At 39.7% G+C, this 288,358-nt stretch overlaps 9 protein-coding genes, 1 long non-coding RNA gene, 10 other non-coding genes and 3 pseudogenes across 27 annotated transcripts in view; 11 read left to right on the forward strand and 12 right to left on the reverse strand.

Annotated features, from left to right (window-relative positions):
• Positions 1 to 7,267: 7,267 nt before the first annotated feature.
• On the reverse strand, positions 7,268 to 7,373 carry TRNAL-CAA (transfer RNA leucine (anticodon CAA)). Its single transcript has 2 exons — positions 7,336 to 7,373; positions 7,268 to 7,312 (listed from the first exon to the last, which is right to left on the reverse strand). It is a non-coding gene; the product is annotated as a tRNA-Leu (tRNA).
• A 6,680-nt stretch (positions 7,374 to 14,053) lies between these two features.
• TRIM27 (tripartite motif containing 27) lies at positions 14,054 to 35,885 on the reverse strand. The gene is made up of 8 exons (XM_003829707.5): positions 34,256 to 35,885; positions 32,935 to 33,030; positions 31,052 to 31,282; positions 22,751 to 22,773; positions 20,022 to 20,137; positions 19,860 to 19,892; positions 18,292 to 18,318; positions 14,054 to 15,719 (listed from the first exon to the last, which is right to left on the reverse strand). The coding sequence occupies exons 1-8, from the start codon at positions 34,673 to 34,675 to the stop codon at positions 15,124 to 15,126; spliced, it is 1,542 nt and encodes a 513-aa protein (XP_003829755.1). The 5' UTR covers positions 34,676 to 35,885; the 3' UTR covers positions 14,054 to 15,123.
• On the forward strand, positions 26,705 to 26,804 carry LOC112440206 (U6 spliceosomal RNA; annotated as a pseudogene).
• Positions 35,886 to 52,092: 16,207 nt separating the features above from the next.
• On the forward strand, positions 52,093 to 52,197 carry TRNAL-CAA (transfer RNA leucine (anticodon CAA)). Its single transcript has 2 exons — positions 52,093 to 52,130; positions 52,153 to 52,197. It is a non-coding gene; the product is annotated as a tRNA-Leu (tRNA).
• A 442-nt stretch (positions 52,198 to 52,639) lies between these two features.
• TRNAQ-CUG (transfer RNA glutamine (anticodon CUG)) lies at positions 52,640 to 52,711 on the reverse strand. Its single transcript has one exon. It is a non-coding gene; the product is annotated as a tRNA-Gln (tRNA).
• A 1,958-nt stretch (positions 52,712 to 54,669) lies between these two features.
• On the reverse strand, positions 54,670 to 54,751 carry TRNAL-AAG (transfer RNA leucine (anticodon AAG)). Its single transcript has one exon. It is a non-coding gene; the product is annotated as a tRNA-Leu (tRNA).
• Positions 54,752 to 55,622: 871 nt separating this feature from the next.
• On the forward strand, positions 55,623 to 55,695 carry TRNAM-CAU (transfer RNA methionine (anticodon CAU)). Its single transcript has one exon. It is a non-coding gene; the product is annotated as a tRNA-Met (tRNA).
• A 6,381-nt stretch (positions 55,696 to 62,076) lies between these two features.
• TRNAK-UUU (transfer RNA lysine (anticodon UUU)) lies at positions 62,077 to 62,149 on the forward strand. Its single transcript has one exon. It is a non-coding gene; the product is annotated as a tRNA-Lys (tRNA).
• A 2,173-nt stretch (positions 62,150 to 64,322) lies between these two features.
• On the reverse strand, positions 64,323 to 64,395 carry TRNAM-CAU (transfer RNA methionine (anticodon CAU)). The gene has a single exon. It is a non-coding gene; the product is annotated as a tRNA-Met (tRNA).
• A 15,124-nt stretch (positions 64,396 to 79,519) lies between these two features.
• Positions 79,520 to 85,559, reverse strand: LOC112440088 (keratin, type I cytoskeletal 18-like; annotated as a pseudogene).
• Positions 85,560 to 86,267: 708 nt separating this feature from the next.
• On the forward strand, positions 86,268 to 92,655 carry LOC106634862 (uncharacterized). Its single transcript, XR_001338210.5, has 3 exons — positions 86,268 to 89,004; positions 91,370 to 91,616; positions 92,095 to 92,655. It is a non-coding gene; the product is annotated as an uncharacterized LOC106634862 (long non-coding RNA).
• A 192-nt stretch (positions 92,656 to 92,847) lies between these two features.
• TRNAF-GAA (transfer RNA phenylalanine (anticodon GAA)) lies at positions 92,848 to 92,920 on the reverse strand. The gene has a single exon. It is a non-coding gene; the product is annotated as a tRNA-Phe (tRNA).
• A 458-nt stretch (positions 92,921 to 93,378) lies between these two features.
• TRNAE-CUC (transfer RNA glutamic acid (anticodon CUC)) lies at positions 93,379 to 93,450 on the forward strand. Its single transcript has one exon. It is a non-coding gene; the product is annotated as a tRNA-Glu (tRNA).
• A 6,723-nt stretch (positions 93,451 to 100,173) lies between these two features.
• On the forward strand, positions 100,174 to 100,255 carry TRNAL-AAG (transfer RNA leucine (anticodon AAG)). Its single transcript has one exon. It is a non-coding gene; the product is annotated as a tRNA-Leu (tRNA).
• A 5,692-nt stretch (positions 100,256 to 105,947) lies between these two features.
• Positions 105,948 to 149,535, reverse strand: ZNF311 (zinc finger protein 311). 7 transcript variants are annotated; one of them, XM_057302457.2, is made up of 11 exons: positions 146,796 to 149,535; positions 139,564 to 139,728; positions 119,641 to 119,863; positions 116,650 to 116,900; positions 116,089 to 116,339; positions 115,128 to 115,247; positions 114,695 to 114,776; positions 111,135 to 111,226; positions 110,666 to 110,792; positions 109,911 to 110,015; positions 105,948 to 107,760 (listed from the first exon to the last, which is right to left on the reverse strand). In XM_057302457.2, exons 6-11 carry the CDS (start codon positions 115,134 to 115,136, stop codon positions 106,175 to 106,177), a joined length of 2,001 nt encoding a protein of 666 aa, XP_057158440.2. In that variant the 5' UTR covers positions 115,137 to 115,247; positions 116,089 to 116,339; positions 116,650 to 116,900; positions 119,641 to 119,863; positions 139,564 to 139,728; positions 146,796 to 149,535; the 3' UTR covers positions 105,948 to 106,174. The 7 variants fall into 7 exon arrangements, with proteins under 7 accessions (XP_057158440.2, XP_054969275.2, XP_054969274.2 ...); XM_055113300.2 differs by lacking the exons at positions 116,650 to 116,900; positions 119,641 to 119,863 and adding an exon at positions 134,321 to 134,469; XM_055113299.2 differs by lacking the exons at positions 116,650 to 116,900; positions 119,641 to 119,863; positions 139,564 to 139,728; positions 146,796 to 149,535 and adding an exon at positions 134,321 to 135,443 and having other exon boundaries at positions 115,128 to 115,396.
• LOC100968916 (uncharacterized) lies at positions 146,989 to 188,855 on the forward strand. 2 transcript variants are annotated; one of them, XM_055113304.1, is made up of 4 exons: positions 146,989 to 147,021; positions 174,579 to 174,778; positions 175,770 to 175,821; positions 186,676 to 188,855. In XM_055113304.1, the coding sequence occupies exons 2-4, from the start codon at positions 174,646 to 174,648 to the stop codon at positions 186,902 to 186,904; spliced, it is 414 nt and encodes a 137-aa protein (XP_054969279.1). In that variant the 5' UTR covers positions 146,989 to 147,021; positions 174,579 to 174,645; the 3' UTR covers positions 186,905 to 188,855. The 2 variants fall into 2 exon arrangements, with proteins under 2 accessions (XP_054969279.1, XP_008953318.2); XM_008955070.5 differs by lacking the exon at positions 146,989 to 147,021 and having other exon boundaries at positions 171,988 to 174,778.
• On the reverse strand, positions 155,175 to 156,137 carry LOC100969266 (olfactory receptor 2W1). The gene has a single exon (XM_003829711.4). The coding sequence runs from the start codon at positions 156,135 to 156,137 to the stop codon at positions 155,175 to 155,177; it is 963 nt and encodes a 320-aa protein (XP_003829759.4).
• Positions 186,953 to 187,548, reverse strand: LOC103783488 (GTP-binding protein SAR1a-like; annotated as a pseudogene).
• A 7,583-nt stretch (positions 188,856 to 196,438) lies between the features above and the next one.
• On the reverse strand, positions 196,439 to 197,544 carry LOC100969613 (putative olfactory receptor 2B3). The gene has a single exon (XM_003829712.6). It carries the CDS (start codon positions 197,477 to 197,479, stop codon positions 196,538 to 196,540), a length of 942 nt encoding a protein of 313 aa, XP_003829760.3. The 5' UTR covers positions 197,480 to 197,544; the 3' UTR covers positions 196,439 to 196,537.
• A 12,169-nt stretch (positions 197,545 to 209,713) lies between these two features.
• LOC100989679 (olfactory receptor 2J1) lies at positions 209,714 to 212,932 on the forward strand. The gene is made up of 2 exons (XM_008955071.5): positions 209,714 to 210,082; positions 210,991 to 212,932. Exon 2 carries the CDS (start codon positions 211,174 to 211,176, stop codon positions 212,110 to 212,112), a length of 939 nt encoding a protein of 312 aa, XP_008953319.3. The 5' UTR covers positions 209,714 to 210,082; positions 210,991 to 211,173; the 3' UTR covers positions 212,113 to 212,932.
• A 5,347-nt stretch (positions 212,933 to 218,279) lies between these two features.
• Positions 218,280 to 225,022, forward strand: LOC100969955 (olfactory receptor 2J3). Its single transcript, XM_057302458.2, has 4 exons — positions 218,280 to 218,537; positions 218,779 to 218,896; positions 219,066 to 219,117; positions 222,136 to 225,022. Exon 4 carries the CDS (start codon positions 222,146 to 222,148, stop codon positions 223,079 to 223,081), a length of 936 nt encoding a protein of 311 aa, XP_057158441.1. The 5' UTR covers positions 218,280 to 218,537; positions 218,779 to 218,896; positions 219,066 to 219,117; positions 222,136 to 222,145; the 3' UTR covers positions 223,082 to 225,022.
• Positions 225,023 to 254,115: 29,093 nt separating this feature from the next.
• Positions 254,116 to 255,054, reverse strand: LOC100989332 (olfactory receptor 2B11-like). The gene has a single exon (XM_024928983.4). It carries the CDS (start codon positions 255,052 to 255,054, stop codon positions 254,116 to 254,118), a length of 939 nt encoding a protein of 312 aa, XP_024784751.4.
• Positions 255,055 to 287,134: 32,080 nt separating this feature from the next.
• Positions 287,135 to 288,358, forward strand: part of LOC134730542 (olfactory receptor 2J2) — a 4,904-nt gene continuing 3,680 nt past the window's right edge. The window contains exon 1 of the mRNA XM_063605068.1: positions 287,135 to 287,333. The gene's annotated coding sequence lies outside the window, so the exon portion shown is untranslated. The remainder of the gene's footprint in view (positions 287,334 to 288,358) is intronic.

A 288,358-nucleotide genomic window follows, 5' to 3' on the forward strand; every position in this document is an offset into this window, starting at 1 on the left:
AAGCTTCTGGGGATTCTTAAACTGGAGCATAATTAGATAAGCATGCATTGCCGAAGGGTAGGGTCTAGAGAGGGAAAGAATGGAGAGGTGAGAGGGGAGAAAGGAAGAAAAAGAAAGTGAGTGATTTTTAAAACTGAGGTGTCTGGTTATAAGAGGAGAGAGAATGAGGAGAATGAGGAAGCAAAGGGAAAAACAAAAAGGTTTCACAGAAAACATTACAACCGTCATTAATTTTGAGGCTAACACTTCAAACCTCCCTATTCATTTACCCTCTTTTCTCTCCTTTTCTTTCTTGTCATCATTACCTTGAAGTTAATGAAAATAAGAATAAGGGAGGAGACCACCCCTCATATTGTCTTATGCCCAACTTCTGCCTCCAAAGAAAGAAGTAAAAACTAAAAGGCAGAAATGGAATCCACAGGCAGACAGCCCAGCACCGTGCCCTGGGCCTGGTAGTTAAAAATCAACCCCTTACCTAACTGCTGGTGTTATCTATAGATTTCAGACATTGTATGGAAAAGCATCGTGAAAATCCCTGTCCTGTTCTGTTTCGTTCTGATTACCAGTGCATGCAGCCCCCAGTCACGTACCCACTGCTTGCTCCATCGATCACGACCCTCTCACGCGGACCCCCTTAGAGTTGTAAGCCCTTAAAAGGGACAGGAATTGCTCACCTGGGGAGCTCGGTTTTTGGAGACATGAGTCCGCTGATGCTCCCTGCTGAATAAAGCCCTTTCCTTCTACAACTCAGCGTCTGAGGGGTTCTTGTCTGCGGCTCGTCCTGCTACAAGAACACTTGAAAAACTTACATAAAAGCACTTGTATATAACAATGTAAATGTCATAGAATTTCTCAATAAATGACCATTACTATTTCAAACAAAAAAAGAACACTGATTGGCCAAAAAATTAGTTCATGTTGGAGGGTGCTTGCTGAGATGTAGTGAGATTGATGTCTACAGTCTCTACTTTTTAACAGATTTGTCAGAAGATATAATGACAACAAATTCAGTTAAAAATCTAACTGGCTTTTATTTGAGATTCATGAATGAGGCATGAATCCATTATACAAAAGAGAATCAAGGTTCCTACTGGGCAGTAGCAGAATAGTAGGTTTTGTAAGGTGGGAAAGGAAGCAGAACAATAGTGGGGGATAGCTGATTCGTGAACGTCAGGTTGCTTTTCTTGTTATGTTAAAGAAAAAATTATTCAATGATACTTGATGCTAAAGTACAGTAGGGAAGACTGTGTTCAGGGCCATTGCAATAGGTATAGAGACCGCTGTAATGGGGTCTTGCAGTGTGGAGAGAGATTAGGCTTGTTAAACGAAAATTATAAGAGGCCATTGTTTTGGACTGAACTCCTGTGCTAGGCCCCAGTACACCAGACCAAACCAAAATAGAATCACTCGTGCTAAATGCCACATAATCAAACTTTAAGGAAGCAGATAGATGAATGTTTCCTGACAACAGGAGATGCCAGTCAACCTGAATTAGGTTAACAAGAAAGTCCCCTCTCCTTTAACCCTTACAAAAAAAGGAACTTGAAGTAACCTGATGTTAACCAACCAGCATTTTCCCCCTGTATTGTTCTGTTTCCTTGTTCCCACCTTACAAAATCCATTGTTCTGCTATTGTCCAGTGGGAGTTTTCATTCTATTTTGTAGAATGGAGGCTGACCTAATGCATGAATCATAAATAAAAGACAGTTAGATCTGTAACTCAATTTGCTTTAATTTTTTCTGTTGACAGGCTCTACTCCAAACATAGCATGGGCAAGTGGAAATGTATAGCCAGGGATCAGGGTGGGAGTCAGTGGATGGAAAATTACTAAGAGGAAACATCAGGGATAAGCGGAATTCTGGCTAAACCAACCTAACAGGTTTCTTGCTGAAGACCCGCCAGGGTGATCAGACATCACCTGGGCAATGGTGGAGGATGAGTAACCTCATCAGATATGAGGATGATCAGATATCAAGGATGATGGGTTCTTGCTAAACTGATTTAGCAGGGTTCTTTGCTAAATGGATTTTACAAGGCAGTGCACGGATGGGTCTAGGAGAAGGTTCAGGAGCCTGACTAAAGTTTGGCCAAGCAAAGAATTTTTATCAGTTAAAACAGAGGGGACTTCTTTGTTAATCTGACTCAGGTTGACTGGAATCTCCTCTTTTCGGGAAAACCTGGTCTGTTTGGGGGATCTGTTTCCCTAAAGCGACAGTTTCATTTTATGGCATTTAGCATGAGTGACTCTATTTTGGTTTGGTCTGTTGTAATGGGGCATAGTGCAGGAGGTCAATCCAAAACAAGAGCTTCTCATAATTTTTGTTTAAAAAATTCAACTCTAAAACCCAATTCTGGCCGGGCCCGGTGGCTCACGCCTGTAATCCCAGAACTTTGGGAGGCTGAGGCGGGCGGATCACCTGAGGTCAGGAGTTTGAGACCAGCCTGACCAACATGGAGAAACCCCCATCTCTACTAAAAATACAAAATTAGCCGGGTGTGGTGGCACATGCCTATAATCCCAGCTACTCAGGAGGCTGAGGCAGGAGAATTGCTTGAACCAGGGAGGCAGAGGTTGCGGTGAGCCGAGATCATGCCATTGCACTCCAGCCTGGGCAACAAGAGCAAAACTCCGTCTCGAAACAACAACAACAGCAAAAAACAATTCTATGAAATTGTATTAGCTGAATAGTGGAAGGATGTGTTCAGTTTTGAAGGTAATAATCGCATCAATGTCTTATGTGAATTCTGTCAGAAAAAAGTATAAATAATTTTCAAATAGGGAAAAAAGATTCCTGAGTACCTTGGCAGGGGCAGTTTTCATTGATTTTGTGTTATCTTACAACTCTTCAAATTATAGAAAATTGAGAATAGTCCAAATGATTTTCATCCATAGAAATACAAATGAACTATGTTCAGTGGAATACCATTGATCATTGCTCTGAATATTGACACGTTTTTAAAAATTTATTGGGTTGGGCACGGTGGCTCGCATAATTCCAGCACTTTGGGAGGTTAAGGCCGGCGGATCACTTGAGGCCAGGAGACCCCATCTCTATAACAAAATGTAAACATTAGCCAGAAGTGGTGGTGCATGTCCCAGCTAATGGGAAAGCTGAGGTGGGAGAATCGCTTGAGCCCCGGAGGTGGAGGCTGCAGTGAGCCATGATCACATTACTGCATTCCAGTCTAGATGACAGAGGGAGAAACTGTTTCAAAAAAAAAAAAAATTAATTTTTGTTAAAAAATAGTTACAGAGTTTTACAAAACTACTCTTTAAGAGGAACTTTATCTTTCCCATTTTACTCACAGATGCCTCTTGGAATTATCGAGAAGATACTTCAGCACTTTTTCCCAACTATCCTTTGCTTTTTCCCTGTAGGAAGAGGAATGATTAATCTGAGTAAGTGTTAATAAGAGTTTTTACCTTCTTTGGCTCACATTTCTCTTTTGGGTGGCATTAATGTTGTCGATGGAAAGAGTCAAACTCTGTAAAATATTTGAAGAGATTTATTCTGAGCCAAATGTGAATGAACAATGGCCTGTGACACAGCCCTCAGGAAATCCTGAGAACATGTGCCCAAGATGTTTTGGCTACAACTTGGCTTTATACATTTTAAGGAGACATGAGACATCAATCAATACATATAAGATATACGTTGGGTTGGTCTAGAAATGCAGAACTGAAAGTAGGGGTGCTTCCAAGTCATAGGCAGATTAAAAGATTTTCTAACTGGCAATTGGTTATTATCAACAGAAAGTAATGGGATAAAGGGTTGTGAAGACCAAGCTTTTATCATGCAGATGAAACCTCCAGGTAGCAGGCTTCAGAGAAAATATAAAATTTTTCTCATTAGACTTAAAGAGTTTGTTGTTTTTGTTTTTTGTTTTTGTTTTTTTTTTTGAGACAGAGTCATGCTCTATCGCCCAAGTTGGAATGCAGGATGATCCCAGCTCACTGCGACCTCCGCCTCCCGGGTTCAAGCGATTCTCATGACTCAGCCTCCCGAATAGCTGGGATTACAGGCATGTGCAACCATGCCCAAATAATTTTTATTTATTTATTTTTGTATTTTTAGTAGAGACAGCGTTTCACCACGTTGCCCAGGCTGATCTCAAACACCTGGATGCCAACAATCCTCCCACATGGGCCTACCGAATTGGTGGGATTACAGGCATAAGCCACTACACCCAGCCTAAAATTAACCTTTTAAAATCTAATATAACAGTCTCAGAAAAGTCATTTATGGCAGCATCCTTGCTTTTTTTTCCTCTAGAAATTAACAGGAGAAACAGCTGCTATCTCCTCCTCCTCATACAATCTTCCTTTTTCCAACTCACGTGGTTCTCCAAAAGGAACTGTCATTTTTTTTAGAGTCATCAAAGGTACACTTACCTGCTCATCTGAAAAAATCCTCATTAGGGCAGCAGCTGTACATGAACATGTTATATTATGCCATATATTATTTATTTATTTATTTTGAGACAGAGTCTCTCTCTTGTCACCCAGGCTAGAGTGCAATGGCACAATCTCGGCTCACTGCAACCTCTGCCTCCCGGACTCAAGTGATTCTCCTGCCTCAGCCTCCCAAGTAGCTGGGATTACAGGCGCCCACCAACATGCCCAGCTAATTTTTGTATTTTTAGTAGAGACAGGGTTTCACCATGTTGGCCAGGCTGGTCTCCAACTCCTGACCTCAGGTGATCCACTCACCTTCGCTTCCCAAAGTACTGGGATTACAGACATGAGCCACCGCGCCTAGCCAACTTTTATATATTTAATAATAACAATAGAAATCTTATGACAATTAGTTTCATTTCCCTAAGCTTTTAAATTCCATTTCATAGCTCACCTTCCCACAGTTAATTTAAGTATGGCAGGAATCTGGGACAGTTTGGAAGTACTGTACATAAAACTATTTGGTTCAGGGGCAGGCGCAGTGGCTCACGTCTGTAATCCCAGCAATTTGGGAGGCCGAGGCAGGCGGATCACCTAAGGTGAAATGGTGAAACCCTCTCTCTACTAAAAATACACAAAAATTAGCCGAGCACAGTGGCGCATGCTTGTAGTCCCAGCTACTCGGGAGGCTGAGGCGGGAGAATCGCTTGAACCCAGGAGGTGGAGGTTGCAGTGAGCTGAGATCATGCCATTGCACTCCAGCCTGGGTGACAAGAGCGAAACTCAACTCAAAAACAAAAAACTATTTGGTTCAAGCCATCTGAATTCAGAATGTTGCTTCCCAAATGGAACAACTGGATTTTGTCCACGATGAATGTCTCCTGAGAATTCTATTGTCGGATAAAGCAGCTTTCTTTCCTTCTGTCCAGTCTCATATTTTATGAGGATAAAATCAATAATCAATGTGTTAATCTGTCTAGGAGCTGAAAAAAATAAAAATAATTTTAAAATTGAAATTAAAATCTCTTCATCAAATAAACAGTTATGAGTGATCATAATGACAGAGAAATATATGGTTATGCAGATACAAGTCTTCAATAGCTGGTATTAGACATTTAGATCTAGAATTTACATTCTTCTCCTGAAAGATAAGGAAATCTTGTAATGCGGAAATAAGTTGAAAAGAAAACGAAAGAAAAAAATTTTTTTTAAGGAAATCTTGGAATTTGGTGTTCCTGAGGCAGAGCCAAAGTCATTTAACTAGAATATAAAACTCCGCAAGGGCAGAAAACAAATTTTTTTATCTTTAATTTTATATTTTTACTGCTATATCCTCTGGGCTGCATCTCCTGGCATATAGTAATCACTCATTAAATTACGATAATTGAAAGCATTCTAAATGTTGAGTTTAAAAAAAAGAAGTGGTTATATCCATGCTATACAATGATTTGCAATATTTCTTTTTCTTTTTCTTTTCTAAGTTGGAGTGCAGCGGCGTGATGTCGGCTCACTGCAACCTTCGCCTCCCGGGTTCAAGCGATTCCCCTGCGTCAGCCTCCCGAGTAGCTGGGATTATAGGCGTGCACCACCACACCCGACTAATTTTTAGTAGAGGATAGGGTTTCACCATGTTGGCCAGGCTGGTCTCGAACTCCTGAGCTCAGGTGATCCACCAGCCTCGGCCTCCCAAAGTGCTGGGATTACAGGCCTGAGCCACTGCACCCGGCCAGCAATATTTCTTCTGTAAAAGAAAAGAATAAGTGTTCCACATGGAAAGAACCCAAGATATATTAAGTGAAAAATGTCATAGCATGACTATATTTCTGTTAAAAAAAAAAAAAAAATGTTATATATATATGCGAATGCAGAGAAAAAAGAAATGTAAAAAATACAATAAATTTTTCACGGTGATTACATTTGCGAGAGGAACGTACAGCTTTCATATTTCATTCAATGGTTAAAATGGTACTCAATTTTGACTGACAAAACGGTAATGATCAGATGCCAAAACGAGTGTGAATGTGCATAATTTACGAAAGACATTTTTGAGAACTGGTTACATGAGTTTTGAAAATAGGAGAGCAGAGGACCTGTGTAAGACTTTTAAAGAGACTGCACTGTCACGAGCCACAGGGTTGTGAGATTGGTAGGAAAGTGCTACAGGAAATATCTAGGGGAGGGCTTGGATCTGAGACACAGAGTGTGAGCCTGGTCGAGAAGCGGGAAAAGAACCCGCCCAGAGCCCCTTCTCTCCATTCCCTCAGCGAGGCAGGAAGCTATCTGGGTTCCGAATCCCGCGACATCAGGATTATCTCGCATTGCAGCACAGAGACCAATCGCTAGTAATCTCTGCCTTTAATTAGGCGTTTTTTGGCCCAAATCTCGCGGCTTCGTAAAAATATCGCGATGCTTCCGCTTTTAATGTTTTTAGTTTGGACAAGACCTTTGAGATAAATTTAAAAGCCAAATTTTTTTTTTTTTTTTTTTTTTTTGAGACGGAGTGTCGCTCTGTCCCCAGGCTGGAGTGCAGTGGCGCGATCTTGGCTCACTGCACCCTCCGCCTCCCGGGTTCACGCCATTCTCCTGCCTCATTCCCGAGTAGCTGGGACTACAGGCGCCCGCCACCACGCCCAGCTATTTTTTTTGTATTTTTAGTAGAGACGAGGTTTCACCGTGTTAGCCAGAATGGTCTCGATCTCCTGACCTTGTGATCCACCCGTCTCGGCCTCCCAAAGTGCTAGGATTACAGGCGTGAGCCACCGCGCCCGGTACCTAAAAGCCGATTCTTAAAAATATACGTTGGTAATTGTTTATGCCTACTGCTGAGATCAGGATATCTCTAAAGTAAGGAGAGGAAAAAGAAAAGTATGTGTCAGAAGTGGGATTCGAACCCACGCCTCCATTGGAGACCAGAATCCCCACCGCGGAGGAAGCTTAGCTTGAGTCTGGCGCCTTAGACCACTCGGCCATCCTGACACGCTGCATAACAGCTCTGATTTTTGCACTAAAATAGAGATCAACGAGCAATGATTCTGTGTCGTGCACGCACGCAGAAACGCGATGGCGTCAGGGTTGCTTGGTAACAGAAGGGCAGAAAGCCACTTGTGGATTGAAAAAGCAAAAGGGTTCGCAGGACTAGAAAATGTTTCTGCATAAAACTGGATCAAGTCTCTTACGGGCCTTATAACTGTTATCGCCATCTCGAAAAACGTCTGCGGTTTTTGTTTTTTTTTTTTTTTTGCTCCCAGCCTGCCCACATTTCAGTAAGGAAAGAAGATCTTTTGCTTCTTCGGTCGCTGGGTCGGCTCTCCAGTGTCTGATGTTTACTGAAATCTTGATCGTGGTTAGCCTCCCCCAGGACTTCATTGTTTGGAAGATGGTGAGGAACAAAACAAAACCCTAACAAAAGACCCCGGTTCTATAGGAAGGTCCCCTTTTAGCCCCTCTATTTTGGTTCCATTTGTCACTGCCTTGCCACTCGTCGAAGTTTGTCTTGGGCTCTAAAAGTGGTAGCCGGGAACGGCTGGGAAGGTCTCCACAGGGACCACCACATGGGCAAGGCTGGTGTCCGCGCCGAGGGATCGGCGATCCCAGGTCCGGGGAAACTCCGGGAGCGACGCGCTCGCCCGCGGCCTTCCTTGTCGCTCTCGGATGTTCCCGATTAATGGGCTCCAAGTGACCACTGCCAGGTCGGGGAACACAGCGGCAGTTTTTAAGGGGAGTGCACCACATCGCCTGACCCACTTTTCTGTTTCTCAGCCTTCGCCAAGCAATCTGAGCTCCAGGCCGGGAAGCCCCAAGGTCACAAATTTTAATGGAGCCCTGAAACTAAACAGAAATCATCCCTCCCACTAGAACAAGAGCCCCTAGAGGCCAGCGACACCGCTAAAATAACATATGTGGACCAATGCCGTCCAGGTAACAGTGCCTGGCAAACACGGTAGAGGTTCAATAAATATATTTTAACTCAACCGTCTTAACTCTTGTATTTGGGGCTGTGAGGTTCAGATAGAGGAAATATAAAGTTGGATATTTTAATTAGATTTTGTCCTAATAGCTTACTTTTTGTATTTGTTAATATAAAAAAAATTTATTTTCCTTTTTGTAAGGCAAAGTTAGGTCTCTTTTCTGCATGGAGAAATAACTGAGTTTCAGTAGGCTCTATCTTAATTTCCACAGACTTCCTTGGTTTCATATCCTATTTTTGATAGAGAGAAAATTAGTAGTGAGAAGTACAGTGAACACTGGTTCCCCAGTCTCCCTCCAATACATGAGATTTGTATATTTTCTTTCGATTGGAAGGAAATTGTCCAGGAAGTGATTCCCAACATGGCAACTGTAATCTTACCCTAACTATAATTATTTTTTTCTAATTGCAAAGTACACACAAATTGTAGAACATACAAACATGTCAAAAATTAAAATCATCCATAATCTCACTAGTCAGAGGTAACTATTAACATTTTTATATATTTAGTCTTTCATATGGCATACATTTTTTCCAAAAATGGTCATGTGTAGTAAATAATTTGCTAACTTGCTTTCTAAATGAATATATTATGAATATATACTTGCTAAGTACTATATTTTGTATAAATCTTAATTCCTGCACATATTCCATATCAAAGTGGTATTCTTGAAAACTGGATTATTTCTAATTTTTTATTTTCATCAGCAATGCTGTAAAAACTATCCTTACATAAATATTTTCAAACATCCATGATTATTTCCATAAATTTCTAAAAGTGAAACCATTACATCAATTTTTTTTTTTTTTTTTTTTTTTTTTGAGACGGAGTCTCGCTCTGTCACTCAGGGTGGAGTGCAGTAGCACGACTTGGCTCACTGCAACTTCCACCTCCCGGGTTCACACCATTCTCTTGCCTCAGCCTCCCGAGTAGCTGGGACTGTAGGCGCCCGTCACGACGCCCGGCTAATTTTTGTATTTTTAGTAGAGACGGGGTTTCATTATGTTGGTCAGGCTGGTCTCGAACTCCTGACCTCTTGATCCGCCCGCCTCAGCCTCCCAAAGTGCTGGGATTACAGGCGTGAGCCACCGCGCCCGGCCTACATCAATGTTTATCCAGTTTTTGTTTGTTTGTTTGTTTTGGAGTTTTGCTCTGTTGCCCAGGCTGGAGTGCAGTGGCGTGATCTTAGCTCACAGCAACCTATCTCCCAGGTTCAACTGATTCTCGTCTCAGCCTCCCGAGTAGCTGGAACTACACGCATGAGCCATCACACTCAGCTAATTTTTTTTGTATTTTTAGTAGAAACAGGGTTTCACCATGTTGGTCAGGCTGGTCTCAAACTCCTGACCTCAAATGATGTGCCCGCCTCGGCCTCCCAAAGTGCTGGGATTACAGGCGTGACCCACCGCTCCTGGCACATTTTAATAGGTAACAAATGATATAGCCCCCCCCTTTTTTTTTTTGATTTGATTATTAGTGAGGTCCAATATTCATGTTTAAAGGATTTTTATGCTCCTTCCTCAGTAAATTGCTTACCAAATTTTTATGAGGTGTCCATCTTTCCTTATTGATTTGTAAGACTTATTTTATGAAAAGTAAACTCTTGGGATACAGTTTCTATTTACCAAGAACCCAAGCAGAAATTCCTCTCTCTTATTAACAAGAATCCCATTATGTCCCTTAAACATTTAGTTACTTCCATCTTACAGAAACTAGAAGCTATACAATTAACAATGTTCCCATGTCAATTTTTAAAACCCAACTGTGGCCCACATTTAGTGTCCTCGTAGTTTTCATACTATAGATTCACTTCTAATCCTGGTCATTTTTTGTGCCATCTTTTTTTTTAATGAGACCCGGGTTGGTGTGCAGTGGCGCGATCTCGGCTTGCTTCAACCTCTGCCTCCCAGGTTCAAGCAATTTTCCTGCCTCAGCCTCCCAAGTAGCTGGGACTACAGGCTCGTGCCACCATGCCCAGCTAATTTTTGTATTTTTAGTAGAAATGGGGTTTTTCACTATGTTGGCCAGGCTGGTCTTGAACTCCTGACCTCGTAATCTGCGTGCCTGGGCCTCCCAAGGTGCTGGGATTACAGGCGTGAGCCACCGCGCCCGGCTGTGCCATATTTTTTTCTTTCTTCCTTTACGGCATGTTAAACTCCTGATGTCTTGATTTTATGGGTTTGTTTTGGTTTTTTTTGAGATGGAGTCTTGCTCTGCTGCCCAGGCTGGAGTGCAGTGGTGCAATCTTGGCTCACTGCAACCTCCGCCTCCTGGGTTCCAGCAATTCTCCCGTCTCAGCCTCCCGAGTAGCTAGGATTACAGAAATGCACCACCACACCTGGCTAATTTTTGTATTTTTAGTAGAGATGGGGTTTCACCGTGTTGGCCAGGCTGATCTTGAACTCCTGACCTCAGGTGATCCGCCCGCCTCAGCCTTCCAAAGTGCTGGTGTGAGCCACCGAGCCCAGACATGATTTTATGTTTTAAATGGCTTTAAGTCCTTTTTGGAATAAGGTAAAATATAATTAAATATGTCAATATTTTAACTATTTACTAATAATATTTATTGCACAATAAGACTCCCCACAGGCCATTCTACATTTTTATGAAAACATCTGTAAGAAGAATTTTAAAAGGCCTGACAAATTATTTAAAGAGGGAAGCAGGGGGACTAAAAAGGAAAGAAGCTAACAATGGTGGTCTATGAAAATGAAACAAACAAAACAAAAAAACAGGATTTAATTTCCAACCTTGAAATGAGTCCCTTGACTGTTTTGTGTGAGGTTCATATAACTTGGTTTTCTGGTATGTCCAGGATTACGTAAGAGTAACAGAGATTGGGGTGGAAATTGAGATGATGCTGTATTCAAATGAGACTGACCATAAATTGGTAGTTGAAGTTGGGAGATGATATAGGAGGGTTCGCTGTGTATTTTCTTCATTTTTGTATATGGTTACAGGTTTCCATAGTGAAGAGTTCATTCAATACAGAAAAAAAAAAAATCACCAAGTCTCATCAAAAGCATCTATGCTAATATTTTGGCATATTTCTTCCCAGTTTTTAAAGAAATATGTAGGTTCAAATCTTTCTAAATTAGTATTTCTCACTTTTTTCTATTACATTCTTTTTGTGCATCAGAACCCTAAAATGGGTTTGGCGATCACATCCCATACAAATCCAAGTTCTTCACATCCTCTAAACAAAGAATCTGGTAGAGATGTGTGTATCTCTAAAGGTTACCTTCAAATGTCCTGCTTACATTTCAAACTTCAAATGCAAAATTAATTCAACAGATAAGCCAGATCTAAGAAATGTACCTTTTCTCCAACAGGGAAAAAGGAAATGTAATGGGGCAATATTGTCAAATGGAAGTACTGTTTGGCCTGGCATGGTGGCCCATGCCTGTAATCCCAACACTTTGGGAGGTTGAGGAGGAAGAATCCCTTGAGCCCAGGAGTTCGAGCCTGCAGTGAGTAATAATCTTGCCACTGCATTCCAGCCTTGGTGACAAAGTGAGACCCTTTCTCTAACGCTGGTTTGGTTGGGATTTATTATTACTCTCACAGACTTCATATAGGAGGAATTTCTGGGTTCAACAAAGTGCAGGATTTAGTAATGTGCTTATATCATTAAGTCAAAATTTAGTGCAGGACGGAGCTAGTGGGCAAGTCTCTTAGTCTCAAGAAAAAGGGCACTAAGAAACATAGCCCAGGCATTTAGGCTTCCTCTTACATTACTGTGGTCTGCAATGAGGTCTCCTGGAGCACAAGTTTCACTTCTCCCCAGATCGTCTTTAGTTGTACTCTACATTTTTTCACGTTATTTTCCCCCTCTCCTAATTAACTTTTCAAAGGATAGAAGCCATGCTCTCTTGTATTCTCTTCAGGAGCAAGTTCAGCTGGGGCACCCAACACTGGTTGAATTGTCTATTTGAATAAAAGAATGTCTTTCATTTGTGAAGAAGCAACTCAACCACCATTGGTATGCTAAGAACCTTTTGAGTTTTGTTTTTTATTTTGCTGGGAGGAGATATGTGATTTCCACATATACTCTTTGGTCTGCATCTCAGGTAACTAAAGGCATTAACAAATGGCTCTCATTTACCATCTGACAGTTATTTGCTCTTAATTTCATAGTGCCTTTAAGTGTTAGGCTGTTACATGCATTCTCTCATCTTCTCACTTAATTGTACATGGTGGAGGGTAGGGGCCATGTTCAGTTTCCCTTTCTTCTTTGAACCTATCTCTTCTAGGCCTTGTCTGCTCTTGGGGAAGATGGTCTTCTTTGCATGTTGGCCTTTATCAGAAAAAACAAGAGCACCTGAAGACACACAGGCATGTGCACATACGTGCATGCACAAACACACACTTCCTGGAACAGCAAAAGAATTAAGGAAGAAGTTATTGAAACCGTAATGTATAATTAACAATTGCAGATGTTCTGAGGAAAGAGAGGGGAGTCAAAGGAATCGGAGTGGGCCCCATATCTGTCTTTAGTGACTCAATTCCTGACTCGGTGAACTCAAAAGTTGCTTACCTTTCTGCAGATGAGTAAACTTAGAATCACAAGTTCATTTAATCCCATTCAAAATGGCAGGCTTTTAAAACTAAAAATATAAATAAATACCTATAAACACACCACCCACAAGAACTAGAAGATAACCAATAACACATGTTGTGGGGCAGGACCTGATGTGGTCATGTGTTCCATCTCAGTTTGAATCCTGGCTCTGCTGCTTCCTAGCTGTGTACCTTGGATAAGTCATTTACCCTCTCTGCTGCAGTTTATCTGTAAAGTAAGACAACAGTACACACTTGATAAAATTATCATGAGCATTAAAGAAGCTACTGTGCATAAAACTCTTCATATGATGTGAGAGCACTGCTCTATGTTTGTTAGTAGTATTTATGTACCTGTATATATATTACCGTATACATTTAGATCTCAGAATATTCAGCAAAAGCTAATCTAGCCTCATGGAAGCTACTTTCTATAGCCCTGGTTCTATTATTTCCCTTAAAACCTGATGAATAAATGAAGAATTAGGACATGATATCACCAACTCATGAACCTCAGCCATGGAACCCCAATGCCTGGCACAATACTACAAAAAGGACTTGAGAAAATACTTTCCTAGTAAAATTACAGGATTAACCAATATAAGAACTGTAGGCAGGCCGGGCGCGGTTGCTCACGCCTGTAATCCCAGCACTTTAGGAGGCCGAGGCAGGTGGATCACAAGGGTCAGGAGTTCAAGACCACCCTGGCCAAGATGGTGAAACCCCGTCTCTACTAAAAATAAAAAATTAGCCGGGTGCGGTGGTAGGCGCCTGTAGTCCCAGCTACTCAGGAGGCTGAGGCAGGAAAATCGCTTGAACCTGGGAGGCAGAGGTTGCAGTGAGCCGAGATCGTGCCACTGCACTCTAGACTGGGCGACAGAGCAAGACCCTACCTCAAAAAAAAAAGAACTGTAGGCTATGAATGTCCAACACTACTTTCTTAGCACCACTAGAAAGTAGTGACATGGCACTGAGAAAGTGGTTTTATTTTCCAGTTTGAAGTAAACTATTGGCCAGAGTGGGATTTTTGCACCCATATGGGAAAGCAACACCATTAACCATTTCCTCCCCACACGCATTCCAACATCTGAACCCAATCCTACCAACACCCAGAAAGCAACAACAATGTAAACATCCATATTCAGTTTATTTTTAAACAGAGGGGCATGTACCCACAGAGAAGCAGGACTGAGAACCATCATGGAGGCTTGCTTGAAGTGATCTGCCCTAGCCTTCTGACTTCAGAGTGTCTCATGATCCAATGGCCATGGGGATGGAGCTGCCCCTTGATAGTATGCACTTAAGAATGGTCAATTCCCCCTTCCCCCAAAGGAAATGGAGAAAAGGAGCCAAGAAGTCAATGAATCCCTGGAATATTGTCCCAGAATCCTTCCAGGGATGGTATACGACTGGCCACCAGTCCACAAATGTGACTGGTAAGGGATCTAGTAACAGAGGATGGAGTTGGGCAGAATATTATCCTGGATGATATGCACCCAGCACTAGAATACACCTTTCGTTAGAATGAAGAGAACAGACAAAGCCCTCGGAAAAGATACAAAGGCAGAGACATTGATTAGAACGTTATCTCATAACAGAGGTGGGGCCATTACCCACCATTATTGTAAAATAACTGTAACTAACCAAAACACATACAGGCTTCTTTAATGGAGTTAATAAAACTATGACACATTGGGAATCAGGGGCAGAGGTACTGTTCCCAGACGGAAAACTGGGATAAAGGGAGCCATGCTGACAGGGCCTTATTCCAGTCTAGGTTGTTAGAAAGGAGCCCTAGCCCAGAAATGACAGCAAATAGCCATAATCATTATGTGGGGCTGAACCAGAGGAAGCCAGGCTGAGCCAAGAAGCTGGAAGTATCTTGAATGGCTCTCCAAATCCAAAGATTATCCATACTCTCTTTATCCCTCCAGCGATGTGTAAAACCAGAAAGTATGAAACACTGGAGGTGGACATCTGGTTTTTATTTCTAGGATATCTTGATACATCTCATTACATTTCACAATCTGCACGGGAAGGAAAAGGATGGTAGAGAACATGGACATCCTGTCTCCCACTGCAAGGGCGTGGAACATGGTAAGGATACCCAGCTGTGACAGGACGTGGCAAGGCAACAAGATGCCTTGTGCCTGGCGTAGGATTACAGCCAACAGCCCTTTTGGCCTGAATTCACCTCCTCAAGGGGAGGTCTCCATGGAATGACCATGATTCCCAACATGGCCAGAAAACCCATCTATCCCACTCATGGGACAGATGATCAGAGGAGCTGCACTTTTCCCTCCCGAGTAACTCAGACTGAAGTAGGGCCGGACAGGCCCACAAAAGGTAGCATGAGAGAAAGTGAAGGTGTGACACCTCTCTGTCACGTTGTAGAAGGAGACCTCACCAGCATCATAGTCCAAGAAAATCCCCACCCGCTGGAGCGGGGTCCGCAGGGGTAGGGCAGTCATTGGGGAGGTAAGAGCCCAATATTCTTTCCCATACCACAAAGACACTGCCCAGAATCCATTCTGGGGGGCTGAGGTTACTCCACCTTTTCTGCACACTGAGTCTTCACAGACACCTATGGTCCACTTGGCTTTATCTCCCACCTCTACCTCCCAATAATGTCTCCCGGCGATGAAGCACGGAGAGCCCAAGACACAGGGAAACAGATTGAACCTCTCGGGGTTGTCAGGCAGGTCCTGTTGGAGGTAACTGTACCGCACTTGCCGCAGATTATCAGAGAGGATCAGGCTGGGGTAGGCCGTGTCTGGGTCCAGAGTCACGTCCACTGCAGAGACACAAAGAAGACAGTCAGCCATGGGCCAGGAGAGCCTATTTGAGAACACCCAGCGCCTTTCTACTACCTCCCCAAGAATAAGAGGTTCCCACTGGAGGTTGCACATATTTTATTTAGAATATATTCTAAACTTCACATTTCAAAAATTACTGCTTGGATTAGCTGGTTACCAGAATACACTGAAAATACAGAATTTTAGCTCCGTATCTTTTCTTTCACATCTGAAGCCACAATATCCATCATGAACTGATTTTAAGAGCTAGGGTCTTGCTCTGTTGCCTAGGCTGGAGCGCAGTAGTGTGGTCATAGTTCATTGTAACCCCAAACTCCTGGGCTCAGGTGATTCTCCTGCCTAAGACACCCAAGTAGCTGGGACCATAGGTGTGCACTACCACCCTAATTTAAAAAAATTTTTTGTAGAGATGAGGTCTTACTATGTTGCCCAGGATGGTCTCGAACTCTTGGCCTCAAGCAATCCTCCCACCTCAACTTCCCAAAGCAATGGGATTTCAGGCATGAGCCACTGTGCCTGGCAGATACGCTGAATTGAGGTTTTCTTACACGCTCATCATCCCTTATTCTGAAAACTCCAGGGGCCCCAAGTTTCACAGAATTCAGAATATCACAGGTTTTAGACAGGCAGCATTCTATAATGAAGTATTAATAGATCTGCTGTGAGATCCATGAATGTTTACATAATGAAGGATAAAGACTCTAAACAGTACCACATAAATTCAGGTTTTGATGCTATAATTAATTTCCCACAAAATAATGAAAAAGGTTTTGGCTTTCAGAGATTTGGGATTTTAGAACTGTGGGTAAGGGACTGGGAACCTGTATCAGTATGCTTACTTTTTAAATCACTCTTTTAAAATTATTTTTTACTTTTTTTTATTTTTTGAGATGAGGTCTCACTCTGTCACCCAGACTGTAGTACAGTGGCATAATCATGGCTCACTGCAGACTTCCCATTTCAGCCTTCCAAAGTGTTAGGACTACAGGTGTGAGCCACTACACCCAGCCCAAATCACTCTTTTATCCATTCTATAAGATCTTTACTCTGCACATCGAAGCTCTATTCATCTTCTTCTAATGTCCAGTCCAAAACACACATCCTCCAAGTTTTTCTTAATCTGCCCAGGCCATTACACTCTTACTGTTCTGAAATCTAAAACTGTGTATGACCCATGTCATCTCCTCTGGCATTTAGTATTATAGCATCTTGCTATCATCAAGTGTTTTCCTGCTTCAAAAACACTGATAATGGGCTGGATATGTGGCTCATGCCTGTAATCTCAGCACTTTGGGAAGCTGAGGCAAGAGGATTGCTTGCATACAGGAGTTTGAGACCCTGTCTCTACAAAAAATAAAAGTAAAAAAATTAGGCAAGCATGGTGATGCATGCCTGTAATTCCGGCTACTCAGGAGGCTGAGGCAGGAGGATCACTTGAGCCCAGGAGTATGAGGCTGCAGCAAGCTATCACCATGCCACTGCACACCAGCCTGGGCAACAGAGAACCTGCCTCTAAAATGAATAATAAAAAATTTTAAAAATTAAAATAATAAATAAATAAATAAAAATGCTGACATGTATTCTCTCATTTGCTCCTCACATCTTGTTCAGGAGGAAGAGTCCCAAACATTACCTCTCAGAAATTTAAGCCCACAAATTTTTACTCCCACAAAAGACAGGCAACTGATAGAGGTAACCAAGAACCCCAGAACCCTTGGCTCCTGGTTCAACAATCTGTCTACAACAGCTGCCTACCTTCTTCTTGTGTCATGGGTATACCTCCAACCAGACAATGTAAACCCCAAGAGTAGGATGACTTATGCTCTTCTGTTCCTCTAAAATACCCTGCACAATGTTAGGCAGTGTAGGATACAAGCAAAGTACTCATTTAATACTTGTTGAAATTAAATATGGATCAGAGCCACTGCACACCAAGGACTGCAGATCCACTGTATGTAGAGTCCTTCTCTTCATTTAGAGGATAATTCATAACAGAAGGTGACTGTGACTGTGGGACGAATACACCTTAGATTTGAGTACTTCTGCAATGTTAAATTTACCCAGGCTCTATAGTAGGGTGAAAGCAGTTGTGAGGGGTAAGGGAAGTTTCAAACTTTGCTCTGAGGCACAGTGATGGGATGACACAAGACTCCTAGACTTCCTCTAGCACTCAAGAGCACTATTGTGGAGCTCAATCAGTCCTGCTTGTCACAAACCATGGTTTGACCCTGAAGCTGGGCGGGCAGAGCAGTGTACTAGTGTACCAGCTCTGTTCTACTTTTGGGGAACTGCGGTTTCCACCCTATAATCCTTCTTTAACACCTGAGATTGATTTTACCCTATGGCTTCAGCTCTGAGACATTTCAGGAGGCAAAGATACTGTTAACACATAGAAACAACTGAGGATTTTTGTGGTTGTTGTGTATCATCTTTATACATGTAACCAAAAGAATCCAAATCTAAGCAATTTCCAAATCATTCATAATAGTAGTTAGGTTCACAAGGATTTTTACTCCTTACCCTAATATGGTTTTCTCTCTCATCACCTACCTGAGTATAACTGAGCTTCTCTTAATTCTGAAAGAATAAAAGAGAAAAGTTATGGAAGTCATGAGGGTTTCCAGGAAATACATAACTAAGGGGGCTTTGGTTAGTTATCATAAAGCAGTGGTCTCCACCAGAAACCCCAGAACCTCTGTTGTTAGTCATGCACTAATTTTTTCATATGATGTATGGCTCTATCATCCAACCAAAAGCTTTAAGGGGAGAGGGATTGGGAATCTTAAGTACAGGGATAACCACATGCCTGAGACTGGTAGAATATGGGATAAAACTGAGCCAAGATCAAGAATTCTACCTTCCAGTGAGTCAGCTGATTCTGCAGAGGGAAACGCGGTTCCAACCCCACGTCATACATAACTTTTGAGTTGCATAAGTCATCTGTGTACAAGAGCTGAATGGCTCAAGTGACACTCACTGACACTCTGGGGTAAACATGACCATTCATTTATAAGGCACTTTATAGTTGAAACAGAATTTTTCACACATTATCCCACTAAGACTTTTAAGTGGCAAGAAAAGAAGAGCCAGATCAAGGAAAGTCATGCCTGAACTAACCACTTCTGGTATTATCCACTGTATTGAGTGGAGTTTCTCCCCATTTGTCTTGCTTGTAGAGGACATGTATCTGCTAGCTCTATGTTGCTAGATGCCCCAAAAAGTATATATCTGAATAGATGCAATGCATATAAGAACCCAGCATATACAAACTAGAAAATTATCAAAGATTGTGGGGGTTTGTAATTTCTAATAATTAAGAGAAGGGTTTAGCTACATATAAGGATTTCAGAATCCACCAGACTGCCCAGGAATTTTAGTATTCCTGGGTGGAATAATATATGGCCAACTCTTTACTGAATGTGGCTCGTGAGCAGAAAAATTTTAATTTGGAAAAGCTTCTCCAAATGCCTAGAACGATTTAATAAACATAAATATAGGACTTATTATGTGTCAGGTTCTATTCTAAAAGTGTTAGAAATGGTAACTAACCTTAATTCTTATACCTCAGGAGGTAAGAACTATTACTGTTCTGTTACAGATGAGGAAATTACTTGTTGAATCCTTACTAAGTGGTAGAGGCAGGCCCAGAACCCAGGCAGCCTGACTCCTGACTGCCCGCTCCTAACCATGTCCCTGGCGGTGCTGCCTGTCAGCGCTGCTGGATTCCTCCAGCCCGAGCTGGCACCTGTGCCCACAAGCAGTAGGAACTCAGTAAATTACAATGATAAACACTGGCTCAAGTGAAACGTAACCAAGGTAGTTTTTGTTCATTCTTTCCGAAGTAAACAATCAAATTAATTCTGGATTAATTTTTGGATTGCTTATTTTTCTCCTCCATCAATGCAGATTGCGAATTGACTAAATACAGTTAACAGACTTCAAATTAGAACAAGAGGCTGTTAATTGAGAAAATTAATTAAGACCAAAGGGAAGATGTAAAATATCAGGGAAGGCTGGCCAATGGGTATCACCCTTATCCCACGTTTCCCACTTTCAGTGCAGATGTTCTTTTTTCCAAGCAACTTTACATCAACAGCCCAGTAGGTAGATAAATTTACCTTGGATTTTCTCCATATCTGACTGCATTTTTTCTAAGAAAAGAAAACAAGAAAATATTCAGTTTGCATCCCACTATCTGGCTGGAAAATTATCCTCTTCATCAGGCAATATGCAGATACTCAGTATAAATCCATTTCGCCTCATGACACTTCTCACATTACCTGTGAACTGCTTTAGACTCTCCGTCAAGAATAGACATTTTTGGGCAAAAATGTGGATTTTCTCTTGCAAATCTGGAGGTGTGATCCAAGGTTCAGGAATCCTGATTCTTTCAGCCCTAAATTTAAAAAACATGAGTAAATTTTTTTTTTTTTTTTTGAGATGGAGTTTCGCTCGTTGCCCAGGCTGGAGTGCAATGGCGCCATCTCGGCCCACCGCAACCTCTGCCTCCCAGGTTCAAGCGATTCTCCTGCCTCAGCCTCCTGAGTAGCTGGGATTACAGGCATGCGCCACCATACCCAGCTAATTTTGTGTTTTTAGTAGAGATGGGGTTTCTCCATACTGGTCAGGCTGGTCTCGAACTCCTGACCTCAGGTGATCCTCCCGCCTCGGCCTCCCAAAGTGCTGGGATTACGGGCGTGAGCCACCGCGTCCGGCCCAAGTAAATTCTTTTTCCCAATTCCATGACCTTCCAGGAACTAGGACAGGGGCTAAGTTAAACTGTCTAGCGTACACGGACAGTCTTTAAAATCAGCCACTACAGCTTTTCCCACCTTCTCTTCCTGAGCTATGATCCTCTAGACCAAAATAGGATACTGTACTCATTCTCATACCCCCCAAAGCACCTAGCTCACAGCTTTTCAAATATTAAGTACTCAAAAAGGTTTACTGAATTACATATGAGGCTGACTTTGCCAGAAAGCACTAGATTCCATGACAGTCCTTGATATTTATGGTGGGCAATTAACCCGAATTCTCAGGTTCCCAAATATGGAAAGAATGACATGTTCAGATAGAAAGGCACTGTGGGGTACAATACCCAATTCCCTAGCCCTGCAAGGATGTCTATAGCAAAGACTGCCAGTTGCCTATCCAATACCCCTTCTGCCATCTTCTGCCTTTTATGGCTCACAGCTGCCCAGTCCCTCATAGCTAGATGTGACCTTGTGACTAAGTTCTGGCCTATGAGAGGTAAGACGTATCTCATGGTGTTTTGAGAAGTCTACTTGAAAAAGTAACATGACCGGAACAGTGGCTCATGCCTGCAATCCCAACACTTTTGGAGGCCAAGGTGGGATAATTGCTTTGAGGCTAGGAGTTCAAGACCAGCCTGGGCAACATGGTAAGACCCTGCCTCTACAAAAAAGAAAAATGAAAAAAAAAAAAAAAAAAAAACCAAGAAAAAAAGGTAATGTGATGTGACTTATCTCCTTCTTCTTGGTTGGCATTCTACCAGCTATTGTGGACTATATGAGGACCATACCTTAGGGATGGTAGAACAGTGAATGGGAAGAAACCTGAGTCTCTGAGGATCACTGGAGTTAACACACTAGCCACAGACTACCTACCTGCACATTTCTTACTTTTTTTTTTTCTTTTGAGATGGAGTCAGGCTCTGTCGCCCAGGCTAGAGTGCAGTGGCATGATCTCAGCTCACTGCAACCTCCGCCACAAGAGTTTGAGCAATTCTCCTGCCTCAACCTCCCAAGTAGCTGGGATTACAGGCATGCACCACCACGCCCAGCTAATTTTTGTATTTTTAGTAGAAACGGGTTTCACCATGTTGGTCAGGCTGGTCTCGAACTCCTGACCTCAGGTGATCCACCTGCCTTGGCCTCCCAAAACGCTGGGATTACAGGTGTGAGCCACCGCACCCAACCTGCACATTTCTTTTATTATGTTTAAGCCTTAAGCCAATAAAATTTTGGGTTTCCTATCTTATGTAGCCAAATTCAATCCTTAATGTCACAAACTGCTAGGGTCTGAGGCAGCTAACTCTGTATGTTAGGTCAGAGCTAGACTGGCATCATAAAGTATCAGGTAACAGTATTATTTGCTTAGGTCATCTGGCTGGGACTGGTATGAACTCCACCTTATCTCCATCCTAGGGTCCCTCAGGAACCTCAATTCCATCAACATGATTCTATCAACACAGGCCTCCCAGCCAAACTGCCCCATCTATAAGGACCTCCCCAATCTCCTTAAATGCTCCCACATAGTCAAGCTGCATTTTGCTTTAGAAGGTTTTCACCATTCAGGGTCTTAATCACCTTCACAGTACAGCTTCCTCAAAGTCAGTTTCCACCCCTGAAGGCATTCTTGCACCAAACATGAGCTTCCCAAGGCCCATCCCACTTGCCTCGTCATCCATCCTGCAAAACAACTTTGCCCTGGCTTACTGCCCCCTCCAAGCTCTCCCTCTTTGATCGTGTTCCAGCTGCCAGGGAGTTCTTCCTCACTTTTTTTTTTTTTTTTTTGATGGAACATAGAGAAATAGCAAGAGTAAGAATAAGAGCCAGAATCCAGGTGGCTCATCAGTAATTATGTAAATGCAGGCCAGTCACACCTTTCTTAGGCTTTATTTCCCCCATTATAGAAAAAAAAATGAGATAATGAAGGGGGAAAGGACTCTGAAATGTATAGGAAGCAATAGACATAAACTACCCTTATATTCAGCCCAGGTCCCTGTAAGGCCACACCCTCTCCATGGAAGTGTCCTCATACCCCTAATCCACCGGCCGCCTCCCACATGAACCCGCTACTTCCTGAATTTTACTGAGTAGAGCTGTGGTTCATCTAATTCTTTGTATACTAGTGACTCTCTTCAGGGATATGTGTCAATTTGATAAGATGTCCATCCTCAGGCTCAGGGCTCCTTTCAGGATTTACAAATGTGAAGGAGACAGTCTTCTCATATTTGATTTAACACTAGGGAAACAGAAAACTATACCTGCTCAATGTGTCCCCAATGTCCTGCAAGAGAAAGGAAAAAAAATAACCATGAGAAGTCATTTATAACTTCGGTTTTCTTTCACAGATGTTTGTTGAAAAACCAACTACAGACTGGCTCTCATGGGAGAAATTAGGGAGAAAAGGATCACTGGAACATAACTCAGTGTTGAGGAGCTAAAAGGCAGGCAGAGGAAAATGGGATGCATACTATTTGCTATACCAGCATTTCCCATACCCTCCTTCAGTACCCACCATCCACTGGTCAAGGACCTCAGGATTTCAAATTTACTAACTTAAGCATCCTATGATTGGACCTCAAGCTTGCCTACCTGTCCAGCTTGCTTTCTTTTTATTATGAAATAATTTCAAATACACGGAAAAGCTGTTAGTACAAAGAACTCCAGTATACTCTTTTTTTTTTTTTTTTTTTTCTTTTGAGACGGAGTCTCGCTCTGTGTAGCCCAGGCTGGAGTGCAATGGCGCGATCTTGGCTCACTGCAACCTCTGCCACCCGGGTTCGAGCAATTCTCCTGCCTCAGCCTCCTGAGTAGCTGGGACTACAGGTGTCTGCCATCACGCCCAGCTAATTTTTGTGTTTTTAGCACAGACAGCGTTTTGCCATGTTGGCCAGGATGGTCTTGAACTCCTGACCTCAGGTGATCCACCCACCTCGGCCTCTCAAAGTGCTGGGATTACAAGTGTGAGCCAGCGGTGGCCTCTCCCTTCTTTCATACACAAAAAGTAGCATACTCTTGTCAGGCGCGGTGGCTCACGCCTGGGCAACAAGAGTGAAACTCTGCCTCAGGAAAAAAAAAAAAGTAGCATACTCTCTATTTCACATTTTTATTTTCCACAAAGCAATATATACTGAAAACCACTCCATATCAGTTCATAGGTATCATTCTTTTCCTTTTTTTTAACTTGGATAGTATTCCATAGTGTATATGTGCATAATTAACTAAAACAATCTTGTAGGTTTCTAAGTCAGACTATTTCCAGTATTTTGCAATTATAAAAATGTTGCAGCAGGTTATCTTGTGCATATGTATTTTCAAATATATTTTAATAGTTATATCTTCAAAGTAAATTCTTAGATTTTTAAAATTTTTTATTGATACGTAACAGACATATATATTTTGGGGGTACATGTGATAATTTAACACATTCATAATTTGTAAAGAAATCAGTGTATTGGGATATCCATCACATCGTTAAATATTTGCCTTTTCTTTATGGAAGAAGCATTGCAATTATTCTCCTCTAGTCACTTTGGACTATAAAACAGGCCAGGCGCAGTGGCTCACACCTGTAATCCCAGCACTTTGGGAGGTCCAGGCGGGCGGATCACCTGAGGTCGGGAGTTTCGGACCAGACTGGCCAACATGGAGAAACCCCGTCTCTACTAAAAATACAAAATTAGCCGGGCATGGTGGCGTATGCCTGTAATCCCAGCTACTCGGGAGGCTGAGGCAGGAGAATCGCTTGAACCCAAGACGCAGAGGTTGCGGTAAGCTGAGATCTTGCCATTGTACTCCAGCCTGGGCAACAAGAGTGAAACTCCGTCTCAAAAAAAAAAAAACATCTATATATATATAATATATGTATGTATATGTGTGTGTATATACATAGATATATATAATAGATTTGTAAACTACAGTCACCCTACTGACCTATCAAACACTAGGTTTTATTTCTTCTATCAAACTGTATATTTGTACCCATTAATCAGTCTCTCATCTCTCCTCCCTCTACCCTTCCTAGAAAATTTGTTAATTCTAACTGTGTGTATACATACACACACACACATACAGTTTTGTTAAATATTGAGAAATTCTCCTCCAAAAGGGTCATGATTTTGCATTCCTACCAGCCCACTGGCATGTGAGTGTCTCTCCGACACTTCGTCAAAAGTGTATTAAGTTGAAAATTTTTGCTATTGTAACGAGTAAGAAATGGTATTTTAGTGTGGTTTTAGTTTGCATTTCTCTTATTATAAGTACAGCTGAGCATTTTTTCACATGTTCACAAAGCAATTTATGTCTTTTGCAGCTTGTCTATTTGTGCCTTCAACCCATTTTTCTCTAGAATTTTGGTCTTTTCTCTCGCAATACTTAAAAGGTCTTTTTATATTAGAACTATCACTTGTATTTGTGATATTTGTGGCAAATATTCAATTTTAATACTATCTTTTGACTGGTTACAATGTGTGTGTGCTTTTTTCTTGTACTAATACCAACTGCTTTAATTATATGGGCTTTAAAATATGGTGTAGTATCTAGTAGGGCCAGTTCTCCCTCAGAGCTCTTCTTTCACAGTGTAGCCTACCTATTTTTTTTTTTTTTTTTTTTTTAAGACAGAGTCTTGCTCTGTTACCCAGGCTGGAGTGCAGTGGTGCAATCATAGCTCACTGCAGGCTCAACCTCTTGGGCTCTAGTGATCTATCCCAGCTTTTTTTTTTTTTGAGACGGAGTCTTGATCTGCCTCCCAGGCTGGAGTGAAATGGTGCGATCTCAGCTCACTGCAACTTCCACCTCCGGGTTCAAGAGATTCTCCTGCCTCAGCCTCCCAGGTAGCTGAGATTACAGGCATGTGCCACCACACCTGGCTAATTTTTGTATTTTTAATAGCGACGGGGTTTTGCCATGTTGGCCAGGCTGGTCTCAAACTCCTGACCTAATGTGATCCACCTGCCTCGGCCTCCCAAAGTACTGGGATTACAGGTGTGAGTCACTGCACCCGGCCTATCCCATAAAAATAAGCACATAATAATATGTGCTTATTTTATATGTGCATATTATTATGTGCTTATTTTTCTATCTGAAGTTGACTGTCAATTTGTCTAGATCCAGAAAAAGAGCTTGTTGGTATTTTTATTGAAATTGCAAGGGTGGGGGGGAAGATGAGGGATAACAGATTACTTAATGGGTACAACGTACACTGGGTACCTGGGTGATGGTTACACTGAAATCCGAGACTTCACTACATAATATATCCGAGTAACAGAAAAAAAAAAGAAACTGCATTTATGAATGTGAAGGACAACTTGCTTTCCCTGTCTTATCAAAGAATAAGTGATATCTCTTTATTTGTTCAAGTTTATTTTGTGTCTTTCAGGAATCTTTGAATGTTTTATAATTTTCTCCACATAGGTTTTTGTATATTTCTTATAAATTTATTCCCAGATATTTTATCACTTGTTTTTTTTTTTTTGCAAATGGAAACAGCATGTTCTCTTCTAATATGTCTTCTAGTGGCTGCTATCTGGCATATGAAGGCTGCTGATTTCTGTATGTTAACTTCTTTCCCAATTTGTATACCTATAATTATTTTATTTAACTGAACTGGTTACAACCTTTAATGCAGTGTTAAATAGAGATAAATGATACTGGGCATCCGGCCTGTTTCTGACCTCAATGGGAATGCCTCCAGTATTGCCCCATTAAGTAATATTTATCCTGCTTTTCCAGTGACTTCCAACATAAACACTTTTTGATATTCATGGAGCCCCTCCTCCCTTACTGAGTCCATGACTTCTTTCTTTCTCTCCTTTCCTCATCATCCACCTTCAGTTTCATGCTCCATCTGTTTAAAAAAATATTCTTAAAAAAAAAAAAAAAAAAAAAAAGAAGCTTTAGACCAGGCGCAGCAGCTCACGTCTATTATACCAGCACTTTGGGAGGCCAAGGTAGGCGGATCACCTGAGGTCAGGAGTTGAAGACCAGCCTGGCCAACATGGTGAAACCCCATCTCTACCAAAAATACAAAAATTAGCTAGGTGTGGTGGTGTGTGCCTGTAATCCCAGCTACTCGGGAGGCTGAGGCAGGAGACTCACTCAGGAGGTGGAAGCTGCAGTGAGCTGAGATTGTGCCACTGCACTCCAGCCTGGGCAACAGAGTGAGACTTTGTCTAAAAAAAATTTTAAAAAAGGTTTTAAAGCCTTAATTATGGTGCTTGCTTCAGCAGCAGATATCCTCAAATAGGAACCATGCACAGATTAGCATGGCTCCTGCACAAGGATAACACACAAATTTGTGAACCATTTTCTACTTTTTGTGTTCAATGTTCACAGCAGCACTATTGACAATAGCCAAAAGGTGCAAACAACCAAAATGCCCATCGACTGATGAATAAACAAAACATATTATATATCCATACAATGGAATGTTATTCAGCCATAAAGAGAAATACCGAAACATATATATGTACTGAAATATATATTTTTTCATATATATATTTTTTGAGATGGAGTCTCATTCTATTGCGTAGGCTGGAGTGCAATGGCACGATCTCGGCTCACCACAACCTCTGCCTCCCAGGTTCAAGTGATTGTCCTGCCTCAGCCTCCTGAGTAGCTGGGATTACAGGCATGCGCCACCACGCCTGGCTAATTTTTGTATTTTTAGTAGGGACGGGGTTTCACCATGTTGGCCAGGCTGGTCTCGAACTCCTGACCTCGTGATCTGCCCACCTCGGCCTCCTGAAGTGCTGGGATTACAGGCGTGAGCCGCCGCGCCTGGCCAGTACTGAAACATATTACAATATGAATGAATCTTTAAAAAAGTATGCTAAGTGATAGGCCGGGCGTGGTGGCTCACACCTGTAATCCCATTACTTTGGGAGGCTGAGGTGGGTGGATCACCTGAAGTCAGGAGTTTGAGACTAGCCTGACCAACATGGAGAAACCCCGTCTCTACTAAAAATACAAAATTAGCCAGGGGTGGTGGCGCATGCCTGTAATACCAACTACTCGGAAGGCTGAGGCAGGAGAATCGCTTGAACCTGGCAGGCGGAGGTTGCGGTGAGCAGAGATCGTGCCGTTACACTCCAGCCTGGGCAACAAGAGTGAAACTCTGCCTCAAAAAAAAAAAAAAGTATGCTAAGTGAAGAAAAAGGCTACGTACTGTATGATTTCAATTATATCTAATATCTAGAATAGACTAATCCATAGAGCCAGGAGTTAGGGGTAGAAGGAAACGAGGAGTGATTGCTTAATAGTGTGAGGTTTCCTTTTGGGTGGTAAAAGTGTTTTAGATCCAGACAGTGGTTGGTAATTTACAACACTGTGGATTTACTAAATGCTACTTTGTGCCAGAGTTTTACACTTTAAAATGGTGAAATTTAGGTTACGTATATTTTACAATTAAAAAAATGAAGAAGGCTGGAAGGCTGGATGTGGTGGCTCACACCTGTAATCCTGGCACTTTGGGAGGCTGAGGCGGATGGATTGCTTGAGCCCAGGAGTTCAAGACCAGCCGAGGCAACATGGCAAAACTCCATCTCTACAAAAATTAGCCAAGCATGGTGGTTTGCGCCTGTAGTCCCAGCTACTTGGGAGGCTGAGGTGGGAGGATCATCTGAGCCTGGGAGGTCAAGGCTGCGGTGAGCCATGATCATGTCACTGCACTCTGGCCTGGGTTTCAGAGTGAGACCCTGTCTCAAACAACAACAATAAAAACTAAGGAAAAAAAAACACTCAAGTCCATCTTGCAAAACCCCAATCCTGGATGAGACTGACCATCTGCTTACTCAGTGCCCACGCCAGAGCAGTCAAGATTTGAGAAAGCAAAGCTGATAAGAAAGTTACACGACAGGGGCTGGGCACGGTGGCTCACACCTGTAATCCCAGCACTTTGGGAGGCCGAGGCAGAAGGATCACCTGAGGTCAGGAGTTCAGGACCAGCCTGGCCAACATGGTGAAACTCCGTCTCTATAAAAAATACAAAAATTAGCTGGGCATGGTGGCACACGCCTGTAATCCCAGCTACTTGGGAGGCTGAGGCAGGAGAATTGCTTGAACTTGAGAGGGGGATGTTGCAGTGAGCCAAAATCGCACCACTGCACTCCAGCCTGGGCAACAGAGCAAGAGTATGTCTTAAAAAAAAAAAAAAAAAAGTTACACACCAGGGCAGAATGGTTACACTATAAATAGATGTTCACTGACCAAATACTCCTACTAGTTCTTGCAAACCAACTGTCTTTCCCATACTCTGAAACAATCATTTCTTCCCATACAACAGAAGACTCTCTGACACTAATTCCTGGCATATGTACTTTAGTTCTCATTTCCACCTGCCTTCTCAGGAACCGCACATTGCTGATCAGTACATGGTTTCTTTCTTCCTTTTTTTTTTTTTTGGAGACAGGGTTTCGCTCATTGCCCAGGCTGGAATGCAATGGCGCAATCTCGGCTCACTGCAACCATCGTCTCCCTGGTTCAAGCGATTCTCCTGCCTCAGCCTCCTGACTAGCTGGGATTACAAGCATGCGCCACCACACCCGGCTAATTTTGTATTTTTAGTAGAGATGGAGTTTCTCCATGTTGGTCAGGCTGGTCTCAATCTCCCGACCTCAGGTGATCTGCCCACCTCGGCCTCCCAAAGTGCTGGGATTACAGGCATGAGCCACCGTGCCCGGCCAGTATATGGTTTCTTGTGGCTTCAGTGTTCTCCCTCACCTAGAAACCTTACAACATATACTCCTTTCCATATGTATTTTGAAAATATGTCTAACTTCTAGTTTCTTTAACCAACCCTTCCAGATAAAACTCCATAATCCTGTCTCGTCTCTAAGTATTTTATTACAACCCCTTAACAGTTGTACTTGAAATAGTCATCTACTTGTGTAGTCTCCATTCACCTGACCTAGTCACTACTCAACTCCCCCTAATGTGGCTCCTGCCCCAATTATTCCATTGTGATAGTTCTACCTAAGATCACCAATGATGGTCATGTTATTGAATCAAATGGGTATCAGCTTTGATATTATTTGACCTCAACTGCATTACTATGTTGTCCACTCCCTCCTTGCTTCGTCTCAAAAATAAAAAAATTAAAAAAGAAAGAAATACATTTTTCTGATTTTTACTATTTAAAAATGTAAACTGGCCAGACGCTGTGGCTCACACTTGTAATCCCAACACTTTGGGAGGCCGAGGAGGGCGGATCACGAGGGCAGGAGTTTGAGACCAGCCTGACCAATATGGTGAAACCCCGTCTCTACTAAAAATACAAAAATTAGCCAGCCATGGTGGCGTGCGCCTGTAATCTCAGCTACTCAGGAGGTTGAGGCAGGAGAATCGCTTGAACCCAGGAGGTGGAGGTTGCAGTGAGCCAAGATCGCACCACTGCACTCCAGCCTGGGCAACAGAGCAAGACTCAATCTCAAAATAAATAAATAATATTAAATTAAAATTAAAATGTAAAAACCATACTTATTGCCCAGGACATACAAAAACAGGGGATGGACCATAATTTGCTGACCCTTGCCCTATGCCATCATCCATTTTTATTTTTATTTTTTATTATTTATTTATTTTTTTGAGACAGAGTCTCACTCTGTTGCCCAGGCTGGAGTGCAGTGGCGTGATCTTGGCTCACTGCAACCACTTCCTCCTGGTTTTGGGCAATTCCTTGCCTCAGCCTCCCGCGTAGCTGGGACTACAGGCACATCGCCATGCCTGGCTAATTTTTGTATTTTTAGTAGAGACGGGGTTTCCCCATCTTGGCCAGGCTAGTCTTGAAGTCCTAGACCTTGTGATCCACCCGCCTCGGCCCCCCAAAGTGCTGGGATTACAGGTGTGAGCCACTGCACCTGGCCCGCCATCATCCATTTTTAATGGCTTTTATCAAATACCTATAAGAACTGTCTGATCGCCACACTAAAATATAATTCAGGAAAGCTTATTTGGCACTTAATCCCAGTGCCTAGAATAGTGCCTGACACAAAGCAAATAATTAATACGCACTGAATGAGCAAACGACAGACAGGCATTAGCTCATTTCCTGTAGTCTTGCCGGGGTAGGTCTGCTGCAGCTTTATCACCTGCTCTACCAAGGTTAAATCACAGGACTGCTCAGGTAACCTAACCACTCCTGCTCAAGTGCTCATTGTTTTGTGGCTATAGTAATACATTAAAACTACAGGATACTGGAGCGAGGAGAGTCTTTGAATGACATGTGGTCTAACCCCCTCATTACTGAACAAATGAGGTCACTGAGGCCCAAAAAGGTTGAGAGCCTTGCCTGTAATCAGACCACTTGTCAGTGCTGGGTAGGCACAAGCACCAGGTCTTCTTTTTGCCATTTCTATGAGACAACGCAATTGACTAATTCAAGTTGTGTGAACCAGAACTTCTAGTTTACACAGTTTCCTTCCAAGGTGCACAATATAGAGTTTGGCAAGCTCTTGCTATTCCTGCAGAGTTAAAAAGAAGACAGGGGGTCCTGGATACTACTTGGCAAAGGAGAAGGGACAATATTTTCAGTGGGTGCTGCTCTAGCAGGGCTCTGCAAGCCTTACCTGCAGGAGCTCCCTGGTGGGCTGCTGCTGCTTCTCTTCTAGCTGAGCGATCAGGCTGCTGAGGTGGGAGATGTTGCAAGAGAACTGGGTGATGGCACCATTGATGCTATTGTAGATGGCCAAGTCTAGCTCCTCAAGGCGGGCCAGGAGGCGATACTCATGCTCCTTTAAGGAGTGATACAGCTGCTCAAACTCCCAAACAATCTTCTCCCTCTCCATCTGGGTTAGGCTCTATGCAGATGACAGGGAAAGGCAGTAAAGAGAAAAACGGCTCATTTCTAGGGCCTTCATAGTTCTCCTGTGACCATGTACCCCAAGACCTCATTATGGATTAAAACAAGCACAGTGCTAACTCATTATTTCCAGTCTTTACTGACTGGATATATAATGCCCAGGAACTGAATTACCCCAGTGATTATTAAGACATAGTCCCTGTTCTCAAGTAACTCAGAGAAGTGAGTCAGGTTCATGTGATATACGTAGTTATGGATGGGTAATTAAAGATAGGGTGACAGCCTGCAATGAAAGAAACTGGTACCATCTTCACAGAAGCAATTTCACACAATGTTCATGTGATGAACAAGAGTTCACCACATAGGCAATGAGCGGGAAGCCTTTCCAGGCAGAAGAAATGGCACAGGCAAAAGAGTGGGGAGAGAAAGCAAATGGTGCTATCTGGCTGGAGCACATGAGTGTTGAGGGAAGGGACCAGAAAAGGTAAGGCCTTGTCATGCCTGGCCTGGGAGGCTGGGGGTAAGGACTCTATCCCAACTGGGAAGCATGGAAGATTGTCACACAGGAAAGTGACAGGGTCAGATATGTGCCCTATGGAGGATGGAACAACCAATAACAGTTTCCTTGCCCAATTTCCCTGGGCCCTTCATATGTAATCCATACCCGCTGTCTGTCCTTCATGGGTGTTCACCAACTGCTGTCTCTAGCTTTGGGTAGGAGGGGGAGAGGTGCTCTCCCCACGATTCCCTCTTGGCGCTCATTTGTTTACCATAATTTACTGTCCTTCGTTCTTCACCCAACCCCCACCACCAACAGGACTCTATTATAAACTTTTGTTCTAAACAAGGAGCCAGGCTGGGCGCGGTGGCTGACGTCTGTAATCCCAGCACTTTGGGAGGCTGAGGTGGGCAGATCACCTGAGGTCGGGAGTTCGAGACCAGCCTAACCAACATGGAGAAACACCATCTCTACTAAAAATACAAAAATTAGCTGAGTCTGTTGGCGTACGCCTGTAGCCTCAGCTACCTGGGAGGCTGAGGTGGGAGAATCGCTTGAACTGGGAGGCAGAGGTTGCAGCGAGCCGAAACCTCACCATTGCACTCCAGCCTGGATGACAGTGAGACCCTGTCTTAAAAAAAAAAAAAAAAAAAAATTCCCATATACCCCTAATATAAATTAACACATCAGCCACTTGTTAAGGCCTTGAGACTGGAGGAAGAGGGCAGAGTAAAAAATTCAGAATTAAGGCATTGTTAAGAAGGAGAATAAGCCAAAGAGAAGCAACAGTGGGGATTACACAAATCCACTATTAGCAATTGTCTGCAGAATGGTACCAACGCAAGCTAACTGTATCCAATAATTTTACCTATCTCAGCTTTGCCAAGGATCAACCTTGGTCTACGCAGTTAGCAGGTTAAAGTAAACTGACAGGTCTGATTTCCAAGGGTTCCAAACTTGGCTTCTCCATGCTTTCCCCAAAAGTAAGGGAATCTTAGTTCTCCGGGTGAGTTCCCACTGCCATGTGCGGTTGATCCACCTCTACCTACAAGTTCTGGGTGACATGCTGGACAAGTTTAAGGGAAGTAACATCAGCTCTACAGAAGAGGAGAGCACCAGCAGAACCAACTGTGAATTCCAACAAGCCTTACCAAGAGTTCAGCTCGTGCCTGTTCCCCCTGGGCCCGACGTCTCTTCTTTAAATCTTTCACTCTTTTTAAATGGTCGAGCTGGTTCTGGATTTGCTCCTGAGAAAAGCAAAACAGATGGGCAGTTCAAAATTAGGTAAACCTTAGCATCAGCATGGTACTTCTTATCACACATGGAGTCCACACACCTGATGTCAAGTCTCTAGTTGGCGCTTGTCCTTAGGCCACACTGCCACCCACAAGAGACTCAGGGCGCAGGGGCAAACAAGCCACTCCTTTGGCAATCTGTGTCTATCTTAGCAGCCTGTGGCTTCAACCACTCAGCTACCTCGTCAGGACTATTTGTGTCTATCTTAAACAATGAGTCATCTACCTGTCCCTGGTAGGATATTGCATGACTTAGCGGAACTGTGACTGGAGTAGGAGGCTTACAACTATGTTGTATTGTAGCTCTTCCATATAGGTACACTGTGAAAGTGACTTATTTCCCTCATGTGTGAAATGGGCAAACACCATCTTCCCAACCTACTCAAGAGTTCTCACCAGAGTGAGTGAAATAATATAGCTGAAAGGTCCATAAATGTTAAGTGATTGCACATGAATGTACTCGTATTTAAACACGGACATAATTGTGTACGCATTCCTGAAGCCCTCAACGTACAGAAAATACACAGTATCATGGACTCCTTGAAGGTCACCTTACAACTGTTTTATATGTAATACTTTGTTTCCACGTTTCTGTTTAGCTGTGCCAGTTCACAAAGGGCTCTGTGAGTCACATGATTCCACAATATTCCTCATAACTGTGTTATCTCCTGAGTCTCAGAGTGGTTAAGTGACTTACTCCAGCAGCGAAAAGCTGTTCTTTTCTGTGAGTTTCTAGACCAGGACGGATTGCAGGAAAGTGCTGGGGAAATGCTTATAGACTAAGGAATGGGCATAAGTCAGTTAACGTCCAACTGCGTTTTGTCTGAGAGCCGATGGGAGTAAGAGTGTCTGCAGCTTGTCGATGTGTACGCGGTTTTATGCACTTCTTTTAAACTGTCAAAAGGATGTCGCCGTGTACAATGTGTCCGTGAGACAGGTAACATGGGGGTAAACAGAGAAAAGAGAGTGGGGGTGGGGACACTCCTGGCTTCCTCGCCAGCTACAGGTTTTCCTCCAAATCTGAGTGCTGAGGCTCTGGAGCGGACAGAGAGGAAATGACGGCTGTGAACCACACGTCCGGCTCAGCCATTTTCTAGGCGGAAAAAAGGAAGCCCCTTTGGCTCTCTCCTCCCTTTGTCCGACTCGCGCTCCCGCCCTCCCAGATCCGCGCCCTCACCTTGAAGCCCTCCACCGCCTCCTCGAGCGGCAGCACGCTGTGGCCGCGGTGCTCGCGGGAGCGGTCGCACACCACGCAGATGGGCATCTGGTCCTCCTCGCAGTACAGCTTCAGGGGCTCGCGGTGCTTCTCGCACACGCCCATCTCGCCGCCGGGCCCCGACGGCCGCTCGGTGCGCAGCTGCTTTACCAGTTGGGTCACGTTGGCCAGGTGCCGGTTGGGCCGCATGTGCCTCTGCGGGAAGGTCTCCCGGCACTGCGGGCACGACACGTTAGTCTCTGCCGTGCCCCAGCAGCGGGCGAGGCACGCGCAACAGATGTTATGGCCGCAGTCGAGCATCATGGGCTCTGCGAAGTACTGCAGGCACACGGGGCAGGTGGTCTCCTGCTGCAGGCACTCGGCCACGCTCCCGGAGGCCATGGCGCCGGCCTGCGGGGGCGCACGGGCATGGGCCCCGGCGCCGAGCTCTGCACGGAGCCCAACTCTCCGGCGCTCTCTCCGGTTCGCTGTTCCTGAGAGGCACCGGGCGGACGGAGGGCGGCGCCTCCCGGGCCCGTATCCCAGACGCGCCCGCGCACCGAAGGCTTGGAGTGGCCGGGCCGCTCCCTGCGCCTGTGCCCCCTAAGCGAGAGCGGGAATACGGCCGGCTCACCGAGGCTCGCGGCCACGCTAGTGGGGCAGCAAAGGGTAGCCGAGGGTCAGAGTCCCAGGGCCAGGCGGGCAAACCGCGCAAGACAACGTGGCCGCGTCCGAGCGGATCCCGGCGGCCGCGTAAACCCCACCCCAGCGCGAGCGGAAGAGGCGGCTCGCGGGGGCGGGGCTTGGCTCGCGCTTCCAGCGAGTGACAAGATTTCGTGGCCTCGGGACCTGAGCTGTTTCCTCTTGGAAAGGCCGAGGAGGCTCCGCCACTCTCCTTTGGGCTGGTCGCGCCGAAGCTCTATCCTAGGGCACTGGTCGCAAGAGCAGATGGTGCCACACGCTCCGGGCCTACAAACTTCAGCGGCTGCCGGGCCCGGGCCCCTAGTCTTTTGTTGGGTTTCCTCTTGGTGCCAGGTCTCAGCCCCTGCAAAAGAAAGCCGGCTTTGGCCGCGCGCAGTGGCTCGCGCCTGTAATCCCAGCATTTGGGAGGCCAAGGCAGGTGGATCACGAGGTCAGGAGATCAAGACTATCCTGGCCAACATGGTAAAACCCCATCTCTACTAAAAATAGAAAAATTAGCCGGGCGTGGTGGCAGGCGCCTGTAGTCTCAGCTACTCAGGAGGCTGAGGCAGCAGAATCCCTTGAACCCAGGAGGCGGAGGTTGCAGTGACCCGAGATCGCCACTGCACTCCAGCCTGCGGGACAGAGGTAGACTCTGTCTCAAAAAAAAAAAAAAAAAAAAAAAGAAACGAAAAAAAGAAAGCTGGCTTTGTATAGGTGCTGGGGAGCGCAAACACCTGGCCTCCCCAAGAGGCTGGAGGATGAGGAGGGTCACCGACTGAGCCCACCTGATAAGTGAGGCCTTTTATTAAACAGCCCCATTTGTAGGCACTTGCAGTTTTGTTTAGAAAAAGAAAGGTTTAATTATCAGATGGTAACATTTCTGTGTGTCAATAACAAGCCCAGTTCTGCTACCTCTCACTTGTGCCCAAGCAAGTTGGTTTACCATTCATTTACCTCAGTTTCTCCTCGTGTGAAATGGGGATGATAATTGTACCGCAGTAAGAAGTAGATTTCGTTACATCTTTTACTTTTTGAACCATAAGATTGTTTATCCATTAAAATGGTATTAAAATGCCCACTACGTAGGGTTGTTGTATTGAGTAGCAACTAAAAATTGCTTGCTCCTTTCTGAAGTATAGAGAAACTAAGAATCCTGCGGTGACCCAGGGTCTTGGAGTCCCACAATACTCATTGTCTTATCATCCAGTAGACCTCCAGCATTTTTATGTTGCTTTCTTATCCCTTACTTGGTGTTTCCTAGTTTTCTTTGAGATTTTCTCAATATTGTCTTGCTATCTGAGCAAGGCGGGCTTCTGCTTCCAGACCATCACTTTATTTTTATTATATTATCAAGTAAGATTATTAAGAAAATAAAGGAATAAAGAATGGCTACTCCGTAGGCAAAGCAGCCCACATCATCACTTTAGAGAGTTCCACTCTGGTCCTCTTCCCCATGGGACAAGAAGTCTGAGGGATTAAGTGGACTTGCCAGCCCCAAACCCACATCCACCTTCTCAACCATACTCTGAGTACCCAGTCATTCAAATTCCAGTCCCAAATAGCTTTAGCCCATTTCCAGAAAAATGTAGAGTACTTGGGCCAGGCCACACCACAGTCTGGTCTTGGTTTGAGTTTGGGTCAACAACGACATTTGTAAGAATTAAAGGATATGTCTATTCTCATTTACTCCAAAAAGGACTAATAAGCATTGCAATACAGTGCAGAAATATGAGAGCTATGGATAGGTAGATAAAGCTGCCCTTCATCTTCTCCTTTACTTGGGGGATGCAAGCCTTGAGTTTGGCTTTGTTTTTCAGAATTGATTGTGTTTATCTTACCAACCCTTTATTACCTCTGGAGGCAGGTGACCTGGGGATAAAGAAAGGTAGAACAGGCAGGGTGTGGTGGCTCATGCCTGTAATCCCATCACTTTGGGAGGCTGAGGTGGGTGGATCGCTTAAGCCCAGGAGTTCAAGACCAACCTGACCAACATGGTGAAACCCCGTCTCTACCAAAAATACAAAAACTCGATGGGCACGGTGGTGCACACCTGTAATCCCAACTACTCTGGAGACTGAGGCTGGAGAATCACTTGAGCCTGGGAGACAGGTTGCAGGGAGCCGAGATCAGGCCACTGCACTCCAGCCTGGGCAACAGAGCAAGACTCCGTTTCAAAAAAGAAAACAAAAGGAAAAAATTTTAAAAAGGTAGAACAAAATAGATGAGTTGGGTAGAACAAGGTGGGAGTGGGGGAAAGGGAATATTTACATTAGCAATCTCTAACAGTCCCCTTCCTTTTTTTTAATTTAAAAAAGTTACACCTGTCTTTTTCTCAATAAATTTTGTAAGAAAAAAGAAATTTTAAGAGATGGGGTCTTACTATGTTGCCTAGGCTAGTCAAGAACTCCTGGGCTCACGTGATCGTGACCCTCCCATCTCAGCCACCCAAAGTGAGGGGATTACAGGCAGAAGCCACCATGCCCAGCCCCTCTTCCTTGAGTGTTTACTGTCTTCCCTTCATCATCCAGATTTCATGGAATTTTGATTTGCTTAATTTACGTGTTCATGTTAATTTCTATTACTAATCCTAACCTATATTATTGCACCAGTGTGTTAGTTTACAAGTATTTTTCAAAGAATCGGTAACCGTGCAGCCTTCCCATTAATTTCTCTATTTGTACTTTTTCACTGATTCAAATACCACCTCAAGGAATAGAATCATCCTTAAAAATTCTTAAAGAAGAAAATGCTTTTCATTCTGTCGCTTCTTACTCAGACATCTTCAAAGTTTTGTGGGTTTTTTTTTGTTGTTGTTTATTTGTTTGTGTTTGCCTCTGGGACATTGTCCAAATTCTTTAGTATAAAGGCCTAATAAAATTCTTATTAATAGGCCCGGTAGCTCACGCCTGTAATCCCAGCACTTCTGGAGGCTGAGGTGGGCGGATCCCGAGGTCAGGACATCATGACCAGCCTGGCCAACACAGTGAAACCCCGTCTCTACTAAAAATACAAAAATTAGCCGGGCATGGTGGCGCACACCTGTAGTCCCAGCTACTCAGGAGGCTGAGGCAGGAGAATCGCTTGAACCTGGGAGGCGGAAGTTGCGGTGAGCCGAGATCGCGCCACTGCACTCCAGCCTGGGCGACAGAGCGAGACTCTGTCTCAAAAAAAAAAGTATATTTTATTAATACTCTTTTTTTGAGACGGAGTCTCGCTCTGTCGCCCAGGCTGGAGTGCAGTGGTGCGATCTCGGCTCACCGCAAGCTCCGCCTCCCAGGTTCACGCCATTCTCCTGCCTCAGCCTCCTGAGTAGCTGGGACTACAGGCACCCGCCACCATGCCCGGCTAATTTTTTGTATTTTTTTTTAGTAGAGACAGGGTTTCACCGTGTTAGCCAGGATGGTCTCAATTCCCTGACCTCGTGATCCGCCCTCCTCGGGCTCCCAAAGTGCTGGGATTACAGGCGTGAGCCACCGCGCCCGGCCTAAAATATACTGTTTTAGGGACAGGCACAGTGGCTCACGCCTATAAACCCACTCTGGGAGGCTGAGGCGGGCGGATTACCTGAGGTCAGGAGTTTGAGACTAGCCTGTCCAACATGGGAAGCCCCGTCCCTACTAAAAATACAAAAATTATCCACGCATGGTGTCGCATGCCTATAACCTCAGCTACTCGGGAGGCTGAGGCAGGAGAATCGCTTGAACCTGGGAGGCAGAGGTTGCAGTGAGCCAAGATTGCGCTATTGCACTCCAGCCTGGGCGACAGGAGCGAGACTCTGTCTCAAAAAATAAATAAAATAAAATATACCGTTTTAAAATGAATTTCCTCCTGCCTCCTCTAAACCTCCCTGCCCTAAGGGAACGAGTGACTTTTACTAGTATTGGCCAAATCCAAGGGACACTTTTCAGTCTTCATCTTAACATCTCGAAGGCATTTTATGTGGAGTCCTAATCAGGGAAAAGGAGTCAGGCTGGTGGGACCAGGGGAAAGCAGAGATAAAGCCAACAAGTGATAGGTCTGCTTTTTTTATGGCCCAGGGCACATGGCCCTCCTGTACATAACTCACAAACTTCCTGCTTACCATCAAACGCCTCGATTTATCAAGCACCTTGGCTGACAGAAGAATGCGGGTTAAGCTTCCTGCTACCTTAGCGTTATCAATCAGTCCAAGTTCCATTGTATAAAATCCCTAGCAAGTCTTTGTTTCTTTGTAGTCAGCTTCTCTTCTGTTGATACTGCCTGTTGTCTCCCTGGCAACATATTTTTCTACTTTCTCTAATAAATCTGCCTTTGTTTACCTACAACTGTCTTGGTAAATCTTTTCCCCCTACACCACAGGCCCAGTTAGTCGTCACTTACCTGTGACATTTTACACTGTTGATCCCTCCCTCCTTGGATCATTCTTCTTCCAAGCAGCAAACTGAGTGGGACCTGATGAGGCCTAAAGTATTTCTGCTTCTTCTATCTCCTTCTCTCTTATCTGTCTTTTACCAACTGATACTAACCTTAGTCTGGAAAAATAAAAAATTATCATAATAAATACAAGAATACAGTACTTAAGAAGCCAACGTATAGATGAGACAGAATGGGAAATGGAGAAAAAGACAAAATATCAATAAGAATTTAACATTAATATAAGGTCCGGGCGCGGTGGCTTATGCAGGGTAATCCCAGCACTTTGGGAGGCCACGGCTTGAGTTTAGGAGTTTGAGACCAGCCTGGGCAACATGGTGAAACCCAGTCTTTACCAAAAATACAAAAAATTAGCTGGGTGTTGCGGCGTGCACCTGTGGTCCCAGCTACTGGGGAGGCTAAGGTGGGAGGATCCCTTGATCCCAGGAGGCAGAGGTTGCAGTGAGCCGAGATTGCACCACTGCACTCCAGCCTGGGTGACAGAGCCAGACCCCATTTCCAAAAAAAAAAAAAAAAAAAAGATTTTAGTACAAGATACAGGAGAAATTGCAGGTTGGTGCTATACATTCAATAAATGATTGTGGAATAACTGGCTAGCTACTTGGGAGAAAAAAGATCTCATCTCACTTCTTATACTGAACTATATTATTGATCAATGAAATTTTTTTAAGAAAATTAATCCATAAAAATTCCAGGAAAAAGAAAACTGATTGATTTTTTTTAAGGCACTTGTCATCTGGAAGATCTTTCTAAACATGACCCCACAGAAGTCACAAATGGATAAATTTGGTTATACAGAATTCAAAATTAGATGTCTTCTTATAAAAAAATTTTCTAAACAGCTGAATGATAAAGGAAAATTGGGAAAAGATGTTTTTAGCAAATTAAACAAAGGATGAATTTCCTTGAGACAAAATATTTGCACAAATAAAAGCAAAAAAAGAGAGAAGAAAAATGAGCAAAGGTCATGAACAGATGGTACAGAGAAAAAGAACAAATGGTCAATAAACATGTGAAAAGAGGTGATGTTAATTTTAATTTATGAGATTAGCAAAGATTTAAAACTTTGACAATATTCAGTATTAATGAGAATATGAGGAATTCCAGTACACTGTGAGAATGTAAATTGGGAGAACACCATTGAAAGCAATTTGACAATTGGGCTGGGCGCGGTGGCTCACGCCTGTAATCCCAACACTTTTGGGAGCTGAGGCGGGTGGCTCACCTGAGGTCAGGAGTTCGAGGCCAGCCTGACAAACATGGAGAAACTCTGTCTCTACTAAAAATACAAAATTAGCTGGGCGTGTTGGCGCATGCCTGTAATCCCAGCTACTCAGGAGGCTGAGGCAGGAGAATAGCTTGAACCCGGGAGGCAGATGTTGCGGTGAGCCGAGGTCACGCCATTGCACTCCATCCTGGGTGACAAGAGCAAAACTCCATCTCGATTAAAAAAAAAAAAAAAAAGTAAAAGAAAACAATTTGACAATCACTAAAAAAATTTAAATGCACTCACTCTTAGAACCTTCTACTCTGCCTCTCTCCCATCTGGACAGAGATGTTTGATTATACAAGGATTGCCATTACAGCATTGTTTGGATTTGTAAAATACTGGGACCAACATCAATATGCTCCAACAGGGGATAAGTTAATGAAAATATTATGCAGGTGTACAATGAAATGCTATGCAGTTTCCAAAAACAAAAACAAAGAAGAAGGAGGAGGAGGAAGAAGAAGAGGAAGAGGAGGAGGAGGAAGAAGAAGATGATGAAGAAGAAGAGGAGGAAGAAGAAGAAGAAGAAGAAGAGGAAGAAGAAGGAGAAGAAGAAAAAGAAGAAATAATCTACTAATAGGGAAAGCTGTCTGAGATTTATTTACTCATTAATTTATTCAACAAATGTTCGTTGAGTGTCAACTATGTGCCAGTCTTCTAGATTACAGGACACTGTGTGGAACAAAACAGACAAGGTTGCTGGGGTCATGGAATTACTTTCTAGAGGGAAAGATGGATGATAAGCAAACCAAGCAATAAACACATGGTATGAAACATGCCATAAAGTGGAATGAATCAGAATATGGAAGATGAAGAGTGATGGTTATTACTTTATATTGGGTCATCAGGGTGGAATCTCTCTGATAAGGTAGCCAAACAGCTGCTGCAGTTTAGAGTCTCAAATTTGCATGTCACTGGGCATTTATCTCAGAGAAATAAAAATGTTTGTTCACCCAAGAATCTGCACAAAATATTGTTCGTAATAGCCAAGCCTAGAAATAATTCAAATGTCCTCGAATGGTGAAGAGTTAAACAGTGGCACATCCATATTATGAAATACTACCCAGAGATAAAAATGAATGAACTACTGAGATAGGCAGCAACTTGGATAGATCTCAAGGAAATTATGCTGAGTGAGAAAAGTCAATCTCAGGTTGTGATTTGTATGATTCCATTAATAACATTTATTTATTTATTTATTTATTTATTTATTTATTTATTTATTTATTTATTTTTGGGAAAGAGTCCCACTGTGTTACTCAGGCTGGAGTGCAGTGGGACAATCTCGGCTCACTGCAGCCTCTGCCTTCCGGGTTCAAGTGATTCTCCTGTGTCAGCCTCCGGAGTAGCTAGGATTAAGGCATGTACCACCATGCCCAGCTATTTTTTTTTTTTTTTGTATTTTTAGTAAACACGGGTTTTCACCATATTGGCCAGGCTAGTCTCCAACTCTTGACCTCAAATGATCCACCTGCCTCGACTTCCCAAAGTGCTGGAATTACAGGAGTGAGCCGCTGTGGCCAGCCCACAACATTCTCGAAATGATAAAATTATAGAGATAGAGAGCAGATGAGTAGTTGCTAGGCATTAGGGAGAGAGAAGGGAAGGAGGTGTCTGTGGCTAAAAAAAGGTACCCTGAGGGATCCTTGTGATGGAACAGTTTTGTATCTTGACTGTAATGTTGTTCCTATGTGATATTTACACATGCAATAAAATTGTATAGAACTAAACACACACCAACAGATGAGTGTATGTAAAAATGGTGAAATCTGAGTAAGATTGGTGGATTTTATCAAAAATAATTTCCTGGTGTGATATTGTACTGTATTTATGCAAGATGTTACCATTGGGAGAAACTGAGTGAAGGGTATGCTGGATCTTTATTTTTATTTTATTTTATTCTTTTGGAGACAGAGTCTTGCTCTGTCGCCCAGGCTGGAGTGCAGTGGCATGATCTTGGCTCACTGTAACCTCCGCCTCCTGGGTTCAAGCAATTCTCATGCCTCAGCCTCCCAAGTAGCTGGGATTACAGGCATGTGCCACCATGGCCAGGTAATTTTTGTATTTTTAGTAGAGATGGGGTTTTGCCATGTTGGTCAGGCTGATCTTGAACTCCTGGCTTCAAGCAATCTTCCCTCCTCTGCCTCCCAAAGTGCAAGGCTTATAGGAGCGAGCCACTGCACCCAGCCACTGAATCTTAATTACATCCTATCACTGTATGTGAATCTACAATTATGTCAAAATAAATTTTAAAAAGTTTCTGCAGTCACAGCATCAATGACTTGTCTTTCCCAGCCAGCAAAGCCCTGTGTTTTGCTCTTATTGATTGGACTAATCCCTGTGGACAGAGAAATTCATGTGCCAGTTGGCTTAGGTTTGGTTTTACTACCTATTCCTGAACCAATTACTATGGCAAGGGGACTGAGATAATGCTCACTGGTCTATGCATCAAGACCCACTGAAAAATGTAATTGTCGTTAGTCATCTAAATATAATTTATTTTTGAATTGGTTATGTGCTTCCCAACATTTAGCTATATTCTATTTCCTGGGGATAAAATCTTTGAAGACAGTGGGAGGAAAAGCTAATCTGACCCCTTCTTTCAAACAGCAAGGGGTTGAGGATTTCCTTGATTTTAACACAGGCATTTTGAATATGAGCAGACCATGCCTGGTAAACACACTAGACAAGATTCCTGCCCTTATGGAGCTGACAGGCCACTGGGGGCTGGATGGAGGCCGAGATGGTAGCTGTCTCCAAGATAGTCACTATCTTAGGGACCTCTCATATGCACATGACATTGGATCACTAAGATATGTAAGCTGGGCATCATGGCACATGCCTGTAGTTCCAGCTACTTGGGAGGCTAAGGTGGGAGGATTGCCTGAGCCCAGGAGTTTGAGGCTGCAGTGAGCTATGATCATGCCACTGCACTCCAACCTGGGCGACAGAGTGAGATCCTCGTCTTAAAAAAAAAAAAGGCCGGGTGTGGTGGCTCGCACCTGTAATCCCAGCACTTTGGGAAGCCAAAGCAGGCAGATCACCTGAGGTCAGGAGTTCAAAACTAGCCTAACCAACATGGAGAAACACTGTCTCTACTAAAAATACAAAATTAGCTGGGCATGGTGGCACATGCCTGTAATCCCAGTTACTTGGGAGGCTGAGGCGGGAGAATCACTTGAACCTGGGAGGTAGAGGTTGCAGTGAGCCAAGATCACACCATTGCACTCCAGCCTGGGCAACAAGAGTGAAACTCTGTCTCAAAAAACAAACAAACAAACAACAACAACAACAGAAAACAGGGTGCAGCCCACTCCTCCAGCCCCTTGAATCTGGTGGGCTGGCCTATGAGTACTGTGACTAACACTGTATGGCAGAAGTGATTCTATACCAGTGCCAGGCCGGGGCTGTAAGAGGGCTGACAGCCCCTGTCTTGTGTCTCTGAGTCCTGAGACACCATAGATATGTCTTTATTAGTCTCCTCAGGCTGGCATACAAAATACTAGATGGCTTAAAAAACAGGAATTTATTTGCTCACATTTTATTTTCTGGATACTGGAAGTCCAAGATCAAAGTCTGCAGGGTTGGTTTCTCCTGAGGTCTCTCTCCTTGGCTCGCAGGCAGCTGCCTTCTGACTATGTCCTCACATGACCTTTTCTCTGTGCGCATGCACCTCTGATGTCTCTTCTTCTTCTTATAAGGACACCAGTATTATCAGCTTAGGGCCTCACTCTTATGACATCATTTATCCTTAATTGTCATCCCTATAAAGATCCTATCTCCAGGCAGTTGCGGTGGCTCACGCCTGTAATTCCAGCAATTTGGGAGGCCGAGGCAGGTGTATCACTTGGGGCTGGGAGTTCAAGACCAGCCTGGCCAATATGGCAAAAGCCTGTCTCTACTAAAAATACAAAAATCAGCTGGGCATGGTGGTGCACACCTGTAATCCCAGCTACTCAGGAGGCTGAGACAGGAGAATCACTTGAACTCAGGAGGCAGAGGTTGCAGTGAGCCAAGATTGAGGCACTGCACTCCAGCCTGGGCAGCAGAGCAAAACTCTATCAAAAAAAAAAATTATCTTCAAATATAGTCACATTGGGGGTTAAAATTCCAAAACATGAGTTGGGAGCTGTGTGTATGTGGTGGGCGGAGTGGACACAACTCAGTCCATAGTGATGTCCACCTACTCTACTACGGGACTCCATAAAGGGGGAGTGAGCTCATTGAGGCCATCCTTCCAGCCATTCCCTGAGAAAAGCATGAGGATTTTCAGTGAAGAGCAGCCCAACTGCCAAATGGATACATTCTGAGTTGCCAGTTAATGCCAGGTGTTACAGAAAAATCATCCCAGTGAGCCCTACCTGTTGGGGCAGTTTGTTATGCAGTATGAAATAATCAGAATAAGGAGTTGCATTCAGTTATTAATCAAATCAATATGTGGTTACTAATTGTGAAAAGTTCTATGATGGAAGAGACAGGATGCTATGAGAAAAAATAACACAGTGGGTGGGAATGGCATCACGAACTGCAAGGGAGAAATAATTGAAGGACCTAGAGATGTTGGGCCTGAAGAAGATTTCAATGCTTTTGTGAGCTCTGGAACCATTTCTCTTCCCTTTCTGGGCAAAACTCCTTGAATAAGCGGATTCCTCTGCTTTCCTTTCAGGTGACCACTCCCTCCAGATCAGCCTCTCATAAAACTTTTCCCGTCTTCCCAGGTCACAACAATTTTTCCCTTTTTAACATTGTATTAGGCTGTGCCTGCACTGCTGTAAAGAAATACCTGAGGGCCGGGTGCAGTGGCTCACACCTGTAATCCCAGCACTTTGGGAGGCTGAGGCTTGCGGATCACTTGAGGTCAGGAGTTTGAGACCAGCCTGGCCAACATAGTGAAACGCTGTCTCTACTAAAAATATAAAAAAATTAGCCGTGTGTGGTGGCGTGTGCCTGTAATCCTAGCTACTTGGGAAGCTGAGGCAGGAGAATCGCTTGAACCTGGGAGGTGGAAGTTGCCGTGAGCCAAGATTGTGTCACTGTACTCCAGCCTTGGCAACACGGAGAGAGACTCCATCTCAAAACAAAACAAAACAAAAAAAGAGAAATACCTGAGACTGGGTAATTTATAAGAAAAGAGTTTTAATTGGCTCATGATTCTGCAGGCTGTACAGGAAGCACAGTGGCAGCTGCTTCTGCAGAGGCCTTGGGAAACTTCCGGGTTTTTTGTTTTGTTTTTTTTTTTTTCAGACGGAGTTTCTCTCTTGTTGCCCAGGCTGGAGTGCAATAGTGCTGTCTTGGCTCACTGCAAGCTCCGCCTCCCGGGTTCAAGCAGTTCTCCTGTCTCAGCCTCCAAGTAGCTGGGATTACAGGCGTGCACCACCGCGCTTGTCCAATTTTGTATATTTTTAGTAGAGACTGGTTTCACCATGTTGATCAGGCTGGTCTTGAACTCCTGACCTCAAGTGATCCACCTGCCTCGGCCTCCCAAAGTGCTGGGATTACAGGTGTGAGCCACTGCACCTGGCCTAGGAAACTTCGAATCATGGCAGAAAACAAAGGGGGAGCAGGCACATCGCCTAGCGAGAATGGAGCAAGGAGGCCCCACCAGACCCCACCTCCAATATTGAGGATTACATCTCAATGTGAGACAAATATCCAATTTGAGTGGGGACAAATATCCAAACTATATCAAACATTTTTAGAGTTTATGCTATAGAGCATTTAATTGACATTAAATGATAAACTGTTTCATATTGTTAATTTATTGAGGTAAAATATACATAAAGGGCACAAGCCTTCAGTGTATAAGCTAATGAATTGTTACATGTGTGTAGCCACCATCCAGATCAAGAGGAAGAATATTTTCAGCATCCAGGAAGGCTGTCTCATGTCTCTTTCCATCAGTATCCACTCCCAGAGGTTACTTAGAAAAAAATCACTATTCCAAATTTCTAGAAACATTGATTAATTCTGCCTGTTCTTGAACTTCATATGAAGAGACTCCTATCATGAGCACTTATTGGGTTGTTTTAAATTGTTGTCTGTTATGAATAAAGCTGCCCTAAACGTTCTGGTGGTATATGTCTGTTCATGGACAAATGCCCTCATTTCTAGGAGTGGAATTGCTAGTAGGCATATGTTTAGTTTTTTAGATAATGCCAAAAAATGTTCCATAGTGAATGTGCTAATTAACACTTCTAGCAGCAATGCATGAGAATTCTAGTTGCTGCACATATTACACCAACCCTTGGTACAGCATATGTGTTTTAAAATATTTTAGCTGTTCAGGTGGATTTGTAGTGGTATCTCATTGTGGTTTTAATTTATATTTCCCTGCTAATTAATGATACTGAGCACATTTTCAAATTTTCTTTTGCTGGAGTGCAGTTACGCAATCATGACCCACTGCAGCCTCAACTTCCCAGGCTCACAGGAGCCTCCTACCTCAGCCTCCTGAATAGCTCAGACTACAGGCACACGTCACCATGCCTGGCTAATTTTTTTTTTTTGTAGAGATGGTGGGGCAGGGGGAGTCTTACTATGTTGCCCAGGCTGGTCTCGAACTCCTGGGCTCAAGTAATCCTCCCACCTCCTGAAGTGCTGGTGGCATTACAGCGTGAGCCACTGTCCCTGGCCTCATATGTGTACTATTTGAATGTAGTCTTTAGGGAAGTTCCTGATCAAGTCTTTTGTCATTAAAAAAAAATTATTTGTCTTTTTCTTGTTGCTTTACAAGAGTGCTTTATATATTTAGGATGAGTCCTTTCTCAGGTATGTATTTTGCAAATGTTTCCTGCAATTTGTGGCTTCCATTTTTCATTTTCTTTTTCCCTTTCTTTTTTTTTTTTTGGGAGACAGAGTCTCACTCTGCTGCCAGGCTGGAGGGCAGTGGCACAATCTCGACTCACTGCAACCTCCGCCTCCCGGGTTCAAGTGATCCTCCTGCCTCAGGCTCCTGAGTAGCTGGGACTACAGGTGTGCGCCACCACGCTCAGCTAATTTTTGTATTTTTAGTAGAGACGGGGTTTCACTGTGTTGGCCAGGATGGTCTTGATCTCTTGACCTTGTGATCTGCCTCAGCCTCCCAAAGTGCTGGGATTACAGGCGTGAGCCACCACGCCCGGCCTCCATTTTTCATTTTCTTAATGATGTTTTTTGATGAATACAAGTTTCCAGTTTTGATGAATTTTATTTCATCGACTTTATTGATTTATTTTTAAAATTTTTACACTTATTTATTTATTTAATAGACATGGGTTCTCGCTGTGTTGCCCAGGCTAGAGTGCAGTGACTGTTCACAGGGGCTATCATTGTGCACTACGACCTCAATTTCCTGGGCTCAAGCGATCCTCCCACCTCAAGCCTCCTGAGTAGCTGGAACTACAGGTGGGTGCCTGTTTAACTTTTTTTTTTTTCATTTTGGTTACTCTTTCCTGTTTTTGAAATCTTTGCGTACCTTACATTCATTAACATATTCTCTTTCTAGAAGCTTTACTTTCCCTGTCATACTTAGGTGTATGGTCCATTATGAATTCATTTTTGTGTTTGGTGTGAGGCAAAGGTCTAGATTTAGTTTTTTTCCTAATTGGTCCAGCACCTTTTATTGAAAAGTTATATCATAAATTTGTACATGCATTTCTGTCTATTCACCTCATTTTAACCACTATGTCCAAAAAGCAGAAAATAGGTGCACTAATGGAAAACCAGTTCACCAGATTTACTTATTCTGTTTTTTTTTTAGACGGAGTCTCCCTCTGCCATCCAGGCTGGAGTGCAATGGCATGATCTCGGCTTACTGCAACCTCCTGCCTCAGCCTCCTGAGTAGCTGGGACTACAGGTGTGCACCACCATGTCTGGCTTTTTTTTTTTTTTTAAGACAGTGTCTGGCTCTGTCGCCCAGGCTGGAGTGCAATGGCGTGATCTCGGCTCATTGCAACCTCCACCTCCCCGGTCCAAGCAATACTCTTTCCTCAGCCTCCTGAGTAGCTGGGACTACGGGCAGCCGCCACCACGCCACCACGACCAGCTGATTTTTATATTTTTAATAGAGACGGGGTTTCACCATGTTGGCCAGGATGGTCTCGCTCTCTTGCCCTCGTGATCCCCGCACCTTGGCCTCCCAAAGTGCTGGGATTACAGGCATGAGCCACCGCACGCGGCCTATTTTTTGTATTTTTAGTAGAGATGGAGTTTCACCATGTTGGCCGGGGTGGTCTTAAACTCCTGACCTCAAGTGATCCGCCCGCCTCAGCCTCCCAAAGTGCTGGGATTACAAGTGTGAGCCACCACACGAGGCCTACTTGTTCTTTTTAACTAATTATAACATTTACAGCAACTCATATGTTGAAGTGGTTTTAACAGCTTTAAAAGGTTTCTGTGGGATTATCATTGACCTGTTTTTACTTTGTCTTAGTGATAGCTTTGTAGGAAAGATTAATTTTTCCTTAGCCCAGCAGAGAGAGGTGAGACTGATGGACATAAAAAGAAAATACTCAAGAAAATATATTAATCAATAGTGTATTTTATTATTAGAATACATCCATAAGAATCCTTTATATTTATGCCTACACTCTTCATGAATCTCTTCTTGTGGACATATTTATTTACTTATACATTTCTTAATTCAACATATATTTATTGAATACATTTTTGAATATGGTAATATACATTCATATTTGTTATTATTATTATTATTACGAGATGGAGTTTCACTCTGTTGCCCAGGCTGGAGTGCAGTGGCGCCATGTCAGCTCACTGCAACCTCTGCCTCACAGGTTCAAGGGATTCTCGCGCCTCAGCTTGGGAATACAGGGGTCCGCCACCACGCCCATCTATTTTTTTGTATTTTTAATAGAGACAGGGTTTCACCATGTTGGCCAGGGTGGTCTCGAACTCCTGACCTCAGGCAATCCACCCGCCTCGGCGTCCCAAAATGCTGGGATTATAGGCATGAGCCACCGTGCCCAGCCTCATATGTATAATTTTTAGTTAAATTAATATTTATGGTTTTCATCATTATGACTTTGTAATATTTTTCACAGCTGAGCTCCATGGTATACCATATTACCTTCTTTGACAACCTTTTGTTCTTCCTGGGATTAATAATTGCCTCCTGTTCTTAGCTTACTTTTCTAAATATTTATTCCTAATTCAATACCAGCTTTCTGACACTATTTTCTGGTCAAATGCATGAGGCAGTATGTCAGTTCCATTTTCCCCCATTGGAAACAACCCTCGTTTAGCCCTCTTTCTTCTATTCCACCGTAGACTGATTGCCTTCTAGCCTGGTAGCTCAGCAGTTGCCCCCGAGTTTTTTCCTTTACCTTTCTCCTGTGTTAGGTCCCCAGTCACCGGATTTCATATTTCCTTTTTCTTAGTTTAATTCCCTAGTTAGTGGACAATTCTCCAGAAGCTTTCTGAGAAAAGGTACTTGGGAGATAATGTTCTGCAAATGTCCATTCACATTTGATTGATAGTTTGGCTGGGTTCAGAAATCTAGTTGTGGAAACTATTTTCCTTTATTGAAATGATTTAGAAGGCATTGCCTCATTGTCTTTCAGCTTTTGGTGTTGGTGCTGCTGTGGAGAAAAAAAGATGCCATTCTAATTCATAATCCTTTCTGTGCAATCTTTTAGTTTTGCTTTCCTTCTGGAAACATTTAGGATCTTCACTTTATTCCTCTGATATTTCACAATGACAAGCTTTATTGTGGGGCTTTGCCACACACTATGCAGGGTAGTTGGTGGGCCTTTTAAATCTGGAGACTTAAGGTCTTTGGTTCTGAAAAATAATCTTATATTACATCTTTATCTCCTTTATTCCACTTTCTCCTCTTTTCCTAGAATCCCTGTTAGTTTGTTGGCATATCTTCTATTATACACCATTTTATTTTCTTATCAATTCTCTGCTATTTTCCATCATTCACCCCAAACTTTCCAGATTTCTACAACCTTATTTTGAAATTTTAGGCCAGGTGCAGTGGCTCACAACTGTAATCCCAGCACTTTGGGAGGCTGAGGCGGGCGGATCACCTGAGGTTGGGAGTTCGAGACCAGTCAGACCAACATGGAGAAACCCTGTCTTAACTAAAAACATAAAATTAGCCGGGCGTGGTGGCGCATGCCTGTAATCCCAGCTACTCTGGAGGCAGAAGAATCTCTTGAACCTGGAAGGCAGAGGTTGTGGTGAGCCGAGATTGCATCATTGCACTCCAGCCTGGGCAACAAGCGCCAAACCCTGTCTCAAGAAAAAAAAAAAAAGAAATTTTAAAAAATCCAGCCATCATAATATTATTAATAATTTTAAGAACTCCCCTCCTTTTTGTTTCATGAGTGCAGTATCTTCTCTTACTTTCCCGAGGATTAATTATAATTTTTAAAAAATCCAACTTCCTGCATTGTATTTGTTTCCTCTTAGGTTCTTCCTGCCCCCTTCTGTTTGTATTCGTCCTTGTCTTATTGTAGAAATATTTTCACAACCACCTGATTATCCTTGGTTGTCGTACATATTTTAAGTAAGGCACTAAACACCTGATTCTGGAAGCTCTGTGGACCTGCTCCAAGCCTGTAGACTGCAGAGTCTTTGGGGATTCTATGGAGACCCAGCCATTTCTTTGGGAGACCCTCAAATACCAGTGTTTGTCGTTGTTTTAATTTTTATTTTTTCCTTGTAAATTGACTTGGATATCTCATCTGTCTTTCTTTATCTCTGGAAAACTTTATCCCAGTTTCCCTTGACATACTCCTTCAACCTCCTGGGAGAGGTAGGGGGAGGGGAGATGAGCCTGTTTGACTAGTTCTGGGAATGTGGTGAGGGAAGAGATCTGGGGATTTCGGCTCTGTGCTGACGCTTCCTTCATGCTACTCTGGTTTTGCACCCCTGCACTTCACCCTCTTTCAACTCCTGACCAAGTCAACTCCTGTTACTCACATCGACAGTCATTTTTCATGTTCAAGACCCCTGAACCGCTCTCATCCCCCACTCTCCGCTAACTCTCCTGCTTCGCTTCAGGTCTACATTGCCTCGCTCATTTCTTCCCTGCTGAGCTCTTTGATTAGTTTGCTAAGCAGCATCTCGGGAACAGCCCCCGTGCTATGTGTTCTTTCTTGTCATGGATATGTGTTTTTTCTTGTCATGCTATGTGTTCTTTCTTGTTCAAGGCAGAGTCGCGGCTGGGTTGTTAGGATGCTCGCGCCCCTGTACCCGGGGCGTGCAGGGAAGTGTAAGAAGGGGGCGAGGGGCGAGAAACGCTGAATTCTAGCCTGAATTGGTAGGAGAGCCTCGCAAGTTGAGTCACGGTTCCTGATTCCATTTAAATAGAACGTTTTGTTCACTTGTAGGAATTTCCTTTTCCATTTCTTTCATTAAATCGCGAACGTAGTAATGACTTAACGCTGGTTACGCATTCATTACAATCGAAGATTATATTAATTTGCGAGGGAAAGGGTCCTAGGTGTCAGGATGGCCGAGTGGTCTAAGGCGCCAGACTCAAGCTTGGCTTCCTTGTGTTGAGGATTCTGGTCTCCAATGGAGGCGTGGGTTCGAATCCCACTTCTGACACAACCATCTTATTCTCCTTTTACTCTACTTTCTCAGCCATTTCTGTGTTTTCATTCTTTCTACCTCAACTTTTTTTATTCTAACTAAAATGATACACTCTCAATGAGGTCTGCCCCCTTGCTTTTCAGTCTTGTTCGCTGTTTAGTAGTGAATCACGTTTTGTCCCGCTTTGGTCAGTTCGTTAAAAGGCGCATTCATTTACCACATGAGCACTCACCCAGAGGCGTACTGGGAGGAAACTAGACTAGGTAGGAATAGAAAGACATGTATACAGACTCCATCATTACATACTGGCCCTGAGCTCATAGGTTATTGGGACCGCAGATTACATGTTTTTCCTCAAGGCCAGAAACCATCAAAAATAAAAGTGATGAAACTGAAATTGAAAGCAGCAAGGTTCACGCTCAAGTTATCGGAAACAAGGCAAAAGGAGAGACATGAAAGGTTCCACCGAGATTTGAACTCGGATCGCTGGATTCAGAGTCCAGAGTGCTAACCATTACACCATGGAACCGTCCTCGGCAAAAAACGGATACTCGATCCACCTGGGGTCTCTCTTCTCTTCTACTTACTAATTGATTTAAAGTAATTTTGCAGGGGCAGTTTTTTTGTTTTGGATTGCCAAACGCAGGGATGGGAGGGGTAGGGCTCACACACTGTTTCCACCGCGCCTTTCTCCCAGATTTCTTTCCATCCTTCGGGGCAGGGCAGTATACTGATCTGGGAATATGGTTATTCCTGGAGATTTTTATTTTCTTTCGTTTCCATCCCACGAAAAGGTGAATTGAATTTTAGTCTCACGGTTTGAAAGGGAGAAAAGAGAGAAAAGAAAAAATATACTATCTACTTTCTACAGTCTTATTTATTCATTGTACGATACCTACAGATGCCTCTAGAACAACCTCTGAGTATCTTGGCACTGCCCCTCAGTTGTAACCATGGGCTTAAATTTTTAAAATCTGTCTCCCGCATTCCTCCAAAATGCCTTAAGTGCAGGGCTGAGTCTCAGTAGTCTTTGATAGCCCACGGTCTGCTACTTTGTAGAAGCTCAACCAATGCTTGTTGCATGAATGCATAAATGAAAGGATGAGTGAATGAATGAATGAATGAATGAATGAATACTCAGTGGGACAGCCCAGCTTAGACTTTTGGGAGACTTTAGACTTCTTTTTTGCCTTCACTTGCTAGGCTAAATTTTACAAGTTCAAAAGGGAATAATTATTTCTCCTCCTCCTCCTATCTTCTTTTGCCTTTCCAGGTCCCAGCTCCCAGGTGGACATCTTAGCGTCCAGATGACCCCACATATAGGTGTCCTTTAGTATGGATGACCAAACTAGGATGTTATAGTGCTGGATGTGGTCATTCATTTTTTCAAATCTTAACTTTATTAAGATAACATGGTTATTTATCTAGTAATTGTGAGAACAACATATAACAAATAGACCACATATATACGTAGCGTGTCTGGAAGAAATACTCAGATATAAATTACTACTTTAGTCAATCTTAATATTAATTATTTGTCAACTATGCTTAATGTGCCTCTCTAGTCTCTCAAGACTAAATTGCTAAGGAACCCTGGAATCATTTGCTGGCATTCATCCTTTCAAGCAAGGTGCCTGTTACAAAATATCTGCTCAATTAGTATGTATTGGATACATCTTTTGGAAGGTGAGGAAGGAAGCAGTGAAATTAGAAGACTTCTGCCTAGGCGACTGTAAAGTGCTCCTAAGCATCTACCCACCTCCCTGCACACGCAAACTCTCCATTCTATCTCCTCGAGTCTCCTAGCCTTAAAAGATGGTCTAAACTACCCCAGATCCAGGAAAATAACGGATCAAGTCCTTCTTCCCTAAAACAGGTGTTATTCTTTCTATTCTATGAGCCTCCACCTTATTTCTTAAAAAAAAAAAAAAGAAAGAAAAAAATGTTTACTGTTTAAGAAGATAGCAGAATCTCAAAAGCTAACTCTTCAACTGTGTTCAACTAAGGACCTTAAACTGCTCTCTGAGGATAGGTGAAGCGGGAAAGGCTCTAGGTGTCTGGTGACTGTTTCTTTTGTTGGTTAGTTTGTTTTTTCAGCCTTAGCACATTTATCCCTTGGAGAAGACAATGGAAAATAGGGCAGATGAGCGTGCGTGGCTTATTTATTCTTGAGTCTGGAGTTAAGAAGGTTGTACTTTTTCCTTAGGATTGCCCTTGGTTGGTTCACAAATCTCGCAAAGTGAATGAAAACACATGAAGGCCACTGAAGGGAATAACTAGGGGACGAGATGTCTGAGCCCCTAAATCGAGAAACATTTGGGCACTGTTTGTGGGACTGTACATATAGGTGTTATCTGTGGCCCCTAGGAAAACACAAGAGGAACCTGTCTCACTTAGGAAGCTGTGAGAACTGCCCACACAAGGCTTGAAAATGGAACTTTACTGGGTCAGAATGACGAGGGGGAAAAAAAAGAAAATACCTCACACTGGCAGCGGTGGGATTCGAACCCACGCCCCCGAAGAGACTGGAGCCTTAATCCAGCGCCTTAGACCGCTCGGCCACGCTACCACCCGTAGGGTGCGTTGCCGCTTTCAGTTTCACCCAAGTGACTGTCGCCCCTTTCCAGTCTTTTCATTCCCATTCCCACATCACCATAAGCCCTTCCCTCAGGCCCCTTCTTCAGCATTCCTTGCTTCTCAGCATAGCCCGAGAACCCCCGATCCCCGACACTTTGCTTCTTCTCAGCTCCCAGATGGATCCTGGACAGGATGCTGCAGGTGGTGCAGGAGGGGAATCCTGCCCCATTTATCATCAACACAGTAAAAAGGGGTCGAAGAGACCGAGAGCGCCAGAGGACGCCATGGGCTCCACATCCACTTGGATTCCAGGAAGTAAGCCTCTCGACTTCAGGAGTAAGCAAGTCCAACCGTTTGGTTTGAGCCTGTTGCTTCTAAGAAAAGCGAGGAAAAATCCTGAGACCTCCTCCCCTCGCCCTTCATCCACTTCAGGGGACCAAGTGTCTCCACGGAACTTCACAAGGGAGGCAAAGAGTGAACTCATTATTATTTGTCTTGTCTTCGTTTCAGAGGCGGTACATCTACGAAAGCCCTAATCATAGAGGGAAATACTCCTCGTTCCTGGCCCAGAAATGAGATGAGAAATCCAGGGCCCCGTACAGGAAGGCCTTTCGCAAAGTCCAGACTCAATTGCCTTCGCAGCCCTTACAGTTTCCTTAGGAAGGTCTGTGGGAGAACGAGGTTGGTTTAGGAATTGGCCCCTGCCTTGTACTACGTAGTTTTGTCATCCAAAGTGTTTTAGAAGTGAATTGAATCATAGTTACGCCTTATTTTGAAACACTGTAATTCAGAAAACGTAAAACCCTATTAATATGCCTCATAATCATCTTGGTAGAGCCGTTGGTTAAGCGGAAGGGACAGTTGCCTCCTTAGCGCAGTAGGCAGCGCGTCAGTCTCATAATCTGAAGGTCCTGAGTTCGAACCTCAGAGGGGGCAAGGCGTCTCTTTTGCCATTTTACTTCTTGACCCAAAATGAGTAAGACAACGAAGGAAGTCGACAAAACGTTGTTCTTTCTCTGTTTTCTCTATAGAAAAGTGTACAATATGTCTGGTAAGGGAAAAAAAAATCTAAGGACATTGCTTTGATGGAACAGAACGGGTAATTGCTGTTTAATAGAACCATGTTCAGTTACAAAACAGTGATTTTCACTAAGAATTAAATTCTCCAAAATTCTCATCTCCCCTCCCGCCCTGCATACCAATTGGAGATAGAGCTGGTAGCATTTTCAAATGTTTTTCAGATATGCTTGGCAATTGTCTTTGTTTTAAAAACACCAGAGTCAAGAAACTTACCAGTTTTAGAGTGCTGAGATAAGAAAAAGTGGGTGGAGGGTTGTACTAGGGGTGTGGAAGGTATAGAATCTAATTATCAATTACTGACTTGGTTATCTTTTACCATTCTTCTGGAATGGCTTACCACCAGGTTGCCACCAATAACATTCCATATGAAAAAAGAAAGGAAACAAAAAACTGACAAAAAACTCCCCCCTCAGTCTCATTGCATTGGACCTTTTATCTTGCTTCCAGTCCTGTTGACTGGATCTAAATCATCCAAACTACCAGATGCAGGAAGGGGTAAAAAAGAGAAACAAGAAGTGAAGAAGATAGGCTGATATTTACAGTCAAGATGAGCCCCTGACTCAAATAATAATGAGCAAGACTGATCATTAATGTCCTGCTCTTGAGTCCTACTTTGTTCCAAGCTGTGTTCCTATTAATCCATTCCCTCTCAGCTTTAAAATCACCCCTATATACTTTGTTTTGTGACATTGGGGCTGGGTGCCTGCAAATGATATTTCCCAAACTCCTTTGCCCATTGGCTTCCTCTTGTGTTCTGTCAATAAGAGGAACCAGAAAGAGACTAGAAAGCAAGAGGAGAGAAGCAGGGGCTGCTTTCTAAATTTTGTTCTTCCTGTCAGGTCACTCCAACAATGGCATTGAGTCCCATCTCTATTTGTTCTCTTCATGCATTCCAGAATGTCTCACTGTCCATTACATAAGTAAGTAGTAGTCCAGCTGCAGCGCGTCCTCTTTAGCACTCCGGGATGCCTTTCCTCAGTGGTCTCAACCTCTTCCTTTTTGTTCTTCCAGCCCTACAAGGTGGTAGCTACTTCCCAGTAGTTATCACCTCTGAGTTACCATGGTGTGCCCAGTTGAAATACCTAGTCTTATTCCTTTTTTTTTTGAGACAGAGTCTTGCTCTGTCACCCAGGCTGGAGTGCAGTGGCACAATCTCGGCTCGCTGCAACCTCTGCCTCCCAGGTTCAAGCGATTCTCCTGCCTCAGCGTCCCAGGTAGCTGGAATTACAGGCGCCCGCCACGACGTCCAGCTAATTTTTGTATTTTTACCAGAGACGGGGTTTCACCATGTTGGCCAGGCTGGTCTTGAACTCCTGACCTCAAGTGATCTGCCCCCTTCGGCCTCCCAAAGTGCTGGGATTACAGATGTGAGCCACCGTGCCCAGCCTTATTTCTTAACTAGACCCTGAACCACACATAGGGGGTGCAGGGATAGCACTCCACACAACAGAAAAAGCTTCTGCTCTCATGGAGTTTACATTTTAGTGGGGAATGATAAAGAATAAATTCAACCAGATATATAAAATGTGAGGTAGTGATACATGCCATGAAGGAAAAGAGCAAGAGAATGGAGAACAAAGGGGAGGGGATTGCTTTATAATAAAGGGTGACCAAGGAGGCCTTTCTGATAAGGAGGCATCTGAACAGAGACTTGAAGGAAGTGAGTGAGTGAGCTGTGAGGCTATCAGGGAGAAGAGAATTTCAGGCCAAGGGAACAGTAATTACAAAAGGCTTGGCAGGAATGCCATTGGCATGTTCAAGAAACGAAGGAGGAGACTAGTGCAGCTGTAGGTCAGTAAACAAGGGAGAACTTGATAGGAGATGAGGGGGTTAGATACACATAGACCCTACAGGATGCACATTGATCATGTAGGGTCTCAGAGGTCATGATCATGTTCAGAGAGGGAATTCGCTGCATAGGGGAGAGAAAAGACAACAGTGAGTTAAGTTGTGGAGGTCAGCCAGACCTTGAGAATATTCTGATTCATGAGTCTGAGATAGAACTGAGATAGAATCTGTGAATCTTTTTTTTTTTTTTTTTTGAGATGGAGTTTCACTCTTGTTGCCCAGGCTAGAGTGCAATGGCACGATCTCGGCTCACTGCAACCTCTACCTCCTGGTTCAAGCGATTCTCCTGCCTCAGCCTCTGGAGTAGCTGGGATTACAGGCATGCGCCACCACGCCCGGCTAATTTTGTGTTTTTAGTAGAGATGGGGTTTCTCCATGTTGGTCAGGCTGGTCTCGATCTCCTGGCCTCAGATGATCCATGCACCTGGGTCTCCCAAAGTGCTGGGATTACAGGTGTGAGCCACCGCAACTGGCCTGAATCTGAGTTTTTAACAGTGACTCCAGGAGATTTGAATGCCATCAGTGTGGCAACATTTTGGAAGCCCCAGTCAAGGACTTACTCGGCCTCTATTCATTTATCCCATGTTGACCGTCTCTGGAGAGATCACTTCCTCCCAAAATTCTCCTCATTTTTGTTTAGTCATCCAGGGCTTGCTTACTGGTTAAAACTAGGAGCACTTGCCTCATCAAGAGCAGAATAAATGCTCTACGCTTCCCAGAGAACTCTCAAAAGCTACAAGGTGCCATTTCCTATTCTGCTTTATTTCTAATTTTTCTTTTTCCTTTCTTTCTTTTTTTTTTTTTTTGAGATGGAGTCTTGCTCTGTCACCCAGGCTGGAGTGTAGTGGTGTGATCTCGGCTCACTGCAACCTCTGCCTCCCAGGTTCAAGTGATTATTTTGCCTCACACTCTTGAGGTAGCTGGGACTACAGTCATGCACCACCACACCTGGCTCATTTTTGTGTTTTTAGTAGAGATGGGGTTTCATCATGTTGGCCAGGCTGGTCTGGAACTCCTGACCACAACTGATTTGCCCACCTCTGCCTCCCAAAATGTTGGGATTACAGGTGGGAGCCACTGGCCTCGCCCTGTTTTGCTTTATTTCTGCCTTTCCCTGTAAAGAGCTTTTCTTGGTAAATAAGCAGCTGAGACATCTTGACACCTCCTGCCCTCCAGGTTCCCAGGGGCAGTCTGGGCCCAAGTTTTCTTTCTTCTAGCTGTTCCCCAGTTTCTCTGCATCATTCCGCCCCACTGCCATGTCTCGATGGCCTTCTTCTGCACAATGGCCTAATTTATGTTTTTGCATCACCTCTTCCTCCACTCTGACTCATTCTTTACATAAAGCCAGTGTACTCTTAAAAGTAATCTCATCATGTCATTTCTTCCTGCTTAGAATTCCCAGTGGCTTCACATTGCTGCTAGGGTGCAGTCAGCTCTCTGCACTACTAGCCATAACCTCTGAGCCTGTGAGTCACTGGTCTGTCCCTGCCTTCCTGTCCACCTCAGACCCCACCTTCATCAACACTCTCTTGAGCTCTCTGTACACAAGCTGCTCAGGCCTTCTCTCAGGTGTCTGGAAGTGTTCTGCTCTTTAATCTCTCTGGAATGCTGGAATCACATTTTTGTCCAACTAGGCCTTTAGTTTTCAGTTTAAACGTCACTTCCTGGGAGAAGTCTTCTCTAATCCCCTGGAAGAGGTCATCTCCCTTTATAATCCATGCTCTTGAAGATAGAGGGCAGGGTGTGATTTACAGTGTGCATTATTTTGTCTCGCCTTACTTTTCTTCCTTTATGTTCCCTTTATCTTGATTTAAATTAACATTTTTCACTTTATCTTACAGTATAGTTGTGTAAATAACCTCGAATCTGTTTTTCAATAGTAGCATAAATAAATGCACGATCAGAAATGTACCACATGACAACCATTGTGCTAGCCCTAGCCTTTGAGGGATTTCTGTTGTGAGATTAAAGTGGTCAAGAGATTAACAAACTTGTCTAAAGTGGCACAAGCAAAATGGTTAGTGTTCTAAATGATCCATTTTACAATAAGAAGTAATAATTGTGATAACACCTAATTTTCATGGAAATGTCACCAAGCGTTTGCTTACATTATCTCATTTGATTTGCAGTTAGGTCATGAGATTTTGCTTGTTTTTCCTCAACATTTTGTAACCTGAACGTTTTCTCGAGAGCATTTGTTACAGTGGCTGTTTAAACAGTGTAATTTGTCGTCTAACGGCTGCTTTTCACTTGTAAAATATGAATGCCCCAAGGGCTGAGGTAGTGTGTCCGGTATTGGTGGGTTCTTGGTCTCACTGACTTCAAGAATGAAGCCACGGACCCTCGCGATGAGCGTCACAGCTCTTAACGTGACGTGTCTGGAGTTTGTTCCTTCTGATCTTCCCATGTGTTAGGAGTTTCTTCTTTCTGGAGGGTTCGTGGTCTCGCTGACTCAGGAGTGAAACTGGAGACCTTCGCAGTGATTACTACAGCTCTTAAGACAGCACGTCTGGAATTGTTCGCTCTTCCTGCTGGGCTTACGGTTTCGCTGGCTTCAGGAAAAAAAGCTGCAGACCTTCATGGTGAGTCTTACAACTCATAAAAGCAATAGTGGACCCAAACAGTAACCACTAGCAAAATTTATTGCAAAAAGCAAAAAAAAAAACACCCCACAATATGGAAGAAAAGCCGTGCGGGTTGTGGATGCTGGCTCCGGCAGCCTGCTTTTATTCTCTTAGCTGGCCCCACCCACATCCTGCTGATTGGTAGAGCCGAGTGGCCTGTTTTGACAGGGCGCTGATTGGTGCGTTTACAATCCCTGAGCTAGATACAAAGGTTCTCCACGTCCCCACCAGATTAGTTAGATACAGAGTTTCGACACACAGGTTCTCCACGGCCCCACCAGAGCAGCTAGATACAGTGTCGATTGGTGCACTCACAAACCCTGAGCTAGACACAGGGTGCTGATTGGTGTGTTTACAAACCTTGGGCTAGATACAGAGTGCTGATATGTGTATTTACAATCCCTGAGCTAGACATAAAGATTCTCCACGTCCCCACCAGACTCAGGATCCCAGCTGGCTTCACCCAGTGGATCCCGCACCCGGGTTGCAGGTGGAGCTGCCTGCCAACCCCACGCCATGCGCTCGCACTCCTCATCCCTTGGGTGGTCGATGGGACTGGGTGCCGTGGAGCAGGGGGCGGCGCTCGTCGGGGAGGCTCGGGCTGCACAGGAACCCACGGAGGCAGGGGAAGGCTCAGGCATGGCAGGCTGCAGTCCCGAAGCCTGCCCCGCGGGAAGGCAACTAAGGCCCGGCGAGAAATCGAGCGCAGCGCCGGTGGGCTGGCACCGCTGGGGGATCCAGTACACCCTCCGCAGCCGTTGGCCCAGGTGCTAAGTCCCTTATTGCCCGGGGCCGGCAGGGCCTGCCGGCTGCTCCGAGTGCGAGGCCCGCCAAGCCCACGCCCACCCGGAACTCCAGCTGGCCCACAAGCGCCGCATGCAGCCCCGGTTCCCACTCGCGCCTCTCTCTCCACACCTCCCTGCAAGCTGAGGGAGTGGGCTCCGGCCTTGGCCAGCCCAGAAAGGGGCTCCCACAGTGCAGTGGTGGGCTGAAGGGCTCCTCAAGTGCCGCCAAAGTAGGAGCCCAGGCAGAGGAGGCGCCCAGAGCAAGCGAGGGCTGTGAGGACTGCCAGCACGCTGTCACCTCTCAGTAGTACTTCTCCACTGCAGTAAACCCAGGGCAAAGCTGAGAGCCTTGCTCAAAATAAGTTCTCAAAACCTATTTTTTTTTTTTTCTGGAGTCTCACTCTGTCACCAGGTTGAAGTGCAGAGGCAAGATCTCGGCTCCCTGCAACCTTCGCCTCCCGGGTTGAAGCGATTCCCTTGCCTCAGCCTCCCGAGTAGCTGGGACTACAGGCGTGCGCCACCACGCCCGGCTAATTTTTTTGTATTTTAGTAGAGACGAGGTTTCACCATGTTGGCCAGGATGGTCTCGATTTCCTGACCTTGTGATCGCCCGCCTCGGCCTCCCAAAGTGCTGGGATTACAGGCGTGAGCCACCGCGCCCGTGTGCCAGGTGTTCTTAAGGTCGCAGGGAAGACTGGATCATAACCTTTGAAGACTAAAGACAAGACAAACCTGGCGATTACGTCTGTAGTTATACATTGCTTTTACAAGTAATTGTTTGGAGTACATTACACAAAGATGGGAGTTAATTTTTTCCATGAGTTGGGGACAAAAATAACTGTGAGCCATATTCAAAGTGGGCAAAAGCATAGACGGGAATAAAGAAAAGGAACATGGATAGGATTTAAGTTGGACGATATCAAGTTTCTGCACCTTTTTACTCACTAGAATGTGCAGGAAGAAGGTTTTTTTTACAGGGAGCCCGGATAGCTCAGTCGGTAGAGCATCAGACTTTTAATCTGAGGGTCCAGGGTTCAAGTCCCTGTTCGGGCGAGAGCGGTGGCTTTTAGTATCTGATTCTGGCATCATGTTTGAAAAAGCCAAAAAGGACAGTATCGTTTTATAGAGACAGATTTCATATACTCTAAAAATTCACCAAACCCTGTAGAACCCCGAATTTTAAACCACGAATAGGCGAGTAACTCTGATGCAAAATAAAAGTAGTAAGGTGAACACATGGGCCCTCTACAGTGAGATAGCCCCAGATTTTCTGAAGAAAACTAACATTTAAGGACAACCTTAGAATACGAAGTATTTAATATTTTATGATTCCTGTTACTCTGCTTACAGGTGCCAAAGTAATCTGTTGTTACTTGCTTTCCAGTGCAGAGTTTATTTTACGTAGGAGGGAATATACTGATCAATTATCAAGAAAGTTATAATATGTTCATATTCTGGCTTGGCATATTTCTGGCATTTAGTTACCGTGAGTCAGCCCTGCAAGTCTTAAAAACTCTAGGTGAATTTAAAAATAGTTTCCGGCCGAGCGCTGTGGCTCACGCCTGTAATCCCAGCACTTTGGGAGGCCGAGGCGGGCGGATCTCGAGGTCAGGAGATCGAGACCATCCTGGCCAACACGGTGAAAACCCGTCTCTACTAAAAATACAAAAATAATTAGCTTGGCGTGGTGGCGGGCGCATGTAGTCCCAGCTACTCGGGAGGCTGAGGCTGGAGAAGGGCGTGAACCCGGGAGGTAGAGCTTGCAGTGAGCCGAGATTGCGCCACTGCACTCCAGCCTGGGCGACAGAGCGAGACTCCGTCACAAAAAATAAAAATAAAAATACATAAAAATAATTTCTGACGGGGCGCGGTGGCTCACGCCTGTAATCCCAGCACTCTGGGAGTCCGAGGCGGGCAGATCACCTGCGGTCAGGAGTTCGAGACCAGCCGGGCCAACATGCTGAAACAGTCTCTACTAAAAATACAAAAATTAGCCGAGAGTGGTGGTGCGCGCCTATAATCCCAGCTACTTGGGAGGCTGAGGCAGGAGAATAGCTTGAACCAGGGAGGCAGAGGTTGCAGCGAGCCGAGATCGCACGGCTCCACTCCATCCTGGTAGACAGAGGGAGACTCAAAATAAATAATACAAATAAGTAAATAAAATAAAAATAGTGTCTGATTCTGCAAAGGAGAGGAACAGACTCTGAATTGTGATGGCTCCAATAAGGATAAAGCAGTCTCTGAAGAGCTGCCTGAACAGCCAGACAACCCAGCTCTTAGGCTTCTCCCAAATCTTTAACAGCATTTCCTTAACTGTGGTAGATGCAGGCTCCTGGAACCAGAGGCCTAGGGTCCAGACGAAATTGTTAAGATGTTCCCTATAAAACGCTTCCTTAAGTCGGCAACAGAATGAACTGTTAAGAGAGCTGTCCTGAAATACAGACCCCTGAGGTCCAGACATATTGGAGGAGAGCCCTCTCTTTTTCCAGCACGGACTGGGCCAGAGAGGTATAGCTTGCAAGATGAATTTCAGTATGTGTAACTGCTGGGGCGATGATTGCAAGTAATCTGAGTTTGAGATGTTGATTGTGTGGAGTAAGATAGTGACAAGAAGCATGGAAAGAAAACCATAACATTTAATATGCAAATTAAATGATTGATTTGAGAAATACTTGTTTATCAGATACCGTGCTAGGCACTGAAAATATAGAACTGGATAAAACAAATTCAGTCTCTAACGGAATTTACAGTCTAGGAGGATGGGTGGGCAACAGACAATAAAAACGTTAAAAAATAAAAGAACAAGGAAACTTTATATAGTAAAAAATTCTATGAAGAAAATAAAACAGCTTGAGGTTGATGTGATGGGAGGCTGGTGAGTGAGAGAAGGGATGGTGTGTTGGTTTCCTAGGGCTGCCACAACAAATTGAATATCAGGTTTTCATCTGTCTATTCATTTTTTCAATAAATTAAGTTGCACCAGTAGAAGGATACTGTCCCACGAGGGAATTGAGGTCAGAAGAACTCGGAGAAAACAGCAAGCCCACTGGAAAGAGATGATACTCATAAGAAGAACTAAAAGAGATTTACTAGAACTTGATAAGCCGTCGGGACAAAGAGAGCTGAGACTTCGTCTGTCTGACAACATATGCCGGGCCCGGCAATTATAGAGATAATTGTATACTGAACAAATAGGGTTATTTGTGGAAATTGGCAAAACAGCAGCTGCCCCCTCTGAGGTTCGAACTCAGGACCTTCAGATTATGAGACTGACGCGCTGCCTACTGCGCTAAGGAGGCAGACAACTAGTACTCCTCAGCAGGTGTTTTCAACACTGATTTTTACCTTATTTAAATATTTTTGTCTATATTACCTTTATTTTAAATTTCTAAAATAAAATATTCTTATGAAACTTCTCAAAGCTCACCAGCTTCCAAAACCTGAATCAGATGAAGAAAGTCGCTGCTGATCCCGCTGCTTTTGCCCCTCTTATTCTGAACTGATGACCCCCTACTTCTCACCTTAGGTGGAAAATTTCCAAAACGTCCTGTCCAGAAACCTGACAATTAACCTGCACGGGCGTCCATCCATTTTGTCTGGAGAGATCAGGAAAACGGCCTGTTTTCTCTCTCCCTCCATACCGGTTCTTTCCCGCAGGAAAAGTGATCCGGTGTTTCCCATCCGGAAGCATTGAAGCGTTTACTATCTTAAAAAACAAAACAATGTCCTTTGACAGGCGTCTCCACCTGTCGCTATCTCATGTGCTCAAACGTCTTGTAAGGCCGTCTTAATGTACAGCAAACTTCTTGTAAGGCCGTCTTAATGTACAGCAAACTCCTTGTAAGGCCGTCTGTTTTAAAAAAATACCTCCCTAAGTCCCACTGGCTTTTCAACCCACTGCAGTCTTCCCTGATCACGTCTCCATCTCGGTCTTGAGGAAGTCCAAAGGGATTTGGACAAATGCGACTTCATGGGGTAAAGAATATGGCGCTCTTGGTGCAAACTCTTGGGCATCTGCTAGGATGTGAGAGCGGTAGTAATAGCAGGAAGGGGTGAAAAGCTTGTCTTCTCCACTGTCTTTGTTTGCCAGGGGATTGTCTGGGGTTTAGCACTCAAAGACCCACTTCCCAGGAAAACCCTACCTGGGATGTGAAAAGTCCGGGCTTTCGGTTTTTGGCGATAGGTTGGAGAGAATATATACACACAAAAAGTGACAACCCCATCCTTGTTCCCACCCCTGCCCCAGGGCCGAAAGCAACACTGATTTTATTGCCAATGGATAATAGGGTTTAGGTTATCCCCCTTTTGTAGTTGTCGCCGTTTTTCCCCTGTCCGCTGATGGTGACAACCTTGCACCGTGCATCGCTCTGAGTGAGGCGACTTAAATGCGCGATGTTAGCGTTTTCAGCCGTGACCGTAGCACTCGGTCTTTGACTGTAGACTGTTGTGTCTACATAGTGCTAGTTTGTACTGCTAGTTTAATTTTTTTTTTTTTTTTTTTTTTTGAGACGGAGTTTCGTTCTTGTCGCCCAGGCTGGAGGACAATGGCGTGATCTTGGGTCACTGCAACAGCTGCCTCCAGGGTTCAAGCGATTCTCCTGCCTCAGCCTCCCGAGTAGCTGGGATTAAAGCCTGCACCACCACGCCCGGCTAATTTTTTGTATCTTTAGTAGAGACGGGGTTTCACCATGTTGGCCAGGCTATTCTGGAACTGCTGACCTCAAGTGATCCGCCCGCCTCGACCTCGCAAAGTGCTGGGATTACAGGCCTGAGCCACCGCGCCTGGCCTTAGTTTAATTTTTAACATTGTGAATATTATGGCCAGATTTTTAGAGTTTAGATAACGAAAACGAGAACGATTATCATGCGAACGCCAGCATAACCCAGATAGCACTGAAAAAGTCTAAATAGACTGTTACTTCAATGACAGATAGAAGGACACATACAACCGGATTTGGAGAATAAATAATCAAAACGGAGCATACTATGCAATATTCAAAACAGATTTGGATGTGAAAGTACACAGGGAGACGGCATCTCTCAAGTCTGGGATGAGACAGGCAAGAACTTGTGAACCAATCAAAAGTGTTTTTGTCTCCCAAAAGTGACACCAGCGCTCTGTAGAGAATAGCATTGGGCTTGCTTACAAGGAGACCTTAAAAAAAGTTAAAATTAAATAAAAGAAAATGGTATTGGGCAGAATATTAGAAAAGAACACGCATTATTTTATGGCTTCCTTAATTACTCTATTTCCTGATTCAGAGGTTGCATCTCGTGGGTGAACAAGAGGAAATTCTGATACCACATATTGGTGTCTTGCAGTGTACAGCTGATTCTATCAGACGACCTTGCTCTCTACAACATAATGATGTGTCAAATCCACCTCAACCATTAAAAAAAAAGTTTCCCTTAGCTCTTACATACTTTGATTTGAAACATGATGTTGAAAATCATCTTTCCTGGTATGCATGAAGACTTAATGAAACCACTTGAAGCATAAACAATCATTGATATGTTGGTCAACTACAAGTTAGATCTTGCTCATCTATCTGCATATTTGGCAGACAGTGCAAATGTAAAATTTGGCAAATTCCATTCAGACTATTAACTTTCTACCAAAGAAAATGAAAAGATCTTACATGTGACGTGTTCTGCACATGTTGTTCACAACACTGCTAAGAGGCCGGGCGTGATGGCTCACGCCTGTAATCCCAGCACTTTAGGAGGCCAAAGCGGGTGGATCACCTGAGGTCAGGAGTTTGAGACCAGCCTGGCTAACATGGTGAAACCCCTTTTCTACTAAAAATACAAAAAATCAACAGGGTGTGGTGGCACATGCCTGTAATCCCAGCTACTCGGGAGGCTGAGGCAGGAGAATCGCTTGAACCCCAGAGGCAGAGGTTGCAGTGAGCCGAGATCGTACCATTGCACTCCAGCTTGGGCAACAAGAGCGAAACTCCGTCTCAAACAAAACAAAACAAAACAAACAACACTGCTAAGAAGGATTGTGATTTGTTTACTGGTGATATTGAGGCTTTCATGGCTTAATGAGATTTATGGTCACTTTTTAGTTTCCTCAAAATGTGCAGAAACACTTAATAAGAATTTTCACTTTATAGAAACGAAAGGAGGTAGCCTCCTTAGAAATGTCTAAAGTTGACTATAATTATTGCTGGCCATAGGATAGATGTTAAAATGTTTACTTGGTGTAAAATCATATTTTCAAAATGTGGGACAAGAGGAATGCTATTCTCTAATTTGACAATATTTTAAGAGTGAGAATGGAGAAAAGAACTACCGTAAAACAGAAATTTATACTTTCATTTGTTTGACGTTGTCGAAGAACAAAATTTCAACACACTTAGGTTAAAGATCAGATCAACTTTTATTGGCAATTCATGAATCAGGCAGCATCTCATCTACAAAATAGGAAGGTGCTCTGACGAGGAGATGAGGTTATAGGTAGAAAAGGTTGAAGAAACTACAAACAAGGAACAATAGGTGGATTGGTAATTACAAAGTGACTGTCCTTGTAAGGTTAAAGCAGAGGATACTTCCTTAAAATGCTGGCTGAGGTAGTCTGGACCCTTTTCTACTGGTTATTGTGAATCTCCTGTTTTTTGGAAAACTGGCCTGTTTTAAATTTCAGTTTGATTACTTGGCACCCTGCACAAAGGGCTCCCTTCTGGTTTGGTCTGGTCTGTTGGAGCCTAATGCAGGAGCTCATTCCAAAACAATAGCCTTCCATTAATTTTAACAATGTTATGTTATGTAGATTGTGACATAAAGATTCATACACTAAGAAAAGATTCTTTTTTTAAAAAAAAAAGACTGCTTCAGAATGCAAGTTAAATAGGACTTTATCAATCTCTTGCTAAAAATACAATTTATTTGGAATCCAAGCTTTGTTTCCCAAGTTTATCATTTATTTATTTCATTTTATTTATTAATTTTTTTGAGATGGAGTCTCCCTCTGTTGCCCAGGCTGGAGTGCTGTGGTGCGATCTCAGCTCGCTGCAACAGTCTGCTATTGCTAGTAAGTAAAATACTGAGTATTCAATGCTCAAATGCTTTTGTTGAGAGGATATTTAGTGTGATTTTATCACACTAGAATGATACCAGGAATCTAAGTAATATGGGCTTGATAAGAGCAGAGCTGCAATTCAAAGTGAATTTTACCTTTGACTGTATTCAGTATTACCACTATATAAAAGAAAATAAAGATGTCTTAAATGTTGCAGACAGGTCACAGAAAGAATATTGGAAAAAGAAACAGAAAGGGTAAAGATACTCAATTGTTTCATGCGACAGAAAGAAATGTCATTATTTTTTATTAAATATAGGTAATATCTGCTTAAGTAGTTTTATTGTAGTTATGTTCTCCTTTTACATTCTTGTTGTATTTTACGTTTTTGTATTTATGTTTTTCATTTATTAATGTGCCTTAAAGTTGAAATAATATAGCCTATGAGACTTAAATATCCAATAGTTTTAAAAAGTTAAAATAAATCACTACATAAGAGAACAGATAGAAATACTAAAAACATATTGTTATATTTTTCCCAAACATATTATTTATGTAATTAGTCCTATTATAAATTACTTCTAATTGCCATTATTAACTACTCCTATTGAGAGGTGACAGCATGCTGGCAGCCCTCAGAGCCCTCGCTTGCTCTTGGCACCTCCCCTGCCTGGGCTCCCACTTTGGTGGCATTTGAGGATCCCTTCAGCCCCCCCACTGCACTGTGGGAGCCCCTTTCTGGGCTGGCCAAGGCCGGAGCCCACTCCCTCAGCTTGCAGGGAGGTGTGGACGGAGAGGCACGAGCGGGAACCGGGGCTGTGTGCGGCGCTTGCGGGCCAGCTGGAGTTCCGGGTGGGCGTGGGCTTGGTGGGCCCCGCACTCGGAGCAGCCAGCCAGCCCTGCTGGCCCCGGGCAATAGGGAACTTAGCACCCGGGCCAGTGGCTGCGGAGGGTGTACTGGGTCCCCAGCAGTGCCAGCCCACCAGTGCTGTGCTCGATTTCTCGCTGGGCCTTAGCTGCCTTCCCTCAGGGCAGGGCTCGGGACCTGCAGCCCACCATGCCTGAGCATCCCGGACGAGCACCACCATGGGCTCCTGTGCGGCCCTAGCCTCCCGGACGAGCACCACCCCCTACTCCATGGTGCCCAGTCCCATCGACCACCCAAGGGCTGAGAAATGCGAGCGCAGGGCGCAGGACTGGTAGCCAGCTCCACCTACAGCCCCGGTGCGGGATCCTCTAAGTGAACCCAGCTGGGCTCCTGAGTCTGGTGGGGATGTGGAGAGTCTTTATATGTAGCTCAGGATTGTAAATACATCAATCAGCACCCTGTGTTTAGCTCAAGGTTTGTGAGTGCACCAATCGACACTCTGTATCTAGCTGCTCTGGTGAGGACGTGGAGAACCTTTATGTCTAGCTCAGGGATTGTAAATACACCAATCAGCACTCTGTATCTAGCTCAAGGTTTGAAAACACACCAATCAGCACCCTGTGTTTAGCTCAACGTTTATGAGTGCATCAATCGACACTCTGTATGTAGCTGCTCTGGTGAGGACGTGGAGAACCTTTATGTCTAGCTCAGGGATTGTAAATACACCAATCGGCACTCTGTATCTAGCTCAAGATTTGTAAACACACCAATCAGCACCCTGTGTTTAGCTCAAGGTTTGTGAGTGCACCAATCGACACTCTGGCTGCTCTGGTGGGGCCCTGGAGAACCTGTGTGTCAAAACTCTGTATCTAACTAATCTGTTGGGGACGTGGAGAACCTTTGTATCTAGCTCAGGGATTGTAAACGCACCAATCAGTGCCCTGACAAAACAGGCCACTGGGCTCTACCAATCAGCAGGATGTGGATGGGGCCAGATAGGAGAATAAAAGCAGGCTGCCAGAGCCAGCATTGGCAACCTTCTCGGGTTCCCTTCCACATTGTGGAAGCTTTGTTCTTTCACTTTTTGCAATAAATCTTGCAACTGGTCACTCTTTGGGTCCACGCTGCTTTTATGAGCTGTAAGACTCACCACGAAGATCTGCAGCTTCATTCCTGAGCCCAGCAAGACCACGAGCCTACTGGGAGAAACAAACAACTCCAGCCGCGCTACCTTAAGAGATGTAACACTCACCGTGAAGGTCTGCAGCTTCACTCCTGAGCCAGCGAGACCACGAACCCACCAGAAGAAACTCCGAACACATCTGAACATCAGAAGGGGCAGACTCCAGACGCACCACCTTAAGAGCTATAATGCTCACCGTGAGGGTCCGTGGCTTCATTCTTGAAGTCAGTGAGACCAAGAACCTACCAATTCCGGACACACCATTATTGTTTTGTTTAAGTAATAACAGCTTTGCAATGGAGAAACAAATATTACAGAATAATATATAATTTCAAACATCTATTTTTAAAATTTGATGTCAAAGTAATACATGTATATATTATATAATTGTTGGATTTTTTTTTTTTTTTTTTGTGGGGGTGGAAAGGTCTGGTATGGCTATGTCTCAGTTGGCTCCCTAAAAAGTTGAACAGCAAAAGCAACTGGTTCACCAGTTTGGGGAAACACTATTTATGAAAAGAATAAAGAATTAAGAGGTCTCAGTGAGCTTCAAGGACAACGTCTGGCTTAACAGATAAAAATGGATGGTTTCTGATAGACAATAATGGTTTATAGGTGATTGGAGGTAACAGGATGATTGCCAATGGCTTTTCCTTCTTTTCAGATACTTATTCTTTGGGTCATGAAACTGCTTCTGCCTGAATAATAAAACAATTTTAGCAACACTGAAGGAAGTTATTATTTCCTTTCTGCTGTGAAAAAAGATTAAAAGAGGTCATCTCCTAAACTCGAGGCTGGTATACTTGAGGTCTTTCATTAACATTCAAGGATTTAATATTTGTAAAAGAAGACCCTCAGGGGTCTAATGAGGAACATGTGTTTTTTTTTTAATTTATTTTTATTATTTATTTATTTATTTATTTTGAGATGGAGTCTTGCTCTGTTGCCCAGGCTGGAGTGCAGTGGAGCCATCTTGGCTCACTGCAAGCTCCGCCTCCCGGGTTCACGCCATTCTCCTGCCTCAGCCTCCCAAGGGACTACAGGCGCCCGCCACCACACCCGGCTAATTTTTTTGTATTTTTAATAGAGACGGGGTTTCACCGTGTTAGCCAGGATGGACTCGATCTCCCGACCTCGTGATCCACCCACTTCGGCCTCCCAAAGAGCTGGGATTACAGGCGTGAGCCACTGCGCCTGGTCGGAATGTGTTTTCATGAAGGGGGAATATCAACTGGGCCAAATGACATTGAGAGGCTGAGCAAATTGAAGCCTGAAAATTGAACATTGGGAGAGCATTGGGAACATTATGGCAGGCGGGAGACAGGAGTAGATTGCACCTCTTACTTCAATGCACGGAGCAGCGTGTGGAGGCCCTCATCATGAATTTTAACTCCAGAATGACTTCAGGAATAAATCAGGAAACCCGAGAGGACCCACGGACCCTCTGAAGGAAGAAGATTGCTCCTGTAGGACCTGGGAGACACCTCAAATACTGTGAGTGCCCAAACCGTGGAAGTGAGAAAGGGAGATCCTCCGCCCCCGAGCACACACCCCCACTGGGGAAACTGAAGGTCTAGTTTACGGGAGAAGATTCTGACTTTATCTGGAGCTGAGTCAATTTAGAGAGCCAAGGGAAATACAGGGGTAGAGGAATCAATTGGACAGGCCCTGTGAGCTTGCTGGGTCCCCAAGTAGGCCACTCCTGCTGGCATCACAGGGATCCCTTGGGAGGGCAGCCAGAGGCACAGGGAAAATGGCACAGGAAGAAGGAAACCTCCAGCTGAGCTTTGTAACAATTTGAACTAGTCAAGAAACCTCATGGCCAGAACTTGGGGGAGGGCATGAATCCTGCATGCAGACTCCACAGGTAGGGGAAGAACTAAAACCCTACTTTCTTTCACAGCTGGGAGGCGGGTAGCCTGGGGCAAATTCTCAACTCTTCTTGCCCACTGCCTGGAAACAGATTTGGTGCTGTTAGGGGAGGCACAGTGGGAGTGAGACTGGCCCTTCAGATTGCATGGGAGCTGGGTGAAGCCTGTGACTGCAGGCTCTCCCCCACTTCCCTGACAACCTGCATGACTCAGCAGAGGCAGCCAAAATCCTTCTAGGTACATAACTCCATTGACCTGGGAACCTCCCCTCCTCCACAGCAACCGCAGCAAGACCCACCCAAGGAGAGTCTGAACTCAGACACGCCTAGCCCTGCCCTCACCTGATGGTCCTTCTTTACCCACCCTGATAACTGAACACAAAGGGCATATACCCTTGGGAGTTCTAGGGTCCTGCCTACCACTGGTTCATCTCCATACTACCACAGTTGATGTTCTCTGGAAAGTGCCACCTACCAACAGGAGGCCAACCAGCACAAAAATAGAGCATTAAACCACCAAAGCTAAGAACCGTCACGGAGTCCTTTTCATACCCTGCCACCTCCACTGGAACAGATGCTGGTATCCAAGGCTGAGAGACCCATAGATGGTTCACATCACAGGAATCCGTGAAGACAACCCCCAGTACCAGCCCACAGCCTGGTAGACTTGCTGGGTGGCTAGATCCAGAAGAGAGATAACAATCATTACAGCTTGACTCTCAGGAAGCCACATCCATAGGAAAATGGGGAGAGTACTACATCAAGGCAACACCCTGTGGGACAAAAGAATCTGAACAACAGTTTTAGACTTAGACCCTCCCTCTGACAGAGCCTACCCAAATGAGAAGGAACCAGAAAACCAACTCTGGTAATATGACAAAACAAGGGTCTTTAACAACCCCCAAAAATCACACTAGCTCACTAGTAATGGATCCAAACCAAGAAGAAATCCCTGATTTACCTGAAAAAGGATTCAGGAGGTTAGTTACTAAGCTAATCAGAGAGGCACCAGAGAAAGGTGAAGCCCAACACAAAGAAATCCAAAACCTGAAAAAGGATTCAGGAGGTTAGTTACTAAGCTAATCAGAGAGGCACCAGAGAAAGGTGAAGCCCAACACAAAGAAATCCAAAAAATGATACAACAAGTGAAGGGAGAGACCAGGTGCAGTGGTTCATACCTGTAATCCCTGGGAGGCCGAGGTGGGCAGATCATTTGAGGTCAGGAGTTTGAGGTCAGCCTGGCCAACATGGTGAAACTCCATCTTTACTAAAAATACAAAAATTACCTGGGTGTGGTGGCGTGCACCTGTAATGCCAGCTACTTGGGAGGTTGAGGCAGGAGAATCACTTGAACCTGGGAGGCGGAGGTTGCAGTTAGCTGAGATCATGTCACTGCACTCCAGCCTGGGCAACACAGTGAGACTTCGTCTCGAAAAAAAAAAAAGTGAAGGGAGAAATATTCAATGAAGCAGATAGCATAAACAAAAAACAATCAAAACTTCAGGAAACATTGGACACATATATAGAAATGCAAAATGCTCTGGAAAGTCTCACCAATAGAATTGAACAAGTAGAAGAAGGAAATTCAGAGCTTGAAGGCAAGGTCTTTGAATTAAACCAATCCAACAAACCCAAAGAAAAAAGAAAAAGAAAATATGAACAAAGCCTCCAAGAAGTCTGGGATTATGTAATGACCAAACCTAAGAATAATTGGCGTTCCGGAGTAAAAAGAGAAATCTAAAAGTTTTGAGAACGTATTTGGGGGAATAATCGAGGAAAACTTCCCTGGTCTTGCTAGAGGCCTAGACAGCCAAACACAAGAAGCACAAAAAACACCTGGAAAATTCATCACAAAAAAGATCATTGCCTAGGCACATTGTCATCAAGTTATCTAAAGTTAAGGCAAAGGAAAGAATCTTCAGAGTTGTGAGACAAAACCACCAGGTAACCTATAAAGGAAAACCTTCAGATTAACAACAGATTTCTCAGCAGAAACCTTACAAGCTAGAAGGGATTGGGGCCCAACATTCAGCCTCCTCAAACAAAACAACTATCAGCCAAGAATTTTGTATCCTGCAAAACTAAGCATCTTATATAAAAGAAAGATAGTCTTTTTCAGACAAACCAATGCTGAGAGAATTTGCCACTACCAAGCCACCACTACAAGAACTGATAAAAGGTTCTCTAAATCTTGGCCAGGCGCGGTGGCTCACGCCTGTAATCCCAGCATTTTGGGAGGCCGAGGTGGGTGGATCACCAGGTCAGGAGATCGAGACCATCCTGGCTAACACGGTGAGACCCCCGTCTCTACTAAAAATACAAAAAATTAGCCGGGTGTGGTGGCGGGCACCTGTAGTCCCAGCTACTCGGGAGGCTGAGGCAGGAGAATGGCGTGAACCCAGGAGGCGGGGCTTACAGTGAGCCGAGATGGCGCCACTGCACTCCAGCCTGGGCGACAGTGCAATACTCCGTCTCAAAAAGAAAAAAAAAAAGCGGAGGAAAACGGCATTTCATTCAAACGGACAATAAAATTGAGCAGGCGTAGCTATTCTTATATCAGACAAAACAAACTTTAAAGCAACAGCAGTTAAAAAAGACAAAGAGAGACATTATATAATGGTAAAAGGCCTTGTCTAACAAGAAAATATCACAATCCTAAACATGTGTGCACCTATGATTGAAGCTCCCAAATTTATAAAACAATTACTTAATAGCCCTAACAAATGAGATAGATGGCAACACAATAATAGTGGGGGACTTCAATACTCCACTGACAGTACTAGACAGGTCATCAAGACAGAAAGCAAAGAAACAATGGATTTAAACTATACCTTGGAACAAATGGACTTAACAGATATATACAAAACATTCCATTCAACAACTGCAGAATACACATTCTATTCAACAGCGCATGAAACTTTCTCCAAGATAGACCATATGATAGGCCACAAAATGAGGCTCAATAAATTTAAGAAAATTCAAATTATATGAAGCACTCTCTCAGAGTACAGTAGAATAAAACTGGAAATCAACTCCAAAAGGAACCTTCAAAACCATGCAAATACATAGAAATTAAATAAGCTGCTCCTGAATGAACATTAGGTCAAAAATGAAATCAAGATGGAAATTAAAAAATTCCTTGAACTGAACGACAATAGTGACAACCTATTAAAACCTCTGGGAAACAGCAAAGGCAGTGCTAAGAGGAAAGTTCATAGCCCTAAACACCTACATCAAGAAGACTGAAAGAACACAAACTGACAACCTAAGGTCACATCTCAAGGAACTGGAGAAACAAGAACAAACCAAACCCAAACACAGCAGAAGAAAGGAAATGACCAAGATCACAGCAGAACTAAATGAAATTGAAACAAACAAACAAAAAAATACAAAAGATAAATAAAACAAAAATCTGGTTCTTTGAAAAGATAAAATTGATAGACCTTTAGCAAGATTAACCAAGAAAAGAAGAGAGAAAATCCAAATAACTTCAATAAAAAATGAAATGGGAGATATTACAGCTGACACCACAGAAATACAAAAGATCATTCAAGGCTGCTATGAATACCTCTATACACATAAACTAGAAAACCTGGAAGAGATGGATAAATTCTTAGAAAGATGCAACCCTCCTAGCTTAAATCAGGAAGAATCAGATACACTGAACAGACAAATAACAAGCAGCGAGATTAAAATGGTAACTAAAAAATTACCAGGCCAAGCTGGGCATGGTGGCTCATGCCTGTAATCCCAGAATTTTGAGAGGCTGAGGTGAGTGGATCACCTGACATCAGGAGTTAGAGACCAGCCTGGCTAACATGGGGAAACCCCATCTCTACTAAAAACACAAAAAATTAGCTGGGTGTGGTGGTGGGTACCTGTAATCCCAGCTACTTGGGAGGCTGAGGCAACATAATCGCTTGAACCCAGGAGGCAGAGGTGTAGTAAGCCGAGGTCACACCATTGCACTCCAGCTTGGGCAACAAGAGTGAGACTCCGTCTCAAAAAAAAAAAAAAAACAAAAAAAAAATTACCAGGTCAGGCACGGTGACCCATGCCTGTAATCTCTTTGGGAGGCCAAGGCGGGTGGATCACCTGAGGTCAGGAGTTGGAGACCAGCCTGGCCAATATGGTGAAACTCTGTCGTTACTAAAAATACAAAATTAGCCGGTCGTGGTGGCGGGCCCCTGTAATCCCAATTACCTGGGAGTCTGAGGCAGGAGAATCCCAATTATCCAGGAGGCGAGGCTGCAGTGAGCCGAGATCATGCCACTGCACTCCAGCCTGGGTGACCGAGCGAGACTCCGTCTAAAAAAGACAAACAAACAAACAAAAAACATTATCAACAAAAAAAGTTCAGTACCAGATGGATTCACAGCAGAATTCTACCAGACATTCAAAGAAGAATTGGTACCAATCCTATTGACGCTATTCCACAAGATAGAGGACGAGGGAACCCGCCCTAATTCATTCTATGAAGCCGGTATCACCCTAATACCAAAACCAGGAAAGGACATAACCAAAAAAGAAAACTACAGACCAATATCCCTGATGAACATAGATGCTCAAATCCTTAACAAAATACTAGCTAACCGAATCCAACAACATATCAAAAAGATAATCCACATTGATCAAGTGGGTTTCATACCAGGATGCAGGGATGGTTTAACATACACAAGTATGTGTGCAATAACTGTGATACACCACATAAACAGGGTTAAAAACAAAAATTACACAATCATCTCAATAGATGCAGAAAAAGCATTCAACAATATCAAGCATCCTTTTATGATTAAAATTCTTAGCAAAATCGGGATACAAGGGACATACCTCAACGTAATAAAAGCCATCTATGACAAACCTACATGCAACATAATCTGAATGGGGAAAAGTTGAAAGCATTCCCTCTGAGAACTGAAACAAGACAAGGATACCCACTGTCACCACTCCTCTTCAACATAGTACTGAAAGTCCTAGCCAGAGCAATCAGATAAGAGAAAGGAAGGGCATCCAAATCAGTAAAGAGGAACTCAAACTGTCACTATTTGTTGATGATATGATTGTTTACCTTGAACACCCTAAAGACTCCTCCAGAAAGCTCCTAGAATGGATAAAAGAATTCAGTAGTTTCTGGATATAAAATTAATGTACGCAAATCAGTAGCTCTTCTATACAGCAACAGCAACCAAGTGGAGAATCAAATCAAGAACTCAACTCCGTTTACAATAGCTGCAAAAACAATTAAAATACTTAGAAATATACCTAACCAAGGAGGTGAAAGACCTCTACAAGTAAAACTACAAAACACTGCTGAAAGAAATCATAGACAACACAAACAAATGGAAACACAACCCTTGCTTATGGGTAGAATCAATATTGTGAAAATGATCAAACTGCCAAAAGCAATCTATAAATTCAATACAATTCCCATCAAAATATCACCATCATTCTTCACAGAATTAGAAAAAAAAATCCTAAAATTCATATGGAATAGAAAAAGAGCCCACATAGCCAAAGCAAGACTAAGCAAAAAGAACAAATCTGGAGGCATCACATTATCTGATTTCAAACTATACTATAAGGCCATAGTCACCAAAACAGCATGGTACGGGTATAAAAATAGGCACATAGACCAATGGAACAGTAGAGATCCCAGAAATAAACCCAAATACTTACAGCCAACTGATCTTCCACAAAGCAAACAAAAACATAATATGGGGAAAGGACACTCTTTTCAACAAATGTGCTGGGATAATTGGCTAGTCACATGTAGGAGAATGAAACTGGATCCTCATCTCTCACCTTATACAAAAATCAACTCAAGATGGATTAAGGACTTAAATCTAAGACCTGAAACTATAAAAATTCTGGAAGATAACATTAGAAAAACCCTTCTAGACATTGGCTTAGGCAAGGATTTCATGCCTAAGAACCCAAAAACAAATGCAATAAAAACAAAGATAAATAGTTGGGACTTAATTAAACTAAAGAGCTTTTTCACAGCCAAAGGACAGTCAGCAGAGTAAACAGACAACTCATAGAGTGGGAGAAAATCTTCACAATCTATACATCTGACAAAAGACTAATATCCATAATCTACAATGAACTCAAACAAATCAGTAGGGAAAAAAATCAAACAATCCCATCAAAAAGTGGGCTAAGGACAGGAATAGACAGTTCTCAAAAGAAGATATCCAAATGGCCAGCAAACATATAAAAAATGCTCAACACCACTAATGATCAGGGAAATGCACATCAAAACTACAATGTGATACCACCTTACTCCTGCAATAATGACCATAATCAAAAAAATCAAAAAACAGTAGATGTTGGTGTGGATGCGGTGATCAGGGAACACTTCTACACTGCTGGTGGGAATGTAAACTAGTACAACCACTATGAAAAACAGTGGGGGAGATTTCTTAAAGAACTAAAGTAGAGCTACCCTTTGATCCAGTAATCCCACTACTGGGTATCTACCTAGAGGAAGAAAAGTCATTAAACAAAAAAGATACTTGAACATGCATGTTTATAGCAGCACAATTCACAATTGCAAAACTGTGGAGCCAACTCAAATGCCTGTCAATCAATGAGTGGATAAAGAAACTGTGGTATATATATACAATGGAATACTACTTAGCAATAAAAAGGAATGAATTAATGGCATTCGCAACGACCTGAATGGGATTGGAGACTATTCTTCTTTTTTTTTTTTTTTTTTTTGAGACGGAGTCTGTCTCTGTCTCCAGGCTCAAGTGCAGTGGCATGATCTCGGCTCGCTGCAACCTCTGCCTCCTGGGTTCAAGTGATTCTCCTGCCTCAGCCTCCCAAGTAGCTGGAATTACAGGCGCCTAACACTATGAATGGCTAATTTTTGTATTTTAGTAGATACAGGGTTTCACCTTGTTGGCCAAGCTGGGTTTGAACTGCTGACCTCAGGTGATCTGCCTGCCTCGGTCTCCCAAAGTGCTGGGATTACAGGTGTGAGCCACCATGCCTGACCTTGGAGACTATTATTTTAAGTGAAGTAATTTAGGAATGGAAAACGAAACATGATATGTTCTCACCAATAAGCTATGAGGATGCAAAGGCATAAGAATGATACAATGGACTTTGGGGGAAGGGTGGGAGGAGAGTGAGGAATAAAATACTACAAATAGGGTGCAGTGTATACTTCTCGGGTGATGGGTGCACCAAAATCTCACAAATCACCACTAAAGAACTTACTCGTGTAACCAAACGCCACCTGTTCCCCAATAACTTATGGAAAAATTCATAAATAAATAAATTAGTTAATTATGAAAAAGAAAACTAACCATTGGATCTAGCAAGATGGAGGTTGCTGGGATTTGACAAGGAAGTTTCAGTGGAATGGAGGGGAGGAAACCTTGGTTTAGAGTGTGACAAAGAAAGGAGCACAGTTAGGAGTATTCTCTATTCATTCACCTATTCATATTCAGATACGCCTTTGCAAAGATTATCACAGTGAGAGAAATCTAACATGGCTCACTCCATCTTGCTTCTACCTTCACAGGCTGACCATCCTCACTCATTCCTAGGTGTAGGCCAAGCTAACCATTGGAGGAATTTAGTTTATAGTTTAAGTTGGAAGCAAAGATGATAATATCCCTCCTTGTTTGTGGTGCTAAAACTGCCTTTGTAAGACAAATGAAAGACCATAAAATTAGGATTCTGAAAGGGGCCTGAATTCTGCTAAAATGTAGGTATAGTTTCTATAATCCCTTACGGCTCAGGAGTCATGTGGTCAGAGGTCACATGATCTGTGACTTCTCTAGTTGTTCCTATAGATAACATCACTATATAGATCCTAAGATTGGTCTTAAAGATGCTTTTCAGACTTTCGTATTCTACCAACCGACTGACCCCACCTGGATTCGGGACTCACAACTCAACTGATCCTATACCTCCCTCCAACCCCCCACGAGAGGTGAACTCAGCACATGAGGACCGTTTTCCACACACCTGTGATTGCATCCCCAACCAATCAGCAGCACTCATTCCTTTGTTCCCTGCCCACCAAACTATCCTTGAAAAACCCTAACTTCTAAACCTTCAGGAAGACTGATTTAAGCAATAACTCCATCTTTCACGTGTCTGGCCTTGTGTTAATTAAACTGGTTTTTTTGTTTGTTTGTTTTGTTTTGTTTTGTTTTTACCTCCGAACTTCCTGTTGGTCTCCTGCGCTCCAGAGGGTACCCTGTTTTGCCAACTTGATGTCTCAGAACTTTGGTGTCCTTGGTCTCAGACACCACTTTGCCATCCACTCACTATCAGGCGGGTGGTGGTCTTTCGGATGGTTTGCATGGAGTTGCTGCTGTCCAGGGCATCACGAAGGCTGAAGTCCTCGCCATCTTCCAGCAGGCGGCGGTAGGTGGCGATCTCAGCCTCCAGCTTTACCTTGATGTTCAGCAGGGCCTCGCACTCCTGGGCCTGGCGCTATCCGTCTGCCCCGGTCTGTGTCAGCTCTGACTCCAGGTGCAGCAGGATTCCGCTGAGCTGCTCCATCTGCAGGACATAGCGGGCCTCCACCTCCCTCAAGCTGTTCTCCAAGCTGGCCTTCAGATTTCTCATGGAGTCCAGGTCGATCTCCAAGGACTGGACTGTATATCTCTGCTCCGTGAGCGTCATCTCAGCAGCTCCAACACCAATGGACTGCATGGTGACCACTGTGGTGCACTCTCAATCTGCTGAGACCAGTGCTTGTCTAGCTCTTCTCGGTTCTTCCAAGGCAGCTCGTCTTATTGGGCCCAGATGTCTGCCATGATCTTGGCGAGGTCCTGAGATTTGGGGACATCTACCTCCACGGTCAACCCAGAGATGGCAATCTGGGCTTTTACTTCTTCTTCGTGGTTCTTCTTCAGGAAGAGCAGCTCCTCCTTGAGAGCCTCGATCTCTGTCTCCAGCTGCAGCCGAGTGACATTGGTATCATCAATGACCTTGCGGAACCCATGGATGTCGCTCTCCACAGACTAGCGCATGGCCAGCTCTGTCTCACACTCGACTCTGAAGTCATCAGCAGCAAGTCGGGCATTGTCAATCTGCAGAACGATGCGGGCATTGTCCACAGTATTTGATCTGAGCCCCCAGGTCCTCCATGGTCTTGAAGTAATTTGTCCAGTCTCCGACCTGGCGTCCCTTCTTCTCCAGGTGCTCCCGGATTTTGCTCTCCAGCTTCCGGTTCTAGGTCTCCATGCTTCTCACTCTGTCCAGGTAGGAGGCCAGGCGGTCCTTCAGGCTTTGCATGGTCTCCTTCTCGTTCTGGATGCCTCCCATTCCTGCCAGAACCCCAGCCATCCCTGCCGCCAGGCCTCCAGACCCCATGTCGCCCCAGAAGCTGGTGGAGGGGGACGCGGAGATCCGGGAACCAGAGCCCCCGGCGCCTGCATAGACGCTGGCCGCGCTGCAGACTGGCTGGGAGCCGTAGCTGGGCGCCTGGACAGAGCCCAGGGACCGGTAGTTGGTGGAGAAGGTGGAGCGAGTGGTGAAGCTCTTGCTGTCCGGGGAGGAGAGCGAGAGGACAGGACTCAGGCTTTGCTGACGACCAATTAAACTCTTAAACGCAATACCACAGTCTCAGTGAAATGATTTTGTCTGTGCAGGGTGGGGGCAGGAAGAACCTGTCTGGTGATTACATGACCAATGATTGTGAGTGAGACAAAGGTTTTGTAAGCTACTAATGCTGATAATTAATCATGAAATTTAAGTTGTGTAAAGAGGGAAGTAAAGATGTAAGGAGAAAGGAGATGCATTAAATAATTTTCCACTGGGCAAAAAAAATAAGCTGAAAAAACAGAAGGTGATAATCAGTATAAGAGATGATTGAAATTTACATCTTGGGCTTGGTGCCTGCAGTTTAGGTTAATGTCAAGGTCAAGGGTAGTGTGTTTTTCAAAATGTATATTGTGACACCCTTGTGGCACATGAAGTTAATTGAGTGGATCATGAGTAGAATTTTGATTTTAGTGAAAGAGAATGGAATGCAAAATGTCCCAGTGCATTGCAAATAAATAAGAGTTGTGTTGTAACCTATACTTATATTTTTTATTATGGGTTCCACTAAAAAAGTTTGAAAAACAGAATGGGATATTTAGAAATGAAAAAGTCAAGGACCTGGGGGAGACTAAGGCTGAGGGAATGCATGTCTCCCTGCACACCTGAAACCCATTTACTAGACAAGGTTTGGGAAGCTCTTTGGTGTATCCACTATACAGAAAGGGAAGGAAGACACCATGAGTAAGATTTGTTTCTCACGAGTTTCATATATACCTGGAAAAGGTGAGAAGTCGTAGAAGCTGGCTTTTGACAGAATAATGCAGGCACATTTACTGAAACCATGATTTTTAAAGCAGGAAGAAATCATAGTTCTCAAATTAAGGAAAGTGAGCATATTTCTTTCTACAAAAAGACTATCTTAGATTTTATCTCAAAATATACTCGTGGTTGGGCATGATGGCTCATGCCTGTAATCCCAGCACTTTGGGAGGCTGAGATGGGTGGATCACTCGGCGTCAGGAGTTCCAGACCAGAGTGGCCAAAGCGGTGAAAATCCATCTCTATTAAAAACACAAAAAATTAGGCTGGGCACAGTGGCTGACACCTGTAATCCCAGCGCTTTGGGAGGCTGAGGCAGGCAGATCACTTGAGATCAGGCGTTCAAGACCAGCCTGGCCAACATGGTGAGACCCTCCCCCAACCCCCGACTCCGTCTCTACTGAAAATACAAAAATTAGGTGGTGGAAGTTGAAGTGAGCCAAGATCGCCCCACTGCACTCCAGCCTGGGCACAGAGCAAGACTCTGTCTAAAAAAAAAAAAAAAAAAAAAATATATATATATACACACACACACACATATATATGTGTACATATATATATATTTGTGCTATTATTTTCTTATCCTTTTTTAAATCTTCCCTTTTCTCCTCATTCTCCTTCCTCTTTCCTCCTCAATTTGTGAGATTTCTAAATACAGAGTCAATTCTTTTTGAGCATGTTAAGGAGAGGATTCCTATCAAGCACCCCCATCAGCTTTGTAGGCTTCTTTTCACTGGGCTCCAAATTCAGTCTTGCTGACTCTGGTAACTTCAAAACATTTTAGCATGCAATAGCATTTCTTTTTTTTGTTTTGTTTTGTTTTGTTTTTTGAGACGGAGTCTTGCTCTGTCGCCCAGGCTGGAGTGCGGTGGCGCGATCTCCGCTCACTGCAAGCTCCGCCTCCCGGGTTCACGCCGTTCTCCTGCCTCAGCCTCCCAAGTAGATGGGACTACAGGCGCCCACCACCACGCCTGGCTAATTTTTTGTACTTTTAGTAGAGACCAGGTTTCACCGTGTTAGCCAGGATGGTCTTGATTTCCTGACCTCTTGATCCGCCCGCCTCGGTCTCCCAAAGTGCTGGGATTACAGGCGTGAGCCACCGCACCCGGCTAGCATGCAATAGCATTTCTTCATCTGAATGAAATACTGTGTTAAGGCATCAGACTCAAAATTCGTTATTCTTTTGTTTTCTTATTTTTTCAAATCTCACGTCTTCAGAAGAAAAGTATCATCTTGGAGAAGACTTGCTGCTTCTGATGGCAGGCGACTGGCATCATCACATCTGCATCCTTTTCAATCTTTTCCTCTCTTTTACTTCCCACATCTTATGACCTTTTTTTTTTTTTTTTTTTTTTTCTTTTCTTTTTTTGAGACGGAGTCTCTCGCTCTGTTGCCCAGGCTGGAGTGCAGTGGCGCGATCTCGGCTCACTGCAAGCTCCGCTTCCCGGGTTCACGCCATTCTCCTGCCTCAGCCTCCCGAGTAGCTGGGACTACAGGCGCCCGCCACCATGCCCGGCTAATTTTTTGTATTTTTAGTAGAGATGGGGTTTCACCATATTAGTCAGGATGGTCTCGATCTCCTGACCTCGTGATCTGCCTGCCTCGGCCTCCCAAAGTGCTGGGATTACAGGCGTGAGCCACCACACCCGCCCTAACGGAGTGTAATTTTGTCTAGTTCTGAGTTTTTTTTTGTTTGTTTGTTTTGTTTTGTTTTTTTGAGGCGGTGTCTCTCGCTCTGTCGCCCAGGCTGGAGTGCAGTGGCCTGATCTCGGCTCACTGCAAGCTCCGCTTCCCGGGTTCATGCCATTCTCCTGCCTTAGCCTCCCTAGTAGCTGGGACTACAGGCGCCCGCCACCACGCCCGGCTAATTTTTTGTATTTTTAGTAGAGACGGCGTTTCACCATATTAGCCAGGATGGTCTCCATCTCCTGACCTCATGATCCGCCCACCTCGGCCTCCCAAAGTGCTGGGATTACAGGCGTGAGCCACCGCACTCAGCCTGAGGGAGTGTAATTTTGTCTAGCTCTGAGTTGTTTTTGTTTGTTTGTTTTGTTTTGTTTTGTTTTTTTGAGATGGAGTCTCTTGCTCTGTCGCCCAGGCTGGAGTGCAGTGGCCCGATCTCGGCTCACTGCAAGCTCCGCCTCCCGGGTTCAAGCTATTCTCCTATCTCAGTCTCCCAAGTAGCCGGGACTACAGGTGCCGGCTACCATGCTCAGCTAATTTTTGTATTTTTAGCAGGGACGGGGTTTCAGCATGTTGGCCAGGATGGTCTCAATCTCCCGACCTTGTGATCTGCCCACCTCGGCCTCCCAAAGTGCTGGGATTACATACAGGCGTGAGGCACAGCGCCCGGCCCCGTACTTCCCACATCTTATGAATTCTGTGTCTTCAGTTCTTCTGAGTCTGTTTCCTTTATTCTAATACAAGATTACCACCACCGTTTTACATGAGACTTTTTCCCTCCTCTTCCTTCTCCTCTTTCTGTATCTTTCCTGGATTACTGCAACAGCCTCCAGTTTGGTTGATTTGCTTCTAGCCCTGCTTGTCTCCCATTGTTTCTCTATACAGGGAGTCCCACTGGTGCCCTACAAAAAAAGATTTCCAGAGAAGGTGAATGGGGGCTGAAATATGACCTGAGCACTGAGAGCTAAGAGTCCTGGAGAGAGGACTTTTGACATTTTCCCTTTTCTATGCTTCATCAGCCCTGAGGGTTGTCTTTCTGTAATTCATCCACCAAAATGGCTTACTGTGGCATTTTTTTTTTAATTTTATTATTATTTTTTTGAGACAGAGTCTCACTGTGTTGCCCAGGCTGGAGTGCAGTGGTGGGATCTTGGCTCACTGTTGTCTCTGCTTCCTGGGTTCAAGCCATTCTCCTGCCTCAGCCTCCCGAGTAGCTGGGATTACAGGCATGTGCCACCATGTATTTTTAGTAGAGACGGGGTTTCACCATGTTGGCCAGGCTGGTCTCGAACTTCCGACCTCGGGTGATCCGCCCACCTCGGCCTCCCAAACTGCTGGGATTAGAGGCCTGAGCCACTGCGCCCAGCCTTACTGTTGCATTATTTGCCCAAAGGCACTCTGTGTGCTAGCTGTGGCTCTGCTTCCACAGAACTGGCAAGAAGAGCTTGCAAAAATACCCGTCATACTGACCTCTCCGTTCAGAACACTTTTCTGTCTCTCCATAGCCTTTTAGGGAAAGCTCAAAGTATTTAGTATTGCCAAGATACGGCTCACAGTTTGTTCTTACTTCCTACCAATATACAAGAGACAATTCCATATGGAGTGATAGACAGAATAATGCTATTTCCACCCAAAAATATGCCCCTTCTAATCCTTGGAAACTGTAAATATGTTAACTTACATGGCAAAGGGACTTTGAGATGTGATTAAGGTTAAGGAACTTGTGATGGAGAGATGATCCTAATCACTAGAGTCTTAAAAGTGGAAAGAGGAAGCAGAAGAGTAGTTCAGGGAGGTGTGATCTGAAGACGCCATCCACCATTGCTGGTTTTAAAGAGCCCAGCAACACAGCAGCCTTTAGAAGCTGGGAGTGGCCATTAGCTTACAGGCAGCAATAAAACAGAGACTTTGATCCAACAACTGCAAACAACTGAATTTTGCTAATAATCTGAATGAGCAGAAAACAGATTCTCCCTTGGGGCCAACAGAAAGGAATGCAGCCTGCCAATACCTTGATTTTAGCACAGTGAGACCATACCAGACTTCTGTCTTAAAAAACTCTAAATAATAAATTTATGTTTTTTATAACCACTACATTTGTGGTAATGTGTTATGACAGCAATAGAAAACTAACACATGTCTTGAAATGCCAGCCATTTTACTATTTCTTACAATTCTGTGAATAGACTGGGCTTACCTGGGTGATTCTGCTCCACATGATGTCAGTAAGGACTCCATTCCTCTGAAGGCTTGATTGAGCTAGGGATGTTCAAGATGGCTCACTCACATAACTGGCAGTGGCAGTTGATGTTGCTAGGACCTCAGTCAGTCGAGACTGTGACCCACAGTGCCTAGCCATGGCCTTTTCATGTGGCTTGGGTTTCTCATGGCATGGTGACTGGATTCTGAGAGGGAGCATCCCAAGATTTAGCATTCCAGAAAACCAAGTCAGAAGGTGCAAGATTTCACATGGCTTAGCCCTGGAACTGGCACAGTATCACCTCAATGAAATAATTTTGTTAGGTCAGCCAAGATTCACTGTGGGAATGGACTACAAAAGGGTGTAACGACTGAAAAATATGCTGCATTGAGGTCAGTTTTTGGAGACTGTATACTACACAAAGTAACGATTTTTTCCTTTGTAGCCTCATCTTTATCCTTTTTTTTTTGTTTTTTTTCAGATGGAGTCTCACTCTGTCACCCAAGCTGGAGTGCAGTGGCACAATCTCAGCTCACTGCAACCTCTGCCTCCAGGGTTCAAGCGATTCTCATGCCTCAGCCTCTCAAGTAGCTGGGATTATAGGTGTGTGCCACCACACCTGGCTAATTTTTGTATTTTTAGTCTGTGTCGGTTGGGGGCGGGGGGGGTCTCACCAAGTTGCCAAGGCTGGTCTTGAACTCCTGACCTCAGGTAATCCTCCTGCCTTGGCCTCCCAAAGTGCTGGGACTACAGGCCTCAGCCACTGCTTCATCTTTTTACTTTGGTCCATGAACCTTTGATTTTCTGCTCAGGTCTACTTGAACTAGGAACTAGTAATTTTCCCAGGCATTCAAACCTTTTTAGCTTTGCTTCTGCCAGGACTTGATGGTAAAAATTTTTCCATGCCCTTCTTTATGTGCCTAATTATGGCTTATCTTTAAGACATATTTCAGGTAGCACCTCATCCAGTAAGCCATTCTTGTTCAGATTAGGTGCCTGTATTGGTGATCCTGTACACAGTACCCTGCCCTTACACCTATGGAAGAACTTGGGAGTAAATCTTCACTCTCACTGATTTACTTGTCTCTATTCTTTTTTAAAATTTATTTATTTATTTATTTATTTACTTTTTTGAGACGGAGCCTCACTCCGTCGCCCAGGCTGGAGTGCAGTGGCGCGACCTCGGCTTACTGGAAGCTCTGCTTCCCGGGTTCCCACCATTCTCCTGCTTCAGCCTCCCGAGTAGCTGGGACTACAGGTGCCCACCACCACGCCCGGCTAATTTTTTGTATTTTTAGTAGACACAGGTTTTCACCATGTTAGCCAGGATGGTCTCCATCTCCTGACCTTGTGATCTGCCTGCCTCGGCCTCCCAAAGCGCTGGGATTACAGGCGTGAGCCACCAGGCCCGGCCGTCTTCTATTCTTTAACAGGACATAAGCTCCTTAGAGGAGTGCATTTTGTACTCTCAGATTCCCCAGGTAGACCTACTGTATATGGCACAGAAAAGGGTCTCAGTTAATGTTGGCTGACAGAAGGAGTGATTGAACAATTATCTGTACATATTTACCACTTACACAAGGTGGAAATGCACCCAACATGAAATCGTACAAATGTCATGGCTTCCACCATGGAAAAAATTATGTATGCGTGAGGACAAGAGCTAAAAAACAAGAAAGAAAATGTCTATAGTCACTTGAGAGGCTGGAACTGTGGTTTTCTTTCTTTCCTTTCTTTCTTTCTTTCTCTTTCTTTCCTTTCTTTCTTCCTTTCTCTTTCTCTCTCTTCTTTCTCTCTTTCTCTTTCTTTCTTTCTCTCTCTTTCTCTTTCTTTCTCTCTCTTTCTCTCTTTCTTTCTCTCTTTCTGTCTTTCTTTTCTTTTCATGTTCTAATATTATAATGATGTGACAAGAACTTGTAGAACCATCAGGTCCAAAAGCATCAACAACCTTGTCACTTGCAGCGTGGGCTGCTGATCAGCAACACTGACCTAACCTGGGAGTTTCTCACAAATGCAGAATATCTACACCCCATCCTACACCTACAGCGTTAGAACTCTTCATTTTAGCCAGCTCCCCAGGTGATTTCATATTCATATTGAAGTCTGTGAAACCCACTCAACACAGTCCTTCACTCTTTCCCTTATTAAATTTACAACTGTTTGTTTAATTGACCTTTTTGTAAAGGTTCCGAGGACAACATAGTAAGGGATGCTCATTCATCTCTCTGCCAGTGCTTTCTGCGGTCTCTTCAGCTAGTTCTATCAGGCACTTCTGGCAATCTGGAGCGGCAGCCGGCTGGGCGGCGAGGAAACCGCTGCACGGATCCCGCCTCCCAGCACACGCAGTCGGCAGTTGCAGCCTCCAAGACCGCGGTGCTACCAAACCAAGCGCCGGACGCGGTGGCGCGCGCCTGTAATCCCAGCTCCCCGGGAGGCTGAGGTCGGCGGATCGTGGGTGCTCGGGGGTTCGGAGCTACGGCGCTGTGTGGAGCGGGCGTCCGCACCGGGCCTGGCACCAACATGGGACTCCCGGGGGAGCCCGGGAGTACCAGGTTGTCTAAGGAGGGGGGGACCAGGCCCAGGCCGGACACGGAGCAGGTCAAACTCCCCGTGTTGGGCGACGGTGGGACCGCGCCTGCGAGCAACGCCTGCAGTTCCGCCCGGGACATCCGACGAGACCCGGTCTCTTTTAACTTCCCTTTTCGGGATTTCTTTTAAAAAATCAACAGCATTATTTCTGCATACCACGTGAGTTCACTGGTGGGACTGGTATATGCTACCCTTTGCTCGATCTTCCTTTTTTTTTTTTTTACCCCTCAGGGAATGATGATTCATTCAGTCAGTGGGAGCCGGAAGAAACTCGTTAGTGACTTATTATCTTGGAAATTTCTCCATGTTGCACTCTTCCTTTCCCCAAACAACAAGACAGTAGTCTGTTTTGCACTTTGCAAATGCAGTTGCATAAGAATTTAACAAAGATTATTCGCTTGGCCAAACTTTAGTCAGGCTTCTGAATCTTCTGCTAGGCCCATCTGTGCACTTCCTTGTAACGTCCAGTTTTAGCAAAGAACCCTGCCAAGTCAGTTTAGCAAGAACCCCCATATCATCTATGTTTAACCTCCATTTCTGATCAGGCTCCTCATTCTCCACCATCCCCCAGATGATTGATGTCTGATTACCTTGGCCTGTCTTCAGCAAGAATCCTGTTAGGTTTGTTTGGCCAGAATTCCCCTTACCTCTGAGGTTTTCTCTTGGTAATTTCCTGTCCACTGACCAGGACACACTGCTCCTTGGCTATAAATTCCCACTTGTCCATGCTATATTCAGAACTGAGGCCAATCTCTTTCCCTCACTGCAAAACCTCCTTGCAATGGTCCCTGTGCCTATCCCGATAGTCCTGAATAGTCTTCCTTACATTGCTTTCAGAAGTATCACTAAATAATTTTTTTTTAAAAAACAAATTGCATGGCGTGACAACTTCATAATCTAAGACAGAGATTTGGAAAAGGTTTGAACTTCCAGCTTTTTCAGGAACTTCCCACATAAAAACCTGTACACAACTATTCTTATCGGATTGGATAAAACACCTAAAGAGACATTTCACCGAAGAAGATATACAGATGGCAAACGAGCACATAAAAATGTTTTCAACATCCTTAGCACTAGGGAAATACAAATTATGACCAAGATGAGATATCACTATACATCTATCAGAATGACTAAAATAAAAATAGTGGCAACAACCAAATGCTGATGAGGCTGTATACATGTAGGTGGGAATGTGAAATGTAGCTGTTCTGGAAAACGGTTGGCAGTTTCTTAAAAAGTTAAATGTGCAAGTTCCATACCACCCGGCAGCTGCACTCCTGGACATTTATCTTGGCTAAACGAAAATTTATATTAACACTAAAACCAGCATGCAAATGTTTATGGTAGCTTTATTTGTAAAAGTCAAAAGCTGAAAATGACTCAAATGTCTTTCAGCAGGTGAATGTTCAAACTGGTAAATTCATACCACAGAATACTAGTGAGCGAGAAATAAGAATGAACTACTGATGCCGAACAACCTAGATGAATCTCTAGAGAATTACACTGAGTGCAAAAAGCCAATCCTAATAGGTTACATAATGTATGATTCCATTTTCATAACATTCTCGAAATGACAAAATCATAAAAGTGAAAAATGGATTACTAGTTGCCAGAGGTTGAGGCAGGAACAGTAGGCAAGTGGGTGTGGCTGTAAAAGGGCCAAAAGGAATCCTTGTGGTGATGGAAATGTTTTGCATCTTGACTTTATCAATATCAATATTAATATCCGGATTGTGATTTTGTGCTATAGTTTTGCAAGATGTTACCATTGGGGGCAAGCAGGTAAAGGGGACATGGGACCTCTCCATATTATTTCTTATAACTGCATGTGAATCTACGATTACCTAAAAATTAAACATTTAATTTAAAAAAAGACCAAAGTCATTAAAATTGGAGGGATAGGGAGCTGAAAGGGAACAGCAAGAGAGTATGGAGAAAAATAATGGAGAGTCAAGTTGATACAGGAGATACAAAGAAATTGCTTAGGTAGTTAGGGCAAAAGAGTCCTCGGCAGAAACTTCTCTTCTAATAAAAAGCAGCCCTAGAAATTATTCCTTTTCTAACAAAGAGCAGCCTGCAAGATGGAGCTGCAGACATAGATAAGGAAGCTGGAAACTTGCATGGGGGAAGGCTGGCAGCTGCACCGATAGAAAAGGTCTACCTGGGGGTGAGGCATGTCCACCATGAGGCTCCACCTTCCCTTTTTTGTTAGCATGTGTACAGTAAGAAAGAAATGGGCAACATGGAGAAGTTCAGGCAGAGAACCCACCTGCATAATAACAGATTGGGGTGAGGGTTGCCAGAGATTCACACCCTATGCAGTTGGCACACCTGGTCCTATCTGGGTTTTTCATGCCTTATGTAGATCAGACACCATCTCCCCACTAGCTCATCTGTAAAACCCCCTGCATTTCACCGAATTTCGGCAACCCATTTTTCCAGGACCCCTCTCTGTAGCAGAGAGATATTTTCTTTCTTTCGCCTATTAAATTTCCACTCTTAACCTCACTCTTTGTGTGTCCAGGTCCTTGATCTCTGTGGCTGTGAGACGATGAATCTAGGGTGTCACCCCAGACAACGAGGCTGCTTCAAAATCCCAAAGTCCAAAGGAGGACTGCTTCATAAGGGAAGGATTGTTTATAGGTTGGTATACTGTGCAAAATTAAGTATAGGACCAAAAACAGCCAAGACATTTGAAAGTTGGAAAGTTGATGGTAATGGTTTCCTGGGATTGGAAGGCAGACCTCCTCCGCTGATGAGCAAATAATGAGGTAAACATTGTTCTTTCAACAGGTTTGGTGCTGAGTGGAAGGAAAGAGTCTGAGGATAATGCATAAGGTCATGTGTTCCATTTTTGTTGTCCAAAGATAGAGGTTTAGACATTCTGTAATTTGAAGAGAGGCACGTAAGGAGGAGAGAGATGAAAGACACAAGCATAGAGCAAAATGGAATGGGTAGAGGGTTCAAAAGTTCAGATGGAATATTAAGTAGACTTGGAAATGAGAGACCATTCCTCCGAGTAGGAAGACAGGGGTTGAATATGCCAAGCGCTAGCAAATTAGGAGGTTAGGAAAAAGGTGGCTGAGGGAATATGCTGGCTGTCTCCCTCTCACAGCTCAGCAGCCACCCCTCCCCTCCCCCACCTCTAGCAAGTAGCCACTTTTTCAACAGCTTAGGCGGCTCCTTTTTCCAGGAAACTTCCCTTCAGTTCACCGGCCGTGCCTCTCTCTATCCTTTTCCTCGGAGCAGGCTGTGCTATGATCAAGGCATTGTGACCCCTGTGACCCACACGTACACATCCAGAAGGTCTCCGGAGCCAGAAAGTCTGGGACAACAGGAAAACCACAAAAGAAGAAAAACAGCTCCTGTCTTAGCTGATTAGCCAACCTTGCGACCTTCTACCATTGTAACATGCTCTACCCTAACTGATCAATCAACTTCGTGACACTGTGCTCTGTGACCCCTCCCACCTTGTGATAATGTACCTTGTGACATTCTTCCCTTGCCCGCAATAAACGGGCCCTTATTGTATCTTTCCACTGCTTACTCCTAACCTATAAAACTAGCTGCAATCCCACCACCCTCCGGTGGTGGGACTCCCTTTTCGGACTCAGCCCGCTCGGACCAGAGTGAATAAACAGCTTGTTGCTCACACTTAGCCTGTTCAGGTTGTCTCTTCGGTTAGACGCGCGCATAACACTAACAATTCACTTAATAAATATTTATTGAGGGAACATAGGTCGCAAATAAAATGTAATTAGTATTGCTCAAGATTAAACTTCTTTCAGCACGTTTGCCTTTTCCTCTTTTATCTAGTGAGATGTTGAAACCCATACCTAGAGTTCTGCTACAGAAATAAACGTATCCCACAGTGTTCTTGGATTTCCTTTATGAATTTGAGAAAAATGTGCCCCCATTTTAGGTTCTAAGGAGTGTTTCTGTATTGTAGAAGGAAAATTCAATATTTGTATTGCCGTGGGCACGAAAAACCAAGCGCTCTCATGCCGAAACCCGGGATCGAACCAGGGACCTTTAGATCTTCAGTTTAACGCTCTCCCAACTGAGCTATTTCGGCTCCGCCCACGCCACTTAAAAATAAGGCTTAATGAATTTATTACTTATGTTTTTTATTTACTATTAGGTATTTACTAACAAAAAAACAAACCCACAATGACAGGTACTCCGAAGGAACCAAAGACAAATTAAAAAATTATTTCGTTCTTCAAATGGCTCACCACTTTATGCAAAGAAAAGCAAGAAGACAATTACAAATTGATGCTACAATTTATTCCCGGTTGAATGCACACATCGAAACAGAGCACGTTCCATCATCCAGTTACGAACTTCCCAAATTACTCTTATGGCATTGCCACGCCCTCTGCCGTCCAGATTTTATTGGTTGGTGCAAAACAGGAGGTCAGTGAATACGAGAGCATGACCTTGCACTAACTCGTCGGAAAAGTAGAAGTCAACTGTGTGCGTATGTGTTGAGTTCTCGCTTCACAAATATGTTTTAATAAACTTATTTCAGCTTCCCTGGTGGTCTAGTGGTTAGGATTCGGCGCTCTCACCGCCGCGGCCCGGGTTCGATTCCCGGTCAGGGAATGAGGTTTTTCTGTTTTAACCTCCAAATTCTTTCATCCAGGAACGAAATCTCTGAGTAAACAGCAAATTGTGGATAAGTTAACTTTCAATTTTCATATGAGGCATTTTCTGCATAGAAACCCTGTTCCTGTTTTAGTATTCCAGGTACAAAGTGACAAGCAATGTATTTTTCAATTATTTTAAAACATTTATTAATGAATACTTAATCTAGCGTAGACCGAGTGTCCGGCATTGTTCTAAGTAAGTGCTTTAACATTTTTAACTCAGTTGGGTGATTCAGTAAGCGGGAAATTCCGGAGACAATCCATTAGGAGTTAGTTGAGATTAGCATAACCTTTTGAAAAGACAGTTATGAAGATGACAGAGAAGAAATGGCGAAGTCATTTCTGGGAGATTTGATCGTTGTGTTCAAGCTTCTGAAGCTGCTAGAGCCTCGGTGGTTTAGACACCTACTCTATCTTCCTCGGATTTTTCTCTAAGTTTCACGCTGCTCCAACTGGGCGCTAGGGGATAGCCCTAGAAATACCTACACAGTAATATAATATTCTGGGCCAAAGCAGTTTCGGGACTGCTTCATCTCTCCAGCGCTTCAACCTTTTTTCCCCTATGAAGGTACAAATTATGTTTTTTTCCTAAGAGAGGATAGGAGAAGGTCATAAACATGAAATTAAAACCTGCTGTCACAAAACTGAGAAACAGGCAAACAATGAATTCAGCACCATCTCTGAATGCACATTTGGTAAATTTACCGAGAGCTACTGGAGAAAAAGCAGACTTTTTGTTTCTCTCCTGACAAGGTTTGGTGACTCTGTGCTAACTGGTTCCTGTCTGACAATATCGGGGCATGAATCTTTGTTTCTTGGTCTGTCTAAAGAGCAGCTATTGCTTATTATTTCTTTCTTATATCTGATAAGAGTTTGGGGCACGTATGACTTCTCTACAAGTTTCCAAACAAAGATCATGGTGCTCCTGATCTTATTTCACCAACAAATGGAATATGTGATTTTTTGTTTGTTTTTTGAAATGGAGTCTCTCTCTGTCGCCCAGGCTGGAGTGCAGTGGCCCGATCTCAGCTCACTGCAACCTCCGTTTCCCGGGTTCAAACAATTCTCCTGTCTCGGCCTCCCGAGTAGCTGGGATTAAAGGCACGTGCCACCACTCCAGGTTAATTTTTGTATTTTTAGTAGAGACGCAGTTTCACTATGTTGGCCAGGCTGGTCTCGAACTCCTGACCTCAAGTGACCCACCCGCCTCAGCCTCCCGAAGTGCTGGGATTACAGGCGTGAGCCACCGCTTCCAGCCAGGATGTGATGTTGTTATGATCCAGTTAAATGAAGCAGGACTTTTCCTAATTAATTGCACTTTCTCTTCTCTTCCCTGGCTCCATATATTCACAGTTTCCAAAACTTCCTTGAGATGGGACACTCTTTTGTCATCTTGTCAGTTCTGTCCTTGAATTAATAAACTTTGACACATACATAAGATCAATTTGACCAATAAATCTTATTTTGACATAGACATAAAAGTAATATGGTTTGTAAAATTCCTGTATATACGGAAGCCTTTAAATCTAATGTTTCATAGGAATTCAACCCTCTAGGCCTGCTGGTGATCAGTTCTTGAAAAGCACCCTCTTTTCGTGATATCACACGTTGTCTCCTCTATGTGCAGCAAGAATCTCTTGCTTCATTAGTTTTTATGCCTCTGCTTTCAGAAAACAGTCTGGTTGGGACCCCTGTGAAAGGAACTGTCTGGGTTAACTTATCTTGATTAATGCCTCTTTTTTTCTTTTCTTTTCTTTTCTTTTCTTTCATTTTCCACATAAAGCTAATTGGATTAGAGAAAAGGAACTCTTCTTCGAATGCTACCAGTTTCTTTCCTTCTCATCTGAGCTATTATTCATTGTCCATAGGAAAAAAAATTCCCTAATTTTGGCACGGTAGGTTCTGTTTATTCACCAGACTTGCTACCGTTTACTCGTCAGCTCAGAGAGAACGTCGAAAAAATATAACAAAACCAAAATATGCATCAAGACAAGAGGAGGAAAGAGAATGTGAATGACTACTAAAAAAAAAACAAAACAAAACAAAAAAGTCAACAGCTAGGGTCAAGGAATCAATCTGCAAATATTCAGAGCCAGTAGGCTTGTACTACACTAGTCACTATGGAAAATGAAAAACGACCAAGACAGAAATCTCACCTCTTAACACCCCCCAAATCCCAATTTTCTCAACTGTAAAATGGGAATAAAAGTATTACAGTATTTACTATATAAAGTTGCGATGAGTCAACAACATAATACACAAAAGCAGTCAGCCAATTATCCAAATCCGTGTTATTAATATTATCATCATCATCATTCTTCTCACCGTACTTGGGGAATGAAGGAGACAGATACTGTAAGTAAGTTTTCCTTTTTTTTTTTTTTTTTTTTTTTTTAGACAGAGTCTCGCTCTGTCGCCCAGGCTGGAGTGGAGTGGCGCCATCTCGGCTCACTGCAAGCTCTGCATCCTGGGTTCACGCCATTCTCCTGTTTCAGCCTCCAGGTAGCTGGGCCTACCGGCGCCCGCCACCACGCCCGGCTAATTTTTTGTATTTTTAGTAGAGACGGGGTTTCACCGTGTTAGCCCGGATGGTCTCGATCTCCTGACCTGGTGATCCGCCCGCCTCGGCCTCCCAAAGTGCTGGGATTACAGGCGTGAGCTACCGCGCCCCGCCAAGTGAGTAAATTTTCTACTGGGCACAGAGTCACCTGCTAAAATGAAGTGTGGAAAAATACAATGGGGTGTGTGTATGTGAGAGAGAGAGGGAGATTTGGAGGTGGGGTGGGGAAGACCCTATTTGAAGTGGGCTTTGAAGAATGAACAAGATTTTTATTAGGGAAAAAAATGGAAACCAGCATTCCAGGACAAGCGATCAGGAGAAGCAAAAGCGCAGAGTTGTGAAAGCTCTTAGATTTTCAGAACTTTGAATTCTGAACTATATATAAACCTGGAAAATCTGGGTTAACTATGGGATGGCATCAGGATTTCAATTTCAAGCTTTCTGGTCATGCACAGTAAAGCTGGAATTAGAGTCTCTTACGTATGGCAGTTGTTGACAAGTCCGTACAGGTACCTAAGTGCTTCCCAGAAAATTCCTCAAGTTGGTAGGTCCTGGGGGAATCAGTTTAGTTCTAAAGAGAGGACTCATCAGAGATCTGTTCAACTTCCAGGAATCTGTGAGGATAGCTCCAAATCTCACTCTCATGCCCAGCCTATCAAACAAAGCAAACCGGTTGGACTGAAGCTGTGGGATCGGGACTGAAATAGAACCAGCGAGAAAGGCAGTCCTCCTCGATTCCTAGAGAGAACACATTCAGCCAGCAGTTGGATAAAGGATACTAGCAAGTCCCTCGCCAGGGCGGGGGAGCAGGGACACATTCCTGTCCCGTTTACATTCTTCCTCTGGCGGAGGCGGGAGGGTCGCTTGAAGCCTCGGATTTCGAGATCAGCCAGGACAAAAAAGCGAGACCCCCGTTTCTACCAAAAAGGGGGGGGGTGGGCGGGGGGAAGAGAGAGAGAGAGAGAAAGGAAAAGAAAGAGAAAGAAAAGAAAGAAAAACTAGGCGCGGTCACGTGTACGTGTAGTTCCAGCTGCTCGGAGGTTGAGGCGGGAGGATCTCTTGAGCCCAGAAGTTCGAGGCCGCAATGAGCTCTGATCGTGGCAGAGCGAGGCCCTGGCTCAAATACATACATACTTTGTTCTGACTTTGTGTGCCCTTACTCTTTCCTCAGGTGCACGCTTGGGCTCGTTACTGCTCAGAATTTTAGAATCACAGATCCAGCAGTGATCAGGCAGCTGCAGCTGTCAGGGACCACCACCACCTACGCGATTGATCCGTGGGAGAAGCCCTCCTACTCTTTTCTTTCTCCTTTGTCCTTCTCATTCCTGACCCCTTCAGGATTCTCAGTCTTCCCTCCGGGAGGTAGGGATTCTATGGAGAGAGAAGGGTTGTGGGGGTGGTTCTGTTGCGGGTTCAATCCCGCCCGCGGCCCCCCTACAACCCAAATTGTCTTTTTCTTTTCAGACTTTTGGCCAGTCTTGTCTCGCTCCAACCTCCTACCCCCACCCCATTCCTCAGTGCATTCGTGAATTTCTCCAAGCAGGCCTTTCCAGATCGACACTAAGTTCCAATCCCGAGCTGTGTGACCCAGCACCAATTCAGTCACGATGATGACTTGCAATTGCTTAATCAGTTTGCCTTTCCTCCTAGCTGTGAAGGTGAGGACCGCCGGTGTCAGCGTTCGTCCTGAATACTCAGTGCCCAGGCACAGAGTAGGCATTCAGTCAATACTTGTTGAACGGGTTAATGGATTCCTGATGTTCACTGGTTGATATCGTCACTTTCAAATAATTTCTGCCATTTTTCTATTTTGTTTTCAACCTCCTAGTTTACCGTGCAGGATTGCAAACACCAGAGAGAAAATCAGTCTCTGGAATGATGCCTTTGATGGACCAAGATGCAGCTGATGAAGCATTGAACCAATTAGCACCTAGCAGGAGGGCACCCTTGCTCTGTGTCCTTGAAGGTTAAAGCTGTCAAAAAGTGGTCTCCCTCAAGTTCGGCCATCTTGCTCTCAGAGATCTAGAACTGCTAGGAGAATATAGCCTTGATAGTGGAGAGGAAACTATTGCTGTTATGAGGGACTGAGAGAACCAGGCAGAGAGCCCAGATTGACACAGCAGGTGACAAAAGAGGCGCGCCTACCTTGGGGAATACGGAGGAACAGAGGAAAGTGAGACCAGGAGAAAGAGCAGGGGGGCGGGTGTGCAGGCCGGGTGCCGTGGCTCACGCCTGTAATCCCAGCACTTTGGGAGGCCAAGGCAGGCGGATCACAAGGTCAGGAGTTCGAGACCAGCCTGGCCAATATGGTGAAACCCTGCCTCTACTAAAAATACAAAAATTAGCTGGGCGTGGTGGCGGATGCCTGTAGTCCCAGCTACTCGGAAGGCTGAGGCAGGAGAATCGCTTGAACCCGGAACCCGGGAGGCAGAGGTTGCAGTGAGCCGAGATGGCGCCATTGCACTCTAGCCTGGGCGACGGACTGAGACTTCGTCTCAAAAAAGGGAGTGACTGTGTTGCTTTTGCTTTCTTGGAAATCTTTTTTCTTAGTAATTTTCCTAAAGTAATTTCCTTAGGAAATAATGTATTGCTAAGAGTATTGCAACTTTTAGTATTGACGAGGTACTTTTACTGAATCAGTATAAGTCAACAAGCAACCACCAGAAGCTGGAAAAGGCCAGGATAGGATTTTACTCTAAAGTTTCTAGAGGGAGTTGGACGCATCCCACACCTTGATTTTGGCCCATATACTGATGGTGGATTTCTGGCCTTCAGAAATACATATCTGTTGTAAGAGAATACATATCTGTTGTTTTTAGACAGACAGTTTCTGATAATTTGTTACAGTAACCACAGGAAATTAACACCAGGCACTATGCAGTAAATTCCGTATGAACAACTCAAGTATAAGAATTTGTAAGACAGCCGGGCGCGGTGGCTCACGCCTGTAATCCCAGCACTTTGGGAGGCGCGGTGGCTCACGCCTGTAATCCCAGCACTTTGGGAGGCCGAGGCGGGCGGATCACCTGAGGTCGGGAGTTCCAGACCAGCCTGACCAACATGGAGAAACCCCCATCTCTACTAAAAATACAAAATTAGCCGGGCTTGGTAGCGCATGCCTGTGATCCCAGCTACTCGGGAGGCTGAGGCGGGAGAATTGCTTGAACCTGGGAGGCGGAGGTTGCGGTGAGCCGAGATCGCGATATTGGACTCCAGCCAAGAGCGAAACTCCATCTCCAAAAAAAAAAAAAAGAGAATTCTAAGACAGCATAGTTTCCACTGGCATATTGGATAAAAACTTCCGTCAGCAGTGATTTTAATGAAGATGAATGACAAAACAATAAGAAACTCCGGCGCTAGTTAACTTTCTTTATTATGATCTTATTTGTCATAATTTTTTGCACAATGCGTTTTTATTTTAGGACTCAGTCAAAATTTTGGGCCAAGGAGACCGACGCGCTGTCGCCTGCACTAAGAGAAAGGCAACGAACAACTTTGTCAATGCATTGCATTATACTATAGCAGCAACTATACTTTTAAATGATTCGAATCTTGAGGTTTCAAACTGAACCGTCTTGTGCCTTTTGCCCGGCGGGCATTTCTGCGGGGACCGCGGGTCACCTTCTGAATTTTTACCTTCATAAACAGCAAGGACTGCGCTCTTTCGCACGGCGCCCCGTTTTTTCGTAGAGTTCCGTCGGCCAAAACCACTTGAAACTCGCTCAGCGGCGTCGGGGCTCCAGCCAGGCGTCACCTTCCACGGCGAACCTGCGAACCACAGCGTCCCCTGGGGGTCTCTGTCCGCGTGGCCGCTTCCTCTTACATCGGTGACGCAAGGGAAGGGCGTCTAGGATCCGCCGGTTTCCTTCCTCACTGCTCCCATCAGTGCGAAAGCAACGTGTTGGGGGTTCGGGGTGTGTGGCGGCTGAACAGCTGCCTGAAGTTCTCTGATGGCGCTGGAGGGAGCTCCAGAGAAGAGGTCATGGGGAAAAGGCACACCTTAAACGCCCCGGCGGTGGGGGGTGACATTCCCTAATGGGAAAAAAGACACACCTTAAACGCAGTAGGGGGCGACATTCTCTACTAGGGAAAATGCGGAAGAACACAGTTGTAATCAACGGTAGCGTGGCCGAGCGGTCTAAGGCGCTGGATTAAGGTTCCAGTCTCTTCGGGGGCGTGGGTTCGAATCCCACCGCTGCCAAGTACTTTTCATTCTCACTAGGGACTGTTTTTAGGAGAATCCCTTTCCAAATGTTCAGTATGAATGGTTCTTACGTATCAGTCCCATTCTCCTCTTCGACTTCTGTTTACCACGGAGCCAGAGATAACCGTCCCCAGAACAATGTTCCCCCATTATTTAGAGGACAGTGTACTCCAGGCGCCTCAGATACAGCAATGAGTGACACAAGCAAAAAAACCCTTAATGGCACATACTTAGTGAGGTGGCACGATCTCGGCTCACTGTAACCTCCGCCTCCCCGGTTCAAGCGATTCTCCTGCCTCAGTCTCCCGAGTGGCTGGGATTACAGGTGCGCGCCACCACGCCCTGGCTAATTTTTGTATTTTTAGTAGAGACGGGGTTTCGCCATGTTGATCAGGCTGGTCTCGAACTCCTGGCCTCAAGTGATCCTCCCTCCTCGGCCTCCCACAGTGCTGGGATTACAGGCGTGGGCCACCGCACACAGCCTGAAGGATTAATTTATGTTTGGAATCAGCTGCTGTTCTTCCTCCAGCCTCTCTGTAGTGTGCTCACTTCACACTTGGAACCATAGTTATATGGTATAGAGAAGCGACAACTCTAGGGAAAGTGCCAGTGCCTTGCCTTACCTTACAACTGCCAGACACACCCAGTCAGGTACCTTCTCTGTGGGCTTCTCAGTACCCCATATCTCTGTGGTTGCCAGGGGAGCCCTATCTCTCCTCGGAGCAGTTCTCTCTGCATACTTCTGGTCTGTCTCTCATTCTCTAGACCTCAGCTTGGAAGTTGTTTCTCCTTGGAAGCCTTCCCTCATCTCCTTCTCTTCCTCTTTCCAGCTTCATAAAGTTTGGGAGGGTATGGAGAGGATACGGAAGGGAACAGCACAGAACGTCCTTGCCCCACGGAACTCAGAGTTTAGTGGGGTTCTCATGGGGGTTCACAAGGATTAGATAAGTTATTGCCCTAATATGGGGCAAACTCTACTAAAAAGGATATAGCTTTCTATGTGTAGATTTTGAATGATGTTCCAGATTTAAGAGAATAAAAAGAAAATAATATGAATTGTATGTTAGAAAGAAGGACTGTCACAGAATTGTTCCCAACTGGGATTACAGGTGCAGGCCACTAGGTCCGGCTAATTTTTGTATTTTTAGTAGAGAGGGGCGTTTTGCCATGTTGGCCAGGCTGGTCTCAAACTCCTGACCTCAAGTGATCCTCCCACCTGGGACTCCCCAAGTGCTGGGATTACAGGTGTGAGCCACCACGCCTGACCACCTTTATTGATTTTTGAATGCTAATCCAACTTCTCCATGCTAGAATAATCTTAACTTGTTCAAGACATGTAATCTTTTAAAAAATGTATATTCCTGGATTCTGTTTGTTACTATCTCAAGATTTTTCTCACTACATTCATGAATGATAATAGCCTGTAATTTTCTTTTTTAAAAAATTTCCTTGTGTTGTTTGTTTTTCCTCATCGTTCCCTAACGGTTTGGTATTAAGGTTATACAGGCCTCATAAAATGAGTTTAACATTGGGATTATTTTCCCTTGCATGTTTAGTAGAATTAACTGGTGAAAACATCTGACCCTTGAGTTTTCTTTCTGGGAATATATATTATAGGTTCTATTTAAATAATTGGTATCAGACTATTCAGATCTTATATTTTTTTTCCTGTACTAGTTTTAGAAAGAAGAGTCTTCCTAAGGAAATATACCAGATGAACCTGGAAAATCTTTTCACCAGAAAGCAAGGAGGCTACTGAAGACTACTTTAGTCATGTTAAACAAAAAAGGCTTGTGCTGACACCTATGAAGTAGTCTTACCCAAATCAAATCTAAATATAGAATTTGATAAAGCCCTTAGATCTAACTATTAATTTTTAGGACATACAGGGGCAGAGGAATGTGTTAAATACTACCAAAGGTGTATAATAATTAAAATCCAAACTGTGAAACTCTACAGCACCAGCAACCTAGTTAATCATTAAATAAATTTCCAGAAAAAAGAGATATAGGGAGAACTTATATATTAAAATACTTAAGATACATACCAACTAATCACAATGTATTGACCTTATTTGAATACTTTTTTTTTTTTTTTCCTGAGACAGTGTCTCACTCTGTCGCCCAGGCTGGAGTGTGGTGGCACAATCACAGCTCACTGCAGCTTTGACCTCCCAAGCTCGTCTCCCGAGTAGCTGGGACCACAGTCATGCACCACCATGCCTGGCTAATTTTTGAATTTTTTGTAGAGACAGGGTCTTGCTATGTTGCCCAGGCTGGTCTTGAACTCCTGAGCCCAAGTGATCTTCTTGCCTTGGCCTCCCAAAGTACTGGGATTACAGGTGTGAGCCATGGTGCCTGGCTTGTTTTTTTTTTTTAATGTTAAGAAAAAATGGCATTAGAGAAAAATTTGAACAGTGAATGAATCTTTGATGATGTTGCCAAATAGATAATTTTGTTTAGGTGTGATAACTGTACTAGTGTTAGTTTACTTATATTTTTGGTTTGTTTTTTAGAGATGGGGTCTTGCAATATTGCCCAGGCTAACCTCAAACTTTAGGGCTCAAGGAGTCCTCCCACTTCAGCCTCTTAAGTAGCTGGGACTACAGCATAGGCCGTCATGCCCCTGGCTCTATTATTAGTTTGTTAGTTTATTTATTTATTTATTTTGAGACTGAGTCTTGCTCTGTCACCCAGGCTGGAGTGCAGTGGCGCGATCTCGGCTCACTGCAACCTCTACCTCCCGGGTTCAAGCAATTCTCCTGCCTCAGCCTCCCGAGTAGCTGGGATTACAGGCGCCTGCCACCACGCCTGGCTAATTTTTGTATTTTTAGTACAGGCGGGGTTTCACCATGTTGGCCAGGCTGGTCTTGAACTCCTGACCTCAGGCAATCCGTCCACCTCAGCCTCCCAAAAGTGCTGGGATTACAGGTGTGAGCCACCGTGCCCGGCCCATATTATTAGTTTTTTTAAACAGTCATTATCTCCTATAGACAATTAAATACTTATGGATGAAACACAATTTCTGTCATTTGCTTGAAAATATTCTTAAGCAGAGGGAATGGGTGGGGATACAGATGAAACAAGATTAACCCTGACGTAATAATTGTTGAAGCTGAATGATGTGTACATGGAGTTCATTTTTCTATTGCCTTTACTCTTGCATGGGTTTGAAATGTTCTATAATAAACTTTATTTTTTATTTATTTATTTTTTTGAGATGGAGTTTCGCTCTTATTGCCCAGGCTGGAGTGCAATGGCACAATCTCGGCTCACCACAACCTCTGCCTCCCGGGTTCAAGCAATTCTCCTGCCTCAGACTCTGAGTAGCTGGGATTACAGGCAAGCGCCACCATGCCTGGCTAATTTTTGCATTTTTAGTAGAGACAGGGTTTCTCCATATTGGCCAGGCTGGTCTTGAACTCCCGACCTCAGATGATCTGCCCACCTCAGCCTCCCAAAGTGCTGGGATTACAGGCAGGAGCCACTGCGCCCGGCCAATACATTTTATTTTTTTTTAATAGAGGAGGACTATAAAACCTATGGGAAGCTCTGATGGCACGACTATGACTTGCTGATGTTCACTACAGGTTATCTGGCTAGGCCACTTGCTGAGAAACTCCTGATGTATCTTCAAGTCTATTCTGGTTGGATTTCTCACTGAAAACTGCGTCTTTTGTCTGGGAGGTGAAAGCCAGACCCTCATCTTTCTGGGAGATAAGGAAAGTAGGCTGGAGGCGTTGACATTCAGTATGCTCCTTTTTCAAATGGAATTCCTGTCCTCCATGTGTCTAGCCCACATATCCTTTGTTTAACCTTCTTCAGAAAATAAACCTCCAGTCTTCTTTGGGCTTGAGGACCTAGGACTCTGCTTGCTTCCTAAATAGCCTCTGACAGACTCTCCTCGTTTTAGTCTATTCATTCTCATTTCCAGGGGTACATGGTGCCACCAATTCTTGAGTTGCTTAAAGATTCTATGATGTAAAATAAATGTCTTTGTTTTTTTTTTGTTTGTTTTTTTTTTAGAAGGAGTCTCACTCTGTTGCCCAGACTGGAGTGCAGTGGTGCAATCTCGGCTAACTGCCACTTCCCCCTCCCACTCCCCAGTAGCTGGGACTACAGGCATGCACCACCAAGCCCAGCCAATTTTTGTATTTTTAATAGAGAGACAGGGTTTCACCATGTTGGCCAGGCTGGTCTCAAATTGCTGATCCCAAGTGATCTGCCCATCTCAGCCACCCAAAGTGCTGGGATTACACATGTCAACCACCGTGCCCGGTCAGATTTGTCCTTTACTTGCCCCCTTCAGGCTAAAATTTGGCTTTCTCAAATTCAATGTCATTATTACTTATCCATTTTTCAGTTTCCAAAATTTTGTAGTTGTCTCTTCTGCCATTCTTCCTGATTATGAATGGTTTTACTGTAGCATTAGTGTAGTTCTGAGGGGGAGCAATACCAAATACACGTAGTCAAGCTACAATCCTTACCAAGAAGTATCTTATCATCTTTCTTAAACTTAAATGAAATTGGCATTCTCCATTTCTTTTGTGAAGGTAAAGTAAAAATAATCTCATATCAGTGTTCTGGTAAAAATTTTGTGTTTGCACGTGGAATGTAATTCGATTTAAAAAGTGAGTTTTACCTGGTGATTTTTGTATGTAAATTATAACTTAGACTAACTCTTGTTTGGTAACTCTTCAGAATTAGAACTACAGATATCTTAGGGTTTCAAGCAACATGTTTTATCATTCAACTATGCACCTGACCTTCGAATTCCTTCAGTATTATTCTTACCAAACTTATTACCTTACGGCAGAATCTGTTCCAGTTGAGTATCTCCTAAATGTACAGATGTCCTGTAGCTTCTACTTGTGGATTGTAATTCTATTCTGGGATAGTTGCAGAACAAGATTAACCCACTGTTCATAAAGTAGTCCTTCAAAATTTTTAAGACATATCTTTTTCACCAGGTAAAAATCTAAAATTTATTCAAATATGCTCTCAAAATATTCATTTTATGTGTTTAGGAAACATCAAAAGACTTCTGGAGGTCAGACTAGTAATTTCTCTTTTTTTTTTTTTTTTTTTGAGATGGAGTCTTGCTCTGTTGCCCAGGCTGGAGTGCAGTGACACGATCTTGGCTCACTGCAACCTCTGCCTCCCGGGTAGCTGGGACTACAGGCATGCACCACCATGCCTGGCTAATTTTTGTATTTTTAGTAGATACAGGGTTTCACCATATTGGCCATGCTGGTCTCGAACTCCTGACCTCGTGATCCTCCCTCCTCAGCCTCCCAAAGTGCTGGGATTACAGGCATGAACCCCCGTGCCTGACTCTTATCTGTGATTTCTAAACCTGTTCTCTCCCTGCCTCCCTTTTCACTTTGAATCTTAGCAATCCTGATATAATATGGAGAAGTACCATTCTAGCTTTATGTTCAAAAAATTGCTAAAAATGATTGGTGTTTATAAATTACAAACTGTTTTCTGCTGAACTGAGGTATAACTTCATGTCGGAAAGATGTGGTGCACGCATATGGGAATTGCCTAGGAAAGCCTGAGCACAGAATTTACTAGTTACGTGATCCTGGGCAAGTTTGTTAATCTTTCTGTGCCTCAAATTCCTGATCTCATAGGGATGTTGTATGGATTTAAAAAGTTTAAATGTGTAAATCCCTTAGAACAGTGCCTAGAACACAGCAAGCACTAGTAAGTGTTTATTAGTATTAGGAAGTGATTGATAAACTCTTGGAAGTAAATGTGCTCACTGAAAAAATACTGAATAAGAAGGTAAAGGACAATGTCTTTGGGGAATCTCACAATTAAGGGTCAGGAAATCAGGAATAACTAATATAAGAGACAGAAGGACCAGCCTAAGAGGTAGGAAAAACAGAAAGTAACACCAGAATCGTTATACTCAGGCACTGGTCAAAATACTGACTACTGAGTTCTGAGAAACAGTCACTGGAGAGAGGGATTTCCTACTCCCATCAAGTTCATGGGTTTTCCATACTTGATGTTTTCTTTTCTTATGTCCAGTAAGATTTGAGCTCACTCTAAAAGCTTTTCCACATTCCTCACATTCATAAGGTTTCTCCCCAGTATGAACTCGCTTATGTCCAATCAGAGCTGAGCCCTGACGGAAGGACGTGCCACACTCACTGCAGGTGTATGGCTTCTCACCAGTGTGGATTCTTTTGTGCTGCCTCAGGACTGAACTATGATGGAAGGCCATTCCACATACCTCACATTTGTGAGGCTTCTCTCCAGTGTGAATTCTTCGATGATTGGTCAAGTTCGACTTCCCACTGAAAGCTTTCCCACACTCTAAACATTTGTAAGGTTTCTCTCCAGTGTGGATTCTCTGATGGATGGTAAGGCAGTGCTGATCTTGGAAGGTTTTCCCACAATCCCTGCATTGATAGGGCTTCTCCCCTGTGTGCTCTCGTTCATGAGCCCTGCGCTTACAGTTATGACGAAAGGCTTTCCCACACTCCTCACACCTGTAACGTTTCTCTTCAGTGTGGATCCTTCTGTGTTTGGTGAGTTCTGCCTTGATGCTGAAGTCTTTTCCACACTGGGGACACCCATAGTGTTTCTCCCGAGTATGGATTCGTTTGTGTTTGCTTAGGTCTGAGCTCCGACTGAAGGCCCTTCCACACTTGCTGCACTCATAAGGTCGTTCCCCAGTGTGGATTCTTATGTGTTTGGTGAGGTCTGAACTCCCACTGAAGGCCTTCCCGCACTCCTCACATTCATATGGCTTCTCCCCAGTGTGAATTCTGCCATGGATGGTAAGGGAATGCTTAAACTGGAAGGCCTTCCCACAGCAGTTACATTCGTAAGGCTTCTCCCCGGTGTGGATCAGCTGATGCATACAGAGACGGTTCCTGGTCTTGAAGGCCTTCCCACAGTCCCTGCACTCGTGAGGCTTCTCCCCACTGTGGGTTTTTTTATGTCGGCAAAGAGCTGATCTACTGTTGAAAGCCTTCCCACACTGGGTGCAGTTAAAAGGTTTCTCCCCTGTGTGGATTATCTGGTGCATAGAAAGCTGATTTCTGGTCTTGAATGCTTTCCCACACTCATTACACACATGGGGTTTCTCACCAGAATGAATTTGCTCATGGAGAATTAGATCTGAGTGCCAACTGAAGTTTTTGCCACACCTGGCACATTCATGGAGTTTCTGTGCTATAAGAACTTTATTACATTGACTATGTTTTGAGTTTGGATTCAAGTTTTTACTAAGCACTTTCTGGTTCTTTCCTTTTTTGCAGGTCCCTTCCTCAGAGCCTTCTTTCTCTTCTCTCAGTTTCTCCCTTATAGATGTTTCCCATTGATTCTCTAATTTGACATCCTGAACACAAACTTCTCTAACCTTAGGATCCCGGGAATCAACTTTTAGGAGACTGTTAAATTTCATCCAGTAGGCTTCTCCATTTTCAAAAATCTCTTGTTGTGAACTTGCCTTTTCATTCTCAGGCCACATCTTGTCAGCTGACACTTAAACAAGAAAATACAAATGTCAGAGGGAAGGAAATAAGTGAGATGGGAGGGGTGAAGCAATGTTAAGCTGTTTGAAGAGTAAATAACTTTTCCATGCTGGAAAAATTACTAACGTTGTGGCCAAAAGTCAGAACAGGCTGAAATAATGAAAAGTATTGAGATATTTTACACTCAGCACACTTTATAAAAAATCCTTAAAAACCTACTCCTCCTCTATAGTCTCCTAGTTTAGTGAGCGTAAACTCTATACACCTAGTCATCTAAGCCACAAAACAAAATAATCTTCAACTCTGTCTCCCTTGTATTTACCCAGCTAACATTTTACAAATTCTACCTGTGAAGAGAGTTACAGAGGAGGTGCTGAAATGCTGATGCAGTCCCTTTTCAAGGAACTGTCTGCTTTGCTCCCAAGGGTGGGCCCTGGAGAGCCATATTTCTGTTATGTGACTCAGCCCATCTGGTTGGGGCAGATTAGATCTGCGCAATACCTGACCCAAACCAGGTCAGATTCTCTAATCCTGGACTTTAGAATTGTGATCTGACGGCAGGTAAGGCCAGCTTTAAGAGTAGCTCAGTCTTTAGCACTTAAATTTGAGAACTAGTGGTGGTGGGATGATATTTGGTACAGAGGAGGGAATGTTCTGCCATCTGGTCCGAGAAGAAGAGAAGGTCAATTTGCCTAGAAAGAAGATTGAAGCTGACTCACAAAGAAGCAGGGAATACAGTTGGAAACCTGATGGTTTTGAGTCTCTTCTAGGGCCTGACACATAGCTGCCCTTAGGTCCCATGACACATCCTGAATAATAAATAAATTCATGTTTTTCTGCTTAAGCTAGCTTGGGTTAATTTCTATTGCTGTCAACCAAAGACTCCAAATACATCTTATTAATATTATCTCTGAACTCTATCTCTTCCTCTTTATTTCCACTGCCAGTGCATTCTCACTCACTAATTGCTATATCCCTCAAACATCCTTTACCCTGAATCCCTTCTAATCCATCCTCTGCACTGCTTCCAGATTATTCTCTCTGAAAATCAAGTCTAATCATGTCACTTTTTAGCTTAAAATACTTCAATGGCACTCCATAGTTAACCAGACAGGAAGAAAGTAAAGCATACGGTCAAGAGTCCTGGCTCTAGAGTGAGACTGCCTGGGTTCAAATCCTAGTATGACACTTAATAACTCTTAATACCTGTGTGAACTTGGGAGGATGACTTCACTTCTCCTTTGCCTCAGTTGCTTTATCTAAATGAGTTAATGTATGTAAAGCACATGCCACACTGAAGTACTTTAATCAATATTAGCTGTTATTGTAAGTTCAAGTTTTGTAGTTTAAATTCCTTAAGAAAACTCCCAAAAAACAGACGTCATATCATGATCTTGCCCCTTTCTACTACTTAGGAACCTCCCCAAAGCTATTCTAAGTCCCCTGCTCTACTCACACTGAACAATTCATAGTTCATATTATTTTATTCCTCAATGCTTTCTCACATGTTATTCCTTCTGCCTAGAATGACTCTCACCTGTCTCAATTTATGAGCACTGCAGTAACTGATACACAGAAGGGTAATAAATATTCTGAGATTTTTTTTTTTTTTTGAGATGGAGTCTCACTGAGTCCCCCGGGTTGGAGTGCAGTGGTGTGATCTCAGCTCACTGCAACCTCTGTCTCCTGGGTTCAAATGATTCTCCGGCCTCAGACCTCCCAAGCAGCTGGGATTACACTCAGCATGCACCACCACACCCAGCATGCACCACCACACCCAGCTAATTTTTGTATTTTTAGTAGAGATGGGGTTTCACCATACTGGCCAGGCTGGTCTCAAACTCCTGACCTCAGGTGATCTGCCCATCTTGGCCTCCCAAATTGCTGGGATTACAGGCATGAGCTACTGTGCCCAGCCTCTGAGCTTTTTTTGAGGGCCAAATTGCAAAAATCTATTAGATAGGTTGCAAAGAACCAATTAGATAATAACAGAATAATTGCCCAAATAGTTTGTCACTGTTTCAATTTTCTTTTCCTTAAGTTTCCTAAATGGGTTTCCTTTCTGGGCCCTTCGACTGGATGATCCACCACTGAGAATGTTCCATAACCATTATGCCACATGGAAGATCAGAGGGAACTGAAAGTTTCTCTATTACTCACCTGGGTAGGAGCAGCTTAGGGACTCCCTGTCCTGTGGATCCTGCACACAGGGGTCTACTTCTCGCTCCAGATGAGAGATTAAAGGAGGTTTAGGAAATGGAAATCCTGGTTGCAGAGAAGAAATAAGTGTGTAGAGTAACTTATAACTTAATAACTTATAACTTAGCTAAGCAGCCCTGATCCTTCTGTTTGTATATGAAAACAGGAAAGAAATGTTAATTTAGATAGAGAAAAGGGTTTTTCAGGGGTCTAGTAACATGTAAAAGAACATGTTTGGGGACTTTCTCAGAAAAGTCACACTCAGAAGGAAAGAGAAGTTCTGGGAAACAGTCATTTGGGTGTGCTCTCCTGTTTTTTTTTTTTTTTAACTTTATTTTGTTTTACTTTAGGAGAATGGGAGTCTGGTATAGGAAGACTATCAGTTTCAGGCACATAGAAGGCAGTTCTTGACTAGGAGCGGAATATAGAACACCCCATAAAAAAATGAGAGGCTTGAGGAAGCAAGAACCCAGGGAAAACAGAAGCTAAGTGTCTCCTTTTAACTCATTCCAAATCAGAAAACAGCAACTAGGTTAGCCAAAAAATTATCTTGCTATGTAATAGAGGCAACTCAAAACTCTTAATTTTTGGGCAAGATCCTGATGATAAAGAATAAGGACTCTTTCAATATGAGACCTTATATACATCAATAAATAAATCAATTAAATAATAAAAAAAAGAAGGTAGAAAGCATTAAGTGTAGGGAAGGTCCTTACCAAGTGATACCATGTTCCCATAATTTTCCAACATCACATCCTTATAGAGATGCCTTTGAGCGTAGGTCAGACACTGCCACTCCCTGTTAGTGAAGTTCACAGCTACATCCTCAAATGTCACTGACTCCTGAAATAATATGCTCCTGCTATCCTGGAGAAAACGCCATAGTTTCCTCAGGAAACAGAGGCAGAAGAAAGGAATTTGCAAGGAGGAGGTTTATAGAAGTGAAAGGCTCTTCCCTTTTGGTGGGTATTTACAAATGAGATGAAAGGGAGCATGGGGTTTTGATAGCAAAAAATAATGAAAGAGAAAACAACCCACAAGTGGTTTATCATGCAACAAAATGTTCCTTATGAGAGGGAGAACATTGATTTAGGAGTTGCACAGCCAGAGAACGCAGTGAAAACAAGGCCATATTTTGGAGGTAGTGATGTATTTTCAAGGAGGAGGAAAGGGGCCTCAGCTCACTTGGGCCTGGTTCATTAGTGTGATCTCTGCTTGCGGCAGGTTTCCTTGGCTTCCATCTTTAGTGAAGGCAGGATATGGAGCAGGTAATAGAGCTGAGGGAAGATAAGTAAGCCAAGAGTCAATATAGCACAGTATTAATGAAATCTCCTGCATTCCTCTTCTCTTCCTCAAATGTAGAAGCTTCTGCAGCTCTAACCTAGGGCTTTAGGCTACTGCCTTACAGTATCCTTCCTCTTCATTATTTTTCTAGTCTCAACTTCCAGTGTTGGGCATCAGGCCCTGGCACAGCAGCCAAGGCAGCTCTTGGAAATGCACTCTTCTCCTGTCTCACCTACTGTTTTCCTGTGGTCTTTGTCCTGGAATAAACTTTCCCCCTCCCCAAACAGATCTGGTAAAAAGGCCCAAATCACTTACTCCTTGGTTTTGAATAGACCTTCTTCCTGTATTTGAATACTGAAGTCATTTCTTCCAAAATACTTGGGGTAGAAGGAGGGTGAAAAGGAGTGTGTGCATGCACGCGCGTGTGTGTGTGTGTGCATATGTGTTGAACGGAAGCATCCAGAGATAGGACCAAAGCTTATTTTTTCAGGTAACTTAATGGCTGGTCTACCTGCAGTTAGTTACAAATTTTTTTCCTTATTCCTCTTAGAGAAGAATCATTCTTCCCGATTTTGCACATTTTTCCTACTAATTCCCTAGTACTGAGTTATCCTCCCTATGTCAATATAGTATAGCACACAGAGCATTTTAAAATGCAAAAGAAACTTTATAAAGAGTGTCCAAGTGTTCAGGTATAATCCATATGATTGGGTGAGAAGTAGTTTCTTTTTTTTTTTTGAGACTTAAGAGTCTCGCTCTGTCTCCCAGGCTGGAGTGCAGTGGCGTGATCTTGCCTCACTGCAAGCTCTACCTCCTGGGTTCACACCATTCTCCTGCCTCAGCCTCCCAAGTAGCTGGGACTACAGGTGCCCACCACCACGCCTGGCTAATTTTTTGTATTTTTAGTAGAGATGGGGTTTCACCATGTTAGCCAGGATGGTCTCCATCTCCTGACATCATGATCCACCCGCCTCGGCCTCCCAAAGTGCTGGGATTACAGGCGTGAGCCACCACGCCCAGCTGAGAAGTAGTTCATATTACTAATTAATAGGGCCTGACTTTATTCATTGCAGGCCAGCTCAATCTTTCTGTAGCTTCAATGTTTAAGGTGCCTTATTTTTCTTGATAGTTTATCAACACATCGCCAAGTCCAAATCTGAATAATTGCTGTCTGCTTAAGACACCAGCAGGGTCAAAGTAATCTATTGGTAAGATTTTAGAATCACCCTTTGGATTTAGACCTCCAAGACTATCATTCCATTTTTACGAAAAACTGATTTAGAACCAAGCTGATTTCTTTTCACTGAAATTGCCCAAGAAGACTCTTCTTTAGTTTCAGCTACTTATAGCTTTTGACCAAGACCAAGGCTGCATCTCAGTCATGGTGGTTCCATACAGTTTTTCCACTGTCTCACTCTAAAAGCTCCGAGTTCCTTTATAACTGTCTCAAAAAGTCTAAACTCATCTGGATGGCACACAACTCACAGCAGACACGTTTGTGCCTTGTTAATGTTACATAACAGTTCTTTTCCTTATAACATTAACACGCTTAAAGCTCAATTGGATGTTTTCAACCATTATTTTATTATGAATATTTTCAAGTATATAGAAAAGTTGAAAAAACTATATAGTAAATATCCATATACCAATCACTTACATTCCACAATTTACGTTCTGCAATATTTGCTTTATCACATACTTATCCATTTATCTATTCCTCTCTCTGTTCATTAGTGTATTTTATTTTTTGAATCATTTCAAAGTAAGTTGAAAGCATCAGTACACCTCACCCCTGAACAGTTTAACATGTATATCATTAACTGGAAGTTCAACATTTGTTTACCTTCTTTTTCGAGGTAAAATTTACATATAATGAAATGCACATGTCTTAAATGTACGCTTAGAGAAACTTTGACAAAAGCATACCCCTATGTAACTCATTCCCTACTGGTTTTTACCATATCTTCTTCACAACTGGGAAAGTCTGTCACTCATAGTGATTCATAAGCTTTATATTTTAGCTTTAGCTTTAGAAATTGAAAGGTTATTCCTCTTAAGTTAAAAATGAATTTAGGAAACAGGCTACATGAAAAAACAACATAAAACTTTTTGTTAAAGCAGTATACAGATATCTTGTGGGATAAGATTAATACATTTGTATTGTATTATATGATAGGTAGCTATAGAATTTCTGACCCTGAAAATCCACCACAGCAGATTTCAAGACCATTTGAGAAAAAGAAGACTGGGAGACTCGTGCATCCGAGTTTAGCAATAGCTATTATTTTTTATTTCTAAATCTATAAAAAATTTATGTTCTATATTATTAATTCTCACTTATGATCCCTTGTACAGCAGACATCTCAGGATTCCTCCTCTAGATGTTTCAACACTATATCTAGAAACACATTTTATTTTTATTTTTTGCAGGTAGCATATACTAAAAAGCTTACTTTTGAATGTGCCTACTCCTCTGTCCAAAAGTCTATGCCTTTCTGGGTTTGATTTTATGACTCCTGAATTGCTATATACCATCTCCTAGGTTGCACCTCCAACAGCAATTTTTTTTTTTTTTTTTTTTTTTTTTTAGACAGAGTCTCACTCTGTTGCCCAGGCTGGAGTGCAGTGGCATGATCTCCGCTCACTGCAACCTCCACCTCCTGGGTTCAAGCGATTCTTCTGCCTCAGCCTCCTGAGTAACTGGGGTTACAGGTGCATTACACCACACCTGGCTAATTTTTGTATTTTTAGTAGAGATGGGGTTTCACCATATTGGCCAGGCTGGTCATGAACTCCTGACCTCAACTGATCCACCCACCTAGGCCTCCCAAAGTGCTAGGATTACAGGCATGAGTCACCGCGCCCGGCCTACCATCAGCTTTTATACAAATCTTAACCACTTTTCCTCCTCACATACGCCACCAAAGAGCACAAGGCTTCAATGGGAAAACTTTTGCTTCTTCTTTTGTCAATGCTTTATTTTATATTTTGGAGATATCTATACATCATTTAAAAGTATCAGGGCTCCAGAAAGGTCTGCAGAAGTAAAATTGTATATATTCAAATTTTACATGTTGGCAAAATTATGTTTGGGTAGGAATTACTGAATTATACCACAAGTTTTATAAGTGTAAAATATGTGCAAATATGTATGCTATTTACCATATATCTCAAGTTATACAAACAGTAAATGTCTGACTGCATTGATTCTTTCTGATAAATTGCTTTGTAGAATCTTTTACACACTGATTTTTTTCAAAATTTAAGATACTGACAGAAACTGAATATTTAGTTCCTCTAGATATTGATCCAAGCCTAGTATAGAAACAAAATAAGACTTTCTATAAATGCTCATTAATGAACAGATTTTTGGGCCCCAGTGTGGCATTTTCCACCCACTCTGTGTCCTTACTACATTCTCAGCTGCCGTGACTCCTGCCACAATCTCCTGTGTATCTCACCGCTTTCCTGAGGGAGCTGGGTATCCTGGCGGGTCCAAAGCAGCTGGCTTGGTGGTCCTGAACTCTCATCCAACAGCACAACCTATTGCAAGACACAGAATGAATTCAGGAAAGTTATGAAGGTGAGAAAAATACATAGGAAGATGCAAGCAACCATACAGGTCTATCCACAGAAACTGTCTCCCAGAAATACCAAAAGAGGGGAGAAAATAATGGACTCAGTTCCTAATACCTTATGAAAACTAGAAATGGCATCTACAACTACAAAGCTTTAATGATCACCAGGTCAAGCAGGAAAAACAGTATCTAGGAGGAGACACCTCCAACAGTATCTAGAGTCAGACACACCACCACTCACACTGCTTTCCTTCTTTCTTGGACTCACTTCTCCTTCTTCCTCCTTGTGATGTATCACAGACCCTCCTCTTCTTACCTCCTGCATCTTTTTACTCAGGTTTCTTTAACAGTCTTCCACTGCTGTCCTGGTTTCTTCCTACTGGTCAGATCCAGTTCTCAAACAAGCTGTGAAGTGGCTCCAGTTGATGCCAGCCTCCTTTGGAGAACACATGTTTTGGTGGTGCCAGCCAAAGGGCCCTTCTTGACCCACAGTGCTGCTACTGTTTGGCTTAATGTGTCAAACACTGCCCTGGATTTGGGGTTCATTAGCAACACTAAACCGCTGTGATCTCACATCTTGTCTCCCTGCATATTTGGTGAAGGGAAAAGAGGAATGTGACCACAGGAAAAAATACGGAGTCACTGAGAACCTGAGGCAGGAAGTCAAACTGAAAATGTGAACATACCCAGAATACCATCTCAACGGCTACCACCCTTTTCTGAGCCACCATCACCTGCTATCTCCCCTCCTTTCCATTACTGCGGTAGTCTTCTAACTGGTCTCCTTTCTTCAATCCTTGCCTTCCTCCTTTCTTAATAGGGCAGTCTGAGTAGTCCGTTTACAACTTGAGTTGGATCATTTCATCGCTCTGCTGAAAACTCTCCAGTGGCTCAACCTTACTTAAAATAAAACCTGAAGTCCTTACCGAGGTATACAAGGCCCTACTGAATGTGCCCGTGACTTCTAACTTCCTCTCCTGCTCACCCAAAATAAGAGCTGAAGTCTTAAGAGTGGCTTACAAGTCTACAGGATGTGTCATTCTCAACACCTTCTACTCTTCTCCCACTCCCTCAATCTTCAGCCATACCGACCTTCCTTCTCTTCCATCTTAGGGCCTTTCCATTGGCTGCTCCCTTCACCTTAAGCGATCTCCATGGCTAATAATCTTGCCTCCTTCAAGTGTTTTCTTATATGTCATCTTCCCAAGGAGGTCTACTCTGAGTGCCTTATTTAAAATTGCAGCCTATCCCCTCCTTCCAATCCTGATGGGCCTTACCTTGCTTTACATGAATTCTTCTTTTCCTCTATAGCACTTTATAATTTTCCAGTATGGTGCATAAGTTACTTATTAATATATACATTGTTTACGGTGGTTCTACCTTCGCTAAAATCTAGGCTCTTAGGCTCCATGAGGGCAGGAATTTTTGTCGTCTTGTTCACAGTTGTATTCTCAACGCCTAAAACAGCGCTTGCAATAGTATGTGCTGGATTAAAAATTAGCTGACTGAATGAATATATGAATGGATGCTGTAGAGAAGAATAAAAAGAATGGGTCAGGAGGCGACAAGAGCAAGACTCCGGTCTCAAAAAAAAAAAAAAAAAAAAGGGTCACGAGCCCCTGGGAGGAGGTAGGGCAAATGGGCGGGAAAAGCTCATTTTGGGGAATGGCTTCGAGGGAGGAAACCGCAGCAGACTCCCTCCTCAAATCTGGCCCCAAAGACCCGCCCCTGCCTGCAACCCCAGGGGCCCGGGTATTTAGGTGAGGGGGGCGACGGCGGCACCGGACTCCTCTCCTCTCAGCTGCAAATTCCGACCCACGACGGCCCAAGGCACAGACCTTCCCGCCGGTACTCTCCCCAAGAAATGAGAAACAGAAATATACAGAAGCTCCACTTCCTAGTCCGCCAATTATCATTTCCGGTGATTTTCTAGGAAAGGCGTCAACTCTCTGGTCTAGGCGTTCCCTCAAACTCTCCGCCCTCCTCCTCGCGGCTCAGCCTTCTAGGAGTTTGCTTGCGTTTATGGCTGGTGCAAAGGGGTTGCAGAAATATTACCCTTTTGCTCCTTTTTTTCCCAGTAGAGGAACCTCTAGATAGGAATGGACAGAAGTTTTGTGACAAATATATGAAAAAGTTACTTTTAAATATTAACAAAGAACACAAATAATTGAATGACTTTTTCAAAACTAAAGACTATTTTAAGCCTATGCAGAAGTCGAAAGAAGAGTATAATTAACCCACATATACCCATCATTTACATTTAAAAATACATAAAATTCTGCCACACTTGTTTCATCCATCTCCATTTTTTCTTGCTGAAACGTTTTAAAGCAAACCCCAAATATCTTACTTTCAACTTCATTATGCATTTATTTTAAAAAGGATATTTTCCTACAGAATCACAATACCATTATCCCATTTAACAAAATAATTCCTCGTTGTCATCTAATACCAAGTCCATATTATATTTCCCTAAATATATACATATGCTTCTTACATTTGTTTTCTATTTCATTCAAGATCTAAAGTTCCAGTATTTAATTTGGGCATGTGTCTTAATTCTTTTAAAATTCACATCTGAACTAGTTCCTCCTTCCATCCTCCTCTTCGTCTGCCCCTCATACAGTCAACTAATTGAACAAATTGGGACATTTGTCCTGAATGTTCTACATGCTGGCTTTGTCTATTTGTGTCCCCATTTTATTAGTTTCTCTAGCCTCATATTTCCTGTAAAACTTGATGTTACCTCTAAAGGTTTGATTAGAGTTAGGTTTAACTTTGTTGGTAAGAATCCTTAGGTGGTGCTATGTACTTTTTGCCACACATCAGAAGGCATATAATGTTTTTGATGCTAAGATTGACCAGTGGGTTTAATACTTGATAGCTGAATCCTTCCATGTAAACTTTCCCACTGGCTTTTAATCTGATAGATTCAGCCACCCCATTTCATTAAGTTTGTAACATTGTAATTTTTCTAATTCAATAATTTTTTCACATTTATTAGTTAGAACTCCTCTATAAAGAAAAACTTTCCTTCATCAATTTAGCAATTTAGGGCTATTTGGTTATCCTGAAATGTAGTTTGTACAGGAAAGACAGACTGTTTAATTTTCAACATAATTGCCAATTTTCAGAAAAAGCAGTTGTGCCTTAGGTGCCATCAATGGTAACCACCTTACAAAATGTGATAGCCATCCTATAAAATGGCTGGCTGGGCCCTACTGTCCAGCATTCACATCCTTGTGTAGCCCCCTTCCACATTGTACCAGGGTTGGTTTGTGTGACTGAATGATCTGGTAAAAGTGATGCTATGTTTTTTTTTTTTGTTTGTTTGTTTTGTTTTTTGAGACACAGTCTTGCTCTGTTGCCCAGGCTGGAGTGCAGTGGCGCGATCTTGGCTCACTGAAATTGCCACCTCCCAGGTTCAAGTGAGTCTCCTGCCTCGGTTTCCCAAGTAGCTGGGACTATAGGCATGCATCAGCATGCCCCGCTAATTTTTATATTTTAGTAGAGATAGAGTTTCACCATGTTGGCTGACTGGTCTTAAACTCCTGGCCTCAAGTGATCTGCCCACCTTGGCCTCCCAAAGTGCTGGGATTACAGCCATGAGCCACCGCACCTGGCCGATGCTACATTATCTCTAATATTAGGTTATAAAATAATCTACGGCTTCTGTTTTGGTCTGTTTTTCTTTCTTAGATCACACACCCTAGGGAAAGCCAAATGCCATGTTGTAAGGAGAGGCCCAGGTGGTGAGGAACTGAAGCCTCCTGCCAGCAGACACATGAGTGAGTTTGGAAGTGGATCTTTCTACCTTAGTCAAGCTTTCAGATGACTGCAGCCCTGGTTGATGTCTTGGGTGCAACCTTATGACATACGCAGGACCACCAGCCAAGCTGCTCCCAGATTTCTGGTCTTCAGAAGCTGGGGAATGGCTTTGAGGGAGGAAACTGCAACAGATGTTTGGTTCTAAGTTTTATAACTAATGCAAAATTTTGTTTTCTCTTTTTGTGCATCTAATGTGCACTAATGTAAAATCTTTTTGTGCAACTAATGCAAAATTTTGTTTTCTCTTTTTGTGCACAACATCAAGTGTTCTGCATCAGTTGATAACTAATGCAAAATTTTCTCTTTTTGCATATCAATATGAACACATGGATTTAAAAAATACATTCAATGAGTCTCAATCAATTGCAGTAGTTATTCTTTTTAATGTTCAAATTACTTCATCTTTGGTCAGTGGGAGTCCCTTTATTTTATCTCCTGTGTCCTTTGCATCCAACTCTAAGCGTCTTTGCTTTTTTCCTTTATGGCAAGATAAATGTTTCAGACACATGTCATACATTTCCTGCCTCAGACCTGGAATCAGCCATTTTTCCAAGGTGTTCTGGTGCTTTCAGTGGGGGCAAGGATTGCATACCTTTGTGAATAGTCATGGTTAGCTGTTTTAAAAATGTATCAAAATGAAATAAAATTTGCTTAATTATGAGATTAAATCCTGGCTACCCCACTCACAATGTGTGTGTATCATACCTTAGACCCACCCTAGTTTGTCTATCTGCAAAATGGGTCCAGTGTAAATACCTAAATTTCAGAGCCGTTATAAGGATAAATTAGTTAATACGTGGAAATCACTTAACACATTGCCTGGCATCAAATTTCATGATGAGAATAACTGCAAACCTGGAAGATACTATAATAGTAATGAGGTATACTTTCTTCATTTTATACTTGAGAAAATTGAGGCCCAAGAGATTAAAAACTTGTTTGTACAAAAGAGGATAAAATTAGAAGAGAATCTAATGATTTCAGACTCTTGGATCTCATACCTAGACTACTTTGGATATAAATGCAGCCTTTCCAGCCCAGTCGGGTCTTCTATTTATTCAAAGACAAAGGAGGTAAGAAAATACTTGGCACAGTAGCAATAAAGTGGTATTATGGGAAGTGCAGAAACTTTATATTGAGAAGATCTTGTTCCTGATTCTGCAACTTGTTAGCTATGATACTGTGAGCAAGTTACTTAATTTCTCTGGGTCTTAATTGCTGCATCTGTAAAATAGTGAAAACAAATCCCTTATGCACAAATTCATTGTGAGAGGGTTAATATACATATATTGTATATGAAAATGCCTGGCCATATTACTTGCTGAATAAAAATCATTATACAAAAATAATTTCTTCAATCCCCCAATTTTATAAACCTTTATTCTCATCTAATGGAAATTGGCATTTTAAGTAGAATGATCCCTAAGGATACTAAGTCTATAATTTTGTAAAGGACTTTAGTGAATACTGTGCAAAGGCACTGTGCAAGGAGCTACAGGAGAGATGCTATGCGTGGTCATCTACCTTCCAGGCTGACTGGGTACAGTCTTTCTTCCCAATATTAATCTACTTAACAGTAATAATGTCCAGTTCACATATTTTTGTGCGATACATTCATGAAAGACTGCTATACCCTTTGCTGTTATAAAGATACTTCCACAGTAGACTGTTAGCATATACTTTAATAATCTAGTTGGATTAAGAGACATTTATTTACATTATTTTCTCTAGGCTAACCACAATCGCTCATAAAACAGCTCCTAAAATAATTAATACTGGAATTTTACCAGGGATCCATGTCAAATTTTTCACCCTGTTAATTCCACAGTTCACCTTCTTACTTTTTGAAAATTTGGATATTTGTCAGACTTGGGCATTTGTTGCACTACTCAAAAATGGGCTTCAGGGGTCCTGTGGCCAATCCTCCTGAACTTTAGTATGCTTTAAGCTGGGCATGAAAACTTGTAGTTACTGTTTTACTACCTTCCTTATGTAAATGTTTGTCCTATCATTCTCAACTTGAAGGTCATGACACTTGATGGAGATATGAAAGCCTGATAATGTTAAGTAATTTTATGGCTCTTCCGCCATCTGTCAAAATTACGAAATTCATTTCCTGGGGCTTTTGAAAAAAATAGCAAATATTTCAGGCATACTAAAGAGTATATATAAAGAACACTCAACATCTAGCTTAAGACATAAAAGATTATGTACACAATTAAATCACCATGTCTACTCCTCACCAATTCCTTCCCCCTTCCTTCCCAGGTTAACTACTATCTTGATTTTGATGTTATTATTCCCATGGATGTTCACATATTTTTAGTACATATGTGGGTAGACACAAATATTATATAGTGTAATTTACATGTTTTACAAATTTTATACAAATAGTTTCAGTTTGTACATATCCTTTGAGCTCTAAATACTTGATTTCATTTTGGTTCAATATTTGTGGCAAGAATACATTATAGGGGTTACTATGTAATTTGTACTCAACTTTACATGTAGTTTTGAGATTTATCCTTCATGAAAAATGTGGCTCTAGCTCATCCATTTTAACTGCCATAGACAGGTCTTTCCATTTTCCTTCCAATAATCTTTTTAATTAACCGAATTGTTTTTCAGTTCAACTCAGAACTTGCTAGCAAGTATTTTTTTGTCTTTGATATTTCATTAAAAAAATATTGGCAATCTTTTTGAAATAATTGTTTCTTGGAATTTTCCCTTCTAAAAGGGTAATTTCCCGTAATTTTTGGTAGAAAGTTTATATTCTAATATGGGAAAGAACAATCTAAAAAGTATTTACTATGGTACATAGAGGAAACTTAAATGCATATTATTAAGTGAAAGAAGCCAATTTGAAAAGGCTACATTCTGTATGATTTCAACTATATGACATTCTGGAAAAGGCAAAACTATGGAGACAGTAAAAAGATCATATATGTAGCATCTTAAACAAAGAAAAAAAAGTTCAGTGGTTGTCAGGGGTTGGAAGTGGAGAAGGATGACCAGGCCGAACACAAAGGAGATTTTTAGGGCAGTGAAAATACTACGTATGATTATGTAATGGTGGATACATGCCACTATACATTTGTCCGGACTCCAGGTGATTGTCAATGTAGGTTCACCCCTCTGGTTGGGGATGCTGAGAGTGAGAGAGCTACACATGTGTGGAGGCAAGGAGTATGGGACATCTCTGTACTTTCAGCTCAATTTTGCTGTAAACCTAAAACTGCTCTAAAAGATAAAATCTAGTAAAAAAAGTATGTATTACTTCCCCAAACTTTTAAATATATCTTTTGTGTTTAACCTTATTACTTACATAGATGGAACAATTTTCTGTTCAAGGTTCTGCTCATAATCATTATACTGAAACATAACATGTAAAAATATATTATAGAAAAATACCATATATTGGAAATATATTTTTGAAAATACAGAATACATTACTTATAACGTCTGCTTGTTGGCCCTCATGATCCTAAAAGTTATAGCACATTTAAATGTATGTGACTTATGGTTCTTTTTAAAATAAAGCTACTGAGAACAGTCAAATGGTGATAGATCAGTCAAAGCTGCTTTGCGTCCATTTTGTTCAAACTCATTTCAATTCATTCTTCAACAAATATTTCTAAAAGCAACTGTACTAAGAGCTTGGAATAACATGAATGTACAAAACGGTTAAAGATCTCTGCCTCGTGGAGCTTACATTCAAGTAATTCTAATTGACTCGTGCTTTCATTTTGTTTTTCTCTTTGTATACTGAAGAGGATAAATTTCATATTCAAGCTAATCTGTTCCTCCCAAATGGTAACAGTCCAACACTGGCCAAGCTGATTCAGACAGCACAGCTTCCCGGGGTCTGCAGGGCTGGACCAAAGAGAAAAGTCTTCCGCGGGTGCTAGAAGAGCGAAGCACGCGTTACCATGGAGACTGCGGAATGGAAAAGCGTTCGATTTCTTGTTTCCTAGCCGCGAATGGGGTCGTGGTTCCTTCGACCTCGCCTGGGGAGAAAGGGGCCGGAGGGCTTCGGGCTATACTTCGGCCACACAGCTGGGAAGCTGAGGCCGCGGGGCAGGTCTGCGTGGCGGCGTCGGAGTCCGAGCGGGGAAGCCCCTTTGCGGGAACTCTGGGGCGGGGCGGGGCGGGGAGGTGGGTAGAGAGGGTCCCGCCAGCAGAGGCATCTTATTTTTGACCACTTCTCGGCTGTTTTTCTCTCGTCCATTTGCTCTCCTCCTTTAAGCCATCCTTTAATATTAAACATTTAAAAATATATTTGGCAAACATTTGAATAGAGGGCGCTTATTCTGGGTCAGGTGTCGTTTTAAATGCTTTTGTGTGCTAACTCATTTAATTCTCAAACAATCCAATGGGGTAAGTATTATCATTATCCCAATTTTTAGATAGGCCTGGAGAAGATAATAAACTTGCCAACAGTGTCACAGCTGGTAAGTTGAGGGTGGGAAACCCCGGCCTAACACATATATTTTCTTTTTATGTTCTGTAAGGATTGGGATCCTTTTCATTTTATTAGACAGAAAAGGACAGTTAGCACTGACATTGAACCCTCAACATGGTATGATCTCTTGAGAAGATTAAGCAGCCATTTGGTGGCAGATTGATCACTTTGAACCCTTTCTATTAATACCTTGCAGTGGGCAGAGACTCATCCTTATAGGGATTTGTATGCATTCCAGGTATAATTTTGCCTTCCCTGTCTCCAATGCCCCTGCTAATACTACCCAAGGACTCACAATGTCTGATGTACTGACGTGGAACCTTGTCTTACATCTCAGACCAAGGGACTCACTTTACTGTGAAGAATGTGTTACAAAGGGCACATGATCATGGGATCTACTGGTCCTACCTTATTCTATATTACACAGAAATGGCAGCCTGTTTTTCCCCAGCTTTGCCAACATAATAATTAGCAAAACTTTTTAATTATATGATAATATATTTCAGGAAGAAAACACTGACAACTGTGAAATTCAAACTAGCTAGTAGAGAAACTGGAATTGGGGAGACCAGTTAGAAAGCGGTTTGGAAACAAAGATACACATGAGTTTTAAAACTGTGGGCTAATGTAGATGTTGATGTGATTATAAGTCTCTGTTAAAAGAGTTTAGGGTGAGGTGTGAGGTGGTTTTAGATTATTATTTTTGCTAAAGAACCCAGAAATGACTAAATTTATCCCTGTCAATCACTTCTGACACTCTGCTCATATCATGTTCCTAAGGAAGTTGAACAAAAGGAGTGATAGCCAAATGGGACTAACTATAATAGCTAATATTTATTGAGCACTTATTAATACTGTACTAAACATATTGTGTCCTACATTTTACTTAATATTCTATGGGGCAATAAGCAGAACTATTCAGAAATGATCCTGGGATCTCACTCTAGATTGCCCAGGAAATGTGCTAGCTACAACCGGAGTTTCCTGTTCCTCTTGGAAAGAGGGGCTGCACCTACGTATAGCTTTGCATGAGACCAGCTGCTTACACTCTCTAACAGGAAGGGGCTGCAACTGTCCACAGGATACATGGTCTCCAGGTGTTGGGCATCTGGTCTTCCTCAGATGCTTCCTCAGCTCTGCTAGCATCTAAACCCAGACTGCCCGGCAATCAAGTAGTCTGCTTGTTGTCTTACTGAAAAGTGGTGTGCAAGTTTATCCTTGACAAGATAGAATAATTGGGTCAGGACCAGAGCCCCAACCTATTGCATGCCAAATGGCTTGTTCTTGCCCCTGGTTCACCTCTCCATGGGATTATGAGAGGATTGAGAACTCTATGCCTCTTGTGCCTGACTCTTGCTTTCTAAGTTTCCCCAGTAAATCTTATTCCCATTCCTTAGTTCATACAATGTGATGTTGTAGAATTTATTGCAAGGCCCATTGTACCACATCCTTGCAGCAAATTTATGACTTAGAAATTACTATTTCTATCTTAGAGATGAGGAATATGAGACACAGAAAAAGTCACATAGCAGGTAGGTGGTAGGATTTGAAACCAAGTCATCTAGTTCCTGAGCCCATGATCTCAAAAACTTTGTTAAACTAAATGGAACTACTAATTTATAAAGAGCTAAGTGAGTGCTCAGATAATCAAAGAATCACCCATGGAGAAGTTCAAATCTCTTGCAGAACTTCAGATCTCTGTTGGAGCATGTAGCCTAGATTTAACCTCCAGTGGTGCCTTTAACTTTGTCCTAAGTCTTAAGCTTGTGTCAACTGCTGGCCAGCTACATGGAGGAAATAAGTTGAGAAAAATCAGGAAGCAACATGGCTGGGTCTACAGAGAAGATCCAAGCTCAGCTGTCTCATGCTCTTTGGGCCCAGAGGAGGGGAAAAGCAAGACAAAGTCTTAAACTTTCCACCAGATATCAAGACCTTGTTGATGTCCTAGAACATGACCAATCAGATTAATGATGGCTCTACCTGGGAAGAGTAGCTGAGAAAGGATTAAGTTGAGGCAGGCCTGGTGTGGGCAGATGTTGTTGAATGTTTCCCACTACCCCTTCCAGCCCACTGGAAGAATGGGTTTTTTAAAAAAACATACACTCAAGATGAGCTCTATTAGTCATTTCCTCATCTCACTTATTATTCCAGTTAAACCAAGGCTGAAGGACAGAAAGGTCACAAACTTATTAATCTCTGGACAAACCTAGCTCAGGGCCAGAATCAGGAGGGTGAATCTCAGGAGGCTGTAACCCAACTGATTGCAAATAGGATTTTGGAATAACAGTTTCTGAGGTGTCACAAAGAACTGTCAGCCCTTGTCTGTTCTCTAATAGAATTTTTACTTTCTTCTATGATCCCAAATTTCATAAACTCATACTATAACTAGGAAGTAGGCAGAAATGTCCTTTTGATGAACCAAATAATCAGAAACTTTTCTAATAATCCTCTTTGTGTATTTTTCCAGCCACAGAACTGAGTCATTCATTACCCAAAGCTAAACCCTGCCTACATGGTAACGCTTTTGTAAATGGGATTCTTTCTCTCTGACATATCTTTTTCCTGCAGTCCCTTATACCCTCTCAATACCAGTGTGGCTCAAGGGGCCTTCAGTTCTGTCCTAATTCAGTCTCACATTCAGGCTGCACCTCCTTAGGCACCAGAATGCGCGAGAAAGTTGTTCCTTCAGGGAACATTTTCTTTTGGCAGGGCCATGTCACTGAGTCAGGCTTACTAATTATGTCCCAGACTGGGCTCAGCCTCTGGCCCTTCGAGGAGCTTAGAGAGCTCTGGAGAGCTAAAGGACGCAATTCCACTCAGTTCCCCTGGGGACTTGCTTTGTTACGACCCTGTAGCGGTTGCCGCCAGCCTCCCGTCCCCGGACAGCGCGCCTCTTTCCTCTGCGCGGAATCTCGCCTTGCCGAGAGGTGACAGCGTGGTGGCAGCCCTTGCTCGCTCTCCGCGCCTCCTCGGCCTCGGCGCCCACTCTGGCCGCGCTCGAGGAGCCCTTCAGCCCGCCGCTGCACTGTGGGAACCCCTCTCTGGGCTGGCGAGGCCGGCTCCCTGTTAGCAGGGAGGTGTGGAGGAAGAGGCGGGAACCCTCTTGCGGGCCAGCGCGAGTTCCGGGTGGGCGCGGGTTCCGGGGGCCCCACACTCGGAGCGGCCGGCCGGCGCCACCGCTCTGGGCAGTGAGGGGTTTAGCACCCGGGCCAGCAGCTACAGAGGGGGCGCTGGGTCCCCCACCGCTGCCGGCCCACCCGCGCCGCGCTCGCGGGCTTCAGCCGCCTCCTCGCGGGGCAGGGCTTGGGACCTGCAACTTGCCATGCCCGAGAACCCGCCGTGGGCTCCTGCGCCGCCGGAGCCTCCCCGACGATTGCCGCCCCCTGCTTCACGGCTCCCCGTCCCATCCACCGCCCAAGGGCTAACGAGTGCGTGCGCACGGCGCGCGGGACGGGCGGGCAGCTCCGCCTGCGGCCCCGGTGCAGGATCCACCAGGTGAAGCCAGCTGGACTCCTGAGTCTAGTGGCGACTTGGAGAACCTTTATGTCTAGCTAAGGGATTGTAAATATACCAATTAGCACTCTGTAGCTAGCTAATCTGGTGGGGATTTGGAGAACCTTTATGTCTAGCTAAGGGATTGTAAATACAGCAATCAGCACTCTGTGTCTAGCTCAAGGTTTGTAAACAAACCAATCAGCACTCTGTATCTAGCTAATCTGGTGGGGACTTGGAGAACCTTTATGTCTATGTAAGGGATTGTAAATACACCAGTCAGCACTCTGTGTCTAGCTCAAGGTTTGTAAATACACCAATCAGCACTCTTTGCCTAGCTCAAGGTTTGTAAATGCACCAATCAGTGCCTGTGTCTAGCTAATCTAGTGGGGACTTCGAGAACTTTTGTGTCTAGCTTAGGGATTGTAAATGCACCAATCAGCACCCTGTCAAAACGGACCAATCGGCTCTCTGTAAAATGGACCAATCAGCAGGATGTGGGTGGGGCCAGATAAGGGAATAAAAGCAGGCTGCCGGAGTAGACCGTTGTAATTTGTTTTGACCTGTTTCACGTTGTGGTGGGTTTGTTTTTTGCCGTTCGCTGCTTGGGTCTTTATTTTGTTTTATTAGGTGTAACACTGTGAGGGTCTGTAGTTTCACTCTTGAGGCCAGCCAGGCCACGAACCCACCTGGAGAAACAAACAGGTCCAGATATGCCGCTTTAAGAGCTATAAGAGTCATTGCAGAGGTCTGCAGTTTTACTTCTGAAGCTAGCCAGTCGACGAACCCACCAGAAGGAACAAACGCCAAACACGTCCGACTATCAGAAGGAACAAACTCCGGACACAGCATTTTTTAGAACTAACGCCCTGAGGGCCTGCAGCTTCATTCTAGAATCATGCCAAGAACTCACAAATTTCTGACAGGTTGTTTTTCCGCAGGAGGTTGCGGGAAGACGTACAAGGAAGGGTCGGGATGGTGCTTGAGGTGGTCAGAGCTACACCCAAGGCTGCATTCTGATCAGAGACACCTCTAAGTTACTGCAAAGTCGGAGACACCAGAAAGGAAGACTCCCAAGGTATGCAGAGAGGAGTGGAGGCAAACAGGATAGACTGGCCCTCCCGCCCGGGATCCCGCGTCCCGGGTAACGGAGACCCGGGCACACGCCACTTGCTTGCTGGGAGGCTCCTTACAAGTTACGTAGAGGGGGAGCTTTTTCTGGCCACACTTGGGTTATCCTCGTTCTCCCTTCCCCACACTGTCGCAGAGGAGGAAGACGTGTTGGCCGCTTTTAAGAGCTAAAACGAATGCCGAGGCTCTAAGTGGCTCTGGGGTCCAGGTTCGCAGGAGGCACCAGCGTGTGCAGACCCGGAGCGCCGTCTTCTGGGCGAGGAGTGTCATTAGTAACACTTTGTTGCAGATAGACGAAAGAAAAATTGACGCTTCGGAGATGGGGATGCCCGAGGAGGAAGAGAGAAGAGCGATTAGGGCCTTAAACCTCACACCCGAACAGATTCGGCCGGAGTTACTGAGCGGCAGGCTCTCTTGATGGAGATGGGTGCTTTCAGACTTAAGACGTGAAAACAAAGATCAGCCACTCATGAACGAACTCAAGGCTTACTGAAATGCAACTGCTGTGAAGAAGTGGGTGCAGGGTGAGAGGTCTGTCTGCCTCCTTAGAGGGACCACTGTGGCTTGTGCAGAGATCCGAAGTTTGTTCTCATTACAATGGGGACGGTGAGTGCTAGTAATGTGGACCATTTTTCAATAGCGCCACCTTGTGGCAGTGACAAAATGGCCGTAGTGGACTTGGGCTCAGGTGCTTTCTTGAGTGTGCAAACTGTTAAGAACTCATTTTTTGAATCAGATTTGGGGATTATTCAGGCAGAAGGGGATCCCTAAATGGAAACACTGACATTTTAATACTGCAAGTGGGGGATGATGAATAGACAAATAACAAGCAATGGGGGGCCACATTTGTGTTCAGAATTCATGGAACTTTTTTTTTTTCTATTTCTTATTTTTTTAATGTATGTATTTTGAGGGTACATATAATATTTTGATACATATAACGTATAAAGGTCAAAGATAAGGATAATTTGTGTGTGTGTGTATATATATGTATAAACTTAAATGTCCTTTTTGCTTGGAACGTTCAAATTTTTTTCTAGCTATATCTAAATATGTCTATATCAAGCAATCTTTTAGATATTTTGTGAAATGTCTAACATTATTTTGAGACAGAGTCTAGCACTGTCACCCAGGCTGGAGTGCAATGGCGTGATCTCGACTCACTGCAACCGCTGCCTCCTGGGTTCAAGCGATTCTCCTGCCTCAGCCTCCCAAGTAGCTGGGATTACAGGCATACGCCATCACACCAGGCCAATTTTTATATTTTTAGTAGAGGCGGGGTTTCACCATGTTGGTCAGGCTGGTCTTGAACTCCTGACCTCGTGATCGGCCACCTCTGCCTCCCAAAGTGCTGGGATTACAGGCGTGAGCCACCGCGCCCAGCCAGAAATGTCTAATAGATTATAGTCACCCTACTGATCTATTGAACTCTGGTTGTCTTTCTTCTACCTAATTGTATACTTACACCGTTTAACCAACCTCTCTTTATCCCACGTCTTCCCTCCTCTTTCCAGGCCCTGATGACCACCATTGTACTCCCTAGCTTCATGAGATCTTCTGTTTTAGCTCCCACATAGGAGTGAGAACATGCAGTATTCATGAATCGCACTCATCATGAGCGATCTTCTTAGTGGGTTGTTGAATTGGGGTTGCTAGTTATTTTGTTGAGAATTTTTGTATCTATGTTCATCAGGGATTTTGGCCTGTAGTTTTGTTTTTGATTTGATTTCTGACACAGATTTTACTGTATCCTTGTCTGGGTTTCGCATCAGGGCACAATGCTGGCCTTGTAGAATGAGTTTAGAGGAATACCCTCCTCTTCAATTTTTTTTAAAAAGAGTTTGAGTAGAATTGGTATCAGTTCTCTAAATATTTGCTAGAATTCAGCAGTGAGGCCATAATGTCATGGGCTTTTCTTTGTTGAGAGACTTTATTAAGGCTTCAATTTCATTACTCATTATTGGTTTGTTGAGGTTTCTATTCATGGTTCAATTTTAGTACGTTGTATATGTTTAATAATTTATCCATTTTTTCTATGTTTTCCAATTTGTTGGTGTATAGTTGTTCATATTCTCTGATTCTTTGTATTTTTGTGGTCTGTTATATTTCTTTTTTTCTTCCTGATTGATTTATTTGGGTTTCTCTCTTTTTTAGTATAGGAAAAGGTTTGTTAATTTTGTCTATCTTCAAAAAATCAACTTTTCATTTCATTGATCAAATGTATTTATTTTTTAGTTTCAATTTCATTTATGTCTGTTCTGATATTTATTTCTTTCTACTGATTTTGGGTTTGGTTTATCCTTGCTTTTTTGAGTTCCTTGAGATGCATTTTTAGGTTAATTATTTGAAGTCTTTTCCCTTTTTTGATGTAGGTGTTTATTGCTATAAAGTTATTGTTATGCTGTATTCTGTAGGCTTTGGTATGTTGTATATCTATTTTCACTAGTTTCATGAAATTTTTGAAATTTTCTTAGCTTATTCATTGACCCATTGGTTGTAGGAGCATGTTGATTTCCATGTGTTTGTATAGTTTCCAAGGTTCCTCTTGTTGATTTCTGGTTTTATTCCATTGTGATCAGAAAAGATACTTGATATAATTTTTACTTTTTTGAATTTGCTGAGACTTCTTTTGTGACTTAAGATATAGTCTGTTCTGGAGAATGTGCCATGTGCAAGTGAAAAGAATGTGTACTCTGTAGCAGCTGGGTGAAATGTTCTATAAATGTCAGGCCTACTTGGTCTAGTGTGTAGCTTAATTCCAATGTTTCTTTATTGATTTTCTCCCTGGATAATCTGTTACTGAAAGTGAGGTCAGTTGAAGTCCCTACTATTATTATATTGGAGCCTATCTCTCCCTTGAGATTTATTAATGTTTGTTTTACATATTTGGATGCTCTGGTGTTGGGTGCACAGATATTGATAATTTTTAATATCCTCTTGATGAATTGACCCCTTCATCATTATATGGTGACCTTTTGTCACTTTTTACATTCCATGACTTGTAGTCTGTTTCATCTGATATAAGTATACCTAATCCTGTTGTCTTTGATTTCCACTTGCATGAAATATCTTTTTCCATAAATTCACTTTCAACTTACGTATGTCCCTATAGGCAAGGTGGGTTTCTCATAGCACCACATAGTTGGGTCTCGTCTCTTTACCCATTTAACTTCTATACATCTTTTAATTGGAGAATTTAGTCCATTTATATTCAGTGTTATTATTGATAAGTAAGGACTTATGACTGCCATTTTGTTGCTTGTTTTCTGGTTGTTTTGTAACGTCTTTCTTCCTTTATTCTTTTGTTACTGTATTTCTTTGTTTGTGGTTATTTTCTCTGGTAGAATGCTTTAATTCACTGCCTTCTATTTTTAGTGTATTTATTACAGATTTTTGCATTGGGGTTACCATGAGGCTTACAAAACATATCTTATAGCTACTTTGTTTTATTATTACTTATTATTCTGAGACAGGGTCTCTGTCACCCAGGCTGGAGTGCAGTGGTGAGATCTTGGCTTACTGCAGCCTCTACCTTATTGAACTCAGGCAATCCTCCTACCTCAGCCTCCTGAGTAGCTGATACCATAGACACATGCCACCATAGCCAGCTAAGTTTTGTGTTTTTTGTAGAGATGAGGTTTTGCCATGTTGCCCAGACTGGTTTTGAACTCCTGAGCTCAAGTGATTAGCTAGCCTTGGCCTCCCAAAGTGCTGGGATTACAGGCATGAGCCATGGCGCCCAGCTGATATTTTACGAAGATGACAACTTTGATCACAAAGAAAAGACTAGAAACAAACAAAAAACTTAAAAAAACCCCACACAACCCTGCCCTTTAACTCTATACCCCTACATCTTGACTTTTTGTTGTTTCAGTTTACATATTTTTATATTGTCTATCTCTTAGCAGGTCACTGTAGCAATTATTGTTTTTGATAGGTTTGTCTTTTAGATTTCATACTACAGTTATAAATGGATTGCACATCACAATTAGAGTATTAGAGTATCCTGGGTATGTCTTGTACTTAATGTTACCAGTGGTTTTTTTCCTTCAAATATTTTCTTTATGCATGTTAGCATCTTTTTCTCTTAGATTGAAGGTCTTCATTTACCATTTATTTTAAGATGGGCCTTGTGGTAGTGAATTCTCAGCTTTTGTTTGTCAGGGAAAGATTTTATCTCTTCTTCATGTTTGAAGAATAGCTTTTCTGGTACATTAATCTTGGATGGCAGTTTTATTTCTTTTAGCACTTTGAAAATGTCATCCCACATCTACCTGGCCTGTATAGTTTCCATTGAGGAGTCTGTTGCCAGAATAATTGGAGCTCTTTGTATGTTATTTACTTCTTTTCTCTTGCTGCTTTTATTTTTTATTTTATTTTATTTTTTTTGAGACTGAGTTTTACTCTTGTCACCCAGGCTGGAGTGCAATGGTGCTATCTCGGCTCACTGCAACCTCTGCCTCCCAGGTTCAAGTGATTCTCCTGCCTCAGCCTCCTGAGTAGCTGGGATTACAGGCACCCACTACCATGCCCCACTAATTACTGTATTTTTAGTGGAGACAGGGTTTCACCATGTTGGCCAGGCTGATCTTGAACTCCTGACCTCAGGTGATCCACCTGCCTTGGCCTCCCAAAGTGCTGGGATTACAGGCATGAGCCGTGGCGCCTAGCCAACTTTTGTAATCCTCTTTGTCCTTGACCTTTGAGAATTTGATTATTGTATGTCTTGGGGTGGTCTTATTTGGGTTGAATCTGTTTCATGTTCTCTGATCTTGTACCTAGATACTTATATGTTTCTTAAGTTTGGAAAGTTTTGAGTTATTTCTTTGGATAAGTTTTCTAACTTTTGCTCTTGCTGAATTCCCTCTTGAGCACCAATCATTTTTAGATTTGTCCTTTTGAGGTACTTTTCTATATCATTTAGGTGATTTTCATTCCTTTGTATTCTTTTCCCTTTTTTCTCCTCTAACTGTATTTTCAAATAGCCTGTCTTTGAGTTTACTAATTCCTTCCACTGTCTGATCCGTTCTGCTGTCGGGAGTCTCTAATAAATTTTTCAGTTTGACAAGTATATTTCTCAGTTCCAAGATTTTTGTTTGATTTTAAAAAATTATTTTAATCTCTTTGTTAAATTTCTCTGATAAATTTTTGAATTGCTTTTGTGTGTTATCCTTGAGTTCACTGAGTTTCTTTAAAACTCCTATTTTGAATTCTTGGTGAGAGAGCTCACATATCACTGTCTTGCCTAGAGTAAGTCACTGGTTCCTTGCTTTGTATGTTTGGGGAAGTCATGTATATTAGTCTGTTCTCACACTGCTATACAGAAACCCATGACACTGAGTCATTTATAAAGAAAAGAGGTTTACTTAGCTCTTGGTTCTGCAGGCTGTACAGAAAGCATGACAGCATCTACCTTTTTTTCCCCCTCTTGGTCTTGCCTTCTTTTTGATATCACATGGAGTCTGCAGTCCAGGTTTTCCTTGGCCCTAGTAAATGACTGGAGCACTGCCGGACCCAAATGTAGAAGGTCTTACAGGGGGATATCCCAATAGGGTGGGAAGTCTGGCTAGAATTTCGTGCTCAGGGAACCTGTGGAACATACCTCCTATGGTGTGGCGCTGCTGAACAGCTTCAACTGATTTGGCGTCTCCTTTGGCTGAGTTAAAGAAGAGTGTTTCTAGGGTTGGGGAAGGAAGTCCCACCTCCCCACTTTTCTCTGGTTGTCTTTGGGAATATTTCTCCCTTTAGGTACTGAGGGATAGATCTCTTGCCAGGGAACCCAAGATGGTGGGGAAACTGGTTATCCACTTCAATCTCACTTTTTCCAGTGTAGAAACTGGGGGTGAGGTGGGGGAAGTTTTCCACATGCTTGGTGCTAGGCAGATTTGGGAGAGGGATGTCACGGATTTGGAAGTCTGATTCTTACAGCGTCTGCTTGAAGTTTTGTACTTCTCTGTTGCCACAGGCACTGTTCCATCCTCATACTTGAGTTCTGGGATATTGCTGGTGATAATTTCAGCACCGTGTATTTGTTTTAGGTTTTCTGTGTAGGAAAAGTAAAGCCAGCTTCCTTCTATGCAGCCATTTTGGAACCAAACTCTCACACATTCCATGGAACATTTCTAGCCAGCAAGGTACAATGACTAGCAAGGAAACAAACTTTTTTTTTTTTTTCTTCAGTATTTCAGTTGACTCACAAGAACATAAAATGTGACCTATCTTTTCATGTGGCCAACTTTAAATGTTAACTTAATATCTTAGATAAAAATAGTTTAAAATACACATCCACTTAAGTTAAAAAGAATAGTTTAAAGTTTTATTATTCTTTGATAGTTTTTCTTTTGATGCTACACCTAGTGACTACCATATTTTAAAACAGACATGTTCTAATTGCTCTTGAATCTTCAACTCGAAAGAAACTATGGTTTTATAAATTAGTGATAACAGTGAGTGTCCTCTTTAAAAAATATCTGCCATTTCTGACAAATGACAAATAGCTCATATTATTTTTTCTTAAAAGGAACTCTATTCTTTTAACATACAGTCTCTCTTGTTTAATAAAACTGAAAGTAAAGAATAGATAGAAATAGTCCTACCTCAGTTCAGGTCAGGTTTTGTTGCCAACAGAGTTATGAAAACTTAGTTTTCTACCTGGGTATGGTAGCTCTCACCAGTAATACCAGCTACTTGAGAGAATTGCTTGAGGCCAGGAGTTTGAGACCAGCTTGGGTAACATAGTGAGACCCTGTCTCAAAGAAAAAAAGGAAAGCTTTTAGTTTTCTGACCATTTTATTTTTGTTTATTTTAATTTTTAATTTTTTTATTTCAATAGGGTTTTGGAGGGACATGTGGTTCTTTAGTGGCGATTTCTGAGATTTTAGTGCACCCATCATTTGAGCAGTGTACACTGTACCCAGTGTGTAGTGTTTTATCCCTCACCAGCCCCCACCCTTTTCCCTGAGTCCCCAAAGTCCAATGTATCGTTCTTATGCCTTTGCATTTCTGACCAATTTAGATTCAGAATTATGGATAAGGGATTTTCAACCTATACTGATCATGTCTAGAAGTTCTGTTTGTTTCTTTAAAAAAAAAGTTCATGTAGCAGCAGATAACTAATACAACCAGAAATAAATGAGATATTGTTTCCCCAAATTCTTTTTTTTTTTTTTTTTTTTTTTTTTGAGATGGAGTCTTGCTCTGTTGCCCAGGCTGGAGTGTAGTGGTGCAATCTCGGCTCACTGCAACCTCCACCTCCTGGGTTCAAGCCATTCTCCTGCCTCAGCCTCCGGAGTAGCTGGGACTACAGGTGCCCACCACCACGCCCAGCTTACTTTTTGTATTTTAAGTAGAGATGGAGTTTCACCATATTGGCCAGGCTGGTCTTGAACTCCTGACCTTGTGATCCGCCCACCTCAGGCTCCCAAAGTGTTGGGATTACAGGCGTGAGCCACCATGCCCAGTCACACATTCTTGATACTATATTATGTTATTGTTACCAGGCAAAAGGGGCTCACTGCTGGATGTGCTAGAAGCTAATACTATGACACTGGATTTCTAAGAAAAGAAAAGCTCTTTATTATAGGTTGACCAATAAGGAGACAGGAATCTAGCTCAACTGTATCTCCCTGTGCTGGCTTTAAGATAGTAATTTTATTAGAAAAGGTTTGCGGGTGGATTCTGGGATTAGCAGGTGGTTGGTGGAAGGAAAAGGGAGGTCTAGAACGTCCTCAAATGCACAGTTATCTCCATTCCTCTTCATGGATCCCACGTGCAAATTCAAAGGGAGTTCGTATGAAACATGCAGTGGAAATTCGGGCTGTGACATTAACAAGCTTGTTCTGTGCAAACTCCATTTGGTCATGTTGGTTCCAAATAATTTTGGACACTCTTGTTATCTCACAAATGGAGGGAATTTCAGCGTTTCAGCAAGTTATTTATTTTCTTATCTGCTATCTGGCAAACTCAAGAATTTCTGTTAGTTATTGGTTTCCTATTCTTTGGGGCACAATTTCAGTTTCAACTTTTCAGCAAGTTGTTTCTTTTTTTATATACTATCCTATAAACTCAAGAATTTTATCATAAAAAAAAACTCTTTGGGGCATGATTTTTTCATCAAACTTAAAAAAAAATCCCCAATATAACGGAATTTCCAGCATTTTAACCTGAAACTGAAGACCATTATTGAATACAGTTTTCAATTGCCAATCTAGAAGTTTACTAATTCTGTGTATTGGATGTGCATATCCTTGTCAGTCAGTTTGGCCTAAGGGAGTCTTTCTTTTAATCATCTTTTCAAATAGGAAAAAGCACCAAATTAAGTGTTTTCTTAAACTTTTTCATTATAGTTATTTCATTTCTAACAAAATTTTAGTGCCACAGTTATATTGTGTAACTGCTTATGTACAGAGGCTCTTTGGAGGACCACCAACCATTGTAATACCAAAGATTTTTACTACCTCCCCTTGAATCAATTTTGCCCGTGTGGGGGTGATATCATCCCTGATATGAAGGCATATATTGAGAGAAATAAGACAAACTATTAAACCAAATTTTAACATAGATGACAGTACTTTAAAAGAAAATTAATTAAAAAATTTAGTCATTTCTGGGATATGAGATAATGAGCAATTTCTTTTATTTCTCTTATTTTCTAGTTTCCATTATATACTTATATATACCTCTAGGGGATGTTGTAAAGATTCTATAATATTATGTATGTATTCTATAATATGTATGTGAAAGAGAAACTGTATCTTTTCCTTTGCTAACTCACAGATGTTTAAATATATTAAATTTTAGGTGTTAGATGATTTATATATCTTCAGTGTTAACACAAACTGAAGATATTGCTCTAATATTCATCACCCAATGAGAATTTGTGATATTCTGCAGATTTGGTAACATTTTCATGGAGATTTAATAAAAAACATTGACATATTCATTCTACAGACATTTATTGGCTATGTAATTCATGTCAGAAACTGATTCGACACAGCAAAATCACGTGAATAAGAAGGTCTATATTGTTGAAAAGCTTACCAATGCATCTTCTTCAAACACACATACAAACAACTAAATAAAAATGGGATAATGCCATATATTTATATGGTCAGGGTTTTCAAGGACTATAGACCATAGACTGACGAGATTTATAAATACTTTTCAGTTGAGACAAGATTTCAGCAGGGTATGAAGGTTGAATAGAAGGTTTTTAAGTGATAAATGCCTAGCAAGATTTAGGATCACTCATTTTTAACAAAGGAAAATTGATACTCTTTTTTAGTGGCCACAATTTTATCATTCTATACTTTTGTCTTTCTTCTATAGTCCTTATGACACCATGAAGTTTACAGTGTCTTAATGCTTTCCTCATCCTGATTTCACTGTCCTCTCTCATATTTTTTTATGTTTACCAAGGTATGTACAACTGACAATTTTAGAGTCTTCTGCAAAGAAAAGATAACTATTAGGTACTGGGCTTAACACCTGGGTGATGCAATAAGATATATAATAACCCCCCATGACACGTGTTTATGTAACCTTCACATGTACCCCCAAACCTAAAATAAAAGTAAAAGAGGAATCAAAACCTTGAAATAAAGGTATGATGTTCGTGCTGTGGAAATTTAGAAGCCACAGGGTTTAAGGATTGTAGAGACATAAGCCCTATTACTCCCATCTTCCTACTCAATTACTTCATGTAGGCTGTGGCTTACTCTGTCTTTGAAATGACATAGCAAGGGCACTGTAGATGTGGGGAATCTTTCACTTGCAGAGAGGATTTTCCATCTCTGAAATGGCTGATTTGCAGAGAAGTGGAGTCGTTTATTCTCTAGCACAGGGATTTCCAGATTTTGAATGTATTTACCAGTAAAACAAAGTGAAAACAAAGTAAAGCAAAGTAAAAACATATGCTTGCTAAATTTTCTTTTGTCATTTAAGAGCACCAAGCTTTGAGCTTGAATGTGCTTTGGATAAATGAATTGATTTCACTTCTCTTGATAAATGCCAATCTTTCTTTAGTGCTCTACATTCTACTTTTTTCCATCTAATTAATGATTCTGCTGAACATTTTTTCATCCACAGTATTTTCTTCAGTGCACTCTTTACATCTTTGTTTCTTAAAGTGTAGATGGGAAGGTTAAGGCTGGGTGTGATGATTGTGTAAAAGAGTGAAGAACTTCCCTTCATCTTGGGATATGGTATTCTGTGGCTTCATGTATATATAAATGATTGTTCCATAAAACAGAATTACTACTGTGAGGTGGGAGCCACATGTATTAAGGATCTTTTGCAATCTTGTTGCTGACTTGATCCTCATTACAGCTTGAGTGATAACTCCGTATGAGATAAGAATTAGTGATAGAGGTACGAAAAGAAATACCACTCCGAAAGCAAAGACAACAATCTCAATTACTTTTGAATAGACACAAGCCATCTTGATCAATGCTGGCATCTCACAGAAAAAATTATCCACTTCCCGGTGCCCACATCTTGGCAACTTCAAAGTCAAGGAGCAAACAATTAAGGCACTGGCAAGACAACTCAACCAGGCAGTGGCAAAGCTGAGGGTGCATTATTAAGGTGTAGTGAAGGGGTTGACAGACAGCAGCATAACGATCATAGGCCATCACAGCCAACAGAAGACATTCTGTGGCTCCCAAGTCAAGGACAAAGAAGAATTGGAGTACACACCCTCCATAAGTAATAGATTTTTTTGGGCCCCATTGATTTGCCAGCATCTGGGGGATAATGCTAGTTGTATAACAGAGGTCCAAAAAAGACAAATTGGATAAGAAAAAATACATGAAGGTATGGAGCTGGGTGTCTAGATAAGATAAAAGAATGATGGTTGTATTTCCTACCAGAGTCACAATATAGATGATGAAGACAACCACTGAGATGATGTGCTCTAATTGGGGTCGATCAGAAAACCCCAGAAGGATGAAATCTGTTCCAGAACTTACACTGCTTGTTTCCATTGTTCCTTAAGAAAAGCTAGGAGGCAATATCATGGTAACCAAAAATAGTGTCAGGTTTAGGTAGAACTGAAAATCTCTGAAGTTTGTCAAGGGTATCCAAAACTCTCTTATTTGCATGCTCTCTCTCATTTGGAACATCTCTTTTAACATTTCCCTATGGCCCAGTGCTCACAACTTGTTCATATTTAATCCAAAATTAATAATATGCTAAATCCAATCAGGCTGAATTGTAAATCATTGAAAAAACTTAATTTGCTATGTCATTCATTGTTCTATGTATTTCAATTAAGTAATAAAATCATGAAGTCAATTATGTGATTTTAAGAGAGGCATATGTATTGAGGAGTTGTTCCTCTTTGAAGCTATGACATAAGCATCGCTTGATCATGATAAATCCTTGCATTATTGAAGGAGTTAAGCTTGAGGTAAAAAGTTAAATGACATCTTTTTTTTTGGAATAAACTCCACCATTTGATAGCAGAATCACTTTCAATATTTACTTGCAAATATCTACATTTCAGCCATTATAATTATAATTATCCTCACCACCAACTTACTCCTCCTCCTTATATTTTTTTTACTCCTCAACATTGCAGGCACTGTTGTTGTTCTATCAATTTTGGTGTTCCCTACTACACTGCCTTTTTTTGTGAGTGTGCTTTTTGTTGCCAGGAAATAATTATCTTCCTTATTAATATTTACTTACATGTATAAAGGCCTATATGTTTTTTGAACAGCTTTAATGACTAATATTACACCATCTAAACAGCCTTACTGATTTGTTGCAGTTAAATATTGAGGTAATTGCAGAACTATTTGGCCACCACGTACAACGATCTGTGTCCAATCCTACTTACCAGCCATTCAGCAGAATTAGCTGGGCGCTGGGCAGGTAATTCAAACAAAAAGCAGTTCATTAAATAGCCAGAGTTGTTTTAATCTAAGGAATTTACCAATCCAACATGAGTGGATGTTCTGATTGCTTTGAAATCCTTTAGGTAAAACCATCACCCCATTGGGCTCTAAAAGAATACAGATACAGATAAAAATGTCATCAATCTCACCATTTCTGATTATTGTATCATATCACTAAGTAGACAAAATATTTAATGACTGAGTTAGTTTTTTTTTTTTTTTTTTAAAGATAGAATCTTGCTCTGTTGGCCGAATGCAGTGGCTCATGCCTGTAATCCCAGCACTATGGGAGGTTGAGGTGGGCGGATCACTTGATGTCAGGAGTCCAGACCAGCATGGCCTACGTGGGGAAAAATTTTGTATTTTCTACTAAAAATACAAAAATTAGGGGCGGTGTGGTGCGTGCCTGTAGTCCCAACTACTTGGGAGGCTAAGGCAGGACAATTGCTTGAACCTGGGGGCGGAGGCAACAGTGAGCCGAGATCGCACCGCTGCACTCCAGCCGGGGCGACAGAACGAGACTCTTGTCTCAAAAAAACCAAACGAAACAAAAATCTTGCTCTGTTGCCTAGGCTGGAGTGCGGTGACACAGTGACAGCTCATTGCAGCCTGGACCTCCGGTGCTCAAGTGATCCTCCCAACTGAGCCTCCTAAGTAGCTGGGACCACAGATGCATGCCACTGTGTCCAGGTAATTTTTAAATGTTTTTGTAGTGATGAGGTCTCACCATGTTGTTCAGGCTGGTTTGGAACTCCTTGGCTCAAGCAATCCTCCTGCTTCGGCCTGAGCCCTGGTGTCGAGCTAATGGCTGAATTAGTTTAAACATTTTTTCTGCTGATAATTTCTGACCACGAAATTCAGACCTACCATACTTTACATTTATAGTGTCCTTGAGGCCATGGAATTGAAACCTCATTTGTTTCTGGTATATAGTAAAACAAGGGGAAGATAGATCATTTATATATGTCATTGTTATAAGTGTTTCAGTTAGAACATAATAATGTTATAATCATAAAGAAGGAAATGTTATCAAGTAGTATGAGATAGAGGTGTAGTTTTTCACAGCACAAAAATGGAAATCTAATTAATGAGTGTCCAATTTTTTTTATTTTTTGCAATAGATTGTCAACTAAGGAATGATAGTGCTTCATTGCACAGATTCTGAACTCAAAGTCCCTGGCATCAAATTCCAGCTTCACCACTTGGAAGCTGTATCCTTGGGCAATTATTTAACTTGTTTGTGTAGGAGGTTCTTTATACATGAAGAAAATATAATAAAATTTCCTTCCTCAAAGGGATGTTGTGAGGGTTAGTATTTATAAAAGCACTTGGAACTGAGCTTGGTTCATCTTTAATTCTAAAAATGATAACCTATATTCACCTATCATTGTTATTCTGTCTACCCCTTAGTCCATTAATTTTTCACACTAGTGATTTTACCGCAATGACCTAGAACTAAACTGGAATGTTTTTTAAAAAATTTGTGTAACTTTAAAATTTAGAAACATTTTTATATACACAAAAATATGCAGAATCACAATATGCACATTGAACTGAAAAGCTTCAGGAGCAGGAGATGACTTGAGGTCTCCAAATGCTTTGATTAAAAAATTCACTCAAATTCTTTTGACTGCTGTTGGGTTTGTGTTGGGAATTAAAAGGTCATGAATTTCAAAGTGGAAAAAAACCTCAGAAGTCATGAATCTAGCCTTCTGCTCTGCATAGGAGATCCTTCAACAGAATCTCTACACAGCTGCTACTGGCATAACTTCAGTGACAGGGAAGTCAATTACACTTGAAGCAGCCTCTCTCCTTTAGTCAATGCTGCTTATATTGAACTCAAAGATGATTCCTTGCCCAGCCCTGGCTGATTTTCTTTATTCTGAAAATAACACAGAGTAAGTCAATTTAACATGGCCTCATAAAAACCCCAGTATTATTATATGAACAGTGCATGGATACAACAAATAAAAAGTAAAGCTTGGTGAGTTTCAGTGTATATTCTTGTAACTATCACCTAAATCAATAAATAAAACATTGATGATTACCCTAGGAGCTTTTCTTTGTGCCTTTTACCAATGATAACTCTTCCCTATCCCCTGAAGTATCCACTATGCTGCTATTTATAGTAATCCCCTCTTTGCATGTTAGTAGGTTAATTACCCAAATGTGCACCTCTAGACAATATTGTATAGTTTGGCTTACTAAAAATTTTTTATATACCTTTTAACTCTTTTAATATTAGAATCTGTTACCAAATATATGCTTAGATTTCTCTTCCCAGACAAAGCACATTGTTAGCTGTTCCTACCACTACATGCTCTTTTATTACCATGCTTTTTCTTGTTGCTCTCCCTGGACACACCATGATTTGTCAAGTGCTGCAAATTAGTGAGTATAAAAGTAAGCACGATACTCCACTTATGCAACACTACTGAAGAGAATAGTGAATGTCTATGATCTGCATAATTTTCTAAAATATACGTTGGTTATTTTTAGCAGGTATAAGACATTACTGGCTCTCTTTAAACTTTGGATCACGTAAAGCCCTTGGCATTCTTATTAGAAATGCTGCCAAGTCAGGCATGATAATTTATGTAGTTCAATGTTGTGAACTCAAATACAGGACTTTTCATTTAATACTTTTTAACATTTGCCATTTTGGCAAAAAAGAGGCATGCTACATTTTAATCGAAACTCAGTTTTTCATTTTTCATAGTATGGACTTCAGAGCCCAATAATCGCGCATAACTTAACATTTTGCTTTCTTCAGTGAAATCTGAGACAAATGAACCAAACATATTTCAACATAATTTATGATATGGAGAGAAAATTAGAAGCACAAAATTTCAAAACTGTCTAAAATTTTATAAAAAGTAAAAATATATGGATCTTTTATTATAAAGCAAGAGGTATATTGCTGTAGTCATACAAAATTCAAGATGAAAGGACGGAGTAAAAATAGGTAAGACCCTAGACTGGTTCAGACCGCCTGTGATTTTTGTTACAATTGATCTCAGCCATTTCCATACTCTGTGGACTTGAGCAGGCTAATTAACTTCTTTAGCCTCTGATTCCTCATCTGTAAAATAGCTATTCTAATAGCACCTGCTTTGTAGGATGGCTATGAGGAGGATTACATGCTATGCTAAATATTTAGCATGATGCTTGGTGCATAGAGAGCATTCAGTAACTTCAAAATCCACTAACTGCTCTTGTTGAAGTTTAATCCTCACTCCTGAGGATTAAATTTATATTTAATCCTCAAAATGTTAGTATTATTTATATCTCACATACCTTTCACATTTTTGCTTTCATGTTAGACCGAGTCTTATGCTATCTAGGATCTGTTTTCTACCTGGAGTCATCCTCTGTTAGAGATAGCAGAGAATACTTACCAGAAGCTGAAAAGATTAGAATATATTTTCATGAAGGAAGAATTCACAGCTGTCATGTTCTCATGTAGTCCAAACATAACCATGTTCCCATTATGACGTTTCTTCATTTAATTAATAAATTAGAAAAGAATTCTTGTTGGGTGAGTTACTAATGCCCTGAAGAATTGGATTAACCACTGGTCATACTGACACTACAGTGCCATTCACACTTAAATGCAACAGCTGAAATAAGATTTAATAGAAGTCTCTATTTAATGTGGATATTGGAAGTAAACTAGATGTGGGACTGGTGAAAATCCTTAATAATTAGGTTTGGTTAAATATATTTTCGGTTGGCTATTTGATGTCTTTTTAATGTTATACTCTTTTGTTATTCATATTTACAGCTAGATTTTTGCCTAATTAAACAAGGAGAACACTGTGTTGGTCAATGTATATTCCAAGAATCATTAACATGTAGCAGGGAAGTATTTATTTACAGCTCTAAAGGCTACCTATGTTGATATGGTTTAGACCTTGGGGACTGATGCCCCACAGAGGTGATTAAGTAAAGCTATGACTGTGGTCAGAGGCATATCCAAATAATAATTTCATGAAAAGTTCTCTAAACACATTAGGTTTCGGCCAGGCACAGTGGTTCATGCCTGTAATCCCAGCACTTTGGGAGGCCAAAGCGGGTGTATCACCTGAGGTTAGGAGTTCAAGACCAGCCTGACCAATGTGGAGAAACCCCGTCTCTACTAAAAACAAAAAATTAGCCGGGCATGGTGGTGCATGCCTGTAATCCCAGCTACTCAGGAGGCTGAGGCAGGAGAATCACTTGAACCTGGGAGACGAAGGTTGCGGTCAGCCGAGATTGCGCCACTGCACTCTGGCCTGTGAAACGAGCGAAACTCTGTCTCAAAAAAAAAAAAAAAAGACGTTGGGTTTCATCTTTTCTTTTTCTTTTTAAGTTTTTAAATTTAAAAATTTGGAGATTAATTATATATTAAATTTACATTGAAAAATGAATATATGATGTAAACTATATAAAAATGAACACATCTACTTGAAATTTGGTTTATTCAATTGGTAAGATCAAAATTGGATAAATTAAGTTATGTAGGTGTTGTGTCTATAGGACAAAATATTTAGTTTTAAAAAATTTGTGGGATAATCATAATTCTAGGTTTATGAATTATTATCATCGTTCTATTTTCAGCAAATTAAAAATAGTATGAACACTCTGGAGCTTATCCCTCAATTTATGGTCTGGAAACTTACCACCACCCCCAGCTTCTGGTAATTACCATTCCACTCTCTGCTTCTATGAGTTTAAGTTTTTCAGATCCTCATTTAAATGAGATCATGTAGTATTTGCCTTTCTGTAACTGGCTCATTTAACTTAACATCATAGCTTCTAGGTTCATCCATGTTGTTGGAAATGACAGGGTTTCCTTTTTTTGTTACGAGTGAATAGTACACCACATTTTCTTGATTTATTCATTCATTGATGAACACAAAGTTTGATTCCATATCTTTGCTATTGTGAATAATGCTGCCATAAACATGGGAGTGCAGACATCTCTTTAACATACTGATTTCAATTCCTTGGATATATACCCAGTGGTGGGATGGCTGGATCATATGGTAGTTCTATTTTTAATTTTTGGAGTAACCTCCACACTGTTTTATATAGTGGCTGTATTAATGTACATTCCCACTAACAGTGTGCAAGGGTTCCTTTTTTTCCCTACATTCTCACCAAGCTGTTATCTTTGCTTTTTATGACAATAGCCATTCTAAGAGTATGAAGTGATATCTCACTGTGCATTTAATTTACATCTCCCCATTGATTAGTGATGTTGAGCATTTTTCATATACCTGTTGGCCATTTGTAGGTCTTCTTTTGAGAAATGTGTATTTGGGTCTTTTGCCCATTTTTATTTTTATTTTTAAAATTTTTAAATTATTTTATTTTATTTTTTATTTTTATTTTTGAGATGGAGTCTCTCTCTGTCTCCCAGGCTGGAGTGCAGTGACACAATCTCGGCTCACTGCAGCCTCCACCTCCCAGGTTCAAGTGATTCTTGTGCCTCAGCCTCCTGAGTAGCTGAGACCAGAGGCACGTACCACCATGCCTAGCTAATTTTTCTATTTTTAGTAGAGACAGGGTTTCACCATGTTGGCCAGGCTGGTCTCGAACTCTTGACCTCAAGTGGTCCACCCATCTTGGCCTCCCAAAATGCTGAGATTAGAGGTGTGAACCAACACAGCCAGCTCCATTTTAAAATAGAATTATGTTTTCTTGTTTGAGCTTCTTATATATTTTAGATATTAGCCCCTTATTAGATACATCATTTGCAAATATTTTCTCCCACTCCATAGGTTGTCTTTTCATTATTTTATTTGTTTCCCTGACTGTACAGGAGCTCTTTAATTTGATATAATCTCATTTATTTATACTTGCTTTTGTTGACTGTGCTTTTGGGGTCATATCCAAAAAATCATTGACCAGATCAATGTCATGGAGCATTTCTATGATTTCTTTTAGTAGTTTAATAGTCTTATGTTTAAGTCTTTAATGCATTTTGAGTTGATTTTTGTATATGGTTTGAGGTATGCATGTAATTTCGTTCTTCTACATGTGGATATTCAGTTTTTCAACACCGTTTATTGAAGAGACTGCCCTGTCCCCATTGTGTGTTCTTGGCACCTTTGTTGAAAATCAATTGATTGTAAATGTATAGATTGATTTTTACGCTATTTTGTTCCATTGGTTTTTGTGTCTGTTTTTATGCCAGTATCCTGCTGTTTTGATTACTATAGGTTCACAGTAGATTTTGAAGTCAGGTATTATGATGCCTCCCGTTTTGTTTTTGTTTTTGTTTTTGTTTTTTTGATTCAAGGTTACTTTGGCTATGGATTTTTGTGGATCCATACAAATTTTAGAATTGTTTTTTCTATTTCTCTACAAAATGACATTGGTACTTGGATAGAGATTGCATTGAATCTTTATTTGCGGTAGTATAGGTATTTTAAAAATACTAATTTTCCCAATCCATGAACATGAGGTATTTTTCAATTTTTTTGTCTTTTGTAATTTTAAATATCAGTGTTTTATAGTTTTCAAGTGTACAAATCTTTCACCTCCTCAGTTAAATTTGCACCTAGTTATTTTAATTAATTTATTTTTAAATTATGATTGTTTACTTAATTTCTTCTCATATGATTGTTAGTGCATAGAAACACTACTGATTTTTGTATATTGATTTTGTAACCTGTAACTTTACTGAATTTGTTTATTTGAATAGCTTTTTTTGTTGTTGGAGTTCTTAGGGTTTTCCAAGTAAAGGATCATGTCATCAGAAGAGACAATTTCACTTCTTCATTTCCACTTTGTATGCCTTTTTTTCTTTTTCTTGCCTAACTGCTCTGGCTAGGACATTCAATACTATGTTGAACAGAAGTGGTGAGCGTGGGCATCTTTGTCTTGTTCTGCATCTCAGAGGGAAAGCTTTCAACTTTTTATCATTATGATATTAGCTGTGGGCTTGTAATATATGGCTCTTACTGTGTTGGCAAAAATAGATTCTCAGAATATAATCTCCAGATTTTGTAATCCACTGATACAATTACATACTGATTACCTACTCTGTAATATGGAATTTAAAAAATTCCATGTGTGATTTTCTAACTCTATCATAGGTCGGTAACCTCTATACATCTGGAAAGGCTAGATGTGGCAAATGTTTCCTTGTAAAAGTTTTGGGGGAAGCTGAGAGCAGCTTTCTCACATTATACACGCGGGTCTCCTATAAACGCCGGTACATCCTCCCAAAGCGTGATGGGAATCTCCAAATCGCTAAATGTGTCCTGTTACTCCATTTTTCTTTTCCCACATCAACGTCTGGTAGAAGGAAGGCCAACTGCCCCATGGTCGCTACCATTCCACCCGTCCTCATCCGGGACTTCGCTGACCTTCCGGCCGTTAAGGCTGTTGTCTGTTGTCATCAGGACCAGGTAGGTCTCGCCCAATTGGGACAGAGAGGTCCCCCGAGGACCGGATCTGCGCGGCGCCGTGGCCTAAAGAGGAGGCCAGGCCACTCCCTAGCTCCGCCTTCGCGGGCCCTGCACCCCAGCAGCCTCTGCGTGGTTCTTCCCGCCCCGCACACCCGCGGCCATCCAAAGGTGCTGTGTCCCGGCGGCCACCAGGTCACCGAGGTGGGGTGGGGAAGACAGGTTCGCCGCTGCTTCAGGCCTGGGATCTCTGCTGGAACTCTCTACATTTTTTAATCAATTTAAAATTTATAATAATGTATGTTTTTTAGGTATTGTTTTTACTGACAAATTTTATTTCTAGATCTTTCATCAGTTTTCTCACGCTGGTCAACAAATAGGCCTTCATCACACACTAATTTGTAATGTCATTCTTTTCATATTTACTATTCTAATGTAAAACACACTAAGGTCTGTTTTGAGGCAATGTTGTTTCAATCATATGCAAATCAAACTCTTTTTCTTTTTTGAGACAGAGCCTCACTCTGTCACCCGGACTGGAGTGCAGTGGCACAATCTCTGTTCACTGCAGCCTCGGCCTCCCAGGCTCACGTAATCCTCCCACTACAGCCTCCCGAGTAGCGGGGACTACAGGCACAGGCCACCACGCCTGGCTATTTGTTTGTTTTTTGTGGAGACAGGGGTCTCACTCTGTTGCCCAGGGTGGTCTCCAACTCCTGAGTTCAAGCTATCCTCCTGCCTAGGCCTCCCAAAGTGTTGGGATTACAGGCAGGAGCCACTGCTCTTGACCCCAAATCAAACCCTTAGTAATATTTGATAGTATTTCAATGCTGGCCAGAGCAAATCCTTGCTTATTATTCGTTTATGAAAATGGCTTGACTCTTCTAAGCTGTAATTTGACCAAATAAATCTTGAAATAAATTTGTTACAATCCAAACACAATGCAGACAATTATTTGAAATGTCTGCATTTAAATTTATATTTAAAAGTTATTTTTTGAAGAATGTGGCAAGTCTCATTTTATTTGTTTTTCCCTTTTTCTTGGTAAAGATTAATAATACCTTAAAAATGTTCAGCATACGTTAAGTTCATCTTTATTGATATCATTTTATTTAATTGCTCATTGCTTATTGTTGTTAGGAGAGCTATATATGTATTTTTTAAATTAAATTTTTTTTTTTAACTTTTATTTTAGGTTTAGGGGTACATATGCAGGTTTGTTACTTGAGTAAATTGTGTGTTGCTGAGGTTTGGTGTTCAAATCATTTTGTCACCCAGATAGTGAGCATAGTACCCAATAAGTAGTTTTTCAATCCTCACCCTCCTTCCTCCTGCCACCCTCAGGTAGGCCCAGGTGTCTGTTGTTCCCCTCTTTGTGTCTGTGTGTACTCAATGTTTAGCTCATACTTATAAGTGAGAACATGTGGTATTTGGTTTTCTGTTTTTGCATTAATTCACTTAGGATAATGGCCTCCAGCTGCCATCCATGCTGTTGCAAGGGACATGATTTCATTCTTTTTATGGTTGCATAGTATTCTGTGGTGTATATATGTTACATTTTCTTTATCCAGTCCACCACTGATGGGCATCTAGATTGATTCTATGTCTTTGCTACTGTGAATAGTGCTGTGATGAACATGCGAGTGAATGTGTCTTTTTGGTAGAACAATTTTTATTTCTTTGGGTATATACCCAGTAATGGGATTGTTAGGTCAAATGGTAGTTCTGAGTTCTTTGAGAAATCTCTAAACTGTTTTCCACAGTGGCTAAACTAATTGAAATTCCCACCAGCCGTGTGTGAGTATTCCATTTTCTCTGCAACCTCACTAACATCTGTTATTTTTTGAATTTTTAATAATGTCCATTCTGACTGGTGTGAGATGGTGTTTCATTGTGGTTTTGATTTGCATTTCCCTAACGATTAGTGATACTGAGCATGTTTTCATATGCTTGTTGGACATGCGTATGTCTTCTTTTGTGAAGTGTAGGTTCATGTCTTTGCTCATTTTTAAATGGGGTTGTTTTTGCTTGTTGATTTGTTTAAATTTCTTATAGATTCTGGATATTAGACCTTTGTTGGATGCTTAATTTGCAAATATTTTCTCCTATTTTGTAGGTTGTCTGTTTAATCTGTTGGTAGTTTCTTTTGCTGTGCAGAAGATTTTAAATATTTATTTTGTATATTTCTTTTTCACGGAGTCTATAGGGATTTCTAATAACATTTTTTTGTGTTAAAAATGGAGTGGATTCTGTTATCTTAAAATAATGATAGTTTTCTTTCTTCTTATTTTTTGGGGGATATACCTGTATTTTTCAGCTAATGTAAAACAACAGAGTAGAAACTCTAGTTGATATTTGCTCTTAAGCATTTTAGTTCAGAGGGACTAAAAGCAAGGTGCAACAAATTAAGAAGTAATGAATAGTGTCTGATGAGAAAAATAGAGTGTGTTTTGAACTAGCCTAACCCAATTTGGTCATGCTCAGCAACAGGGTCATTTTTGGTAGTTAATCATAGTGGCTGAAAAAGGTGAAGTGGGCGTATGGTTAGCATTTACCACCACAATCCTATGTCCCAGTTATGATGAAAATGACTCTGATCAAATTCTGCCATGAATATAGAGATTAGTTAACCAGACATTAGCATAAGACAGTTTATGTCATCTGCTCTGTAAATTTAATAAATCCTCAGCTCTCTGCCCTTTAAAATACTCCAAAGTACCTTGTAGAAAGGTGTATTTGAAGAAGATAAGACAACAGAGGTAGGGTTTTACTTTCATGTCAGCATTGAGAAAGTGGAACTTATCCATGGTAGGACACAGGCCCATTTAGGGAACAAGTCTTGGGCACTACCCCTAAAGTTTAGGCTACACATCTTGCTAGGTTCTTATGCCCTTCATAGAAGAATAGGGAATGTTTCTAAAATATGTTAGATGACCCTCATATATTTGGTACCACTAATTTCAGGATGATAACTGATTTAAACCTCAATTATTATGTGAGTTGGCTAGGCATCAGATGTTGACCAAGAGGTACATAACTGAAGGTCCTGTGGTAGCTGCCTTGGAGGGCAGCCTTTCTGGCTAAATGCTAGTTGACCTCCCCATCTAATAGTGTACATTTACTGATTAGAGCCACTCATGTCCATAAAATGTTATATATATATATAGATATATATATATTTTTTGAGACGGAGTCTCGCTGTCTCCCAGGCTGGAGTGCAGTGGCATGATCTTGGCTCACTGGGCTCACTGCAAGCTCTGCCTCCCGGGTTCACGCCATTCTCCTGCCTCAGCCTCCCGAGTAGCTGGGACTACAGGTGCCCGCGACCACGCCCAGCTAATTTTTTGTATTTTTAGTAGAGACGGGGTTTCATCATGTTAGCTGTGATGGTCTCAATCTCCTGACCTCATGATCCACCGCCTCGGCCTCCCAAAGAGCTGGGATTACAGGCGTGAGCCTCCGTGCCCGGCCCATAGAATGTAATATTTGAATGAATAAATGCACTTATATCAATAGCCTGACAAAGTGTTTTAAAGTATACTACAGTTACCATGACAAAGTGTTTCTCTGAAGAAACTTGTCTATGAAGAATAATGAGATTGGTAAGAAAACATAAATAAAAAGAACTACCAAGGAACATTTCCATCCAACTGATTTTAAAGAGAATAAATTGACCTGGAGTTAATTACCTAGTAGAATTAATTTCTACACAGTGATTTGGAATTTGGGAGTACAATTAGTGAAAACAGGTACTGGAATTGCTCCAGTGTTGGGAATGGACCCACATATTCATAAATGGGTACTTATTGGTACTAGAAAATTTTCTACACAATTACTCTACATTAAATATTACTCCAGGTTTTCAGGACATGGAAGTAGCTTCTTTTTAAAAAATCCTTTTCATGTTACTTCTCCACCTAGATAGTTTCAAAAAGTGTATTATTTTTTGATTTCAAAATTTTATTCATTGAAACATAAACTTGGTCAGTTCTATTCAAGACATCAATATAAAGAGAAATCACTGAATTGTAGAAAGGTTTGTATAAATTAAATTGTAAAAGTGTGAGCTAAAAATATGCAGTATTAATACAGAAAGCTTCTTAGTAATAATACCAAATATGTGCTCCTTATAATCACATGGATCAAAATTGTATACTCTTTAGTTAAGGGATGTAATGGGGAAAAATAGAAGATTGGAATTGTTTTAATTGCATCTGTGTTCTGAGGAATGGAGCAGCAGCAGCAGAAGAAAAGGTGTTCTTTTACTTAAAACAACAAATTCTATTTTCTAATGCAAGATGAGTGTATCTTTACCCCTTATTCTAGTGTTTATAGAAGATAGAGCCAGACAAATATTTCTCTCTAAGTGATAGTGACATTATTCCTTCACAGACACTACAATTGAAAGAATTGGAGGTCCTAGGTCAGAGACAAAGACAGATTGGAATAGAAGTTGGGACCGAAAGTAAATAAGATCTTCCAAAACATGGAGCAAGGGGGACCTAAAAAAGCAGACATCCAGAGAGCAAAGCTCTGTGGTAGGGATTGCTAAGGAATTTTAAGAAGTCAAAATATTCATTAGGCAATGTTTTCCTTTTTATCCTGCAGTATAATCCTCCTTTATTATTCCCAGTTCTTTATGAAAATCCCACTAACTGCATTCCCCACTTGTTAGTGGTACTTTAGAGAATAAAAGAAAATAGGCTTGGTTCACTGGCAAGAGGACAAGAAATAGTCTTTAAGTGGAGAAGAAGCTGTTTCATACAGTAGAAATTGGTAAGGACAGTGGCCACAGGGACTCAACTGTGAGAGGAGGTTAAAAATTTATCAGGAGCAGTATTTTAAACAAAAATCCTCAAAAATAATAGAATCCTTCTCCCATAGAAAATAATTTTCAGAAATACAATGGAGAGTGTCAGAATTTCTTCAGAAAGTAGAAAGAATTTTAAAACTTAACTTATGCAGGCTGGGCACGGTGGCTCACGCCTGTAATCCCAGCACTTTGGGAGGCCGAGGTGGGTGGATTACCTGAGGTCAGGAGTTTGAGACCAGCCTGGCCAATATGGTGAAACCCCGTCTCTACTAAAAATACAAAAGTTAGCCGGATGTGGTGGCACACGCCTGTAGTCCCAGCTACTCGGGAGGCTGAGGCAGGAGGATGGCATGAACCCGGGAGGTGGAGGTTGCAGTGAGCTGAGATTGTGCCACTGCACTCCAGCCTGGGCGACAGAGACAGACTCCATCTCAAAAAAAAAATTAACTTATGTATTAATACAAAAACCAATATCAGAAATGCCAGAGACCTGGATGAACTGGTATCTATAAAAGTGATAAAATGAATCAATGTACTTCAGTAAGTTGGGTACATATTTAGACTTATTAAATTATCAGCATCTATACCCAGGTATTGCTTGAAAAATGTTACCAATTAATAATTAGCTTAATTTTTACAGCATGTTTGAAAATTTGATATGCCATATCATTTTTATGCAACATACTTCAATAATACATGTCAGTAAATTTATTTAAGATATAAATATTCATTGTAAAGTAGGTAAATATATGTACTTGCAAAGATACCCAAACACATCAATTAAAATAATGGGATTAGAATTGGATAATAAGTGCATTTATACGTATTTGACCTCTAGAGGTTCCTGTACTTCAGAATTCATCACTATATGACAATTGAGTATCATAGCATCTTCTGCTTGAATCCATTTATAAGTTTTTGTTTAAGAAGTGAGAGAAAATTAATAATTGTTATGAATATAAACAGTTACAGTAAAAATGGCATTTCATTTTCTCTAGATATTCGTGATTCTCTGAATTTGAATAATGTATTTTTTAGATTATAGTCTTCTAAAGAAGAGAAATATTGAAAGAATTAGCTATTTACTTGCACTGAGGGGAGTCATTATGTCCATTTTCTACTATGGTTTTCTTAGTCCACCACTCCTCAAGTTATGATGGTTGACTCAGAAGGGTTGCTTTTATCTTTAATCATAAATCATTATGAATTTCCTTGTCTGAACTAGTCAACATCTACCATGTTGTGGTTAATTGGTACCAATCAGAGTTGAACTTCTTGTGGAAGAATCTGGAGATGTCCATATGAAAGGAAAATAGGCAATAAACTAGATTGTATTATATTGCATTTTTCCGACACTAGGCATATGTGGTTTTGAAAATTACCTTTTTACTGGGTGTTTTGTGAGTGGCAGAAACATTTTCCTGCCCTGGCCAAGGGCTAACCTTAGAAAAAGATAAATGTGATGGGTATAAAATCTAAGAGAGCTGACTTAGTTTCAGGATATTGTTAAGCCCTTTGAGACTGGTGCTCCACAACAGTAATTAAGCATCATTATGATGCAGGTCAAGGTAAGACATTTCCGAAATTTTCTAGGACGTGTTTTTGAAGGCTTGGGATATTCTGCTTAGCTCATATTTATGTATTTTTTTTTAGTTAAAAATGATAACAAGATGATTTTTGCTCTGTTTACAAACATTTGCATGAACACTGAAAAATTCATCCAAATCGTTAAAAATATTCAATGCCTACTAAGAGTCATGGAACCCTATTATATGATGGTGAATCGAGAAAGAACTATACAAAATTATGCTTTCAAGAAACTTATAATTACATTGGCTAGAGGCTTATCAGTTCTATAAATAATATTTACAAAACAATGCAATTCTAACCTTCATAGAGATTTGTATGGCTTGTTAAGAGAACCATAGTCTAACACAATGGGCTTCAACGGGGGGGCACACTCTGGGATGCAGAGACTTTTGTAGGGTTATAAAGTTAGTTTTAAGGAAATAACTTCCAGATCCTCCTTGTTCCTTTGTTTTCTTCGCTAACATTTTCTTGAGGAAATGCCAGGTTGAGGAGTTAGACAGGTTCTCTTTCCAGCCTTCACTTTCAAAGATCCCTTCTCCTCCTTCACAAAAGAAAGGCATAATTACCATCTCTACTGATCTTACTGTAACATGTCATCCACATTGTGAAAACCAGTGGTACACCAAAGAAAGGGACAACTCAAAATGCTGGTGGTGGGCTGCTCATCATTAAAGATGACATGATGGAAGAGAAAATATATATTTTTAGATTCTAGCAGTGTGTCTTTCTAGATCTATCTAGATTGACTACTATTATTAAATAATGGGCACTTTTAGAGAAAGGTATCAGATAATGGCAAAAATAAAAGTTTAATTAAAAAGTAATCACATTGTCCCATAAAAGCTAAATATTATATTATGATAAATAGAAATAAAAAGATTTATTCTGTTATGCAATTCCACTACATATAAACATTACCACATTTCTAAAAATTCACGTAAATCCGCCAGTTCCACAGATGTATGTCAAAAGCCTAACTGGTTTCAAACTAGTCATATTATCTTTCCATTAAGTTGAGACAATCATGGAATAAACATTTAACGAATGAAAGAGAAATTGATAAGACTGTGTCATTACCTTTAAAACCCTTTAATTTGTGGCTTTATATTACGATAGAGTAGTATAGACTTAAATAGCAGAGACCCTTTACTCAAGATATCGATTTGAAATTTCATTGAAAAAAGAGTGAATTGTTTTAAATGGGGCTTATGACAATTACTGTCTTATAAACTGCACTGTTTGCATCAAACACAAATAAATATTTGGGTGGCATTACAAAAGATTGGGTGTACAAAATCATTGTGTATATGTATATTTTTTTCTCAAGCTCCAATAGAATGAACATTATTTGTATATTAATATACACACCATAATGTATATGAAACCATTTGCTCAGGTCTATACTTTGGAAGAGGCAAGGATTAACATTGAAAATACAAAACTAGATAACCAAAACAGTTTCTATGTGGTTTTAGAATAAATTAAATGCATTCAAATTTATGTTTACATCCCATTTGTGTTTTATTTCAAGCAAAAATAAAATTTCTAATGATCTGTTTTCTCTGATGATATACCAATGATCAGGGACATAAAGGAGCTAAGTAGAATGGTTGTAATTTTGTTTGCATCTACAAAATGTTTGTATATAATAATTATATTTATTGATCTCCATGACCTAGGAATTACTTGCGTTTGTAAAAATTAAAGAAAATTAGAAAACATATTTAATTGCCTTATTCACTCTAGTCTTTATCTATGACTTGCAATTCCTCTTTATTTTTGTAGATTTGTGGTGAAATCTCATCAGTTTCTTCAGGGCATCCTTCATGTCCTTATTTCTTAAGGTGTAAATGAGCGGGTTGAGACTTGGAGTGATGATGGTGTAAAAGAGGGTGAGGAACTTGCCCTGGTCTTTGGAAGCCCTGTTACCTGGTTGCAGGTACATGTAGATAATAGTTCCATAGAATATAGACACTACAGTAAGATGAGATCCACAGGTATTCATTGCTTTTCGCTGGCTTGCTTTTGACTTCATTCTCAGCACAGCTTTGGGAATGTAGCCATAGGATATAAGAATAAGGATGAGAGGTGTGAGGACAATTATAATGTCTAAAGCGAAAACAGACATTTCAACTGTTGTGGTGTCTACACAAGCTATCTTGACCAGAGCTGGCAACTCACACAAGAAATGATCCAGAAGGTTGTTTCCACATGTGGGCAAATTCAGAGTGAGTGTACATAATACTACAGAATTGGCCAAACTAATACTCCAGATCATGATAATCATCTTTAGACATAGATGTGGGTTCATGACTACAAAATAATGCAAGGGCTTACATATAGCTGTAAAACGATCATAGGACATAACAGCCAGGAGAAGGCACTCAACTGAGCCCAACCACATGTAAACATAGAGTTGGATGATACAACCCACATAGCTGATGGTCTTATCAGGTCCCCACAAGTTGACCAGCATCTGAGGGATGATGCTGGTTGTGAAACATAGATCTAGGAAAGATAAATTTCTGAGGAAAAAGTACATTGGTGTATGAAGCTGGGAATCCAGGAGAGATGCAAGAATGATGGCTGTGTTACCCACCAATGTAATTAAGTAGAAGATGGCGACAACTCCTGACAGGATCATCTCCATTTTTGGATGGTCAGAGAAGCCAAGCAGAATAAAACGATGTAAAGAACTATAATTGCTTTGGTCCATAGTCCTTCAATGTCTAAATCCTAGAGTGAGAAAAGGAGGAGGGAGGAGGTAGATGATGATACATGGATAAGGAGAAGGAAGAAGAAGGAAGAAGAGGTAGAGGAGGAGAAGGAGGAGGGAGAGGAAGAAGAAAAGGAAAAGAGGAAGAAACAATTTGTCAACATGAACTATCTAAATAATTTGATAAAATATAGAACTAAACAAAAAGAGATAATTTATGTTACTAATTGAAAAAATTTAATGGATAAAAGTAAAAATTACAGCCAAGAAATCTGCTATTTGTCATAGATTCTTTTATGGCAATGAGTTTAATATTAGATTTTTTTAAAAAAATCCAGGTGACCTTGGGGAGTTCACTTTTAAACTTGAGGTCTGAATTATCTAACGTGTAACTTTGAAAGTTTGAAATAGATGCTGGTTCTAAAATGACCCTATGATTCTTTATAAGCTAGTTAGCTTGATAAAATGAACATATTCTTTTATTTGATCAATAAATTCACCTATAAAATTTAAGTTCTGGGCTAATGGTAGGATGAGGAAAAGATGTGATAACCTGGAGGATGAACCTGGGGACATCATGCTAACTGAAGTAAGCTGAAAGACAAATATTGCATGATTTCATTTATATATGGAATCCAAAAAAGTTGAACTCATAGAGGTAGAGAGTGGGGGCAGGAGATGGATGGGAAAAGGGGAGATGCTGATCAAGGGTACTAAGTTTCAGTTAGAAAAGAGGAACCAGTTTTAGTGATCTCACAGAATGGTGACTACAATAAACAATAATGCATTGTTTATTTCAAAATTACTGAGAGTAGATTTTAAGTGTTTTCACCACAAAAAATAAGTATGTTAGGTGATGGGTTTGTTAATTAGCCTGATTTAATCATTACACATTATAAACATATATTAAAACATTATATTGCACCCCATAAACATATACAATTGTTGCTTAATTAAAAATAAACCTTAAAAAAGAGTGAGGAAAGATTGTTCTTCTTTTTTCATATCTTAGTGACTAAGCACCTTTGATCTCCTAGTTTGTTATGTAGGACATCTGGTGTTTACCCTTGGACGCTTTGTCTCTCTCATTCTTAACGCCTTATCACCAAAACTGGTAAATTTGGATGCAAATATATATGCTAATTATCCTATCACTTTAAAAAATCCCTACCACCACAACCCTAATTCAAATCACTATGATTTCTTTTCTGGATTCTCCAATAGTCTTGCATCCAGTCCTTGCATCCAGTCTTATGCCTTTACATTGTTACAACATTTGATGAAATCATGTCATCCATCTCCTTAAAACTTGTCAGCCACTTTACACTACATTTAAGAAATACTATATTGTATACTTAAAATTTTGCTAGGAGGGTAGATCTTATGTTAAGTGTTCTCATCACACGCGCACACATACACAAACACAATAAAGAAGGTGGGAGGAAACTGTTGGAGGTGATGGATGTATATATGGGATAGATTGTGTTGATGCTTTCACAGGTATATACTCACCTTCAAACTCATCAAGTTGTATACATTAAATGTGTACTGCTTTTGTATGTCAGTCATACTTCAATAAAGTGGTCAAAAAGCTAATATAAAACATTTGGTTAAAAAATAACAGCCATTAGCCAGGTGTGGTGGCGTACTCCTATAGTCCCAGCTACTCAGGAGGCTGAGGCGGGAGGATCACTTGAGCCCAGGAGTTTGAGGTTGCGGTGAGCTATGATTGCACCACTGCACTCCACCCTGGGTGCTGGAGCAAGATCCTGTCTCAAAAACAAACAAAACCCAGATAAATATCAAACTGGTGCTGCTTCTCTCTCTTTATATAGATGTAGTACAAAAAGTTGTGCTTTTTTTGTTTGTTATGCCATTTCAAATATGTTTTTTTGAATGTTATTAAGAAATTATTTCCAACTGTGGCCATGATTCAAAAGTGGATACATTTGTGAGACTAACCGGAGATAGTGGTTGAAATAGCCGTTTTGAGAAAATCATTTTGTGATTTCTTTAGCATTAGCTTTTCAAAAATTATGATTTGATTCTGAGTTTTGCCATTAATCAAATTGGATAGAAAGAAAAATAATTCTCTGAAAGATATTTCAAGCTGTCACACCCCATTAAAGTTCCATAATGTCTGAGCAGGGGCATGAATAATTAATGCTTATTTATTTTAACAGACTCGTTGATGTGTATAATTGTGCCTAACTTCTGAATAAAATAGGGCTTCAGTTAAAATTATATAAAAACCTGAAAATTCTTTTAAAATTAAAATCAATATTATGCTGTTAATTTCTTAACTATTTCATTATTACTACAGTCCATAAAGATTAACTCAGGAAAGAATAAAAATCCTCCTTCTGCCTATTAAAAAGTGACATAGAAAAATCTTCAAATAAATTTTCATGCACAGTATGAGATTTAGAAATGGATACATAAAATCTGAGTCCTTTATGGCTCCACAACCTTCAAGAATAAAATATTTTGCTGACAAGTTTCACAAATGGCATTAAAAAACAAAACAAAACAAAATTAAAAACAAGTATCTGAATTCTTCATTTTCAATTTAATCTATCTTTCTCGCTTTTGTTTCTGCTGGATCAATATTTATTCTCAGACTTCTGAAATAAAACCAGCCCATACAGATCTAAGTTCTTTTTCTTCTACTTTCTACAAATTGTTTTACCAATCCAGGCATACTGTTTCTCCAAGAGATTAAGGATGAACATTACTGTGATCCAGAGAGAGTTCCTTTGCCATTCTACTTCTTGACTTTTGTAGAATCCACACTATGGAAAATAGATCCCGGTTAAGCATTTTTTTCTCCAGGGCTGTAAATTTCTCATGATTTCCCTGCAGTGCCACGGAGAATTCTGCTTTTCCCAAAGTGTGTTAGGGTAGAGATTCTCAACAGGACTCCTCCTTCTCGAATATATGACTTCAAGTAAGAGGATGAAACCTGTCACAAATTCTTACTTCTTGTTCTGAGTTTAAATCAACCTGCAAGTAGGTCTTGACCATAGAGAAACATTAGGAAAAGCAACCGGATAATTCAGAATCAGAATTGAACAAAATTTCTCAGTATTACCTGAAGACTCAGATAATCAAAAAGATTATCTAAACCATTGGGACTGCATCCAATTAACTTTACTAGAGTACAGTGTCATAGAAAATGCCAGCCTAGAATTAGACCATACCCTAATATTTCACTAGGGCAGGTTTAGTAGATGTAAAAGTTATTTAATATGAAGGAAAACTATAGGACAAAGAAATAAGAAAATGTATTTTCATATTTTTTTGGTTGTGAATGTATTATAATATAAAATTTACTCTTAAATAATGTAGATTTCCAACACTACAATTATACTTAGCTACAGAAAAATCTTACCATTCAAAGCACAAATATTGATTGTGGAACTAAACTTGCTCTGAGCAGATATCATTTAAATGAGGTACCTCTAGTGGTTATCTCTGATACCCATGGTCAAAACAGTTGTATTTGAAAGAGATGTTTAATCCCCAAAGCTCTAAACAGTAAGACCAGGATCATAAGATTTACATTTTTGCTCAGTTGTTTTGGTGACCATCAATATATTTTACACTTGAGATATAGTATAGTGTAATGGTTAGATGGATAGATTGTGGAGCCAGACCTTCTGGGCTGAAATCCTGGTGGCTACAGTTATCAGATGTGTGAACTTGGGAAAATTACTTAACCTTCATTGCCTCCGATTTCTTATCTATAATAGGGGATAGTATAATACATAATTTAAAGGGCGAATGTAAGGATTCAATAAGTTTAACATACGTAAATACTACAGTACTGGTTGGCACACAGCATCCAAATAAGTATTAACTATTACAATTTCAATCAGTTCAGGGTGTCTGTGTGCTGCAGAAATATTTGGGGAAAGTTTATGCTGATATTTGATAAAACATCTGGAAAATACTCTCCTTATAAGCACTTCCTTTAGGATTTTATATATAATACACACATATATGAAATATATATGCTATATACATAGTATATACATATGTATGTGCATATATTCTTTATAAATGCTATAATAATGATGATAAAAAGAAACATAACATCTACTAATGGTACATTTTTGTCTATCAAGATTCTAAACATCTGAATACTTGAAACTGTTCACTTTGACTGGAGATCTCAGTTTCACTTATGTATTTTTCTCTTCCCCTTTAGTCAAATTTTCTACAGTTCTCCTTTTTCTTTTAAAAACCACTTTAAAGTTATAATTGAATTTCACAATTTCAATTCAACCATAGCAAATATTCAATTTTCATTTGAAAAACAAAAATGTATATAAATTGTCATGCCCACCCATGTTTCTGGTTTAAATACATTCCTACACAGTGATTTTTCCAGTCCCTTGCTCCTTATTCTGTGATTAAAATCCATGGGTTTGTTACTCTGGAGAAATTATAGAGAAATCCTTTGGATTTTTGAATTAATTTTTAAAAAGGTTTTCATTTGTTATCAAAAAATGGATATACCCAGCTTGTAAAGCAGATGCCCTTGCCTTAAACTTTAATATAAGACCTTTCCATACCCCTTTGAATAAATCAAGACATGTTTTCCTGTTTCCTTTTTATTTAACAATTTTTTCCCTTGCTTACTTTAGCCCTTAACTTATGGAAACCATTTAAAGTGAAGTTATTAGCAGTGCTTCCACAACTGGCCGCATATCAGAGTAACTGTATTGGCTGGCATATGTAGAAATTTTAGAAATACAGTGTCCTGAGATTCCTATGCCCTTGCCAAAGGCTCAATTCTTTTCTGTTTATACTGTGTCCCTAGATAGAATCTTAGAGTTTTAAGGATTTAAATCCCATCTACATATTGATGGCTTTCAAGTGTCTATTTCCAGTCTTCTACATTGAGCATGGAATAGGTAGTTCCAACTGCCTAATTTCATGCACAAAATTATGAGTCTAAACATAGCTAAAATAGATCTCTTGATTGCACTGAATCTGCTCTCATTCCAGTCTTCCTCATTGTAGTAAATGATATAAACATGTACCTATTTCTGGCCAGAAACCAGTAATTAAGGAGTTATCCTTAATTACTAGCCTGCCCTCATCTTGAAAATCTGAACGATTCCAAGCTCGACTTCTCTCCATTTCCAGAATGACTAACAAACTGGGCCACCCTATTTTTCCTGGATTACCCAATGGATTACTATCTTGTTTCTCTGCTTTAATTCATTCCCCTTTCAACCTATTCTCCATATGGCGGCCAAAAGCGTTCTTTAAAAAAACCACACGTTGGCCGGGCGCGGTGGCTCACGCCTGTAATCCCAGCACTTTGGGAGGCCGAGGCGGGCAGATCACCTGAGGTCAGGAGTTCGAGACCAGCCTGATAAACATGGAGAAACCCCGTCTAACAATACAAAATTAACAATACAACAATACAAAATTAGCCGGGTATGGTGGCGCATGCCTGTAATCCCAGCTACTCTGGAGGCTGAGACAGGAGAATCGCTTGAACCCGGGAGACAGAGGTTGCGGTGAGCCGAGATCGCACCATTGCACTCCAGCCTGGGCGACAGAGCGAGACTCTGTCTCGAAAAAACAAAAAACAAAACCCAAGAAAACCAAAACCACAAATCAAGTATTTCCGTTTGCCAATTTGAAATCTTTCTAGACTTCCTATGCACTTAACGATAAAATTCAGACTCCTTACAAAGAACTACCAGATGCACCTTGCCTGGCTCCTTTTCATCCCTCCCTCCTTCTCCCATTCGTCTCATGCCTTTGTCATTCCAGGGTTGCAGGTGTTAAAGTGTCTTTGCATTGAATTCCATTGGCCTGGCAGATTCTGTCCCCAAATTGAACTCCTTGTTTGTAATCGTTTTTCAGATACAATCTATTCAACGAGATCTTCCTTGACTACTTAATCTAAATTAAAATCCCTCCTCCCCAGCTAATCTCTATCACATTTCCATGTGTTTTTCATAGCACTTATCACTCTAAATTTTGTTTTTTTTAAATGTATCTCCCCACAATTAAAACCTAAGATCCAAACGAATATGGATCTGATCCCCCTTTTTTGCCACGTAACTGAATGAATCAATTCAACAAATTTGATTAGCAATAGAAATATAGCAAACAACTAAATAGACAAAACAGTAAAGTCCCTGACTTAATGGAGCTTACTTTTATTTGTGAAAACAAGCTCATCAGCCAAATTATATATAGTGTTTTATTTGTTCATTGCTTTTTTTTTATTTCTTTCTTTTTTTATATAACATCCCACCAAATAGAAACATTCTCTCTTTAGGAATAGTGTTCCGTGTAGATGTTGATTTCTTACTATGCAATTTTACGGACATTGTCTTCCAATATTTCCGTAGACTAATTGGTCAGGACCTGATAGCCCTGTGATAATGCTGCACTCAGCATTCCTTGATGATGCTATATTAGCTTCCAGTGGCTGTTTGGTGCCTGGAAGGGGGTCTAGCATGTAACAGGGATCAATAATTGTTTGTTGACTATAAAGCAGTTAGAACAATATCTGATGTGTATATTAAATATCCCATTCAGTCAAGGTTATCTAGGGTGATATATTCAAGAAATATAATGCTAACTCATTTATGTGGTGATGGAGATCCGTGTTTAATGATATTGATCATCAAATAGCCTGGATAAAGAGTATGTTCCCAGAAGAAAGAGATTTCTGAGACTGCTTTTATGTTATCCTTTACATTTCTATTTTTTGACTCTTTTTTTTTTGGCTTTTGGCTTTTGGGTCTCACTCTGTCACCCAGGCTGAAGTATAGTGGTGTGATCATGGCTCATTTTGGCCTCAAACTCTTGGGCTCAAGCAATCTTCCCATTTCAGTCTTTCCAGTCACTGGGATTAATGCTGTGTGCCACAAAACTTGGCTCTGTTTGATTTTTTTTTTGGTGGACCATATATTTTACCAAAATATCTGAAATATTGTAAATGATATTTTTTGAAATATCGGAAATTATTTTTGGTATATTTTGGGGAAAAATACGAAACCAAAACAATCTACCTATTTACCTTCTCGTGAACTTATGAAATCAAATATTTTAAGCCTTATTTTCCCCAAACCGTATGATTCTTTCAATAGTTGCAGAAAAATCTTCTGATAAAATCCAACACCTCTTCATGTTAAAACCCTCAATAAACTAGGTATCCAAAGAACATACTTCAAAATAATAAAAGCCATTTATTTCAGTCCCACAGCCAACATCATACCGAATAGGTAAAAGCTGGAAGCATTCCCTTTAAGAACTGGAATAAGACAAGAATTCTGACACTACTCTTATTCAACATAGTACTGAAAATCCTAGCCAAATAAATCAGGCAAGAGAGAGAAATAAAAAGCATCCAGATAGGAAAAGAGGAGTCAAATTATGCTATGATTCTATGACTAGAAAACCCCAAAGACTCTGCCAAAAGGCTTCTAGACCTGATAAAACAACTTAAGTCAAGTTTGAAGATACAAAATCAATCTAAAAAATCAATAGCATTTCTATACACCAATAATGTTCAAGCTGAGAGCCAAATCAAGAATGTAATTCCCTTTAAAATACACACACACACACACACACACACACACACACACACAATCTAGGAATACTTCTAACCAAGGAAGTGAAAGATTTCCACAAAAAGAACTACAAAGCACTGCTGAAAGAAATCATAGATGACACAAACAAATGGAAAAACCTTCCATGCTCATGGATTGGAAGAATCAACAACATAAACAAAATGTCTAAATTTTACCGCCTAAAGCAATCTACAGATTCAACACTATTCCTATTAAATTACCAATGTCATTTTACACAGAACTAGAAAAAATGATTCTAAAATTACACGGAACCAAAAAAGAGCCCAAATAGCCATAACAATCCTAAGCAAAAAGAGCAAAACTGGAGGCATCACATTACTGGACTTCAAACTATACTACAAGTCTACAGTAATCAAAACAGCAAGGTACTGGCACAAAAATAGGCACCTAGACCAATGGAACAGAATAAAGAACCCAGAAATAAAGCAGCATACCTACAACCAACTAATCTTGAACAAAGTCGACAAAAATAAGTAATGCAGAAAGGACTCCTATTCCATAAATGGTCCTAGGAAAACTGGCTAACTATATTCAGAAGGATGAAACTTAACCCTTACCAAGCACCATATACAAAAATTAATTCAAGAAAGATTAAAGACTTAAATGTAAAGCCCCAAACTATAAAAATCCTGGGGAAAAAACTCAGAAATACCCTTTTGGACATTGGCCTTGGCAAAGAACTTATGACCAAGTCCTCAAAAGCAATTGCAACACACAAAAAATTGACAAATGGGACCTAATTAAACCAAAGAGCTTCTGCACAGCAAAAGTACCTATCAACAGAATAAACAGACATCTTACAGAATGGGAGAAAATATTTGCAAACTATGCATCTGACAAAGGACTAATATCCAGAATCTATAAGGAACCTAAACAAATCAACAAGAGAAAAACAAATAACCCCATTAAAGAATGGGCAAAGAACATGAATGGACAATTCTCAAAAGGACATAAAAGCAGCTAACAAACATATAAAAAATGCTCAAACACTAATCATTAGAGAAATGCCACTCAAAACCACAATGAGATACCATCTTGCACTAGTCTGAATGGCTATTACTAAAAAGTAAAATAATGACAGATATTGATGAGGCTGCCGAGAAAACGGAACACTTTTACACTGCTGGTGGGAATGTAGATTAGTTCAGCCACTGTGGAAAGTAGTTTGGGAATTTCTCAAAGAACTGAAAATAGAATTACCATTCAACCTAGCAATTCCATCACTGGGTATGTGCCTCCCACCCAAATAAATTGTTCTACCCAAAAGACACATGCATTCACATGTTCATTGCAGCACTATTCACAATTGCAAAGACATGGAATCAAGCTAGGTGCCCATTAATGGTGGATTGGATAAAGAAAATGTGGTACATATACAACATGGAATGCTACACAGCCATAAAAGAGAACGAAATAATGTCCTTTGAAGCAATATGGATGCAGCTGGAGGCCATTATCCTTAGCAAATTAATGCAGAAATAGAAAACCGAATATCACATCTTCTCACTTGATTTAAAGTTTAAGGAGCTAAATCCTGGGTACATACAGACATAAAGATGGAAACAGTAGACACTAGGGATTCCAAAAGGAAGGAGAGGAGGAGAGGAGCAAGGACTGAAAAATTTCCTATTGTATACTATATTCACTGTCTGGGTGACAGGATTAATATAAGCCCAAACCTCAGCATCACACAATATACCCTTGTAATAAACCTGCCCATGTATCCCCCTGAATCTAAACTAAAAATAGAAATTTAAAAAACCCCCTTTTCATAGTAATCATAAAATATACACTTATGCAATTTATGAAAATAATATAGTTTTACCTCTGTTCTTTTCACCGCAGCTTTGTGAAGGTATAATTAACAAGTAAAAATTGCATACACTTACTATGTATATGATGTTTTGACATATGTATATATTGTGAAGTGATTACTACAAACCAGCTAATTAACCTATCCATCAGCTGACATATTTTTTCTTGTTTTGTGGTGAGAATATTTGAGATCTACTCTCTTAACAAATTTCAAATATTAAATACTGTATTGTTAACTATATTCACCATGCTGCATATTAAATCCCCAGAACTTGTTCGCCTTATAACTGAAAGCTTGTACCTTCTGACCAACATCTCCCTGTTTTCCCCTCCCCCAGCTTTTGGAAACCACCATTCTAATTCTATTCTCTGTTTCTGTGAATTCAGCTTTTTAAGATTTCATGTATAAGTGAGTTCATATGGTATTTGTCTTTTTCTGCTTCATGTATTTTACTAAGCATAATGCCAACAAGGTTGATCCATGTTGTTGCAAGTGGCAGAATTTCCTTCTTTTTGATGGATGCTTGGTTTGTTTCCAAGTGTTGGCTAATGTGAATGATGCTACGTTGAACACAAGAGTGCATATATCTCTTTGACATACTATTTTCGTTTCCTTTGGGTATATACCCAGCAGTGGGATTGCTGGATAAGATGGTAGCTCTAGTTTTGATTTTTGAGGAACCTCCATACTGTTTTCTAAAATGGCTGTTCCAATTTACATTCCCACCAGTAGTGCATAAGGATTCCCTTTCTTTCTGAATCCTTACCAATACTTGTTATCTCGTCTCAATAATAGCCATCCTAACATGTTGGCTGATCTCATTGGGGTTTTAATTTTCATTTCTCTCATGAATAGTGCTGTTGAGCATTATCATTATTTCACATATCTGTTGGCCATATGTATGTCTTCTATTGAGAAATGTCAGCTCAGGTCCTTTGGCCATTTACAAATCAATTTATTGTATTATTTTTGCTATGGAGTTGTTTGAATTCCTTGTATTTTTTGGATATTAACTCCTTATCAGATTTGTGAGTTACGTAAGATAATGGTTCAATTTTATTATTTTGCATATAGATACTAAGTTTTCCCAGCACCATTTATTGAATCAAGTATCCTTTCTCCTGTGTATTCTTGACACATTTGTCAAATATTAGTTAGTTGACCATATATGTGAGGATTTATTTTTGGGGACTTGATTCTGTTCCATTGGTTTGTGTGTCTGCTTTTATGCCAGTATCATACAGTTTTGATTCTTATGGTTCTGTAATATGGTTTCAAGTCAGGAAATGTGATGCCTCAGCTTTTCTGTTGTTGTTGTTCAAGTTGTTTTGGCTATCTGTGTTTTTTTGTGGTTCCATACATATTTTAGAATTTTTCCTCCAATGCTGTGAAAAATATCATTAGAGTTTTGATAAGAATTGCATTGAATCTGTCAATTACTTTGGGTATTATGGACATTTTAGTAGTATTAATTCTTCTATTCCATGAGCATGAAATATTTTAAACATTTATTTGTATTTTCTTCAATTTATTTCATCAATACTTTATAGTTTTAAGTGTAAAGATTAATCACTTCCAGGGTTAAATTTATTTCTAAATATTTTATTCATTTTGATGATACTGTAAATGGCATTTGTTTTTCCAGATAATTCAGTGTTACTGTACAGAAACACAATTATTTTATGGCACATGTATACATATGTAACTAACCTGCACAATGTGCACATGTACCCTAAAACTTAAAGTATAATTAAAAAAAAAGACAATTATTTTTTCAATTGACAAATAAAAATTGTATTTCTTTATAGTATACAATTATGGTGTTTTGATATATGAATACATTGTGGAATGGCTAAGTTAAGCTATTTAACATATTTATTACCTCCTTTTTTGTGATGAGAATATTTAAAATATAATATTTTGGCAATTTTTAAGAATACAATATATTGTTATTAAGTATGGCCATCATAATGTACAATAGATCACTTGAATTTATTCCTCCTAACTGAAATTTTGTATCCTTTCACTAAGATCTGTCTGTATTCCCCACCCCCCAGCCTCTGGTAAGCACCATCTTACTCCGTTTCTGTAAGTTTAACTGTTTTAGATTCCATTTGTTTCTCTGTGCCTCACTTATTTCACTTAATGTCCTCCAGGAAATACATGTTATAATTAATGGCAAGCTTTCTTTCTTTTTTAAAATTACTGAATAGTATTCTATAGTGTATATAAACCACATCTTCTTTATCCATTTTTTGTTGATGGACACTTAGGTTGATTTTTGCTATTGTGTATATTTTTGCTATTGTGTATAATGCTGCAATGAACATGGGAGTGAGATATCTTTTCAAATAAGGCTTTCTTTGGGTATATATCCAGAACTGGGATTCCTGGATCATATGATATTTCTATTTTTAATTTTTTGAGGAACCCCCTTACTATTTTCCATAAAGGCTATACTAATTTATATTTCCACCAATAGAGTGCAAGGGTTTTCTTTCTCTGCATCCTCTCCAACATTATCTTTTATTTTTTTTGATAATAGCCATTCTAACATGTGTGAGGTGATCTCACTGTGGTTTTAATTTGCATTTTTCTAATGATTGGTGATGTTGAGCATTTTTTATATACCTGGCCATGTCTTTGAGAAATGTCTGTTCAATCATTTGTCCAATTTTTCATTGGGCTGTTAGTTTTCTTACTACTGAGTTGTTTGAGTTCCTTATTTATTTTGCATATTAAACACATCAGATGTATGGTTTGCAAATATTTTCTACTAATATTTCTTTGGGTTGTCTATTCACTCTGTTGATTGTTTCCTTTTCTGTGCAGAAGCTTTTTAGTTTGATGTAATTCTATTTGTCTATCTTTATTTTTGTTGCCTGTGCTTTGAGGATCACCTAAAAAAACCATTGCTCAGGCCAATGTCATGGAGGTTTTCCCCTATGTTTTCTTCTTGTAGTTTTAAAGTTTATGGCATTATGTCTAACCTTTTAGTTAATTTTGAGTTGAGTTTCGTAGGTGGTGTGAGATGAGGGTCTAATTTCATTCTTCTGCAGGTGGACATCCAGTTTTCCAAACGCCATTCATTAAAGAGACTGTTCTTTTCTCATTATGTGTTTTTGGCACTTTTGTTGAAAATCAGTTGGCTGTAAATACTTGGATTTATTTCTAGATTCCTTATTCTATTGTATTGGTGTATGTGTCTCTTTTTATGCCAGTACCATACTGTTTTTATTACCATAGCTTTGTAGTATATTTTCAAATTAAGTACTATAATGCCTTCAGCTTTGTTCTTCTTGCTCAAGATTGCTTTGTCTGTTTAGAGTCTTTTGTGATTCCACATAAATTTTAAGATTGTTTCTCTATTTCTACGAAAAATGTCATTGGAATTTTGATAAGAACTGTATTGAATTTGTTGATTATTTTGGGTAGTATGAACATTTTCGCAGTTTTAGTTCTTCCAATCCATGAACAAGGAATTTTTTCATTTATCGTCTTCAATTTCTTTTACCAATGCCTTACAGATTTCACTATACATATCTTTCACCTCTTTGGTTTAATTTATGCCTGAGCATTTTCATGTTTTGAAAATAGGATTGTTTTATTGATTCTTTTAAAAATAGTTTGTTGTTAGTGTAACACTACTTTTTTAAAAAAATATAAATTAAGTTCTAGGATACACGTGCAGAACGTGCAGGTTTGTTACACAGGTATAAATGTGCCATGGTGGTTTGTTGCACTGATCAACCCATCATCTACATTAGGTATTTCTCCTAATGCTAGCCTTCTCCTAGCCTCCCACCCACTGACAAGCCCCAGTGTGTGATGTTCTCCTCCCTGTGTCCATGTGTTCTCATTATTCAACTCCAACTTATAAGTGAGAACATGCGGTGTTTGATTTTCCGTTCCTGCATTAGTTTGCTGAGAATGATGGTTTCCAGCTTCATCCATGTCCCTGCAAAGGACATGAACTCATCATTTTTTATGGGTGCATAGTATTCCATGGTGCTTATGTACCACATTTTCTTTATCCATTTGGGTTGGTTCCAAGTCTTTGCTATTGTGAACAGTGCTGCAATAGACAAACGTGTGCATGTGTCTTTATAGTAGCATGATTTATAATCCTTTGGGTATATACCCAGTAATGGGATAGCATGATTTATAATCGTTTAGGTATATACCCAGTAATGGGATTGCTGGGTCAAATGGTATTTCTGGTTCTAGATCCTTGAGGAATCGCCACACTGTCTTCTACAATGGTTGAACTAATTTACACTCCCACCAACATCGTAAAAGTGTTCCTATTTCTCCACATCTTCTCCAGCATCTGTTGTTTCCTGACTTTTTAATGATCACCATTCTAACTGGTGTGAGATGGTATCTCATTATGGTTTTGATTTGCATTTCTCTAATGACCAGTGATAATGAACTTTTTTTCATATGTTTGTTGGGCACGTAAATGTCTTCTTTTGAGAAGTGTCTGTTTATATCCTTTGCCCACTTTTTGATAGGGTTGTTTGGTTTTTTTCTTGTAAATTTAAGATACTTGTAGATTCTGGATATTAGCCCTTTGTCAGATGGATAGATTGCAAAAATTTTCTCCCATTCTGTAGGTTGCTTGTTCATTCTGATGATAGTTTCTTTTGCTATGCAAATGTTCTTTAGTTTAATTAGATCCCATTTGTTGATTTTGGCTTTTATTGCTTTGCTTTTGGTGTTTTACACAGGAAGTCTTTGCCCATGCCTATGTCCTGAATGGTATTTCCCAGTTTTCTTGTAGGATTTTTATGGTTTTAGGTCTTACATTTAAGTCTTTAATCCATCTTGAGATAATTTTTGTATAAGGCGTAAGGAAGGGTCCAGTTTCTGTTTTCTGCATATGGCTAGCCAGTTTTCCCAACACCATTTATTGAATAGGGAATCCTTTCCCCATTGCTTGTTTTTGTGAGGTTTGTCAAAATCAGATGGTTGCAGATGTGTGGTGTTATTTCTGAGGCCTCTCTTCTGTTCCATTGCTCTATATATTTGTTTTGGTACCAGTACCATGCTGTTTTGGTTACTGTAGCCTTGTAGTATAGTTTGAAGTCAGGTAGTGTGATGCCTCCAGCTTTGTTCTTTTTGCTTAGAATTGTGTTGGCTATACAGGCTCTTTTTTGGTGCCATGTGAAATTTAAAGTAGTTTTTCTAATTCTGCGAAGAAAGTTAATGGTAGCTTGATTGGGATAGCATTGAATCTATAAATTCCTTTTGGCAGTATGGCCATTTTCATGATATTGATTCTTCCTATCCATGAACATGGAATGTTTTTCCATTTGTTTGTGTCTTCTCTCATTTCCTTGAGCAGTGGTTTGTAGTTCTCCTTGAAGAGGTCCTTCACATCCCTTGTAAATTGTACTCCTAGGTATTTTATTCTCTTTGTAGCAATTGTGAATGAGAGTTCACTCATGATTTGGCTATTTGTTTGTCTATTACTGGTGTATAAGAATGCTTGTGATTTTTGCATGTTGATTTTGTATCCTGAGAGTTTGCTGAAGTTGCTTATCAGCTTAAGGAGATTTTAGTCTGAGACGATGGGGTTTTCTAAATATGTAATCATGTCATCTGCAAACAGAGACAATTTGACATCCTTTCTTCCTATCTGAATACCCCTTATTTCTTTCTCTTGCTTGATTGTCCTGGCCAGAACTTCCAATACTATGTTGAGTAGGAGTGGTGAGAAAGGGCATCTTTGTTTTGTGCTGGTTTTCCAAGAAAATGCTTCCAGCTCTTGCCTATTCAGAATGATACTGGCTGTGGGTTTGTCATAAATAGCTCTTATTATTTTGAAATATGTCCCATCAATACCTAGTTTATTGAGTGTTTGTAGCATGAAGGGGTGTTCAATTTTATTGAAGGCCTTTTCTGCATTTATTGAGATAATCATGTGGTTTTTGTCGTTGGTTCTGTTTATGTGATGGATTACGTTTATTGATTTGTGTATGTTGAACCAGCCTTACATCCCAGGGATGAAGCTGACTAGCTCATGGTGAATAAGCTTTTTGATGTGCTGTTGAATTGTTTGCTAGTATTTTATTGAAGATTTTCACATCAATGTCCATCAGGGATATTGGCCTGAAATTTTCTTTTTTGTTGTTGTTGTGTCTCTGCCCTGTTTTGGTATCAAGATGATGCTGACTTCATAAAATGAGTTAGGGAGGAGTCCCTCTTTTTCTATAGTTTGGAATAGTTTCAGAAGGAATGGTACCAGGTCATCTTAGTACCTCTGGTAGAATTTGGCTGTGAATCTGTGTGGTCCTGGAATTTTTTTGGTTGGTAGGCTATTAATTACTACCTCAATTTCAGAACTTGTTACTGGTCTACTCGGGGATTCGACCTCTTCCTGGTTTAGTCTTGGGAGGGTGTATGTGTCCAGAAGTTTATCAATTTCTTCTAGATTTTCTGGTTTATTTGCGTAGTGGTGTTTATAATATTCTCTGATGGTAGTTTGTATTTCTGTGAGATCAGTGGTGATATCCCTTTATTGTTTTTTGTTGTGTCTGATTCTTCTCTCTTTTCTCCCTTTTCATAAAGCATTTCATGGATTCATTGACTTTTTGAAGGGTTTTTTGTGTCTGTATCTCCTTCAATTTTGCTCTGATTTTAGTTATTTCTTGTCTTCTGCTAGCTTTTGAATTTGTTTGCTCTTGCTTCTCTAGTTCTTCTAATTGTGATGTTAAGGTGTCAGTTTTAGATCTTTTCCTCTTTCTGATGTTGGCATTCAGTGCTATAAATTTTCCTCTAAACACTGCTTTAGCTGTGTCCCAGAGATTCTAGTACATTGTGTCTTTGTTCTCATTGGTTTCAAAGAACTTCTTTATTTCTGCCTTAATTTTGTTATTTACCCAGTAGTCATTCAGGAGCAGGTTGTTCAGTTTCCATGTAGTTGTGTAGTTTTGAGTGAGTTTCTTAATCTTGAGTTCTAATTTGATTGCACTGTGGTCTGAGAGACTGTTTTTTATGATTTCTCTTTTGCATTTGCTGAGGAGTGTCTTACTCCCAATTATGTGGCCAATTTTAGATTAAGTGTAATGTGGTTCTGAGAAGAATGCATATTCTGCTGATTAGGGGTGAAGAGTTCTGTAGATGTCTATTAGGTCTGCTTGGTCCAGAGCTGAGTTCAAGTTCTGAATATCCTTATTAATTTTCTGTCTCACTGATCTGTCTAATATTGACAGTGGGGTGTTAAAGTCTCCCACTATTATTGTGCAGGAGTCTGAGTCTCTTTGTAGGTCTCTAAGAACTTGCTTTATGAAACTGGGTGCACTTGTATTGGGTGCATATATATTTAGGATAGTTAGCTCTTCTCGTTGCACTGATCCCTTTACCATTATGTAATTCCCTTCTTTGTCTTTTTTGATTTAAAGTCTGTTTTATCAGAGACTAGGATTGCTACTGCTGCTTTTTTTTTTTTTTTTTTTTTTTGGCTTTCCATTTGCTTGGTAAATATTCCTCCATCCCTTTATTTTGAGCCTGTGTGTGTCTTTGCACATGAGATGGGTCTCCTGAATACAGCACACTGATGGGTCTTGACTCTTTATCCAATTTATCAGTATGTGTCTTTTAATTGGAGCATTTAGCCCATTTATATTTAAGGTTAATATTGTTATGTGTGAATTTGATCATGTCATTATGATGCTAGCTGGTTATTTTGCCTGTTAGTTGATGCAGTTTCTTCATAATGTCAATAGTCTTTACAATACTGCAAAAACAGTACTGATTTTTTATGTTGATTTATATCCTGAACTAGTTCATTAGTTTTAACAGTTTTTGGTGTAATATTTGGGGTTTCTATATATAACAATAGGTAATCAGTATACAAAGACCATTTCTTTCCTTCCTCCCTCCCTCCCTCCCTTTCTCTCTCTCTTTCTTTCTTTCTCTCTCTCTTTTGTTCATTCCGATTTGTAGGCTTTTAATTTCTTTCTCTTGCCTAATTGCCATGGCTATAACTTCCAGTACTAGGTTGAATAGAAGTGGTGAGAGTGGGCATCTTTGCTTTGTTTCTGATCTGAGAGGGAAAACTTTCAAATTGATGATCTCAGCTGTGGGGTTGTCATACATGGTCTTTATTGTGTTGTCATACATTCCTTATAACCAATTTGTTGAGACATTTCTTATGAAGAAATGTTGAATGTTTTTCAAATTCTTTTCCAATCTCAAAGTACCAGAATTCTTCCTGAGGTGTTTTTTTTTTTTTTTTTTTTTTTGGCAGGGTCTTGCTCTGTCACCCAGACTAGAGTGCAGTGGTGTGATCATGGCTCACTGCAGACTTGACCTTCTGGTCTCCGGGAATCCTGCCTCAGCCCCCTGAGTAGCTGGAACTATGGAACTATGAGCATGCACCACCACACTTGGCTAATTTTTAAATTTCTGTAGGATAGGTGTCTCACTACATAGCCCAAGTTGGTCTTGAACTTCTGGGCTGAAGCAATTCTCCTGCCTTGGCTTCCCAAAGTGCTGGGATTAGAGGTATGAGCCACCATGCCTGGTCCTTTCATGAGTTTTTATGCTTGCAATTCAGATTAATAAGTGAATGACAGTGAGAATTCAATTCTCCAATGCCTACTCTCATAATCTAAAGAAAGCAAGGCAGAACTGTTTTCCTGAAAGGAAGAATCTTTGTTTTTAGTTTTTTAAAGATTAGGTTTACTGGATGTCAGAAAAATATGTTTACATTAAGGCAACATTGAGTATTGATGATGGTATGTAAGTTCTTAGCTGTCAAGCCTCTTAAACAGTGTTCTCTGAATTTTACATATGTGAAAAGACATTAATCCTCTTAGACTTTGGGGTTGTTGTGTGAGGCCTAGGAGGAGCACACTAGCAGTGGCCAGTCTTCTTTAATCAAGAACAGCCTTATACATTCCATGTTATGTGTGCTATGATGTGAAAATATTTGGAAAACTCTCTCTTCCCCCATTGCTGCCAGACTTAATGGTCTTTCTTTGTTCCCAGGTGGCTGATTTAGGTTCCAGGCAGAATGGAATTGGGTGCCCTGGAAGCCTGAGGTAGATTTGGTACTATGGAGGGTGCACTTGCTGATATGAAGTTTTATTTTATACAAATCCTGGAGAAGCTAAATGAGGCCATGTCAGTGTTGCCAGAAGACATGAGAATCATGCCAGATCTCTGTGGCTTAACATTGGAACATAGTGGTAAGTGCAGCTATATTTGTGTTTCTTAATAGTTGAAAGCCAGGTTTATATAAATAGGAAGAAAGAGTTTGCCATAGAATTTATGCTTTAGTTGGAGAAAAATGTAAAGTTGTTGATAAATTAGGCTGATTAAAAAATAATGTGAACACTTAAATTACCTTTAATGGAGTGCAGCCTTGAGAAGAAGATACCAAGTGGTCCAAGTCTATATCAAATTTGAGTTTAAAATAGATACTTTCAGAAAAGAATCAAAAGGAAGAAAGTCTTAATGTTCACATTGAGTTAAGGTGATGGCTAGCTTTGGAACTGGAGTTCAGCCAGTAGAAGATGTGTTCAGGTCCTTTTAATCCCAAAAAGTGGATGCAAAATAACCATAAAAATATGTCAGAAGAGTAAAAAAAGCCAGCAAGTTAAGATAGCAACAAAATATGGCTAAAATGAGCATTGCAATGTCCAGGAGAGCATAAACTACACGCAAAAAAGCTCAAGAATGGGATGACCAACTGAGCAAACAGTGAACTGAAAAGATATGTAAATTATTGTAACAAGTGCTAAATTATAAGTAAGGTCAGAGCAAATATTGAAACACTTGATGAATATTTTCTACTGCACTTGGAGAAGTTAAATTGATGTCAGGGACTCAGGGACTTAGAATTGGGGAGAATGAAGCAATCAGAAAGTAAGTACCAGTCAATCATCAGTCAAAAGGGGCTTTGAGGAAATTGATTTCTGCTTCTGTAAAGACTTTTGATGGAGGAAGAAACAAAATATAAATTAAATTATTTGAACACATTGTTAAAGGCTTTATTTGTTTTTAACTGATATACGTAATTGTTTAAGATGATGTAAAAATTTTCCAAGTTCGTTTACAATTTAAAGAGTTTGTATTGTTTAGAAGTCTGTAAAGGATGTGAGAGAAACACTGGGTAATTCTTCTTCATGTATTTTTATTTTCTTTTTTATGTAAACAACATAAATTTATTGCTTACAGTTCTGGAGGCTGGGAAGTTCAAGATCAAGGTACCAGCAAATTTCATTACCTGGTAAGCATTCGTTTCTTATGGATGGTGCCTTCTGTGTGTCCGGTGTAAAGGGCAAAACAGGCTCCCTTTCCTCAAGCCTCTTGTCATTAAAGCCTGTAAAAATTACAGTAAAAGTATTCAGAATGGGTTAAGCAATTTGACCGTCAGGAAATTCAATTGAAAAGTGAGGTTCAAAACCTTCCTCAGAAAGTTAAAGTTCTAAATTGTATTGAGAAAATACAATAAAGATTCACAGAATATTTATATTAGAATGAATTAATTAAATACAGAACATTTTAAAGGCAACTAAAAAGATCAGCCATGCACATTAAGTAACAGATACCTACAGAAAATGTCTGTCTTTGTCTTGCATTTTAAAATTGATATATCATAGTTATACATAGGCCAAAATTCTTTTTTTATTTATTATACTTTAAGTTTTAGAGTAAATGTGCACAACGTGCAGGTCTGTTACATATGTATACATGTGCCATGTTGGTGTGCTGCACCCAGTAACTCGTCATTTAACATTAGATATATCTCCTAACGCTATCCCTCCCCCCTCCCCCCACCCCACAACAGGCCCTGGCGTGTGATGTTCCCCTTCCTGTGACCATGTGTTCTCATTGTTCAATTCCCACCTATGAGTGAGAACATGCGGTGTTTGGTTATTTGTCCTTGTGATAGTTTGCTGAGAATGATGGTTTCCAGCTTCATCCATGTCCCTACAAAGGAAATGAACTCATCATTTTTTATGGCTGCATAGTATTCCATGGTGTATATGTGCCATATTTTCTTAATCCAGTCTATCATTGTTGGACATTTGGGTTGGTTCCAAGTCTTTGCTATTGTGAATAGTACCGCAATAAACATGCATGTGCATGTGTCTTTACAGCAGCATGATTTATAATCCTTTGGGTATATACTCAGTAATGGGATAGCTGGGTCAAATTGTATTTCTAGTTCTAGATCCCTGAGGAATCACCACACCGACTTCCACAATGGTTGAACTAGTTTACAGTCCCACCAACAGTGTAAAAGTGTTCCTATTTCTCCACATCCTCTCCAGCACCTGTTGTTTCCTGACTTTTTAATGATCGCCATTCTAACTGGTGTGAAATGGTATCTCACTGTGGTTTTGATTTGCATTTCTCTGATGGCCAGTGATGATGAGCATTTTTTCATGTGTCTTTTGGCTGCATAAATGTCTTCTTTTGAGAAGTGTCTGTTCATGTCCTTCGCCCACTTTTTGATGGGGTTGTTTGTTTTTTTCTTGTAAATTTGTTTGAGTTCATTGTAGATTCTGGATATTAGCCCTTTGTCAGATGAGTAGGTTGCAAAAATTTTCTCCCATTCTGTAGGTTGCCTGTTCACTCTGATGGTAGTTTCTTTTGCTGTACAGAAGCTCTTTAGTTTAATTAGATCCCATTTGTCAATTTTGGCTTTTGTTGCCGTTGCTTTTGGTGTTTTAGACATGAAGTCCTTGCCCATGCCTATGTCCTGAATTGTATTGCCTAGGTTTTGTTCTAGGGTTTTTCTGGTTTTAGGTCTAACATTGAAGTCTTTAATCCATCTTGAATTAATTTTTGTATAAGGTGTAAGGAAGGGATCCAGTTTCAGGTTTCTACATATGGCTAGCCAGTTTTCCCAGCACCATTTATTAAATAGGGAATCCTTTCCCCATTGCTTATTTTTGTCAGATTTGTCAAAGATGAGATAGTTGTAGATATGCGGCGTTATTTCTGAGGGCTCTGTTCTGTTCCATTGGTCTATATCTCTGTTTTGGTACCAGTACCATGCTGTGTTGGTTACTGTAGCCTTGTAGTATAGTTTGAAGTCAGGTAGTGTGATGCCTCCAGCTTTGTTCTTTTGGCTTAGGATTGACTTGGCAATGTGGGCTCTTTTTTGGTTCCATATGAAATTTAAAGTAATTTTTTCCAATTCTGTGAAGAAAGTCATTGGTAGCTTGATGGGGATGGTGCTGAATCTATAAATTACCTTTGGCAGTATGGCCATTTTCACAATATTAATTCTTCCTACACATGAGCATGGAATGTTCTTCCATTTGTATCCTCTTTTATTTCATTGAGCAGTGGTCTGTAGTTCTCCTTGAAGAGGTCCTTCACATTCCTTGTAAGTTGGATTCCTAGGTATTTTATTCTCTTTGAAGCAATTGTGAATGGGAGTTCACTCATGATTTGGCTCTCTGTCTGTTATTGGTGTATAAGAATGCTTGTGATTTTTGCACATTGATTTTGTATCCTGAGACTTTGCTGAAGTTGCTTATCAGCTTAAGGAGATTTTGGGCTGAGACGATGGGGTTTTCTAGATATACAATCATGTCATCTGCAAGCAGGGACACTTTGACTTCCTCTTTTTCTAATTGAATACCCTTTATTTCTTTCTCCTGCCTGATTGCCCTGGCCAGAACTTCCAACACTATGTTGAATAGGAGTGGTGAGAGAGGGCATCCCTGTCTTGTGTACATAGGCCAAAATTCTTAAAGAAAAATTGGAAAAAATTACTTGTTCCTATCAAAGACTCACTATTTCCCATATTTAAAAAGCTTATAGTTATTGACTTATAGTTCAGTTGAACCTCAATGAGGTTCAATGAGTTAGGAAAATCCATAGGAAAGACCAGAGATCAGCGAATTTTCCCCACAAGAGCCAGATGGAAAATAGTTCAGGTTTTGCAGGCCAAGAAGCAAAATTTAAATATTATGAAATAATTAAATATTAAATATTATGAAAATAAGTAAATAAAATTTAAATATTATGAAATTATAAATATTAAATATTAGGCAACAAGACAGAAAAATTCCCACATAATGTTCTACTGGCTAAAAAAAAAAAACCCTGACAATAGTAAATGCTAGAAAAAAAATGCAGAACAAGGGGAACTCTTATTTATTACTGATGAGAATGCAAAATGTTAAAATCACTTTGAGGAACCACTTGGCAGTTTCTTATAAAGCTTAAAATAAACTCAGCATATGACCCAACCCCATCATTCTTCATAGAACTAGAAAAAACAATCCTAAAATTCGTGTGGAACCAAAAAAGAGCCCACAAAGCCAAAGCAAGACTAAGCAAAAAGAACAAATCTGGAGGCATCACATTACCTGATTTGAAACTATACTGTAAGGCCATAGTCACCAAAACAGCATGGTATGGGTATAAAAGTAGGCACACAGACCCATGGAACAGAATAGAGAACCAAGAAATAAAACCAAATGCTTATAACCAACTGATCTTTGACAAAGCAAACAGAAACATAAAGTGGGGAGAGGACACGCTATTCAACAGATGGTGCTGGGATAATTGGCAAGCCATATGTAGGATAATGAACTGGGATCCTCATCTCTCACCTTATACAAAAATCAACTCAAGATGGATCAAAGCTGAGTGCGGTGGCTCACGCCTGTAATCCCAGCACTTTGGGAGGCCGAGGCGGGTGGATCACGAGGTCAGGAGATCAAGACCATTCTGGCTAACATGGTGAAACCCCGTCTCTACTAAAAATACAAAAAATTAGCTGGGCATGGCAGCGGGCACCTGTAGTCCCAGCTACTCGGGAGGCTGAGGCAGGAGAATGGCGTGAACCCAGGCGGCAGAGCTTGCAGTAAGCTGATATTGAGCCACTGCACTCTAGCCTGGGGGACAGAGCAAGACTCTGTCTAAAAAAAAAAAAAAAAAAAAGATGGATCAAAGACTTAAATCTAAGACCTAAGACCTGAAACTATAAAAATTCTAGAAGATAACATTGAAAAAAACCTTCTAGACATTGGCTCAGGCAAAGATTTCTGACCAAGAACCCAAAAGCAAATGCAACAAAATCCAAGATAAATAGGTGGGGTTTAATGAAACTAAAGAGCTTTGGCACAGCAAAAGAACAGTCAGCAGAGTAGATTACTCACAAAGTGGGAGAAAATTTTTCACAATCTATACAATCTGTACATCTGACAAAGGACTAATAATCCAGTATTTACAAGGAACTCAGACAAATTAGCAAGAAAAAATCAAACAATCCCATCAATAGGTGGGCTAAGGACATGAATAGACAATTCTCAAAAGAAGATATACAAATGGCCAGCAAACATATGAATAAATGCTCAACATCACTAATGATCAGAGAAATGCAAATCAAAACTGCCATGAGATACCAACCTTACTCCTGCAAGAATGACCATTATAAAAAATTTTTAAAAAATATATATTGGCATGGATGTGGTGAAAGGGAACACTTCTACACTGCCGATGGGAATGTAAACTAGTACAACCACTATGGAAAACAGTGTTGAGATTCCTTAAAGAACTAAAAGTGGAACTACCATTTGATCCAGCAATCCCCTTACTGGGTATCTACTCAGAGGAAAAGAAGTCATTATACGAAAAATATACTTGCACATGCATGTTTATAGCAGCGCAATTTGCAATTGCAAAAATGTGGAACCAGTCCAAATGCCCATCAATCAACGAATAGATAAAGAAACTGTGATATATATATGTGTGTATATATATATATATATATACACACACACACACACACACACACACACAATGGAATACTGCTCAGCCATAAAAAGGAATGAATTAATGGCATTCACAACAACCTAGATGGGATTGGAGACTATTATTCTAAATGAAGTAACTCAGGAATGGAAAACCAAATATTGTATGTTCTTGCTCATAAGAGGGAGCGAAGCAATGAGGATGCAAAGGCATAAGAAGGATACAATGGACTTTGGGGACTGGGTGGGGGAAAGGGTAGGAGGGGAGGGAGGGATAAAAGACTACAAATTGAGTTCAGTGTATACTGCTCAGGTGGTGGGTGCACCAAAATCTCACAAATCACCACTAAAGAACTTATGTAACCAAATACCACCTGTTACCTAAAAACCTATGGAGATAAAAAATTTAAAAAAACATTCAGCTACAAACCTCTTTTGCTACACTCATTGTTTAGTATATGACACATTTTTGCATGATTCTGTTATATAGGTTTTAATAGTAGGTAATTAGGACAGTGGGTAATACTTATCATTCATTCATTTATTTAAAAAATACTTATTTAGAGCCCATTCTCTCAATACAGGTCAGTACTATGAAGGAGAGGTACACAGTGAAATCAGGCCTAGTCCTTACAGACATGTTGGTATGCCAGGGAGTCAACTTTCCTCCAAAAGAGTGATGTTTCCTTGTCTCCAACAATGGCAAAACTATAATATATAATATTTCTGTATCAGCGGTTTGCACATTGTGTGTTAATAGATTTTGTTCTTGTCATTCAGAAGAGCACAGTGGAAATACATGAAGGATGGGCAGATGTGTGAAGGCCTCAAATGAATGTATGTAGTTGTTAGAAAAACAAATGTTTTTCTTAAACACAAGTTGAAAGACAGGGGAGCAGAGGAAGTATAAGAAAAATTATGGATTTATAATGAGGAGAGTTGATGTTATGGATAAAGTCAACAGAACACTGCCTTCTTACATCATTATCCAACTTTCTACTTTGTCACCTCTATCTCAAAATTGACGGTCTGATAGCTAGTTTATTTTATATTTGCCCCAGGTTGTGCTCTGCCTTCTTTTTCCATTTTCCTTCTGCTGAATATTCTGATTTTAAATGATGAGACGATTTAATCCTTCGGTTACCTACCAAATACATCTAATTTTCTCATTCTAGGTAGGTTGTCTTCCCATTGAAGGGTGAGTGGCTCTCAATATTAAGAGACAACATAGAAATTTCTGAAGATTTTAACTTCTCCATCTGATAACCTAGAAATAATTACTTCAGTCAAATACCTCAAAAGGAAGAAATCCCATTAAGATCGATAGGAAAGAGTCAGATATTATTTTTGAATTATTTTATTTGTAAAGGATCAATGAATTTGTGGTTGAGAGGGTCAGTTATGGAATATGAGATATTAACCTATTTGATCTTGCTGGCAATCCATAAAAAGTTAATTTGCAAATAAAAGATTAGCCTTTAAATCACATTCATAATAACAAGAAGGTAAACTGCAGTCTATATTACTCATATATATTTTTCAAAGTAACACATAAAATGATAGGACTTGATTTTTGCTCTGAGTAAATGAGTCAGTCTATTAACATTTATTTATTGCCCACTTTTTAGATGCCTATGGATATTTCTAGATAAATACAAAGGAATATAAGGACATAGTTCTCACTACCATGCAAATTGCAGACAATCTGAGGATTAGGATTCACACTTGAAATGATATCCAACAAACCCCATTGTGTGGTACAAAAGCATATATGTAGACAGGGTGGGTAGTAAAGAATGCTAACAATTTTGGAGGAGGTTAAATCAACATGTAATTTTAGAACAGGAGATCTTCTGACCTGTATATGAAGAATGTGGAGTATAAAAATAATTACTTTTGTTCTCTTCCTGGTGATACAAAAAGACAAGAAGCCTTCTCATTGCCCCTTTTATGTCCCTGTTGCTCAAAGTGTAGATAAAAGGGTTAAGCATAGGAGTCACCAAACTGTAGAACAGGGACATGAATTTGTTTTTGTCCTGGGAGTTGGCAGAGGGCTGTACATACATGCTAATTACAGGCCCATAGAGGAGAGATACAATATGAGAACCACATGTGTTGAAGACCTCCTTCTTTCCCCCTGAGGACTGAATCCTCAGCACAGTAGCTACAATGAATCCACAGTAAACAAAGATAATTAATTAGAGAACGAGGGACTAAAATATCCTCACAATGGAGAGCATAGATACATTGAATGTGGTGTCAAAACATGATATCTTGATCATCGCTGAGACCTCACACAGAAAGTCGTCCACCTTGTTACCGCCTAGTGGCAGCTGGACGGCAAGGGATGACTGAAGTAGAGTTGGCCAAACTGCTTAGCCATGCCATGGCCACTAGGAGGACACAGAGTTGCTGATGCATGATAGCTGGGTACCTCAAGTGTTTGCAGATGGCAATGTAAGGATCCAAAGACATCACAGCTAAAATGATGCATTTGGTGCTCCCCTAAAATATCCCCTGGGTACCACAATAATTGAGATGTTGCCCACCAGTATGCAGAGATAAGCAACAAGCCCCATTATGAAGAGAAACATTTCCGGCTAGGGGTGGTCAAAGAAACCCCAGAGAATGAAGATCTTTCGAGCAATTGCATTGCCCAGATTCCTGTCATTGCTCTTGTTGGTGGATTTGAGGGAAAGGAAAGGCTACTTTAGTATTGAATTTTTCTGATAGTCCACTTATTCAGTTAAGTAAAATAAACTGAGTTATGAAGGGGTTTTCTCTGTGATGGAACTAAACTGATGTGATTTGACACTTGTAAGCATGAAAAATTTTATCTAAAGGCCAAAATGTTACCTTTCTAGTGCCTCTAAAAGGAAGATCAATAAATCTCTGTATCTTACCCAAGAAATGCAATATAGCAAACTTTTACAGAATAATGATTAAGTAATGGGAAACATAATTAATCTTATATTAGAAAAATGAATCAGATGGAGAAATGAATAATTTTAAAGAATGCCCAAGAACTACCCATGCTAACTAACACGTGTTAATTTCTTTCATCCAAAATCTGTTGGCCCTGGTCATGTTCTGGTTCAATTTGTGAGTTGATGTAGGTGAGTTCAGAACTCACTGAGCTCCACGTGGATCAGTCTGATTTGCATAGAAACAACATAGTGCTATTCCTTACCTCTTCTTCCCAAATCCTGGAATGACAATTGCCAACATAAAACTTTTGTCATAAAAGGAAGCACACAGCTGAAAGGAAATGGTTCCTTGCAACACGTTCAGTACTTACAAGACAAGATAATTCATTGCACAGTCAAGTGATATAAGGTCATTAAAGTATCAGCAGTTATACAGTATGATATATGTTAGTGCTTTTCACATTGTGAGTTGTAATCTATTACGTAGTTATATACTATTTTATTGATTTATTTTACTTATTCTCATCACTCATTTTATATATGTGTTTGTATGACCTGGATTCTGATGTACAATATATTCCTTACTATAGGTAATGGTAAAAAATTTGAACAATACTGGCATAGTAGAAAAGAAACAAGAATGATATTAGAAAATCTAGATTTAGTCCACTTCCCAATTACTAATACATGTACATTTTAGGTCTTGCTTAAATATTCAGAAACTTCTTTATCTATCTTGCTCTGTTGTGGAGATTAATTAGCACCATATGTGTGAACACGCTTTATTAAGTCCAATACTCAATGTTGGGTTGGTTATTTTTCATGAAATAAAGTTCCCTGTTTGATTTTAAGTGTATATCTGATAGTTAATTTTTCTTTGTATCCAAATATTAACCATGTCCTTATATTCCCATAAGAAGTCTCAGAAGGGTTGTTTTTTCTACCATTTTATTTCCCTACATTACTCAGATCCCTTGTCTTGAATCTGATGTTAATGATTTCTAGATTTTAATATCAGTACACATATGTTTTTAATCAGTGGAAATGCTCACAAATGCAAACAGTACCATAGATTATTTTTCAAAAACATGTTTCAATGTTTTAAATTATAATGATTAGTATTAGTATTAATAGGTGTCAATTTATTTATACTTTTTTTAACTGCTCCTTGCCTAGCAGGGCTATCCTATAGGCAGTGTGCCCACAGTAGCCTTTTTTAAAATAGTTTTTTTAGTATGCAAATTTTCATAAGGAGATCACAACATGCATGTGGTTGTATAAAAAGATTAAATCAATCAAGCTAAATAGATCATTTCTACTCATATACAACAGTTGCCTAAATCAGTGTTGATATTTTTTAGGGGTACCCTCTTTTCGTGCAAAAAAGAACATTAATCTTTTTCTTCCATCAGAATTCAGTGTTAATTGGGGATAAAGATTGAATGTTCTTTCTGTATTCAGTGGCTTTATGTCATATCAGAGGTCTTTAATAGTTATTTATTTGATTGAAAGGATCCCAAATCTTTTGATTTATTGTTTATTTATTTATTTATGCTTTAACTTTTAATTAAAATGCTTAGGATACAGATTGACTTTCTTTTGTAAATGACTGTTTTACTTTTTCTGAAATAGGACATACATGCACTCTGATAAAACAGAATGAAACATCTTAATTCATGAGAATTCCTGTACAAGGCGCTGATCCTGTGTTTAGAGCTGAGCTCCTCACAGCAGCTGCCCTACGTAGAACCCACAGTTTTCTAGCTTGCAACAAAGTTACTAGGGACAAATAGGGAAAAAAAATCCGAAACTAAAAGTAAGAAAACCAACATGGAAGCAATCATACTTCTCATGTCTCTGATAAGAGAAGTATGGGGAACCTTTAACCAAAGGAAAATTTAAAAAAAATGCAAGTTAACTATCTAGTTCATTCACTGTTAGCTAGATTTGTTCAGTTAAGGCTTTAACCCCTTTCCAAACAGTTTTATCTTAATCCAGCTATGCTTGCTAATAAATGAAATGCATGCACTTCCCAGAAATATACTTCACTGAGCCTCTGCATTCAGTACCTGGCAGTGAAAAAGTATGTTTCCCGAACAAGTCAGTACTGAAGACTGAGAACTCCAACTAAATAACTATACTCTCTCCCCAATAATATGTTATCCACATTTTCCCTACCCTCACATTAGAATAAAGATAACCTCCTAACTTTTCATCTCCTATCTCCTGTCTTTTCCTAGGAGATCTTATCTTTTGATCTTTTACTACAAGGGTAGAATTTAGGTTAAGATCATAAAAATCCAATTTCACATGTGACACTAAGAAAATGGAATGCTATAAAATCAATCCTCATCACCGTGGTAGGGATGCTGTTGCTTTTATCCTGAGTCTTTACTGCCAATAAGTGATGCTGCTTCCAAAGGAACAGCTCTACAGAAAGTTTTTGAGTTAGTGTTTCCCCCCAGCTTATTTCTACAATGGGGAAAGGCAATTTCATATTAAAAAACTCCACACAAACACACCTGGAAAAGCTACAGATGTTAACCTTTACTTTAAACACAGCAACGTAGATATCTAAGGAGATAAGATGTAAGACAAAGAGCTCAGGAAAAATCCAATAGAGACCAAATTCTGCAAATGGAAATTTTAAAGCCCAGTGAGTAAATTTTTCCTGCATTCAGACAAGTGCTACAATACATTTAAGTCCTCAACTCACAGAATTAAGAGCCCTTAAGCTGTTAACTTTGTCCTGTCTTCCTATTCAGAAAAATTTTCCTCTAGAATCTGTGCAAAAGTAACTGACACACCTGCAGTATGTGACAACATAAGAGATGTTCTCAACTTTTTCATGAGGTGAAAGTTACTTTTTATAACTGAAAATGAAAAAGGAAGGTGCTATAGAGGGAAATAAAATTTCACCAAAGTATAAAAGTAAAGACTGGCTGAAACCTATAACTTTATAAATAAGAATAATAACAGTAACTTACACTATAATTAACTGCTCAATAGTGAATGATCTGCTACTCATTCCTTGAGAAGGAATGACCCTAGCTTACCACAGTGGAAACCTGCCGCAATTACAAGGCCAGGATTCTGCCCCTTTTCTGGTTCTCTGTTCACAAGGTAATGCCACCTTCTCCAAGGCAGTTAGAGAGACAGGTGAGCTCAGGGGAGCTTCTCTCACCAACCTGCTAACTCAGCAGGAGTGAGTTTACCCAAATGAGCTCTGGCCTCCAATGTGTATCTGTTCATAATTTTATGAAGTATCTAAATGTCATTCATTAGTTTAAAAAAGAATAGAAAACTCTGGACTAAGTAAATTTTGAACTCGAAAAGTTAGAAGGGGTATCAATTATATTAACAACACTTTCTTTAAAAATAGAATCACTTTCTTTTGAAATCAACCAGAGTGGTGAGATGTGTTTTTCTTTTCAGGTGCCCCATAATGGCACACAGCTTTACTCAGCAAGCCCTGCCAGCTTCCAAGCCCCAGGATACTGACCTGTACCAGCACATGGGGCAGCATTACCTCCCCAACAGTGTGGAGAAGAGAACATTTCACCACTGGGTGATGAGAGTAGACAGTGACTCTTGGCTTCTCAATGCTAGACATGATTGGAGACCTTTCATTGTTCTATTAGAAAAGTCCATGAAGAAGCTGTGAACAGGATCAGTCCAGAGGAGAAAAACTCTTATTTTCTCTGTCCAAACATCAGTCAATACATTGGGAGAGCCAGCAGAATCCCTCGCCCTAGCCTTGCCTCTTGAGCACACTGCACATGAACACTTCAGTGGGGTGAGCGTTCAGCTCCTAAAGGGCCATGTTCCTCTTTCCTGTGGTCTGTCCAGAAAGCCCAAATATCTCAAAGAGTTTTTCTTCACTTATTGCATTGTTCTGTCTATTTTGTTACCCAATATAAGGATTGGCACATTGGATATTATTTCATCAGTCATTAAAGCATTAAGCTCAACTTTAGATTCCATGAGGCCAGAATGATCTGCAGAATCCACCAGAAAAACAATCTCATTAATTGCTTGGAGATAATTTTTTCAAACCTGACATGCTTGCTTGTGTCCACCAAGATCAAGAGTTGTAAAAGTCATTCCAGCAATTATTAGCTTTTCTGATGTCGGATGTAGTGTTGGAACATGTTGACCCAATCTGTCATCTTTGAGCATGTGAAGAAGAGTGGTTTTGCCTGCGTTGTCCAAACCCAAAAATACAAGTTTTCCAAATTTCTTGTAGAGTCCTAGGAACTGGAGCACACTGCCGAAGCCATTGTAGATCCACTCAAAGAGGAAAGACATTATTCATGCTTATTATGGCCTGAAGGGCTCCTCCAGCAACGGTGGGTGGCCCAGGCCCTCCCTCAGAGCACACCCCAAATATTTTCAAATATGAAAACCTACTTACTCTTTAGAGGTAAGGAAGGTACTTTTAAAAAATTTATTTTATTTTAAGTTCTGGGATACATGTGTGGGATGTGCAGGTTTGTTACATAAGTAAACGTGTGCCATGGTGGTTTGCTGCACCTATCAACCCATCACGTATGTATTAAGCCCAGCATGCATTAGCTATTTTTCCTGATGTTCTCCCTCCCCTCTCCACCCCCAGACAGGCCCCACTGTGTGTTGTTCTCCTCCCTGTATCCATGTTTTCTCATTGCTCAGCTCATCATTCCATGAGTGAAAACATGCAGGGTTTGGTTTTCTGCATAATGGTTCCTGCATAATGGCTTCCAGCTCTATCCATGTCCCTGCAAAGGACACGATCTTGTTCTAAAGGTACTTCAAAAAAAGTACTTTATAGGGTTGCCACTCACTCTATAAAGCTGTGAAACTTTGTTCTCTGTACAGATAATAGAGTTGAAATTTCTTGGTAAGGGTCATTATAGCAATTCCTTAGTGGGTATGCTTCCCTCTAACTTCCTTGCCATAATAAAATGAAATGATAAATTTTGGCACCTGTTATTTATAATGGACTCAGGTCTAAGAGAAGCCAAGGAAACTGAATCTGCCTTAACAATTTTATAAAAATTTCCTTGGATCACAAGGGGGAAATTAAGATTATTATTTTAGGTGCCAAGATCTAATTTTCTTTTATTTATAGTTTTTCTCAAGATATTATTTCTTTAGATTTCTGCTATCATAGAGCCATAATAATCCTAGTTCCACATACAGACAAAAGAAGTCTTCAATAATTTCTTCCACAATAACCCAACACAGTATAGACTTTTTACCTTCCATTGACTACATTAAAGTTCCTCATTTTATTTAAACCATAAAAACATTGTGTCAAGAAGATATTAACATACATTAATGTTATTTAAACATGATTAAAAATCATGGAATCTGGAATTTTGAAAATATGGGTCCTGAAAACTTTTGGCCATGGGCTTGTTTTTAAAGTAATTGCTTTTTTCACCCATGCTTCACAATTAGCAGCAGATCTAGCAATCTGGATCCTTCTAGCCAAGTTCACACCGATCATCTCAGGCTTGTTCTTTGCTCCCACTTTTGTTTTCATCATTTGCTGCATTCTATAACTATATTCAGCTTCTGGTCCTTTATTTTTTAAAACAATATTTAATTGACAATAAAGATTGTATATATTCAAGGTGTGCAGTGTGATGATTTGATATACGTATACCCTTTGTTTTTATTTCTTTTCTGTCTAAATCCACTCCCACCCAATTCATAATTTTAAAACATGATCCTTTTTGATGGTATTAGTTTCCTTACGTCATCCTGCTGGTGTGGAAGTGAAAAGTGAATGATAAATTCTTACTACACAGTTAATCTAGTTAATGAAACTATCATTCTCAGCAAACTAACACAAGAACAGAAAACCAAACACTGCATGTTCTCACTCATAAGTGGGAGTTAAACAATGAGAACACATGGAACAGGGAGAGGAACATCCCACACTGGGGCCTGTCAGGGGTGGAGGACTTGGGGAGGGATAGCATTAGGAGAAATACCTAATGTAGATGACGGGTTGGTGGGTGCAGCAAACCACCATGGCACATGTATACCTATGTAACAAACCTTCACGTCCTGCACATGTACCCCAGAAAAACTGTAATAATAAAAAAAGGTAAAATAGCGATATAAAATAGAAATTTATGAGTATATACTGATAAAAATATAAAAAATGAATACATGAAGGGGGAAAAGGGAAAACTCTTAATGGCACATCAGTTAATAAATAGAGAGGGCATACTAGGATTGGAGAATTATTAATAGATGTTAAAATTAGTGGGTGAAAGTTTAAGACATTTACATAGTTATGCTGTCTGCCACAAATTACTTATTAATTTCTCAGGAAAAAAGCATAATGAGATCTGGGGGACACCATGTTAGTCAAGTGACTAAAGTTAACAGCATCGATTTTAAGACAAACTATCCTTATACACTTTTCTGAAATGTTGCATCATTATTGGCTCCTGAATGGGAGAAAATATAAAGAACATTTTGGAGATAATTAACAAGATCTGAATATGAACTATTGATTACATAATAGTATTATATGACTGTAAAATGTCCCAGTTTTTATTATTGTACTGGCTATGTATGGAAGTTAATGTCCTTAGCAACTATACACTAAAGTGTATGTAGTAATAAAAAGGTTAGGAAAAATTTCATAGATATGAAAACTACATTTATATATTACATATGTGTAAAAGTAAGGCAAATGTAAATGAATGATGACTCTGGAAAAGGGTATTTAAAGTTCTGTATTATACTTGCAACTTTAAAAATTACATTAAAAATACATTATAAATGTAAAATGTAGTAAACTACATTAAATAAAAAGATGACAATAAAAAGAACACTTGTGGTTATGATACTTCCTGCCAGATCAAGGCCTTAGCATCTACTGTTTTGTCTACTCTGAAGAATTTACTACTTCACTTATAGATCTGAGCCTAAATGACACTTCCCTAGAAGAGCTTTCCTTGAACCTTTCCTGGTTTAAACTAATCACCCATCCATTTTATTCATGAAGCCTTGTCATTTTTACTTTATAGTACTTAGTACAACTTGTAATTACATGTTTAGTATTATTATTTGTTTTCTTTCTCCCACTAGACTATAAAGTTTGTGAGGGAAGGAATTGTGTCTGTCTTATTCACTAACAAATACTCGGCAAATAGCAAAATCTGTATGTATAGTAAGCGATTGAAAAACATTAGGCAAATTTATAACTATTTTAATATCTGTATATACTATATATCTATATATAATATCTTTGCTCTGGATGTGCACTTAGGAAGGCAGAGAAAATTTAAGTGTCTCTGATTTAGGTGGTATGTGATAATAATGTAGATACAAGTAATATAAAAATATTTTAGAACTTTGATGGTGATTCAAATTTTAGAGCTCAACCCATCTTATTTTTGTTATTTAAGTTACTAATGCCCCCCAAAGTATAAATATTTATAAAATTATTTTTAAGAAGACTTTGGGAAATTATTAATGGTAAGCTTGAAGGTTGGAGTAGATATTTCTAAAATTAGTTGCCAAATTTATAAATACATTAATAAAAATTTCACTATCAATAATTTTTATTTCAAATAAAATTCAACTTTAGGTTATTATGGCTTTAAGATAGTGTCTAATGGGAAGCAAATAAACATTAATGCAAGACTTTTCAAGGTGAAATAGACTTAGAGCACCAGTTTTATGATGTTTAGCCTTTTTCCTAATACTTAAGAAATTGTATGATGAAATCAGAAAATACAGAAAAATAAGAAGCCTGGAATAAAAATTTCCTGATATCCTGTCACTTACCTCACCACAGTTAGCTTGGTGAACTTATTTCTAGTGTTTTCTTACACATATAGGTATACATAAAATTAGGGTCATGTTCTAAGTGTAGAATCGTTTCTTGAGTTTTCTCCACCACTTAACAGTGAGTATTTCTCCATAATATTATTTTTTTTTTAAATGGCCAATTAACATATGCTGGTAAACAAGTCCATCATAATGGCTTAAACCAACAAATATTTCATTTTTGCTTATGTTTTGTGTTTATTGAATGTTGCTAGGGACTCGTCCATGTCATTGTGCATTAGGGATCCAAACTGATGAAGTAGACACTATCCAAAGTTCTCTAGATTGTTGTGATAGAGGGAAATAAAAGTTGCAAAACACACTCTGCCCTTAAAATGTCTTCCCAGAAGTTAAACAATCACTGTAACCACTGGGCAGTTATTGTGAGGCGTTCCAAATGTGAGTTTGGAAATGTCCCTATATCCCACTCATTGAAAAGTAGCTCCTCCATCCATTGTTCTTCATAACCCTCGGGTTCCACTCAGTTGTTAGGTTCATTATCTGCCTTCTAAGTTATTGCAGGTGATAGTTTATGAAATGTTTCCTTATTGTATAACATGGATCACTTTAGTCTCCCTTCCTCCCTCCCTCCCTTCCTTCCTCCCTCCCTTCCCTTTTTCCTTCCTTCCTTCCCTTTTTTTCTTCTTTCCCTTCCCTCCCTCCCTCTCTCTTTCTCTTTTCTTTCCTTTCTCTCTCTTTTTCTTTCTTTCTCTTTCTTTTCTTTCTTTTTTCTCCTCTTTCTTTCACCCTCCCTGTCTTTCTTTCTTCTTTCTTTCTTTTTCTTTCTTTCTCTCTTTCTTCTCTTTCTTCTCTTTCTTTCTTTTTTCTGAGACAGGGTCTTCTCTGTCTGTACTCTGCAGTGGTGTGATCTTGGCTCCCTGCTGCCTTAACCTCCCAGGCTCAGGTGATCCTTCTGCCTCAGCATCCCCTAGTAGCTGGGACTACAAGTGTTTGCTCCTACACCCAATGAATTTTTGTATTTTTTGTAGAGATGAGTTTTCACTACTTTGCTCAGGCTTGTCTTGAACTCCTGAGCTCAGGCAATCTGCCCACCTTGGCCTCCCAAAGTGGTGGGATTACAGGTGTGAGCCACCAAACCTGGCTCCATAATTTCAATCTCTCTCATTTTTTATTAGACTTTTACTTTAGGTTCAGGGGTACATGTGCAGGTTTGTTACGTAGGTAAATCGTATGTCATGGGGTTTGTTGTATAGACTATTTCACCACCCAGGTGATAAGCATAGTATATGATAGGTAGTTTTTTAGTCCTTAAAAAACTAAACCACCTTCAAGTAGGCCTCAGAGTCTACTTTTCCCTTCTTTGTGTTCATGTGTACTCAGTGTTTAGTTCTCACTTATGAATGAGAGTGTGAGGTATTTGGTTTTCTGTGTCTACGTTAGTTTGCTTAAGAAAATGGTCTTCAGCTCCATCCATGTTCCTGCAAAAGGCATCATCCAATTCTTTTTCTGTGGCTGCTTAGTATTCCATGGTGTATATGTAGCACATTTTCTTTAGCCAGTCTACCCCAGGAGAGGCCAGCAGACAAGGGAGCACTCAGATTAGACTGGTCCCATCCCACAGGTAAGATAGCCCTGCTCCGTTCAGGTCTGGCAGTTACCATAGGCTGAGACAACCTAGAGGAGCATGGTGAGCTTTGGGGGAATGGGCGTCTCTGGCCATGCTCCACTGCAGCCGTTCCTGTGTCAGACCCTCTGGGCTTTTCACAGGCTGAAGTCCTGTCCTTGCCACCTTTCCAAATAGCTCTCCCTGCCAGCTCAAATGTCCGCGGGGTCATGGGGTCTCCTGCAGTTGGGATTCTGGAGGTCTGTGGCGAGAGTGGCCACTCCTCGTGTGTTCAACGGACCTCTTCCCCAGGAGTCACTGCGGGCCAAGAACATGGGCCAGAAACGAGTCCGGGTACTCTGCAACTCCGTGCAAAGTTCCGAGGTTTCTCACCCTCCAGCTCAGGTTCTATGTCCTCCCTCTGTCCACTCTCAATGCCTTCCCTCCGAAGATCGGCTCGGAGTATGCCAGTCTTCCTGATATCCTGGTCTGTTGTGGAAGATGTTCTTCCTGGCTCTGTCACTGACCATCTTGGCCCCTCTCAGTTTCAAGCTTTACTATCATATCCCTCATCATCTGCCATGTGATCCTTTTGCCAGTGCCTCATATTTTAATTTCCTAACATTTGTTTCAGGCTGATTGAGAACCTACCTGGAACATTGTTTTGATTGCCAGAGGGAAAGAGAACATGGCAGAGTATGTACTAGATTTTGAAGTCATCAAAAAATAACCCACATCATTTCTCTTCACATTTTATTGGCAAATCATATTAAACAGCCAGGTCTGCATTCGATAGGACAGGGATGTGCAATTTTACCATCTGCCTAGAAGGGGAGAAAAAATAAGATATTTATAAACATTCCTAATGTATTCAATTTATGAAAAATACACTACTTTCAAAATACTCAAGGAAATAACAAATAGGAACTTGATAATGTTTCTGTTTCTAAAATTGGCATATTCATCAAAAGATGAAACTCTCAGAGTTTGCAAAAGCTCGTGAAGCAACCATTCTCATTTGCTATATACAGTGATCTATCTGGGAATGTGGAATGTTATAAAATTTCTACAGCACAATTTGACCATATCTATTAACTCTTAGATCTTCTAAGAAATTTATAATTAGAGCCAGTAATTCAGTTTTTCAGAATATAAACTGACATTTAGACACAAATTCATATTGAATTATTGGCAGTAGTAGTAACAATAATCAAAACAAGGAGTGTAAATATGTTCAACAATAGGAAAGTGGTTAAATAGATTTTAATACACTTCCTTGGTGAAATTACATTTGCAGCTTTTTTTTTTTTTTTTTTTGAGATGGAGTCTTGCTCTGTCGCCCAGGCTGGAGTGCAGTGGCGCAATCTCGGCTCACTGCAAACTCCGCCTCCTGGGTTCACGCCATTCTCCTGCCTCAGCTTCCCGAGTAGCTGGGACTACAGGCGCCTGCCACCATGCCCGGCTATTTTTTTGTATTTTTAGTAGAGACGGGGTTTCACTATGTTATCCAGGATGATCTCGATCTCCTGACCTCGTGATCCACCCGCCTCGGCCTCCCAAAGTGCTGGGATTACAGGTGTGAGCCACCATGCCCGGCCCAATTTGCAGCTATTTCAATTATGTTTTAAATACCAGAAAACATAGGAATATTTTCTGATATAATGCACACGAAAAAACCCAAACTCTGCTGGTAGTGAGTTGGGAGAAGTAGATTGGGTAACAACAGAGATCCAGGTAAAAGGTGGATCCCTTTGTGTTCTTTCATTTTTTGTGTTTTCTGAAGATATGATCGATATAGGAAAAATGATTCCCATTAACATTTCTATAATTAGCTCTATAATTAAGAGGTCATTCCACATGCCAGAGGTAGAACTTGGGACAAATATGGAATTTGACAAAAGGGAAAAACAAGGAGAAATGCTATCCAGGGGAATAAAGAGATGAATTGAAATAGAATTTGAAATAAAACTCAACAGACATTTCTTCAGTCTCTTCTTTTTCCACTTATTTGAAATGTCATTTAAATATTATTATAATTATATATAATATAATTGTAATTGTATATAAGATAATTATATAATATAATTATATATAATAATATATAATATAATTATATTATAATATATAATATAATTATATTATAATTATATATAATATATCATTATCATAATTATATGTGATATAGAACTATATATAATATATAATTATATTCCACGTCAACCTCATCTTGCCTGGTTTTGTATTGTTTAACTGTGCTAAATTACTTGTAATGATGAAATGCTTTGTTTTGTAAAGCTTTCTCTGTTGCCTAAAATGTTGCCTCATCTGTGTCCTTACATTACTAACTGTAAACCATCATTTAAATGTCTCAGTTTAAGAATCATTGCCTTCTGGAACTAGCACATTTCTTCAGCAGAGGAACTGTGATATTTCTCCTCTGGACTACTGCTGTCTTGTGAACAATAAATGTTTATTGAATGACTACCACAGATAAAGAGTAAGCTAATTCAGGTCAATATGAGAAAAAAGGATTCCCATTAACATTTCTATAATTAGCTCTATAATTTAGAAAAGATGCCACATACCTGAGGTAGAACTTGGGACAAATAAGGAATTTAACAAAAGGGAAGAAAGGATAAATGCTATCCAGAGGAATAAAGAGATGAATTGAAAATAGAATTTGAAATAAAACTCAACTGACATTTAAGGTTTCCAGATTGAGACGCACACACTTAGCTGGTTTAAAACCAGCTAGATTGGTTGGGCGCAGTGGCTCATGCCTGTAATCCCAGCAATTTAGGAGGCCGAGATGGGTGGAGCACCTGAGGTCAGGAGTTCGAGGCCAGCCTGGCCAACACAAAGAAACCCCGTTTCTACTAAAAATACAAAAAATTAGCTGGGCATGGTGGCGGGCATCCGTAATCCCAGCTACTTGGAAGGCTGAAGCAGGAGAATCGCTTGAACCCAGGAGGTGGAGGTTGCAGTGAGCTGAGATCGTGCCATTGCATTCCAGCCTGGGCAACAAGAGTAAAATTCGTTCTCAAACAAAACAAAAACAAAGCCAGCTAGATTGAAGCCAAATTACATACCGAAAACAGTTCTGAAAAGGTGCATATGATGAATTTTATCAAGAGATCAGAGGGTTCAAAGTGTTTGAAGACTTTGATTCTGATGGAATAATTTTTGGCTTGGAATAACTGGTAATTTAATTATAAGGATATTAAAATCCCTAACTAAAGGCGTAGACAGGATGGTTATAGAATAATAGTATGCAAGTGGAAGGCAATCCAACAAAGTCTCCTGACTACCCTGAAGTTGATAGGAAATTGACATGACTTGTCTCAAGGAACAGAGTACATTGGGGGAACTTCTGAAAAGAAAGGAGTTTCTAACTTTGAAGACATGTCATATGGGTTCAGCATTGCTTCCTAAACAGAAGAAGACTTTTCTTTCTTTCCTTTTTTTTTTCCTGAGACAGATTCCTACTCTGTCACCCACGCTGGAGTGAGTGGCGCGATCTGGGCTCACTGCAACTTCTGACTCCTGGGTTCAAGCGATTCTCTTGCCCCAGCCTCCTGAGTATCTGGGATTACAGGCGTGCACCACCATGCCCTGCTAATTTTTTTGTACTTTTAGTAGAGATGGGGTTTCGCCATGTTGGCCAGGCTGGTCTCGAACTCCTGACCTCATGTGATCTGCCCACCTTGGCCCCCACAAAGTACTGGGATTACAGGCGTGAACCACCGCACCCAGCCAACAGAGGAAGGATTTTCTAACTGTTGACAGAATTCAGTGAAATCACCAGAGCCTGGAAAATAGGAAAATGAGTTCAAAGGTCATTACCATCATTGAAGATAAGGAAAGACTAAGAAGATTCTCATCACAATGGAGTATTTCTTATTTCTTACAGAAAAAGATTCTTGGCATCAGCCTCTTGAAGGCCTCCTTCATATCTTTATTTCTAAGGCTGTAGATGAGGGGGTTCAACATGGGTGTGATGATTCCATAGAAGAGGGAAACCATCTTTCCCCAGTCCTTAGAGGTGGATGAAGGTGGTTGAAGATACATATAAATGGCTGTTCCATAAAAGAGGGACACCACAATCATGTGGGACCCACATGTCCCAAATGCTTTTTGCCGTCCTTCTGCTAACCTGATTTTTAATACTGCTTGAGCTATGAAGCCATAGGAGATGAGGATCAATGTCACTGGAATTAGAAGAATTAGTACACTAAAGAAGAAGAGCTCAGCCTCAATAGGCTTTGTGTCAGCACATGACAACTTGAGAAGTGCAGGCACCTCACAGAAAAAGTGGTCCACTTCCTGGTGACCACAGCGTGGCATGTTAAGAGTCAAGGAAGACTGCAGCACTGAGTTGCCGAAACCAGTGAGCCATGAGAAGGCTGCCATCCTTAGGCAGAACCAATAATTCATGATGACTGCATAGTGGAGGGGTCTGCAAACAGCCACGTATCTGTCAAAGGACATAACAGCCAGAAGGAGACACTCTGTAGCACCTAGGGCCAGGAAGATGATGAGTTGGGCCACACAGCCAGCATAGCTGATGGTCTTTTTGTTGCAACCAATATTTACCAACATATGAGGGGCTGTAGTTGTGGTATAGCAGAGATCTAAGATGGAGAGATTAGTGAGAAAGAAATACATGGGAGTATGAAGTTTGGGATCCAGAATGCACACCATCATGATGGACACATTGCCAAATATGGTGATTGTGTATGATATTAACAGGACCACAAAAAGGGGCATTTGTAGCCAAGCCCTATCTGAGAAGCCAAGTAGTATAAACTCTTTTGGGGAGCTCTCATTTGCCCAATTCATGATGACTCACTTATTTCGCACTCCTAAAAAAATGTAAGATAGGAAAGCAATCAATGTTTGTTTATTGAATACTCTTACTGGAGCTGAATTAAATTTAATGAATAGCTAAGCATCAAATACAATTTAGTCAAGTGAATAAAGCCCTTGTGAAGTATAATATGGTTATGTTTAAGCTTAAAAGTAGTTCCTGTGTTTTCAGTAGTGTTTAAATTACTTTAAAGAAAATCATTACATTTAAATGACATAAAGTATGTAACATATGCATAACACATGGAAAATTGTGAGTTCTCAATGCATTTTATGTTCTCTCCTCTTCTTACCTCCTAACCTATCTTAATAAACAGTTTAGAAAGAAATATTACTTTTACTCCAATTATTTTAAATTTGGCCTGAAAATGCTGAGTAATATAGAGGTTATAAGAGTTGAATCTAAATCTGCAATTGATCTAAAGAAATTTTGCTTCTTTTAGTAACATCTTTACGTGTTTTTTTGAGTTGTGTCTTTCTCCTAAATGCCATGCATGTAGGTCCATTTCCACAAAGAACTACCGTGGGTATTAGTAATAAAATTATGGTTACTTGTGATATATAGTAATGACCACAGGTGTCATCTCCCCATCTGCAAATACCTTAATTAAAATAGCAAAACTGGTAACATAATTGTTGCTTTACTTAACATGTGCCAGAAACTGCTCAGTGTGTGAAATACATTCTTTGTAATTCTCATCAAACCCCTCACAGTCATGGTTTGCATTTTATTGCTTCTGTGATTCAGTAAGAATAAATAATTTGCACACTCATTATTGGTGAGGTCAAGACTAACACCTAGGATTTAAAGATCATTCTTTCTTTTATACCGTATTTCCCCCTAAATACACAGATAGTACAATAAGAATGACTGCATACAGCACAAAAGTGGTCATAAATTAAAATAGAAACAAACCAAAAGTCATATATTCAAGTTGATTTTCTTCAGTCTGTAAAAGTCATCAGTTATTTAGTTATATTACCTAAGTGCACCTAAGTTTCTTCAGCGTACTTTGCATGTTTAAATGAAATGTCATTGAGGTGGTTTACACCATTTGAATTTGCAAGCATAAAAATAGAAAGATAGACTGAAGAGAGAAGAGAAAATAAGTATTGACACAATTTACCACAGAATAAGATAACTTTTCCAGAGTAAAAACACTGATATATAAAATATAATTTGATAATGGAATGAATAAATGAAAATGAACAGAGATGACCCTGAGATTTTTAACTTCTTCCATTATATATGATTTTTTTTAGCTATGGATACACATTATTTTTTGGCAAATAACAGTAATACACCTTTGCTTGAAAAATAGAAGAGAATATGAGATTAGGCTTTTTTGAATGTCCATGTAAATTTACAAAATGATAAATATGTAAGGTAATACATACATTAGATAACTTGATTTAGCCACTTTATAATGTACACATATATCAAAACATCATGTTGTACACTATAAATATATACAATTTTTACTCATTAATACAATTTTTTATATCAGAAAAAGACTACACAGAAAGATAAAACATAAATGGCAAGATAGAAAAATATACAATGTTTATGGAAAAAATGGTTATTATATTAAAATATAAATAATTATTACATAATAATAAGAAAAAGATCAAAAGTCCAATGGAAAAAAATGAGCAATGGACATAAATAAGCAGTTTGGGGAAGAAAACAACATAAAATGACAGTGAAAGTATAAAAGATTATAACTTTTTCATTATTGAAGAAACACAAATAAAAACAAGAAGAAAGTATCACATTGTCTTCCTACTTAGTAGCATTAAAAAAAATCACTGTTAAAGGTTAGCTGTTAGGTAGAGTGCCTCTGGAGCCAGAATCTGCCAGGGTTTTATTACTGGATTGTGTGATCCTGGGCAAATGAATGAACATTCTTGTGCTACATTAAAAAACAATCTCTGAATTGATAAAAAGAGAGTATTGTGAAGCTCAAGTGAGACAATGTATACACATCTGAACTTAGGACCCTGTCCCAAGCATACTAAGCATTTAATGGATGTGAGCTTGATATCAATAGCAGTATCATTAATACTAATCACTAATAAGTCATTAATAGTAGTACTATATCATTATCTCAGCTTGTCTTGTATACGAGAAAACAGAAAATTTACTATTGGTGGTTCAAGTGATTGTTATAATTTCATAATATTATAACATGAAATTATTGAATTTCATATTATCACTTTGTCTTTGTTTCTAGCATAATATACTGAGTACATAGTTTTCCAGTAAATGGAAGTTAAATCAATGTAGTAGGTGATATCTGGTTATCTAAAGGGCATGGAATAAAAGAGGACCCTATTCAGTAGCTGTTATTTTCTACTCCTATTTTTTCACATCCTCTTCTCTTCACATTTTATATGGCACTGATAATTTCTCTTATTTTCTTCATATTTTATATGGCACCAATTTCTCTTTTACATTATCAGAAAATGAACTTACCTCTTGACAAGAACATGTTGATTCCACTGTCACGTTGACTTTTTGTCCTATTTCTATTTTCTACATGAATCAAAAGAAATCTTAAATCCCACTGACCGTTTTTATGTACGGAGATATAATGAGCAAACCATTCGAAAGAGTGAAAGGATACGAAGGATTTTTGGAATCACTGAAAATACTTCATATTGATTTCAAAGTTCCCAGGAAACAAATTGGGCATTCTGATTATTTAACATGATGCAACTCAGAGGCAGGGATGTAGGTGAGATGTTCTTGAGAGATCCTTCCCACTCATGGTAATATAATACACTGTATTAGACGCCACTCACCTTTTTTCTAAATGTCCAAGAGATATTCACGCCTTTCTTTGTGCTGTGTTTCAAGGGAAGTCTGGTTCAAAGACAGATTAATAAATGCAGTTGAGTTTTTGAATTTTCAATCCTTACGACATTCTAACTCAACTACCTTTTGCCCACTGACCAAGAATGAAATTAGCATGAAACCTGGACTGCATCAAGAACATGTGAGAAAAATACTTATGAGGAGAGGAAAATGTGTATAGATAGTGTGTCTTCAGTCATTGGGGCATTTTTGACTGACATGGGCTCTCCTCACCAGGTTCCTAGTGGATTTCTACAACGAGAAGTTGACTTTATAGACATCAACAACATTGGAAGTGTCATGGAAAGAAAGTTATGCCTTTAAATAAAGCCAACCAATATTTATTAAGGGAGTACCATTCACACAATTCTGTGTCCTCTTTTTAGCCCTAGGGATTCTAGAGTCCCTCAAGTTTAATTGGTCATTATGTCCAGAGAGTCAATAAGTCAACTCTATTCCTAACTGGGCTGGTTGCATAATACTACCACATATGTGGTTCACAAATTCTAAAACTAGGGTGAAGATTAGAGTAACAAAAATAAACAATGAAAAATAAATTTAAAGTTGTTTAATTAGGAAAGCACAAGGTTTAATGAACTTATAACCCCAAATTCCTTTTAAATAGTTGCAAGGTCAAATAGGGAGTCCTATGATGGCGTATAGGGAAAAATAATATTTCTATTTTCACTGATTTTTGTAATAAGTGTTTGTAAACTAAAGCTACCAGAGATCTGTAGGTTAAAAATTATGTCATACAAAGTCACTTAACATATTAATATACACATTGAAATTTAAGGTTAGCATTAATTCACTGGGTCAGAACACACAGAAATTACATGAAATTGCAATAGGGGGAATAGTTTTTGAAAGAAGCAGCTGAGGGCTGGGGCGGTGGCTCACGCCTGTAATCCCAGCACTTTGGGAGGCCGAAGCGGGCGGATCACCTGAGGTCAGGAGTTCAAGACCAGCCTGGCCAACATGGTGAAACCTAGTGTCTACTAAAAATACAAAAAATTAGCTGGGCATGGTGGTGGGCGCTTGTAATCTCAGCTACTCGGGAGGCAGAGGCAGGACAGGAGAATCGCTTGAACCTGGGGAGACAAGATAGGCCATTGCCCTCCAGCCTGGGCAACAAGAGCGAAACTCCATCTCCAAAAAAAAAAAGCTGATTTATGCAAGTTATGACTTAATATGTGACTTAATAAGTGCTTATCCTAAGATCTTAGTAAAATAAAGAAGTTGTAATTGAATTGAGCGTCAGCCTAGATATAATCTTAAGGAAACTAATGTGCTCGTATTTTAATGTATCTATTTTTCCTCATTTTTCTTTTTGTGTAGAATATGATCATTTTCTAAATTAGGACATTTTCTTAGCCTGTGATTTTTGTAACTATATGACATCTGTTATAGCTAATAATTTATATATAAGTTTAATATACATATATACATACTTTCTATATGTAATATATATTTGTAATTAGTTTTCAAATACAATTTGTTGTGCTTGGATTATAATAGAAAAGTTATTTTATTTTTTGTGGTTTTACTTTTTTAAAAAAATTTTACCTTTAGTTCTGGGATACATGTGCAGAACGTGCAGTATTGTTACATAGGTATATATGTGCCATGGTGGTTTGCTGCACCTATCAACCTGTCATCTAGGTTTTAAGCCCCTCATGCATTAGGTATTTGTCCTAATGCTCTCCTCCCTGTGCCGCCACCCTTCAACAGGCCCCAGTGTGTGATGTTCCCCTTCCTGTGTCCACGTGTTCTTATTTTCAACTCCCACTTATGAGTGAGAACATGTGGTGTTTGGATTTCTGTTCCCGTGTTAGTTTGCTGAGAATGATGGTTTCCAGCTTCATCCATGTCCCAGCAAAGGACATGAACTCATTCTTTTCTATGGCTACATGGTGTATATGTACCACATTTTCTTTATCCAGTCTATCACTGATGGGCATTTGGGTTGGTTCCAAGTCGTAGCTGTTGTAAATGGTGCTGCAATAAACATATGTGTGCATGTGTCTTTATAGTAGAATTATTTATAATCCCTTGAGTATATACCCAGTAATGTGATTGCTGGGTTAAATAGTATTTCTGGCTCTAGATCCTTGAGAAATCGCCACACTGTCTTCCACAATGGCTGAACTAATTTACATTTCCACTAACAGTGTAAAAGTGTTCCTATTTCTCCCCAGCATCGCCAACATCTGTTGTTTCCTGACTTTTTTTTTCCCAATGAAATGATTTGAATGGACACTTAAAACTGTTCATGAGTATACAAGATGATAAAGAAAACATTTATTAAATGAATAAAAGCTAAAAAGTGAAATGTTACAAGCAAATATCAAATATCCCGAATCTCTAGAATTTTATTGTTGAATATGCCTTAGTTATTACAAGTGGTCTTTATTCTTGGTGACTTAGGGATTCCCAAGAAATGTGCAATCACTCCTGGCAACTCAAAGTAGTAATAAGTTAACCTCAAGAGAACAATCTTGGTTAAAAAAATAAATTTTAAGTGTATTTTATAAATTATTATTATTTTTATTTTACTTTAAGTTCTGGGATACATGTGTAGAACGTGCAGGTTTGTTACATAGGTATACATGTGCCATAATGGTTTGCTGCACCTATCAACCTGTCATCTTTAAGCCCTGCATGCATTAGGTATTTGTCCTAATGCTCTCCCTCCCCTTGCCCCCCACCCCCTGACAGGCCCCGGTGTGTAAAGTTCCCCTCCCTGTGTCCATGTGTTCTCATTGTTCAACTCCCACTTATGAGTGAGAACATGAGGTGTTTGGTTTTCTGTTCCTGTGTTAGTTTGCTGAGAATGATGGCTTCCAGCTTCATCCGTATCCCTGCAAAGGACGTGAACTCATTCTTTTTTATGGCTGCATAGTATTCCATGCTGTATAATTGTATTAATAGCACATCCAGGGGTGCAGCATTGCTACATGTCTTCTCTATCCAGGCACACTGATCGATCAGGGTAATTTATTTATTCATTGTTTGCAAGGTTCTATGCCAGCCAGCCAGTGCCAAGGACTTCAGAGATAAGCCACAATACCTGCCTATGCGTCTGGTTGGAACATGAACATGGAAACAAACCATTTAATCATTTACTCAATAAATCTTTATGTCATGGTGATAAGTGTCAGGCACTGTCATGTGCACAGGAGATATATTGATAATCAAAAGAAATAAAGTCTCTGTTCTAATGAAGCTTACATACTAGTAAGGAGATAGAAAACTAATAATAAGTAAATAGATATATAATACAATGTCAGATAGTGATAAATGCTATGAAGAAAAAGAAAGCAGGGTAAGAGAATCAAAATTAGCTGAGGCTGTTACTTTAGACAGCATGGTCAGTCAGTTTCTGTGAGGGGGCAACATTTGACCTGAACAGAGTTAGGGGTTCTCATTCACTTGGAAGATTCTAAACTGAGATTTCGAGTTTGAATTTTTTTTGAAATGTTGCCAGTTAATGCATCAATAATTTATCAGCCGGTGTTCATTATATAACATTATACTTTAACAAGGACACTAAGCACTAAACTATTTAAAGATCTTTGTCTTTACAAAGGTACTACAAAGGAAACTACAAAGACTGTAGTTTCTGAAGTTAAGAAATGCAGACCGATCCTTTGTTTCTGCATTCATCCATTTGCATTGCTATAAAGGAATACCTGAGACTGGGTAATTTACAAAGAAAAAAGGTTTATTTTGGCTCACAGTTGTTTCCTGACTTTTTAATAATATATATATTTTATATATATTATATATATATTTTTTTATCATTGGGATTAAATTTTGGCCTGGTGTTCACTTTCTTTATATATTTATGAACAATTTAATAATGAGGTGAAATAGCCTTAAGTCTGATATATGATGCACCCACATATAAATGGAAATGGCATGCACAAAGACACTTTACTATTGGAACTGTATTGGAAAATTTATGAAATTTTAGGTAAAATTGCACCTAAAATTGTGTTACTAGTGACTGTAAGTAGCAATGCTAAATTTATTGTACTTGATGAATGAATGTATTTAGGCTAGTCATGGTTACTTTGGTTTAAATGTCTAAATAACATCTTTAGTTTTTAAAATGTGTTTGTAATTTGTACTATTGACAGGAGGATATTCTTGGACTGCAGCAGTTATTGGCAATGTGTGATTTGTGTTTTCTTATTTTATAGAATTATCTAATGTGATATGCTGATTTTTACAGGTAATATTTAGATATTTCTAATAATTGTATATTTGACAACCTACTAAAATGATTTGCTTTGGGAAAAAACTGAAAAACAATACTCAAACATAGGCTGCCTGTAAGAGGCTAACTTTAACTTAAAGAACACACATTGACTGAAAAAAATATTTCATGCAAGTAGAAACCAAAAGACAGCAGGGGTAGCTCTACTTATATTAGACAAACTTTAAGTCCAAAACTGTAAAAAGAGACAGAGAAAGTCATTACATGATAAAAGGGTCAATTCATCAAAAGGATGTAACAATTGTAAATATATATACACCTAATACTAGATCATCTAAATGTATAAAGAAAGTATTAATAGACCTAAAAAGAAACAGACTGCAATACAGTAATAGCAGGGTTTTTCAATACTTCACTTTCAACAATGAACATGTCATCTAGACAGAAATCAATAAGGAAACACTGGACTTGAAATGCACATTAGATCAAATGGACCTAACAGACATATATAGAACATTCCATCCAACAGCAACAGAATACTCATTCTTCTCAAGTGCAAATGGGACATTATCCAGGATCAAATATTAGGGAACAAAATAAGACTCCACAGTTTTAAGAAGATTGAAATCATATCAAGTATCTTTTCTGACCACAAAGTTATGAAAGTAGAAATGAATAATAGGAGAAAATTTAAAATATTTACAAACGTGGAAATTAAACAACATGCTCCTGAATAAACATTGGGTTAAATAAAAAATCAAAAGCAAAATTAAAAAAATTCTTAAGACAGATGAAAATGAAAACACAACATACCACAACTTATGGCATGTAGCAAAAGAAGATATTAGCAAGAGGAATGTTTGTAGTAATAAATGCCTATATTAAAAAAGAAGAAAGATCCCAAACAACCTAATGTTACATTTCAAGAAACCAGAAAAAGAGAAGAGCAAACTAATCCCAAAGTTAGCAGAAGGAAGGAAATAACAAAGATCAGAGCAGAAATAAATAAGAAGCTAGAAAACAATAGAATGCATTCACAAAACTAAGACTTGAATTTTTGAAAAGATAAAAACAATTGGCAAAACTTGAGTAGACCAACTAAGAAAAAAAGAAGACTCTAATAAAGTCAAAAATGAAAGAGGAGACATTACAATTGATACTACAGAAGTACAAAAGCTCATAAAAGAATACTATGAACAATTTTACACCAACGAATAGGGTAACCTAGAATAAATGGTTAAATTTCTAGAAACATAACAAAAATGAATCATGAAAAAAATAGAAAATCTGAACAGACTAATAATGAGTAAGGAGGTTGAATCAGTAATAAAAGTCTTCTACCAAACAAAAACCCAGAATATGATGGATTTTGCATTCATGGTTTGGAAGAATTAATATTATTAAAATATATGTACTACCTAAAGTGATATACAGATTCAGTGCAATTTCTATAAAAGTTCAATGACTTTTTTGTTTCACAGAAATAGAAAAAGCAATTTAAAAATTCATATGGAATGACAAAAACTCCTAAGTAGCTGAAGCACTTTTGAGCAAAAAGAGCAAAGCTGGAGGCATCACACTACCTGTTTCAAAATATATTACACAGTTATAGTATTCAAAACAGAAAGGTAGTGGCATAACAACAGACACACGGACCAATGTAATGTGATAGAGAGCCCAGAGATAAACTCATGCATTTGTGGTTAATTGATTTTTGCCAAAGATGCCAAGAATGAACACACTATGGAGAAAGGGCAGTATCTTTAATAAATGATGCTGGGAAAATCAAATACCCAAATACAGAACAATGAAATTGAAACCTTATTTCACACCATATGCAAAAATCCACTAAAAATGGTTTAAAGATTTAAATGTGTGACCAGAAAATGTAAAATTACTAGAAGAAAACATAGGGAAAAATGTTCTTGAAATTCATCTTGGCAATAATTTCTTGGTGATGATCTCAATAGCACAGGAAACCAAAGCAGAAATATACAAATGGGATTACCTCAAACCAAAAACCTTCTATATAACAAAGTAAGTAACGGATTGAAGAGACAACCCATGGACTGGGAGAAAATATTTACAAACCATACATGGCTAATATCCAAAATATGTAAGAAATGCAAACAACTTAAATTTGTTAGCAAGAAAACAAAGAACCCCTTTTAAAACTTAGCAAAACACTTAATGGACATCTTTCAAAAGATGACATAAAAGACTAACAGATACATAACAAAATTTCTCCATCAAGGAAATACAAATTAAAACCACAATAAGATATCACCTCATACCTGTTAGAATGGCTATATCAATAAAATAAGAGTTAATAAGTATTAGCAAGGATGTGGAGAAGGGAATCCTTATATACTAATGGTAGTAATATAAATTAATACAGCCATTATTGAAATCAGCATGGAGGTTCCTCAAAAAAAGATAGAATTACCATATGATCCAGCAACTATATTTCTGAGTACATAGCCAAAGAGATTGAAATTAATATGTTAAAAATATATTGGTAGATTTTCCTCTAATTTGGTCTTAACGTCTCTCTTCGAAGAGGAGCCAGAAACTCTAGCCCTGCTCTGATGGGCTCCAGTGGAGGTGGTTGTGGTTGTGGATGTTTTCAGTGTTTTTTTCGTGGAATACTTCTATATCCTGATGGAGAGCTAATGCCTAATTGTCCTATTTATGACCAGGTGTCCCTCTCACTGGAAACTCATTTTCACTGGCAGACACCCTTGTGGCTCTTGTCTGACTAGTGTGTCCAGTTCATTCCTACCAAGATAACCACTCTTTAAGAGAGCCTTGTCCAGAAAAGAAGTTAATTTCACGTATGTCAGTCACGCGAGACGCAAGTAAAAAAAAACACGTAATAGAAGTAGTTTTATTACTTAAAGATCCAGAGAGAAGAAGGAAACTTTCCTCACAGGCCTAACGGGAGAAGGGGCAGCCCTCAGAGACATGCATGCTCAACCAGTGGGTGGGTAGCAAGAGAGAGTGAGTGACAGCCGAGAAGGCCAAAGCCTTTACTGGGGTACACAGCATTTCCTAAGCAAGGAGTAACGGATTGCTGGGTTTAGAGCAAGCAGGCATGAGTTCTTGGGAGTTATGTTGTATTGAGAGGTGTTCACTACTGCAAGTCTGCAGTCCATGTGGGATGTGGGGATCAGTGGGATAAGTCAAACAGGTTGTATCTAGGTGCTCCACAGGAAGGTGGAAACCAAGAGGCCAAATATCTGGATTGACCACCTTGAGAAACTGGGAGAGGAGAACTCGAAATTGTGTTAAGGGTGACTAAGCCCTGCTTCTGGTATGAGAAAGTTCAACTTATATTGAAAATAAACACTGAGGCAACATAAAATCATAAGAATTCACTACAGATATTTGCACTACCATGTTCATTGTAGCATTATTCACAATAGCTGAGATATGGAAGGAACTTAAATGCCCATCAATGGATAAACAGATAAATATATAAAAGGGATATAATGTGATATATACGAGCCACATTATCTATATAAAATGGAATACTATCCAGCCTTAAAGAAAAAAGGAAATTCTGTCTTTTCAACAACATTCATGAACCTGCAGGACATTATGCAAAGTGAAAGAAGCCAGACACAGAAAGACAAATACCACGTGATCTCACTCATATGTGGAATCTAAAAAAGATAAACTCATGCAAGTGGAGAGTACAATATAGCTACCTTGGGGGTAGCGGATGGGGAAAGGGGAGATTTTAAACACAAGATATTTTTTAACCTTTTGCGGGAAAAATCTTGGAATTGAATTTAAAAGACAACTGGGATGGCATAAATAATATAGGTCAGTCTCAAAGAGCACATCATTAATAAGGAATAGATATACAGTTTAGTCTTTATGTATTCTAGTTTTTCAGTTGAATGGCTCTGAAATCACTCCTTTTTTCCAGTTGTCTTGTAAATTTGACCCTTAGCCCCATGGAAAACTGAAAAAAAAAATCACATGGCTCAGTAAAACCCATTCCCTTTATTGTAAATATAACTCACAGCATCTTTTCCCATATTTGTAAGTGATAAATTCACTGTCATCACAGTAAGACTATAACATCATACTGAAGATATTTCTGTGAAGAGTTTTGTACTGAGAACACCACACCAGGACAACTCCTTGAAGGGCATTAATTGCAACTTTGGGATTTATACTCCCAAAGGCCCCAGTCAATGAAAGAGTATCCCATTATTCTTTTTGGTTCCATAAAGATTCCATTTACTCTGGGATAAAGGGTCCATCCCCTGATACCCTGAATGCCCTAAAGTATTCCCACATTCTGCTAAAAAGCAGATCTTTTGGACAAACTCAGGCTCTCTTTTCTGTAGCAATGACAATCGCAGTTATTTCCAGACTCTGTTCTCCATAGTTAGATTTAAAACATTGGCAAAAATGTTATAAGAAGGCAATTAGGTTGATGTTTCTAGGTTGCATGGCAACCAGAGAGCCCCTTCATCAGTTTATACATGATGAGGTCGTAGGCCAGGTAGAGAGTGACAGGGAACAGGGACAAACACAGGAAGGTCAGTACTGAAAGAAGTTGGCGCACTTCTTAAGGGGTGTACAGCTTCTGTATTTCAAAATTGCAGGAAGTGTAGATTTTAAATGTTCTTACTACAAAAAAATGATGTGTGTGAGGTGATAGGTACATTAACTAGCTTAATATAATCATTCTATGATGTATATACATATCAAAACATTACAATGTACTCCATACATATATACAATTATTACTAGTCAATGAAAAAGTAAGAAAACAAACCAGATATAGTATAAAGGAATGAATATGACACGAATTGGGAAAATGTCTCTTAGTAATAATTGGGGAAAGAAGAGACACTCAGACATCCATTTTCCCTACAGTGTTTGATTTAAAAGAAGAGAGAAGATATTTTATTCCATAGTTCATAAAAGCTACATTTGATAGGGTCTTCATTTCCCTCTTTTCCTCCAAGAAGAAAATCGAAGCTGCAAACTTTTCTCTACGTGAGTTCTGGGGGTTTTTTTTGTCCCTTATTTCCTATCCTTTTTATCAACTCTGGAAGAATGCTGAAAGATGGTTTATACAACAGAAAAATATCAGATTTCACCTTTTAATTACTGTAGTAAGGAAATCAGGCAGCTGCATTAGGAAAGAAAATTATACCTGCATTAGCAAAAGTATCCACAGCATTTGAGTTCAAGTATCTTACAGAATATTACCTTTCAAGCTAGCGAAATTTTTAAAAAAATTCTTGCAATTTTTCCATGATTTCTCAAAAGGTAATGATCATTTCATTATCAACAATATGGAAAAGTGTACAGATATCTTTGTACCTGTCTGGAGCATTTGCACAGACTTGGCCCAAGTTCAACGTTCCTAGCTCTCCAGCTGTAACTCAACTAATTAGGCAAACCCTTACATCTTTTTCAAGAGTCAAGATTAGAATATTTGAGTTGTTAAAAGTTTTTCAAAACACTGAAGGTGAGTTGGGTGTAAATAAATTTGTCTTTTGTCATATTTTATCAGACAGTATGAGAGGAAGAGTTGACTGTGGCAGGAGGGGAGCAGAAGGGGGATGGCAATGCTATTTAGGAATATTGAAGAAAACCCAGAAATACAAATTATAAGTTGTGACTCAGAATTTAAAGTATAGTTCAGTTATTGGACTAAAGCATATAAAATTTTTTAGAAACCATGTTTAAGTCTTCTTGTCCCTGTCTAACAATCCTGTGTTATACATTCTTTCAATTTCAAATGCCACATTCTGACCTCCTCTTCACTGTTGTGCCTCAAAGCACTCTTCCTTTCTCTCTTACCCCTCCTGGTGTTTTTGTTAGACTCTGTAATCTTTCTGTCTTCCAATAATAATTATACCCCCATGTAACTTTGGAAGCACTCTATCACTGATATCTCTACTCTATTTCACTTTATTAATCAGCTTTGCTTATATTGTGAATTTTTATAAGTTGGTGTGTGTGTGCATGTCTGTTTAAACCTTCATTTGCATGTTATTTCATTCGTCTAGAAATAAACTGCTAGCATAAATAAATGAATATCATTTAATTCTTTCTATAATCATGTTCAATTATTTCTTTTCAGTTCATATTAATATTTTAAAGTGACTACCTAATTGCTCTTTAACATGGGAAGTTCCTATCTATAAGTAAGATTATTATGGCTGCAGTTATTCCTTTCTCTGTAACTGCAAAATTGGAAATAGTCTGAAAATGCAAAAAAAAATCAATTTAACTTTTTAAAATAAAAAATTATTTCCTTAAATATTGTCTTTCTGATTATGGAATATCTTAGTCTTCATTTATCCAAATGTTAACTCAAGGATGTATATAAAAGAACTCAGTAACTTGAAAAGCTATTGCTTGTATCCACAGCTGGACAAATATCTCAATGAAGCATACAAAGGAAACTGTATAAAAATTCTACTGCCATAATGGTGCACACTATCTGGAATTGGGATACTTTTTTCTCCAATCTGTTTGCAAGTGAGCGGTTGACAATGCATGGACAGACTTTGAGTTTATGCGATTCTTTCTTTAGGTACAGGAAAAACAAGAATGTTGATGAAAAAAAATGCAAGTTTTGAAGACTTCTTTATTCTACTTGGATTTTCTAACTGGCCTCATCTGGAAGTAGTTCTCTTTGTGGTTATCTTGATCTTCTACTTGATAACACTGATAGGAAACCTGTTCATCATCATCCTGTCATACCTGGACTCCCATCTCCACACTCCTATGTACTTCTTCCTTTCAAATCTCTCATTTCTGGATCTCTGCTACACCACCAGCTCTATCCCTCAGTTGCTGGTGAATCTCTGGGGCCCGGAAAAGACCATCTCGTATGCTGGTTGTACGGTTCAACTTTACTTTGTTCTCGCACTGGGAACCGCAGAGTGTGTCCTACTGGTGGTGATGTCCTATGATCGTTATGCAGCTGTGTGTAGACCTTTGCATTACACTGTCCTCATGCACCCTTGTTTCTGCCGCTTGTTGGCTGCGGCTTCTTGGGTAAGTGGTTTTACAACCTCAGCACTTCATTCCTCCTTTACTTTCTGGATACCCCTATGTAGACATCGCCTAGTGGATCACTTCTTCTGTGAAGTTCCAGCACTTCTGCGATTATCATGTGTTGATACCCATGCAAATGAGCTGACCCTCATGGTCATGAGCTCCATTTTTGTTCTCATACCTCTCATCCTCATCCTCACTTCATATGGTGCCATTGCCCGGGCTGTACTGAGCATGCAATCAACCACTGGGCTTCAGAAAGTGCTTAGGACATGTGGAGCCCATCTTATGGTTGTATCTCTCTTTTTTATTCCAGTCATGTGCATGTATCTCCAGCCACCATCAGAAAATTCTCAAGATCAAGGCAAGTTCATTGCCCTCTTTTACACTGTTGTCACACCTAGTCTTAACCCTCTAATCTACACTCTCAGAAACAAGGATGTAAGAGGGGCAGTGAAGAGACTAATGGGGTGGGAATGGGGGATGTGACAGGGAAATCATGTTGGCTGTTGTTTTTCCTAGGGTCTTATCCATCTTGAAAGGTTGTTTCCCTGCTTCTTTGTGATTTGTGTTTCATCTAACAGCTCACAAAACATGGAATAGTTCAGTTCCCCCATTTGTTGCTCTGTTTAATATTTGGTTCTGAAATATTATGTTGAGATAAAGGTTTTGATTAGTACCATTTTGGTCTTTTACAATTCTATATTTATTTCCATGAAAATTGTGGACTGTGGTTTCAACATAAATAAATGTGTGTGTGAATAATTATGAGGAGATTATTTTAAAAATATTGGAAATATTTCTGACAATGTGCTAAATTATGAACTGACCATTGATATGTATAGGAAGAGAAGGGCAATATTGCAAAGATGTAGGCTGAAGAAGTTTTTGGTTATTGAACAAACCTTAAATGAAGCTAAAAATAGTCACAGCAAAGAAAAATAGTAAACATAATGAATAACACCATTTATTATATGGTAAAGGATATGTCATAATTTTTTGGTTGAAATTCACTTTTTAAAGACACTAAATTATATAATTTATCCTGTAGGCCTGCATTCTTGTCACATTGAACAGTAAACTAATATCTCTTTAAAATGGCTGATTCGTTCATCTGTCCATTTATTCATTAACTTATTCTTCATTAGCTAAATCTTATTGGACATGTACTCTCTCCCAGTTTGTGAAATTCTTGGTAACATGTATAAATATAACATACTTTGTCTGGACAGAACGCACTCTCTGTCGGGAAAAATGGCAACATAAGATAAAAGATGAAGTATCTGTACAGGGCTTAATTTGTCACTGGGGTTAATGCTAATAAATTAAGATAGCTTTTAAAAATCAGAAACAATATACTCTGATTATTCTTCAGATTGTATACATCTTTCACTTTTTAAAAATCGAAAACAAAACAATAAGTTTGATAATAAACTCTGATAATAAATTCATAGCTCCTGTAGGAAGACAATGCTATTAAATGAAACAAAGCAGAATATGTGCTTAATTTGCTTTAGTTGGCCTAGTTAATGACATATTGAAGATAGCTTAAAACTCTTAACATCCTTGTTCTTTGCTGAATAGCATTATTAAAAAAATTTCTTTATTTTGATTTTATTTTTTCCAGCTTTACTGAGGCACAAATAAAATAACATATATTTAATGTGCACAATGTGATTATATATAAATCAAACCAAATTGTGAAATTATTACCACAATCAAATTAACACATCCATCATCTCACATCGTTACTGTGTGTAGGGGGAGCGGGGAGGGTCAGGACACTTAAGATCTAATCTCTAAGCAAATTTCAAGTATACAGTACAGTATTATTAACTATAGTCACCATAATCTACATTAGATCTCCAGAATGTATTCATCTTATGACAGAAAGTTTGTACCATTTGGCTGTCTCTCCACTCCCCACCCTCCAGCCCATGGCAACCACCATTCTATTCTCTGCTTCTATGGGTTCAGTTTTTTTATTTTTTTGATACATGGTCTCACTCTGTACAGGCTGGAGTGCAGTGGTGCGATCTTGGCTCACTGCAGCCTCTGCCTCCCGGCTTCAAGCAACTCTCCTGCCTCAGCCTCCCCAGTAGCTGGGACTACAGGCACCCGCCACCAAGCCCAGCTAATTTTTGTATTTTAGTAGAAACTAGTTCTCACCATGTTGGCCAGGCTTGTCTTGAACCCCTGACCTGAAATGATCCACCTGCCTTGGCCTCCCAAAGTGCTGGGATGACAGGCGTGAGCCACTGTTCCTATCCGAGTTCAATTTTTTTAGATTCCACATGTAAGTGTTATCATACATCTTTTGTCTTTCTGTGTGTGGTTTATTTCACTTAGCACAATATCCTCCAGTTCATCCATGTTATAACAAATGGCAGGATTTTCTTTTTATTGGCTGAATAATATTTCTCGCTGTGTGTGTGTGTGTGTGTGTGTGTGATCACATTTTCTTTATCCATTCCTCCATCAATGGATGCTTAGGTTGTTTCTTCATCTTGGCTGTCATGAATAATGCTGCAATGAACATGGGGGCATAGATACCTCTTCGGAATACTTACTTCATTTTTCTTGGATAAGTACCCGGTGGGATTATTGGGATCACATCACATCTCACACAGACTTCACAAAATGTGAGAACATAGATTCCTCCTGCCTCCATGGAAATCTTACCATTTGTAATATGTCATGTGTCACTCCAGCTTCTCAAGATCTACAAGACTCTTTTCTTTTCAAATTTATTGAAGTATAATTTATGTACAAAGAAATCTACACATTTTAAGTATATAGTTCAATGAATTTTTTTATATTTTCTTTTTATTGTATTTTTGTTAGACATCAAATATTGGATTTAATCAGCTATCAGAAAAAGTGTATAATTATAATCCTTTATACTGTAACAGTACTACACAACTTATAAAGCACATTAATATATTTTGTTTCATTAGAATTTTGGTCATCATAGAAACCCTAAAGCTTTGTTGACTATTAGCCTCTTGAAACAAAAGAAAAATAAGATATAAACATTATTGTTCCTATGTTAAAGATTAGGAAATTGAGTCTCAGAGAGATTAAGTAGTCTTGTCTAAATGCACGCACTAATAAATGGCAAATTTGAGTCTCAAAGACAGGTTTCTCAATATCAAATTGAAAGAATAGTTCAGTGAGTTTGACAAATGTATAATTGTGTAAATGCCACCACAATCAAGATTATAGGACATTTCTATTACTCCCCAAAGAACTTCCGTTTTGTAGTCAACTCTCCCCTTTTAGTCATAGCCTGAGGCAGCATTAATTTTCTCTAAATGTACTTGGTTTTTCCACTTTTAGAATTTCAAATAATTGCAATCATGCAGTGTGTAATCTTTGGGTGTGGCTTGTTTCATTTAGCATGATGTTTTTGACATTTATTATGTTGCCACATGTGTCAGTTACTTTTTCCTTTTTATTGCTTGTTAGAACTCCATTGTACGAATGTGCAACAATTTATCCATTTATCTGTGAAGGGCTTTGGGAGTATTTAAAATTTTTGGCTATTATGAATAATGCTGCTATGAAAATTTGTATACAAGTGTTTGTGTGGATGCATGTTTTCACTTAATTTGGGTAAATACCTTTTATTTGTACCTCTCCAGGAGGACCACATGCTTAGTGTATATTATCTTTATGAGATACTGCAAAAATGTTTTCAAGTGGCTGTTCTATTTTCACTTCAAACAGCAGTGTATGAGAGTTCCAAATGAACTCACATTCTTTCTAATACTTGGTATTGTCAGTTTTTATACTTTTCACCTCTCAAGTTAGGTTACCTGTGGCTATAATTTGCATTGAGGGGTGTTGACGTTGACCATCCTTTTGTGTGCTTTTCATATGCTTCATATATGTTATTTTGTGTAGTTTCTGTTCAAATATTGTACTCACTTTAAAAATTGGGTCATTTGTCTTCTTATTGTTGAATTTGAAGTTCTTTGTATATTCTGAACTCAAGTCCTTGGTCAAACAAATCTTTTGCAAATAGAGTACTGTCATATCTTTCAAAGAGAAAAATTTTAACTTTAATAAAATACAGTGTGTCATTTCCACAGAAAAAGCCTGGTGGCATTTTGATTGGGGATTGCATTGAATTTATAGACCAATTGGAGAAGAACTGGCAACTTGACAACATTGACTTTTCTGACCTGGGGACATGATATAGATCTCCATTTACTTACATCTTATTTTCTTTCAGAAGCATTTGAGGTTTTCATTGTATAGCTATTGTCCATATTTTGTTAAAGTCACCGCTATGTATTTCATGTTTTTAGATACCACTATAAATTGTATAGAAATATAACTGATTTTTTTCCATCGTCTGTTTTATTTTATTTTATTATTATTTAAGCTCTAGGGTACATGTGCACAACGTGCAGGTTTGTTACGTAGGTATACATGTGCCATGTTGGTTTGCTGCACCCATCAATTAGTCATTTACGTTAGGTATTTCTCCTAATGCTATCCCTCCCGCATCCCCCCCACCGCCCCCACAGGCCCTGGTGTATGATGTTTCCCCCCAGGTCCAACTATTCTCATTGTTCAATGCCCACCTATGCGTGAGAACATGTGGTGTTTGGTTTTCTGTTCTTGTGATAGTTTGCTGAGAATGATGGCTTCCAGCTTCATCCATGTCCCTGCAAAGGACATGAACACATCCTTTTCGATGGCTGCATAGTATTCCATGTTGTATATGTGAATTTTCTAGGCCTCAACTCCAACTGAGCTTCCCATCTACAATGCTTTAATAGTTTGTGATCTACTCTAATTCACATTCCTCCCACACAAAGCACTCAAATTAACAGAAGCTCAACAGAGATCATTTAGTGTCTTTTATTCCTTTTGATTCCTCAGATGTGACTTTCAATGTGTTTTATTTATCTGAGTGTGTATTGTAGAGAAAAAAGTTGAGGGTTGCTTCCTTAGAAATACTTTGCTGTAATTAAATCATGTTATGCCAGCTGTATTTTCACAAGTTACTAACATCACACCTAAAAATGTTAACATTTGCTGGCACCCAGTAGATTGGCAGGGGCCAAAAACTCTCCTACAATTCTAGTTACCAAAACATGAAAAATATTGGAGCTTGGTACAATCTCCTACAGACCAGGATATCAGACATTTCCTGGATTTTGATAACTGATTGAATTCTGCTAGTCCCCACAGGTTGTAGGATCACTGGTCAAATTCCTCTCCAATAAGATAGAGAAGTTTAGACATATGATTATATGACTATTTAATCATATTTATCTTAAAAATAATATTTAATATATTTTAAAGTAAACTGGAATGATATATACCAAGCTCATGGTAGTTGTCTCTGGATTTAGTGTTGGGTCAGAGAGTGACAGTTGAAGGGGATATGAACTGTATCTGTGATACTTTATGTGCTAAAAACTCTGAAAATAAAAATGACAAAAGTTATGGTTGATGATTCTGAATGATGGGAACATAAGGGTTTATTTTTAATATTTTAAATATCTAAAATAAAGGATGAAGAAATAATATAGAATGCCTTGTTAAAATATCACTTCAAATTAAAATTCACTATAATGGTAATAGCAGCTAACATGTATTGAATGATTATGCACTAGGCATCGAGGATAATGTTTACGTATTTTTCACATGGAGTTTTCACAACAATCGAGACTACTGAAGCCAAGACCGTTTCAGTTGCTTCACATAAGTGGACAGGAAAATACCTGATCATGCTCTTAAAAGTACTGACTTTAAAATATAATTGTATTGTAAATGTGACTTGATTTTCATACCAAGACTTTGTTTGGTACACATGGAATATATCACCTAGACACAATGTAACAATTGAAAAATCTTCATTAGTTTATAAACTCACGATGTGCTTTTTTTTTTAAACATGGGATGTAGGCTAGCTATCACAGCTAATTTAACTTTTTTATATATTTCTGCAAAGCTTTTAACAAGACATCAAAAGAAATTATTGATAACAATATTTTGGAAATATTAAATAATTTTGTTAAAAGTTTTCTGAGTTTGGTAGTGACCTTCTGAGTATAGTTTGAATGGTCTTCAAAGGTAATTTTTAACACTTTTGCAGGGCTGAACTTGGCCTTGAATTTTAGAGATGTTAGACACAATTAAAAATTCAAATTAATAAAACAAATATGTATAATGTAGTCATTATATTTCCTTTTAAAAAATGTTTCATGCCTTTTCCCATTCCCAAATTAGACTACCTAACAAGCTATAACTCAAATTTGGCCTCTAGCATACTGAAGAATTGGGGAAGAGGTTTCAGGTAACTCAAGATAACCCATTCCCTTCCCTGCAGATACAGCTCAAAGCATTTTTCTCTGCTATGGCTGGACTATAGATTCCTTGTCATCCTAGTACAACAATGTGGCATCATGCCAAGAACATCACTGAGAAACTGTTCTAACCAGGATAACTCCTTGAAGGGCATTAACTGCTACTTTGGGATTTACCCTCCCAGTGGCCCAAGTCAAGGAAAGCAAGTCACATTCTTTTGTTTCCAAAAAGGGCCCATTGACTCTAAGATAAAGACCCATCCCTTGATACACTGAAAGCTCTAATAAGTTTATCTTTTGGGTAAAACTAAATTTTTTTAGTAGACTCAGAGCTTTCTCTTCTGTAGCAATGATAGTCATAGCTACATTCAGACTGTTTTCCTAATTGGTGTAGTAGATGAGGGAAGTGTAGGCATTTATGTTGGTGATTTCAAGGTGATCAAAATCAGAGATCAGATCAGATCAGATCAGATCATCATGCCCTGTGCATGATGAGGGCATCAGCTGGGAAGACAATATACAGGGAATGTGGACAGATACAGGAAGGACAGAGTGAAAGGCATTGTTTGAGTACTGCTTAAGTACTAGGTAATATATAAAGAAATATTATGGTAAGAATAAAAAAACTTGGCCAGTGACATGGGGATGGGGAAAAGAGATTATTTTCTCCCTCCATTATACCTGATTTCCAAAACTAGAGAGGATCACTTATTCGTAGTCCATGAAAGCAACTTTTAACTTTTAATTTTTGTGGGTACACAATAGGTGTATGCATTTATGGGGTACATGAGATTTTTTTTGATAATTTCTTTCTTTTTATTTTTTGTAGAGACATGGTCTCACTTCATTGCCCAGGCTAGTCTCGAACTTCTGGGCTCCAGAGATCCACCCACCTTGGCTTCCCAAAGTGTCAGGATTACAGGTGTGAGCCATGGCACCCGACCCAGGTATTTTTGATACAGGCATACAATGTGTAATAATCACAGCAGGCTAAATGTGGTATCCATCACCTCAAGCATTTATCCTTTCTTTGTGTTAAGGATAACTTAAACTTTTGATATGGCTTTTGATAAGGCTTTTAACTTTTGATAAGGCTTTTATTTTCTGCTCCACCAGTAAGAAGAAAATTAACCCAGAAAAATTCCTACCTTTTCCTTGGTTACATCTGGTAAGTTTTTGTTTGTTTGCTTCTTATCTCATATCTCATTCTAACCTCTCTATGTAAGATTGCTCAAGGATGGGTCATGCAATTGGCAAAGGTATCTCACAGCTAAATGTTGTTTTAGTTAATGTAATAAATTATCGAGGCAACTGTACAAGAAAGAAGAAAATTTTATCTGCATGAGAGAAGGTAGCTATAACATTTGTGTTCATATTTCTCATGATGTATTATCTCCTATTCTAGAGAAATTTTTAAAAATCTCTTGGAAAATTTTCATCTTCCCTCAAGGGCTGTGACCTCTAAGTCAAGTAATCTTCATGATTTACTCTTTGACTATTGCTGCTTTTTGATTCAGCTATAGCTTTTAAAATTTTCTTTTAAAACAATGTGCAGACTGATTTTCCTGGATGGTTGTTTAAGTTGTTGAAAGTAATCTAGATTCGTGTAACAACTGGCTAATGATTATTTACATTACCAAGTCTGTTAAAAGGTCTGAGGTCAATCTTTTAATCTTGGGACCAAACTGAATGTTCCAAACTTTTCTGCTGAAACTCAACCAATTAGCTGCTCCTGACATTTCTTTCAGGCATTGAATTTATAAAACATGAGCGATTAAGAGACCCCCAAAAGAGGCAATCACAGGTGGCCCCACAATGATTTCTTTCTTCCTGTGCCATAGCCAATTGGGATGTATAAGAAAAATAACTGACTGTGGAAGGAATGAAATAGAGGGCATGTGGCAAAGCTGGAAGAGGCAAAGAATTCAGAGAAAATGGGGTATTTAAATGGTGGGTTGCTATGCCTGACACAATAACTATATAACAAAAATAAGTATCATTTTTTTCTATGAAAGATTGAAAACTCACTGGAGAAAAAGCATCACCTAGGAGTCATAACTATTTGTAAGATATATTTTATTTTTAACAAAAAAAGTAACATGAGATTCACTGGGCACAATGTATTAAATGATGAACAGCCACTTAATGATTCATTAAACATTCAGAACTCTCTAACTTGGAGAATAAATATGTACTAATTATAGCTCATGCTCAGAATTTATATACTATCTCAATTATTGTCCTGGAGAAAAATACATCATGTAGAAACCTTCTTCAGGCCCTGTGGTTCAGCTTCTTGAACCCTGTGATAGACACACCTGCAACTCTAAGAACTACACTCAGGTTCTCCTCCATTTTCCTGCCCCTCCCACTTTTCCTTCCTTCTCTGTTCTCTCACTGAATTTTTATTTTCCTTTCCTTTCTGTAAAGTTTGAATCTTTTCAAATTCAGTTATAGTCACACATCCTTTAGAAAGCATTCTATCACTGTTCTCCCCAGATTTTTAGCTTAGTTCGTATCATGAATACCCATATATTGATGAGCAAGTGTCTGTGTCTTCTCTACTTGTATTCAATTTTTCAGTTTAGAAATACATTTTGAGTCCAAGTAAACAAATCAGAAGATAAGATTCTTATCTAATTGAAGCTAAACATTTTTTCTTTAGGCGAACATTTTGAAATGACTAAATTCAATATTTTCCACATATCTTTTCATCCATATGTAAGATTATTGTGATTGCAATGATTACGTTTTCCACAATCACATTTAAGAAAATAACCTGAAAATGCTGAAAAGAAAACTAAAGTTCCTTATTTATTAACAAAGAAAGATTTTGTGTTTTATGGAAATTATCTTCCTTAGCTAGGTTAGGAATTTCCTTCAATTACCATTTACCTAGATGTCACCCTAAAATGAATGAGAACTTGATAGTTATTTTTCTATAATAAGGCAAACATCTAAATAAAATATAAAATTAAAAAATTATTTTGTATTTTTGTGACTTTTTATTATGGTAAAATTTCAAACTTAGAGAAGAGTTGCAAAAAAGTAGTACAAAAGACTAACATTTACCCTTTTACCAGATTGAGTATTAGTTTACATTTTCCCCCAAAGCTTTGTTATATCATCTATCAACTATCTATCTATCTATTATCTATCTATCTATCTATCTATCTATCTATCTATCTATCTACCTATCTATCTACCTATCTATCTCTTTTTCTGGACTAGTTGAGAGTAAGTTGGAGATGACACGTTCCTTTAAGCCAAATACTTTATTCAGTGTTTTTTGTCTAAGAAAAAGGATGTTACTTTACATAAGTCCAGCACAGTACCCAAATCAGCAAACTTAATATGAGCACAATATTATTATCTAATCCATAGTCCACACTGAGATTTCTTAAATTGTCTCAATAATTTTGTTAATAGCTAGTTTTTGAAAAAATCCATGATTGTACACTGAGAAATCACATCTCACTAGTCTCTTTTCATCTGGACCAGTTCCTCACCCTTTGTTTTTCTACTTAAACTTGATACTTCTGAATTGTATAGGCAAGCTATTTCTCTCAATTTGAGTTTTTCTCATGTGTCTTCATTATTATAATTAGTCTTCATTATTAGAATTTTTAACACAAATATCACTGAAGTGACAGCATGTCCTGTTCAGAGCATCATCACAGCAGGCTCATGATGTTGGTTTGTGCAAATACAGGTGATCTTAAGATCAATAAAATCACTGGTTATGGTGGTGTCTGACAGGTTTTTCTACTACAAACTTTACTGTTTTTCAGTTTGAAATTAACAAGAAAGTTGTGAGGAGATATTTTAGACTATTTTAGATATTTGTACATATTCTGTTCCCCATCAAATTTTTATCCACTAGTTTTTGCAATCATTTATGTTCTTCTTAACACCGTCACCCCTTCTGTATTTGTTAATTAGGGATCTACTGTAAGGAATAGCTTTATCTTCACCATTCATTTATTTATTCTTTTACTTTTTATATCAGTATGAGCTTTATAATTCTTCTTTTGTTAAATTCATTACTACTAATGGTTAAATTGTCCTACAATTAAATGATGGCAAGCCCTTCAAACTGGCTTTTATTTTTTATTCATGTGTGCTGGTATTTTTGGATCATTTGTTTACTCTTTTTTTGAGTTTACCTTTCTTTTTTTTCTCTCAGGTAATAGGAAATGAATGATGATGGAAAAGTCAATGCTAGCTCTGAGGGGTACTTTGTTTTAGTTGGATTTTCTAACTGGCCTCATCTGGAAGTAGTTATCTTTGTGGTTGTCTTGATCTTCTACTTGATGACACTGATAGGAAACCTGTTCATCATCATCCTGTCATACCTGGACTCCCATCTCCACACTCCTATGTACTTCTTCCTTTCAAACCTCTCATTTCTGGATCTCTGCTACACCACCAGCTCTATCCCTCAGTTGCTGGTGAATCTCTGGGGCCCGGAAAAGACCATCTCTTATGCTGGTTGCATGATTCAACTTTACTTTGTTCTCGCACTGGGAACCACAGAGTGTGTCCTACTGGTGGTGATGTCCTACGACCGTTATGCAGCTGTGTGTAGACCTTTGCATTACACTGTCCTCATGCACCCTCGTTTCTGCCACCTGCTGGCTATGGCTTCTTGGGTAAGTGGTTTTACCAACTCAGCACTTCATTCCTCCTTCACCTTCTGGGTACCTCTGTGTGGACACCGCCAAGTAGATCACTTTTTCTGTGAAGTTCCAGCACTTCTGCGATTATCGTGTGTTGATACCCATGCCAATGAGCTGACCCTCATGATCACAAGCTCCATATTTGTTCTCATACCTCTCATCCTCATTCTCACTTCTTATGGTGCCATCGTCCGAGCTGTACTGAGGATGCAGTCAACCACTGGGCTTCAGAAAGTGTTTGGAACATGTGGAGCTCATCTTATGGCTGTATCTCTCTTTTTCATTCCGGCCATGTGCATATATCTCCAGCCACCATCAGGAAATTCTCAAGATCAAGGCAAGTTCATTGCCCTCTTTTATACTGTTGTCACACCTAGTCTTAACCCTCTAATCTACACCCTCAGAAACAAAGATGTAAGAGGGGCAGTGAAGAGACTAATGGGGTGGGAATGAGCCTGTGTATGTGTCATATTAACAATATAACAGAGTTTCCCCTCACAATGATTCATCCTTCTATTTATTTATCAACCATTCTTTTATTCACTCACTCTGTTAGCACTTGCTGAGCATGTACTCTAACAAGGTCGTGGAGTTCCTGGTAACAGGTAGGAATAAAACACAGTCAGCCTAAATACCATTCACTTGTGGAGAAAACAGCTATGTAAAATCAAGATAAAACATCTATAGTGATGTTTTTCCATGGTACAAACCTAATGTATCCAAGACAGACATTTCTTGATTGAAAATAAGGCATGAAATTTGTTGTAAATCTTGATAAAAGCGAAGCTGTAATTCCTGTGAAAAGATGATACTCTTAATTTAAAAATCTCTACAATATGTCTTTTAATTTCTTGCTTTTGGGGCAGAATACTTTTGTCTTCTATCTTTAGTTTAGTTAAATACACAGCAAAATACTTCAAATCCTTTTCTCCAACAATGCTTATTCTTTGTCAGATAGTAAATTTTGAGAGGAATTTTGGTCCATATTCTTTCATATCCAGTATCAATAGTAGGACAATAAGTTTTATGAATTGTAGTAAGAGAGGCTTTGAAACAGTATAGCAGAAGTCAGCATCTGAGATCCCTCTTTTTTGCAAGGCAGTGAGAAATATATAGGAAGTAAAAGGAGCTGGTAAAGCTGAGCTATGGAGCTTATAAACAAATGGTCATCATAGGCTAGGTATACTTAGGTGAGGTAAGTGCTTGGAGCAACTGCATTACCTAAGGAACTAAGGAAAACATTTGAGGCAAATAGAGAGGCTCTGAAAATGACTTGAAGTCAATGGGTGTATGAAAGAATTATGTGAAAATATATTGGAAAAATTTTATGATAGAAACTGTCATATGGAAAATGATAGCTTATTTTTATTTTAAAGCTTGATCTAATTTGAGTATTTATGGCTAATAAGTATATTATGTACGTCAATATATGTGTTTCAAATAAAGAAATCTATTTTATAGAAGTAATCATTTTGTTTTATATATTATTGTCAACCATCTTCATTTGAAATAATTGCGCTATACCTAGAGCAATTTAAACTGACAGTCATAGTCAAATGAAGCGGAAAAATGGCTAAAGGAGAATTCAGTATAAAGTAACGTACTTGCAATGCCTGAGTTTTCTCTATAACTCAAATGTCAGCTGTAGCTTTTGAGGCCTGTGAGATTTAGATATGATTGATTCACACACTATTTCCTAAATTATTATAAAAATAAAAACGCATCTCAGAACTTCCCTCCAATTTCTAGTGTGACTTGCAATTGCATTGATTCTGCTGACTTTATCTTCCTTCTGCATCTCTGACTCTTCCTTTATTTCTAACTAGGCATGAAAAATATGAGGCATGTGCCCTTGTCCTTAACCTTACCCAAGAAATGAAGAACCAAGAATAATGTATGTAAAATGACTTTTAGCAAGCAATTGGGACCACATAGGGTAAAACATCACATAAAAACACATTTTTAAAAACTTAAAGAACATAACTTAGCCCTTTGAACTGTTTTCTACTATGGAAATCTTACGATTTGGAGCACTTCCTGTAGCATCCTGGTTTCTCACCTACTCAAATATCCCCCCCCCATCTTTATTAAGGATAAGTGAAAAAAATGTATTTATTTATAATATACAGCATAATGTTTTGACATATGCATAATTATGCAATTATTACTCAAGCTAATTAACAGATCATTAACTCACATACTTACCTGTTTTGTGGTGAGAACATTTAGGATCTGTTATCTTAGCAGTTTTCAACTATGCAGTACAGTATTATTAGCTATAGTCACCATACCGTAGAATAGATCTCTTGAATTTGTTCCTTCCATCTGAAACTTTGTACCCTTTGACCAATATCTCCCCATTTTCCCTATTTCTCTCCACTGCTAACCCCTGACAAGCATCTTTCTGCTACTCTGTGCTTCTATGATTCATTTTATGTCGATTTCACATATGAGATCATGCAGTATTTGTTTTTCTGTGCCTGGCTTATTTTACTTAGCAAAATGTCTTCAGGTTTGCCATGTTGTTGAGAATATTAAGACTTCCTTCTTGTTTTCAGGCAGAATAGTATTCTATTATATGTATACTACACTTTCTTTATTCACTCATTCATTGACAGACACTTAGATTGACTCAATACCTTGGCTATTATGAATTTGCTGTCATAAAGATGGGTGTATAGACAGCTTTTCAACATAGTGATTTAATTCTTTTGGATATATACCTAGAATGTATACAAATGGATCATACGGTAGTTCTATTTTTATTCATTTATTTTTAATTTATATATTTATTTATTTGTCTTTCTTTCTTTATTTTTTTATTATACTTTAAGTTTTAGGGTACATGTGCACATTGTGCAGGTTAGTTACATATGTATACATGTGCCATGCTGGTGCGCTGCACCCACTAACTCGTCATCTAGCATTAGGTATATCTCCCAATGCTATCCCTCCCCCCTCCCCCCACCCCACCACAGTCCCCAGAGTGTGATATTCCCCTTCCTGTGTCCATGTGATCTCATTGTTCAATTCCCACCTATGAGTGAGAATATGCGGTGTTTGGTTTTTTGTTCTTGCGTTAGTTTACTGAGAATGATGATTTCCAATTTCATCCATGTCCCTACAAAGGACACGAACTCATCATTTTTTATGGCTGCATAGTATTCCATGGTGTATATGTGCCACATTTTCTTAATCCAGTCTATCATTGTTGGACATTTGGGTTGGTTCCAAGTCTTTGCTATTGTGAATAATGCTGCAATAAACATGCGTGTGCATGTGTCTTTATAGCAGCATGATTTATAGTCCTTTGGGTATATACCCAGTAATGGGATGGCTGGGTCAAATGGTATTTCTAGTTCTAGATCCCTGAGGAATCGCCACACGGACTTCCACAATGGTTGAACTAGTTTACAGTCCCACCAACAGGGTAAAAGTGTTCCTATTTCTCCACATCCTGTCCAGCACCTGTTGTTTCCTGACTTTTTAATGATTGCCATTCTAACTGGTGTAAGATGGTATCTCATTGTGGTTTTGATTTGCATTTCTCTGATGGCCAGTGATGATGAGCATTTTATATATTTAATTTAACTTAATTTTTTGAGATGGAGTCTTGCTCTGTTTCCCAGGCTGGAGTGCAGTGGTGGGATCTCTGCTCACTGCAAACTTTGCCTCCCGGGTTCAAGCGATACTCCTGCCTCAGCCTTCTGAATAGCTGGGACTACAGGTGTGTGCCACTGCACCGAGGTAATTTTTGTATTTTTAGTAGATATGCGGTTTCACCATGTTGGTCAGGCTGGTCTCAAACTTCTGACCTCGGATGATCTGCCCACCTCGGCTTCCAAAGTGCTGGGATTACAGTTGTCAGCCACCCTGTTTGGCAATATTTTTAATTTATTTAGGAACCTTCACAGTGGTTTTCATCATTGCTGTCCTAATTTACATTTCCAAAAACAGTGTATAAGGATTCCCTTTTCTGCATATTCTTCTCAACATCTGTTATCCTTTGTCTTTTTTCATAATAGACATTCTAACTGATGTAAGGTATGAGGTGATATCTACTGGTCTGGGCCTGGACTTTAGGTCCACTGGAGCCTAGAGCAGTGGGGACCATCCCCCTGAAGCCTGGAGCTGGTGTGGTGCTAGAGTGGAACTTACTGCCTTGGGGGCTGGTCTGGAGTCCGGGTTTATGGGGCCCAGCTTATATGTACTGGTCTGGAGGCTAGATCCTTGGGTACTGGCATGGGTCTTGGGGCTACAGAGTCTGACCTGGGGGGCCAACTGGCACTGGAAAGTCCTATTTTGCCATTTTATTGATACCACTTCTCACTATCTAAATTCTTTTTTTTTTCTTTTTAACTTTCCGTGCTCTTTTCTCCTTTTTCTCTTACAAAACATATACATTTTCTTTTATATGTATAGACTTTTCATTTTCTTTTGGGAGGTTATAATTATAGCATATCTAATGTTGAATCCTAGCCATATTAGCCTGTGCTGTGTAATTTGTAATCTGAGAAATAGATCAGTTACCAAAAATTCCACCAAAGATTAACACTGGTATTACTGTTTTTATTGTTTTGTACTTTTCAAACCAGTCGAACAAACTTTATGCAGTATTATCACAGATAGGACAACAGGAATGAGTTTTCTCCCTTTATCAAACTGAAGGGAAGAAAATAGGTGGCTTGTATAACTTCTGGCAACTTGTATATGAAAAAATCAGGGTAAGGACAATACATTTTTAGCTCTGACAACCCATTCCTATGTTAACAACACTGAAGGCAAAATAGAAGCCCTGAGATGCTCCCCTTGTCAGCCCTAAACCTTATGAAAACATTTGTGAACTGGGATTTCCAAAGCACACATGAATTTGTACGGCAAGCAACTTTACTGAAGAACTAACAGTGAAGCCAGCTTTTTCCCAGATAGGAATGAAGGCTAACCTCATGGAAGCATCAGCTTCTTTTGCCCTGTAAATTTCTCCTCCCCATTCAGACAGATGTCTCCCAGTCTTTGTCCACTGTATCTTATACTTGTTGCTGTGCAGCATATTCTTATATACATGCTCAATTATCTTTCCTTATTTTAACTCTGCAGTACAGAATTGTTGGCACAAATATGTCATTCAGGTAACCACAGAAAGTAGCTCTGGCTTCCAGCCTAGGTACACTCCGTCTGTATTCTGCTATGTAGCTCAGGTTCGTATCTCCTATTTTACATATGTGAGGCTGGAAAGGTGATTAGTGATCATATATTATGAAAACATTACATGATTTCAAACATAAGTTTCAAATACAAGTGATTATATACCAAGTATCATCCAACAATCACAAAAAAACTCACGGAAAAGTTATAAAAATAGTAGAAAGACTTACCATTGAGCTTCACCAGATTTAAAAATCTTAGCATTTCAACATGTATGGTTTATCATTCTCACTTTATACTAACGTTAATATGCATTTAAATTTTTTTTCTAAACTATTACGCTGTAATGCACATGTTCCCCTAGGTTGTCACAAGAATATTTCCTAAAAAAGTATCTAATCCAGGATCATAAGGTGGCAGTGTGATGTCTCTTTTTTCTCTTTAACTGGGAACCATTCCTCAGTCTGTCTGTCTCTTCAATGCACCTTATAGTTTTGAAGAGTACAGGCCGGCCATTTACTTTAACAAAATAATTGTTTTTAACAAATAAGGGGGATTTATTGCTTATAAAACCAAAAAGTTCAGCAGTAGTGTGGGCTTCAGGTATAGCTTGATCAGTGCTCTGGATCAATATCTCTGCAGTTTCCTCAGCTATGTCCTCTTCCATGTATTGGATTTGTCATCAAGTTGATTCCCCTCACAATCACGAAATGTTGTCAGCAATAATCAGGCCTATATGCTTCCTTGTTCACATTCAAGAGGTTGGATATCATCCTATAATCAATGAGCAAAAATGGCTCTTTATACAGAGCTTCATACTGACACATAAGTTGTCTGCACATTCCTGGCAACATGTTTGGGACAAGGGGCGAAAATGCAATGATTGGCTGAGATTAATTGGGGGCCACTTCTGAAGCCAGGTTTTCAGTGAAAGGGCCATATATGCAAAGCCATCCCTCGAATGCACAAAGAGCAGATAAATCAAAGAAGGAGGCAGACAAATCTAGCTTGTTGGTTTGGGGTGATTTACTAAAGGAATTTACAGACATATATGTTGTCTTGGGTGGCCACAACATAGTTAGATTTTGCACTGCAGTCCTCCAGATCTAGGGCTTATCTTTTGAGGAAAGTATACTTGCTCTGAAAGAAACATGTAGGTAGCTACAGGTGCCATGGACTATGCTTCCTACAACAGCGTCAAGGGTTGTTTTGGAGGAAACTTAGAGTGAATACATGTTCCTACATAAAGAGTAATATATCAACTTAACATCTTATAGGGACTCAGGGTTATTCAGAAGTTACACGGCAGATTAGCATTTAAAATAAAGTCACTCTTGCTCCTGCACTGGGGGTGGGGTTAATTTCATCCAAAGCACATGCTACACAGTGTAGGTGAGATGGGATAACTATTGGGAGGCAACAGTAATATCATAGTCTCTATTGTCTGCATGAGAAAACTGACCACAACAGAGCTAATAAGTGATGAAGCTTGGATTCAAATATGGGCTTTCTAACTTCATAGTTTGTTCTTAATCACTAGGCAATTGTTCCTCCCTATAGACATCTGAACTCTTTAAAACAAGAAGGTGAGGATTCAGTATGCACATTTCTTGGCTCTTTCCAACTTGTCATGGGAAGGTCTTCATTTTCTCCTATTCTTTGTTTTAACACCTAATATTTGAACCACACAGAATTTATCTTACTCTCTTACTGTCCTGAGGATGTTCACAAGAACTTTTCCTTCAAGGTTAAAATGTGTCACTCATACCTGAACCAAACATTTCATATTTGCAGCAATTATGCTTATTCACATAAGGTTGTAAATTCCTCAAGGCTCAACCAATGGCTGAGAAGTGTTTTGGGCCACTGTACCTTTAACAGGCCATTGGTGCATGAAGAACATCAGCGACAATGTCATTCTCCTAGAGCATTGGGCAGTATCTGCCATATGTAGGCCAGTCGTTATTTTTTATTACTATTATTACTAATTTTTACTATTATTACTATAGTGGTTTCCAAATAATTATTCTTAAAGTTCCATCATTCCTTCTAAACTTATTAGTTTGTGTGGCAGGCTAAATACTTCCTATCCTTGTCGCAAATGATCACACCCTAATCTCTGGGACTTGTTATTATATGTTACTTTACATGGCAAAAGGATTTTTATAGATGTGATTAAATTCAGAACCTTAAGTTGGGATTATTATCCTGGATTAGCCAGGTGGGCTGACATAGTCATATGTGTTCATATAAGAGGGAGGCCAGAGGTCAGAGAGAAGATAGTCTGCTGCTGACTTTAAAGAAAGAGGAATGGGCCATGAGCCAAGGAAAACGGGTTGCTTCTAGAAGCTGGAGTAGTTGAGAAAACAGATTCTCTCCGAAAGCCTACAGAAGAAATGCAGCCCTGTAGACCCAATTTAGTATTCCTATCTCCAGATATATGACATTTTTGTTATTTTAAACACCAAATTTGTAGTAATTTGTTATAGCAACAATGGAAAACTAATAGAGTTGGCATTCTATATGAAGGAATAGCATTCCTTTGTTCCTGTGTGTGTGTGTGTGTACGTGTGGGTATCAGGTATTATTTATCTATGTGTCTACCTATATATCATAATATGGTCTTATGCATTATTATTTCATTCTGTCATTATTTTGATGCTGAAATGGTCACTGTTTTGGCTAGAGAGGACCCCTTCCAGTTGGCTCATATATCTTTTTTATATGTCTCCATACTTCTTAAGGCCGAGATGGGCAGATCACAAGGTCAGGAGGTCCACACCATCCTGGCTAACACGGTGAAACCCCGTCTCTATTAAAAATACAAAAAAATTAGCTGGGCGTGTTGGCGGGCACCTGTAGTCCCAGCTACTCGGGAGGCTGAGGCAGGAGAATGGCGTGAACCCGGGAGGCGGAGCTCGGTGCCACTGCACTCCAGCCTGGGCAACAGACCGAGACTCCGTCTCAAATAAAAAAAAATTTTCTTACTGTTGGCAAACTGAGACGATCTTAACATATCTGACACTTTTCTTTGGGAGGAGTAGATAACTTTGTTTATCTTAGGTCAAATGACCAAAACTTTGAATAAAGTAGTGGGGTTTCCTAATGAACAATTCACTAGAAATGCATGGAATAGATAACACCAAGGCATGGTAATATTGTTGACAAATATTTATTTAGTTATAACATCACATTTCTTTACCCACTCAGGAAATGGAAAGTTTTTGTATTGTGCTTGAGAGTGGGGCAATGGTGAAGAACAGTGACTGGCTATGGGTTTGAGGAGTCATTTGGCAGGAGTGTAAATCCTTGAAATTTGAAGATCTTTCAAATTACCTTGATTCTCCTCAACAAAATACTAGCAAACCAAATTGAACAGCACATAAAAACCTAATTTCTTAGCTTTTTGATGAAATAGCTGTTTCCTCACCTTTTCTATCATCTAGAGGTAACCTACATTCCTTGGCTCATGGCCCATTCCTCTATATTTAAAGTCAGCAGCAGAGTATCTTCCCTTTGACCTCTGGCCTCCCTCTTATATGGACATGTGTGATTATATCAGCTCACCTGCCTAATCCAGGATAATATCCCCATCTCAAGATTCTGAATTTCATCACATCTATAAAGTCCTTTTGCCATGTAAAGTAACGTATAATCACAGGCTCCACAGATTAGGGTGTGATCATTTGCATCCCAGGGAGAAAGCCTACCATGATCCCTTGTGTCCCAGGGATAAAGCCCACAATGATCAAGTAGGCTTTATCCCTGATAGGAAAGGTTGGTTCAACATATGCAAATCAATAAATGTGATTCATCACATAAACAGAAATGAAAACAAAAACCACATGATTATCTCAATACATGCAGAAAAGGCTTTCAATAAAATTCAACATCCCTTCATGTTAAAAACCCTCAATAAATTAGGCATTGAAGGAACATACTTCAAAACAATAAGAGCAATCTATAAAAAACCCACAGCCAACATCATACTGAATGGGCAAAAGCTGGAAGCATTCCCCTTGAAAACCGGCACAAGACATGGATGCCCTCTCTCACCACTCCTATTCAACATAGTACTGGAAGTCCTGGCCAGAGCAATCAGGCAAGAGAAAGAAATGAAAGGCATCCAAATAGAAAGAGAAGAAGTTAAACTATTCTTGGTAGCAAAAGACATGATTCTATATAAAGAAAACCCCATAATCTTGGTCCAAAAGCTCCCTGATCTGATAAACAACTTTAGATAAGTTTCAGGATATAAAATAAATGTACAAAAATTTAGCATTCCCATACATCAATAACATCTAAGCTGAGGCCTAAATCAGGAATGCAATCCCATTCACAACTGCCACAAAAAAGAATAAAATACCTAGAAATACTGCTAACCTAAAAGGTAAAACATCTCTACAATGACAATTACAAAACACTGCTATAAGAAATCAGAAGTGACACAAGTAAATGGAAAAAACATCCCATGCTGATGGATACTAAGAATCAGTATCATTACAATGACCACACCATCCAAAGCAATTTATAGATTCAATGCAATTTGCTGTCAAACTACCAATGACGTTGTTCACAGCATTAGAAAAAAACTATTTTAGAATTTATATGGAATTAAAAAAGAGCCCTAATAGCCAAGGAAATCCTAAGAAAAAAGAACAAAGTTAGAGGCATCACCTTACTCAAATGATACCAGAGGGCTACAGTATCCAAAACAGCATGATACCGGTACAAAAACAGATATATAGACCAATGGAATAGAATAGAGAACCCAGAAATAATGCCACACATCTACAAATATCTGATCTTCAACAAAGCTGACAAAAACAAGCAATGGGGAAAGGACTCCCCATTTTATAAAGGATGCTGAGATAAGTGACTAGCTCCATGCAGAAGATTGAGACTGGACGCCAAACTTGCACCACATACAAAAATCAACTCAAGATGAATTAAAGACTTAAATGTAAAAATGAAAACTGTTAATATAAAAACTCTGAAGATAACCTAGGAAATATCATTCTGGACATAGGACTTGGCCAAGATTTCATGCTCAAGATCCCAAAAGCAATTGCAACAAAAACAAAAATTGACAAATGAGGCCTATTTAAACTAAAGAACTTCTCACAGTAAAAGAAACTATCAACAGTGGAAACAGTCTACAAAATGAGAGAAAATATCTGCATACAATGCATTTGACAAAGGTCTAATATCTGGCATCTAGAAAGAACTTAAACAAATTTATAAGAAAGAAACAATGCCGGGGGAGGAGCCAAGATGGCCGAATAGGAACAGCTCCGGTCTACAGCTCCCAGCGTGAGCGACGCAGAAGACGGGTGATTTCTGCATTTCCATCTGAGGTACCGGGTTCATCTCACTAGGGAGTGCCAGACAGTGGGCGCAGGCCAGTGGGTGCGCGTGCCGGGCGCGAGCCGAAGCAGGGCGAGGCATTGCCTCACCTGGGAAGCGCAACGGGTCAGGGAGTTCCCTTTCCGAGTCAAAGAAAGGGGTGACGGACGCACCTGGAAAACTCGGGTCACTCCCACCCGAATATTGCGCGTTTCAGACTGGCTTAAAAAACGGCGCACCACGAGACTATATCCCACACCTGGCTCGGAGGGTCCTACGCCCTCGGAATCTCGCTGATTGCTAGCACAGCAGTCTGCGATCAAACTGCAAGGCGGCAGCGAGGCTGGGGGAGGGGCGCCCGCCATTGCCCAGGCTTGCTTAGGTAAACAAAGCAGCCAGGAAGCTCGAACTGGGTGGAGCCCACCACAGCTCAGGGAGGCCTGCCTGCCTCTGTAGGCTCCACCTCTGGGGGCAGGGCACAGACAAACAAAAAGACAGCAGTAACCTCTGCAGACTTAAATGTCCCTGTCTGACAGCTTTGAAGAGAGCAGTGGTTCTCCCAGCACGCAGCTGGAGATCTGAGAACGGGCAGACTGCCTCCTCAAGTGGGTCCCTAACCCCTGACCCACGAGCAGCCTAACTGGGAGGCACCCCCCAGCAGGGGCACACTGACACCTCACACGGCAGGGTATTCCAACAGACCTGCAGCTGAGGGTCCTGTCTGTTAGAAGGAAAACTAACAAACAGAAAGGACATCCACACCGAAAACCCATCTGTACATCACCATCATCAAAGACCAAAAGTAGATAAAACCACAAAGATGGGGAGAAAACAGAACAGAAAAACAGGAAACTCTAAAATGCAGAGCGCCTCTCCTCCTCCAAAGGAACGCAGTTCCTCACCAGCAACGGAACAAAGCTGGATGGAGAATGATTTTGACGAGCTGAGAGAAGAAGGCTTCAGACGATCAAATTACTCTGAGCTACGGGAGGACATTCAAACCAAAGGCAAAGAAGTTGAAAACTTTGAAAAAAATTTAGAAGAATGTATAACTAGAATAACCAATACAGAGAAGTGCTTAAAGGAGCTGATGGAGCTGAAAACCAAGGCTCGAGAACTACGTGAAGAATGCAGAAGCCTCAGGAGCCGATGCGATCAACTGGAAGAAAGGGTATCAGCAATGGAAGATGAAATGAATGAAACGAAGCGAGAAGGGAAGTCTAGAGAAAAAAGAATAAAAAGAAATGAGCAAAGCCTCCAAGAAATATGGGACTATGTGAAAAGACCAAATCTACGTCTGATTGGTGTACCTGAAAGTGATGCGGAGAATGAAACCAAGTTGGAAAACACTCTGCAGGATATTATCCAGGAGAACTTCCCCAATCTAGCAAGGCAGGCCAACGTTCAGATTCAGGAAACACAGAGAACGCCACAAAGATACTCCTCGAGAAGAGCAACTCCAAGACACATAATTGTCAGATTCACCAAAGTTGAAATGAAGGAAAAAATGTTAAGGGCAGCCAGACAGAAAGGTCGGGTTACCCTCAAAGGGAAGCCCATCAGACTAACAGCGGATCTCTCGGCAGAAACCCTACAAGCCAGAAGAGAGTGGGGGCCAATATTCAACATTCTTAAAGAAAAGAATTTTCAACCCAGAATTTCATATCCAGCCAAACTAAGCTTCATAAGTGAAGGAGAAATAAAATACTTTACAGACAAGCAAATGCTGACCGATTTTGTCACCACCAGGCCTGCCCTAAAAGAGCTCCTGAAGGAAGCGCTAAATATGGAAAGGACCAACCGGTACCAGCCGCTGCAAAATCATGCCAAAATGTAAAGACCATCAAGACTAGGAAGAAACTGCATCAACTAACGAGCAAAATCACCAGCTAACATCATAATGACAGGATCAAATTCACACATAACAATATTAACTTTAAATGTAAATGGACTAAATTCTCCAATTAAAAGACACAGACTGGCAAGTTGGATAAAGAGTCAAGACCCATCAGTGTGCTGTATTCAGGAAACCCATCTCACGTGCAGAGACACACATAGGCTCAAAATAAAAGGATGGAGGAAGATCTACCAAGCAAATGGAAAACAAAAAAAGGCAGGGGTTGCAATCCTAGTCTCTGATAAAACAGACTTTAAACCAACAAAGATCAAAAGAGACAAAGAAGGCCATTACATAATGGTAAAGGGATCAATTCAACAAGAGGAACTAACTATCCTAAATATTTATGCACCCAATACAGGAGCACCCAGATTCATAAAGCAAGTCCTGAGTGACCTACAAAGAGACTTAGACTCCCACACATTAATAATGGGAGACTTTAACACCCCACTGTCAACATTAGACAGATCAACGAGACAGAAAGTCAACAAGGATACCCAGGAATTGAACTCAGCTCTGCACCAAGCGGACCTAATAGACATCTACAGAACTCTCCACCCCAAATCAACAGAATATACATTTTTTTCAGCACCACACCACACCTATTCCAAAATTGACCACATACTGGGAAGTAAAGCTCTCCTCAGCAAATGTAAAAGAACAGAAATTATAACAAACTATCTCTCAGACCACAGTGCAATCAAACTAGAACTCAGGATTAAGAATCTCACTCAAAGCCGCTCAACTACATGGAAACTGAACAACCTGCTCCTGAATGACTGCTGGGTACATAACGAAATGAAGGCAGAAATAAAGATGTTCTTTGAAACCAACGAGAACAAAGACACAACATACCAGAATCTCTGGGACGCATTCAAAGCAGTGTGCAGAGGGAAATTTATAGCACTAAATGCCCACAAGAGAAAGCAGGAAAGATCCAAAATTGACACCCTAACATCACAATTAAAAGAACTAGAAAAGCAAGAGCAAACACATTCAAAAGCTAGCAGAAGGCAAGAAATAACTAAAATCAGAGCAGAACTGAAGGAAATAGAGACACAAAAAACCCTTCAAAAAATTAATGAATCCAGGAGCTGGTTTTTTGAAAGGATCAACAAAATTGATAGACCGCTAGCAAGACTAATAAAGAAAAAAAGAGAGAAGAATCAAATAGACGCAATAAAAAATGATAAAGGGGATATCACCACCGATCCCACAGAAATACAAACTACCATCAGAGAATACTACAAACACCTCTACGCAAATAAACTAGAAAATCTAGAAGAAATGGATACATTCCTCGACACATACACTCTCCCAAGACTAAACCAGGAAGAAGTTGAATCTCTGAATAGACCAATAACAGGAGCTGAAATTGTGGCAATAATCAATAGTTTACCAACCAAAAAGAGTCCAGGACCAGATGGATTCACAGCCGAATTCTACCAGAGGTACAAGGAGGAACTGGTACCATTCCTTCTGAAACTATTCCAATCAATAGAAAAAGAGGGAATCCTCCCTAACTCATTTTATGAGGCCAGCATCATTCTGATACCAAAGCCTGGCAGAGACACAACCAAAAAAGAGAATTTTAGACCAATATCCTTGATGAACATTGATGCAAAAATCCTCAATAAAATACTGGCAAACCGAATCCAGCAGTACATCAAAAAGCTTATCCACCATGATCAAGTGGGCTTCATCCCTGGGATGCAAGGCTGGTTCAACATACGCAAATCAATAAATGTAATCCAGCATATAAACAGAGCCAAAGACAAAAACCACATGATTATCTCAATAGATGCAGAAAAAGCCTTTGACAAAATTCAACAACCCTTCATGCTAAAAACTCTCAATAAATTAGGTATTGATGGGACATATTTCAAAATAATAAGAGCTATCTATGACAAACCCACAGCCAATATCATACTGAATGGGCAAAAACTGGAAGCATTCCCTTTGAAAACTGGCACAAGACAGGGATGCCCTCTCTCACCGCTCCTATTCAACATAGTGTTGGAAGTTCTGGCCAGGGCAATCAGGCAGGAGAAGGAAATAAAGGGTATTCAATTAGGAAAAGAGGAAGTCAAATTGTCCCTGTTTGCAGACGACATGATTGTTTATCTAGAAAACCCCATCGTCTCAGCCCAAAATCTCCTTAAGCTGATAAGCAACTTCAGCAAAGTCTCAGGATACAAAATCAATGTACAAAAATCACAAGCATTCTTATACACCAACAACAGACAAACAGAGAGCCAAATCATGAGTGAACTCCCATTCACAATTGCTTCAAAGAGAATAAAATACCTAGGAATCCAACTTACAAGGGATGTGAAGCACCTCTTCAAGGAGAACTACAAACCACTGCTCAAGGAAATAAAAGAGGATACAAACAAATGGAAGAACATTCCTTGCTCATGGGTAGGAAGAATCAATATCGTGAAAATGGCCATACTGCCCAAGGTAATTTACAGATTCAATGCCATCCCCATCAAGCTACCAATGACTTTCTTCACAGAATTGGAAAAAACTACTTCAAAGTTCATATGGAACCAAAAGAGAGCCCGCATCGCCAAGTCAATCCTAAGCCAAAAGAACAAAGCTGGAGGCATCACACTACCTGACTTCAAACTATACTACAAGGCTACAGTAACCAAAACAGCATGGTACTGGTACCAAAACAGAAATATAGATCAATGGAACAGAACAGAGCCCTCAGAAATAACGCCGCTTACCTACAACTATCTGATCTTTGACAAACCTGAGAAAAACAAGCAATGGGGAAAGGATTCCCTATTTAATAAATGGTGCTGGGAAAACTGGCTAGCCATATGTAGAAAGCTGAAACTGGATCCCTTCCTTACACCTTATACAAAAATCAATTCAAGATGGATTAAAGATTTAAACGTTAGACCTAAAACCATAAAAACCCTAGAAGAAAACCTAGGCATTACCATTCAGGACATAGGCGTGGGCAAGGACTTCATGTCCAAAACACCAAAAGCAATGGCAACAAAAGACAAAATTGACAAATGGGATCTAATTAAACTAAAGAGCTTCTGCACAGCAAAAGAAACTACCATCAGAGCGAATAGGCAACCTACAACATGGGAGAAAATTTTCGCAACCTACTCATCTGACAAAGGGCTAATATCCAGAATCTACAGTGAACTCAAACAAATTTACAAGAAAAAAACAAACAACCCCATCAAAAAGTGGGCGAAGGACATGAACAGGCACTTCTCAAAAGAAGACATTTATGCAGCCAAAAAACACATGAAAAAATGCTCATCATCACTGGCCATCAGAGAAATGCAAATCAAAACCACTATGAGATATCATCTCACCCCAGTTAGAATGGCAATCATTAAAAAGTCAGGAAACAACAGGTGCTGGAGAGGATGTGGAGAAATAGGAACACTTTTACACTGTTGGTGGGACTGTAAACTAGTTCAACCATTGTGGAAGTCAGTGTGGCGATTCCTCAGGGATCTAGAACTAGAAATACCATTTGACCCAGCCATCCCATTACTGGGTATATACCCAAATGACTATAAATCATGCTGCTATAAAGACACATGCACACGTATGTTTATTGCGGCATTATTCACAATAGCGAAGACTTGGAACCAACCCAAATGTCCAACAATGATAGACTGGATTAAGAAAATGTGGCACATATACACCATGGAATACTATGCAGCCATAAAAAATGATGAGTTCATATCCTTTGTAGGGACATGGATGAAATTGGAAACCATCATTCTCAGTAAACTATCGCAAGAACAAAAAACCAAACACCGCATATTCTCACTCATAGGTGGGAATTGAACAATGAGATCACATGGACACAGGAAGGGGAATATCATACTCTGGGGACTGTGGTGGGGAGGGGGGAGGGGGGAGGGATAGCATTGGGAGATATACCTAATGCTAGATGACGAGTTAGTGGGTGCAGCGCACCAGCATGGCACATGTATACATATGTAACTAACCTGCACAATGTGCACATGTACCCTAAAACTTAAAGTATAATAAAAAATAAAAAAAATAAAAAAATAAAATTAAATTAAAAAAAAAAAAAGAAACAATGCCGTTTAAAAGTCAGCAAAAGACATGAACAGACACTTTCCAAAAGAAGACATACATGCGGCCAAGCATATGAAAAAATGCTCAATATCATTAATCATTAGAGAACTGCAAATCAAAACTGCAATGAGATACCATCTCGTACCAGGTGGAATGGCTATTATCAAAAAGTCAAATTATTAATAACAGATACATCAAGGTTATGGAGAAAAGGGAATGCTTATACACTGCTGGTGGGAATGTAAATTACCTTAGCTATTGTGGAAAATGGTGTAATGATTCCTCCAAGAACTTAGAACTACTCTTCCACCAAGCAATCCCATTAGCGGGTATATACCCAAAGGAATATAAATCATTCTACCATAAAGACATATGTACGAGTATGTTCATTGCAGCACTATTCACAACAGCAAATACATGAAATCAACTTAAATGCCCATCAACAGTAGATTGGGTAAAGAAAATGTGGTACATAGACCCCATGGAATACTATGCAGTCATAAAAAGAATGAGGTCATTTCCTTTGCAGCACCATGAATGGAGCTGCAGGCCATCATCCTAAGCAAACTAAATGGAAAAGAGCCAAATACCACATGTTCTCACTTATAAGTGGGAGCTAAACATAAGAACACATGGATACTAGAAGGTGAACCACATGCACTGGGGTCTACTTGACGGTGGAGGGTGGGAGGAGGAAGAAGATCAGAAAAAATACCTATTGAGTACTATGCTTATTACCTGGATGATGAAATTATCTGTACTCCAAACCCCTGTGATGCGCAGTTTACCTGTATAACAAACCTGCACATATACCCATGAACCTAAAATAAAAGTTAAAAAAACCTAAACCCCAAATTACCTTCAACCTTCATGAGTTTTTACATTTGAAAGTTAAATCGATAACTTAATGACAATAATTCAACTCTCTCATGCTTATCCCCCTCATCTAACCCAAAACAAAACAAGATGGGATGCTGAGGTGAGGAACCTTTGAATTTTTAAATAGTATTAGGTCTAGCAGAACCTCAGAAAGACACGTTTACATTAAGAGGACTTTGACTATTGATATGGGCATGTAAGTTCTTTACTGCCACGTTCCTAGTAATTCCTGAATTGCACATGTATGAAATGGCATTAATTCTCTCATACTTTAGGGTTGCTTGTTAGTGCCTAGAAGGAATACAGTCTCTGTGGCCAGTCTCCTTGGATCAACAAGAGCCTTGTAGTTTCCCATTTTTCATGTGCTAATAGTGAAAATGTTTAGAAAGCCCCATCTATCCTCCCACATTTGCATCCCGGTGATGTGCTGTCCTGGTTGCTAGGTGCAGATTTAGGTTCCAAGCAGAACACTGCTAGTGTTCTCTGCAGTTTGTTGTAGAATCATAGTGTCTTTGCAACCAAAGGCAGAGCTGGTGCTATGGAGGACCTGCTTACTGCTATGAGGTGTTACTTTATAGAGGTCCTGGAGAAGCTGATTGAGGCCACGTCAGTGTTGCAAGGAGACATGAGACTCACATCAGAGTTCTATGGCTTAACATGGGAGATGGTGGTAAGTGCGGCTCTATTTGGATTTTGTAATTATAAAAGCCCACTTTATGTAGAGAGAGAAAAAAGAGTTTACCAGAGAAGTTTCTTTTGTAGTTGAAGACAAATGTAATGTTTTAATAAATTAGGCTGATTAAAAAAGAATATGAGCTTGGCATGCTGGCTCATGCCTGTAATCCCAGAACTTCGGGAGGCCGAGGCAGGTGGATCACCTGAGGTCAGGAGTTTGAGACCAGCCTGGCCAACACGGTGAAACCCCATCTCTACTAAAAATACAAAAAATTAGCCGGGCTTGGGGGTGTGTTCCTGTAATCCCAGCTACTTGGGAGGTGAGGCAGGAGAATCGCTTGAACTTGGAGGCAGAAGTTGCAGTGAGCCGAGATCGTGCAATTGCACTCCAGCCTGGGCAACAAGAGCAAAACTTTGCCTCTTGAAAAAAAAAAAAAGTGTATGAAAAGCTAAATTATTCTTCATGGAGTCCTGCCCTGAGAACAAGGCATCAAATCCTCTAAGTGTATAGGAAATTTGAGTTCAAAATAGATGCTTTGAAAAAAATAAAGAAAATGTTTTTGAAAAATGCAAATTTTAACAGATTTAGGGTATAGAAGTGCAGTTGTGTTCCATGGATATATTTACATAGTGAAGTCTGAGCTTTCAGTGTATCCATCATCCAAATAGGATACATTGTCCTCAATAGGTAGTCTTTCATCCCTCAACCCTTTCCCAACTTCCCACCTTTTGGAGTCTCCAATGTCATTATTTCATTCTGTATCCACATGTACCCATTGTTTAGCTCCCACTTATAATTGATAATATCTAGCATTTGGCTTTCTGTTTTTGAGTTATTTCACTTAAGCCAATGGCCTCCAGTTCCATCCAAGTTGTTATAAAAGACATGACTTCAGTCTTTTTATGGGGAAGTAGTATCACATTTTAGAAATCCAATAGTCCATTGATGGACACTCAGGTTGATTCTATTACTTTGCTATTGTGAATAGTGCTGCGATATACATAGACATGCAGGTTTCTTTCTGATATAATGATTTACCTTTAAGTTGATATCCAATAATGGGATTGCTGGGTCAAATGGTAGTTCCATTTTTAGTTCTTTGAAAAGTCTCCATACTGTTTTCCACAGGGCTTGTACTAATTTACATTCCCACCAACAGTGTATGTATTCTTTTTTTCTCTATACCCTTGGCAAAATTTGTTTTTTTTTTTTGTCTTGATTTTTTTAATCATGGCCATTTTGAATGGCATAAGGTAATATCTCATTGTGGTTTTAACTTGCAATTCTCTTATGATTAACATTTGTTCATATGTTTATTGGCCATTTATATGTGATCTTTGGGAAAAAAAAGAACATCTTAAAGTTCAGAATGGGGCCAGGTGCAGTGGCTCATGCCTGTAATCCCAGCACTTTGGGAGACCGAGACGGGTGGATCACAAGGTCAGGAGTTCAAGACCATCCTGGCTAACACGGTGAAACCCCGTCTCTACTAAAAATAGAAAAAATTAGCCGGGCGTGGTGGGGGGCGCCTGTAGTCCCAGCTACTCGGGAGGCTGAGGCAGGAGAATCGCTTGAACCTGGGAGGCAGAGGTTGCAGTGAGCCGAGATTGCATCACTGCACTCCAGCCTGGGTGACAGAGCAAGACTCCATCTAAAAAAACAAAACAAAACAAAACAAAACAAAAAACTTCAGAATGTATTACATTCATGGCTAGGTTTAGAATATGGGTTGAGTCACTGGAAGATGTGTTGAATGAAGTCTTTTAAATAGTGAGAACCTGATGCCAAAATGACCTTAAAACTATGTCAAAAGAGAAAAACCCCACTTAAGACAGCAATAAAATAGGGTTTGGATGAGCATTTCAATCTTGAGAAAAACCTAACCTGTTTGCAAAATAAGCCTAAGGATTGGATGACAAGTTTACCACTGGGCAAAAAGATATTTATATCCTTGGATTAAGTGCTAAATGATAAGAAATCAAACCAAATATTTGAGTGAACAATTGATGAATATTCACTACTATACTTGGAGAAGATAAAATGGATGCTGGGACTTAGAACTAGATCAAATCAGAATGAGTATCGATCAATGTTCAGTCAAAGGGGGTTGGAGGAAATTTGTTTATGCTTCTTAAAATGCTTTTTTTTTTTTCTTTTTTGAGACGGAGTCTTGCTCTGTTGCCCAGGATGGAGTGCAGTAGTGCCATCTCGACTACTGCAACCCCCATCTCCCGGTTTCAAGTGGTTCTCCTACCTCAGCATCCTGAGTAGCTGGGATTACAGGCATTCACCACCACTTCTGGCTAACTTTTGTATTTTTAGTAGAGACAGGGTTTCACCATGTTGCCCAGGCTGGTCTTGAATTCCTGACCTCAAGTAATCCTCCCAATTTGGCCTCCCAAAGTTCTGGGATTACAGGCATAAGCCACCGTGCCTGGCCTCTTAAAAGACTCTTCACGGCCAGAGAAATAAAATATAAATTAGGTTATATGAAAAACATTGAATCGTGAAGCCTTTAAAAATCACACTGAACATATGCAGCATGAATTAAGCATTTTTCTAGCACGAAAATGTAGCTTGAAAGTAAGGTTCAGAACATTTAGCCAAATGTTTAAGTAATTTCTAAACTGTATTGAGAAAATGGAATAGTTTCATGGATTATTTGTATTAGAAAAAGTTAATTAGAAAGTTTTCAAATACACATTAAGTGATAGATACAGAAAAAAAAAAAACAAAATTCTTAGAGAAAAAATGAAAAAACTGACCTGTTCTTATCAAAGACATGATTTCCCATATTTAAAAAAGCTTGTAATAATTGATTTACAATTAAGTTGACTGAAGAAAATCTCACTGATTTAAGAAAATCTATATGAAAGTCCAGATGCCAGTATTTTTTCCTATAAAAATCTTCATAGTCAATATTAAGGCTTTGTAAATTGAGATACAAAATTGAAGTATTATGAAAGTACTCATGTAACAAGATTGAAAATAAATTCTCACAAATTCCTTTGTCACTAAAACAAAAGCACTGAAAATTTATGCTAGCAAGAATGCAAAGTGAGGGAAACTCTCTTTGATTGCTGGAAGAAATGCAAAGTGGTGCAACTAATTTGACCATTTGGCAATTTTTATAAAGTTTAATATAGTCTTGCTATATGACTTAACAATCACATTCCTAAGTATTTACACCAGTGAATTAAATCTTACGTCCATGTAAAAATTTGCATGCAAGTATTTATATCAGTGTTATTCATAATTACTCAAAACTGTAAGCAACCCATGCCCTTCAATAGGGGAAAAATAATCTTGGGTATTTCCACACAATGATCTATGATTTTGTGGAAATTGATTGATGAATGAATACTATTGATCAAAGGGATGGAATGAGCTACTGATACATGCAACAACATGAATATATGTTAAGTGTATTTTACTAAATGAATGAAGCCAGACTTCAAAGTCTGAGTATTGTATGAGTTCATTCATAAGACATCTGGAAAAAGAAAACCTGTTGGGATGGAAACACACCAGTGTTATCCAGGGCTTAGTGTAGGGGAGATTAGTTGATTACAAAGAATACACGCAGGGGACATTTTAAATGATGGAGTTGTCTTGTATGGTGCTGCACTAGTAATATGCAAGTCTATGATTTATTAATCCCCAAGAAGTGTATCACAAAATTGCACTCAAATGCATGCAAATAAACAAGCAAAAGTTTCACCAAGATGCAGGAAGATCCTAGAATGGTATGCAGACAGTGACAAATCAATCTCACGCTATATAAATGTGTAAGCTAACAACCCTGAAAAGGGTAGAGAAGAAGTAAATACTGACTTTGGTTATTTTGAGAAATAATATTTTGATTAAAAAATGTCAGGCTAAAGAGAAAAGTAACTGTGCATAAGTACTGTATTCTAAATGGTAATTTTTTTCTCATGTGGGTACAGCTAATTTTGTAATTGCTTCACAAGCATACTAGTGTTGAACAAAAATGTTAAAAGATGAACAGTGGCATCCAGGTTTCTCACTGTTGGTATGAGAAGTTATAGATAAACAAGAAAGGAAGGCCAGAATGATCATGAGGGACTGTGCTAGAGTCAGAGTTACACTGTGACATCATGTTTAAACACAAGCACGAATACACACGGACACACACATAGATGGACAAATATAGAAGCAATGACAGATATGTGTGTATTCAGGGCTTACTGTGTGAACACACATTACCTAGCCCTTTCTGCTGAAATAATCTAGAAACAAAGTTACCCTCATAGCAGTGTGCACATGTCTGCCATGTCCAGTGAAAAGAACCAGAGATCCTTGGGGAAATGTCTGATTCTAAGATATTTCTAAGGCTGGTGAAAACATATATAAGATAAGCCTGGAGGAGAAGGACCAGTAATACCAGAAATCAAGGAGGGGCCCTGAAGAGAAAAGGATAGCAAAAGGATGAAGACCTGTCCAAGACCCAGCAGCCAGCATGAAAGAGCTCTCAATGGGGAAAGCTGGAACAATTTCAACAACAAAATAAATAACATATCACTGGATTATAATCTGAAGTATAAAAAGTATGAGTCCATACTGTTAAATGATTGAATAAATACATAAATGGAGAAGAAGAGAGAAATCTTCCTTACTGATCTATTAATAGTCTCCACTTTCGGGGGTGGAGCTCGTGATCTCCTTCATTAAGTATAGGCTGGATTCAGTGACTGTCTTCCAAGGAATAGAGTATGGAAAGGTAACAATTGTAAGTTTCAGTTTTATTTAGTGCAAACACTACCTTAAGCAAGTGATTAAAGTCAGCACCATCAGTAATGCCATGTAGATATTATGTAACCCCTGCTCTGATGGGATAAAAAGGGCAGCTGTGGCCTGTGTGCAGTGGCTGCTGCCATGACGTTGGCTGCAGTGGGAGAGGTGCGGGTGGGGCTGTGCGCTCGATGGAGCCCGAAGGAGCTGGGAACAGGCAAAAGCCCCCACCCCTTATGAGTTGGCAGGCAGGTGCCTTGTGCTCCCCAGGCTCAGTTGCAGCTGCCCAGCTGTGGCTGCAGACCCGGGTATCCCTGTGCTCTTGGGGTCCGGGAGCAGGCAGAAACCTCACCCTCCCGGGTGCAGCTGCAGCTGCTCAAGCTGTGGCTACAAAACTGGGCATCCCTGTTCTCTTGGGTGCCAGGAGCCCTGCCCTTCTGGGTGCAGTTGCAGGTGCCCAAGCTGTGGCTGTGGATCCGGGCATCTCCACACTTTTGGGGATCCAGGAAAGAACCCTTGCCCCCGTGCAGACTCGGAGGTGCCTGCTCCTGCTGCCTGGCCTCTGCCTGCTCCTGGCACCAGCTCTGATCTCGGAGCGGAGTTGAGGCTGAGCCCTGGGGCTTTTGCAACCTAGCCTGGTGTGTGCATGCTTGGGGCATTGCTGACACACCAGCCTCCTGCTGCCTGAGCCCCGCTCTGGACTTTAGGCACCAGTAAGCAAGGAAGGGAGGCTGGGGAGGTGCTGAAGGCAGCTTGGCCCTGGCCTGCAGGTGACTCTCGGCAGGAACAGCCTGGGTGCCATGAACAGTGGCAGGAGGCAGACAGGCTCCTGGACAGAGAGGGATGGGTCCCCGGTGAGGCCCCACCTTCAACCCAGGGAAGGCTTGAAGCCTGAGAGCCGGGCTGCCAGCCTCGCAGACTGGAGTGGGAATTTATGATGCTTTTTCTGGGCCTGCACATGGTTGCCCAAGGGCCAGTCAGCACCTACTTCCTCTCCTCTGAAGCCCATAAAAACTCCCGGACTCAGCCAGATTAAAAAAGATGACAAGACAACCAGCTGCAGAGAGGAGGTACCCACCCTAGGGTCTCCTCTCTGCTGAGAGCTGAAAAGGCAATGGTACGGCCAGCTGTGAAAGGAGCTATCCACCTCAGGGTCTCCTCTCTGCTGAGAGTTGAACACTGGTCAGGACACCCTGGCTGTGGAGAGGAGCTACCCTCTATGTGTCTCCTCTGAGCTGTTCTGTTGCTCAGAAAAGCTCTTTTCACCTAACTCACCCTCCACTTTCTGCATATCTCATTCTTCCCGGGTGCAGGACAAGAACTTGGGACCCACCGAATGGCATGGCTGAAAGAGCAGTCACACAAACAGGGCTAAAACATACCCTTTCCTCACTCACCACATTGCAGGCGACAAAAAGGAGTGAAGAGCTGCTGCCCTTCGGGGAGCCCAGACCTAAGAGCTCCCTGAGTCAGGGCTGCGACAGCCTCTTTGGCTCTGTGGTTCCTGGCGTCTCTTAGCTTCTGGGCACCACTGCATTCTGCAGCATCAGCCATGGAAGCTGCTTGCAGTACACCTGGTCCAGCTGCAGCCTTGCAGGGAGCTGGTGCCTGTGTTGGTGCCTGGAACTGCCTGCCCTGCCACAGCAAGCATGCCTGGCTGTGTGCAGTAGGTGGACCCCACACTTTCTCGCTCATACACGCCTTGCTGCTCTGCTTGCCCTTGGCAGGTATGGGATCCAGGCTGGTATTGTGAGCTGAGCACAGCCTGCCAGGCTGAGTGGGCCAGTGGGCCTGAGGAAAACTTGGGCATAGGTGCCACTAGGGACAGAGGTTTTCGCTGGTGAAATGATACCCCAAGGATCCCATAACATAATCATGAGAAAACATCGGACAAACCATGATTGAAGTGCATTTTATAACATACCTGAGCAGTACTCAAAATTATCAATATCAAGAAAAACAAGAAAACAGATTCAGGAAACTGAAACATGACAACTAAATGCAATGGGGTGTTCTGGATTGAATTTTGCAACAAAAAAAGAACATTAAAGAAAATCCTGCTGAAATCCAAAGATAGTCTGGAGTTTCAGTGATAGTAACATACCAATGTTAGTTTCCTAATTTTGAAAAATAAACCAGAGAAATGTAACATTAAGGGAAAGTGAAACTGGGTAAGGGGTATTTGGGAATTCTCCATGCCATCTTTGCAACTTTTCTGTAAAGCTAAAATTATGTCAAAATAAAGCATGTATGAAAAATGTATTACACAGATGGGAAGGAACAAGATGTCCAACTAGATGCAGCCAGGAAGCACCGCTTTCACTGAGAGAGACCAAATTATCGAGTAAATCAACATAAATTGGACAGATCTTAGGAAAGAAAATGCTGAGCATGAAGAGGCAAAGCTAAAGCTGAGGCTGTAGAGACAGAAAGCTGGGGACCCTGCTGTTGGGATGGCTTCTGGGAAATTGGCAAATGAGGGAACTGAGGGAACGCTCACTCTTGTCATGGACCTCTGGGATCCTAGCTACAAGAGACTGAATGCCCCCCATAAAGGTGTTAGCTGACAGGGGGATCTCCCTGGCGAAGGTTAACACTGCTTCCTCAACCCCTTCACACACAGACACTTACAGATCATGTAAATGGAAACTCTTCAGGGGATGAGGGAGAATGCAACTCTCTGAGTGTCTTGGTATCAGCAACAGCACAGGTTAGTAATAAGCCCTGAGGCAGGGAAAGTGATCTCATATCAGGAGTAATTGAATGTGAGTCATGGGGAAAATTGAGAGATGTATTGGGATCAAGTGGTACTTCAGTTTTCCCCTTAGCCAAAATACATCCCAGAACTTTCTAAATCAACTAGTGCAATGAACTATACTGAATTTTTATTCATGACTTCATTACACTACTAAAAGATAAAGTCTCTACTCCGGCTTCTAGGTTAATAGTAACAAAGTATAATATGCCTATTTAAAATGGTCCTATTACCTAAAAAAGTTGATCTCATGGAAGTAGAGGGTAGAAGAGTGGTTACTAGAGGAGCTGGATAGGGTAGGGTGAAGAGGGGAATGAGGAGAGTATGATCAATAGGTACAAAGTTAGAGTTAGCATGAATAAGTTGTAGTGTTTCATTGTACCATAGCGTGACTGTTGTTAACAATAATATACCGTATATTTCAAAATAGGTAGAAAAGAGGATTTTGAATGATCTCGTCACAAAGAATTGATAAATGTTCAAGGAGATGAATATGCTAATTACCCTAATTTGGTCTCTATACATTGTATATCTATATCAAAACATCACATCATATCTCATAAGCATGTACAATTATATGTGAACTAAAAGGAAAATGGAACTAAATAAAGTAAAATAAAATGGTCCTGCAACATTTTAGCCAGAAAGAAAGGAAAACATATTTTAGGCAGAAGGGCAGTGGAAAAGAGAAGACAATATTTGATGTTTAATTTTCACAGTTAATGCAAAACAAAAGCGGTAGAACAAAAGTTTATGCCATTTTCACCAATAGAACCATTTTGGAATAGGATCATAAAAAATCAGGTTATAAATTAGTGCTAATAATAGCTGACAATTGACTACAGCCAAATAATGAGTTCAAAAGCATTTTAGCATGTTCCATTTTCAGATTTTTTAGATAGTAATTAAAACAATGAATAATTTAGTAGCAACTTTATGTTAAAGGCATAGTTAAATGCATAGATAGAACTATTCAAAGGAGTTTCATAGACAATAGACCATGTGTCAGTCCTTTATTATAAATATTTTAAAAGGAATGCATCTCAAATTTTTTCCTTCAGCCATAAAATCTTTGTTTCAAGTGAGATGTTTGTTAAAGTACTTGGTATACCGACTGTCATTTAAAAATCTAAAGACATTTTTTTCAGATAGTTTTCTCAAATAGAAAAGACAACCTGGCCATTTCTTGCCAATTATGAATTTTAAAATACAGTCTTAATTATAATATGATATAATGTTCATACCAAGAACTGTGCTCATGCAAATTGAACGTATTAATCAGAAAATAATTTATGTTAACATATTCCTTAGTTCATATAGAAAAGCCACATAATACCTATATACTAACAAAGCTATTGATGTACATAGATGACCAGTCAAAATTACTTATTAATAGCCTTATAATGTGACTTGTCAGATGTGCCCATTTGCCTAAGAGTCACTTAGTGAATTCAGATTCAGTCATTAGTTGGTACTCTTTCTAGCAAAATGGCTTCTATGGATTCAAGAAAGAAATGATTAGAGGATTTGCTGCACTTAAGAATTTGCGATCTGAGATAATGAATCCCCTGAGATAGAAGAAGATGATGTCCCCATGGTGCAGTTAACTCTACTGTTTGCTCAGTGGAAGGATATTGGAATCATAGCAAGGGGAGAAATTCCAGAAGCAAATTTTAAAGCAGTTTCTCTGCAAAAACATTTGAATCCTCTCTATTGCCCACTGAGCCCTGCCTCCTCACTATCCTAATGCAGACAGCATATCACATATCACATATATTAAAACAACCTTAAGTTGGACACTTATCAGTGTTTCTTATAAATACTATTATTTTACTTTGAAGAGTTTTTCTGGGGAAAGGGGATTACAGACTCTAAGACTTAGAAGTGTCTGCAGAAACTACTGTTGTCCACTTCCCAATATTAATTCTTGTTAAAATGTATATTATATATCATACTAAGTATGGTATGCATAAACCCTTTATCTTAATATAACATCATGTTAAATTGTTGGATATCTTTAATGTCTCCAAAAAAGAAATGCTAAAAATTCATTTAGATTTATCCTTTATAAATAAAATTTTTGATAACAATTAATTCTCTTTTTGCAAGTAATGTCTTTTTTTTTTTTTTTTTTTTTTTTGAGATGGGAGTCTCACTCTGTCGCCCAGGCTGGAGTGCAGTGGCACAATCTCCACTCACTTTAACCTGTGCCTCCCAGGTTGAAACCATTCTTGTGCCTTAGCCTCTCAAGTAGCTGGGACCACAGGCACATGCCAACACACCTGGCTAATTTTTGTAATTTTAGTAGAGATGGGGTTTCACCATGTTGGCCAAGCTGGTCTTGAACTCCTGACCTCAGGTGGTCTGCTCATCTCGGCCTCCAAAAATTCTGGGATTATAGGCGTGGGCCACTGCTCCCGGCCAACTGATGTCTATTTCTTCTTGTAGATAATTAGTAACATCTTCCGCGGAATTTGACTTCAGTTTTTCTAGAGTCCTTTTAACTTCTGTTTCAAAAACTACTTTCCTTGATATTAAAGTCATTGAAATAATCTACACCTTCTGCTCAATCCTGCAGACTTAAAACATCATCACCACTGTCTTTGGCTCATCTCTTTCCCAGAGGACACACATTTAACAAAATTTCCAAGTTAACCTCCTATGTTAATCTCTCACACTTCCCCCATCTTTTTCATTTTTACTTCTCTTTTCCTACTAGAGAGCCTCATTATCTATTGCAAAGATTGTTGCAGTACATTTAACTAATTTCCTATGTTTTTGTACTCCAAGTGGTTTTTTACTTTGCTAAATGTAGTCATAAAATAAAGGTCTTACATTGTCTCAGGGTTTAAAATCCTTCAAGTTCTCATCTCCTATAGAAACACACATTCTTTAATATCAGCCTTGGTTCTGGTTCCTGGTTCTCATTCAACATAGATCCTCCTTTCAGTCTCCCATATTGCCCCATGGAATTTCAGATGGAAACATTGAATTCTTCATGATTTCGAATGTATAATTTTAAATTTCCATCATTTTTGCAAGTAGTTTGTTATAAGGTGGAAAAAGCATGAATTTTTGGTAATTGAAAGCTTTCAAATTCCAGTTCTGACGTACACTATGCAAGCTCAAGAATTAGTGAACCACATTTTCATTATCTATCAAATGTGGCTAATACATACCTTAAAGGGTTATTGAAAGATTAAATAAGACCATACATACAATATATTTAACACTTTTACTAGCTCATGGCAGCTTTTCAATAGTTGTGAGTTCTCCTTTTTAACATGACTTTTTGATTATGATTATGATATTTCCTCAGCCAGTGATGTATTACTATGTACTCCTATTAAATATTACAATTTTTATTTGCCTTTTGAAAATATTTTTAATTCTTCTTTGAGTACTTTAATTAGTCTTCTTTTTTCATTCCAAAGGCACATTCTTTTTTTTGCTTCTGTGTCTATATTATTATTTTTATTATAAGTTCTAGGGTACACGTGCACAAAGTGCAGGTTTGTTACATAGGTATACATGTGCCATGTTGGTTTGTTGCACCCATTAACTCATCATTTACATTAGGTATTTCTCCTAGTGTTATCCCTCCCCCTGCCCCCCAACCCATGACAGGCACCCGTGTGTGATGTTCCTCGCCCTGTGTCCAAGTGTTTTCATTGTTCAATTCCCACCTATGAGTGAGAACATGTGGTGTTTGGTTTTCTGTCCTTGTGATAGTTTGCTCAGAATGATGGTTTCCAGCTTCATCTATGTCCCTGCAAAGGACATGAACTCATCCCAAAGGCACATTCTTGAAGGTGCATGTTAGCACTTCTTGCCTTGCAGTTATTATGCTATGCAGATCTTAGGACATCTCTAATATGGAGAAAGCCACTGTTAAACCTTCTTGAGTTCTACCTTAAATATTTTTCCAAATACATTTTTAGTGACTTTAAATCTAGGGTTAAAATGCTTTGTTTTCTTCCATTTGTTATTTAGGAAAGGCCTACTTGCTTGGGGAAATAAGAACTTTAGATCACTTTCCTAGAAAGGCAATCTCAGAATTGCTCATGCTTTACACAAAAGGTAGAGCACGCTTTCTCTTTCAAGTATAATGCGTCCCTTCTCTTCTACAGAATTTTTCAAAAGTTGACTGAAGTATCCTTCATGCTGTAGCATACTGAGCAGTATATATTCCCTGGAAATGCAAAGTCCAAATAAAACCTTTCTGTGGGTTTTCCAGTCCACTGTTCTGAGTATTCTTTATTCTGAGATTTTTGCATATAATTCTTAGGAAATCCTGATTTTTCACTGTGTCTAGATTTCACTCATGCCTCTGAAATGAATATTTTTTTACAGGCCTTGAAGGTAGTATATACATTAGCCAAGGACGGAGGATAATTTGAGAGAGTCAGATGAACTGTAATGGGTTTTTATAGCAAAGCTTTTGACAAAAATCGTTCTGTGTTTTGCCTTCAAAACTAGAAATTACTATATACTTCTGTATATAAGACTAAGTTAGACAAACTATACCTTAACTAATAAAAATGATCAAAGCTATTGTCTAACACCACAGAATTAGGTCATGTGTTTGTGTGTGCATGTGTATAAAATTTGAAAACATTTTTCTGGCAATCAACCAGAAATATGCCAATTTTTAAAGTTACTTAAATTTTTTTCCAAACTAGATATATAAAATTTCAATGATTTGAGGATCTGTATCAGCACCAGATGATCTGTTATTTTTCAGCAAGTGTATCTGGTTTGCAGTTGATTCTTGTTTGAAATAACATGAGGTTTTCCTTCCAATTATTGGCTTAGATCTTGATCATACCAGAAGTTATGCCAGAAAAGTCCAAATGACCTTTTGTTTTTCTTACAAGTATTTACTTCTTCACTACACAACACCGTGTTGAACTCTCAACATATTAATTCAACACCAAGTAAATATAAAATCTATTCATTTGCTCTCATAAATTGTAACTAATTTCATGACAAAGTTTTAAGTTTTGGGGTGTGAGTCCTAGAACTAAGTTTTAGCACTTCCAACTTTTAATGATACAGGTTTTGTACATCATTTGCATTTAACATTTACATCAGTAAAAAGACATATTGTTTGTTGAGGTAATCAAGTTGCTTTTTGTTCCAGAAATGCAAATTATTTTTTTCTCATACTGATTCTGATTCTAACACAGTTAGTTCCAAAAGGCATTCCTGGCTGTTCCAAATTGTGCACGGAAATGCTTCCAGGTTGTGTTTCATTATTAATATCACTTCCTTGTTATCTCACTGATTTGAAGACTCATTATTATAGTATGTAAAAGGAAAGTATCAGAAACTTTTTCATACTTTTTGTCCCACTATTCCACTCATTTCAAAATTTAATAATAAATTATTTAATTAAAAATACAAAATCACTGCATACTTATTTGTTAAAAAAGAATTACACTGAATTTTTAAGAAGCAATAGTATCTACATAAATTGGGGTTGATAAGCTTATGAGACTCATGATTATTCCAAAGTATAATGTGCTTCACATTGAATGCCCAGTGTAGCCACACTGCCCATTTAGACTTGGGACAACATGCAGAGAGTGATGGAATGTTTCTCAGGTGACTCTGACAGGAGGCTCATTGATGAGTGGTTGCTATACTATTTTTACAATTAGCTTGAACTAATAAATTCATTTTACTAATTTTTTTACTACTTAACACAGTGACTATCTCTGTATGTACCAACCAGTATAGAACTATTTTAATATATTTCCATAATATAATGTGCCTACTAGCCAAGTATAATCCTTGCTGAACATGTTTACAAAGAGTCTCGGAGACATAACATATTTTGCAAGAACATGTAAAGCGATATTTGATTATGAGACAAGAATTTGTTAGATAAAACCATAGCAACCTACTCTAATTGTTCAATAACTTCATTTTATGTCTACCCACTATCACTTAAAGCTGAAAATGCTCCTCACCAAGTTGCGTAATGCCCCCTTTACATTCTTATTCCGCAGGGTGTAGATAAAAGGGTTGAGTGAGGGAGTCACCACTCCATAGAAGAGGGCCATGAACTTGGGTTGATCCCTTGAGATGGAGGAGGGGGGCTGAAGGTACATGCTGATGGCTGGGCCATAAAATAAGAAAACTACAATAAGATGGGAGGAGCATGTCCCAAAGGCCTTTTTCCTTCCCTTGGAAGATTTGATCTTAAATACAGCACTTCCAATACTAGCATAGGAAGCAAGAATTAAGCATAGTGGGACAGCTAACATAAAAATGCATACCACAGAGAGTGTGAGCTCGTTAGAACCCTTTTCACCACAGGCAATCTTTATCAGAACAGGAATCTCACACACCAAGTGGTCCAGTTTATTGAGACCACACAGTGGCAATTGTAATGTGGCAGTGGCCTCTGAGACAGCATAGATTATTCCAATTAGCCACACGGTGGAAACTAATAGGATACAGACGCGCTGATTCATGATGAGGGTGTAGTGAAGAGGTCTGCAGATGGCCACATAGCGATCAAAGGACATAATAGCCAAAAGCAAACATTCTGTTCCCCCCATTATGTGAAAGAAATTAAGCTGAACCGCACACCCCATATAGCTGATGGTCTTCTTAGAGCTTCCCAGGTTAAACAGCATCTGAGGGACAATGCTTGTGGTATAACACATGTCCAAAAAGGAGAGGTTGGTGAGGAAGAAATACATGGGGCTATGAAGACGAGAGTCTAACCTGGACACGAGAATGATTGTGACGTTTCCCATCATGGCTATAGGGTACATTATAAGAAGACTAGTGAACAGAGGAAGCTCTAGCCAAGGGCGGTCTGCAAAGCCTAGCAGAATAAATTCTTCAGGGTGGCTTTCATTAATTAGTGGCATTATCTTCAATTTGTTTCACCTGTAGTAGGGATGTGCCAAAGAAGGTAGAGCTATGGGTATCAACAAAACATGGTGATGCATTGATTGTCTACTTATAGATGACAGGGTGCAGTAACCTGGGGTCAGAATAACATAAAACATCTGGTATCAAGTGATCTTATTTTCCTACGGGACACTACAAATTAAAGGCAGATATCTTAATCCAGTAACCCAACCATTCTGAAATGGAATTTCTTCTTCTGTGTAAGAAGGTTGACAGTAACTATCATTCTTGAGTGAGGTGAGGATTAAATACAAAGTAAAAGTGACTGTATAGTTTTCAAACTTTGAGTTGCATAAAAATCAGCTGAGAAGGTTGCTAGAATGAAATTTATTGTTTCCTATCTTTAGGTGTCTGATAGAGTAAATGTGGCCTGGGGCTGAGGAACAGGATGGTTCATTTTCAGAAACAGTGCTGCAAGGCATTACTGAAATGCTAAGAAGAATAAACATATTGAGGTAGCAATGGTAGGAGAAAAAGGAGGAGAAAACCTGGAGTCATAAGAATCATCAAGATAGCATTGTCCAGCTCCAACTAGTTAGTTAAATAATCATATCATCTCCAAGGGAAGCAAGAAGACTTTTGGATTTAAATCTATCTCAGTGATTTGAAATTGAACAAGAAAATTAAATACTTTTATTGTCTGTTTTCTCAAGTATAAATTGAGAGAGTTAACCTACAATGACAAAGTTTCCCTATGCTCAGGAATTCGATTTTGCATTCTTGGGCTTTTATTCATTACGATTTAGTTCAACCTTTGGGCATTTGATATTTTATGTTAAATTTTAGCTAACATCCATTTTGAAAAAAATTTTTTTTATTCAATGAGATTATCATCTTGCTTTAATATAAGAGTTTGGATAGTTGTCATGACCCACTGATTGCACATAACTACAAATATGTCTTTTAGTTCGGAGTGACTGCAGTCAGGACAAAAGTTGATGTCTCAATTTAGGCTTAGAGACTGTCAAATCTGAAATTATTTTACATTTTCAAGACCTTTCCTTTTTTTTCAGCTAGAAAGTACATTGGTATACCAACCTCAACTAGTTTAGTGAAGCAGTATTTTGAGAAAGATTAATTTTTTGCTCATATGCTTTTCTTTTAGTGGTGACATGTATTTTATGAATATCACAATTTTCTGCAGGATGAGAAATATTCGGTTGAAAAGTTAAGATAGCATCTCAGTGACAACATTCTGAGTAACTCTGCCAGTCAATTAGTTGTTTAATGGTAACAGATTACATTTATAAGTTTATAAAGCACAGCTTCCACATTCTCTGTTTCATTACATCTTCAAAGTCATCCTGTGAGGTGTCATACAAAGCTCCTCAGGGCTAACATGTGAATGTTGCCCTTTGATTATATGCTATCTCACGCCGGAAGTGTGCAAAACAATAATAACACTCTTTCCAACTAGTCCTTAGTGAACCCTCTGTGTCAAACACCCCCATATGCTTTTTATACCATTAAATCATTTAGTATCCATCCCCAAACGCTATGACAAAGAAAATTTTACTATCCATATTTTAAGATATTGTTAATCATTTGTTTCCATACTCTGCTAATGACTAAGAACATTCTAAAGATTGAAAAGTAATTGCTGCTTTAAATGAGGTAATAAAATATTGAGACTATAAACTCAGAGTTTCAAGAGCCCCAGAAAGCATCTGCACTCGAGGGTTGTTCCTGAATGAGTGTGACCCCCTTCACATTATTTGACCTTGATTTAATCAAGATGTTATATGAGTGCATCAAATTTAGAAATATGTCTTAGCCTGAGTGCTTTTTCAGATGAAAATCCGTATTGGAAATGAAAGATGAAATAAAGGCATGATATAAACTAATTTGATGTCAAAATAAATACAGTCATACATAGCTTAACAAGAGGAATATAGTCTGAGAAATGTATTGTTAAGTGATTTTGTCATTGTGTGAATATAATAGAGTGCACTTACACAAACTTAGATGGTATGGCCTAGTACACACTTATGCTATGTGATATAGCCTATTGCTCCTAGGCTACAAACTTGTGCAGCATGTTACCTTACTGAATACTGTGGACAATCATAATTCAATGGTAAGTATTTATGTATTAAGCATATATAAAAATAGAAAAGGTACAATAAAATATGGTATAAAAGATAAAAAATGGTATACCTGTATTGGGCACTTACCATAAATGGATCTTGCAGGACTTGAAGTTGCTCTGGGTGAGTCAGTGAGTGAATGGTGAGGGAATGTGAAGGCCTAGACCACTACTGTACACTACTATAGACTTTGTAAACACTGTCTATAGCCTACACTAAATTTACTAAAAAACACTTTTCTCTGTTTAATAATAAATTCATTTTAGCTAACTGTAACATTTTTACTTCATAAACTTCTTAATTTCTTCAACTTTTTGATTATTGAATAACACTTAAACCCATCATACAGCTGTACAAAAGTATGTTCTTTGTTTATATCCTTATTCTATAAATTATTTCTATTTTTTTAAGTTTTTTAACTTTTTTGTTAAAAATGAAGACACAAACACATACATTAGCCCAGGCCTACACAGGGTCAGGATCATCAATATCATTGTCTTCCAGCTCCTTGTCCCACTGGAAGGTTTTCAGGGGCAATAACATGCATGGAGCTGTCATCTCCTATGATTATAATAACAATATCTTCTTCTGGTATACTTGCTGAAAGACTTGTGTGAGGCTGTTTTACAGTTAACTTTTTAAAAATAAGTAGGAGTATAAAAAATCATAAAAAGTATAGTATAGCAAAAATATAAACCAGTAACATATTTGTTTATCATCATCAAGTATTATGTACTGCACACAATTTTATGTGTTATTCTTTTATATGACTGGCAGTGCAGGTTTGATTATACCATCATCACTGCAAACACTTGAGTAATGTGTTACATTATAACATTATCATGGATACAGTGTCACTAGGCAATAGGAATTTTTTAGCTCCATTGTAATCTTATGGGACCACTGTTGAACACATGGTCAGTCATTGATGAAAATGTCATTATGTGGTGCATGCCTGTATTCTGAGAATTGCAAATTACATTATTAAATAATTTCACTATTAGATACCTGCTATCTTTATTTAACATTGTTATGTTCACCTTTTATATTTTTTCTACCAGGGACCATCCTTGAATTTTTTAAAAAGCAATTTTAGATTTGATCCTCAATGAATTCTTCCATAATTATAACTAATTATAACTACCTTTAATGACAATATTCACCCCAGTATGTCTTCCACAATTTTATTAAATTTATATTATTTGGGATTTTGTTATTAACTTTATTAAGTATAGTTTGTCTGTGAGTGGTGGTCACCCAGAGCTCCTCCATTTCTCTGGACATTTCCCTGGAGACATCAGAGTAGGAATGACTAATCAATGTGATTTAATTTTGAAGTATATTTAAGCTCTGTAATTCTATTCTTAGATCTCATATTTTTTTCTCATGTCATTCTTGTATTTTATTTCTTTTAGCTTTGGGATTTTATCTGTCTTTTGGATCTTATACTTCAAGAAATGTTTCATCACTATTTTACTACATGGGGATTTACTTAATCACAAATGTTTAAAGCCACTTTATTAAAGTGCCAGACCCATGAGTTGAGTAAATTCCTCTCCTCATGGGGTCCCAAGATAAAGCAGGAATCCTTGGAATGTTAGAAAATGACATTCTTTACTTACCACAGGCCAGAAACCCTGTATAGGGACTGTGTAGGCAAGGTAGAAGGTCAGTTCCCTAAGGGGTTTTTATTGGCTCTATAAGTCAAGTTTCATTCCTTAAAGGAAAACACACCATTCCAGTCAAAGCCTTGGTAAAATAACCAATTTCTCCAACTGTGTCCTGCTACAAAAAAAAAAAAACAGATTCTTATTGCACTTATGCAAATAAATATATTGCCATCAGTTAAGAATACTCACAAATAGTCTCCAAATTCTGGAGAAATCAGGCAGAGAGAAACAAATATGGTCCATTTTTTTTTTCCACAGAAGTATACTTTACTCAATTGCTAAAAGCTGTAAATAGCTCAAAGTAAAAGTTTTCTTAACTCTGGAAAACAAAACAAAGGATTAGCAACATTTTAAGCAAAGTCAAAAAGATTAGTTTATTCTTTTAGTTTAGTTTATGCAGTTAACTCCTGTTCTGTTTGATATTCATGAACATTCCTGTTCTTCACGAGAGTTGCAAAAGTTGTTTCCTCTATTCTAATGTCACAATTTCCAAAGTTATCAGAAACCTGCATTTAAGAACATCCGTTAGAGTTGTATAGCTGACTATAAACCACCTTTTTTTGAAGAGGATTAAAACAAGACAATTGTCTGTGTATGACAAAACTCGTTACCACAGCCACTGGCAAAAACATGATTGACAAAGAAATTTTGTTAATGTATAAAATAATTATTCTTGTTCCACTTTATACAAATAATCATGCCAAGTGCAATAAAGTAAATCAGTCTTATCATAATTTGTCTTCAGTAAAAATGAGAAACTGAAGTGAGAAAAATTATGTTTCAAGAAGTATGGTACACTTGTTATTAAATTCTAGTCTCATGAGTTGTTTTTAAGTTTGTTTCTACAATTTAGGCTAAACCTGCTTATTCCTGTGAACCAACCAGTGATCTTAGACTGTTACTCAGAAGATACAAGAGGTTTGGGTAATGTAAAAATCTGGACCAATATTCTAATCATGGGCACATATTGGAATCATCTGGCAACCCTGTATCAGCTTGGTTTTAACAGTTGCTCAGTTCATGGGAAGCCTTTAAATTTAGTTTACCTGGAATAATTTTACTTATTTTGCTTTGCTGCTGTGGAATACATTGCATTTGTACTCTTTGCATACAGATGCAGAATATGCTTAGTGAATGTTTTCTTAAATGGAACACTTATCAATCTTTCAGATAGCACCTCTTGTTGAAACTCAGAGTTATGAATGGCTCTCATCATACCAGTGCTTTTTGACGAGCTCCTCTCTACCCCAAATACGAGAGACTCTAATTGTTAGGCAGGAATATCATTGCTCCTCTTAAGCCTGAAGAAGCTACAGAAGGAGATGGATCTTTGTCCCTCTCCAACCCTTAGGATTAAGGGTTCTCTTGTAAAGGAGAGGGAGGAAATGTCAGAGGCATGTGAGCCAGAGCAGCTCCATCTTGAATAGCAGCTGGGTAAAATGAGGTTGAAACCTACTGGGCTGCATTCCCAGATGGTTAAGGCATTCTAAGTCACAGGATGAGATAGAAAGTCAGTACAAGATACAGGTCATAAAGACCTTGCTGATAAAACAGATTACTCTAAAGAAGATGGCCAAAACCCACCAAAAACAAGATGGCGATGAGAGTAACCACTGGTCATCCTCGCTGCTACACTCCCATCAGTGCCATGACAACGTCAGGAAGTTGCCCTATATGGTAGAGTACATTTGTTTACAAATGCCATGGTAACATCAGGAAGCTACCCTGTATGTTCTAGAAAGGGGAGGCATGAATAATCCACCCCTTGTTTAACATATCATCAAGAAATAACCATAAAATTGGGCAACCAGCAGCCCTTGGGGCTGCTCTGTCTATGGAGTAGCCAGCCATTCTTTTACTCCTTTACTTTCTGAATAAACTTGCTTTCACTTAAAAAAAATAAATAAAGTACCAGACCCTATTCCTGTTGATGTCTCCTGTTTTGTCTCCACTCATCTTCATTCTAGTGTAGCTTATACTTCATTTTTACCATACACAATATTTTCTTTATATGTACTGCACTTGTAGACTTTCTATATAGTAAAAGAGCATAAGAAGAAATAAAAGTTATTTTTATCTGACATTAGGAATCTGCATGAAACACACAGACAAGTCAATCCATCCAATTTTGAACATATATTCTAAAAATCCACCTGACTGAAAGAAGGCTTCATATTTGTTTTGGGCATTTAATATTTCTCAGATATAGTGTATAAATCTCCCTCTCAGTCTCTCACTGAAACCAAATTTAAAATCATAATGATTTTAAATGGGTTTAATGTTTTTAAATTTGGTTTCAGTGAGAGACTGAGAGATAGATTAATTACAAAGAGAAATCTAGTTGCTTCTTAGAACCACTGAGCAGCTGTTTCCAAAGGTTAGAAAAGGCTCCCTGAAATGAAATGCTCTCTGCCTTTCAGATGTATATTAGGCAGTGGCAGTATGATCTACACATATTTCAATTTCCCTAAGAATGCATGGACTTGAAAACGTGCCTTTTTACTCACCTTATTTTGATAAATATCTTTCAATAAAAAGGAATTATGAAGGAATACACTTGAATTTTTCAAACGTTCAGAGGATGGATAAACTGTAGTATACGTGAGTATTTAAGAATTAGCTTCACAACTTAGGTTTTCAATTGTTACAGGGTTCCAAAGAGAAGAAAACATGGGTTAGGAAGACAATAGTAGAAAATATCAGAATGCTTTGTGGATGTGTTATTTGTAAGCTCTTCCTGAGACCTCTTGGGCATTGTTTTCCAACAGGCCATTAATCCTTATCCCAGATGAGGAGTTAGCAGAGAAAATTCCTTGGGACAGAGATCTCTATGGAAATGCTCCTTATGTACAATTAGTTTCCTACTGAACTGAGGTTGGTAGGAAGTCTCTTCTGTTGTCAGATGTGTTTTAAAATACATTTACTCAATTTCCCAAAACAGTAGACACTAATTTTAAATGAGATGCAATTAGAGATGAGCTAGTTTGAATAAATGATTCTGGGGAACTTAAATGAGAATTCCCTGAATACCTTACCTCATTAGCTTCTAGACTACCTCACATAAAATTTAATCATTTCTAGTTGTAAGAATAAAGGGGCACAAAAATGAGTTGAAAAGGAAGAAAAATAATAAAAAAAATTTCCAATGAGAAGGAATCAAGTGATAGTTTAAAACATTTCATAATATTTAATGCTTTCATATTAAAATGATGAAATGATAATTTCTTCACTCTCACCAAGCACATACCACATAACATTAGGCAGATACACAGATAACTTTGAGATTTTAAAAATTACATACAAAATGCATAAATACATTATGTTGAAAAACAAATTCAAGTGCATGGGATAGCAAATACAAATTTAAAGGGTTTTTTTTTTTTAAGATGGAGTCTTGCTGTGTTGCCCAGTCTGGAGTGCAGTGGTATGATCTCAGCTCACTGCAACCTCTGCTGTCCAGTTCAAGCGATTCTCCTGCCACAGCCTCCCAAGTGGCTGGGATTACAGGCATTCCCTTTGATGACCTACTGTCATGGTCTGTTGTCCCTCTCCTTTCTTTAAAGGTAACCATTAGTGTCATAAGGGTGTACATCTTTCCACATTACATATGTGCTGGATATTTTCCACTCCCCCTTCCTTCCCCTGCACCAGATTCACTCTCTATCCAACCATGTTCGTTTCTACCCTGTGTTGTGCCTCTAGAGGCGAAATCAAGAGAATTCCATGATATTTGACTTCTGGTTGTGTTCAGCCAATGAGTCACCAGCTGAGGATTAGAGTGAGGCAGCAGCTAGTTTGAAGTATTTTCCCCTACCCTCTCCTTCAGATGGGACAAATGAGGCTACTTGTATTGCTCAACCAAAGATCACAGGTCATGGATGTAGCCACGTACAGGTTCTCTCTCTTTCTGCTTTCTAATAGTACTTTCTCCCTTTGCTACTTCAGGCCTTGTGTTGGTTGCTAAGCCTCCCAACTGTTGCTAGATTCAGAGTAGTCCATATATAATACATATACAGAAATCCCTTGTTGATGTTCCTAAATCCTTCTCACAACTTTGTATTTACTTCTTTTGTTAAACCTCTTTCAGTTCCCATAGGAGCATGCCATCTATTTTCTGCTGGGACCATAGGTGACTGTAACTTTCCATTACAAACAAAGGTCATTTCCTGCTTTAGGACTTTTGAATTAGATGTTTTTAGGTCTAAAATGCTCTTTCTTTGATTTTATCACGACTGGCTCCTTTCTGTGTTTCAGGTTGATCTCAAATGTCACCTAAGAAGGAATATCTAATATGAATATACTACACAGTATCTCTATATCATATTCTCTTTTAATTTTCTGCAAAAGAATGAAAGCTTTCTTAGTTATTTTGCTTTTGAAGTCTCCCCCTCTAGTATGCATAGTTTTTGACAATAGCAACTTAAATAATACAATTAAATCATCTTGAACATATTGTTACTTGATTTTTACATACATACATACACGCACACACACGCACACACACTTTTTGTCATTTCAGAGACAATGACTGATAAAGGAATTTTTTTCTTTTAAACACATCTCTAGCTTATCTACTTTTGCTGAATTCCGTAAACTTTGGTATGTTGTGTTTCTATTTTCATTCTTTGCAAATTATTTGCTATTTTCCCTTATGATTTCCTCTGAGCCATTCATTATTTAGGAATGTGTTGTTTCATCGCCACTTACTTGTGTATTTCACAATATTTTGCCGATATTGATTTCTAATTTTATTCCATTGTGGTTAGAGGACATCCTTTACGTTATTTTCATCTTTTAAATGTATTGTGATTTGCTTTATGACCTTATAGACTAATCTGTAGAATGTTTCATGTGCCCTGAGTAATATATGTATTCTACTACTATTGGGTGGAGTTTTCTGTAGAGGTCAATTAGCTCTAGTTAGTTTATAATGCTGTTCACATCTTCTATTTCCTTGTGGACCTTTATCTAATTGTTCTATTGTTATTGAAAGTGGGATGCTGACATTGAACTATAATCATGGAATTATCTATTGCTCCAAACAGTTCTGTTAGTCTTTGTTTTATGTAGTTTGGAGATCTGCTGCAAGGTGCATACGTACTTATAATTGATGTATCTTCTTGATGGACCAGCGATTTTATCATCATAAATTGTCCTTCTTTGTTTCCAGTAATAATTCTTGTCTTTTTGTTGATATTGTGTAATATCAGTATAGCCATTAGCACTGTATCTTGCTTACTCTTTGAATGGAATACTTTTTTCATCTTTTCAGTTTCAACCTATTTGCATTTTTGAATCTAAAGTGAATATATTGTTGACAGTATATCATTGGATTGTCTTTTTAAATAAACCTTGTCAATCTCTTCCATTTTTTAAATGAATAAACTATTTTTCAGAAGCTTTAGGTTTACAAAAAATTGAATGGAAAGTGTAGAGAACTCACATGTAACCCCTTTTACTCCCTCCCCCAGAGTTTCTTTTATTATTAACAACTTGCATTCATGTGGTACATTTGTTATAATTGATAAGCCAATATTAATACGTTATTAGTAACCAAATTCCATAGTTTACATTAGGGTTGATGGTGTGTGTTTTACATTCTATGGGTTTTGACAAATGTTTAATAACATGTATTCCCCCATTCAGTATCATAAAGAATGGTTTCCCTGCCTTAAAAACTCCCTGTTCTCCTTCCATTCATCATTTCCTCCCCTCCTCCCTGGGAGCCCCTGACAACCACTGATTTTTTATTGTTTCCATAACTGTGCTTTTTCCAGAATATCATACAATTGAAATCATATATAATGTAGACTTTTCTGACTGGCTTCTTTGACTTAGTAATATGCATTTAAATTTCTTCCAGGTCTTGGCTTTACAACTCATTTTTTATAATTGAATAATATTCCATTCTGTTAATGTACTACAGTCTGCTTATTCATTCATTTATTAAAGGACTTTTTTTTTTTTGCTTCCAAGCTTTGGAAATTAGGAATAAAGCTACTGCAAACATTTGTGTACAGGTTCCGTGTGGACATAACGTTTCAGATTATTTGGGTTAATACCAGGACACGTGAGTGCTGGATTCTATGGTTGAGAGGTTTAGTGTTGTATGAAACTGTCCAGTTGTCCTCTAGAGTGGTTGTACACTTTTGGATTTCTGTAATCAGTGAATGAGAGTTCCTGTTATTTATCTCTTTGTCAACATCTGATGTTTTCAGTGGTTTGCTGTGGTTGATAATGTCTCAGATTTCTTTAGGCTGTTTTATTTTTCTTCATTCTTTTTTCTTTTTATTACTCTGACTAGATAATCTCAATTGACCTATCTTGTAGTTTGTTGATTCTTCCTTCTGCTTGTTAAAATCTGGTGTTCAGGTCTTCTGCTGCATTTTTTATTTCCATCACTGTACTTTTTCATCTCTAGAATTTGACTTGGTTCTTTAACAACAAATAATGTCTATCTCTTTACTAATTTTCTCTATTTAGTGAGAAATAGTTGTCATATCTTCCTTTAGTTCTTTAAACATGGTTTATTTCAGCTCTTTGACCCTATTTTTAAAGTAGCTGATCTAAGCCTTTGTCCAACAAGTTCAACACCTAGATTTGCTACTATTGATTGCATTTCCCCCTCCTTTTATGACCCATACTTCCTGTGTCTTTCTTCACTTGTATTATAATTTTATGTTGAAAACTAGATACTTCATTTCATTTATTTTTATAACTTTTATCTTAAGTTCAAAGGTACATACGCAGGTCATGGGGGTTTGTTGTAGAGATTATTTCATCACCCAGGTATTAAGCATAGCATCCATTAGTTATTTTTCCTGATCCTCTCTGTCCTCCCATCCTCCACCCTCCACCAGGCCACAGTATGTATTGTTTCCCTCTATGTGTCCATATGTTTTCATCATTTAGCTCCCAGTTACAAGTGAGAACATGTGGTATTCGATTTTCTGTTACTGTGTTAGTTTGCTAAGGATAATGGCCTCCAACTCCATCTATGTTCCTGAAAGGGACATGATCTCGTTCTTTTTTATGGCTGCATAGTATTCCACGGTGTGTATGTACCACATTTTCTTTATCGAGTGTATCATTGATGGGCATTTAGGTTGATTCCATGTCTTTGCTATTGTGAGTAGTGCTCCAATGAACATATGTATGCATGTGTTTTCACAATTGAACAACTTATATTCCTTTGGGTGCTTACCCAGTAACGAGATTGGTGGGTCAAATGGCGTTACTGTCTTTAGAACTTTGAGGAATTGCCACAATGCCTTCCACAATGGTTGAACTAATTTACACTCCCACCAACAGTGTATACATGTTTGTTTTTCTCCATAACCTTCCCAGCATCTGTTCTTCTCTGACTTTTTAATAATAGCCATTCTGACTGGTGTGATAAGGTATCTCCTTGTGGTTTTGATTTGCACTTCTCTAATGATCAGTGATGTTGAGCTTTTTTCATATGATTGTTGGCTGCATGTATGTCTTCTTTTGAAAACTGTCGGCTCATGTTCTTTGCTCACTTTTTAATGGGGTTGTTTTTCTTTCTTGTAAATTTGGAAAACTAAATATTTTAAATACTAGAAATGGCAACTGTGGAAACCAGATTCTCCCTGTCTCACTAGAATTTGTTGTTGCTGCTTATTAATGTAGTTGTTGCTGCTTATTAATGTAGTTGTTGCTTGCTTGTTTAGTGAATACTCCCAAATAATTCTCTAAAGTCTGCCTTCTTTGTGGTGTAGGGCCATTAAAATCTGTACTCAAGTAGTCTAGTGGCCAGCAAATAATTGGACAGAAATTTCTTTCAATGCCTGGGACTAATAAATCTTCCAGTTTCTGTCAAAGACCTCTATGTTCATATTGAGGCATGACTCTGACACCTAGTCAGGCAGTTCACATCTCTACCTTAGCCTCCACTTACTTCTTCCTGAAATACTGAAGGTCAGCCAGAGACAAGAGTTTAGAATCTTCTCAGTTCTTGCTTGAGCATTTATAGAGTCCTGAATCTGAACACAGCCATATGCATATATATGAAATTCCTGGCATATGGCAAAGATTTTCAAAATCCCTATAGACATCCCATTCCTTACATTTTTTAAGCTCTTTTATTGCTTTATGGTCTGCCCCAACTTTTATCAATTGCTTTAGTCAGAAGTGAAGTTAAAGCAGTCACTTGAAATTATTTTCAACAAATACCTGCTGAGAAAATGCTTTTTGCATTGGTCGAGGTCTGAGTCATGGTCAAATACAGACAGACTCATGAATGAAGTCTTCCAAAAAGCCCCAGCCAGGTAAATTAAAGACATATCTTTATAAGTTTATACATATATCTTTATAAAAGGTATATAAAATATTTCACTTTTCATTCTTTTTTGGTATTTTGGTATTTCAGGAGATTGGATTTTTTTTGTTTTGATGCTTATATTTACACATTAGTCCCTCTTTTAGGCATCATTGATTGGTTTTCTAAAATGAGCACTATATTTATTTATTTATTTAATTTTTCGATATATTATAGTTGTACATATTTTGGGGGTAGATGTGTTTTCTTACACATATACAATGTGTAATGATTAAATCAGAGTGATTATAATATCTATCACCACAAATACTTTGTGTTGTGAAAATTACAATTTTTTTCTAGCTATTTTGAAATATACAATATATGTTATGCTAATATTAATAAATGTTAGTTGTATTTTCTCTACTGTATTATCAAATACTAGAAATTATTCCTTGTATCTAACTCTATTTTTGTACCCACTAACAAATTCTTTTTCATCTGTTTTTCCTTGCATCCATTTGCAGACTCTGATAAGCACCATTCTACCCTTGACCTTCATAAGATCCACTTTTTTTAGCTCCTGCATACCAGTGAGAACATGATATATTTGTATTTCTGTTCATGGCTTATTTCACTTAATGACTTCCAATTTTATCCATGTTGCTACTAATGAAAGGATTTCATTATTTTTTATGGTTGAATGATATTCCATCATGTATATATATTATATTTTCTTTATCCATCCTTCTCTTGCTAGACACTGATGTTGCATTCTTTGTGTGTTTCTATAGGTGAAGTGAGGTTCTTTTTTTTCTTTCCAATTTTTTTTTTTGCTTTTTTAATTTTTAATTTTTTTATTATACTTTAAGTTTTAGGGTACATGTGCACAACGTATTTCAGGTTCAAGTGGTACATGTGCAGGTTTGTTACATCAGTAAATTTTTTGTTATGGGGGTTTGGTGTACAGATAATTTTGTCACCCAGGGAATTAGCATTATACCCATTAGGTAGCTTTGCTTTTTTTTTTAACTTTAATTTTAGGTTCAGGGTACATGTGCAGGTTTGTTATATAGGTAAATTGTGTGTCACACGGGTTTGGTGTACAGATTATTTTGTCACCCATGTAATAAGTGTGGTAACCAATAGGTTGGTTTTGATCCTCACCTCCCCCATCATAGGCCCCAGTTTCTATTGTTCTTTTCTTTGTGTCCTTATGTACTCAATATTTAACTCCCAATTATAAGTGAGAACATGCCATACTGGGGTTTCCATTCCTTCACCAATTTGCTTAGGATGATAGCTTCCAGCTCCATCCCTATTACTGCAAAGACCGAAGTCTCGTTTTTTATAGCTGCATAGTATTCTGTGGTATATATGTTTTCTGTATCCAGTCCACCACTGATGGACAACTAGGTTGATTCTGTGACTTTGATATTGTAAATAGTGCTGCACTGAAAATCTGCACGCATATTGCTTTATGGAAGAACGATTTATATTACTTTGGTTATACACCTAGTAATGGGATTGCTGGATCAAGTGGTAGTTCTATTTTAAGTTATTTGAGAAATCTCCAGACTTCTTTCTACAGTGGCTGAACTAGTTTTCATTTCCACCAGTGGTATATAAATGTTCCCTTTTCTCCACCACCTCACCAGCATCTGTTATTTCCTAACTTTTTAATAGTAGCCATTTTGACCGGTGTGGGACAATATCTCATTGTGGTTTTGATTTGCATTTCTCTGGTGATTAGTGATACTGAACTTTTTAATATACTTGTTAGATGTGTATATCTTCTTTTGAGAAGTGTCTGTTCATGCCATTTGCTCGTTTTAAAAATAGAGTTGTTTGTTTTTCACTTTTTTATTTGTTTAAGTTCCTTATAGATTCTGGATATTAGACCTTTGCCAGATGCATAGTTTGCAAATATTTTCTCCCATTCTGTAAGTTGTGTGTGTATTCCGTTGATAGTTTCTTTTGCTATGCAGAAGCTCTTTAGTTTAATTATATTCTATTTGTCAATTTTTGGTTTTGTTGTGATTGCTTTTGGAGTCCTCATCTTGAAGTCTTCATGAAAGTCGATGTCCAGAATGGTATTTCCTAGAATTTCTTCTATTGTTTTTATACATTTGGGTTGTACATTTAAGTCTTTAATCTATCTTGAGTTTATTTTTGTATATGGTAAAAGGAACAGGTTCAATTCCAGTCTTCTACATATGGCTAGCCTGCTATGCCAGCACTATTTATTGAAGAGTTTCTGGCAGGCAGCAGGCAGCATATAATTTGGTCTTGTTTTTAATTCATTTAACAATTGTATGTCTTTTAAATAGAATGTAGTCTGTTTACATTCAATTTCATTTTTGATAGTTCATGCCTTAGTACTGCCATTTTGTTACTTGTTTTCTAATTTCATAATTCCTCTCTTCCTTCCTTCCTTCCTTCCTTTCCTTCCTTCCTTCCTTCCTGCCTTCCTCTCTTTCTCTCTTTCTCCCTCTCCCTCCCCTTCCCCTTCCCCTTCCTTCCTTCCTTCCTTCTTTCCTTTTTTCCTTGTTATTTTCCTCTGGTAGTATGTTTTAATTTGTTGCTTTTTATTGTTAGTGTATCCATTATAAGTTTTTGCACTGTGGTGTCCATGAGGCTTACAAAAAGTATCCTATAATATAACATGTAGTATAAAACTGATAGCAACTTAACTTTGCTCTCAAAAATAAAAACAAACTTCCAACTAAAAACTTATACACATTAACTCCATTCTTCACCCATATTTTGAATTTTGATGTTGCAATTTACATTTTTTATATTGCCTATCTCTTAAAAATTGTTGTAGTTATTATTTTAAATTGTTTTTAGTTTTCTTACTAAATAGGTAAGTGGTTTAAATATAATGACTTCATTTTTAGTATGACAATCACATTAACATTCTTTCAGTTTGGTGAACTTCCTTTAGCAGTTCTCGTAGGACAGGTTTGGTAGTGATAGAATGAGCATTATTGAAATAGTTAATAACCTCTTCTTTCCTCCATTTCTCCAGCATCTATTTCAAAATGACAATTGATACAATATGTACTTTTGTTTATACAATATATACATACATACTTTTTACACAATTTATTTATACAATATATACATATTTATACTCTATATATATACAATTTATACAATATATACTTTTTAAAAGTTTGGAATGTTGTTATCCTCCTCTAGATAGAATTTATTTTTGCTTTTGGGAAGTAATTAAAGTAGGAAAACATCCCTAATTTTGAATGGGGTGGATAGAATTGGGTCATACATTGCGGGTAGGAGCGTAAAATGACACAGACACTTTGGAACACTGTTTTGTGGTTTCTTTAAAAGTTACACATACCTTATGGCCCATTCATTCAACTCTTAAATATCTATTCAAGAGAAGTAAAAACATTTGCTCAAATGAAGACCTGTGCTGAATATTTATAGCCACTTTTTTCAAAATACTGTGGCCAAAACCTAGAATTACTGTAAGTATCTGTCAACGGATGTAATGAATAAATTATACTATATCCTTATTACTGAACATTACTAGTAATGAAAACAAAACAATGTGCTGGTCTGCAACCATTTTAGATGAATTTCAAAATATTTTTGCTGAATGCAGAAAGCAAGACTCAAAATAATACACACTATGTAGATCTATCACTAAGAATTCAAGAACATGCAAACTTATCTATGAGGGCATAAATTAGAGTAGTAGTTGACTAAGTCTGAAATCAAAAGACAAAATAGATTTTGGAGAGTGATGGAAATGTTCTCTACCTTGATTGAGGTATTGGTATCATGGGTATATACAACTATAAAAATACTGACTTGCATACTTTAAATTATGTAGTTTATTTTGCATATGCTATCATCAGCAAAGGTGATTATATACTCTAGATTGCAGTCATTTTTAGGGCTGGCCTATATTCAGTCTATGATTATTCATAGGTTGCAGCCATTCACCCATTCTAGCTGAAAGTCTTGGGTATTTATATGGGCCAAAATTTCCATTATTTGTCTCCCCAGAAATGTAAAATCATATAAGCCCTGTTTCTTAGCCTCTTAGTCATCAGATTCTGTTCTGATGTATAGCTGGTGCAAAAAACAGATATCTTTTTAAAAATATTTTTATTATACTTTAAGTTCTAAGGTACATGTGCACAATGTGCAGGTTTGTTACATAGGTATACATGTGCCATGTTGGTTTGCTGCACTCATCAACCTGTCATTTACATTAGGTATTTCTCCTAATGCTATCCCTCCCCCAGCTCCCCACCCTCTAACAGGCCCCAGTGTGTGATGTTCCCCATCCTGTGTCCAAGTGTTCTTATTGTTCACTTCCCACCTATGAGTGAGAACATGTGGTCTTTGGTTTTCTATCCTCGAGATAGTTTGCTGGGAATGATGGTTTCCAGCTTCATTCATGTCCCTGCAAAGGACATCAACTCACCCTTTTTTGTGGCTGCATAGTATTCCATGGTGTATATGTGCCACATTTTCTTAATCTAGCCTATCATTGATGGACATTCCAAGTCTTTTCCATCATGAATAGTGCTACAATACACATATGTGTCCATGTGTCTTTATAATAGCATGATTTATAATCCTTTGGGTATATACCCAGTAATGGGATCACTGGGTCAAATGGTATTTCTAGTTTTAGATCTTTGAGGAATCACCACACTGTCTTCCACAATGGTTGAACTAATTTACGTTCCCATCAACAGTGTAAAAGTGTTCCTATTTCTCCACATCCTCTCCAGCATCTGTCCTTTCCTGACTTTTCAATGATTGCCATTCTAACTGGTATGAGATGGTATCTCATTGTGGTTTTGATTTGCATTTCTCTGATGACCAGTGATGATGAGCATTTTTTATGTGTCTGTTGGCTGCATAAATGTCTTCTTTCAAGAAGTGTTTGTTCATATCCTTTGCCCACATTTTGATAGGGTTGTTTATTTTTTTCTTGTATATTTGTTTAAGTTCTTTGTAGATTCTGGATATTAGCCCTTTGTTAATTGGGTAGATTGCAAAAATTTTGTCCCATTCTGTACATTGCTTGTTCACTCTGATGGTAGTTTCTTTTGCTGTGCAGAAGCTCTTTAGTTTAATTAGATCCCATGCATCTATTTTGGCTTTTGTTGCCATTGCTTTTGGTGTTTTAGTCACGAAGTCTTTGCCCATGCCTATGTCCTGAATGGTATTGCCTAGGTTTTCTTCTAGAGTTTTTATGGTTTTAGGTCTAACATTTAAGTCTTTAATCCATCTTGAATTAATTTTTGTATAGGGTGTAAGGAATGGATCCAGTTGCAGCTTTCTACATGGTGGCTAGCCAGTTTTCCCAGAGAATATTATAAACAACTCTATGGAAATAAACTAGAAAATCTAGAAGAAATTGATAAATTCCTGGACACATACACCCTCCCAAAATTAAACCAGGGAGAAGTTGAATCTCTGAATAGACCACTAACAGGTTATGAAATTGAGGCAATGATTAATAGCCTACCAACCAAAAAAAGTCCAGAACGAGACGGATTCACAGCCGAATTCTACCAGAGGTACAAGGAGGAGCTGGTACCATTCCTTCTGAAACTATTCCAATCAATAGAAAAAGAGAGAATCCTCCCTAACTCATTTTATGATGCCAGCATCATCCTGATACCAAAGCCTGTCAGAGACATAACAAAAAAAAAAAGAGAATTTGTATTTCTGTGGGATCAGTAGTGATATCTCCTTTATTATTTTTTAATAGATCTATTTGATTTTTCTCTTTTCTTCATTATTAGTCTTGCTAGCAGTCCATCAATTTTGTGGATCTTTTCAAAATCCACCTCCTGGATTAATTGATTCAGATTTTCTATTATTTCATGATTCACTGTTGTTAGGTTTCTAGAAATCTAACCATTTCTTCTAGGTCATCCTATTTGTTGGTGTAAAATTGTTCGTAGTATTCTTTTATGAACTTTTGTACTTCTGTAGTTTCAATTTTAATGTCTCCTCTTTCATTTCTTCTTTTGTTAGAGTCTTCTTTTTTTTCTTAGTTGGTCTGCTAAAGTTTTGTCAATTGTTTTTATCTCTTCAAAAACTGAACTGTTAGTTTTGCAAATGTGTTCTTTTGTTTTCTAGTCTCTTACTTATTTCTGCTCTGATCTTTGTTATTTCCTTCCTTCTGCTAACTTTGGGATTAGTTTGCTCTTCTCTTTTTCTAGCTTCTTGAAATGTAACATTAGGTTGTTTGTTTGGGATCTTTCTTCTTTTTTAATATCGGCATTTATTACTATAAACTTTCCTCCTGCTAAGAACTTCTTTTGTTACATCCCATAAGTTGTGGTACGTTGCATTTTCATTTTCATCTGTCTTAAGATATTTTTAAATTTCCCTTTTGATTTCTTCATTAACCCTTTGTTTATTCAAGAGCGTGTTGGTTAATTTCCACGTATGTAATATTTTCAAATTTTATCGTATTATTTATTTCTATTCATTTCTACTTTCATACTTTTGTGGTCAGAAAAGATACTTGATATGATTTCAGTCTTCTTAAAACTGTTGAGTCTTATTTTGTTACCTTATTTGGATAATGTCCCATTTGCACTTGAGAAGAATGAATATTCTGTTGCTGTTGGATGAAATGTTCTATATATGTCTGTTAGGTCCACTTGGTCTAAAGTGTATGTCAAGTCCAGTGTTTCCTTATTGATTTTTGTCTAGATGATATGTCCACTGTTGAAAGTAAAGTATTGAAATCCTCTGCTATTATTGTATTGCAGTCTATCTCTTTTCAGGTCTACTAATACTTTCTTTATATGTATAGGTGATCTTATATTAGGTGCATATATATTTACAATTGTGAAGTCCTTTTCACGAATTGACCCTTTTATCATTACCTAATGACCTTCTTTGTCTCTTTTAACAGTTTTGGACTTAAAGTTCATCTCATAAAAGTACATCTACCCTTGTCTTTTGCTTTCCACTTGCATGAAATAATTTTTTCAATCAATGTGTGTTCTTCAAGTTAAAGTGAACCTCTTACAGGCAGCCTACGTCTGCATATTGTTTTTCAGTTTCTTTCCAATGCAAAGCATTTTAGTAGGTTGTCAAATATACAATTATTAGAAATATCTAAATATTACTTGTAAAAACTAGTATATCACATTCGATAATTCTATAAAATAAGGAAACACAAATCACACATTGCCACAACCTCTGCAGTCCAATAATATCCCCCGTTGATAGTACAAATTACAAATACATTTTTAAAATAAAGACATGATTTCGACATTTAAACCAAAGTAACTATGGCTAACCTAAATACATTCATTCATCAAGTACAATAAATTAAGCATTGCTACTTATAGTCACTAATAACAAAATTTTAGGTTCAATTTTACCTAAAATTTCATAAATCTTCCAATACAGTTCCCATAGTAAAGTGTCTTTGTGTGTGCCATTTTAATTTATATGCGGGTGCATCATATATCAGACTTAAGACTATTTCACTTCATAATTAAATAGTTCATACATATATATTGAAAGTGAACACCCGGCCAAAATTTAATCCCAATGATGACAAAATGTAAAATTGTTTTAAATTCTTGAATGCATATACTGATTTGTTTAATTGCCTGCATACTACTTTTTTTAATTAGAGACTATCAAAGTAAGTAATAAGAATTTAAATATTAACTCAAAAAAAGATGAAGGCTTCAACCTTCCTACAATAGTAACAAGCATTTTAAATAACAATACAAGGAGTCTGTAAGCTAAAAAGTAACTTCATATTCATTGCAAAACTTAAAATACCAGTGAATTGAAGATAAGATTGAGGTCTAAAATATTTGTACTGTATTGTAAAATACAATTTAAAATGTGCAGTTAATTTGCTTGTGGACATGTAATGGAATGTTTTTCAACAGTAATGTTATGTTAAACACACTTTAAATGGTCACTCTAAGCAAACATAACCTTACTAGCAAGAAAAGCTAAAAATTAAGGCTTTCATGCTATCTATATCTACTACACAAAGTCAAAAGTCAAATAGAGCTTACAATGTGGCAAAATATTTCTAACTTCTGTGACATTAGTTGCTTCACCTCAACTCAATACTTATCATCTTATCTTTATACAAACTCAAATGCTAGTTATCTTTACTATCCATAAATACAAATTAAACTAAGGAGCTTCCGCACAGCAAAAGAAACTATAAATAGAATAAACAGACAACTTACGGAAGGTGAAAAAAGATTCACAAACTATGCATACAACAAAGGTCTAATATCCAGAATCTATAAGGAACTTAAATCAACAAACATAACCCCATTAAAAAATTAACAAATGACAAAGGATGAACAGACACTTCTCAAAAGAAAACATAAAGGTGACCAATAAACATATGGAAAAAATTGTTCATCATTACTAATCATCAGAGAAATGCAAATCAAAACCACAATGAGATTCCATCTCACACCAGTCAGAATGGCTGCTATTTAAAAGTCAAAAAACAACAGATATTGCGGAGGCTGCAGAGAAACGCGAACGCTTATACACTGTTGGTGAGAATGAACATTAGTTCAGCCACTGTGGAAAGCAGTTTGGAGAATTTTCCAAAAGAACTAAAAACAGAGCTACCATTGGACCCAGCAATTCCATTACCGCGTATTTAGTCAAAGGAAAATATATCATTATACCAAAAGGACACACACACTCATGTTCATGGCAGCACTATTCACAATAGCAGAGACATAGACCCAACCTAGGTGCCCATCAGTGGTGGATTGGATAGAGACAATGTGGAGTTCCGGCAGAGACCCGGGTGAGACGCGCTGACCATGGGCCTGCGGAGGGGCTGGGGGTTCAGGACCTCCGCAGCCTCTGCCCTGCGGGCTCCAGGTGCCCTCGCTGTGGCTCCCCTCGCGGGCCCAGGCCTGAAAAAGCCGCGAACCTCTCTTCCCTACCCCACCTCGGTGACTGATGGCAGCTCCTCTCTCAGCCCAGACCCCGCCGGCCTCCATGTCTCCCGGCCCAGCCCTGCGGGGCCTAAACTAAGCCCCTGCCGAGCTGCTAGGATGCAGCGCATTTGAGTGGCTGCGGGCGTGGGGGGCCGGGAAGCATGGCGACCGCCCCAACTCGCAGCGGAGGCCGTTAGGGTGTGGAGGGCGCAGGAAGGCGGGTCGCCTGCCACTGGGGCGCGGGCAGATCTGACCGCTCTGTCCCAACTGGTCGAGACCGACCTAGTCCTGACGACAGGAACAACGGCATTAACAACGGCCGGAAGGTGAGCGGTGTCCCAGACAACGACGGATAGCGGCCACCTGGCCACTGGTCTTCCTTCTCTACCAGACCTGGATGTGGGAAGAGACAAGTGGTGGAACAACAGGCCACATTTGGCGCATTGGAGATGAAATTCTTGGTTGAAAATTCTTTTCTTTAAGAATGTTGAATATTGGCCCCCACTCTCTTCTGGCTTGTAGGGTTTCTGCAGAGAGATATGCTGTTAGTCTGATGGGCTTCCCTTTATAGGTAACCTGACCCTTCTCTCTGGCTGCCCTTAACTTTTTTTCCTTCATTTCAAGCTTGGAGAATCTGACAATTACGTTTCTTGGGGTTGCTTTTCTCGAGCAGTATCTTAGTGGTGTTCTCGTATTTCCTGAATTTGAATGTTGGCCTGTATTGCTACCTTGGGGAAGTTCTCCTGGATAATATCCTGAAGCTGTTTTCCAGCTTGGTTCCATTCTTCTCGTCACTTTCAGGTAAACCAATCAAACATAAGTTTGGTCTTTTCACATAGTCCCATATTTCCTGGAGGCTTTGTTTGTTCCTTTTCATTCTTTTTTCTCTAATCTTGTCTTCACACCTTATTTCAGTAAGTTGGTCTTCAGTCTCTGATATCCTTTCTTCTGCTTGATCGATTTGGCTATTGATCCTTGTGTATATCTTACAAAGTTCTCGTGCTGTGTTTTTCAGCTCCTCAGGTCATTTATGTTCTCCTCTAAACTGGCTAGTCTAGTTAGCAGTTTCTGTAACCTTTTATCAAGGTTCTTAGCTTCCTTGCATTGGGTTAGAACATGCTCCTTTAGCTCAGAGGAGTTTGTTATTACACACCTTGTGAAGCCTACTTCTGTCATTCATCAATCTCCTTCTCCAGTTTTGTGCCCTTGCTGGAGAGGAGTTGCGATCATTTTGAGTAGAAGAGGCATTCTGGTTTTTGGAATTTTCAGCGTTTTTATGCTAGTTTTTCCTCATCTTTGTGGATTTATCTACCTTTGATCTTTGAGGCTGATGACTTTGGATGGGGTTTTTGTGTGACGGTCCTTTATGTTGATGTTGACGTTGTTTCTGTTTGTTAGTTTTCCTTATAACAGTCAGGCCCCTCTTCTGCGGGTCTGCTGCAGTTTGCTGGAAGTGTACTCCAGACCCTGTTTGCCTGGGTATCACCAGCAGAGGCTGTAGAACAGCAAAGATTTCTTCCTGCTCCTTCCTCTGGAAGCTTCGTCCCAGAAGGGCACTGGCCTGATGACAGCTGGAGCTCTCCTGTGTGAGGTTCTGTCAACCCCTGTTGGGAGTTGTCTCTCAGTCAGGAGGCATGGGGGTTAGGGACCCACTTGAGGAGGGAGTGTGTCCCTTGAGAGAACTGGTGTGCTGTGCTGGGAGAATCCCTCTTGTCAGGATCAGCTGCTGTCTTCAGAGCAGGCAGGCAGGAACGACTAAATCTGCTTGTGCTGTGCCCACAGCCACCTCTTCCCCAGGTGCTCTGTCCCAGGGAGATGGGGGTTTTGTCTGTAAGCCTCTGACTGGGGCTGTTACCTTTCTTTCAGAGATGCCCTGCCCAGTGAGGGGGAATCTAGAGAAGCAGTCTGGCCACAGCTGCTTTGCTGCACTGTGATGAATTCGCCAGTCCATACCTCCAAGACTCCTTGGAACTGTCAGGGAAAATGGCCTACTAAAGCCTTAGTAATGGCAGACGTCCCTCATCCCATGAAGCTCAATTGTCCTAGGTTGACTTCAGACTGCTGTGCTGGCAGTGAGAATTTCAAGCCAGTGGTTCTTAGCTTGCTAGGTTCCGTGGGAGTGGGACCTGCTGAGCGAGACCACTTGGCTCCCTGGCTTCAGCCTCCTTTCCAGGGGAGTAAATGGTTCTGTCTCGCTGGGGTTCCAGGCATCACTAGGGTAGGAAAAATGCTCCTTCATCTAGCTCTGTGTCTGCCCAAATGGCCACCCAGTTTTGTGCTTGAAACCTAGGGCCCTGGTGGTGTAGGCACACAAGGGAATCTCCTGATCTACAGATTGCAAAAACCATGGGAAAAGTGTAGTAACAGGCTAGGCAGCACTGTCCCTCATGGCTTCCCCTGGCTCGGGGAAAGAGGTCCCCTGGCCTCTTGAACTTCCTGGGTAAGCAACTCCCCACCCTTCTTCTGCTTGCCCTCCATGGGTTTGACCTGCTGCCTAACCAGTCCTAATGAGAGGAACGGGGTACCTCAGTTGGAAATGCAGAAATCACCTGCCATCTGGATTGGTCTTGCTGGGAGCTGCAAACCAGAACTGCTCCTATTTGGCCATCTTCGGCTTCATCCTTTTGTGTTTTTAAGAACAGTCTTCCCTATGAATTTTACCAAAAAGTGTACTCAGTACAGTAGTTTACTAACTCTACTTTTGTCATACACTAGAAACATCTTAATATCTACAAAGACTAGATGTTGAAAATTAGGACTAATTTGTCCACTTATATGCACTATATACACAGCACAGTAAAAGAAAATGCAGACATAAGGGACAATGGTAAAGTGTGCCTCACCATAAACACACTGGTGTTTCAATTACCCTTTGCCCTTTCTGCTCCTCTTTCCTCCCTGAGCCAACACACATATAGTAATGTGTACTGCTCAGATAAGTGGTTTGATCCATTTCCCAAAGACAATATTTCATATGAATCAAAAGGATATCTACAAAGTGTTATTTACTCCCTCTACTTTTAACATACTTTGTGCACTTCTAGAAAGACTAGATGTTTCAAATAAGGACTTAAATTTGTCCACTATATACACAGGTAACAATGGTTATATCTGAAAGTGTCTTCTAAATAGGAACATTCTGGTCTAAAATCTTTCATTCCTTCTAACTCCTCTCTACCACCAACCTAGTGGATATAGGCATATGTGTCATTTAGAACTGATGTTATCATTTCACTTCCAAAAGTCCTTTTCAGAAGACAGCCTTTCTATGAATTTCAACAAAGTGTACAAAAATAGAGTTAGTAAACTAACTCTCATAAATTGTTATAAATTGGCAACCTCTTTAATATCTAGAGACTAGACTAGATATTATAAAATTAAGACTACTTCATCCAGTATACACACAATATATACAGTATAGCAAAGTTAAATGCAATGCATGTAACATATAGGTAATGGATTAAGCTGAAATTTTCTAGTAAACATTAGCAAAACACTTTTTATTTTTTATTATTATACTTTTAAGTTTTAGGGTACATGTGCACATTGTGCAGGTTAGTTACATATGTATACATGTGCCATGCTGGTGCGCTGCACCCACTAACTTGCATCTAGCATTAGGTATATCTCCCAACGCTATCCCTCCCCCTTCCCCCCACCCCACAACAGTCCCCAGAGTGTGATATTCCCCTTCCTGTGTCCATGTGATCTCATTGTTCAGTTCCCACCTATGAGTGAGAATATGCGGTGTTTGGCTTGGATGAAATTGGAAATCATCATTCTCAGTAAACTATCGCAAGAGCAAAACACTTTTTGCAATATCTTCCTTCCAATCTCCCTCAACCCAATGAACATGTACAGAGAGGACGCTGTTCACAGAGGTGGTTCAACAATGCCAGTTCCAAAAAGTATTTCTCATTACTTTTAAAAGATATTTACAGAAAGTGTTATTCTACTACTTCTATTTTTAAATACACCAAGCACTTCCAAATATCTAGAAAGATTAAATATTTCATATAACTTGTCCACCATGTACACAGCACTGTTAAATAAAATTGCACACACATAACAACAGTTATAATCTGAGGTATCTTCTAAACATGACCATTTTGGCCTTGAAGTAGTCCTTCCTTTCTTCTCTCTGCCTTTATTTCAGTAGACAAGTATAGGCATGTGTCATACTTTAGAAATGGTTGAACAAATTTAGATCCAAAAGTTATTTACAGAAGACAAGGTTTCCTATGAATTTCAACACAAAGCTTACAAAAAGTGCTAATTTTACTAAGTACTTTGTCATACACTGCCAGCCTCTTTAACATCTAGAGACTAGATGTTGCAAAATTAGGACTCATTTGTTCATTATATGTGCTATATACAGAGCAAAACACAATGCACAAAACATACAGAAAAATGGTGCCTGAAAATGTGCAAGTATGAGCACACTAGCATGTTACCTTTGCAGTTTCATCCGTCCCAGCTCCTCTAAACTACTGAGCAAGTATAGACAGTACTATACCACTCACAAAGATGGCTTCATAATTCAATTTTCAAAACACAGTATTTCCTATGAATTTCAGCAAAAAGACATTTACAAAGTGAAATTTTGCTACCTCTACATTTAACATACATCAGGCCCTTCTAAACATCTAAATAGACTAGCGGTTTCAGGTAAGAAGTTAATCTGTCCACTATGTACACTGCAGCCTTGAATAAACTGCATACATGTAACAATAGTTATAATCTGAAGGAGTCTTCCAAATGTGAACATTCTGGCCTAAAAATCTTTCCATCTCCATCAACCCAGTGGGCAAGTATGCTCAAGTTTTCAGAAGACAATCTTCCCTAGGAATTTAAAAACAAAATGTACAAAAATATTAGTTTACTAACTCTACTTTTGTAATTCACTGGCAACCTCCATAACATCTAGAAAGACTAGATGTAAATTAGGACTTGTTTTCCTCTATATACACTTTATACATAGATAAGTAAAAGAAAATGCACAAACATAAGATATAATGGTTAATCTTGCCTCACTGTAAGCACACTGGTGGCACAGAGCTCTCTGCACAGCCTCCTCCTCCTCCTCTCCTGAACTGGCGCATAATACAATGCATATTACTCAACTTGTGGTTTGGCCATTCCCCCTAAAACAATGTTTCATTTGAATTTTAACAAAAAGATACTTACAAAATGTGTTATTTTACTACTTCTAGTTTAAACATATATCAGGCACCTCAGAACATCTAGAAACACTAGACATTTCAAAAAAAGTGTAGCATTGTCAATGATCTATACAGTAGTAGGGAATAAAATGCACACAAAACAATGGAAAGAATATGAGAATGTCTTCTGAATATGACTAGTCTGGCACAGAACCTTCTTCTTTTCCTTCTCAGGTCTTCTTCTTCATGCCCTCTAACCCACTGAACAAATGTGGTTGTGTCTGTCGCTCCTGGTATGGCTTCCAGAAGTGGTCCAACAATTCCATTGCGAAAAGCCATTTCCGGAAGACATCTATTTTCTATCATTTCTTTTTGAACAAATGAGAATTTATAAGATGTGTGATTTTCTAACTCTATCATACATCACAACCTCTTTCCATCTAGAAGGGCTAAATGTGGCAAATGTTTTCTATTTAAAAGTTGGGGCGGGGGCAGTTGAGAGCCGCTTTCTCACTTTACACACGCAGGGCCTTCTATAAACGGTGGTAATTAAATCTTCCCAAAGGGTAGTGGGCATCTCCAATACGCCAAATGTGGCCTGTTCCACCACTTGTCTCTTCCCACATCCAGGTCTGGTAGAGAAGGAAGACCAGTGGCCAGGTGGCCGCTATCCGTCGTTGTCTGGGACACCGCTCACCTTCCGGCCGTTGTTAATGCCGTTGTTCCTGTCGTCAGGACTAGGTCGGTCTCGACCAGTTGGGACAGAGCGGTCAGATCTGCCCGCGCCCCAGTGGCAGGCGACCCGCCTTCCTGCGCCCTCCACACCCTAACGGCCTCCGCTGCGAGTTGGGGCGGTCGCCATGCTTGCCGGCCCCCCACGCCCGCAGCCACTCAAATGCGCTGCATCCTAGCAGCTCGGCAGGGGCTTAGTTTAGGCCCCGCAGGGCTGGGCCGGGAGACATGGAGGCCGGCGGGGTCTGGGCTGAGAGAGGAGCTGCCATCAGTCACCGAGGTGGGGTAGGGAAGAGAGGTTCGCGGCTTTTTCAGGCCTGGGCCCGCGAGGGGAGCCACAGCGAGGGCACTTGGAGCCCGCAGGGCAGAGGCTGCGGAGGTCCTGAACCCCCAGCCCCTCCGCAGGCCCATGGTCAGCGCGTCTCACCCGGGTCTCTGCCGGAACTCCACATTGTCTCTATCCAATCCACCACTGATGGGCAGGCCTATGTCTCTGCTGTTGTGAATAGTGCTGCCATGAACATGAGTGCGTGTGTTCTTTTGGTATAATGATATATTTTCCTTTGACTAAATATGCAGGAATGGTATTGCTGGGTCCAATGGTAGCTCTGTTTTTAGTTCTTTTGGAAAATCTCCAAACTGCTTTCCACAGTGGCTGAACTAATGTTCATTCTCACCAACAGTGTATAAGCGTTCGCGTTTCTCTGCAGCCTCCGCAATATCTGTTGTTGTTTGACTTTTAAATAGCAGCCATTCTGACTGGTGTTAGATGATATCTCATTGTGGTTTTGATTTGCATTTCTCTGACGATTAGTAATGATGAACAATTTTTTCATCTAGACAGAAATCAATAAGGAAACACTAGACTTGACATACACTTTGGACCAAATGGACCTAAAGACGTTATAGAACATTTCATCCAACAGCAACAGAATATTCATTCTTCTCAAGTGCAAATGAGACATTATCCAGGATCAAATATTAGGTAACAAAATAAGACTCAACAATTTTAAGAAGATTGAAATCATATCAAGTATCTTTTCTGAGCACAAAATTATGAAAGTAGAAATGAATAGAAATAAATAATAGGAGAAAATTTGAAAATATTACAAATGTGGAAATTAACCAACATGCTCTTGAATAATGAAGTTATGGGTTAATGAAAAAAATCAAAGGGAAGTTAAAAAATATCTTAAGACAGATGAAAATGAAAATGCAACGTACCACAACTTATGGGATGTAACAAAAGAAGTTCTTAGCAGGAGGAAAGTTTATAGTAATAAATGCCGATATTAAAAAAGAAGAAAGATCTCAAACAACCTAATGTTACATTTCAAGAAACTAGAAAAAGAGAAGAGCAAACTAATCCAAAGTTAGCAGAAGGAAGGAAATAACAAAGATCAGAGCAGAAATAAGTAAGAGACTAGAAAACAAAAGAACACATTTGCAAAACTAACAGTTCAGCTTTTGAAAAGATAAAAACAATTGACAAAACTTTAGCAGACCAACTAAGAAAAAAAAGAAGACTCTAATAAAATAAGAAATGAAAGAGGAGACATTAAAATTGAAACTACAGAAGTACAAAAGATCATAAAAGAATACTACGAACAATTTTACACCAACAAATAGGATGACCTAGAAGAAATGGTTAGATTTCCAGAAACATAACAACAATGAATCATGAAAAAATAGAAAATCTGAACAGACTAATGAGTAAGGGGGTTGAATCAGTGATAAAAGTCTCCTACCAAAGAAAAGCCCAGAACCTGATGGTTCATGGATTGGAGGAATTAATATTATTAAAATGTCTGTGCTGCTGAAAGTGGTATACAGATTCAATGCAATTCCTATAAAAGTTCTAATGACCTTTTTGTTTCACAGAAATAGAAAAAGCAATTCAAAAATTCATATGGAATGACAAAAATCTTAAAGCACTTTTGAGCAAAAAGACCAGAGCTGGAGGCATCACACTACCTGATTAAAAATATATTACGAAGTTATAGTATTCAAAACAGAAAGGTACTGGCATAACAACAGACACATGGACCAATGTAATGTGATAGAGAGCCCAGACATAAACTCATGCATTTGTGATTAATTGATTTTTGCCAAAGATGCCAAGAATAAACACACTATGGGGAAAGGACAGTTTCTTTAATAAATGATGCAGGGGAAATCAAATACCCACATACAGAAGAATGAAATTGAACCCTTATCTCACACCATGTGTAAAAAGCCCACTAAAAATGGTTTAAAGATTTAAATGCGAGACCTGAAAATGTAAAACTACTAGAAGAAAGCATAGGGAAAAATGTCCCTGAAATTAATCTTGGCAATACTTTCTTGGTGATGATCTCAAAAGCTCAGGAAACCAAAGCAGAAGTAGACAAATGGGATTACCTGAAACCAAAAGCTTCTCTACAACAAAGTAAATAACAGATTGAAGAGACAACCCATGGACTGGGAGAAAATATTTACAAACCATACATGGCTAATATCCAAAATATGTAAGAAATGCAAACAACTTAAATTTGTTAGCAAGAAAACAAATAATGCCATTTAAAACTGAGCAATGGACTTGAATGGACATCTTTCAAAAGACCAATAGATATATAAAAAAGTGTCTACATCACTAATCATCAGGGAAATGCAAATTAAAACAAAACAAAGAGATATCACCTCATACCTGTTAGAATGACTATTATCAATAAACTAAAAGGTAATAAGTACTGACAAGGATGTGGGGAATCCTTATATACTAATGGCAGGAATGTAAATTAATACAGGCATTATTGAAATCAGCATGGAGATTCCTCAAAAAACTAAAGACAGAATTACCATAGGATCTAGCAATTATATTTCTGGATTCATAGCCAAAGAGATTGAAATTTGTATTTTAAAAATATGTTAGAGACCAGCCTGACCAATATGGTGAAACCCCATCTCTACTAAAAATACAAAAAAATTAGCCGGGTGTGGTTTGCACCTGTAGTCCCAGCTATTCAGGTGGCTGAGACAGGAGAATTGTTTGAACCTGGGAGGCCAAGTTTGCAGTGAGCTGAGATTATGCCACTGCACTCCAGCCTGGGCTACAGAGCAAGACTCCATCTCAAAAAAAAAAAAAATGGGTAGATTTTCCTCTAATTTGGTTTTAACGTCTCTCTTTGAAGAGTGGCTAGAAACTCTAGCCTGGCTCTGATGGGCTCCAGTGGAGGTGGTTGTGGTTGTGGATGTTTTCGGTGTTCTTTTCATGGAATACTTCCTTATCCTGATGGAGAGCTAATGCCTAATTGTCCTACTTATGACCAGGTGTCCCTCTCACTGGAAACTTGTTTTCACTGGCAGACACCATTGTGGCTTTTGTCTGACTACTGTGTCCAGTTCATTCCTACCAAGATTGCCACTCTCTAAGGGAGCCTTGTCCAGAAAAAAAAATTAATTTCAGGTGTGTCAGGTGAGACGCCAAGAAGACACATAAAAAAAAATAGTATAAGTAGTTTTATTACTTAAAGATTCCAGAGAGAAGAGGGCAACTTGCCTCACAGGCCTAATGGGAGAAAGGGCATCCCTTAGAGACATGCATGTGCAACCAGTGGGTGGGTAGCGAGAGAGAGTGAGTGACAGACCAGAAAGCCAAAGCCCTTATTGGAGTACACAGCATTATCCAAGCAGGGAGTAACTGATTGCTGGGTTTAGAGCAAGCAGGCATGATTTCTTGGGAGTTAAGTTGTATTGAGAGGTGTTCACTGCTGCAAATCTGCAGTCCATGGGGGGTGTGGGGATCAGTGGGATAAGTCAAGTAGGTTGTATCTAGGTGTCCCACACGGAGGTGGTAACCAAGAGGCCAAATATCTGGATTGACCACCTTGAGAAACTGGGAGAGGAGAACTCAAAATTGTGATAAGGGTGACTAAGTCCTGCTTCTGGTATGAGGAAGTTCAATTATATATTGAAAATGAATGCTGAGGTAACATAAATTCATAAGAATTCACTACAGATATCTGCACTACCATGTTCATTGTAGCATTTTTCACAATAGCTGAGGTATGGAAGGAACCTAAATGTCCATCAATGGATAAACAGATAAATATATAAAAGGGATATAATGTGATATATATGAACCACATTATCTATATAAAATGGAATACTATTCAGCCTTAAAGAAAAAAGGGAAATTCTGTCTTTACAACAACATTCATGAACCTGCAGGACATTATGCGAAGTGAAAGAAGCCAGACACAGAAGGACAAATACCACATGATCTCACTCATATGTGGAATCTAAAAAAGATAAACTCATACAAGTGGAGAGTAGAAGGACAGCTACCTGGGGGGCAGGGGATGGAGAAAGGGGGGATTTTAAACAAGTAGATTTAAATGTTCTCACTATAAGAAAAATAAGTATGTGAGGTGATGACTGTGTTAGCTGGACTTAATCATTCCATATTGCACATATACATATATCAAAAGATCACATTGTACCTAATCAATATATAAAATTATTATTTGTCAATTAAAATAATAAAAGATTGGAGTAATATTTAAGATTTTTTTAACATTTTGCAGGAAAAATCTTGGAATTGAATTTAAAAGACAACTGGGAAGGCATAAATAATATAGGTCAGTCTCAAAGAGCCCCTCATTAATAAGGAACAGATATGCAGTTTAGTCTTTATGTATTCTGGTTTTTCTGTTGAATGACTCTCAAATCTCTCCTTTTTTTCCAGTTGTCTTGTACATTTGAGCCTTAGCCCCACGGGAAACTGAAAAAAAAATCGGACGGCTCAGTAAAACCTCTTCCTTTCGTTGTAAATGTTACTCACAGCATCTTTTCCCATGTTTGTTGGTGATAAATTCACTGTCATCTCAGTAAGAGTATAACATCATGCTGAAGATATTTCTGTGAAGAGTTTTGTACTGAGAACATCATACCAGGACAACTCCTTGAAGGGCATTAATTGCAGCTTTGGGATTTATACTCCCAAAGGCTGCAGTCAATGAAAGAGTATCCCATTATTCTTTTTGTTTCCATAAAGATTACATTTGCTCTGGGATAAAGGGTCCATCCCGTGATACCTTGAATGCCCTAAAGTATTCCCACATTCTGCTAAAAAGCAGATCTTTTGGACAAACTCAGGCTCTCTTTTCTGTAGCAATGACAATCGCAGTTATTTCCAGACTCTGTTCTCCATAGTTAGATTTAAAACATTGGCAAAAATGTTATAAGAAGGCAATTAGGTTGATGTTTTTAGGTTGTATGGCAACCAGAGAGCCACTTCATCAGTTTATACCTGATGAGGTCGTAGGCCAGGTAGAGAGTGACAGGGAACAGGGACAAACACAGGAAGGTCAGTACTGAAAGAAGTTGGTGCACTTCTTAAGGGGTAGACAGCTTCCATATTTCAAAATTGCAGAAAGTGTAGATTTTAAATGTTCTTACTACAAAAATATGATGGTTGTGGGGTGATGGATATGTTAACTAGCTTAATATAATCATTCTATAATGTATATATACATCAAAACATTACAGTGTACTCCATAAATATATACAATTATTACTAGTCAATGAAAAATTAAGAAAACAAACCAGATATAGTATAAAGGAATGGATGTGACACAAATTGGCATAATGTCTCTTAATAATAATTGGGGAAGGAAGAGACACTCAGCCATCCATTTTCCCTATAGTATTTGATTTAAAAAAAGAGAGAAGATATTTTATTCTACAACTCATAAAAGCTACATTTGATAGGGTCTTCATTTCCCTCTTTTCCACCAAGAAGAAAATTGAAGCTGAGACTTTTCTCTACATGAGTTCTGGGGGTTTTTTTGTCCCTTATTTCCTATCCCTTTTATCAACTCCGGAGGAATGCTGAAAGATGGGTCATATAACAGATAGTTATCAGATTCCACCTTTTAATTACTGTCATAAGGAACTCAGGCAGCTGCATTAGGAAAGAAAATTAGGTCGGCATCAGCAAAAGTATCCACAGCATTTGAGTTCAAGTATCTTATGGCATATTACCTTTCATCTTAGGGAGATTTAAAAAAAATCCTTGGAATTTTCCCATGATTTCTCAAAAGGTTAATGCTCATTCCATTACCAACAATATGGAAAAATGTACAGTATCTTTGTACCAGTCTGGAGCATTTGCACAGATTTGGCCCAAGTTCAATGTTCCTAGCTCTCCAGCTGTAACTCAACCAGTTAGGCAACTCCTTACATCTTTTTCAAGAGTCAAGATTACAATATTTGAGTTATTAAAAGTTTTTCAAAACACTGAAGGTGAGTCAGGTGTAGATATTAGTTTTTTGAGACAGAGCCTTGCTCTGTCACCCAGGCTGGAGGGCAATGGCATGATCTCAGATCACT

This window comes from Pan paniscus, chromosome 5, assembly GCF_029289425.2.
Source record: "Pan paniscus chromosome 5, NHGRI_mPanPan1-v2.0_pri, whole genome shotgun sequence".
Classification (NCBI taxonomy): domain Eukaryota; kingdom Metazoa; phylum Chordata; class Mammalia; order Primates; family Hominidae; genus Pan; species Pan paniscus.

Coding starts and splice junctions, on each gene's coding strand:
- LOC100968916 (XM_055113304.1), top strand. CDS start 174,646: ATGGAGGGTGCACTTGCTGATATGAAGTTTTATTTTATACAAATCCTG. Junction 174,779..175,769: donor CTTAACATTGGAACATAGTG/GTAAGTGCAGCT, acceptor TATTGCTTACAG/TTCTGGAGGCTGGGAAGTTC. Junction 175,822..186,675: donor CCAGCAAATTTCATTACCTG/GTAAGCATTCGT, acceptor TTTTCTTTTCAG/GTGCCCCATAATGGCACACA.
- LOC100969613 (XM_003829712.6), bottom strand. CDS start 197,479: ATGAATTGGGCAAATGAGAGCTCCCCAAAAGAGTTTATACTACTTGGC.
- LOC100989679 (XM_008955071.5), top strand. CDS start 211,174: ATGTTGATGAAAAAAAATGCAAGTTTTGAAGACTTCTTTATTCTACTT.
- ZNF311 (XM_055113296.2), bottom strand. CDS start 115,136: ATGCAGGAGGTAAGAAGAGGAGGGTCTGTGATACATCACAAGGAGGAA. Junction 114,777..115,052: donor CAAGAAAGAAGGAAAGCAGT/GTGAGTGGTGGT, acceptor GTCTTGCAATAG/GTTGTGCTGTTGGATGAGAG. Junction 110,016..110,665: donor TGGGAACATGGTATCACTTG/GTAAGGACCTTC, acceptor CTCTGCAACCAG/GATTTCCATTTCCTAAACCT.
- TRIM27 (XM_003829707.5), bottom strand. CDS start 34,675: ATGGCCTCCGGGAGCGTGGCCGAGTGCCTGCAGCAGGAGACCACCTGC. Junction 31,283..32,934: donor AGGCACGAGCTGAACTCTTG/GTAAGGCTTGTT, acceptor TCATCTGCATAG/AGCCTAACCCAGATGGAGAG. Junction 22,774..31,051: donor CCACCAGGGAGCTCCTGCAG/GTAAGGCTTGCA, acceptor TTTCTCTTGCAG/GACATTGGGGACACATTGAG.
- LOC100989332 (XM_024928983.4), bottom strand. CDS start 255,054: ATGCCACTAATTAATGAAAGCCACCCTGAAGAATTTATTCTGCTAGGC.
- LOC100969266 (XM_003829711.4), bottom strand. CDS start 156,137: ATGGACCAAAGCAATTATAGTTCTTTACATCGTTTTATTCTGCTTGGC.
- LOC100969955 (XM_057302458.2), top strand. CDS start 222,146: ATGAATGATGATGGAAAAGTCAATGCTAGCTCTGAGGGGTACTTTGTT.